The 268,718-nt window shown below is 47.6% G+C and overlaps 2 protein-coding genes and 1 long non-coding RNA gene across 7 annotated transcripts; 1 reads left to right on the top strand and 2 right to left on the bottom strand.

Annotated features, from left to right (window-relative positions):
- Nucleotides 1–25,197: 25,197 nt before the first annotated feature.
- LOC143435174 (uncharacterized) lies at nt 25,198–31,047 on the bottom strand. The gene is made up of 2 exons (XR_013105235.1): nt 29,229–31,047; nt 25,198–26,124 (listed from the first exon to the last, which is right to left on the bottom strand). It is a non-coding gene; the product is annotated as an uncharacterized LOC143435174 (long non-coding RNA).
- A 92-nt stretch (nt 31,048–31,139) lies between these two features.
- Adarb1 (adenosine deaminase RNA specific B1) lies at nt 31,140–152,902 on the top strand. 4 transcript variants are annotated; one of them, XM_034523730.2, is made up of 12 exons: nt 31,140–31,340; nt 72,528–72,593; nt 91,605–91,778; nt 117,508–117,582; nt 120,803–121,737; nt 125,925–126,039; nt 129,532–129,700; nt 130,688–130,836; nt 131,802–131,970; nt 141,441–141,622; nt 151,288–151,466; nt 152,240–152,902. In XM_034523730.2, exons 4-12 carry the CDS (start codon nt 117,555–117,557, stop codon nt 152,417–152,419), a joined length of 2,106 nt encoding a protein of 701 aa, XP_034379621.1. In that variant the 5' UTR covers nt 31,140–31,340; nt 72,528–72,593; nt 91,605–91,778; nt 117,508–117,554; the 3' UTR covers nt 152,420–152,902. The 4 variants fall into 4 exon arrangements, with proteins under 4 accessions (XP_034379621.1, XP_034379620.1, XP_034379619.1 ...); XM_034523729.2 differs by having other exon boundaries at nt 130,688–130,866; XM_034523728.2 differs by lacking the exons at nt 31,140–31,340; nt 72,528–72,593; nt 91,605–91,778 and adding an exon at nt 103,729–103,886.
- Nucleotides 152,903–176,002: 23,100 nt separating this feature from the next.
- Pofut2 (protein O-fucosyltransferase 2) lies at nt 176,003–186,031 on the bottom strand. Of its 2 annotated transcripts, XM_034524711.2 has the most exons (9): nt 185,799–186,031; nt 184,423–184,673; nt 182,752–182,896; nt 182,436–182,546; nt 181,091–181,157; nt 180,146–180,271; nt 178,890–179,070; nt 178,587–178,710; nt 176,003–177,270 (listed from the first exon to the last, which is right to left on the bottom strand). In XM_034524711.2, exons 1-9 carry the CDS (start codon nt 185,927–185,929, stop codon nt 177,117–177,119), a joined length of 1,290 nt encoding a protein of 429 aa, XP_034380602.1. In that variant the 5' UTR covers nt 185,930–186,031; the 3' UTR covers nt 176,003–177,116. The 2 variants fall into 2 exon arrangements, with proteins under 2 accessions (XP_034380602.1, XP_076773208.1); XM_076917093.1 differs by lacking the exon at nt 176,003–177,270 and having other exon boundaries at nt 178,643–178,705; nt 185,799–185,971.
- Nucleotides 186,032–268,718: the final 82,687 nt, after the last annotated feature.

Genomic DNA, 268,718 nt, shown 5'->3' with positions numbered 1-268,718 from the left:
AATACATAGGAAAGTTCCCAGCTTCTCCCTTGGTTTTGTAATGAACAGTTTATAAAAAAATGTGATGAATGCATGACCATAGAGAGTCACAAAACTGACAGAGTTTTGGGTGAAAGACGGACAAGAGGGCGACTTAAAAAAGGGAAAGTAACTTAGTACAGTTCAAATACACTTGACCACGAGGGGCAAGAACCCAGTAGGATAAGGATTGGTGAAGGGGACAGAGTTACCAGGTCTCCAAGCCACTCAGAGCTCCACTCTATGAGATCCTGCTCAAAGATCAAACACAATAGTATGCAGATTAATGAACACTAATCATTGAAAACTTAACCTTAAATGCGCTGGAAGGTTAGTCTTAAAATAGATGTTTGGTACATAAAATGTCATGGGGGTGGGAAATATTGCCAGTGCACTGACGTCCCTTTTAGGCTGGTTTTTTAAAAATTATATATCTGAAAGTTACAGTGGTTAAGACTGGTAGCCAGAAGCCATGGGGGGGGGGGGGGTGGTGGTGGAGGGGAAGCCACTTCCATTTTGTGATTGCTTAATTCCATTCTCAGAGGAGCGTAGCAAAACACAATTTGGGAGTTGTTTTTGTCTTCTCTGGAGATTACATTTCTTAGGCCAATGTGAGGTTGGATGGGGAATGTTAGATTGTACTGCAGAATCCATTTCAGTGTTTTTCAGGCCCTAAGCCTGAAGATTTGGCTAGGAGCTACATCAACTCGAAGGCCTGGCTTTCTCAAATCCAGCTGTGGTCTTCTGGCATTCATTATCTTATTCTTTGCTGTTGTTTGTCTTTTAAGAGAGGGTCTTACTGTATATCCCAGGCTGGCCAGGAACATGCAACCCTCCTGTCTCAGGATTCTGAATGCCGGGATTACAGGAATTCTCCACTATGGGTGTTCACTAGCTGAAGAAAATAAACACCTGGAATAGATTCCATCCCTTCAGGTTGTATCCATTGGCAAGAAGTCCTTAGCCAAGAGAATTCCATACTCAGTAGCTACAGTTCTGAAAGCTTATCTGGGGGCCTCCATGTAGAAAGTATATTATCTACTAAGAAGATGATGATCACGCTTGCAAACTGAATCTTTCAGTGTATGTGTGGTGTGTGTTCATGTGCGTACAGGTATGCATGTGTGTGTGTGTAGGCGTGTGTAGGCGCACATACGCACATGTGGGAACAGAAAGTATATTATCAATTAAGAAGGTGATGCTCGTGCTTGCAAACTGAATCTGTCAGTGTATGTGTTACCACACATGTGTTCATGTGTGTTCAGGTACGTACGTGTGTGTAGGTGTGTGTAGGTGCACATACGTGTGTGTGTGTGTGTGTGTGTGTGTGTGTGTGTGTGTGTGGAATACAGAGGACAGGCTTTTCACTGACTTGGAACATAGCCATGGAGACCCTGGGATCTGGCCACTTCTTGCTCTCCATGGCTGGGATTATAAGCTCTCACAGGCATGCCTAGCTTTTCTATGTCCGTTCTGGGAATTGGACTCACTCTAAGACTCACTGCCCTAGACTAGCTTGGAAGATAAACACTGTACCAACAGCACCATCTCTCAACCCCAAATTCTATTGATTGATTGATTGATTGATTGATTGATGACTGATTGACTGATCAGGATTTCCCACCAAATGTTCTCCAGGCTTATGGTCACTTTGAGTGGGAGGCCATTATCTTCTTCTTCCTGTAAAACCCTCTCCATTTCCAGATGCAGAAGAGGGCATGAGATTTGCCCATCTTACCCCTGAATCCATTTTTAGGCTTCAGCATAACCAAGTGGGCAGGACTTGGGTGTGTTTTGCTGGAAGCAGAGGCACCAGGCCATCTGGTGGACATTAGTCTATGGGCTTCTTGGTAACTTTCACGTCATTTCAGTACAAACAGAAAATACAGTATTCTATTACAAAAGAACTTAGGAAAATGAATGTGGTCAGGACAAAGTTGCACAGAGGTCAAAAAACTTTAAAAAAAAAACACGTTGGAAGAAAACAGGAAATTTTCTTAAAAAATAAAAAGGCATCAGGAGGCATATGATGTTTCCATAAACTCTCTTTTTAGCAAAGTAGAAATATTCATATGGCATTTAAATTAATTGTGGTTGAGGACACACAAATACATCCAATGAGTGACTTTTTTTTTTTTAAATCAGAATAAATTACATAGGGGTCAAAGAAATGGCATTTAGCTGAGAAACAGAATTGCAAGATGGCACACTGGGTCGGGGCAGCGCTGATGGTGTTGTCTGTAGAGCGCCTCCCTGTGGGCAAGACAACCCCCTTCACCAACAGATCAGCTGTGTCTGTTTGCACACAGCCATTACAAGCATCTGTTAACTATAAGGTTGTCTCAGAGGAGGTGGCAGGGAGTGTGGTCCATTGGTCTCTCATCTGAGCTTCTGGCTGGCCTGAGTCTGATCCAATTCTGCCTGAACTGCATGGGGCCTCCAGGAGGAGCTGAGGACATAAAGTTTGGTGAAGGTTAACTGGGAGAGGAACTGGGTTTAACAACTGACTACACCTCTACAGCTGCGGTCAAGTCTTCTATACTGGGAGAGACTTTCTGGGGGTGCAGCTGCTTTGTGGGGGGTGGGGGGTCCCCTATGCTCCTGTAAGGGACCCTTGCTTTGTAAGGAAGCCCAATAAACTCATTGGTTCCCAAGTTGGACTTTGGTGGAATCAGACTTTGGTTTGTAGTTAGGTTTGTAGACAGCAGGCAAACAGAGCATCTGAATAGGGGGCTGATGGGGCAGTTGTTTCAGAGAGGATCATGGGCCGGGTAGAAGTGTAAACTGCACATCCGTTTTGACTAGCTGGCTGATTGGGCTCCCCCAGCCAAGGGGTGCTGAAGGCTGGCACCAACTCCAGTTGTCACTGACACCTGCTGAGACATTTCCCGGTTGACCTTTAGTGGATGGGGTGCCCAACTTCACTCTGGAGACTCGGAGGTTTAATTCCCTCATTTTCTTTCAAGTTTCTCTAATGCTAAAACGAGACAAACAAACGAACGAACAAACAAACAAACAAAACCCACCTACACATGCTCATGGAAAAGCAAAACGGCTTGAGATGTCAGGTTTATGGATCCAGAAATACCCCATATTCTCATGTGCATGGCAGTGTGAAGCTTTGGAAGGCTCTGGGTGAACTTCAATCTCGGGGCTTTGCCAAGTTCAAAGAGAGACACTCTGTTCTGGAAGCTGAGACTCCTCAGGTGCTGAGTCTCTGGAGCGCTGTTAAGGTTCGATGATGCCCTGAGGTCAGGGAGGCCTGTTGTTCATGAGCCAACTGTGGGCTGTCTCCAGGGATCAGCCAGCAGACCTTGAGTAGGAGAGCAGCTGACTCCAGAAGGGCTCACAGCATCCTTCTCTGCCCCCCCCACTACCCTCCCCCCGCAGCAACAGTGGGGAGCCCTAGCCATTAGTGACCAAGCCTCAAGTGCCCAGGTTCCTGCCTCTCTACTTTCTCCACGGATTCGACTCTGCAGTCAGCATATTCCTCTGGGCTCCAGCCATGGTGCATTTTTGTGTGTGTTTGTTTTTAACACCCTTCCCTAACACACCCAGCAAACTGGGATTGCCCTTCTCGCCTCTGTCCTAAAACATCATCGCTGAGGGCCACTTCAGTTCTGTGGCCAGAGCGGCCAGGGAAGTGTTATTCCCGGACACTGGGCTTTGGCGTGGTTTTTGTTCCAAACACCATGTCATTACAGATGATTTCCCTGCAGCCATGGATGTATGTGACTCTGGTCAAACGCTTCTCAGATATACTATGGTTTTTTTGTTGTTGTTGTTGTTTTTTTTTTTTTTTTTTGGTCCATCCTGGGATCGGGACAGGGGTGTCTATGCCAGACCTGTCACTCTGGTTACAGAACATTCTGTCCCGGGATGTCTAAATACATGGTAAGTGCTCAGAGAGGTTAAGTGACCAACTCAGAGCCAGTCAGATGTGTTCAGCAAAGAGCCCAGAATTGACAGTAAACTCCTCCATACCCCCTCCCTCCTCACAGCAGCAGAGCCAGGAGCAGCCATGAGGCAAGACTCTCTGGGGGTGGGGGGTGGGGTAGCTGTCCTAGTGACTGAGCAAAGATGTGGGATTTAACTCTGTTCATACTGCAGAAAAGTTTTAAATCCCTTTTGGCATATACTTTACATATTTACTATGGAAAAACAAAATTAATTAGCAAAAAAGAAAACGACTCTAACCTACCACACAAGTTCATATATCTGTGCTCTTGAGGGGCTCCAAGCAGCCATCCTGGGTCCTATGTACACACCCACCTAGCGGATGGCACCTCACACTGCACACAACCATTATGCTGTTAGCAGGTTTCCAGTTAAGTGTCAGTTTCCCCCGAGTCTTTCCCCAAGCTGCACAGAACATCCTGACCTGAGCGCATGGCTGTTCTTTAGTAATACTTTGGTACTGGCTGCTTAGGTCTTCAGACTTTGGTTATGAAAACAACATTGCAAATGTATTTTGGGGTGTATGTGTGTGACTCGAGCTACTGTCTCAGGGTACATCCTAAGCTGCAGGAACAAATGACAAGGCCCGCCAATGTCCTCTGCTCCCTATTGGAATGATGGTCATTTTAGTTTTTGTTTCTCTGTTTTTGTTTTAAAATATGTTTATTTGCAGTACTGCTGACCTGATTGCTCTCAAAGTTAGTCAAGACATTAACCCTTTGGTTCCCATACCTGCTGCAAATATTCACACACACACACATGTGCACATGCATGAACACATACAGTTCCTCACTCACACATACACACATGTGCACATGCACACACACAGTTCCCTACCACATGCACATATACACATACACATACATGGTTCTCCACCACACAAGCACACATGTGCACATACACACACATATACACACACATACATACATGGTTCTCTACCACACATGTACATGTGTATACACTCACACACACATGCATGCCTACACATGGTTCCCCACCATACATGCACATGTGCTCACACACACATGCACATGTACATGCACACACATGTGTGCACACACACAGTTCCCCACCACACATGAATACACACACACACACACACATATGCATGCACGTGCGCCCCTCTGCTTGTTACTCCACCTTGTCCATTTGTGACTTTCCTTCCATTGTGACCTGTGTCTTTGCCCTCAGTGCTTATGGTCAGGGTGCCATCTTCCCTGCATGCTCATACCTCTGTGTTAGCTGACCCATGTTGTTCTGTAAAAGAGAGGGTGCCTTTCTGGTGGAAGAGGAACCCCACAGCAGATGGGGGCACACGTAAATGACTTTCTCAAGTCAGGCTTCAGGGAGACATGCTTTGCTGTGTGGCGAATAGCCTAGGTGTGGTTTGTGTGTGCCTGCTGGTACCACAAGTGTGACTGGTCTTGGCCCAGCTTTCCATGGCTACGACACCCTCTTTGTTTGTAAACCTTCTCACTCGTAAGAGTGACTGTCATACTGCTGACTTCTGAGGACAATTTTGAGGGATGAGTGCACAAAGCCACGTGAAGTTCTTACTGCAGCCTTTGGTAGAGTGAGTGGGATCCAGGTGTTATTAAGTGGGATGTAACCTGAGCTCTAAGAAGCCGTGTGGTTGATTAATCGCATGTAATCGAGAGTTGGTGTTTTACAAGTTCTCCAAGTCATTAGTCCATTAGGGCTTTGACAGACGCCACTTAAAGACAATGAACAGCACATGCCATTTACCCTTTGATAACCACGATTCCCCTGAGACCCAGCCTTTGAGCAGCAGCTCAAGTTATGGGGTGAGTAACGCCTTGGGCTGGCCACTCCCTGGTCCTCCTGGTGGGAAAATGATTGACAAGGTTCTGTTCTGAGAAAGGAGAAGCCTAGAAGGAAACCGAAGGTCTCCGGAGACTACTAAGTGTACAGATGCCCTTTGGATGCCAACTTGGCTCTGCAGGCTGGGGCAGTAATGGACCAAGACTTTAAGTCACTGCAACACAGACAGACAGAACTTGTCCAGGAGCTTCTAGACACAGCCATGCTTTGAAGCGAGCACAGCCCCTTGGCTGAGGCAGACATGTCTTTTAAAAAAAGTTTCAGGGTGGAAAGTTTGTGTAGTGGTTAAGAGCATTTTCTATTCTTCCAGAGCACCCAAGTTCAGTTCCTGGCCCCCATGTCAAGAGGCTCACAGCTGCTTGTAACTCCTTCTCCAGAGGATCTGATGGCATCTTCTGGTTTCCATAGGTACTTCACACATGTGCACATATCAGCCCCACCCCCATACCCACCCCCCTGCTCCTGAAACATGGTTATGGAAGCTGGAGCAAGAGGATCTCTGCCTCAGGACCAGCTCAGGCTATGTAGCAAACTCCCTCCCACCCCCATCTTGGGGGAAAACAAGCTGCCAGGAGGTGAGCTTTTGCTGGGTTTGTCATCTTGAAGGAGAGAGGGTATGCATTCCCATTCAGGGTAGTCCTCGGAACTCAATTGACTGGGCAGGCCCGTGCCCTTGAAGGATAGCTATTCCACTCAGTCTTCTGACTACCAAAATACTCTAGATAATGTCTAAGCAGCTACCTGGATGGCAAGCTTGATAATGGAAATCAACCAGCAAGAGAGCTAACTGCCCACAGACCTCCCATCTAGTTGGCTTCAGGACCCTCAAAACATACAAATGCAAAGTGAATGGCTGCCTCCCCTCCCCATCCTAAGCTCCTCTCCCTGCCTTGACCCTTACTAGCCCATTGTACGTCTTATCTGCTCCATCTGAGAAGCACACTTGGAGTTTGGCCTCTTCTTATTACCCCTGCTCCACAACACTGTGGTTATCGTCAGACTTCCTTGCCTGAGGTGCCGATTGAGGGTGTAGCAATTCCCAACTAAAGACTGTACTTCCCAGGGCTGGGGGGAAAAATCCTTGCTGTCTTCATTAGGGTTTTACTGCTGTGAGCAGACACCAGGACCAAGGCAACTCTTATAAGGACAACATTTCATTGGTGCTGGCTTACAGGTTCAGAGAGGTTCAGTCCATTATCGTCAAGGCAGGAGCATGGCAGCATCCAGGCAGGCATGGTGCAGGAGGAGCTGAGATTTTCACCTCTTGTTCCAAAGACAGCTAGGAGAAGACTGGCTCCCAGGCAGGTAGGATGAGGGTATTAAAGCCCATGCCCATAGTGACACATCTACTCCAACAAGACCACACCTTCTAAATAGTGCCACTCCCTGGGCCAAGCATATACAAACCATCACACTTGCTGATAGGGTGTGAAGTGGGGGTCCCACTTCTGCTTGTCAAAGGAATGATCTACCTCCATCTTCCAGCCATGTTTCTTCCATATGCTTCCACATGGTCTCCAAGGGCAAGAGCATACTTCATTCCCTAGATGCACTTTATTCCCATCAGCCACCCAGGAGTCGGGGTCACAGTCTTCTGCCAGCCATATTGGTGTTCATTTGTTGAGTGAGTGCATTATGAGTTGTAAATGCAGGGCGAAGAGTAGTGTGCTTATTCACCTTTGCTTTTGGAGAGACAGAAGTGACTCTCTTGCAGCTTGGCATGAGTTGACTCTCTTGCAGCTTGGCATATGTTTCTGAGCTCTCTGGGGGCTTAGAATGGAAGAAATCTTGGGGGAGGGGGACACATCACTATTTTTTCCTCTGCTGGTCAGTATTTGATCCAAAAATCACACATTCAAGAAAGTTAAAAATCTTTATAACTAAACAGACAACAACAACAACAAAAAATGGGCCCCCACCAAAATGTGTAGAGAGTCCTGGCTGGCAGTTCTAGATCCTGAAAGATAGGAGGGGAGCTGAGGTGGACCCCTGGTGAAATTCAGCCTGGCAGTCAGCTGTTTCTCTCACAGCTTCATTTCCACAGGGAAATGTGGAGGATGGCCTGGGTGGAAACTTATTGCTGGGGCCTTTCTCCCTTGGATGTCTGAGGCCAGATGCAGACCATGTGGTCAGCTGAGTTCATCTCCAGGCAGCTTCTAAAGGGGATCAGCTGACAGCCACAAGGATGAGGTAATCTCAGGGCAGCCTGTCTCAGGTGATGACATTCTACCCTACTCTCACTGAAAATGGCCAGGGCAGCAGCCCTATAGTACAGGGCAATGGAGTAGGGGAGATGCAAGGTGTGCCTGTGCTGGTCTCTGACAGGGGCAGGGAGCCAAGTAGGGATGGTAGGTAAGTGTGCAAGATAGGTGTGAGGAGTGGGCAGTGGGACAGAGCCCTGCAAAACTCTGTTGTGTCCTGTTAGTGTCACAACATTGAATTCCACAGCAAGGAGACTGAAACGATGTAGGAACTGGTCTAGGCCTGAGGTCTGATTAGTCCACTTATTCCTTTGCCCACAGACAAACATTTCATATGCCTTGTGCCTTGAGAAGATTGTCCATCTCTCTCTTCCGTCTTCAGGGATGCTTTGATGGGAGATTGGGCTGGCCTGCAATAAGACAGAGGTCACCTCAACTGGAAGCTAAGACCTCAGTGCATGAAGCTCCCCCCTGAGGGAGCAGTGCAGAGCCAGGCAAGCCATAGTCTGGGAACTGTTGAAACCATGCTGACCACACCAAGGCCGTGTTCTACTTTAGGTGAGAGGACAGCTTCTCTTTTATAGACAAAACTAGCCAGCCTAGAGATTGCTCTGTGATAAAAGAATATGGAGTTGAGGTGACCCGAACCAGGGGCTTCACTGTCAACCCTGACAGAATAGCAAGGATCATTCTTAGCCCTCTCTGAAGAGACCAAAAAAATAACCAAAAGAGATAAAATATATAACAATAGCTTTTTTGTTGTTTTTTTTTTTTGTTGTTGTTTTTTTTTTTTTTTGGTTTTTTGAGACAGGGTTTCTCTGTGTAGCCCTGGCTGTCCTGGAACTCACTCTGTAGACCAGGCTGGCCTCGAACTCAGAAATCCACCTGCCTCTGCCTCCCAAGTGCTGGGATTAAAAAGCTACAATAGCTTTTGAGACCTGGTATCAGACAGAGAAGGACAGACGTGGCTGAGAGATGGGGATGGGCAAGGGACTCCCGAAGCATTTGCAGGCTGCCATTTCAGGGAGGGAATGCAGGTTTAGTGAATGCGGGTTAGGCTTTCCTGGAACACAGGGGCCCCACACCACTGTGAAGGATGCAAGAGTGACCTGAGGACTCTGTGCCCAGCTGCATAGTAGCTTTTTGAGGAAACACAGGACACTGTCTACATGAAGTCACCCACCAGTGGCACCCTCAGACACAGAGCTAGTATAAGAGCAACAGAGTGGAATCTGATCCCGGGGCCTTGAAGTGTCAGCATCTGAGAACTGAGGAGAGTCTGAAGCACTACCTCCCCGCCCCCTGGAGACAGAGTTTCTCTGTGTAGCCTTAGCTGTCCTGAAACTCGCTCTGTAGACCAGGCTGGCCTCGAACTCAGAGATCCACCTGCCTGTGCCTTCCAAGTACTGAGATTAAAGGTGTGCACCACCACTGCCTGGTGAAAGACTCCTTAAGCCTTACCTCCCTCTCTTGAACTGGGCTCTCACCTAAAGATAAAGGCTGCCCAGACAGGGACATAACAGGCCACAAGGCGCTCTAGACTCTGAACATCATGCATAGTGGTTTCTCCCTCTGCACTGGCCTCAAATCAGAAAGAAGGGTTATTTGGACATTTTGTCCTGGAGTCCATCTATTTATCTGACATAACTGGCCTGTAACCAGCCAGCCCGTGTGTGTGTGTGTGTGTGTGTGTGTGTGTGTGTGTGTGTGTGTGCAGATCTGTGGTAAAATCATCATCAGTGTGCAGGGTCCTTACAGCTCAGGGACATAAAGCACAGGCTAGAAAAACCCATTGTCTCTGCAGGGTGCACAGGTCCCAAAGGACCAAATAGCCCATCTGACAGCTATGCCAGAAACATAACATTGGGTGGGTCCTCTGTCTGTGGGTAACAATCTGAGAGGGACAGAGTTGGACAGGGTCACGCTCAGCAGCATGTCCAGAGGCTGTGCAGCCAGGTGTAGTGGCCGCTGCTCCCGGCTGCTCAGAGAGCCCTCCAGCAGACGAAGACAAGCTGTGGCTTCTGTCTGTTCTGGTGAACAGAAGCTGCAGTGATGGGCAGGCACAGTATTTTTAGACCGAGCGAGCTCTTTGCCACGTGGTCTGGTGTCTGAGCGGCAGCTCCAGGCGTGAGGAGCAAGTTGTGAACAGTCACGCTGGTCCACGCTCCCACAAACTGAGAGGTCTTTTAAGGAAATCCCTCCCCGTTGCAGGGCTGAGTCATCTGGCTTCCTTCTCTGGCTCTTTAAATAACCGGAATCTCAAATTAGCCATGAGGAGAAAAAAAAAAAAAAAAAAAAAACAATCATGAAACTCTTTCTTTATTATAAAAAGGAAGACAAAAAAACCCAGGAGCTGACATGCAGGGCAGAGGCTGCTCCATTTGTCAGCGTTAATCTCACTTCCTGCACTTGAAGGAAGATTTCCTCTCTTCCTGGAAGGTGGCTTGGATTTGGAGCAGAATGAGAGCCTCAGCAATGGCCCAGTCGCTGCCCCAGGAATCCTCAAGTAAAAAAGTCTCTTAAACACTGGCTGGCAGGAGATGCAAATGGGAGGTATTTTTAGGGCATATTAAAGCTCCGAGCTGTAATTTGCAGACTGAAGCCTGCCCCTCCCCTCCTCACAGAAAGCTATGGGAGAGGTGCCTCCTGCTTTTAAAAACCCCGGCTTGGGAGTGACTTGGCTGTTCCCCACAAGGGGAAAGTATCCTCATTGTGCATGCAAACAATACCACAAGCTACAAGACAAAGCAGCAAGGAGGTTGAAAAAAAAAATGTCACTCCTGGTCTTGCCTAGGAATTTTACCCATTCACAAGGGTGAACTGGGTGTAGCCCAGTACCAGCTACCAGAAGGGAGACAGGGGGACAGGACCAAAGGTCTCCTTCAGTTCCAGAAGAAAGGCAACGGAGAGAAGCTAAAGACCACTGAGCATCACATCCATGGATCTTTGCCATGACTCATGGAGGTTACTCTGAGATCCACAGAGACAGCCAGGTAACCGTGACAAGGTCTGCAGAGGGGGCCAGCTCAGCAGTTCTTCCAGAGATGACCTTGGCCTTGGGTCAGAACAGGAGGGGACAGATGGACCTGGGATAGAGAAGGGATCTAGAAATAGGCCAGGGCACTGGAATCTACCTTGGACAAAGGGGATGTTGCACATCTCTGGGGAAGAGGCCTTGGGGGTGTACCCTGAGCATGCACGAGGAGATGAGACTGACCTCTTCCCCTCACACTCAGGATCAGTTGTGAGACATGAACTCATGTCAGTGCAGTGAGAAAGCGGATGTCTGGGGCTGGAGACAGGAAGCGGTGCTCTCATCGTGGCTCAAAGAAAGGGCCACAGACATGAGAGCAAACCCTTTTGAGCAGCTTGAAAACTTATGGTGACAGGCTTGAGAGATGGCACCTGTTGCTTTTGCAGAAGACTCAGGTTTGGTGTCCAGCACCCATAGGGTGATTTATACCCATCCATAACTCCATCCAGTTCCAGGGAATCTGATGTTTTCTTCAAACGGTACCCATGTATACCTGCAGATAAAACATTCACACACATAAAAATAATAAACCCATGTATACCTGCAGATAAAACATTCACACACATAAAAATAATAAAATAAACCTAAGGAAATCATATCCGAGTAGCCAAGCTTTTTATTATAGCCTTGGGGTAGGGTTGGGGCAGAGGCAGACCTATCTTTGTGAGAGTTTGAGGCTAGCCTGGTCTACATAGTGAGTTCCAAGCCTGGTCTTTCTATGTAGAAAGGCCCTGTCTCAGAAAGAAAGAAAGAAAGAAAGAAAGAAAGAAAGAAAGAAAGAAAGAAAGAAAGAAAGAAAGAAAGAAAGAGAGAGAGAAAGAAAGAGAGAAAGAGAGAAAGAAAGAAAGAAAAAACCAGATAAATAAAGTAAAATAAAATAAATAAAAAGAAAAGAAAAAAAGAAAACTGTAAGTAACATAAAAAAAACCAACTAAAGCACCAGGAGGAAATATTTGTGGCATACATGACAAGGTAGGAAGTCACAGAAATCTTGGTCAAAGAGCATAAGAGAAATGTAAAGAAAACAGACAACAGAGATGTTGAAATGAGCTGTCAGCAGGAAGAGGTCCTCTCTTGTCAGTATTCCGAGAACGAGACAGACGGAACTCACTCTTCATCTAGCCGGTGCTCAGAGTTCTGGAACAGAGCACTTCCCTAGTGGGCAGTGGGAAGCAGGCCCCTCCTGCAACTTTGGGACCCAAGTCTTGAGCTGTCATGGCTTGTGCGACTTCCTGGGATATCTCAGTCTATTCTTTTGTGTCACTCACTCTCCAGGTAACTCTGCCACTGGCTCAGTGCCCCTGAAGCACAGGTCCTAGCCAGGGTAGTAAGTCAAGAGCCTGAACAAACAGTTCCATGGGTGCCTGAGAAGTGGGTCTACTTAGCTCATAGGCAACATGACTGTGGCCTAAATAATCCAAAAAAGCATCGCAGTTTCTCCAGGACCAGAAAAGTTCGCGAACGTAGCAAAGACCAATATAGAGGGTCAAATTGGGTGTGGTGACACAGGTTGGTGTAGTGACAGTTTCAGAGTTTTTGGTTTCTTTAAAAAATACCACAGAAATATTATAAGAACATGTTTTCGTTTTAATCCCAGATGTGGGATATGGGGCTGCTTCAGATGGCCCACAGCAGCTGACTGTGATTTGCCTTGTGCTCTGGCAGGGGTGTGATTTCCCCACCTGCGGGTAGCTTGGGCAGCTGTATGACATTTGGAGTTCTGGAGACTTTTCAGAGGGTGTATAAATTCAAGAGCTCTGAGAGGTGCTGGGTGGTTGGTTGTTGTTAGTCACGGTTTGTTAAGTAGCTGTGTGCAAAGAAGAGACAACAAGAAGCAATTATAAGCCCGGTGGTGGTGGCACATGCCTTTAATCCCAGCACTTGGGAGGCAGAGGCAGGCAGATTTCTGAGTTCGAGGCCAGCCTGGTCTACAGAGTGAGTTCTAGGACAGCCAGGGCTACACAAAGAAACCCTGTCTGGAAAAACAAACAAACAAACAAATAAACAAACAAACCAAAAAAAGAGAAGCAATTATATATCCTGATGGTGAAGAGTAAGCTTGCCCCAAGAAACTCAACACCCTTAATCACCAGGAAGTAGTCTAACAATAACGTCATCCCCTTTCCGACCCCTGACTTTATTCGGGGATCTCATTCTTTTCCTCTCTATCCATTTTCTCTCTTATCTAGCATTAGGGGCTGAAAGGGTGGAAGAAGAACCCACAAAATAACCAAAGCAAGCTACAGGCTTGTCATGCCAGCACTTGGAGGATGGAGGTCAGAAGGTCAGGGGTTCAAGATCAACTCTGATCACAGAGAATTCGAGAGCAGCACAGACTTTACAAGACAGACTCAAAAACAGTAACAGAAAGTAAAAGGAAAAAAAAAGTATAAGTTCAATATGCAAAATCAATTGCTTGTCTGCCACCAAGAAACAATTAGAAATGACTTTTAAGGGTCTCGTTTACAGTACCAACAAGTGCATAAGATTCCTGAGGCTAACTAAAAGATGGGCATAGCTTCAATGGTTGGTACCTTCTGCAGCCTTTGTCATGGCTCCCTGGCTGTCTCTGAGGCTCTCACAGAGTAACTCCCATGACTCATGGCCATGATTCATGTGTGTGAAGCTCAGTGGCCTTTTATTTCTCTCTCTCCTTTGCTTTCTCCTATGAAACTGAAGGGACCTGTCAAATTGTACCTCTGTGTCACACTGGGAGTTGGTACTGGGCTGCTCTCTGAAAACTGCAAAACAGCTGTGATGGTTTGAATATACTTGGCCCAGGGAGTGGCACTATTAGGAGGTGTGGTCTTGTTGGGTGGGTGTGGCCTTGCTAGAGTAGGTGTGCCACTGGGGGCCTGGGCTTTAAGACCCCCCCTCCTAGCTGCCTGGAAACCAGTCTTCTAGCAGCCTTCAGATGAAGATATAGAACTCTCAGCTCCTCCTGCACCATGTCTGCCTAAATGTTGCCATGCTCCCACCTTCATGATAATGGAGTAATCTTCATAACCTGTAAGCCAGCGCCAATTAAATGTTATCCTTTATAAGACTTGCCTTAGTCACCATGTCTGTTCACAGCAGTAAAACCCTAACTAAGACAATAACAAATAAATAAATAAATATAATAATAATTTTAAAAATTAAAGGCAATCTAAGTCATCCAGGAGTGCAGTGGTATTTATGTCCTTGTTCCTTCAACATTCATATGTTACAATCTTAAGACCCAAGGTAGTAGAAAAAGGAGGAGATTTGAAGTTGAGGATGAAGCCATCACTGGGGTTAGTGTCTCTATAGAAGGGACCACAGAGAGCCACACAGCCCCCCTCTACTACATAAGGGCATAGCAGTGAAACAGAACACAGATAGTCACTAGACACCAGGTCCGTAGTCACCATGACCTTAGACCTCCAGGCTGAACTGAGAGGAGCTCATTTCTGTCTATGTCATGTTTCCACTTGTATTCTCCTCCTCGTGCTTCTCCACAGGAGCCTGTGAAGCCAGGCTCTGGGTGGGTAGCCAAGCAGAGAAGGATCCCTGCTAGACTCCTGGGCTATCTCTGGGGCTAGTTCCATGATGGCTTATTCCTGAAATGTCAGGTTGGCTTAACGTTTGAACCTCAATCACTTTGATTTAGTCTTTCAATAGAATAAAGCAGAAACATCCAGGAGTCCTTCCGAAGGCCTAGAAAACCAAGCTGCAGAATCCAGTATGTGTTTATGAGGAGAAAAAAAAAACCTTTTAGGAAAGTAAGGGTAGGAAGTGTCTTCCTTTATTTCACAGAGGACATCTTTCATTAGCCCTCTAACACACACATTCTCTCTCTCTCTCTCTCTCTCTCTCTCTCTCTCTCTCTCTCTCTCTCACACACACACACACACACACACATCCCCAACACCCACACAGGCACATATACACACACACAGCCCCCCCACATATACTCCCACCCCCACACTTGCAAATACACAAACACTCACCCCCACATGCATGCACACAACACACATGTACACCTATACACCCCTACATACATTCTCTCTCTCTCTCTCTCTCTCTCTCTCTCTCTCTCTCTCTCTCGTAACTGTTGTGAACCGCACTGGTCCCTGTTCGGGCGCCAAAAATGTTGAGGCCTAGCTGGCCTACTTTGGGCGGCCAAAAATGTTGCAGCCCTTTCCACTCCAAGCTTGGCAGCCACTGTATCCCAGCCCAAGCTGCCACTCCGGTCCGCGGGTCGGGGTTCAGCAAGAGAGAGAGTGAGGACGGACTCGAAGAATGGAGACCAGACAGAGTGTGTTTCAATCCTGTTTATTCTTCAGTCTCTCTTCCTAGTCCAAGTCCCGAGTCTTGAGTTCCTAGTTCCTAGTTCCTAGTTGTACTCCTGTTGTTCTCTTCCGAGTGTCTAATGTCTACTCCTACTCCTAGTGTCTGAATCTCTGTTACTCCAAATTGTTCTCTCTAAAGTGTCTGATTCTCTCTCTTCTCTCTTCTGTCTGCCTCTCGCCTTTTATATGTCTCACTTCTAAGCCATGCCTCTAAGTCACACCTTTAATCATGCCCTTAGGTCTTGTCTCTAAATCTGATCTCTAAGTCACACTCTCTTAAGTCACACACCTTTAATCTCACACACCCAAGGGAAGATCCTGGGTATCTAAACCAAGATGTTATCAGAGTGTGCTCAGCTGTTGTAGGCTATTGTAATCCAAGTCTCATGTCAGGGTATATGGCTCAAGATGGCTGCAAAGCTGATAGCCGCTTTCTGCTAAAAGTCGGTTCCCAACACATAACCATGAACAGACTAAGACAGAAAAATTACCAGGATCATAAAGTCATTGAGTAGAAGGCTCTGCAGTCTTCAAGAAGTCCAGTCTTCTTGAAAAGGCTCCAAGGTCCAGTTGTCCTTATCAAAATCCCAGCAGGACCCGCTGTAGACACTGCCCAGTGGAACAAGAGCTAATTAGATGGGAAGGCCTCGGAACAACCCTGGCAGGCCTCAGAAGATTTAGCAGTTTCACTTGTGTGAGGACTCCAGGCAGTGTGGTACTGGCCCGAAGAGAAACAGATCAATGGGACAGAATGGGAGTGTGGGAATAGACCAGTGGCCATGAAAACTCCCAGGGATGGCTTCCCTTGGCTAGAGGCCTAACTTGAATGGAGTTTTCTAGGGTACCAGCTGCTCTAGCTTTAGGCTGGGGTTCCAGTTTGTATCTGTGAGGCACTACAACTGAGTTTAACTGTATGCAAATTGTATGTTAATGAACTGAATTAGTGACTGGTGAGAAGATGTCTGGTGGGGGTGGGGGTGGGGGGTGTGGACAGAGCTGCTCACTGCTGGGAAACTGGACCCTAGGGAGAGGCTGGCTTTTCTGGTGCGTGGACTATGAGGAGGGAGGGCAGCTACAGCTCTGAGCTCTGCTACTCTAGGAACAGGTCTCCTCTCTGAGCTCAAACCCTCCTTGCATAGACCTGTGACATGCTGCTGGGCATCTTGTCCTTAAGCATCATGGAGGGACTTGAGCCACCTATCCCTGGCTCCCCCTCATTGCCAGCCCTAAGGGAATGGTGGCTGAATTCGGACACTTCTGTCTCCCACCTTCCCCTTGTGAATCTTGCTGAAGTTCTGATTATTAACTTCATTACAACAACCACTCTTTCAGCTAGTGTCTACCTTCACCCTGCGGTCCATACAAGGACGGTGGTACTCCTCCCCAACTTATCCCTTCCACCTCCTCTTCCTTTCCTCCTCTTTCTCCTTTTCCTCCTCCTCCTTCTCCTCATCCTCCTCCTCTTCTTCTCCTTCCTCTTCTTCCTCTTCTCTTCCTCTTCCTCTTCCTCCTCCTCCTCCTCTTCTTCCTCTCCCCTCCTCCTTTTTCTTTTATAACACCACCTATCCACCCAGCACCTGTCAGGTGATTAGAGGCTTGGATCCTCACAGAGGGGCTACCTTAGAGCGCTTAGCAGAGTGATAGGCATACCTGATACCCTTATTCAAATCCACCTCTGGGATACTGGCAAGAAGGCCTTGAGAACCCCGTCTGTGTGGTGTACCCAGGCAGCTGCCACTTGGGAGACAGGGAGGGGTTCACAGAGCTCCCCACCAACACAGACCAAATGCAATGGAGATATTACCAGACAGGCAAGGGAGGAAATCTGTTTTTTCCATTTTGGGAAATAGTCAAAGATTTTATATTCTACCAAAAATAGAAGTGGAATTCCTGAAAGCAAAAAATAGGTGGGCTGATGTATGTATGTATGGGACTCAAACAGATATGCACAGACTGTAAATGCTCTCATCTCTCAGGAATGTGGCCCTGGAACCAGCAAGCCAGAGGGAAGCTGGCCCTGATCCTGGGCCTGCACAGGCTGTGGCTCTCCAATCCTCTCCCAGGCAGGCCTGGCTGTCCTTTCCTTGCCATGGGGATATCTGGGGGCTCTCCCTCACTCCCACCTGTGATCTGGCAGTGCCTCAAATGGCAACCCCCCCTGCATAGTTTTATTGATGTAGCAGTTAGTAACTCTAGCGCACGCTCCTGCGGTACTCAGCATTGGACAGGTGGGGCTATTTTCCCCTTTAGATCCAAACCTTTTAAATACTGACCACCACATTCCATCGCAGGTAAGAAGGGCCTCTGGCACTCGGTTTAGGTAGAAAGAATGACTTCCATTTAGAAGTCTGGTGTATATGTTTAGATATTATTTTTTTTTTAAATGTACTTTGTTTTAGACAGATCATTTTCCTGAGGTATCATCGTAACTTCTCTGATGAGGAATCTGAAAGCCGAGGAGGGACTGGTGTCCAGTGAGTGATCTATTTTCAGCCCTGTCAGAGCCACCTGCAATGACTTCATAAAAAACGAGGCTTGGCAGCCTTGTCTCCTAGGCCCAGCCACAGCATCCTCAGGATACAGGGAGGGAGTACTTGGCAGCCAGACCACAGTGGGTCCAGTTGAAGATCCAAGGTTTCTCCATCACTCTCAGGCCTCCACAGTAGCCCACGAAGCCAGACTTTGGGCAGGTAGCCAAGCAGAGAGTTCCTGTCGAGAATTCTGAGCTACCTTTATGGCTGGTTTTAAGTTGGTTTAGTCCTGAAATGCAAGGCTGGCTTACTTAACCTTTGAACTTCACTGATAGATGGCCTTACTCGGACTCAAGGTACTTTTGAAAATGAATCATTATCTTTTATTTTTTACATGTGTAAAGTATCTCCACAGAAGTTTATGAACGCAACTGAAGAACATTTAAATAAACACAGAGATAAACAAGCCAGGTAGTGGTGGGCATGTTTAATCTCAGCACCCAGTAGGCAGAGGCAGGCAGATCTCTGTGAGCTCGAGGCCAGCCTGGTCTGCAGAATGAGTTCCAGGACAGCCAGGGCTACCCAGAGAAACCCCATCTCTGAAAAAAATAAATAAATAAAATAAAACCAACATAAAATTAACATGAATTGGCACATTTAAGAGTGTGAGGATATTCATTCTTCAAAAATTGACATATAACTTAAAAAACAATTATTTTGACAGCACTAGAGGCTGGTCATAGGAGGTCAAGCATGTCCTAGGTTCTACAGAGGCACGTTAGAGCCGCTGGGACTGTAGTTACAGAGGGTTGTGAGCCACCATGTGGGTGCCGAGGCTGGAACCTGGGTCCTATGGAAGAGCCGCCAGAGTTCTTCAAGGCTGAGCCGTCACTCCAGGCCCCAAATATTTAATGAAAAACATTTAATTTTTTTAAAAATTTATGTATATCTGTGTACCATGTATGTGCTTAATGCCTGTGTAGTAAGAAGAGGGTATCAGATTCCTTGAAAATGGACTTACAGTTGGTTGTGAGCCTCTGTGTAGGTGCCGGGAATGGAACCCGAGACCTCTGCAAGAGCAGCCAGTGCTCTTACCTGCTGAGTCATCTCTCCTCCACCCTAATTTGATACAGGTCTAAGTTGCCAAGGCTGGCTTTAAACTATCTCAGGCAAGCCTTGATTGCAATCCTCCTGCCTCAGGCTCCTAAGCAATCTGGAAGTACAGGCTTGTCCATCAGGCCTGGTGATGTCAGAGTACTTCTAAGGAAAATTCTAGCAGGCCTTTTGATGATCCTAATGGAATTATTTAAAAAAAACAAAACAAAACAAAAACCCCAAACAAACAAACAAACAAAACCAAACCTGTGGGACTTGTCACAGTGTTGGGAATGTGATCCCAGCACTGGGTACTGGGTACTGGGGTCGGGTGGGGCAGCACAAATTCAAAGCCAGCCCAGTCTAGTACAACTTCCAGGCCAACCAGGAATGCATAGTTAGGTTCCATCTCAAGACAGGCAAGGTTCTGGGGAAGTATAAAATACCAACAGTAGCCAAGAAAATGTTAAAAAAAAAAAAAAAAGAAAGAAAGAAAGAAAGAAAGAAAGAAAGAACAGAACTGAATGAAGACCCTGTGGTCAAAACATTTACTCTAAGCTTTTAAACATTTACTTCAGTGTTTAAGGAAGCAAGTATTGGTGCAGGGACAGACAGGTGACCATACTCCAAAAGGTAGCCTTGGTGGGAGGACAGGGCTGCAACCACCACACATAGGTACTTGATTTACTAGGAAAGTAACAGTGTGATAAGTACTGGGCTAGCTGGACACTGAATAGAAACAGGCTGAATCCAAACTTCTTTCTCCCATGATGCAGACGGGAAGTCGCAGGCGGTGTTATTGCCGTAAAGTTGACTATGGCAAGGACAGTTTCAGAAGCTAATAGCAGCACATTTTTATGACCACACAAATAGCTAAGATTTCCTCGACAAGACACAAAAGACAATAACCACAAGGAACAACACAGATAAATTGGTTCTCATTGAAATTAAGAACTCCTATTTAATCAGAGGCCATTTAGATTATGAAAAAGGAAGCCAAGAGAGTGGAAGAAGGCATTTATAACACACACAACAGGCAAAGGTCTGTGTCCAGAGAAACAAAGAATGGGGTGGGGGAGCGGGGACCCAACCTTGTCGCTCTTCAACAAAAAGTGTGCACTCGTGGAAGGTCTCGGAGCATCAACACGCTTAGCCCCATGGCTGTCAGAGAAGTGCAGAAGACCATGGGCGGGTCACAACGCAACGAAAAGTGGCCAGCAGTCTGCCCCGACACCCCCTGGTAGAAAACATGCTGGGAAACTGCCTATGGGAGCAGAGGGCTCCTGCCTCCTGTGATGCAGAGATGGAGCATGGGAACATATGTCCGGAAGCGTTCAGAGAGCATTAGATGTAACAGCAAAAGCAGGCAGCAAACTAACCCTCGCCCATGGCAGGTGAATACCTCTTTTTCCCCGAAGCTGAATGCGATGTGGCTACAAGGTAACCAGCCAGTGTTGTTACATTAAGGAAATTGGCTCTCAGGCAGAATTGAGGGCAAGAAGCAAGGCACAGAAGAGCATTTATTGTGTGGTCCCATTCGTATGAGGGTTAAAAACAAAACAAAACAAAACAAAACAAAAAACCAAAAAAAGCGGCCTCACTAACCCATGGGCTGGAATCAGGGCAAGGTTATCTTGGGGACACAGGTGCAGGGGTGTTGGGTAGTACACACTGGATCCTGGGAGTGGTGGTCAAGTCTGCTTTTTACCTTTGGCAGTTTGCACATGTGTGTACATGTCTGGCTAATTTGTCAACACCTGTGCACTATTCTGCCTATTATGTCTCAGTGAGAATGTACCAAAGATACCCAGACTATACTTTCTAGAGCGCCATCTGTAGCCTTTATGGCCAGTGGTTTGCATAGAACTGTTTGAACCCTGAAGTTCTAAGTTAAAACCATTGATGGAGACTGTGCACATACTGTGTAGTGGGTGTCCCAAGAGGCCTTACCCACCAACTGAGAGTCTGCTATCCCTCCGGCCAACTTGAGAACAGCTCACAGAAGAGGTAAGAGGAAGCATAAGTTCCTACTGCCCTGTTTAGCTGCTAGTGTGTCTCAGGAAAGACTGCTAACATGGTAATTAAAAGAACTAAGCAGGACGAGGTGGTGGTGTGCACCTCTAATCCCAGCACCCAGGAAGCAGAGGCAGGCTGCTCTTCATGAGTTCAAGGCCAGCCAGTTCTACACAGTGAGTTCCAGGCCAACCAGGGCTACAAAGTGAGATCCCGTCTCAAGAACAGACAGACAAATAGACAACAAGTAAACAAACCTAAAAAAATCTTCCTGTCTGGCCCAGGTCCTTATTTTAATGTAGTATAAGGAGCTGAACGTTGGCTCTAATACAACAATAGCATCACTGTCAACCTGACATTCCTTGTTTTAAACAATTGCTTTACACAGTTTACAGAGAAGCTGTGGTGTCTATTGGATCGGTTTCTTGAACTGTTTGGCACACAGGCCCCTTGCAGTGGCAGTCCTTTATTTTGCTGAGCAGTATGTCTTAGGCAGGAATGTTAAAAAAAAAAAAAAAAAAAAAGCCAACAGCTTAATAAAAATGTATAAAAGTTAAAACACTTTACAAAAAGAAAACATTTATGTAAAGACATCCAACCTTGCTAGTAATAGAGAGATGACCTCACCTGGAACTGATTCTTGTACGTAGTATAAAGTTGTTTCTAATTCCATTTCCCCTCCAGGGTCACACGGCTGAGCAGCACTTACTGGTCATTGTTGCAGCCCGAGCTGCCCCACGCTTGGGGGCCAGAAATGTTGAGAACTGCACTACCCCACGTTTGGGGGCCAAAATGTCTCGGACCGTTCTGTCAATGTTGGAACCTGCACTGCCAAAAGCCTTGGGGACTAACTTGTTAGCACGTACTGCCCCAAGCTGCTCCAGTCTGCGGGTCGGGGTTCAGCAAGAGAGAGAGTGAGGACGGACTGGAAGAATGGAGACCAGTCAGAGTGTGATTCAATTCCGTTTATTCTTCAGTCTCTCTTCTTCTCTCCAAGTCCCAAGTCTCGAGTTCCTAGTCCCTAGTTCCTAGTCCCTACCTAGTGCCTCCAAGTTCCACGTTGCTTCTTCCAAGTGCTAAGTGCCTAATGCCTAATAATCTGCTGCAAGTTGTACTCTCTAACCTAATTCCTAGTTCCAAGTTGTACTCTGTCCAAGTTCTTCCTCCAAGTTGTACTGAACTCTTCTGTCTGCCTCTCGCCTTTTATATGTCTCACTTCTAAGTCACGCCTTTAAGTCATGCCCTTAGACCTTGTCTCTAAATCTGATCTCTAAGTCACGCCCTTAAGTCACACACCTTTAATCTCACACACCCAAGGGAAGATCCTGGGTATCTAAAACAAGATGCTATCAGAGTGTGCTCAGCTGTTGTAGGCTATTGTAATCAAGTCTCTTGTCAGGGTATATGGCTCAAGATGGCTGCAAGGATGATAGCGCCTTCTGTCAGCTCCCCACAGGCCATCCCGTTCACCACTGGCCTCTGACACCCTGTCCTATGTGCGTGCTGATTTTTGTTGTCACTATGTGATGCCACACAAGGCTTTTACTGTAACTGAGGGGTACACCTTGTTAGTGGACGAACAGATCCCTGGCCTTATTTTCTTCTTTAGAAGTTGCTACCTTGCCTTGGATCATTTACTTCCTGGATAAAAGACACAAAACCTTTATATTTACAATAAGCCTTAAACAATGCAAGAGCTGAGCTATCTACCCTCTGTTATTACAATCTACTTTCCTATTGATAACCCTGAGTTATTACTTACTGTTCCATCTGAGCTGCTCTTAACGCCAATTGGCCGGCCCTTGGGGCCATGTTCTCTTGACTCCTAACCCATGGCGGCTTCTCCTTCCTCCTCCTCACCTTCTTCTTCCCCTCCTGATTCTCCTCTGACCCCAAGCCTGTCAAACCTAAACCCCACCTATGTCTCTTCTACCTAGCTATTGGCTGTCGGCATCTTTACTTACCTATCTGGGGCAAACGGTCTTAGGGGCCCAATATTAAAACATAAACATCAGGCCAGCCCGCTATACTTAGAACCAGTCAAACTGCATGGAACCCACGGTAGAATATTTAGGATCCCGTGACTCTGATACTGACATCTTAGCTGTCAACACAATGTGTGGCTATACATTTACTTTCTTTGATTCTTAAAAAAATGTCTTTTCTTCTGGAAGATCATTGTACTGTTTAGGTTTATTCTTAATTCATACTTTTGTAGTTACTATAAACTGATGTTTTTCTAGAAATGCACACACACACATGTATGTTAGAGTGTATATCTGGTGAGGCTGGAAAGATGGCTCAGTGGATAATAGCAATTGCTTCTCTTGCAGAGGGCTAGAGTGTAGTTCCTAGCATTCACCTGGGTCACTCACAACTTCCTGATACAGGCATTGCTTTCAGATGTGTATGTACACACAGAGACAGACACATAAGAAAACTAAATTTTTTAAAAATTAAATTTGCTATTTCTATTTTATGCATGTTTGCCTGTGTACGTGTATGTTCATCGTAGGCATGTTTTGTGCCTGTGAAGGTCAGAAGAGGGCATTAGATTCCCTAGGACTGGAGTTACAGATGTTTGTGAGCCACCACGTGGGGGTAGGGACTCAAAGCCAGGTCCTCTGCATGAGCAACAAGTACTGTGAACCACTGAGCCATCTCTCCGGCCTCCTAAAATCAAACCTTACATGTTTGCTGCTGATTCGTAGAAAGTCATGTTTGGGTGGTGCATGCCAGCTTTAAACACTGTAATGTTGTCTTCTTTTTAATTTACTTGTAGATTAAAACTTCTGCATATGTAGCCATACCCATTCCTTCCTTTACCTATTTCAATCCATGTCTGTCTTGCTGGGTTGCAGACAGTGATGGGAAGAGCATCTTTCATTCCTATCTTGCGTCTAATTCAGACAATAGCCTTGGCATTTTGAGTTTGTTTCAGGTATTTTCATAGATGACTTTTGCAGTGGTTCATCTTGGTTGTTAGCTTGGACTGGAATAAACTGAGAGTTATGTCTCTGAGTGGGTCTGTAAGGGTATTTCTTAGAAAGATTTTGGGGCAGGGGAGATCTTTCTCAAGTGTGGGTCGCTTCTGGCGGCAGCTTAGACATAAGGAGGTCAGAGAGAAAAGTTACTGTGTTTTGCCTGACCACCTTTGCTTCTTGAGATGTTGCTGTTGCTACCCTTCACTTTTGTCAGAACCCAGCTTCTGCCTTCCAATATGGGCTTAGTGGTTCTCCAGGAATCCTTCAGGCCTTAGGTGCCAAATGGAGACCTCTGAGGGTACAGCTGTAGTTGATCGTTGCTACTTTGTGGCTTCTTTTTCCCACCCTTTATCCCTCTGGTATCACCCCCTACTACATAGGAGGGAAAGAAGGATACAGGGGAGAGAGAGAGATTAGAGATCTTTGAATCTAATTTCTTTCTTTTGTTTCTTCTTTGCTTATAGCTGGTCCTTGCTACTTTGTGGGTTTTTTTTTCCCACTCTTTATTTCCACCCTCTTCACTCCCTATCACTAGATAGCAGAAACAGAAGGATAGAGGGGAGAATAGAGATCCCTGAATCTTTGTTCTTTGAGCACCACCACTAACAAACCAGACTACTAACAAACCACAACCAACCTCCCCACCCCCCACCCCCGAATGACCAACAATCACCTACCCCACCTATCAGGGCTCTAGCATTTACATATCCTCTGGAAAGTTCCCAGAATTCCAAATGTCACACAATTGCAGAACCTGCAGCTGGCAAAACCACGCTTCTGCTAGAGCACGAGGCTATTCATAGTCAGCTTTCTTCAGACAGGCTGAAGCAGCCTCCTATTTCCACAGCTGGGATTAAAATGAAAACATATTCTTATACTATTTCTGTGTTTGAAGAAGCCAGAATTCCAGAATTGTCACTACATAAGGCCTCATGGAATAAACATCTAGCAGGTTCTCAGCCTCTCCAGTGTGCAACCAGCCACTGTTGGACTACCCAGTGTGTAGTAAGTCAGTCAGTTTAATGAATTTGTAATTGTCTTGGTTTGTTGTTGTTCAACTTAGCATAATCTGGAATTATTTGGAAAGAGGGAATTGCAATAGAAGAATTGTCACAATCTTATTGACTTGTGAGCATGTCTATGGGGGTGTTAATATGATTGCTAATTTATATAGGAGGGCCCAGCCCACTGTCAGAGGTACCATCCCTAGGCAGGAAGGAGGTCCTGTTCTGTATAAAAATGGAAGCTACACAGCACAGAGCAAGCCAGTAAGCAGCATTCCACCATGGTTTCTGCTTCAGTTCCTGCCCTGATTTCCCTTTAGTGATAGTATACCTGGATGCATACGCTGAAAGTATAATCTCGTAAATTGCTTTTGGCTGTGGTGTTCATCATAGTAACAGAAAGCAAACACAGTAACATATATTCTATCAATTTCTTCCTTTAGAGCAGTGGTTCTCAACCTTCCTAATGCTGTGACCCTTTAATACAGTTCCTCATGTTGTGGGGACCTCCAATTATAAAATTATTTCACTGCTACTTCTTAGCTGTAAGTTTGCTACTGTTATGAATCATCACGTAAGTATCTGTGCTTTCCGATGATCTTAGGTGGCCCCTGTAAAAAGGTCTTTTGGGATTTTGACCCACAGGTTGAGAACCACTGCTTTAGAGAATCTTAATCTAGCTTGCCTCAGATTGAGGAAGCTCTCTTCTTACTTTTCTTAGAGTGGTTCTCCAAGCAGAAACAATGCTGGATTTTATTAGAAGCTTTGTATTCATCCCACCACCCCTTTTGAGATAGGGGTTCATTCTGTAGCCCAAGCTATCCTCAGTCTTGAACTGGTCCTTTTGCCTTGACCTATTTAGTGCCAGCACCACAGGCCTGATCCACCAAGGTTGGCTTCTCAAAAATCCTTTTCTGAAGCTCCTGAGATGATGAGACGATGCTGCCCCCATGTTTCGACGTGATTAGTAAGATGTAAAAGTGTTGGCACCAAGTCATGGTTTTGGAAAGAAATGTTATTTCAAACGTGCCACTGCTGGTGGCTGGGGTTTGGTTTGCCGAGTGCTTTCCTCTGGCTCTGTGATGACTTTGGATTGTATTAGCGAAGTTAGTCTATACTTGTTATTCTTCTTAGGTTTTGAAGTCAGAGAGTGATTCGGTGGTAGAATGCTCCATGGGTCCCAGGGTTTGACCTGCACCACAAAAATAAAACTTAAAAAAAAAAAAATGGGGATTGGATTTGAAGTTCTTCTCTTTGTAGTTAATAGCGTCCCCAATACACTGCTGAGACTTCAAGGTCATTCTAACCTCCTGTTTTCAAATCCAATGGGTTTTCATCTTTTCTTCTGTTGGCTCCCATTTCTGAAGTCCTCCTTTGTCTCCCCTTCTCTTTGCCCCTCTCCCTACTCTCTTTAGGTAGTTGGTGACCTTGTCCACTTCCTTGGGTCTTACATGGATGTCCTCCTTCTCTCTTCTCTTGTGTGTTGCTATCTGCCTTCCTGATACTGCCTGAGCATCTGACAGACTCGTACACTCACCAGAGCCAAAAGGACCTCTATCTCCCCCCCTGGTGCAACACTTACCACCATCTCCCCGCCTAGCACCAGATGGTAGTCCTTTCTGTGAGTTCCCCCTACAGGCTGTGGCAGTCAGTCCATCCCTCTTAGTCTTACTGAGAGCTGTTTCCAGAAACAACTCCTTACAGTCCCACCTGACCTAAGCTCTCTGCATCCAACGTGGGGCTCTGTGTGAGCACTAAGGCTGGTACCCATCAGCCATCGCTCCTTACTACTGGTGGTGCCTTTTGCTTATTCCTTCCCTAGAAGCCCACACACTGATGGTGGCTGATCTAACTCCCAGCTCCACAAGGTAGATCCTACTTGGCTCATTTTTTTTTTTTTTAATATAATGGGACAGATGGTGAGTATTTTAAGACTTGTATATCACGTAAGCCCGTTGCATATTTTCACCCCTCATTACAATGCTAACTGTAAAAGTATTTCTTAGGTTGTGAAGTGCACAAAAACAGGCCACAGATCTGTCAATCCCTTGTGGCTTAATCATCCAATTTATTTCACCTCCTGGAAGTTGAGGGAGGGTGTAAGAGCCAAGGGAGGCAGTCAGTGTAACTCCACAGAACACTGGCAGCAGTTCTAATTCTCCATCTTGGGCACCCTCACCACCATCTTCACTCACACACTGCTCAACACCACAGGCCTCCTACTTCCTTTGATAAACTATATAACTATTTATCTCTGTATCTATCTCTGTATCTATCTGTGTATCTATCTCTGTATCTCTCTCTGTATCTATCACCTATCATCTTTCCTATCTATCTATCTATCTATCTATCTATCACCTATCATCTTTCCTATCTATCATCTATCATTTTTCCTATCTATCATCTTTCCTATCTATCATCTATCATTTTTCCTATCTATCATCTATCATCTTTCCTATCACCTATCATCTTTCCTATCTATCACCTATCACCTATCATCTTTCCTATCTATCTATCATCTATTCTATCTATCTATCATCTATCATCTTTCCTATCTATCTATCATCTATCCTATCTATCTATCATCTTTCCTATCTATCTATCACCTATCATCTTTCCTATCTATCTATCACCTATCATCTTTCCTATCTATGTATCACCTATCATCTTTCCTATCTATCTATCTATCTATCTATCTATCTATCTATCTGCCTCATGGGAATGAGTTCCAGCAACGGCCTGAGTTTCCCTAGTCAAGCCTCCAAATGGGACTTGATGGTGTGGCTCCACCTCCCACTTATTTGGACTGAATCACCTCAGTGTAATCAATAAGAGGGAGAAGCCACACCTGGCCGTGGCATTTGGAAGCAGGGACATTTGGAGGTAGTTAAGGTTGACCCGAGGAGACGGTCCGATTGATAAAGTGTTGCCCTTACAAGCGTGAGGGCCTGAGGCTGATCCTCAAAATTTCACGTTTAAAAACAAAAACAAACAAATAAAAACAAACAAAAATAACCAGTAAAGAGATGGCTCAGAGGTTAAGAGCACTCGCTGTTCTGGCTGTTTGCTGAGTACCCACAGGGAACCAACATGGTTGCTTTAGGGATCTGTGCGTATTGGCCCCTGTAGGAGAGGGCCTGTAGGAGAGGGCCTGTGGGCAGGCTCTTGGTACTTTCCATGCCAGGGCTCACCCCGAGGCACCTTAGCCATCTCCCTGCTGAACTCTGCTCAGTGACTATCAGGAAGACCACAGAGAACTTTGGCTTCCTTACAGGTAAAGATTCTGAAAGGCTTAGAAATAGGTCTCTTTGGATTCCGAGTCCTCCTTCTGCACACTAGGCACCAGCACACATTTTAAACCCACACGTACCATTAATAAATTGTCCAGTCAGGAGTTTAAAAATGGCCCTAGAAAATGCTCATTTTCTTCTGTGTCCCCTCCTCCCCTCCCTGCCACCCTTCTGCCCTTCATTTACACCCAACTCTCTTGTTCAGATAAGATGGCAAAAGGATTACAGCATGCAGGCTTCCTCCAAATTGGTCTAATGGAATATATAATGGAATTGGTCTAACATATATGGATATTATTGAGGCCTGCCCCCTAGCATAGCTGTAGCCATTTTGTTCCATGTTTGCCAGCTGTTTCATATTGTTGCTGTAATATGCCTGCCAGTTATTGAGGCAGAAAAATAACTCAGAGCAAGGTCATGCTGACCACAAACCCTGTTGTGTTCTGTATGTTCTGAGGTTTGTTAATCTTAAGAAATTCACAACCATAAGCTTCACTTAGGACCCATCAAATTAAAGGTCAATATGGACGGTTATGTCCTAAATGGCTTGAGTCAGGGCTGACCACCAGGCAAGCACTTCCAGCATCTGTGTATGAGCTCACTGTGGTTTTTGTGGGTTTAGTCTTTGTAAACCGGCCCTGAGAAACGTCCAGCTCTCAGCTTTTAGCTTTCAAGCCTGAGCTGTTGTCCTGGTCAATCAGTCTTTAGGTGTGTGTTCAATAAACCACCCTGATTGAAATCGGTGTTCATGTGGTTTGTGGGGCGACTCCTGGACCGAGATATATATATATATATATATATATATATATATATATATATATATATATATATTCCTAATTCACATTTGTATGTGTTGTGGTTCCTAAGACTCCACCATCAAGTCTTTCCGGTCATCGATGATAGACCAGGTTTCAGGTACATCAACATCTCTCCTATAGATGAACGATCTGTCCAGTCTCACAGCTATGTGTCGGTAGTGGGTTTGTAAAATTCAAGTCCAACATACCTGCTCTTTACACTGGACTGTCTCCCAGTTATGCTATTGTCTGGCATCCTGGCCTGTTCTACTTCCGGACTATTCAGATGAAGATGTCTTCCTAACCAATTGACCCACCTATGCATGTGACACCACCAGACACCTGAGAGGCTGTCAAACTGTTATTTTCTAGCCTCCATTTATGCGTGCCCTGTTCTCCTCACTGTAAGCTAGTTTTTGTTTTCTTGGCAGTGTACACAGTAGACAAAGAAGGCCATTCCAGTTAGTCCTGGATGAGATTGCAGACTTCTGTTTTTGCTGTAATAATTCACAATGCACCAACGGTCTACCAAAGCGGTGGTCTCTGATGAACATACTTCCTTTGTCCAGATCTCTGCCTCTCATATTTGTGTCAGACCAGCATCTTCACTTCAGTCAATGAGTCACAAGAACATAGGTGATGTGCCCAGAGATTGGAAAGGCCCTGTAGGCTGGAACTTGCTCTCTCGTGGCCAAACCACAGCCATTATGAGAAGCAACATGAGCCAGCTTACTAACAGTGGGTAACACATGACCTACGGGAGTGAGGTCATCCATAAAGCAGAGATGAACCAAAACCAGCTGAACACAGTAGAAGCTGCTGTTCATTAGACTGACCAGCCATGACTTTAAGTTTTTAAGTTCTGGGGTAGTTTGATTCCCAGAAACAGACACACTGTCCTTGTGCACAGATTTTGTACGTGAAGCTTGACATCCTCGAAGACGTTCCAAATGAGATGATTTCTACTTAGAACAAGTACACCAGTAAACGCTGCCTGGTGCCCACCTTTTAGGCAGGCTGAAGAACTCATTGAGTGGCTGGCTGGACCAAGGGACATGTTTTTGTGATGGATGCAGATGTGCTGCGTTTATGCTTCAGATTCTGGACCTCTCTAGGCCCCATTCCGGCATAGCACCCCAGGGTAAGAGCGTCTGCTGAGGGGCCCACACAAGTTGCTGACCACATCCTGGGTGCTCAACACAGTGCTTTACCAGCACTCGTCTTTTACTAGACCCTTTTGTTTTTAAACGAATGCGGAGACAGGCGGAGCAAATACAAGACACGTCTGGTATGCCTAAGAGGTGGCGGAGCCTGAACTTGACCGCGGGGTCTAGGTTAAAAACCCACCACCATTTCTAGTGACACCTCCAGCAGTGGTGGCGCGCCCCTTTAATCCCAGCACTTGGGAGGCAGAGGCAGGCGGATTTCTGAGTTTGAGGCCAGCCTGGTCTACAGAGTGAGTTCCAGGAAAGCCTGGGCTACACAGAGAAACCCTGTCTCCAAAAAACCTAAAAACAAAACAAAAACAAACAAACAAACAAAAAACAGTAGACACCCTGCTTCACAAAATCACGTCTCTGCTTCCCTCCCTACTGATTTTCAAAGTCTACAGAGGTGGGTGTGACCAGGGCCAGCTCTCAAAACTGGAGGAAGGCCCAGGGATGATTCTTGCGGGATGCCAGGCTATCACGGACGAGGTGCAGTGGGTCTTCAAGCGGCGGTCACAGTCGCCCTTCACTGGCTCCTCTCTGATTTTCCCCTGGCCCGTTCCCAGCTCCCACTGGACCTCTAGGGTCCCTGGTCCCACCTGTCCCCTCAGGTCGCATCCGAGGCTCCCGCCCGCTCGGGTCTCCTGAGTGCGAGTTCGAGAACCCCGCCCCCGTCGATCTTCTCAGTGCGTGTCGTGTCGGAGGCTCCCTTCCGCTTCGAGTCTCCCTAGCGACGCACGACCTGTTTTGGTTTTAACCGCTAACCCTCGCGGTTCCCACCGCCGCGGGCGATCCGGGACCTCGGCTCGGGTTAAGAATGGGTGGGTGGGTGGGTGGGCGGGCGAGCGCGCGCACGTCGGCGTCGGGCGCTGGCTCCACCCCTGCACGCGAACGCGCGCGCGCGGCTGCGGCGGCTGGGGCGGGGCGAGCCGAGGGGGCGGAGCCGCCGGCGCTGAGGCTAGAAGCAGAGGCTGAAGCAGCGGCTGAGGCTGAGGTGGCTGAGGCTGAGGCGGCGGCGAGGGGCTCGTACCCCGGGGGCCGCGGGGCCAGCCGAGGCCGCCGCAGCGCCCGGAGCCAGACGCCGGCAGCCCGCGGGCGCAGCGTGAAGCTGAGGTAAGGCGGCGGGGACGCGGGCGGCCGCGTTTATGTAAGCGCGGGGCAGGTGGCTGAGGCCGCGCAGCGCCGGCGGCCGCGGACCCGACCACCGACCCCAGACCCTATGGAGCCCGGCTCGGGCCCGCGGCGGGCTGCCGGGGTCGCTGGCGCATCCCGGGTGGCGCGCGGAGGGGAGGGCGGGCCGCGGTCCTCTTGGATGCGATGCGGGAGGAGGCTGCGCCCTGGACGGCTGGTCCGCTCCTGGAGGCGCCGCGTCCGCGTGGGATGCGCTGCGCCGCGGCGAGCCGACCGTGCGCCTCTCGGACAGGAGGTTGTGCCCGCGGAGAGGACCCTGTACTCCCGGGAGGGGACCTGTGCCCATCAGAGAGGAGACTGCGCCCGGGGAGGGGAGTGATGTGCTGGGCGGAGGGGACCTGTGCTCCGGGGAGGGGGACCCTGTTTTCCCGGGAAGGGACCTTTGGCCAGCACAAGGGACACTGCGCACCGGGAGGGGAACCCTGTGTCCTGCAGAGGGAAAGCTGCGTCCGGGGCTAGGGACCCTGTATCCTAGAGAGAGAACCTGTGCCCAGCAAAAGGGAGGCTGCGCCCTGAGAGGAGACACCCTGTGTCACTCTGAAGCTGTGTCCGGGGATGGGGACCCTGTGCCCTGCAGAAGGGACCATGTGCTTGGCAGAGGGAAGGTTGAACTCTGCGTCCTGCAGGAGGGACCCGTGCCTAGCAGAAGGGAGGTTAAGCCCAGAGTGGGGAGGTAGGAACCTTGTGCTCCGAGGAGGGGAAGCCGCACCAGGGGACGGGGACTTTGTGCCCTGCAGAAGGGACCATGTGCTCCGCAGAGGGGAGACAGCGCCCAGAGGAAGGGCACAGAGAGGGAACCCCATCCCCTGCAGAGAGTACTCAGAACTCCAAGGAGGGAGACCCTAACTCTATACCCCACAGAGGGAAGGCTGCGCCCTGTGGAGAGCACCTTGTGTCCTGCAAAGGAGACACTGCGCTCTCACAGAGTGGACACCGTGGCCTGGGTGAGGGAGACTGCTTTTTAGTGATCCGTGTCCCTCCCGAGGGCTCAGAGCTCACAAGAGCGCCGTGCGCCCGGGTGACGAAGTTCCGAGTGCCCCGGCGCGTCTGCTGCTGTGGAAGCCATCTGGGACATTAGGGGTTGGAGGTGCATTTTGACACGCTCACATAGGCAGGAAGAAAATCACTGTGTGCAAGGAAAATGTCAGATGAGGCTGTGGACGCTAGACTGTTAGTGGCGCCGGAGTCGCCTTTGGAGGACTAGAAATGTGTTCCATTCGGGATTTATGAGGGGGATATCCGCACTGGGGTGTCTGGTTGGAGGTCATTGTTTTCAGCTAGCAGGTTTGGGTTGTGACTTCTGATGAGGGTATCTTTTTTTCTTCTTTTGAAAACCATTTATTGCGTTCCATTCTGGAAGTATAACGAAAAGAAGCCCAATAGCAAACTTGCCTTTTTACTGTTAGGTGCAGTAAGTAAGATGATCAAACAGTAGTTTTTTACTGAGAATAGAAATAATGTATTAACCCTCTTTGTTCCTTTGAAAGGAAGGTGCATTTTCCAAACCTGTTTTTAGTCTCAAGACAAAACTGTTTGTAAAAGCCAGCTGTTTTTGTTTTGTTTTTTCTTTCTCTTTGGGGGTGGGGGATGAAACTTCTTTACCCTTTTTCCTTGAACTGGAGGGAAAGAGAGAAGAAAAAGGAGGCAGAAGGTTGGTTGGTACAGCTCCTTTTGGAATGAGAGAATTAATGGTCCCTGGGTACAGGTTCCTCCAAGGGGCAGATGCACAGCATGGGCCCCACAAGAGGAGCTTGATAAATATTGGATGAGACACACTGGGCTGGGTGCTGTGATCCCACAGTGGTGGAGAAGTGGAATCCACAGGCTTTGAAAGGAATGCATTCTCCACGCCTGTTAGATGTCAAGGGGTTTCAGAAACTGGGCACATCCAGTGACTTCTACGTCATCTGTGATGCTCCAGTTGGAAGGAGCAAAGGAGACCTTTCTGCAAGGACAGTGTTGAAGAGAGAGACTGATGTGTATCCTCCATGATTGTCCATTCTGTCATTGCTGGTAGGCCACTGCAGGAAGATTAGCTACCAAGAAATAACATTATCTGAAAACATGCCTTGGCTCATAGGCAAATTCACTTCTTTGTAAGTTTATGTGCTGCAAAGCATTTAAACTGCTTTAGAATTTTTGGAATAAAAAAATCCTTTAAACCTATCTTGTCCGGTGAATGAACAGTCTCCAACTGGTCATGTGCTAGGCCTTCCCTCTGGAGTTACAGCGTTGAACTCTACAGCACAGTAAAAGAACCTACTGACAGCTTGCCTTCTTAATCGCTTTAATAGTGTTAACATTTAAAGATAAAATTATATTTGCAAAAGTGTGAAGATTTTGCTTGTAGGTTTAAAAACGTAAGTATGCACGTAATACATCCAGGAAGGCGAGCGGGGTGTGTGTGTGTGTGTGTGTGTGTGTGTGTGTGTAATACATTCAAAAGGCACACAGAATAGGCTCAACCTCATTCTTCTCTGTACCCTGCTGCTCAGTTATCTACAGATGTTACTATGTATGGATTGTACATTGTCTCAGCGGTGTGTGTGTCTGTATATAGTTGTGGTATATTTTAATATAATTTTTTCCCTGGTACTTGGGAATGAACCAAGAGCCTAGGAATGAGAAGCAAGTTCTTTACTATGAGGTATATCTCAGCCTTGAGAAATTGTCTCACTAAGCGGTCCAGACAGGCTGGCCTTGAACTTACTCTGTATGCAACCCAGGAAGGCCTCAAAATTTCAGTCCTTCTGTCTTAGGCGCTCCAGTATCTAGAATTATGGACCTGTGCTACCAGGCTCAGCCTTTAAAATATAGTGTTTTGAAGTTTTCCTTAATAGTGTAACAGCAGGATTCTTATTTATACAAGGGCACAAGGAAGATTTGCTCATAAGATTTAACCCAAAATTCCTTTATCAGTAAGTTGTATTTAAGAGCTGGATTTTATTGCCTTGAGTGCTCTGATTAGCCATGTAAATACACAGGACCAGAGAATATTGTTTAAATAGCTAGGAGGTTCTCTAGAAGCAACTTTTGGAGCTTACAGTCAGTGAAGTTATGTAATCATTAGGGCAGTGGTTAAGCTTAGTATGAAGGCTTGGACAAGGTTGGTTTTCTGTGTCACATTCTAACATACAAATTTCCAAGTCCACAGTTTGCTGTGGGGGAATGGTTCTGCCTAAAACCTTTTATTTAATATGTTCCTAGTATTATATGAAGTAGGACAAATAACTAGCAATAATTTCACTTAAAAATTATTCACTAAGTCAGTGGTGCTCAACCTTCCTAATGCTGTGACCCTTTAATACAGTTCCTCGTGTTGTGGTGACCCCCAACTATACGATTATCCCATTGCTACTTCATAACTTTAATTTTGCTTCTGTTGCGAATCATAATGTAGATGTATGATACACAGAATATCTAGTATTCAACCCCTTCATGACGGACAAGTTGAGAACCATTGCACTAGATTAATTAAGAGTCTTTATTCCTCAGTGACTGTCTTTCTCAAGCTATGCCTTTTGTTTGGAGCATGGATGAAGAAGATGCAGAAAGATTTTACCTTGCCTTCCACTGCAGTTAGGACCATTAACATCAAGTTGTTGTTACTTGCTTTTAAACAATTTGATAATACTGCCTGCTGATCTTCCCAGTGTTTTCACTTATATGGCACTCTAGGAATATCTATGCCAGTGACTTTGGTTTCAGGCATGACAGGTTGAAGCAGAAAGGGAATGAAAGTAGCTCTAGATAAGTGATTTTCATGCCTGATGCTGTTTTCTTTCTCATCAGTGCTACCTGTGTTCCAGGTCCTGTCCACCTGATGTTATCATTATGGGAACAGTGGCAGGGTAAGCAAGACACTAATGTCTGTGTACCCTGAAGGGCAAAGGAAGAAAGGCTAGGTGGAAGCAGACCAATAGGTGACCAAGGAGTGTGGGGTACAGCCTGATGCAGCTTTCCCGGAAGAGGAGACTCTGGGGTAAAGGTCTTGACATGTGTTGTTAACATCAGGGAGCCATTGTGGCCAGGGAGGGAGGGAGAGAGGCAGGAAATGAGGCTGGAGAGATGGGGAGGGCTGCTTCTTGCTGGTGTATAGAGGCTGTGGTGAGGGATTTACATTTTAATCCTAGAATGATGGGAGGTCTTAGGAGGGCTGCTCTTCCCCCTCCCCCTTTCCCTTCTAGAGAGTTTTGAACAGGGCAGGGAAGGACATGATCTGGTTTATCTTTTAAAAGAATCATTCTGGCTTGTGGGTTTTCAGGAGCCTGTCATGTGCTAGGTTGTTCCAGGTTACTTTAACCAATCGGCAGCCCAAAAGGTGAACATTATTACTGTTCAGGTTTTTATTAATTTATCTTATTTTTATGTGTATATGGCGTGTAGGCAATGTAGAGGTCAGAGGACAACCTCGCAGATTGTCAGTCCCCTGTGCCAGCCCCTCTACCTGCTGAACCATGTCTGCAGTCTATTACTGTTATTCCCATGTTACAGATGGGGGCTGTCAGAACAGGGGACTATGAGGTGCTTGTTCAAGGTCACACAGTCAGACAGAGCCTCTCTACAGCATGCTACACTCAGCCGCCTCACTCCAATACTGCAGGCAGGAGTGCCGGTGGAAACCATGGAGGAAGCCCTGTTAGAAGCCTGGTGATTAGGCTGGGCCTCTGGCGGGGGGGGGGGGGGGGGGGGAAAGAGGTGGATTCATCACTGTGTAAGATGCTTCCTCTGTGAGGTGTACCATTTATTTATATATATATATTATATATAATATATATATATTATACCTGACAGAGGAAGATGTGCCAATTAGAGAAGGGCAACCCTTTCTTACCACTTAGTGTTCATTTACACTCACTGAAAGGACTGACTTGGAGCACAGACTATCACAGTGCTTTTGTGCTTTCATAACAAAAGGATACTGAAGTAATACACCACAGCACGCTGTGAGCTGAGCCTTCTGACTTTAGCGTGGGGTAGTATCATATTGGTGGAGTAGGAAGCCTGGGGAAGGTTGTGTGTTTAGGGTAGGGATTAGGACTTGAGATGTGGAAAATGAATCCTGAGACCTTGCTTAGTAATCATACCACATGCTTGCTTGGGGGTAGTGTTAAACACTTAGCTGTGTAATTTTTCTTCACAATTAATGCTTCAGCCTAGATCAAGAAGAACAGAATTTGTGTCTTGTGTATCCTTCAATTCTAGAATGAAGGAGGCAGTTCTGGGCCCGAGAGGAGTATGTAGTGAGATCCTGTCTCAAAAACAACTACTACCAAAAAAAGAAAAAGAAAGATAATCACAAATGGGCGTTGAGTCGGTACTCCGAGCTGACATAGAGAGCCTGGAATAGTACCTGACTAGCAGTATTTAAGACAGAGAGCCTGGAACAGTACCTGACTAGCAGTATTTAAGACAGTTTGCTTCGCTTATTGTTTTTATGATTAGTCATCTGAATAGAGATTTGAATAGAAAGGAAAAATTCAAGGTCAGGCTCAGGAAAAGGTTGGGCCAGATATGCAAATTTAGGTGTCTTTTTTGAGGATAGCTGCTGTTTCATTTCTGGACAGTGACTGTGGAGAAGAGCAGAGGTAGGTATTGGTAGAGACTCTTGACAAGGAGTCCACAGGGGAAGGAGGGGATGCCAGATTATGCTGATGAAGAAGACAAGCAGGAGGGACCAATGGTCAGGAGTCTAGGACATGAATGATCGGGTGCTTCTCAGTCTTAGGGGGTCTGGAAAATATCTCCTTGGATTTGATGAGAGGCAGACCATCAATGACTTCAGTGGGTTTTCGAGCAGTGGGGAGAAGAGACATTTGGGGCATTAAATGTGGGTGACTCTCTTAAGGAAGTTTTCTTTAAAGAAAGCAGACTGATGAAACTCAAACTGGGGACTAGGCTCCTGTGCATCTTGTTTTGGATAGTGATGGTAGTATTTTCTTAACCTGGTTAGAATGGACATTGCAGGAAGCAATTGAAAAGGTTCCAGGGGCTGAAGGAGAAAGGATGTTCAGTCCCAGCAGAGAGGGAGCTACTGCATTCAGTTCACTCAGACGTACCTGGAAGACTTGCTGCCTGGATCAAGAAGGATGGTATGGAACTTAGAATCCCGCTTTTTGCAAGCGAACATGCCTTGTGGCCTTCTTCCGAGGGATTTGTATGCAATGGAATTTTTCTTTATTAAGAAGTTCCCTTGTCTCTAAGTGTCTCAGTGGAAGGAGAATTAACATCCTAATTTATCAGATGTAGCCCTGATGAGGAAACCTGGCATCTGAAAGCTCTAGAGGAAATGCCAATGTGCATTTGGAATGTCCCCCAGCCCCATAGAGAAGGCGACCTGGAGAATGCCAACACATCGTGTTTAACAAAGCTCCCATTAGGTTGATGACATACCTTGCCTTAGCAGAAGGAGCCATATTATTGTCTAGTTGGGGATTTGAAGGTGGGGCTGGATGGACAGACATGTAGGGACAGGCGGTGCAGGCAGTGCAGGTTTTAAAATCAGGGGTAAAGCTTTCACATAATACAGTGTCAGAGTTCTGGGGAAAGACAGAGGTGGTACAGGATTCAGGAAGAGGAGAGATGAAGCAGAAAACACTAACTCAGACTCAGTTTTTCCTACTAAACCCGCATGACATCATCCTCAGAGGGGGGCAAGATTTCACTGTGCAAGCGATCAGTTCTGCAGCAGACACCAGCAGTGTCCTTTGAATCAGTCCAGTTGGATACTGTCTGCCTGGAGATGGTAGATTCCCTAGGCTAAATAAGGGCTCTGTCCTTAAGATGGTCTCCTCTTCAGGCTGTTTTTGTCTGGACCTCTGGAACTTCTGGACTGACCAGTGATCAGTCAGGATTCTCACAACCCCTCCTCAGAGTGGCTCCCAGAAAGTAACTACTTTATTCACATTTACAGTTTCTTATTAAGGGTATTTGGAAGGACACAAACACATAACCTATGAAGAAGTTCTGGGTGGGTTCTGGAAGGGTGCTGCACATAGAGACTTTGACTCTGTGGTACTTTGTAGCATGTGGGTGAGTTCTTGTTTAGTTTCCCATGAGTTGCCACATGCTGAGCTGTCCAGAAGCTCCAAGCCTGTCTTGTAGCCACTATCTCCCTGATGCCTGTTCATGGCATAGGTGACTCTGATAGCCTGTGTGGAAGCCCAGCTGGGTCTGTCTGGTCAGCCTTCTTGATTGGTCCTCTACCCTTAAAATCAATCAATCTATATCTCTCCCTTCCTCCCTCTCTCCCTTCCTTCTCTCTCTCTCTCTCTCTCTATATATATATATATATGTATATATATCATATATTTTCTTGAAATTCCATATATTTTATTTGTTTCTTTGCTTTTTGAGACAGAGTAGTCACTGAGATCCACCTGCCTCAGCCTACTGAGTGCTGGAATTAAAGGCATGTACCATGTCCTAGTCAGGGTTACTATTGCTATGATAAAATGCCATGGCCAAAAGTAACATGTGGAGGAAAGGGTTTATTTGGCTCACACTTTCATATCACTATTCATTGTTGAAGGAAGTCAGGACAGGAACTCAAACAGGGCAGGAACCTGGGGGCAGGAGCTGACGCAGAGGCCATGCAGAGGTGCTGCTGACTGGCTTGCTCACCATGATCTGTTCAGCCCACTTTCTTATAGAACCCAGGACTACCAGCTTAGGGATGGTCCCACCCATAGTGGACTGGGCCTTCTTATATCAATCACTGGTTAAGAATATGCCGGTCAAGCTTGCCTACATCCAGATCCTCTGGAGGCATTTCTTAATTGAGGCTCCCTCCTCTCTGATAGACTCCCGTTTGTGTCAACTTGACATTAAACTCACCAGCACAACCACCATGCCTGTCTCACACGTATTTTGATCATATTCCCCCAAGTCTTCCTTTTAGCTTCTCCCAGATACCTCCCACCTATCTATCCCCATCTCTTCTAACTTTTTGCCCTCCCCCTTAAATAATCCAGAGAGTCCAATTTGTGCGGATCATATATTGGTAGTTATGGGGCCATTCACTGGGGTGTGGTTGACTATTAGGACCCCACCCTTTAAAAAAAATCTTGTCTCTCCCTGCCCCAGAAGCCATTAACTATCAATGGTTTCTCTCTGTTTTAAATTTATTTTATTTATTTTTCTTTATTTGTGTGTATGTGTATATATGAGACAGACAGACAGACAGACAGACAGACAGACAGACAGAACCCATAAAGAGGGGTTAAGGAGCTCTTGTAACTAACTCTTGAGTGCTGATGCTAAGGGCCAGAAGAGTCTGGGAATCTTTAATGATGGACACTTTACATCAGATTACCCACTAGTATATTGTGTATAGCATTTGTTTCTATTTACATAGTCTTTGAAATATATCATCACATGGTGGTGGTGCACACCTTTAATCCCAGCACTCGGGAGTCAGAGGCAGGTGGTTTTCTGTGAGGTGGAGCCCACATGGTCTGCAGAGTGAGTTTCAGAATGTTCAGAGATACACAGAGAGACCCTGACTCAAACAAAAATGAAGTGAAATATCGTATGCCGTCTATAAGTTGCAGAGTTTCCAGGCTTTGAACTGGTGCTGTTCAGGGAGGTCAGATCGTTGCACCTGGCCCATGCACCATACAGCAGTCCCTTGTAGGAGATCCCATGGCTGATATTTTTCAGATCAATCATGAAAGTAATGCCGAGAGGCTCGGTGACATGTTGGGAAAGTTGGATGTTAGCTAACAGTAAGTTCCTGTGTGTCATGCACACTTAGTCTTGTCTGATCCTCATGCTGATCTTGGGAGGACACAGTTACATGGGACTGCCACCGCCCCTTTTTATTGCTGGGAACTTGCTCGCAGGGCTTACCCAAGTGGCTGCCTGCCCAGTCTCCCTTTTTCCACTATGTGTCCTTTCCGTTTGTTCCTGACCAGCAGCCAAGCCTGACCTCTCAATACAAGGCACATCACGTCACTCTCCTGCTTGAAACCCTGCACCTGTTCCATCTCAGGTGCTCCCAGCAGTCCTTCTGTCTCCTATCCCCAGTCTGCCCTTAGCTTCTAGCCAGCACATTGCTATGTGCATGCTCTGTCACCCCCTCTGGTTATCATTGTCATCTGCCTCTACCACCCCTAATGCCCTCCATTTACATACAACTTACCTAGCAGGAACAGAGGCCCCTGGAAGGCAGGACTGTTGCTCTAACTATCCTGAGGCCCAGAACAATGTCTGGCAGATGGCAGGTACTTTTAAATCCTTGCTGACTGAGGCAGTGCCTTTTTCCTACTCTTTCCATACGTGGTAAGCGATAGAGCCTGGATTGAGGAAGTTGTCTGCCTCTGCAAACGTATGCTCTCCTGCCTTATGCACTGCCCCCCACACTACTGTACTCACTGAATCAGTCGTATATTTATGCCCATATGTCTGTGTTATCTCCAGACTTCCTTGCTTTTCTTTGTAGAACAGAAACATTTACAAAACACTCAAAATTGTTATAAAATCACAGAGTACAATATAGTAAATTAATCTGTTGAAAACAGGGTGCTCACATCCTGGGGGGCAGGGAAAGTTATGCCTCAACAACATCATCTTACACTGTTGGGTGGCGTGCGGTTGAGATGCATTTCCTTAAGTGATAACAGCATTGAAAGTCGGATGCTCCGGGAGGTTTTAGAAAAAAGCATCCAGACAGGATGAGAAATCTATGTGATTCAACTGTGCGGGCTTTCAGGAATTAAAATTGGAGATGGTGCAGCTTATCAGCTGCTTGGTGGAGAACTAAGCAGGAGAGTGCTCCAGAATGTAGGGTCTTGGCGGGAATAATCTGAGCTTGGTTCTGAATCTGCCCCAGCCTCCTTGAGTGTGAAATGAAGACACTGAGGCAGTGGCTTCCGAGGTTCAGTCCTGTTAAGGACCTGTGTAAGTAGGAGTGAAAATGTGCTTTCTGAGAGGTTTGGAGCACTATTCGTTGTAGAAGCCCTGTGCAAGTGTAGTTAACAGCACATACCATGACCCTCACACCCTGGCTGGTAAGGTTCATACAGGCTAGCACCTGACATGGTCCCATCGGGTCATTGGGTGTTGAAAGGGTGTAGTGTTCCAAGAGGGATCTGAGGAGTTGAGCAGCACTGGGGCCGGATTGAAGGAGGTGAAGTAAGGGACTCTGGTTTTGTGTGGAGATAGGAGACAGACCTCAGAGAGTCAGAGTTGGTCAACCTTTTTGCACTTCACTTGGCACAAAGGGATTATTAGGTTGTCTGTTGTCTTGAACTTAGCAGTTCGGTGAGTTTGGAGTTCATCAAGGTAATCAATGAAGATTTAATTATCCCTTATCCTAACATTATAAAGTTGCTAACACATTTACCATTTGAGCTAGAAAACAAATCAGAAAGTCACACAGGTTTCCTGTGCTTTTGCTTATGGGCAGTACACACAAATACAGACTGTTGCTATTATTGTTATTAAAAAGTACAACCCAGGTACACTGACCTCATGATGGCTAGCCTACTTCAGGTAAGTCAGGTTTTTTTTTGTTTGTTTGTTTGTTTTGTTTTTTCGAGACAGGGTTTCTCTGTGTAGACCTAGGCTGTCCTGGAACTCACTCTGTAGACCAGGCTGGCCTCGAACTCAGAAATCCGCCTGCCTCTGCCTCACAAGTGCTGGGATTAAAGGCGTGTGCCACCACTGCCTGGCAGGTAAGTCAGTTCTATTGAGAAAAGGGATTTATTCGAGGATGCTGGGAGTCTGACCTCAGAGCCCTTCCAATCTGATGCCTCTTATGCTTTGGTTCTTTTTCTCTGTACCAAACACCTTCTTCCTCAGATTTTTTTCTCTCCTGGGGTGGAGTCTTGTGGTGGATGCTAGGTTGGCAGAGCCTGTCACCTACATGTACCCTGGCTGCACAAGAGCAGGTAGAATTCTGTCTGCTGCCTCAGAGAGAGGGCACTCACTATCTGAGTGGCCCCTGACATGGCCACCCCTATTCCCCAAACACACCCCTCACACAAGAATGGGAAAAAAGCCTTAGTGTAATCTATACATGTTCTAGGCCTGAGTACACATGGCCTGAGAACTATCTGTATGTAGGTAAAAGCTCCGAGAGAGCCAGGTACTTGGGCCACAGTTCAAGGTGCAGTGTGACCTGATCATTCATGTCCACACTGTTCTAGATAGGAGGAAAATTACTTACATCAAATGCAAGTTTCTTAGTGTTCATGAATACACATTGATTTTTTTCTGGGGAATTATCCACCCAAAATAACAATAGAGCTAAATTGTTATTCTGGAACTGAATTTATCATTTTGTATTTGGGCTTATTAATTTTTTTTTCTGTGTAACATAGTGTTCTTTTGTGGAATACCCCCAGGGGATTATTTTTCCTTTCATAATGCATTGAAAATTTATTTTCATTAAAACGCTATCTAAACTTTTACAGAATCACATGCAATAAATGTTTGTTGTTGTTTAAATTCCCAGTTCCAAGAACGTAGTGGCATAATAGTAAATGGTGGGTGGCTGGTGCAGTTAGAAGCTGGTCCGGGGAGTTGAAGCCGCATCTTTGCTCCCTGAGACGTGGAATTGAGAGGAATGAGTCATAAGGCTGTCAGAGCTACACTCAGGATCACAGAGTTCAACCTCGATTTCACCATTGCTGAAACCCTGTGAAAAAAGCTGGCTTGCATAACATCTCTGCTGGCTTTTGGAAGGGCTCCGAGGAAAACCTCTGTCTGGATTCTGCTAACCAGCTGTCCTTTGCCACTTATGCCACAGAGCTACCAGGAGCAGCGACACTGACTTCTGCTCCGGGGATTTTTTCCCTCTGTATTTCTTGGTACCTCATAGTAGATGATTATCGCCCACATGCAGATGCCTGAGTGACATATTGGATCATTTCACAGAAACACTTTCTGTTCTTTAATTTCATCCCTCTAGTGAAACTGTATAAGGAAAATGAGTCTATTTCCACAGAGAAAGCTGGTGCTTTGTAACCTGCAGGGCAGTGCCACTGTATGCCTCTTGTGCATGCTTAGCGTGTAGTTCCCAGTCTGCTTGCCTCAAGTTCCCTGTGTTGATGAGCTGTAGATACACATGGGATGGGATGCGGGTTTAGGTTTGTTTATTCCTGAAGGCTCTGGTTGGAGCAAAGGGGGATGGGTTTCTTCTCTGCAGCAGTTTTGAGCGTGCAGATTCACCGGACTGTGCTAGCTGTGTTTTGTGAAAGCAGGACAGAGCAGCGCTGTGCAGACATAAGTTCAGCCCTGTGTCTTGTCACAGTCCATCCAAGAATTGATCCAGGAATTTTCTCCATCTTACTGACTGCTGAAAGAAGCAATACATAATGCAAACAGGATCAAATTGTCTGAAGGTTAATTTTCAGAGCACTCTGGGAAGATGAGGCAGAACATGAAGTTGCTTTTTAGTTTTAGTTAAGAGATTTTCTTACACATCTGGGTTGTGCCAATATTACCATGGTCCAGTTTTGGAGCATTCTGTTGCCTGGAGTGTTCCTCATGTCTGTTTCAGGTATTTCCATTGCAGCTCCTGCCATAGGCCATCTGCTTGTAGCCTCTGGAGTCCCTTTTGCCAACCCTCCATCTTCCTGAAACAGGTCCTAAATAGACTTCTATGCAGGGTGTAAGTTCACTTACATGCTTCTAAGGTTCACCCACCCTGCAAGCGTGCAGGGGTTTGCCCTTTTGTTGTATGGCTGTAACGTATCCTGGTTATCCCTTACCAGAGATGAGCTCTAGGCTGTTTTCTGCTTTGTAACTATTGCAAATGGTGCTGCTTCAAGCACTAGTAAAATGTCTTTGTATGGACCTCCTTTTCGCTTTCTGTCCAGTGGATTGGTTTTCTATTGCTTTCTGCTGAGGATTTCTCTAAGCCATGGACCTTGGTTGTTTCCAGAATGAATTATCTTGACCATAATGTTTAACAGAAGCTATTTAGGTTTCTTAAAATGGCAGTCTTATGTCAAATTCTTAGCAGTATTTGTGTGTGTGTGTGTGTGTGTGTGTGTGTATGTGTGTGTGTGTGTCTGTTTTCCTCACTCATCAGAAGAGAAAAATCAACTTTACTGGTTAAACTATGGAACCCACTAAGTAAGACTCACGTTCAGCCTATACAACCACATAGATGCTTACCTTTGACCTAGCTTCACTTCTAGGAATCTCCCTCAAGACACATCTCTGATATGTGAAAATGTGTAGCATGACCTAGATACACATGTGCGTGAGAGGCTTGAAGAACGGGACCATCTCTGTGGACCATCTTGTAGCAATTTCCAGGAGGTGCTGAGTATGAGTGTTTGGTGAGATTCCTTCATGTAGGAACACATGCTGGCTAGATGCTTATACAAGAAGTGGGGATGGAGGTGTGGTCCCAGCAGGATGTAGAAGCGATAGGGAAAATGGGATGGGCTCACGGCACTGCTACAGTATACCTTTGATACAGCCTGGCTCCTGGTGGCACAGATAATTCATGTACTCAGAATGAAGTAATCAGAATACATGGCAACCAAGTATGGAAGACAAGTAGAGACCCAACTAGAGCAAGCCGAGGGAAAACAGTGTATTGACTAGGTTCTTTATGGGCAAAGCTAGAAGAACCAAACAAAATGCTATTCTACTCTGGTAGATTTGTTTCTCAAGGGTCAAGGGCTGTGTGAGGCTGTACTGTGTGTATATGATGTTGAACATGGGCAGATCATAGTGGATAACAGAAGCCAGGATTTCCCTTGCTTCAGGAGGTTTCAGATGAGGACAGAAAGGGCTGGAGTGGCCTGTCATATTGGAGTTGGATAGTCTTTAATGTTACAGGGCAATGCAGATGTGTGCCGTCTTACATAGATCCTCTGGGAGGGCGCAGAAGCAATGGCTCAAAGTATCGGTGAGTGCCCCACACACCCTGTACTGTTGCTTGCAGAAGGTATCTGTTGGTGCCAGGAAGAGAGGAAAGGCTCAGGAGCCAACCTGAAGGAGCCCCTCATTAACCCAGGAGGGAATGTTGGTTAACTAGTTCACAGCATAAAGTGCTAGTCACTCTCCACTGCTGTTAACAGCTGACCAGATAAGTGTGTAAAACTGGGAAAGCAGACAACTCTTCCTCATAGAAGAATGCCAGTCAGTGTGGAAGGAACAAGGACCTAGAAGCCCCAGTAGGCAAACATGTTCCCGGGACAGGGGCTCCACAGATCAGTGTTAAGAATAGTGAGTAAAAGTTGAGGAGAAAAGAGATATTTACCTTGTAACAGAGCGTCTTTACCCCAAGTTGTTTATTTATTAAAAAGGGAAAAGTAGTAACTTTAGAGTGGAGAAAGACAACAGATAGTGTCCCACCAGGGAGGACCTGGCCTGCAGTGAGCCTGCCTACCTCCTGTAGTCCTCTGGTGTCCCTGCACAAACAGGCTCACTATCTTATAAGAGGGAGCTCAGACTGATCCATCTGGGTCACCTGTCAGCGCTCGGGCTGTGCTCTTACAAATTATTCACTTTAGGAGAAGGGGGTGGGTGAGACTGGCTTTGCATCGAGGGTGTAGAGGGGCCTCGGCAAGACACAAGACACAAGACACAAGACACAAGACACAAGACACAAGACACAAGACACAAGACACAAGACACAAGACACAAGACACAAGACACAAGGTGGATGCTGGGAGGAGCCTGGAGAGACAGGGTTAGTGAGAAGTGCATGTCAGTAAAGTCTATGGTGTGGCTAATGGTACCACACCAGAGTTTAACATATCCCAGTTCAACAGTTTCCTGCCCTGTCTCTCCCAAGGCTCACAGCTCACAAACCTATGCTTAGGCTTTAGAGAGAGATGAGGTGAGCATATGAACCCTTTGTACGTCTTTTTCATCCTTCCTATAAGTCTAAAATTTCAAAGTAAAAAGTTTAGAAAGAAAGTGTGGGGAGAGCACCCCTTGGAACAGTGCTGATCTGAAGGTGGCCAGTGTGCAGGAGGGGCCAGCCTCGGCCTCCTTGCTCAGTGTGTGTTCCTCTGCTGCCCAGAGGGGCTCCGATGGATTTCAGTAAGACATCTGATTCCTCCTGGGAATCCAAACTGCCTCTCTAGCTGCAGTGTGCAGCACTTTGCAGATGTCCTGCCACATATGGGTCGGCACTGGTTCTCAGGGGGAGGACTACTTCTCTCTAGCCACCAGCTGGGATTTAAGTTCTAGATGTGCTATTGAGTATTGCTTCTTAATGTGGAGTATTTCCTACATTAGCTGCCTGCCTGCCTGCCTGCCTGCCTGCCTGCCTGCCTGCCTGCCTGCTGCCTGCCTGCCTGCCTGCTGCCTGCCTGCCTGCCTGCCTGCCTGCCTGCCTGCCTGCCTGCTGCCTGCCTGTCTGCCTGCTGCCTGCCTGCCTGCCTGCCTGCCTGCCTGCCTGCCTGCCTGCCTGCCTGCCTGTCTGCCTGCTGCCTGCCTGCCTGCTGCCTGCCTGCCTGCCTGCCTGCCTGCCTGCCTGCCTGCTGCCTGTTGCCTGCCTGCCTCCCTCCCTCCCTCCCTCCCTCCCTCCTTCCCTCCCTCCCTCCCTCCCTCCCTCCCTCCCTCTCTCCCTTCCTTCCTTCTCCAAAAAGATTTTTATGTAGTTAAATGTGTCCATTTTTTTTTAAATGTCTTTTGGGCATCAGTAGTTGTTCCTTTTCACATTTAGCTGATTCATATAAAATTATTATTATTATTTTTTTTGTGGCTTGATGTCTATCTAATATGTTGGCCTCCGTTTTTTTTTTTTAAACAACAAAAACCTTTGTATTGATTCTTTGTGAGTTTCATGTCATGCACCCCAGTTCCACTCATCTTTCAGTCCCCTTGTATCTGCCCTCCACCCTGGCAACCTCTTCTCATAAACAAAAAACACAGACAAAATAAATGAAACAAAGCATAGAAAACATATCTTGTGGAAGCTGCAGTGTGTCACAGTGTGTCACAGTGTGTCACAGTGTGACCCCTCTATCCACATATCTTCACTTGCAAATTTTCACTGCAATGAGTCATTGGTCTGGTTCGAGGTCTTTGGCTTCTGTGACACCATCAATATCGGCTCCTCACTGGGACTCCTCCTAGTTGTTGCCCTGTGTCGTGGAGATCCTGCAGTTTTGGGTTGGCAAGACTGGTCCTTTCACATGTTCCAACAGTTCACATGATGTAGATTTTAGGGTGGGTCAACCTAAAGTGCTGGATCTGGCCTGGGTGGCAGCTGAGCTGGTCATCCCACCACCCCTTCATTACCTGCACCACCAGGGCAAGCTCTCCAGCACTGCTTCAGCTAGGTCACCCAACGCTACCATCAGCAGGAGGCAGGGTCAGCTCTTCCACTGTCATGCCCTAAGTCAGGCTCACCCACACCCATGCCTCCAGAGCCAGCTCTACTGTGCTGCCCACTCTCTCAAGGGTTAGCTCTCTGACTCTCAGCTCTCATGACTTCATGACTTTGGGGCCAGCTCTCCCAACTAGGACAGGTAGCAAGGGATGAGGTGCGGGGAGGGCATCACTCTCTTGCCCTCTCTACTTCTCTACCTCTCAGCAGATGAGTGGTGGGGACCAATGTTCCCATGTCCATGCCCTCAGGGTTGGCTCACCTGTACCACCTCACACCAGGGCCAGCTCTACTGTGCTGCCCAGGCAATGGACAGGGCCTGCTCTCCCAAGGGCTTCAGCCAGTGAGGGGTCAGAGCCAGCTCATCCTCTCTCATGATGCCCTGAGTCAACACTCTTGACTGCCTCAGGTTCTCAAGGGCAAGGGATATTTCTCCTATACCCATGGTTGGCCTCCTTTTTGAGTGGTCTGTCCCATGCCTCAGGGCAAGCATCATCACAGTAAAAGTTTCGTCGTTTATCATCCAAGGCTTGTTATTGTGTGGATTTTGTGTGTGATTATAGCCACAGCTTGCAATTATCTCATAGTGTCCACGCAGAGGAATGTATTGTCAGCACATGGCCTACTTATGGCATTGTGATATCTATGCTTAGTTGTAGCGTTATTGTCAGAGTCTTGGATACCCTGTGGCTTGTACTGCATAGATGTCAGTGGTGGTGAGCAGGCTGCTTCTTTGACCCAAGTCCCCTCGTGCTGCCATAGGGGATCATTGTAGTTGTTCTGTAGATGCTATCCGTGGCAAGTCGCTCTCTTTCCCCAGTTTGCTGAGGACCTTTAAGAGTCATCTTTGTCAAGAGCAGCTGTAGGACTTACTCTCTGCACCTCTGCGTCTGCTGAGGTGGTCACGGTTCCCCTCTGCAATCTCTTCACGGTAGGCTACCTGACATTCTGAGGAAAACCTGCTCCTCCCACACTACAAACTCAACGTCTTCTATTTAATACCTTCTTCAAGAGGAAACTCTTCCCACTTGCAGCCCCTGAGCTTTTCCTGAGTTTTGAGATGTGGTTTACGGACTGCACTGTATTCCTAGCGGTGTAAATATATATCGGCCGCCTATCAAGGCAGGTGAAAAAGCCTGATTTGGAGCATTTGCCAGTTTTGTTATTCTGTATTTTTATTTCAGCTGGTTGGCAGAATTGCTGAAAGTGGAGCATTGTTGTGATGCAGGTGATAGCTTTCCTGTCAGTGTTCTCACGGAACCATCCCCAGAAATAGCCTGTGACATCCAGTCAGCACTTTACCTCTCCAGGTGACCGCTGCTGACCTGTGCCACCATGGTGTCCTCCCTCTGGGCTCCAATCCCTCCCATGTTTATCTTTAAATAGTTCTTGTGTCCTGAGCCTTGGGCCACGACTACTGTGGTAATGGTTTTATTGACTGCACAACATGGGTTCGTGATACCGGCTCTGTTTAAATGTGAGGGGTACCATTGGCTTAAATTTACCCAACTTCTCATCTTTAGCACAAACTAGACCTTTCTCCTTTCATTTGTCTACCCAGTCATTGAACAGGCCTTTTTAAAAATTCCTACTGTGTGCCTGTTATGATACCGTTTGGATGTTGGACGTATAGGAGGATATACAGGGATCAGTCAGCCTTGTCCTCATGATGCATCTGTCATTTGGATGCCACATCTATTGACTGTCCCTGCCAATTTTCTCCTTATGTAGACTTCCATTTATTTTTGCCTCTGGTATTATTTTAAGTCAACCTGATTTATTCCACTGGTTGAGTTTTGAAATTCCCTGCTTTGATGTTAGTTGACACTCAGCCTTGCTATGCGTACGATTGTTTTTGCTTTTACTAAATTCTTAAGATTAAAAGACAAAGAAATTGAACTGTGATTTTTACATTAAAAAAAGGTTAATGCCAAAAGGGCTATAACAGCATAGTAATTGGAGATTTGGTTCTATTTTGTCATGAACTGTCAGCACTGAGTGGGCAGCGGTGGGCCTGGTCTATGTCAGTCACTCTTAAAGAGGGCAGGAAGTGATGCGGGCCCCTGATTTGAGTTTCCTCTGATTACTGTGTCTTTGGGCAGCTTGGTGGCTATGAGAATTGGGAGCCGGGTCATCTGTACATTCACAGTATGGTGTGCTGGGTGCAGGAATGAGCTGTGGGTGAGAAGGTGGGTACTTCTCACCCACAGTGAAGTGGAGAGCTTCATGAGGAGGAGGCACTGGTGAACCCAGATGGTGCATGGATGGTGTTGAGCTGGGCATTTGGATGCAAGCCAGGGGACCCCGGAGGCCCATCTGCTCATCATTCTGTACACTGGGTTGGGTTTCTGCTATTCTAATCCTTTGTAAATTATTTTGTCTTTAGTTTAAACATCATTATTTTATTTTAATAAGGAAACAGCTCCACTTTATTTATTTGGAACAATTCACAAGACTCTAGGGATGAGCTTCCTCCTCAGATTTCTTGAAGGTGGGTTCAGAGGAGGAGAGTATGATAGAAAGGCCTATAATTGCCATGACCAATGGAAGGAGGCCTGGGACTTGGCCTATGAGGGAGGCCTGGGACATGGTCTATGTGAGAGGCCTGGGACGTGGCCTATGAGGGAAGCCTGGGACACGGTCTATGCGAGAGGCCTGGGATATGGCCTATGAGGGAGGCCTGGGATGTGGCAGGCCTATGCTGAGACCCCATTCATCCTCATTCTTTTCCCTTGAGCCTTACAGTGGCATCCTCCCTGTGCTGCTGGGGTAGACAGTTCTCCCATCTTTTCATTTGTGTGGTGACTTATCTTTCTCATTCTTTTTATGATGTTATAACTGGTTGGTTTGATGGATTCAAAACATGAACAACGAAGAAGGAAGAAAAAGTGCTTTGGGAGTTAGTATACATGGTTTCTATTTTTAGTACAGTTATAACTTGGAGTTTAGTCCTTAAAGGTAACAATTATGAGACCAGGTCTCAGTCTGGCAGTTGATCACTGTTGTTTCATCTAGTCTCTCCTCCCCTGGTTTCCCCTCTCTCTTTCTCTCCCTCCCTTCTGTCTTCTGTCTTTTCTCCCATTAGTTCCCCTTCCTCTTCTCTTCTTTCTCTTGAGACAGTGCCTTGCTGTGTAGCTCAGGCTGGTCTTGAATTCTTGATCTTTCTGCTTAAGTCTTGTAAATTCTGGCATTACCTGCCTATAGTGCCTGGCCCTAACATTGCCTTTAAACATCAGAATTTAAGAGCTCTTGTCTAAAATCTCCCCTCCGTTGGGTTCTGATAGATAACTATAGAGGGACATGTTGTGTTTGCTCCTGTAAGTCACCTGGTTATGACTAATGCCAATAGCACACGACACAGGAAACACACAGCTTCCTAAATACTAAACCAGTGCCTAAAACTAGGGACAGTTCCAAAGCCCACTTGACATGAGGGGCATGATCACTGGAGCTGTTTATAGCATCATGCTTGAATCTAACCCTTCACCTGAATAATTTAAGAAATCATTTTTTTAAAAAAAGCCTTCATTTCTATAAAACAAGAAGTATACATACTATATTTTTAATTTTATTTTACTTTTGTGTGATGTGTATCTATGTGTGGACATGTGAGGATCAGAGGTTATTGTTAGGTGTCTTCTGTCACTTTCCATTTATTTTTAATCTATCACCCTCCTCTCTGTGTGTGTGTGTGTGTGTGTGTGTGTGTGTGTGTGCATGGGCACCTGTACCATGACAGGCATGTAGAGATCAGAGAACAACTTTCTGGAGTTCTGGGGATCAGACTTAGGTTTTCGGTGGGGCAAGTGCCCCCACCTGCTGAGCCGTCTCACTGGCTCTCCATCTCATTTTTCTGAACAGTATACTTCAGTGAAGCTGGAGCTTGCTTGCTGGAGACAGGTTTCCACACCCACCCTGGGATTACAGACAATCCCCACCTTACGCCCCAAATCCCCTGTGGAAGATGGGGATTGAATTCAGGTTCTCCTGCTTGCATGGCAGACACTTGACCGAGTGAGCCATCCTCCCGGGCTCTCTTCACTCATTTTCTTGAACATAGAGCCTAGATCCTAAAGATGTCCAAATTGCTATCGTTTCTGGTGTTCTGAGGCCAAAGAAAGCTTCATTTCTGCAGCTGGTAGGGTGCTCTGTTAGTCGCCAGTGGATCAGAATAGTTTTGGTGTCTCAGATCACACCCCAAAGCTGACACAATTGGAACAATGAAAACCAGGAAACCAAAGGCTCTAAAATCAGCTCCCAGGCAGGCAGTCTCTGAGGAAGGAAGCAGCCCTAACACTGCCCATGTTGCCTGGGGCTTCACTTAGTCATTTGTCCTCGGCTGGGAGCCAGATTCTGACTGCTGTATACCAAGGTGTTATGAAGATTGCCCGTTGTTCTGGGCTTTCTTCTCTCAAGGCTACAAGAATCCTTGAAGACCCAGGTGAGGTATCAGGTATGACCACCCAAGTCTGCTTATGGTTACTTCTACAGGGTTCCTGAAACATCCATCTCATCCTGGAGAGCGCAAGATACAAGCATTGGTGGATGTTGAGTCCTCTCTCTGGTTAGGTCATTGGTCCTTGTTGATGCAGAGGTATTTCAGTACTGCCTCCATGTTTCTGAAAGTAGGCATGTCCTGTTTTGGTAAAGGTTCAGGTGTTAGAAATTTCTGGAACTCCTGAAATCTATTGTTGCATATGCATGGGCATTCTTGACATCTGTCTTTGTGCCTTTTGGTCAGGCATCATATTTCTTCCATTTTGTGTGCCTCTCTGCAGAAGAGGCTCTTCCACTGCCAGCGTGGAGGAGCTGCAACATCTGGTCTCAGGGATCCTCAAAAGGGGAATGAAGGTTTGGTGTGGTGTAGCCGGAACCCTGGAAGCCACTGCTGCCTAGGCTCCTTGTACACGGTGAAGGCTCTGGTGGGCTTTGGGTTCATCTGGTTGTCCCCTCTATCTCTCTTCTGCAGTCAGGCATGCCTCTGACAAACAGGGCAAAGAACAAGTGAAAGTTGGTCCTTGCTGGTACAGAGATATCTAGTGGTGTCAATGTATCCCACAGACGATATGATGAAAGATAGCCACTTTTTTAAAAAGGGGAAAGGTGAAGCCCTTGGAACAGGGCAAGGGTCATCCCAAGAGAGAGGCTTCCTGCCCTGCACTGAAGCAAGTGTCTGTTCCCATAAGCTGGTAGTAAGCAGCTCTCCTGCCTTCCTTAACGGTGTCCACCTCTTGGCTTAGGTTTTAGACTCCCCCAGACTCTGAAGTGGCTCTTCTAATCCTTAGCAACCTGCCATTTGTCAAGGTTGCCAGCCAATGTTTGTGTCAGTCAAAGTGTCTCAGTAGAACTTGACAAGACTGGCCCTGCTTTGGGGCTGTGCCAGTCTAGTGGCTGACTGGCTTATCTCCTCTGTGTGCTCCAGGCTCCTCTCTGCTTTTCTCTGTGTACCCCTGCTCCCATCCTGACCCCTCCCAGCCTCCACCCCTGCCCTTGACTGCTGCTGTCAGCCTCCTTCCCCTTCCACCCTCCATGCATGCACCCTCCAGTGGATGCATTTTGGTGTCTACATGCTTTTCCCTGGGTCCCACTACTGACAGGAGAGCATGCCGGGGCTGGGACAGGAGGCCACGCTCGCCGTCTTGACTCAGCCGCATCAAAGTGTGCTTTTTCACCCCCAACTTGGTCTCTGAGTCTGGTAGTGGCTGTTCTTTCTATAGCATGATAAGGAAGCAGACCAGAAGGAAACAAGAAAGAGTGACATGTTCATCCGGAAAACAAACGTGTTTGGGAACCAGAGGGGAGGAAAGGCATCTGGGTTGCTTTGCTCTTTATCCTCAGCCTCCGTAGGAGTGATAGATTCAAAGAAAATCCAGAAGGGTTCAGAGAAGGGGTGGGGGCCCTCTAGAGACTTGGGAGGAGTCTTCCCTTCCTTTCACACGCTCTTCAAGTTTAGTTTCTGTGTGGGATGTTCTGCTGTGAGCTAGAACTGAGGGAAGGTTCCCGAGCTTTCAGCATTGCCCTCTAGACAAGAGCTGAGGGACTGGCCCTCAGTACTTACAGAGAAGGGGTCACAGTGCTCCTCTCAGTTAAAGGGAACAAAAGGCACCATCTTGCAGGTGGGAGGGGCCAGACTCATGAGGACTGCATTTTCCCAGCCTGAGAACTAGTCAGGGATGCCCTGTACCCTGGTGACGTGGTATGAGGTTGACTTGGGTCTTTTTGGAGAGGGAAACCTCTCTCTCCTGGGGCAGGATAAATTCAAAGCTGTAGTTTGGAATGGTCACTTTGGCACCACCTGAGGAGTTTCTATGACAGGAGGGTTAATACCCGTGGGGACTTTAGATATGCCTGTGAGGTTGTGTGGTTCACTGGGACCTTGCCTCATTAGAAACAGCTCAGAGGGCCACGACTTCCGCTTTGGCAGCTGGGAGGTGCTATATACATCTGCAGCCGGTGTGTCATTTTTCCTCTTTACGGCACTTACCACCAACCACTTGATTGCTAGAGATCTGGTGCATGTCCCAGAATCCCTGTTTCCTTTTCAGGTCCCTTGCATCTGTGTGCCCACTGTCCCTGCAGCCCTCTTACCCAGATGTCCACTTTTCCAGGACTCTACCTGCTTAGTGGTTGGCAGGCTATCCATGTCTCTCTTTTGTCTCCACAGAAGCCTCTTGACTGAGCTTTACAGTTCTTCCATGTTGTTGGTACCCTGCTCACAGTGGTCCAATGTCACTGACCTAGCCCTGTGCCTGCAGTCCTCAGAGACATATTTGTACCTCTGGGGGGGAGGGGGACGACTCATTAGCTTCAAGATGTGTTGGCCCTGGCTTCCATCTACCAGCAGTCCCTCAGACTACCCTCTCCATGTCCATTGCATCCTGTGTCTCTTTGTATGGCTCTCCCCGTCTGCTTGCATCCTGCTCTCAGCTGCAGGAAGTGTTCACCTGGGTCCTGGAACCCGACTGCTTGGTAGAATTCTCACCTTACTGTGTGATTCTTAATCTGCCAGGCATGAGTTTCTCAATGTGCAAAGCAAGATGTTAATCCCTCATTTCTGTGGTGATTAAATTATTGAGCAGTGCGTTTGTGGCAAGGTCTGGTGAACAGGATGTGCTAAGGAATCAGAAGCAGGTTTTAAGGCTATATTTGTTGCAAGGCCTATCTGGCAGCTTCTTTGAGTGCCTACCCAGTCTTCTGTCTGTCCCACGCTCAGTTAAAGTTTCTCCCGAGGAGAAAGGCTTTAACCAGTGTAGGCTGGGTCAGCGGGGCTAGCTTCTCTCTGACCCTCACTGCCTCTGTCAGAATTAGCACTTGAGGTTTTTGGGCCAATTACACGTTCCCTGTAGAGCAGAAATATCCTTGACAAAGGTACATATTTTCAAGAAGATAATAATCTGTTTTACCAGCCTATGGTGGAGTGGGGTGAGCACTAACTGATAGGCGATGGACCCTGGTGATTGTGGGCGGTGACCTGACAGACGTGTTTGCTCCTGCCTTCCCACTGAGGAGTGACTGCAGGTTCAGCATTGCTCCTCCCTGCAGTGCAGGGCTGGCAACTAAAAAAACCATGATTTCCAGTGACACAGTAGTGTCTTCCTGTATGTAATCAGTTACAGTTAGTTGTATTTTTATGCATAGTGTGAACCTGTTAAAGTCACTTTAAAGCTTTTTAACATTTGTGTTTGTGTGTGCAGGGTGGCAGTGGCTGGCTGGGGTTGGGGGGTGGGGGGGAGGATGTAGGTCCAGAAATCAGAGGGCAACTGGAGGAAGTCACTTCTCTCTTTCTATCATACATGTCCTCGGAATTGAACTCAGGTGTTGGGCTTGGGGATAAACAATGTTACCTGCAGAGCCATTTCCTTGATCCTTAGTGGCTTTTGCTTTTATTTTTTCAATGTTTAAGAGCATTGGGAGGTTTTTTTTTGTTGTTGTTTTTTTTTTTTTTTTTTTTTTTAAAAAAAAAAAAAAAAACGCAGTGTCATTTCTGTTGGATGTGGATCAGTTAGGGTACCTAAATCTAAGTGTGTTACTGAACAATGCAGGCCTGCATGCAACACACCCTCCACCGTGTCAAGTGTACTTCACACCCGCTGTTCCTGTGGATGCACTGATTACTTTTCCTGTTGTTTCAACAAACTTGGTTTTGACTCACAGTTTGAGGGTACAGCTCATCATGGTGGGGAAGTCATAGAGGCAGGAGTCTGAGTTAGCTGGTCACATTGCCTCTGTGGTTAAGAAGTAGAGAACTGGTTGATGACATCGCTCCTCTGGTAAAGTGGTTTGCTGTGCAAGAGTGACAGCCTGAGCCAGGCATGGTGGCACAGACCTTTAATCCCAGCGCTCAGGAGGCAGAGGCAGGTGGATCTCTGAGAGTTCAAGGTCAGCTTGGTCTATACAGAGAATTCCAGTACAGCCAGGGTTACAGAGAAGAGAGCCTGTTTCAAAATGAATGAGTGAATGAATGAATGAATGAATGACATCCTGAATTTGCTTCTTGGAACAGACAGAAGGAGCACTGACTCTTAAAAGTTGTTCTCTGGCCTCCATATGTGTACTGTGGCATGTGTGAACTCACACATGTGTTTGTGCATATACAATAATAAATCAATTTAATTTTTCCCCCTTTTCTTTTGAGATAGAATCTCAAATAAGCAGTCCCGGTGTCCTGGCTGGCTTGGAATTTGCTATGCAGATCAGGCTGGCCTCAAATTTACAGAGATCACCTGCCTCTACCTCCCGAGTGCTAGAATTAAAGGTGCACAACTATGTCTGGCAAATTAAAAAATACAAAACCAAAGCTTTTCTTTTTGAGGAAATAGCAGTAAATACCCATGCTTGGCATGCTTTCATTTTGCTGCAGCCCAAGACCAAAGGCCAAGGAATGGTGCCACCCACACTTAAGGTGGATCTTCTTATCCCTGTTAACCTAATCAACCACAGGCATAGCTGGAGGCTTGTCTCTTAGTTGATTCTAGATCTTGTCAAGTTAGTAATCCGTATTAGCTATCACACTTGCTGTTTCTGAGGGTGCCTCCTGATCTGCCTGCTTGGGCTCTGATGGTCACAGTCCGCATGTCCTCACGTATCTCTGCAGGGTGTGAACTTAATGCTGCCAGAAAACTGTTGCATCATGCTTACCTTCTATAACTCTCTTGAGGCTTACTCCCTTTCCCTGTCTAAAGATACGGACTTATACACAAAATAGTCTAAATCTGAATTTGCAAAGATAAAAGCATGCATAGAAAAATATGAAATTTTTGTAGACACAATGCACGTAAACTTCTAGTCGTTTTTATTAAGCATAAAAAATGTGTGTGTGTGCATCTTTGTCTGTCTGTCTGTCTGTCTGTCTGTCACCTGAAGGTCATGTGTAAACAGGTTGGAATGGTAACTTCAGACTCATGTTGAGTTCTGAGGCATGCATGATAGACCTGCTGACTGGCTGTAGTGTGGAGCCAGTTATAGTGGGTCATGTTTTGTCCCCAAGTCAAATCCCCAAAGTCTTGGTTCTTGAGAGAACACTATAGCAGTGGCTGCAAGGATGACCCAGGAGGATGCCAGACTGCTCCTGCTTCTCTGCTAAGATACTAATGTTCCAATAGCAGCTCACCCGTCTTGTGACCTTGTAAGTTTAAAGAGTGAAGGATAAAAGGAAAAGGCAGGTCTTGAGTCCCAAGGCAGAGCTATAGTCATCTAAGTTCCTAAACAAGTGTTCTACCTCAGCAGGATGCTGCCTGTGGTGCTTTGAATAGGTTTGACCCCCATAGATTCGTGTGCTTGACTGCTTGGCCATAGAGAGCAGCACTATTGAGACTTGTGGTTTTATTGGAGGAAGTGTGGCCTTGTTGGAGAAAATGTGTCACTATACTGGTGGGCTTTGGGGCTCCTATGCTCAGGCTCCCCTGAGTGTAGAATCAGAGCCTCTTCCTGGCTGCCTGTGGAGGACAGTCCCCTTCTGTTAGGATCAAAATGCAGAACTCTCAGCTCCTTTTCCAGCATCATGTCTGCCTGCACACTGCCACTCTTCCCGCCATGATGACAATGGCCTGAACCTCTGAAACTATAAGCCAGCCCCAATTAAATGTTTTCCTTTGTAAGAGTTGTATTGGTCATGGTGTCCCTTCCCGACAATGAAATGCTAAGACACTGCTTGTCTTCTTCTCTCTTGGAGGCTCCAACCCCTCTAGTGGGATCTCCTTTTCTTATCTTTCCTGTAGGGTTTGTATTGTCAGCTGCTTGCATGCCGTCCCTAGGCTAGGCATATCCAAGCTACAAGACTTAGTTAAGCGTGAGGCTCAGAATCAGCATAGCAAACAACGTGAGAGAGTTTGGTGCAGGGCGGAAGCTGCTGCAGGTGTGGAGCCAGTGCAGGCTGGGTCGTGACTTCACAGCTAATCAGGGTCTGCTAGGGGTCAGTTTGGAGTTAAGCATGGAGGCCTCAGGCTCAGAGCAGGTCTGCTCAAGCAGCATCAGTAGAGTCAATCTCAGTAATACCAAGTCAGCCTGGGCCACCATGGTCACATAATCCATGCTCTGTTCTGTGGTGCTGACATGGGTAGGCACTGCTTGGAGAGTCTAGTCAGGGAACTGGGAGTCTTCTCTGGGTCCTGTCTAGTGAGGACTTGCACAGTTTATGGGCAGCCCCAGACAGGACATACAGGATCTATCTATGTGAACAGAGAGAGCCTGGTTCAGTCCACTGCCCTCTTTGAGGCCCCCTCGCACCTGTACACTGGAGCTCCTATGCTGTCTTGCCCTGTCTGCATCCTGACTCCATTGCTGCTCTATGGCCTTGTTGTTGCCTAGTTGTAGTCCTTGACCAGTGCTTTCTTTCATAACCCCATGGGCTTCAAGGCGATGCTCAGAAGATGCTCAGGACCTCGTCTCTGAAATCAACCAAGACCTGTTGAAACCTTTCTCTTGGAGCATATGAAAAACTTCTGTATTAAAAGCCTTAGCATGTTGCTGACTTCTGTAGTATCCCCACAACACAACTAAAAACATTTTCCCATGCTTTTGAAATGGTATGGTACTTATTTCCTGTGTTAGAGTTTCGAGAATACCTGTTTCCAGCCACCAGCCATCCTTGTGCCTTTGGTTACTGGTTCATGTTTCCATCTTCTCTTCTGGCAGAGCATTCGATTCTCCAGGTAGCCTTCTGTAACATCAGAAGCACAGGCGTTCAGATTGAGTACCGGGAATGCCAGTAAGCCTTTATTTTTGCTGACTGCTTACTGGGAATGGATGTAAGTACAGTGGTAAGCATGTTTTTGTCAGATTCGAGTTTATGCTACAGTGAGCTTTTTTTTTTTTTAAAATGCCAATCAGAATTTTAAGTATTATCTTCCTTACTTTGATTAGTATCTACTTGTTACTGATACAGAATTTAAGAATTTTTTTTTTTTTTTAAAATTACTGGAAATACTTATGCGTGGTTTAAGCTTCCTCTTCTCACTCTGTGCAGCCAGCTATATATAGGCTTAGGTAGTCAATTCCAGTGGAAAAGTCATGTTCTCAGCATATTTAGGGATTGCTATCAGAAGAGGTAATGTATGTCCTGTCTACTACAAGTTTGTATTTTCATTTGTGTAACTGCACGCCCCATAAAAATGCAGGTAAGAAACAAAGAACAGGAGCTTCTTGGGAGAATTGCAGGCGACAGGACTAGACAAGAGATGCTCAAGGTGAGGAAGCACTCGGATACAGCAACTCCACGGCCTGAGAGCCACTGGAGTAGTCCTGGGTGATAGTTCAAAGTATACCATCGGTGTCTGTCCGTCTACATGCACATAAATCACTGGTTGGTAAATAAACAAAGAGGCAAAGCTCCCTTGCCAGTGGAATCTGCAGCCTGCTGTGACTGTGTCCTGAAGGGGAAGAGGAACACAGGAGCATGACTCTTCACCATGGCCATGGTGGGGCAGGGCTGCTTCCTTACTAAGGACAGGGTTGAAGTGGACAGTGAAGTTCTGCACAGAGAGAACCCTGGAGAATATACATCTACTTGGTGGTCCAGGATAGTGTCACAGTGACGTGCTGACAGTGTGTAGTTGGATGATGTCATGAAGATGGCCCTTGGTCTGTGTGGGCTTCCTCCTGATGACCTAGGCCCTTTCCACCCCTGAGAAAACATAGGGCACATTCCAGCTATAAAAACCAAAAAAACGCCTGATTCCTTAGTCTGAGAAACTCATAGTCAGGAGAAGCCTGAGGAGACCGAAGGGCAAATGTCCACATCTTTGGGTGGGAGGGGCACCTGAGAGAATGTCTGAGGAAATCTGACTAAAGTATGGATTTCAGCTAATATTAACTAATATTGATTTATTAGCTCTAGGAAGTATACTAATATTAGATAAATGATAGGAACCTTTGTATGAGCTATGTGGATACTTCATGTTTTGCTGAATTTAAAATGGTTCTAAATATGTAATATTTCAGACAAATACCAATATTTCCTTAGATATTCCTTTGTGTTTATATCTTCTGCCTCAAATGAAGATCATCTTGTCCTGACTTCTGTATTGTTGATTTTCCTTTGTGGTTGGTTGCTCTAAACAGTGTGTATTTTTAGATTTTAGATTTTGAATGCTGAATGGCACACTCTCAAATAGCATGAATGCGCCTAATGAGCTAGAAAATATAACTTATCACAAAAAGCCCAGAGGCTTTGCTTGCAGGGTCTTCCTGGGAGTACAATTTTATAAATTTTCCAAAAGTGAGAACAATTCTGTCAGGTAGGACCATTATTGTCATCTTCCACGTGAGCTGCCTGTAGTTTTTGTATTTTCTTGTGGCTGCTGCCTTTGGATGGCTTTGGACAACCTGCCACAATTGTGGGTGGTATTGAGCAACTCTGGTGTTTTCATTGGCCTTGAGTACCTTTGGATGTTTGGATTATGGTGACTTAGGTATCATGAATAGCTTTGGAAAGTCTTATATCTATATGTAGCCTTGGGCAGCCTTGGCTATCCTTGGATGGCCTTGGGTGACCTTGGGTATCTTGGATGGTATTGGGCAGTCATGTATGGGCATCCTTAGATGGCATTGGATAGTCACAGGTATCCTTAGGTGGCCTTGGATGGCCTTGAGTAGCCTTGGAAAGCTATGACTATCTATGGATGTCTTTGAGAGGTAGTTGTAGTTTGAATATGAAGTGTCTTCTGCAGACTTACATTTTGAACTCTTGGTCTACCGCTGCTGGTGTTATTTTGGGAAACTCTGGAGGCTTTGAGGAGAGGGACCTAAATGGTAGAAGCTGTTTACTGATGATGGGCCTTTGAAGGTTATCTTCAGCCCTTGCCTCTGTTTGTTGTGATATGAACAGCTGCTGCCTCATATTTTCACCACAAAGAACTGAGCAGTTTTGCCCCGTCTTTCTGAAATCTGAAACTGTGAACCAAATCAAATCTTCTTTCCTTTGTTTTGGTCACAGTGACACAAAAGTAAATAAGGAACCATAGAAGGGATATTATTTCTGTGACTGAACGTGACCATGTGGGCCTTAGATCTGTGAACTGGTTTATAGGAATCCTATACAGGAGTAGGAACAGTGGAGGGGACAGTTGCCCAAGTACAGTTAGCTGACTTCTCACCCTGGCATAGACTTATGTTCCAGGAAAGACTTCTATTTCCAGGGGATCATTAGTGGAGGTACCATGAATCCAAGTAGAGATAGACCCTCTGTAGTTTGGAGCCCAGCAATGAGGAATGCCCAGGAAAACCAAGAAAATCCATAAGGAGAGGATCCTCAGGTATTTTAGACCTGCCGCCATTGCTATTGTAGTGACCTCTAGCAAAGGTGATGGGTCTGCTGTGACAGAATGGTATTCAGTGTCCTAGTTTCATTTTCTGTCACTGTGATAAAATACAGACAAAATGAATGCAGGAGCACTCACAGTCCTAGGTTACAGTGCATCATAGCAGGGAAGCCAAGATGGTGGGAACCTGGAGCAGATGTCACATCAAAGCCCAGAGCAGAGACAGAATGAATGCATGCATGTCTGCTTACTACCCAGCTTACTTCTTATACAGTAAGAAGTATCCTCTCTTATACAGGCTAGAACCCAAACCCAGGGAATGAATGGTGTTGCCCACGTTTAGGCTGTGTCTTCCCTCCTCAGCTAAAAACATAGTCAAAAATAATGAAGACAGTTCCCTGCAACATGCCCACAGGCCAGCATGGTCTAACCTTCATTGAGACTCTTGTCCTAGGTGATCCTAGATTGTGTTGACATTTAAACTAACTATTGCACAAAGTATTGCAGGAGCACTGTGAAGGACTCTAATCAGGGACATTTCAGGAGTGACAAGGGGAGCTTTTGGGAATGGGAGCTTTGCCTCACATCTCATGGGTAGACACCAGGGATATAAACACTACCTACTGTCCTGTTGAGTTTACCTCTAGCCTGTCTGGGGGCATCACACAAGGTACTGTCTCCACATGCTCCAGCAGGTTTTTTGGATGACTGCTCTCTGCCAGGGGGTCTGGGCTTTCGTGACACGAGTAAAAAGTCTATTTTTCCCAAGTGAAGTTCTCAGATTCTGAGTACAGCCATAGAGATGAGTTGGGGAAGCTTCCTGTAGCAGGGCTAGTGTGGATCGAGTAATACTTGCAGTGTTTCTGGCTTTTCTCCCTAAGTGGCCTTCCTGTCGGCCTTCAATGTATCATTGATCCTTTGCACTTTAATGCTTGGCGATTTGGCTTATGTCTTAGAGGAACTTGAGTTTCATTTTGGCCTTTTTGAGAATGAGAAAAATGAAAGACCTGGTTTCTCTGTTTCCTTCATCTGCTCCTGATTGGCTCCATCTCATCTGCTCAGTCGGGGAGGTTCTCATATCACAATTAATTAATTGCATTTAAATGAGGCAACCCATAAGAGCCAGTCCCAGGGAAATACTGAGTTATTTTGATCACTGCAAAGATAAAAGCATTCTAAAATTGTATCTATATGCTCTCCATTAAATTTCCTTCATACAAGTATAGACTATGTCCCCTGTACCCATTTCAGATATGTTCTGAGATGCCTGAAACCATGAAGACTACCAGCCCTGGTTGGTGCTGTTTTTCTCCTAACCATATATACCTGTGATAAGGTTTTAATAAATTAGGCCCAGTACAAAATTAACAACAATAAATTGATCAGTTACATTGCAATCAAAACTACTATGCTGTCTTAGAACATCTTACTGCATAGCACCTTCTCTTGTGGTGGTGGTGGTGGTGGTGTGAGGTGATGCAAAGCCTGCTTGGTTTGATGGAGTGAGGCGAGGGATGTGTGCAGCGATGGGATGTTGGGCTAGTCAGTAAGAGTCACTTCAACGGTGGCCCATGCAGTGACAGGCTGCATGATAACCAAGATGGCTACTGATTAACAGGCAGTTGGCATCTACAGTGTATGTATATCAGACATGGGGGTGATTCATCTGCTAGGCGGGTTAAAGCCAGACAATGAGTGATTTCCTTGTATTACTCAGAAATGCTCAAAACCAACTGGGCTTTTTAAAATACGGTGGTACTGTGGTTGACTTGAGGTAACTGTCACCAGGCAAAGTCAAAGTGCAGGTAAGGAAGAGTGAGGTTTTAAGTTAGTATATTTCTCTGCATGTAGCTCTCGTCAAGAGCTGGCTTCCTGTATAAAAATGGACTGGGGGTTGTGGGCAGCTGGAGGACTGGAAATGCGATTTACCTATCTGCAAAAGTGCCAGGAAACCTTTACGAGTCTGAACTTACTGTGTGGGTCTCTTTACAGGATGCCCAGGCCTAGGAATTTCGGCTGAGATCAGCTCTTTGCTCTCTCCGTCTGTTTTGCTAGTGATACTGTCGTCTTGTTCTGTGATGTGACTGCAGAGGCCAGTAGCAATTTGGTGGAGACATTCTTGTGCGAAACGTCATTTCACGGGTCAGGACTGTTTGCTTCTCACTCGTTGGTGTTATCGATAGAATTTAAACCTTTCAAAGCTGTTTTCTTTTCCATAGCAGTATTAATTCCTTTCTTTCTCTTTATTGCAATTGTATCCTGGAACAGGCTTATTAAATTCCATGGGGGGTTTTATAGGTTCCTTTCTCTGCTTACCTGTGTTGCCTGCTGGGTTTAAAGCCTTTTTATGATCCCTAACAAAGCTCCCTGTGTTCCCCATGGGTAGAGGTTGTATTCCACACTGCAACCTAGACTACTGTGTGAGTGTGAGTGCAGTCTGCCGATACCTCCAGTTCTAAGTGTGTCTGTCTATCATGTTTCTCATGTCCGTCAGGGGTTACCGACCTAGAGGAGGTGGGAAGAAGTGCACAGACCCAATGCTGCCATGCATGCACGGATGGCTCATTACTCACAAACTCAAAAGGCATTGGGAGTTGTAGGCTCATGCGTGCTGGCTGCCCTCTCTAACTGTTGTAATGATGAATGACTTAGAGACCAATCAACAAATCATTCAAAGCAGTTTCTCAGTCACTCTGAGCATGTTTGGCCTACTTCACATCCACAAGGTTTTGTGCCATTGTGAAAGACATCAGACCTTCCAGGGCATGCACAGCTGTGATCGGGCGTTAATGAAGATGATGGGTAGGGCCAATGGTAAGATAGGTCCGTGAGCATCAGAGTGCTGACATAATGATGAGGAAAAATGTGTTTTCTTTCTTTATTTTAAATTCTGATGCAGAGATCCAGAAGTTTACATATCCATGTTTTTCAGGACCCACAAACACCAGTAATTTAACATGTATCAGATGGAAGTAGGTTTGGTTTGGTTTTGAGACAGAGTTTCTCTGTGGATGTATCCCGGGCTGTCCTTGAACTCAGAGATCCACCTGCCTCTGCTTCCCAAGTACCAGGATTAAAGGCGTGAGGCACTAGCACCCAGCACAGACGGAAGTTTTGTTTTTCTCTGGGAAGCACGAGAGATGCTTGAATGTAGTTGAGAAGCAGAAAGATAAAGAAGGATTGTGAGATGGAAAGCAATGTAAGCTGTGGGCTGGTAATTTGTTTCTTCTTTTATGTACTTTCCCCCATCCCCACCCCTCAAAAAGTAGAGAAGTGGGTAGCACGGAAGAACCTGAGGCAGGAAGAAGCCATACCAAGTTCACAGGTAGAGATTCGTTAGTGATGACAAAGAGGTCCTGATGTTCCTGCTGGCCTGGCAAGATGAGCCAAGGTCAAGAGAAAACAAAGACATAAATGATGAACAGAGAAAGGCAGTGTCTCTTTGCTGGCAGACTATCCAAAAACCCTGCAGCAGACCTGTTCTCTGGAGCCCTGCCCTTCCCCCTGCCCAAGCCTGGCCAGTGACTGTGTATCAGGTGGCTCTAGGGAACCATGATAAAAATAACTCAGATAATAAAAGGATTTTCCCAAGGTAGGAGTATAAAATTAATATTCAAACACCAATAATATTTTCGTACATGCCAAAAAAGAGACAGCTTTGAGATATTGTGTAAGAGACAACTGCATCAGCAAAGCCAGTAATGAAGACAAAGCTCTTGAACAGAGACTGTTCAAAGGATGCAAGGGATGACAGAGAGGCTGTCCTGTCCTGGTTAGAGCGTTTCAGCATCAGCAGGATATCCATTCTTAGTCATTATTACCTAATTAATTTGGTGTTTAAAAAGAAAAATTACTTTTGCCAGGCAGTAGTACTACACGCTTTTAATCCCAGCCCTCAGGAGGCAGAGACAAGTGGATCTCTGAGTTCCAGGACAGTCTACAGAGCAAGTTCCAAGATTGCCAGGACTACACAGAGAAACCGTGTCCTGAAAAAACAAACAAAAAATTTGCTTTTTTATATTAAGAACTTGCAAATAAAAGCTATCACATAGCAAAATTAACCAGACCTAAAATACGTTCATCTTAATGGAAGTGCCTGGTAGTTTTTTGTTTGTTTGTTTTGTTTTTGTGATAAGGTCTTGCATTGCATAGCCAAGGATGACCTTGAACTCCGGATCTTGCTTCTACCTCCAAAGTGCTGGGATTATAGGCATTTACTACCATGTGATGCTGGGGCTTCAGTCCTGCTACGGAAGCATTTTACCAACTGAGTGAGCTCCCTAGGCTCTAAGTCGGCTTTTTAACTTAATGTGGTGCTAGTAAAATATGAAAGCAACAAGAGTCATGTTGGCTTTTTTTTTTTAATAGTTTGTTTTTATTTTGCAGGAAAGGGGAAAAGTGATGCACGCTATTGATTCTAAAATTGAACAGGAAGTTAAACAGACTTAGAAAAGAAGGAGCTCGGAATAGATGACAGCCCTACCAGTGTCAGCACACACCACCAGCTGCCATTGAGCATACCCACACACTACATGCCCAAATCAGCTCCACATTAGGTAGCATCTCCATCAGTGGTTCTCTAGAATCAATGCCCTGGTGATACCATAGCCATCCTATATTGTGTTAGTAAACCCTTGATGAATGAGCCATGGCAGAACTCCATCTGTCAAGCTGCAGCTCTGTTCAGAGAAGCCTGCCTGAAGTGTGGTGTAGTGTGTTCATGGACACGTGAATTAAATAAATTCATAGTAAGTCCAAATGCAAGCGGGAATCTAGCAGACGATAAAGGAATACCTCACCTTGCTGGGCGGAGGATGGACTTAATTCATGCTCTTAACACAGCCACCCACCATAGCTTTATTTCAAAATACTGCATTGCCAGAAGAAGCTCAGAATGGTTCAGAGAGTGAAGTATTTAAAAAAGAAAGAAAGAAAGTAGGCAGTGTCAAATGAAAACATATTCAAATAGGAAAGAAAGCCTTTTCAAAAGTGTAACTCAATTTAGGTTCAACAAGATGGAAGATGGGTGAGTTTGAGTACACTAAAGATGTTGCATCAGAAACTTCTGTCTGTTTTTTAAATTGAACGTGAGAAGCTCAAAACCCTGTAAGAATAGACAAAAGGCATGACGAGACAGGATACCCATGCAGGCATGCTGTTAGATGAGACAGCACACACATGCAAGCATGCTGTTATATGACAAGACAGCACACACATGCAGACATGCTGTTACACGACGAGACAACATGCACACGTAGATATGCTTTTATGGTCAGTCTTCATTGCCAACTTGTTTGGATTTGAGTCACCTAAGAGCTGCCTCTTTGGGAGTGTCTGAGAGCATGTTCCCAGAGAAGTTTAACTGAGGAGGGAAGACCCACACTGAGTTGATGATAGCCCATGGGCTGGGAAGATGGGAAGAAGAAAGCCAGCTGAGAGCCAGCAGTAACATCTGTGTACTTCTGACTACAGACAGTGTAACCAGCCACCTCACGTTCCTCCTGCCAAAGCTAGAGCTGTTCTTTCCGCTAGCCATCTCTGCCTTCACAAACTATGAGCCAAAATAAAGGGTTCCTTCCTTACGCTGCTTTTATCAGAGCAGAGAGAAAAGTAATTAATGCAAGCAGACGTAAAAATGTCTCAGGAACTTCATTAGAATACTGCTCCTCACATGTCTGATTGGCAAGGGTTCTGAAGCATGTACTCCGTTAATTCACCGATAAGGGCATCATCAAATAATGGAGATACTTTACTGGAGTGATTTGTGAATGAGTAGGAAGGGGTTTTCAGGTTGGAAAAAAAGTGTGGAAGTTTGTGAGATTTACCTTTGAGTTTTCTGTAAGTATGCTTTGAAATGAACTGTATAACCAGAGCAACAGCGACTATACTATGTCCCTGATGACTTAGCATGCGGGAAACCAAATTCTCAAATTGTGCAACAGCAGCATGCACAAGCTGCCAGATGCTTCTCCACCTTCCTTGCTTACTGCTTACCCTGCCCTGGATGACTCTTGGTTGTTTCTTCTTTGCTCCGACTCCTATGCCTCATTCCTAAACTTGGAGTTAAAGATCCCGTGTCTATGCTGCTATCTTACTCTTAGTAATGCTGTTGTAATGCTTGTAGCTTAGGTGTAGAATCAGTGTGAAGGGTACTGTTGCATCTGGGAAGGCTGGGTGGTGGTGGTCCTGGTCAAGGCACCAGAAGTTTGGTGACCTGTTAGTATCCTGTGAACATGCCAGGGAAGTGGGCATTGCTCAGGTTCTGCTCTTGTTTGATCAAGAAGCAAAAAAGGCCAGGTCGTTTTGCCAAAGACTTGCACAGCTCCTGCTGTAACAGAGCCGGGGCTAGACCGTGTACCTGAGAGGATGTGTGTGCTGAAGTACATGCATGAATTGCTTGTCTGCATTGCAGTGTCTTAGTATGACTGTGCACATGTATACTCATATCTTCTGACCACGGCTAATTTGTGTCTTGAATTCTTTCGTTTATGTGTCCTAAGCAATTCCCTGCTTTGTAGAGTACCGTTTTCTCTGTTCCATCCCTCTGTTCTTTCCTGTTTGAGCTTTCCACCCCTTTTAAGGCATGTGTAATCTGTTCCCTTTGCCCCACTCCCTTAAAACCTTTTGCTGTTTCATAGTCCCCTTTCTAGCTTTATGACCTATGCCCACACTCACACCTTCATGTATATGAGAGAGGGAACACGTGTGCTGTCATGTTATACATATGGGTGTTTTACCTGCATGTATGTAGGTGCTCCACGTGTGTGTGTGCTTGGTGCCCATGGAGGTAGGAAGAGTGTGTCGGATTCCTTGGAGCTGGACAGTTGTGAGCCACTATGGTTGGTCCTAGGAATTGAACCTGGCTCCTCTTGAGGGACACAGTAAGTGCTTTAATCTCTGAGCCTTTGCTCCAGTCCTAACGCATGCGATAGTTGCCTTTCTAAGTTAGAATTACTTCTATTTAATAATTCCAAGTCCATTCATTTTCCTGAATTTTTTTTTATTTTACAGCTAAAATTCCATTGTGTGTGTGTGTGTGTGTGTGTGTGTGTGTGTGTGTGTGTGTATAAAATTAAAAATTTCTCTGTTGATGGACATCTAGGTTATTTCATGATTTAGCTGTTGTGAGTGCTTCAGTAAACACTGAAGTACAAGTATTTCTTGAATATGTTGATTAGAGCCCTTTGGGTAATACCCAGAAGTGGTATATCTGGGTCATATGATAATTCTATTTTTACTTTTTTTTCTTCTCTGAAAAATCTCCATACTGATTTCCATACTGGCTGCATTAGTTAATCCTCCCATCAGCAGTAGATTAAGATTTCTCTTTCCTCATAGCCTCAACATTTGTTGTCATTTGTGTAAACCACTGTTTCGTTTTTGTTGTTTCTGGATTTTAGCAGCATTGTCAGATTGTAATAGTCATGTTTTCTCTCTTCTTTCTTGAAGCAGGGTCTTATTCTGTAACTCAGGGTGATTTAGAACTTACTGTTGTTCAGGCTAGCCTCAAGCTGACAGTGAGCCTCCTTTCCAAGTTCTGAGGTTACAGGCTTGTATCACCACACCTGTCTATAGGATTCATCATTACGTGTCCCCCAGAAGCTGCTCCGTGGCTTGCACAACTATTAGATTCTGGCTCCTCTAGACAGAGACTTACTTGGGTGTGGCCCACCCTCCTGGCAAGAAGGCAGATACAGTTTTTGAGTTGTTAGTACACTTTGGTTTTCCCAGGTTCAGGATTAAGTCCAGTGTTTGACATGCTTCTTAGTTGGTTAGGTTGTAGTTGGCGGAAGAGCCACTGAACTGGGTTTAAGCCACAATTTGCTCCTGAAATTTTCCTTTGTAATTCTACCATAGACAGTTCCATTGATGCGTTCAGCTCGCTGTGAGGAGGTTGCCCCCTCCTTCCCTATCCTCATAGACATTCCACAGAAAGCTCTATTTCAGTCAGAAGTCACTGTGAGCATGTCCAGAGAGCTTGGACTGCCTTTATTAGCCTAACCTTCTGCTTTGTGAGCTGGTGTGGAAAGAAAAACCTCAAATTAGTTTGTTTTACGTGTATTTTTACTTCCAAACTTTGAAAAGAAAATGTAAGATTCCTTCCTGTGCACCGCTGGCTTCCTGGTTGTGCAGTCTGGACTGAGAAGCTGGCGTCAGCTAAATGGCAGCTTGACTGGCTAGTGGCCCCAGGAAACAAGCCTGAAGACGTTACTGCTTATCCTGTGATGGAATTCTGGTTTCCTTGCTTCCAGCTAGTTTGGAAAGGCAAAGGAACTGGTTGTTTTCCAGGCTTCGGGCAGGTTCCAGAGAGGGCTGGGTGTGGAGCTTGTAAGGACCTGCTGGTGGCAGCCTTGACAGGGTTCCCTCACTTTCTCTCTTGTTTGTTTCCTTACTCCTCTTGGGAGTTGAACCAAATAACTGCTACTGACAGAAAGTTTTAATTCCTGGGGGATTATACCCTTCATGATGGCAGTTTGCAAAAGACTCCTAGCTTACTCAAGCACATACCACTCCCTTTGAAGGTTCTAGTATTTGAAGAGGAGCTGGTTTTAGTGTTTTTAGTCACTGTTACTGTCAAGGTTAGTTTTGTCTTGTCCAAGTCATTGTTGTTGGCTTTTTCTCCTTATTTAAGAGAATAATAGTAAATCAAATCTCATGGAGTGTTGGGAGAAGAAAGATTCTCATGCTGCTTCCTCTAATCACTCAAGACTGCTTCTCTCTCAGTCCCTACTCTTACAGATCCGTGTCTGACTCCCGCCTCTCATAAGCACCTCCCCCCCAGCCCTACCCCATATGTCCCCTGAGTGTATGTGCTCTGGGAGTCTGTGTGTTTCATGAGCGTGTGCTGAGATCATCAGGATGCCTAGCTCTGTCTCATATCCTTCCCAAGAGACAATGACCTGTGTCTGGGGCTCCTTCCTTCTTGCTCTCCCGTCTCTAAGTTTCCCATCAGCAGTGGTTTGAAACAGTTGCTGGTTCACCTTCATTGCTGGGAAACATCACACACACAGGAATGTGCATGGGCCTTAGTTTGCAGTTTAGTTAAGCACTGGAGGTCAAACTCATGTATTTACCTCCACCCAGGCCAAGTTCTGACCCCAAAGCCTCCATCAGACTGTTGCCTCGCCAAGGCACACCAGACCCTGACATTGGTCTTTAGCTTCTTCTGCCTGCCCACCTGCCTGTCTGCCTGTCTGTTTATGTGACTGTCTGTGTGCCTGCCTGTCTGTTTGCTTGTGCAGAGATAGGTATCGGCTATCTTCCATAGTCACTTCCACCTTATTTCTTGAGGCAGGGTCTCTCCATAAACCTGAAGCGTGCCTACTCAGCTAGAGTGACCCAGGGATTCTGCTAACTCCTCTCCAGCACTGGGACTGCAGGTAGCACTGTGTCTGGTTCTTTGTGTGCTTTCTTGGGGATCAAACTCAAGGCCTCATGCTTGCATAGCAAGCATTTTAGCAACTGAACCATCTTTATAACCCTGTCTCTGTCTGCCTGTAACTTTACTATAAAGTTTATTTTTTTTTTAGAATAGTTTTAGTTTCACAGAAAAATTGTTGCTGTGAGCAAATACCTGACAAGAACCAATTTAGAGAGGGGAAAGTTTTCTTTCAGTTTACAGTTCAGGAGGATACAGTCTGTTATCACGGGAGGTGACTAGTTACACTGTATCCCCAACAAAAAGAAGAGAAGTGACAGGTGACAGGAGTGGGGCTGGACCATAAAACATGCTCCCGGGGACTCACTTCCTCCACCTCCTTTTTTTTTTTTTTTTGGTTTTTCGAGACAGGGTTTCTCTGTGTAGCCCTGGCTGTCCTGGAACTCACTCTGTAGACCAGGCTGGCCTCGAACTCAGAAATCCACCTGCCTCTACCTCCCAAGTGCTGGGATTAAAGGCGTGCGCCACCACCGCCCGGCACTTCCTCCACCTCCTAAAAGTACCACAGTCTTCCAAACAGCACTCCCAAACAAGAGCTGTAGAAGATGTTTCACATTCAAAACAACAGTCTCTATGTACCTCCTTGTACCCAACAGGTGGAATCTCCTCTACTGCCCACACTCCACTGGACGATACATAGATGTCATATGCTGATACGTATTGTAATATGTCATGTGTAATAAGCATATATATCTTGTTATTGTAGTCTGTATTTCTATATCTATACACTTTTGGGGCCCATACTTCCTGATTGGTTACTCCCTGCCCATTGCAGGCCATAGTCTCCCTTCCCTAGAGTGGATCATTAGACTCATCTTCCCTGGGTTTGGAGTCCATAGTTAACTTTCCTAACTATTTTCATCCTCTGCAGGTCATGAGGCAGGGGAGTCCTAACCTTTGCTCTGAAATAAAGAAGACTGGATCACTGGAGCAGAGGGGCTGCTGGGTTCTTACTAGACCACTTACAGGTCATGCCTATGCTAGGAAGGTTCCATAAAGCCTAAGGATAGAGTTGGGAGTGCATTAAGGCTCCCAAGGGTGGTGTCTGGGGAAGGTGGAGGAGCACCAAGAGCACCCCTTATTATGTGGTGCATCTCTTCATGTAGACCCTTGTAAGCCAGTCACATGAATAAGTCTTCCCTGTGTTCTGTGGGCCTCTCAAACACACAGTCACATCTAAGAATGAGGTCTTGAGAAAGTGGGCAGACCAACTAAGAACCTGGATCTGGCATCTAAGAGGCCATCTTGTGAACTGAACAGGTGATCTGTGGTATCTGGTGGTCTGCCCCGTAGATTGTGTTAGAACTGAACCAGCGGGCATGGCTGGTGTAGTTGGTTGCTTGTGGGTGGGAGCCTCTATACGTCGTGGTAGCAGAAACACGTTATGATAGTTTAATGGTGGAAACTGAATGAAAGCTTGTTTGCCACAGTTTATTGCGGTTTGATGAAGCACGCTATCACGTCATCACCACCTGCATTTACTGCAGAGTCCTCTCTTGGTATTGGACATTCTGTAGGCCGGACCGTATGTGACGACATGTGCCCGTCTTTATTGCTTGTGAGGAGTAGTTTCTCTGCCTTAAAAATCTCTGTATTTTTGTTTCTAGTGCTCAGCGCTGAGCCGTGAGGCACACTGCTGTCACCGCTTCTGCATCAGCTCATTCAAACCGCCGGTAAGTCTGTTTGGCTGCATAGCTTTTATTCACTCATCCTGTTGAGTATGGATACTTACTGTACAGTTTGGGCAATTAAACCTCATAAAGTAAGTGATCACGGGATATGTCGCTTAACCATGTTTGATAGTGAAAGAGCCTCCCATTAATAATTACCCCAATATGACATATGTGACCAGGAGTTGACCCACAAGTCCTGATCAAGTTTTTAAGGTCATGATCCCAAGTTTTTAAGATCCCAAAGGCCAAGAGTATCCTGTGGGGGACAAAGAATGCATTGTGAGTTGTGGGCCATGTGTATCTGGACATGCAACTAGGAGGTGTATGTGTGGTCCTGTGACAGTGGGGAGAAGGCCACAGTTGGATGAGGGTGCCTGTACGGTTCACTTTGCTTTGAAATCTACCTTCGTTGCTTGAATGTCTTCTTTTGGGTTATTTGAAGATGAAATATGTTAGTAAATCTTATACTACTTTGTAAAATGGTAATTTTTGCCTTTCTTTATAACTTTGTCTGCTTTTGGAAAGGTGCTGAAGAAGTATCTGGGAGCTTCTCTTTGGGAATGTTGCCTGACAGCTGAGTGTAACAGGCTCTGGGTTTAAGTGGGCCGTGCTCCTACCCTGTCTCCTTGGGCTTCCCCAGTATGTGTCCCTGTTTGGGGAGCTTTCATGCTGAGTTAGGCCAGCTTCACCCTCCTGCTCCTGACCCCAGCAAGTGGGAAGGTCAGTTACGGCTTGGTTACTGCTTACATTTCTCAGATTTCAGCTTGAAAGTCACAGTTGGCTTCTACTTTGTACGTAATCCCATCACGAATGCCACACAGGAAGCTAACACTCAGTTGATTTAAAGCATTCTTACTACTCACTAAAGCAGTTCTGTCCTAAATCAAGGGACACTGTGGGATCAGGTATGTCTGTGACCTAATGTCTGTGTGACACCACAGGGGCACCAGAGCAGTGGGACAACAGTCTCCCTTCCAGGCAGGTTTGTGGTTACAGTATACACAGGGAGGGAGGCTTGAGCTCAGTGGTTTTGTTTTGTTTTTAATTTTATGCGTATAGGTGTTTTGTCTGTATACAAGTCTGTGTACCACTTGAGTGGCCAGGGAGCCCAGAGGAGGGCATCAGACCCCTTGGAACTAGAGTTATAGGTGGTTATGAGTTACCATACGGGTGCTGGGAACTGAACCTGGGACACATATTGGAGACCTCTACAAGAACAGCCAGAGCTCTTTTCACTGAGACAGCTCTCTGGCGTTAATATGGGTCTTAAAGCTTTGCTGTGTTAAAACAAACGGTAAAGCTCTTCAACTTCACCTAACTGGTTCATCAGGAATCTTTCTAGGCTTTGTACTTAATAGCATGGCATTAGTAGTGTTGAAATTGTCCTCTCCCCAGGGATGGCTGGCACTTACTGAGCATTTGCTCGGAGTAGGGGTTGTACAGAGCTCCACATGGGTCATCTACCCACACTGTGTAGCTCTTGTGGTAGGCACCACTGCTAATCTCTCCCGCAGGAGGAAGGCTCCAGAGGCTGTGGGTTAAAATACGGGCTCAAGGCCAGGAAGCTGAAGAGCTGGGTTCTCAAACAGGCCAACTTTCAGTTCTGAGCATGAGGGTCATTTTGTCCTGCGCTGAGACCAGTGTGCTAGTTGTTGGGGAGAGTGAGTCAGTGTGCTTTAATTTAGATCACCAGAGACAAAAACCAGTGTACTTTTCTGGGGGCACATTTCCCAAGCTCACTTATCTCCTCACAAGCTAGCTTTGTGCGGCCCCCTTGCCTTTTAAAGGCCCAGGAAGTCTTAGGATGACCAAACGTCTGATGGAAAGCTGTTGTGTGTGACTTTTCCGGGGGAGACATGAATAAATGTCTATTCACTGCAGATAAGGCACTGATGCCACACCAAAAGAGAAAAAAGAAAAGAAAAAAAAAAAAAAAAGGATTTCAACCAAGTCTAGCCTAGTGAACTAGTGCGTTTATTGAGGTTACTCAAGGAGCATGGGAGAGGGGTTACTTGCGTGAGTGTGGGTGACTCAGAGGCAGCTGTATCACCAAGAAGCCCACCTGAGACCCAGTATTCCTAGAGCTATGTGGGCAACTTGTAGACAGCGCCAACAGAAGTCTCCTTTCTGTAGCAGTAGTTCACTGCATCGCCTTGAGGACAGGCCCTGTGACTCTTACACCTCTTTGAGCTGCGTAAATTCCCTCAGGTTCCTGACCTAATAAGCCCCTCCTCCATCCGGGCAGTGTTTTGATTAGAAACAGCCGCATACACCATGCTTGAACTAGTCTGCTCCTTCACCTCAGAGGTGTACAAACAGGGAGTTTGGGGTATTTGAGCATATCTCTTGCTGTTCAAAGGGAGTGAAGATTCAAGGGCCTGTCCTGTATGTGGGCTCCTCACTGCATGGAGCCAGCAGAGTCTTGAACTTTGGTAGATTCCTCTTGGCTCCAGATGGTCACAGTAATTGGCAGTATTTGTGTTGCCTATGGTTGACTGGGTCCACCAAACTCATGCCCTTCAGAGAACCCGGAATAAGAAGCACAGTTAGAAATCACCACCGGTTTATAGGTACTGTCTCCTGCCTGCAGTCGGGCTCCTGACTTCCTTTGGTGTACATTTTCTCTCCTTTTGTACTTCGGCTTTTGAATTTTACATGTCTACTATATAAATGTTATAAGCTAGACATATTTTTAAAATGTTTATTAATTATGCACTAATAATTTTTCTGAAGTTGTTTGTGTTTTCACTTTCATGTATAACATGTGCAGAACATTCATCTGTTCTAAAATTCAGCAGTGTGGATCCCTGTCCCATACCATGTGGTTGTGTGGTTGTGTGGTTGTGAGCCTAATAGCATCCTCCAGGTTAAGTTTTAGAGACACCTACTTACCATTTAAAGCGGGGTTGTTTGTTCTTGCAAGGCTAAAAGCTGAAGGGGTACTCATTTGTTTATCCTTATGTTTCCTCTTTATTGTCCTCCTTAGCTGAGGAACTGCTGGAGGGCATTCTCCTTAAGCAGAGCTGCCGTCATCTCTCATCAGATCAGACGTGCCTGCTCTGTTCACAGGCAGCCATCTCCGTTTGTTTCCTGCTTACTGAGGGTGTTCTTCAGAGACGGAGGGGACTGGGGGAGAGTCACTGGACCCTCCTAGGAAAGTCTGTGTGCTTTTTGTAGCCATGTGTATACAGTTCTGCCTGAAATGCACACAGCCTCGGGGTCTTAGAAGGTGGTAGAATATTTAGTCTGGAGGAGAGTAACAGGAGACTCCATGTTTGTGGTTCTGAGGAAACCTTCATCCATGCTGGATGAGGACCTGTCAGTAAAGCAGCTTTGGGATCACCCATGGTCTGTGTAAGCAAGCTCCCCAGGTCAAAATTCGGTAGAATTGTTCTTTAATTGTTCACTGGAACCTCAGAAGGAGGGAGTAAACATTGTTAACATCTTCTCAGGGGAGGGATTCTTACAGTAGAACTAAATACTACATTTTTAATAGGTAGAAGCCAAGACCTTGTATGAGTTGGGTCATGCAGAGCTAAGAATATAAGTACTTTGAGGGGACGCCAGTTTAAATGCCATCAGTGGCTGGGGTGTGCTTCGGAAGGTACGACACTTGCCTAGCAGCATTGGGGCTTTGTTTTCTCTTAGTACCTCATGAGGGGAGGCAGTGGGGAAAGATGCCATCTACTGCACCTGTCACTGTCCCCAGGAGAAAAGATGTCAGGGTCAGTGACAAGATCATCTATTTATTTGAGTTTGTCTTGTTGGAACCTGTTTGGGCTCAGTTGAACTGGACCCAGGGTCCTAAGGTGTGAGACACTGAACCGTTACCAAAGATCAACTTGAAACAGTGTCTCCGAGTTCGTTGTCTCACACTAATGAAAATTAAAGACAACTGTTCTGCGCATATGCAAAACAGAAGCCAGCTTTAGTGAGCTTTATAGAAAACTGTCAAACTGAAGAAAAGTAGTAATTTAAGGAAAAATAAGGAAAACTCCCGAGAATAGGAGGGACTTCTAAGAGGGAAAACCTGCTTAACTTCTTGTCTGTGTTGTTTATGGGGATGTGGCAGAAACTAGACGTGGGCTGAGGTGATCTCTGTGAGATCATCTCTCTGGGCTGTCATGAGCCAAGCCAGTGGCAGACCCCCATGATTCATTCATGTCCCCCTGGCCCAACCAAGGAGATGATTGTGCACTGTTGAGAACCCCCCTGTCCATCTCTGACTTCTGCTTTTATTAGTTGCCATCTTGACTACTAGCTGTTAGTCAGTGGGTTAGTGTTAACGCCTCTCTTACCCTGCAGGTCTCTAGTGCTGTTAATTACAGTACATTCTCTCAGGTCTCACATTTATGTGAGGAGCTTGCAGCTCTTCCATGGCAGATTTATTCTGTCGCAACCACAAAGCTCTAGCTGCAGTCTTTCTTGATTCATATTTAGCTCTTTATCTGCGAGGTGGTCTTCTAGGTAGAAGCTTCATGTTGGAAGACAATCCTTGCTTCCAGTTCAGCCTGCTACAATTAGCTACATTAGAATCCAGGGATAATGCCTTACATCTGTTCTCTTGCTATCCTTGGCTCTGAGCCCCCTGTAATCTCACTGACTTGGTTATCGTGTACCCAGCTACAAGCCCTCCTATTCATCGTCCTCAGTGTTTCATGCTTTGCTGTTTTAACCCTGTCTTCCTTTTAACCCCAGCCTCTCCTGCTACTTCAGCTAGTCTGTGTGAGCAGCCTGCAGTCATCCCAGAGGCCCTTTCCCTTACAGCCCACAGAGCTGTGCTTTCCTGCATCCCTGTCATCAGGGTTATTACTGAGATTGGCCTTGCCTCAGGCCTTTCTCTGTCTGGCCAGCCTGGGAAAGGGCTTGAAACCTGTGCTCAGGGTAGCTCTGCCCCAGGGTGTCTTTCTTTGCCTCCACTACTGAGCCTTTTAGGGAAACTGTCCTGCTTTTCTGAGTTTCTTTTAAGATATTTTTCCCATCACACCCATTTGTTCTTTGCACAGTGATGCGTCCTGTAGGAAGTTCGGCCGTTTTTCCTAGAACTGTTTCCACAGTGAAAAATCCCCTCTTGAAAGTTCTGGTTTCAAATGTAGTCAGTTATGGTGACGACATCTTGGTCAGTGGCTGACTGTACATGTATGATTCTGTGAGAGCTGAGGTCACCCGCTGTGTGGCTGCATGGTAGCTGTAGTGATGCGATAACATACTTGTTGCTCCAGTGTGTGGGGGATAGGTGTATACAGACGTGTTCTGCAGCCATGGCACATGCGGCTGGACACCGTTGACTGTGGTTTTAGTTTATGTGTTTGCTTAGCTATGCGCTCATGTTAGTTCAGAGAGAGAGAGAGTTTACTAGGAAACAGTATGCCGTGTGGTGCCACAAGCAGCCTCTTTCTGCCGCAGCTCTCTGTGACATCATTTCATTCTGTGTGTGATGTCATCGCTTGTTAATTGATCACAGTTCTGGGAGCTACTGCCACAGGCACACACCATGCAGCCTCATTGCATGGTGGGCTGTGCCATCTAGACTTCAGTAGATGCAGAGTCTGTACCGTGATGACAGCACCTAGCCATTCATTGTTCACAGTATGTTCCATCCTTTAGGGATGAGAGCACATTATTCTGTGCTGTACTGTACAGTTTGCTAAGTGTCAGATCCAAAAGAAACTCCACCTTCCCAAATTGTGGCACCCCTTCCCCTCTAACAAATGAGCCTGTTCCCTTACCAGTGGCAGAAGGGACAGATGGCTGTGTGTAGTGCCTGTTAGCATACCCAAGTGCATGCTGGATCCCAGGCTCCCTCAGGATCATAGGTACCTAGCACTTCTCATCCCCACCCCCACCATAAACTGACGGCAGCTCACAGACTTCCGTTCCCTCAGCTTCTCATTGTCCTTATAGCCCTGATATTTTAGCTCCACTCTCTCTTTTGCCGTCTCTCTTCATCTTCCTCCCCCCATCCCCAGACCCAGTCTGCTGGCTTGTTCAGTCTACAGATTCTCTCTCTGCTCTGGACTGACTCTTCCAGAAGCCCCTGGCTGTTCTCTCCTCCATGGCTACAACAAAAACCTCTCGCTGACCACACTAAGCTATTTAACATGTCCTCTCTATCGGTAGTATCTGTTTAATGATTTAAAAACCCCAAATGATACAGCAAGTGGTAAAAATCACACCTGCTGTGTGACTTTTGAGGGGGACACAATCTGTTTTTGTTTACCCCCAAAGAAGTCCATGACTGACCAAAGAGACGCCCCAAGTTTCACTGGGTGCGTCAGCTCACTTACTGGGGTTGCTTGTAGTAAAATACATGACTGGGACAGCAGCTTCACCAAAAAGCCCGCCCAGCACTAGGGATGACTCCTGAAAGCTGCCCCTTTGGAGTTCCCAGGCTACACCACCACTGGAGTCTGCTCCCTGCAGGCACGCAACTTATTCATACAACCCTGGAGAGGACCCTCCTCTGCCCTCCCTTTCTTCTAGGAAAGAGTGTGACAGTCCTGAGGAGTAGCTACACAACACTATTACAGTATCAAATAGTTATAAGCTAAGGTTGAGAAGATTTGGAGGGGCTGGAGAGAGTGGGTTAGGTTGCTTGGTTTTTGCACAGGACCTGGGTTCTTCCTTTCCCAGCACCCACGTGGCAAATTACAACTGTCTTTAACTGCAGTTCCAAGGGATCTGACACTCTCTTCTGACCTCTGCAGGTATACCAGGCATACATGCATACAAACATACATACATACATACGTACGTACATACATACATACATACATATAAAACACTCAAACACATAAATAAATAAATCTAAAACATTTTTTTTTTAACTAAAGAAGGTTTGATCCCCAAAACCACATTTTAAAAAATCAGTGTGATGCAGATATGGGCAGAAACCTTGGGGTTCTCTGGCCAGCCAGCCAGCCTAGCCTAATCAGTGAGTTCCAGGTCACTGAGAGATCCTGTGTCAAAAACCAAGGTGGATGGTGTCTGAGGAATAACACCCAAGGTTGACCTCTGGCCTTCATATGCATATGTGACCCCACACATATTCACACATACAGAAAATACCTCCTTCCGTCTTCCTCATGCCCACTGCTACACAGTGTGGTTTGTGTTTTTTCTCTTTTAAGTTCTTCTGGTCACTGTGGTTAGTATTTTCTGTGGTTGGATCCTGTGGGCAGTTGTCAGTCTCCCTGCTCTCTGTTGTTAAGAGTTATGGTTTGAGATTTATAGTGACAAAGTCTGAAACACTTGCAGTCTGTTTCTCATCTATATATAGACTCTGTACTTTTTTCTACAGATTTTTCCATCTAAACATTTTACTATAATAGAAGCAGCATTCGTAGCATTATTATAACGTAAATATATTGTATTGTAGAACTGAACAGAAAGAAGTGTAATTCTGAAGCACAAAACCCCTGCCAATCAAAGAAGGTTCACATGGAAACTGTCTTGTAGGCTTCCGAGCTGCTTCTGGCAGCTTCCGTTGCCACGGCTCCTCTATCTTGTGATGTCTGGTTTTTGGGTTCTATTTTCTGTTTCGCTGGAGCCCCTCCTTAATCAGCTGCTTCGTGGAATCATGACTGACAGGCTTCTTAAGTTCTCACCCAGTATTCAAACATGAAATTATTGTGTTCTAAGAGTCGATCGATCCTCCGACTGGGTCTGGAATTCAGGCTTTGAACTCAGAGAGAACTCTCCGTTGTTTCCAGCGTCTGATGCTGCAGATAATTCAGCAGCTCTTTTGCAGGGAAAGACTCAGTTCTTTTACAGGGAAACTTCTTCCCATCCTTTAGACCCTGGTATCAGTGGATCCGCCCTGGGAATCCTCAGACTTTCTAATTCTTAGTTTCCGTGGAGGCAGTGGGAACACTGCCTCATGGCTGACTGCTTCTGAAGACCCCTTTCCCTCAGAGGTCTCTTTCCACAGTTCCCCATCTGCTCCCGCTTTCAGTCCTTCAGCAAGCTTTCTTATTGTCACGGAGGTTCTCTGGTCCTTGTCAGTCCTCCTGTGGCCCCCTTAATGCTGTAAAAGACCCTTTTGACACTGTGACCACCAGGTGGACTGAACGGTAAGCAGATGGAAACCTCATCCCCGCTTGAATCAAAAGCCTTTTGGATCAATCACTCCTTGAAAGGGTGTGGTTTCGTACCTCAGTGTCCTTGGTTGTTCATGCTCTCAGTGGAAACAGCTCAGTGTTGTTGAGGGATTGGGAAGAAACTGGATAAAGCCAATTCTATTGAACTTATCAGCAGCTTATATGTAAGACACGTGCCTTTTACACATGTCGTTTTTCATTGTGTAAGTGTACACCATAAACTGGAAAATGACTGGGTGGTTTTGTCATACTTGTCTCGATAAAACAGTGTGATACTTGTCTCTGTTATCTTAGCACAATTCCCAGCAGATAAGATGTCACAACCTTAGCAAAGTGGAGAAATTATAAACATCTGTTTTATAGGGAAAAATTGGAAGTCTTCCCGACAGAGAAGTTACTGAGTAGTTATGGTTCAGAAGCACTGTAAAACAACGTGCGCAGACCTCATATGGCAATGATTATATAGAAGCCAGTCTATGATTAAAAGCTAGGTACAGTAGTGAATGTCTGAGACACATTAAAGCGGTCCTTGATAAGCGTGCTTTGCATGAGCGTCACAGCCCTGCATGAGAGCCATGTTTCCTGTAATGAATTAGACTCATATAAAGTCACTTCCTAGGTTACCCTTGACTGACCTTAGTCGTGGTAAGAGAGAGGCTGTTCAGTTTCATTGTTGTATCACAGGGAGTCTGGGTTTGTGTTAGGTTTGATATACTTGGGCTCACTTTGTACTACAGTATTTGTCAGTGCAGGCTATGAGCTTTGGTGTATGGAAATTTTGACTTCATTTTCTTTCTATTCCTCCCCCCCCACCCCCCCCACCCCCAGTATACACTGGAGATGATGCTCGGGGGCCTTGTTCCTACCCTTAAGGCAGGTCCATTTTTACTACCTCAGCACAGCTGGGCACACAGTGCACCACTTTGTGACCACTTTCACTTCCAGAAGCTCGTCGGTGAACTCTCTTTAACCAAGAATACCTGTTCTTACTGGAATAAGACACAGTAGTCCTGAGGTCTCCCAGGCACCAGTCTGATGTCTTGCCTCTGCCTCCCCTCAGCTCTGTAATGACTTAATGTCTCATAGGACAGTTCCTAGGTGCTCTGCTGTGCCTTTCGACTTTGCTGTCCTCCCCCGTGGGAGGGATATGGGGAAATGTGTGTATACTTAAACCTCATTTTTATTACTAACAAAAGCATTGTCTTCGTGCTTTTCTCCTTTCTTCTTCCTCCCTCTCTTTGAAAATTGCCAGATTTATTGTATGATAGAAAGTTATGTCAACATCAATTTGAATTTTTAACGACTCTCTTGAAGAGTACTTGAGTAGAAATGTAACGCCAGCACACCTCCTTAATTGGTTTCTGAATGTTAAAGCCAACTGTTTGTTCCTGGTGGGCATGCATCCAGCTTGCTGTGATGGTCTGTCTTTTATGTATGGCTGGATTTAAACATTCTGGTGACTCTTGGGTTTATCTTCATAAGAGACATTGGCTGCTGATTTGTGGTGTCTAGAGCTGGGTTACAATGGCCTCAAGAAGACATGGTCCCTCATACTTGCTGGGAGGGCTTATGTAAGTCTTGGGTTTTGTTTGTTTGTTTGTTTGTTTCCATTTGTTAGTGTCTCCACATATGGCTTCTTTCTTTTTCAGTCTTCTGTAGTATGTATTCTCTCTCCAGGACCACATTCCTTCTGAAATGTCTCCCCCCAAGACTTTCTGTGGTAGCAAAATGTCCCAGAACCGTTCTGTCTGAAACACCTTTGTTTGTCCTCACTGTGAAAAGACTGTGTGGCTACACATATTTGGAATCTTCTGCTCCCAGCTCCATGTGTCTTTGTAGCTTTTACCGCTCTGTCTCATTTCTCTGTTCTTGTTCCAGATTTGTTGTTGCTTGTGTTTTTCTGCCCTCCAGAATTTGAGTTGAGAGTGTTCCTTTCCCCCCCAAAGAGGGATCCTGTGTTGGGCTTTTGGTCCCTGGGAAAATGCTATTGGAAGCCGGTAGAGCCTTTAGGAGGTTGGGTCTTACAGCCACATCTTTAGTTCAGTGGAGAGGGGACTGTAGAACACGCATTCCTTTCTTGTCCGCCCAGCATCCTTGCTGTGAGCTGAGTGGTTCCGCTCTGCCATGTCCTCTGTGGTGAGAAGCTGTCTTAACCACATGTCCTGTTGTCTCAGGCCACTGAGTCAGGAACCAGAGCCTCCGAAGCAGGGCCTCAGTTGTAGTAACAAAAAGCTGACTGAAACAGCAGGCACGTATGCTGTTAGACCCCAGTGTTTGAGCTTTTCTTGTGTTTTCTGAATACTTTACACTTCTTTCTAGACCATTCCTCTCATTCTTCCTCTCAGTTACTTTTTTCTTTGGGTCTGATACTCTGTTAAAACCTGTCCATCAAGTTTTTAATTGCAGTAATTGTAATTTTTATTTCTGGAAGGGTTTTTTTCCTCCCCAATTGGTCAAGTTTTTTTTTTTTTTTTAATCCAATTGTCATTCTGTTTTCCTGTTTCCACCTGTTTGTATGAACTGTTGTTTTATGTCTGTGCTGAGGCTCTGTTCCTTGACTGTCTTGGTGTTGTTCTCCCTCAGACCTTGTTCTCCTAGCACAATCTGTTTATTCTCCCTTGGCAGCATCTGTGTGAGTCTTGGCCTCGAGTGATGATGAGTATTTCCAGAGAAGACGTGCTATTGCTTCTGCCAGGTGTCAGCTTATGCTTGAAGTTTGGCACTGCAGTGCAGCGGAGTGCTTCTTGGGTACCTGGTCACATGGTCCGAGGTCTCTAATCTGTGGGGTTATAGTGATTTTGTGTACTAGGGACACCTGCTTTGTTTTCATCAGAGATGCTTGTTGAAGTCCCCAGCAGGGCTGAGACTCTGGACCTGACCCGTCTCTGGTGGACTTACTCAGTCAGGTTTTACCAGGCAGTGTAGGTAAACAGCTACAGTGTCCCATTTGCCTTCCACAGCACAGAGTGTTCTTCACTCGAGCACATGCCCTCACAGCAGCCCTGGAGGAGTGCTGCTGTTACTCTGTGTCATAGAAGATGAAATCAAGGGGTTCTGGGCCTTGGCTGGGGTTGGGCTCTATAGCTGCTTTCTCCAGCTTTGCTGCATTTCTTCTCTATCTCCTGGGTTGGTGGGAGGGCGGCTTCAGTGTCCACTTGGTCTCATGGAAGGAAGCACAGTCTTCACCATGCCTCTTTCTATAAGCTGTGTTCTGCTACCCTCTGCCGTGTCTGTCGTATGGTTAAAGATTTCGATGTAGTACATCCCATTCGGTAAGAGCGGGATGCAGCTCTGAGAATTCCTTTCAGAAGTAATGATAGGGCTTTTCTTGACAGTCAGCTGACCTCCATGTTTAGCTGTCAGGATACAGTGTTGCACGTGTAAAATGATATTTGTTATATCGACTGACCAAATACTTTAAAGTATAGCATTGCTTATATAAACAGATGACATTCTTAGGATTTTAATAAAGAGACTTAGTTGGTAGGCCTGAGTCTTGTTAGAGAAGCTGGTGGAACCTCGGGGTTAGGAACCTCAGCGTGTTTGGAGGACAAGTTGTGAGTATGTAGACAGGAAGTTGTAGTTTGTGGGGGTGAAGTTGCGGTTTGTGAGGGAAAGCTGGTGAGGGAGTATGGAGATGAGATTGTGAGTATTTGGAGTGAAAGTTGTGAACATGCAGAGGTGAGGCTGGAGTGCACATGAAGCGATGCTCTGGGCGTGTGGAGGTGGTGATATATGACGTGATAGATGTAGAAGTGAGGCTGGTGGCTGTTATACTGTCCTTAAGTGCAGAGATGAGTTCATCCTTCAGACCTTAGAGCCATTGCTTGTTTTAGTACCCATCTTCCCAAGACTGGTTTATTGGCCCTCCTGGCTGCCGTAGGGATTTCTGACCACCTTCCTTCTGTTCTACTTGACTTAGAGCGGGTCTCATATTTAATCTTATTTTATTTTTCTGTTATAGAAAACTCGGTAAATTTGCAGTTGTTTTGTTGAATTTTTCTTTTTCACTCCCCTTCTTTTGTATGTCTGTTGAGTTTCTTCATAGAAATTCTTAGTCATATCACCATCACCGTGTGTGATGGGTGGTGTGTCTGTGTGCCGTGACATGCACAGTAGAGGACTACGGTTTAGAGTTCGTTCTCTTCATTTATCTTTTTGTGGGTTCCAGAGATCAAACTCGGGTCTGCCATCTATCTCACTGGACTTTATTTGTCCTTGTAAACAATCCATTCCAAATTTCCTTGGGGGAAAGACTGAGTTGACAGATCCATTCAACAGAATTGTGTCTGCTGGTGTATCCGTCAGTGTTGTCTGGAGAAATAGAACCAGTGGGGTGTATCTTTGCTTCTGTTTTTAATTCACTGAGTCTGTGTCTCTTCATCTTTCTGTGTCATGCGAGACAAAGTGAACAAGCTGAAGCGAGATAGGTGTAGTTAGGGAGGCTGGGGATTCCCTAGCCCGTCTCTGAGCTGAATTCCTGAGAAAGCTAGCGTGAGCTGGAAAGACTGAAAATGGAGAACAGTGGTGTGAATCCTCACTCTAGGCCCAGAGAAGATATCCCAGGTCAACCAGGCAGGGAGGTAAAAGGGTAAAGGATTCCACCAGCCTCCATTTTGGTTCTGCGTAGAGCCTCAGTGAGTCAGGAGACGCTCAGCAGTTAGATGACATTGTACTGAGGTCCAAGTCCCAACATCTGAGAAAACCCTCATAGACACATCCAGCAGCAGGGTGTCAACTGGGGACCTGGGGTCGCTTGTGCTAACGAGAAAAGTTCATTTGACTGGGCACGGCACTGGAAGGGCGTGTGAGGTCCATTTGGTACAGCAGGAGTCTGATACTCTGTGTATCTGCATGTGCTCCAGCCTGACTTCAGCCTTTAAAGGGTCCTCTTGCCTTCGTTGGTGTGTCAGCAATAATGGGGTGAAAGTACTCTCACTTTCAAGTCATAAAAAGTAATTCCCTACAAGCAAGAAAAAGCCACAGTGAGGATGATGTGGCTAATCATTCTTTTCATTGACAAGGAAAATCACAGCCCAGGAGGCCGTCGTTAGTTACGTAGAAAATCCTCAAGGCCTGCCCAGTAAGATGTTATTCCTTCCCAATACCCAGAGAAGCAAACCAAGTCTCTGAGATTGTGAGCACCTAACAGTGACAGAGCCTCCTGATGGAGTCTGAGCCCCTCGCCTTTTGAGTGAGTTTGGGTATATCTGACCCAGAGGTGGACAGTTCTCCCAAGAGGGTGAACTTGAAGAGAAAGGTGCCAGCCAACATCTCTCACTCACCACCTCCACTCTGTTCCTCAGTGGGAGGCCAGCACCCATGCTGGCTCCCTGGCTCCCTGGCTCCCTGGCTCGCTCCTTCGGCTTGTTCCTTATTCCTTGGGCTCTGCCTCTGTTCTTCTCTGTATATCTCTCTCCATGTCTGCCTTTCTTCTCAGTCTGTCTCCAAAAATAGAGAGCTCGTTCATGGTATTAGGATCATTAAATTCCTCTTGAGTTGATCATAAAAACAGTCAGATTGGGGGAACTCCGTTTGTTTAATGAGCCCTTTCAATATTTGCAACAGGCTTTAATTTCACATGAATCTTTAAACTGCTGAAAGCTTGAGATAGTCTTTTCTCTTGTGTCATGAAAATATTTCCAAAAATGTTCACTAATTCACTTAAAAATACAGGATGAGGACTGGGCCTGTAGCTCAGAAAACAGATACAGCTCAGCTGATAGAGTGCTTGCCCAGTATACATGAAGCTCTGTGATTAGCTCCCAGTAACATGTAAACCAGGTTCCATGCACACAGTTATAATCTCGAGTCTCAGACTGTGGAGGCAAAGGATCAGAAGTTTAAGGTCACTTGTGGCTGCATACTCAGTTTGAGGCCAGTGTGGGACATTTAAGACCCTGTCTCCAGAAAAATAAAAGGTTTAAAACATTTTTTTTGTGGAAGCAAAATTGACAAAACAAAACAAAAAAACTCTGCACTTATTTAAAAGTGAACAATGTTATCACTGTTGAGATCCTGAGACCCGTTGCAGGGAAGGTGGTTATATTTCCAGATCTGCCCCAGCCTTTGCTGACCCTTGCTTGTCCCTGCCAGGGAGCCAAGCTGTGTGGACCACGTGGTCCCCTTGTATTTCCTAGGAGGCTTGTGTAGGTGGGGCTTGTATATATGCTATGAGCCCTTATATTTCCACAGTCCATTCTTAGGATGTTATAAAGAAAATAGGTCATTACTTGCTAAGAACACAAAACGTGTTTAGTCAGCAAAGCAAATGACAAAACTCTTCCTTTGGTCTGTTCAGTAAAATACAGAGAGTCCAGGACAGGCCAGGTGATGCTTGGAGTCTGAGTGACGATGTTATTAGAAGGATGCTGGCTTGGTTGGGTCTTCAGAACTGAGATAAATCAAATTACTTGACTATAATATAGACTTATCACCTCAACTAAAACTTAGCCCATGTCAGGGAGTGGGAGGGGGCAGTTTAAATGAAACCAAAAGTGTCACTCGTCTTGTTTCAGAGCATCCTTACATGGAGTAGTGAGCTCAGCTGCTAGTGTCTCTCCATTCTTAAGTTTTACCATGTGGTGTTGTGCACAAACCAGCAGGGCCTTTGTGCTGGGTTGTAACTGCTAGGCATAGATATGCTGTCCCTGTGAATGGCTATGGACCATAGCTCTCTGGCCTCCTACTTAGAACAGCCCATAAAGCTTCTGAACTTTATCTTTCCTTTTGATTTTCTCACATTGAAAAGCCCACCTGTTGCTTTTGGATCCACAGTCCCTGGAGTGGTTGCCAGCTCCCTTTCCTACCGGGTGCTGGTCACTGAGTCCTCTGTCTTCTCCTGCTGCCAGCTCATTACTCCCAACTTCCACCTCACACCCTTCGGGCACAGTGTTTGTGGCTGACTGGGCTGGGAATCTTCTTGAGAACATAAATAGGATTGCTCTCTCTTATACCTGCTTGGGGGCCTTCTACCTAGCCTTTCTCTTATAGCACCTGGACAGTCCCATGTCTGTCTTAGCTGTGGTAGCATCTATGTGTCCCTTCTCTGTCTCCCTGGGCGACATCCCCTCTTCTCTGGGCCTGTGAACCTCAGACCTCCTCTGATGGCTCCAGTTCTGAGAACCACAGGAACATTCTGTGGGAGCCTGTTCTCTGTGGTAGGGAGGTTGCTTCCTGCTCCTGGAGTTCTGATCTTTGTTGCTTATCAGCTGAGCTTGCTGTGCCTATAGAGTCCGGGATATAAACAGATATAGCTGTCTGGAAACACAGTGGCTCGGGCAGTGTGCTTACCACTTAACCACACGCTCGTGTGATAGTGCTGGTTTCATGGCTTTGCAAGATAGAAAATGAGAGTGTTTAGTGTTTGGCAGAGCAAAGTCCTTACTTCCATACTCTGATTAAATTATAATGATAAATATCACTTTAAAAGGAAATGTAATTGTTTCATTTAATCGATATGATTATTACTGGCACAGCAAATCTATCAAGTGCTAGGGTGATAAATTCATGCTAATACAATTTGTACCGCACTGCTGTTGGTATCAGCCTTCCCTGGCATCGGTGGGTGAGCTATTGAAGTTGACTCTCAGCTTGTTGAGCCTGGACACACTTGTCAGAGAAGGGGCTTCTGAGACTCAGAACAGCCACCAGAAGTGGAGAGGGTACGAGCTCCTGGGGTATCAGTCAGTGCAACTGTCTCTTCCTCTGTCCTGTGGGTTGCCTGTTCTCACGGTCACACATGTACCTGCACAGGCATGAGCGTACCCTGCCTAGTACATGTGTATGGGCTTGTCTGTCTGACCCCCCTCCCTTAGTTCCTGTCTCCCTCCTCAGCATCTCTTCTCCTTCCTGAGGAATAGAGAGTCTCCAACTGCCTCATGCCTGACCTGCACGAGGGTTTCTCTATTTTGTTTTGTGCTACAGGTATTATCTGGTGGCAGGGTCCAACAAGTGGCCATTAGCTAGTCTTGTAGCAGCTGCACATAATGCTCTGTAAACCTGTTGTCATTGAAGACATTTTTCCAGGGCTGATTTTTTTCTAATATATGTTTACTATGTGTTTTCTGAACAGAAGAAACTAGTATAAAGTAATTTTAACCACATGGCCACACACCCATCACCAGCTTAAACTAGATGGACATTGGCACTTAGTCCGTGCCACGCTGCTCTTTGATGGCACCTTTCCTCGCACACTGGTAGATACCTTCTATACTGTGCTTTGAAACTCTGTCTTAGCATTAATCCTCACTTTTCCATGGACTCATGCATCCATGAGCTTATGACTTTACTTGTCTGAGAGGAAACTTTAGGTGGTGGTGTCAACATGTATCTCTCATGTTTCTCCTATGTGTTAACTTGGTATATCAGACTTTTACACACACATATGTGTACCCACAGCTTAACCCATGTAGCATGTAGTTTCTGTTTCCCTGCTTTACACTCTGGACAGACGGTGTACCATTCCTCCCAACCCCAGGTTCCCTTGGATCTTCGGATGAAAGACACTCATACACATTAGTTTATTTTTAATTTGCTTTTAGTTCAATGGCCAGGCTCTTCTAAGACCCCCTTGAGTGGCATGTTCTTATCTCCACTTCCAGATCAATACCTCTACATCTACCCTCAGCTTAGTTACTCAGTTACCTTCTCCCTGCTCAGCACCCTAAATCTGCTCTCAGTTTAGGTGAGTTTCTAATTTGCTGCCTGCTATCCCAGGTCCAGTTGGGGAAGTGGCCAATGGCCACTCCACCTGAGATCTCACATGACTGGTGGCTCTCTGTTCCTCCGAAGCATGGTGAAATAGCTTTCCTCCTCTTGCGTCTCCTAGCCTGCCTAAGGAAACCAGGAAGCCCCGCCTCTTCTGCCCAGCCATTGGCCGATAGCATCTTTAGTGATCGATCAAGAACCAGTTGGGGAACAGGACCTTCAGCATTCACACACAGATTCCAGATCAGAGCATCAGAACCACCCCCTACACCCACCTTGTTGGGCTAAATTTGTTCACCTGTTATTTAGTGCTTGGATGTCTATGTGCACGAGACTGAGTCACCCTTCCCTTTCTCATTATCTTGACAGATATGTTAAATGTTTTGGAGCAGCCGTCTAGGTCTGGAGAGTTTGTTGTAGGGTAAATTTTGTTTCCTGATGCTTTCACCTATGCGGTTTAGTCAGATAGTCTGTTCCTTCTGACATCTTTATAAGTCTGTAATATTCTTGGGATTTGTTAATTTTGCTTAACTTTCAAAAGTTTCGGAGGTGGAACGCATGTTATATATTTAGTGTTGCCATAATTTGAAGCAATAATATTATTTTGGCTAGCCCTTGGTGCCTGACAGTGCATCTTAAAACGTATGGCACACAAAACAGCACCATGTTCATGATCATCGTGACTAGGATCTTGTGCCCAGTGCAACTGGTGCCTCGGGGGCCACTTCTGTTTGGAGATGGTGTATGGCTGGAGGCTTGGTTTCAGTTGTTCACCAGGGTTATTGGCTCAGTATCCTACCCTAGAAGACTTTTGTAGTGATGTAGCTGACCATCTTCCCACGTGATCTTAACACATAGCTAGCTTAGACCTCTTTCCAGTGACTGACATCCCCAGAGACAATCCAGCAGAAATGGGAAGTAGGAACCCACCGCCTCTTTTAGGCACAGGCCTGGTGCTAGGCAGTACCATGCCCACGGAGTAGTTTGATGGACAGAGCAGTCACCTGGCCTGTGGGACTCACAGGGGGCGAAGGTCTCTTCACTCAGATTGGTAGGAGCATGTTAATTCATTTCTTGGGGTTCTGTGATGTGTCTGGGTGTCATTGGAGAAGCATGGCAAGGCTTCCCCCCATGGTCTGCTCTCCCACTGCTCTCTGGATCTTGGTGGAGCTGGGTTGTGACAAAGTGAGGTAGCTCTGGGAGCCCATGCCAGGAGCTTTGCGTGCCCTTCTCCCAGGCATTCTGAGGTGATGAAGAAGCCGTTCTGGGCACTTGGCCCAGATGCCTTTGTGCTGGGCTGGATGGCTCTGCAACCCACAGTCCCAGGTCTGTAAAGCATCTGTGAGGAAGCTGTTGACTTTGGTGGCATGAATGTAGGGCTGTGGGCGGCACAGCAGGGAGACTTGCAGGCAGACTCTCTTCACCCTTTCCCTCAGAGGACCTACAGCAGTGTCCTGATGGCAGGGAGCACTCGCAAGAGTTAGGAACTGAGCTGACAACACACACTTTATATTTGCTTCTAACAAGGATCTACTCAGATCTACTAGTCACCTCTGTGCATGGCCCCCCAGACACCTAGTAGGAACTCTGTAGGGGAAGGGTCATGAGTCTGTCGTGCCAATGAAGCACTCTTATGGGTTTACAGTTGACAGTTCACGGAGAAGAAATGAGCTGCAGATAATTTCACAGCCCTCAACTTCTAGAAGCAGGGTGGCCACCAGGGTAGGTTAAGGGCTGGGCACATGGGTTTCTGGTCTGTATTTTCACACACATGTATTTGCATGTATAATGGATGTATGCATTTGATTTTAAAGAGAGCAAATTTTTCTTGAGGCCTCTTTTCTAATCCTGGTGTTCTGTTAGGGTATTCTGTTTGGCCAGCTATATTTAAATATGGATGTAATATGTGCATTGACTTGTAGGCAAGTGAACCAGGGCCTGACTTGTTACTGTGTATCCCCTTTAAAAACTCCCAAGAACCTGTTTTAAATGGTATAAGCTTATATAGAGGAAGAAGACTTTAAAAATCAGAGTATCGAGTCAATCATGAAGGCCTGTAATCTCAGGGGAGGTGGATGCAGGAAGACCTCGGGAGGTCCGCCTACAAACAAGAGTATCTGTCACTGGAGTTCTTTCCTGAGGTGCTGAAAAGCCTTTAACCTTAAGTTAACGAAGTGCCAAGTAATTGAATCTTTTATTACAGAGTGAAGTGTGTCAGGCTGGACATGGAGAGCTCAAGGTGTGGCTAAAGGAAGCAGTCGGCCCAGTGCATCACACTTTCTGTTTTAGTGCTGCTGAGCTGGGAGCTCGCTTTGATCGCCCTGAAGGAGTTTTGCCTCAGGATTTGAGCCAAAATAAAAACTAAACAAATTTCAAGGTAAGTAAAAATCCTTTTAAAATCTCATAAAATCTGACCAAAGATGACTTTTGTGCCAGGTGTGGTGGCAGAGGCCTGAATTCCAGCCTTTCAGGAGACCGAGGCGGGAAGATTAAGAGTTCAAGGTCAGCCTGGGATACATAGCAAAGCCCTGTCTTTAAAAAAAAAAAAAAAAAAAAAAAAGTTTAATTAAGTTACTTGGCTTACTGTTGGAGTGTAGTTCCCTAATCCCAGCACAGATTGTTACCCTGAGCTAGTTCACGTACGCACGTCTTCCTATGGCCACACATCATCTTTAGAGCTCACATCCCTCCAGCCTTCCCTGGGGCTGCCTCTCACTTCATCGCTCTGTTGATAAAGCCCGTGCTTTGTACCTGGCACTAGATAAGGCCTCCTGAGAGCCTTTTACTACTCACCACTTTTTTCTTTGAATTTTCTTCAGTGTTTCATCTTTATGGCTGTTAGGGTAGCATCTGTTCTTGTGGGGGTGCTTGAAGCTCTTAAAGCACTAGTATGAAGGTAGCTCCGTTACGGCTGTATTCTAGAATGTGAAAGAAGTCTCTTCTCAGTGTGGAGAACCTTGGCGGCAGAAGGTGCTGAAGTGAGTCTTGAGACTAAGGAAGGATTCGTGGTGGCGCTTCGAGCTCCACTAATGGCCGCCTGTTTTTAACATACCACAGAGATAAAGCATTGCATTGATTCAGTCATGTGTGTGAGGCAGCAGGATGAATTGTTTATATCCTTTCACACAGTTGTTCTTAGAGAAATACAGGAAAGTCAGGCCACAAGGAGCTCCGTGCAGCATATGCCCAGAAAGCAAAGCTAGCGGCCAGAGTGCTAAACTTTGCATCGTCTCCTCCTGCTGGCTCTGTGAATCAGTGCTAGCAGCAAGTGTTGAGACAGTGTGTTGCTTTTACCTCAGGTGATGTGAGCTAATTTTGTCAACAGTTTGTTGTTTTGATTTTTTTTTTTCTTCATCTGGTTTGAAGTAAAATAAACATGTAAGCTTTGGGCTACAGTAACCCTCCTCCTGGTTAGGTTACCACATCTCCTACTTCGTAACACGCACCCTCCTCAGACAGGCATGGTGCAGTCTAGGGACTCTGCATCTGGTGCCAGCAAGGTGGCTGTGTTCCCTTGGCTTGGTCCTTAAGAAGTGGTGTATAGCTCAGGAATTACTTCTGACAGAGGTGTCAAGTACTGGGGTTTCCTGTTGAGGTGGTGCAGTCTTATGTTCTTTCTACAATGGTTGCATTGCTGGGAAACACATGATAAAGATATGTAAACATCATTGTGCTTGTGTATTAAACACCAGTAGGTCTTGGCATAGCTCGCTTAGACAGCTTTTGGTGTATGTGTTAGGGTTCTCTAGAGGAACAAGAATAGACAGAATGAACATCTGTATGTGAAAAGGGATTTCTTAGAATGGTTTACAGGCAGTAGCTTTGCTTGTCAGACAGTGGCTGTCTTCTGACAGAAAGATCAAGACTCTGGTAGTTGTTCAGCCCAAGAGGCCAGATGTCTCAGGGGATTCCTAGAAAGCTGCTGATCTTCTGGCTGTCCTAAGGAATCCTGGAAAAGTGGGCTCTGATAGCAGCAAAGGAATGCCTCAGCAACAGGTTATATGAACAGCGAGGGTGGGGGCAAGTAGACAAAAGCAGAAGTATCCCCTTCCATGTTCTTTTATGTGGGCTGCCACCAGAAGGTGTGGCCCAAACTGAGGAAGGCTCTTCCCAGGTCACATGATCCAATCAAGAAAATCCCTCACAGGTGTGCTTAACTGCTTGATCTTTAGATGATTCCAGATGTAGTCAAGTTGACAGTCAAGGTTAGTCATCACAGGACAACACATAGGTCTGTTTTGGGAGGGTCTTGCTCATCTTTGAAGTCCAGAAGACCTGTGTTACTAATGACCAAACCCTTGTAACTGTTATCTCCTGATACTTCCGGGCTCCCTCCCACTGCATGCTCTCACAGTCCCAACTGTCTGCCTGTGTGGTGCATGATCCACCGTTCTCATGAGGACCTGGCCCGTGCCAAGATCAGAACACGTCCTGCACAGGGCCTGGTGCTTCAGAGGACTCCAGGTGCTGATACAGAGGCTGCAGGGGCAGTAGACTGGAAGGTGAATGAAAACTCACCCATGAGCTGGGAGGAGTGCACCCCAGAGCCCCAAGAAGCAAAGCTCCCGTGCACAGGACTGTTCTCCATCTCTCCCTAGAAACCTGTTCATGGGCTGTGTGATTATTTCCTTCAAAATATTCTTTATAGGGAACTGGAAGACCGATAAGGCTTTCTAGAGGGTAAAAGTGCTCGTTACCAAGCCAGAAAACCTGAGTTTGATCACTGAGACACACATGGTAGAAGTGATCTAACTAACCTCATAAACTCACACACATAAAAAAAAATTTGCACGTGCGCACACACACACACAAATAAATAACTGTAATTTGTTTTAAAGAAACTGGAAGCTGGAGAGATGACTTAGTTCATTTCCAGCATACACTGTAACTCATAACTATCTATAACTCCAATTTCAGGACATCCAATGTCTTCTTCTAGCCTCAGTAGGTACCAGGCTCACACATGGTGCATAGATATTCATGTAGGCAAAAACACCCATACATATAAACTAAAAATAACAAAGGAACTGAGTGTGAGGAAAGTTTTCCTCAGAGTTCTGGGAGCTCTCTGAGCAGGGGTTGCGAGAACTCTTGACTTGGAACTGGCCAGTCAGAAGTTCAGAGGCCTGGGCGTGAAGCTCTGGGAACAGAACCCTCAGCCGTTGGTTGGAACTGACACACCTCACATAGACAGTTTCAGGACTTCACTGGATCAGAGGCACCGGCTGTTCAAGAGCTGGTATCTTGCTTCCTAGTGGGAAGAAACTGTCATATGGGGGCACAAAAAAGAACCGTCCCACAAGAGAAAGTGGACTTTCTTCCAGCCTTATTCTCCCCCCCCCCCCCCCAAAACGGGTTTATTGGCATGATGGATGGTGGATGGATCTGAATGGATCTGGATGGACCCCTTCCCCACTGTAAAACCCAGAGCAGTCCTGAGTTAAATAGGGAGGGAAAGAGGGCGGAGGGGCTGGGGGGTGGGGGGGAATGCTTAATTGGCTCCACCCTCTGGCCTTCAGGTACCTCATTAGTATGTAAATCTCTCAGGGCCTGAGGCCTGTCAATCACATCTGAGGCCTGCCCTCGGAGATCAGACCTCCTATCAGGAGCCTGGGTTCTGGAGGTGTGGCCAAACATCCACAACCCAAGAACCAGGATACCCTTCCATGGCCCGACATCCACCTCTCTTTTCTTTCATAAAAGAAGGGGCAACTCTGTATTAATGAGAGATGTGGACCACAAGGAGTAGTCTGGGATCCAGGAGCACGGGAAGATATATGCTGTCCCTGACAGGCAATCTCCTGTTGGGTCCCCAGCTATCTCAAACCCAGCGCTCTACCGGGGAGACCAAACCATCTCTTTATGGCCCAACATCTCACTCTCTTTTAGTGAAAATTTTGGATGAGGGAGTCAAAAGAAAACACTATGAAGGCCATAGGGTGTGGCACAATTAAGCCAAAGGGTAGGGGGAGCTGGGAGTGGGAGTTAGGAAGGCAAGAGATCATTGAAACAATTGAACACAGGTTGTACAGTTTGAGGGTAATAACATCTGATTAATCTAGATAGACATTATGTTTTCCTTACTAACATGTAACTTTAGCTGTGTGACTTTGGCAAAAGAGTTCATTTGTAGCTGGAAGGTCTGGATCTGTCTTCTGTAGGAGCGTCTCTGGGTCTGGCATGTGTCCCTGGAGTCTTCAGCGTGTGTCTCTGGATCTCAGCTTGTGTGTCTGGGTCTCAGCGTGCATCTCTGGGGTCTTCAGTCAGAAGAGGTGGCTGGAAAAAGGTAGCTTGGCATCCCAGGCAGGTTCCAGGAGATGGCGTTGTCTCTGCTGGACTTGTGGGAGCACTGTCTTGGAGTTTTATGGAGAGGTTTTTTGTGGGCACCAGCAGGGGTTCGGGGGAGCACTCTTGGAGCTGGCTCTGCCCGCATCCTCTACCACCTGTAGGGAACGATGTAGGCTCTTGTGGGTCCGAGAGTCTGTCACGGCTCAGTCAGCTGGAACTGTGGCTCAGCATGGCAGAAGCAGAAGTGAGGAACCTTTGACTGAGTTGGTTCCGCACTGCACTGGCGGGTGTCATGGGTCTCGTCCACTGGGGAAGTTCTCACCCAGTCTGAAGTTTCGTGGGGTTCAGAGCTCTTGGATGGGGACCCCCGGGCAAGAAGGCTTTCAGGGATCAACTGGTCTCAGACTCCTGGGCTCCCAGGCATCGCTGAAAGCCGAGGAAGAGTTGAGATTGGGGGCCTGTAGGTTGGACTAGCCTGCAGCTGAGAGAGGCGAGAGAGGGAGAGCTCTGGCGAGGCCCCACGGGGTGGGTGTCACTCACTTAGTAGGGTCAGCTAGCTTGGTTAAATCGGTGGGGAATGATTAGCTCGTGTGTGGGCTCGGGCATGGCTTCTTGAATCTTGTTAGGCTGTTGTGATTCCCATGGCTCCAAAGAGACTGGAGCTCAGGAGTCATAACTGAGTTTACTCTGCTCAGGGCACCGGGAGAGTGCTTCGGGGCCCTGCCCGGTGTGGGGAAGTCTCAGTCTGCTTCCATGGGGGTGCAGAGCTCTTGGATTGGGCATCTTTGGTTGCATGGGTGATCAAGTCCCATGTTGGTCGTGCCAGCTGTAGGTAGTTATGGCTGATGAATTGAAGGGTTCCTAGTGCCAGGCTGTGGGTAGTTGCTGGGAACACTCTGGGTTTCTCCAGGGGGAAGTTAGGCCCGGCTGCTATGGCTCCACAGTTCCTCATAGCATGGTCCCAAACACAAGAGTCCATGAGTTTCCAAAACGGGTTTATTGGCATGACGGATGGTGGATGGATCTGGATGCAACCCCCACCCCCCCCAGCCTTATTAACTCGCCCTCATTTGCAGAAGACCTTCATGTACCACAGCAGATCAGAAGGGCTGCGGAAGACAGAGAATTCACTGCTGGCTGCACTGCTGCTTTGCAGGGAGCTAGAATAGCTTTCTCAGCAGTCCCTGTCACCTGTTTTAAGATCACTTATTTGACATTTTATCTTGAACTAGGAGCCAAACCCAAGAAATAGATCCATACCAGGCTTCCCCTGATGGAACTTCTCCTTAGTCTTCCTGTGCGCATCAGCCAGTGCGTGGAGCTGATGCTTGGTATCTGAGCTACCCGTCAGATGTTCTGAACATTTCCTTCAGACATGCATGCTGAGACCAGAATGAGCCAGGATACCTATTGGGACATGGATGTTGACTGCAGAGGGCAGACGAAGGTGTCACTCCCTTGGTGGTAGTGTAACAGTAACTGTTTTGTTTTGTTTTGTTTTGTTTTTGGAATAGGTCAGAATCCTTCTAAGTCTCTTTTTAGAATTGTGCCCTACCTTAGGCAGTTGCCCAGGCTCTCCCACCCCACTCTCTCTGGCTTATAGATTGCTGATTCCCTTATGTCTCACCTTGGTCCTGCCTAGCTGTCCATAACAGATCTATTAAATTACCTATTCAGAATCCTGCACTGGTTCCACTTCATATTGCCAACTTTCCCTTAGGGCTCATGTCTCTGCTTAAGATCGCCAGCGGGTACACATGCTTGAGAGAATGTGCCTGGCCTTGACTTTGTCCTTTGTACAGTCACCCTTTCTCTGTGTGGTCAATGGGCCTTGACAGTCTCTGGCCATACAAACCTGACAACTCTAGGGAGTCACAGAAAGACCATATAAAGTTTGCTTCAGGCCAGAGACTAAGGAAGGGGGTCAGCTGCCACGGTGGGTAGCACCCTGGCCAAAGCTGTTATAGGTGAAGGAGATACCAGGGTCTGCAGTATTCTAAGTTCTGCCCAACCCTAGAGCAGCTCTTTTGAGTGGCCTCTTCTGGACAGCAGGTGGTGCTGTGGGATCACTCCAGAGAGAGCAGGCCAGCAGCAAGCTGTGAGTGGGTATGACAAGTAGACTGACTTACAGTCTACTTAAGTTAAAAAGTTACCTCCTTTTTAACATGGAAGGCATGGGCTCGCTAACCCCAAGAAGGGTGCAGGTGTTGTCACCACTTATTCTCCTCAGGAACTGTGGTGTATTAAAGAGGAAACCCAGTGCTTTCGCCGTAGTTTGACAGTGTGGTTGCACGTAGACACAGAGTCTAAAGGTTGGCATGCCGGCATGGCTCTTCACCTCAGCCAGTACAGCACCTCAGCAGCTGATGGGCCTGCGTCAGCCAGGCCCCTCAGTGCAGCATCAGTCCTGACTGCATGAGAGCCACCAAAACTGAGACATCCCTGCCAGTGCTGAGCAGGTCTGCACTCCCAGTTAGCCCAGGATTTGTCCCAGGGCCGCCTTCTGTGATTGACAGATTCAGGGAAGTAAGAGAGTGGGCACTTACGCACAAGCCTGGCCCATTGGAGGTGGAGAGCCTTTTGATGGAGGTACTTTACCATGGTAATGTGTGGACTGTGCAGATGGTGGACTGTATAACTCCATTTTAAACAAGCATGGCACGAATGGCTGTAAAGCAGTTGATGGGTGTCTGTTCGCCTCACACAGCCACTCCAAAGCCTCCTTACTGATGTTTGGTAAGATTTAAATGGGCTGGTACATGTGTAGGGACTGGTATTGTGGGTGAGGACCACTGAAGCTCTCACAGTAGCATGTTCCCTGGGGACCTTTCTGCCATACCCCCATCTCATCTAAGCCAGTCTGTGCTTATAATCCAGTGTGCCTCTGCAAGTGAGCGCCAACCACATGTTTCCAGCATAGGCTTTTTCCTCTCGATTCCAGACTCAGACCCTGCCTGGCTGCATCCTCCTGTGGATCTGCAGACACCCAGCTCCTGCTCCTTTGTCCCGTGCTCTCCCTTCTGTTCTCCTTTGTGCTCCTTTTGGATTCCACACTCCTATCCAGGAAGGTACTTCTGAGCACCGTGGGATGCTTGCTTCCTAGTTCTTGCACTGCTATCCCCAAGTCCTGACTTGTGTTCCTGCATTAAGCCTTACCCCTGACTGTTCCCTGCCAGCCTCTAGCATTCTTAAAACTAGGTCAGAAGCAGATGAAAACTCTTGGTAACAGTCCTGCTTCAGTCCCCTCTGTTGAGTGGCTGCCACTTTCCCTAGGAAATCCCACATGCTGAGCCCACGGACCCCTTCTTTCATCTCTGCTTTGCTGCTTGGCAGTTAGTCTGCTGCCTAGCTGCCCCTAGACACTGCCTGCAGAATATGCATGCTTGATGCTGAAGGCCAGTTTCCTTCCTGTCTTATCATCGTGGAGAAACCTTACCTCATGCTGACCACCCCAGGCATCTTTCTACCATCCACAGGGCATGCTGTTATTTAGTTGTCTGACATTCCCTGTGCATCCTTCTTGTCCTTGTTTGAACGTAGGTTTCCTGACAGCAGCCATGTGTTTTCTGTTTCCTGATGTCTCTCAAGCACTGAGGACATGCTGTGTGTAGTAGAAATCCAATAAACATGAGATAGATAAGGGCATATTGTGGTGGTTTTCTTATTAACAAATACTTGTGAGGTGTTTTAATGTTCTTTGAAGAGATAGCTTAGTGGTTACAGAAGACCCAGTTTGTTCCCAGAACCGATTGGGTGACTCACAACCATGCCCACCATCACATCAGATCCAGGGTATTTGCTATCTCCCTTTGCCCTCCAAGGGGACCAGGTGCACACATATATACATAACCAGTTTAAACATTTTAAAAGTATTATATTGAGGAATGCTACTATTTTTTTTTTTTTATTTAAGATGTCTTATTTATTTTCTTTGCTTTTCAAAACAGGGCTTCTCTATAGCCCTGGCTGTCTTGAGACTCTTTCTGTAGACCAGGCTAGCCTCAAACTCAGAGATCTGCCTGCTTCTGTCTCCTTAGCACTGGGATTAAAGGCCTGCGCCAACACACCTGGTTTAAAGTCCTTTTTAAATTAACCCGTCCATTATCAGGGAAGCCATGTCTGGCTCACTAGATAATTGCATTCTGCAGCAGGTTGGTTGTTTTTTTGTTTTTTTGTTTTTTCTGCATGAATCACCAGACTTCTGTTTTGATATTTCTCTTAACTAACCCAGAAGACATTGGAAGGCAAAAAGAGAGGCAAGTGGCATACACAGAGTTGGGTTGTCTATTCTGCTCTGTAGACTGGGGATGACTCAGTGTAAATCAGCATGTGCTAACCACAGCGGTGACACCAGTGTGCTTCCTAGCCATATACCCCAGCTTCCCACAGCTCTCATGCTGTGTGTCTTATTAAACTGACTCTCAAGAAGGCCAAAGATACCCCAACCATGGGCCCGGAGAGAGAGAGGAACTGTCTCCTGAGATCCAGATAGCTGCTGAGAAGACAAGTGCACACAGCACCAGTTTGCACCAGTTTACTCACTGTTGCCTAAGTACGGATGGTGGCTCCCTGTAACTGAGGGGCCAGAGAGCCTTCCCAGTTCCCCATTACAGTAACAGAGAGTCATTTTCTTTACGATTGTCTTCTCTGTGGTTTGGTGCTCATTCCTGTAGTTGTGTTTGACTCCACGATGGGAGTCATACCTTGTATACCTGATTGTCACTGTGGGTTTGGAGTTGGTGGGTATCCAAGCACAGTCACATGGCTACAGCCAGGATTTTTGTCCATCATGACTTGGGCTTGCCTCTGACTACTCTTGCCTACTCTGACCCTCATTCGAATCTGTGGGATGTCTACCTCCAGTCATGGATTGAAACTGTGGGAAAAATCGCATCTGGGCTGAGCACATACAGGCTTTCCCTTGTCAGTTTTAAATACTATTATTGTTGAGAAATGGATTCATATAGTGCAGTATTCATACAACAATTGTGTTGTGCTGGGTATGAAGAGTTCTTGTGATTTAAAGTCTATCTGCAGGAAGATGTGTCACAGGTCATCCAGATACTGTGCCACTTAATGTCAGGGACCTAAGCATCTACAGATTGTAGTATGGGGGCTGGTATGTCGGCTCAATCCCTAGAAGATGCTGAGATGCAGTAGCCCTAGAATGATGGATAAGAGTCCTAAAAGGTGGGAGCTTCGTGGGTGGGACAAGGCCATGCTAAAGCCAGAGGCTAGGTGAGTGGGTTCCAGGCTTGGTTCTCCTGTTGGTGACTCTGAAATGTGCTAAGGTGGTCTGTGCAGGACCTAATCAGGAGAAGGAAGTGTGACAAGGTAGCCACTATCTTCCTACCTGGGCTTAGGAGAGTCATGATAACCCCTGTTGTTCTGGCCCCCAACAGTCCAGGGAGTGGGAACAGTGCTGGCTTCTCCCGCCCTGCATCAGCTGATTACAACTCCCTCTCAGGAGCTCTGCAGCCTCTGGCATGTGACCTTCCCCAGGGAAGCATGCTTCTCCCCCTGCTGCGCACCTCAGGCCTGGCCTAAGAGCCTGCATCCTGTCTTCTGTGCTAGTCTTCCACCATTCCTTTGCCTGCTTTACAGCTATGACGGCCACCACCCTGTCTCTTCACATCCCACCCGCCTGCCTTTCCACTGTAGGATATATATATGTGGATTCCGCACGGCTCTCAGGACAAGTTCTAAACATTGCTTCACCTGGAAAGAGAGAGCCCTTTCAAGTCATGCCCTGCTTGCCACCTAAGACACTCACTCACTTGTGCCATCACAGGCTCCCACAGATTCAGCCTCACCTTTCCAAAGGACTCTTGTTCTTGGGTTTCTTAGCAGATACTTCCAGTGTCCCCCAATCTTGAAAGTGTCTCCCAAGGAGGGCACTCCTGCCTGGTATGTTCAGAGCTTGCATCATTAATAAGCTGAGACTTCACCATACATGTGCATGAGCCATTGTCATTTCCCAGCAGCAAGGACATCTCCAGGACAGCTGCTGCCTGCTGCCTGCTGCCTGCAGCACCCCTTCATAGCATGGACTTGTTGTAGCAGGATGGAGGCTTAAGAGAAGAGTACCGTGAGGCCAACAAACCCTGCTTAAGAGTTTTAAAGTACTTAATTAAGTCAGTGTACTGTAGACACAGTGGTTCTGCTCACTGACAAGTATGCATTCGAAGTGGAAAGATGGGTTTTTATGACTGAAAGTTGGCTACATAGCAGAGACGCCTGAATCAGTCGCAGCCACATGTCTGGGCATTCTGTGGAAAGCTTACTCATGTTGGAACGAATAGTGGATCAAGACATGATGTTTTTGTTGGTAGCAGTACCTAAAGGAGTGTTGGCAGCTAGGCCATAGCGTATTTTTATTCATTTTAAGAGAGTTTTTAAAGATTAAAAACAAGACAAAAATGTGCAGCAGAGACACATAGCCTTACTGCCTGTCTGGCCCTTTACTAAGAAGTATGCAGGGTCTTGATCTAAAGGATTAAAAAATAAAATATTTAATTGAAGGTATACAACATTTGTACATATTTCTCCAGAGTATCATATGTTTAAGCAAAGTAGAATTTTTCACATTTTTAAAAAATATTTCTAATTGTCAAAGGTTATAAAACAACTGTCAATGTGTCAAAATTACTTAAACAGTTTAAATTTGTTAGGTCCTATTAACTGTTCTGCAAAGATAAAAGCTATTGGTGGCTCCGTTATCCAGTGTTCACCGAGTTGCCAGTGTGGAGTAGAAGGCGTGTCTTCCGGGGAGCATGCCGTGCACATTCACATTCAGAAGGTTCCCGTGTGGCTGTCGGTGTTACACTAACTCACGCACCTTCCGAGTGACCAGTTGTGAATGGATGCTGAGCACCGTGGGTGAAGGTTTTCTTTTATGCCATGCATGGTATGAGGAGAGAACGGACACATGTGTTTTCTCTACTCACATCCTCCATGTTGTCAACTCTCCTAACAGTTCTGCAAAGTGTTCCATGCAGGGACCCAGGACTGAGAGGCAGTGGGAAGTCTCCCGGGAGTCTGACAGCATGTATCTCTCTGGAGCAGTTTTAGGACTGGGGATTGCTGTGCCAGCATTACTGTTGTCTCCTGAGCAACAGAGGTCCCGTGTGTTGTGTGATGTTCATGTATGTGTGTACCTGTACATCTGTGTGTGCTTGTACAGGCTTACACATATGAGTTATGGATGTGTGACGTGTGTGTGTGTGTGTGTGTGTGTGTGTGTGTGTGTGCATATGTGTGTGCATATGTGTGTATGTCATGTGCATGTATTTGTGTATTCATGTCTGTGGGATATGGCCCTGCTGGTCAGAGTGCTGTCTTAGGCTAGGCTGGATCTGTATGTTAGAACCCTAGGCATGATGGAAAACACAAAGGAGCTAGTGTCTTCCCCAGTCCTTAAGCACCCTTCATCAGTGACCATGATCTACACTCTTGAAGGAACCAGGCCAGTCCTGGTTTCAAGCACATGACTGAAAAGAGGAGGAGGCACCTGAGAGACTGCGCCTGATGGTGGACTTGTCTGGAGGACTCTCCTGGACCAGCTGAGCTCACCATTCACTGGCATGCTCATGACTTCTCTCATCTCTCTTGTTCACCCATCTGTATCATGCTTTGCGGCTACCCATTTTTGGTTTTGTTTTTTCCTCCAGCTCTCACTCCACAAACTACTCTTTCATTGGTGCTTTTATTTTTAATGTAGGAGTTTTTGTTGAGATGGGACTTTAATGTTTGTCGTAGGAGACTATTTTCCCAGAACTGTTTGCAGGCACTGCGCTTCTCTCCTTCCTTGCCCTGTGCTTTTAGGGTTAACTATCACATGTCACTTTCTGGGTGATGTGTGAGGAAATCATTGTGTGTTTGGGTCCCATTCAACCCAATTCTGCCTAATTCTGAGGCTTGATGAATGAGCCTGAGACGGAGGAGCAAGTCAGTCGCTTGCATCCTGCCGGCAGGGGTGGCTGTCGCCTCAGCCTCAGCTCTGCACACTGAAATAATCCTCCGTGTTATTGCTGAGTGACCAAGGGACGCGGAATGAGCTTGGGACTAGCAGGGGCTAGCAGCCACTAATCGGTCCATATGGCATCGCTGGGCTTGGGGACTTTGACCGTGGGTGCCTTCTTCAGCTTCGTGGGGCGTCGGTATAAAAGGAGGCGCAAGAAACGCTCCGAAAGGAAAGGTAATGACTCGGACGTATAGGTGGAGTTTGCACGCCACACCATAGTGTCTTCTGGGGTGGGCTGCCTGTGGCTCAGCCTTGCCGGTGCCCGCCGCTCGCTTCTCTGCTCCACTGTTGATTTGAATGCCTCTCTCTTGCTGATACTTTATGGAATTCGATAGGGCAGGCAGACAAAGGAAGCTTTGAAGCTGCCTTCCTTAAGTGTGAGCAGAGGTCCTTTGAGCTTCCGTCTGCAGGGTGCTTTTTGGGAGGGTGTTTGTGAAGCTGTGGAAGTTTGAAGCATGAGCATTACAAGGCTTCTCTGTCTAGAGAGATGACTCATAACAATCACTTTTGCCGCCGCTCTTCATTCGTGCCACTTTTGCCCTAAATTTGCTTATTTTACTGGGAGGGTAAGACCATAGCTGTTACTGTGGAAATACTTTTCTTCTACAGAAGCAGAGATAAGCCCTTCACAGTCAGCACCCGGCTTACTTCAGTACTTAACTCCACTCAGTGTTTAAGACATTAAAATCCATAGGTGTTTTCTCTTTTTTTTAAACAAGATTCAAAAGTTTTTATAGTAGTAAAAACATCATGTGCCCTCAAGGGCACAGACAGTGTCTACTACTATAAAAATTACAAACCATTAGCTTGTAGAGGGAAAACATTCCATGTGAGCTATCACCAGTTACTGTCTCCATAGGATTGGAAATATTAAAAAGTGTCCCAGTGAACAGCTGCTTCTAGCTGGGAACGGCTGGCCATACTGAGCGGCCCACTGCCCCTGCTTCCACTTCCCCAGGCATTGCCTCAGTGCTACCGCCCCATAGAATTAGGACATGACCCGTCACCATGGCAAATTCTGTAACCAGCAATGGTAATGCCTCAGGAAATAAAATGAGCTACAGTTTTTTTAAAGGATGAAGAAGAAATTGATTTTGGAGCCAGCAGTCTTTGTAGTCTGTTCAGTGTAAGTCTGGTGCTTAATAGAATGCCAGGGGTGTATTAGGAGGACATCATGGGCCCTACATCTTTGTAGGCAAAGTACATGTGCTTACTACTGTATAGATAGAACAAAGGGAAGCTCAAAAAGGCCAGTTTATTACCGACTTGCTCTCATCTTAGAAGAGTCCTGCTGGCCTTTGTATCTTCAGTTGACTTTTGTAAGATAGGAAGTCACAATGCCAATCAAGAACACAGAAGCAAAACTATGGGGAGTGCTGATCCATTAGCCCAGTTTAGAAATGCCACTTGTTCTGCAGTTCCTCAGCACGAGCCACTTAGCTGGGAGAACGCTGGGACATCCGAGCCTAATTCTGAGCACATCCTTTGGACTCCCTGCAGTCCCAGCTCAGGGAAGCTTCCTCAAGTTCTCTGGAGCTGTGTCAGCTGCAGGAAAAGCTCTGCTGCAAGACCGCCTTCTTCAGACCAGCATCTTAAAAGAGTAGAGTATCACACAGTTGCAGCCAGGCCTGTGTAGGATGGGACTTGGCTCCTGGCTGGACTTCCAAATAAACTCATTGTCAGTTACTGAGCAGCGTGACCGTGTGTAGTGGCATTTGCTCTTGGTGGATTATAATATGTCTCTGAAACTAATAGGAACACCTTTAAACCAACGGAGGCTGTGAAGACTACACATGTAGTTACAGCAAAGTTATTTAAGATTGGAAGTGTGAGCTTTTTAAATACTTTAAGGGGCTACAGATCGTGTTTAATGAGTTGTGGTTTTTTTTCTAAGACTGGGATAATGCATGCTTTTAAAAGTTTAGTTTTATAGTGACAAGCTGCTTGTTGAACTGTAACAACAATACATCTTCATTGATTTTCCTCCTGCCTCCTTCATTTCCCGTGTGGCTGCTCTGCCCCCCACAGGACAAACATTGGTTGGCTCGTGTGCAGCTCAGGAGGAGCCACCAACACAGCAGAAAGTCCTGTGGGAAGGAAAGCTTTTTAGTCCTGGTGCTGACCAGGCAAATGCTTCTTGTCAAGGCCTGAGAGGAGCCTTTGACATGGTCCGACTGTGAGGCACATTAGAGTCTGATCGGGGGTCAGTTGCCAGCCACCATGTAGGTGACTGGTGGGGTGAGCTGAAATTCAGAGGCCCTCCTTTGCTGTATTCTCCACGATCACCATCACATTGTTTGTGTAAGGTCCCACGTCTGTGTCCTGTCCTTCTGCTTTCTCTCTGAGTCTTTTGTTTGTCCCAAACGTGAGAGCATCTTTAGTCTGTTCCCAGTTCTTCTGCACATACTCAAAGGCCGCCGTCAGGTGCCTTGATCCAAGGCCAGCCTCCTCTGCCTGGTTTCCAGGGTGGAGAACTGAGTGGGGTTGGGCACGTTGTAGTGAGCTCTAGCTCAGCAGAGGCATGCACTCTGAGTACTGATGGAAAGTTACCCTGAGACTCCTTCCCTGCTCAGTGTGAAGAGAACAGCTGGTCATAAGTGACTCCAAGCTGCTGTCGTGAAGTCTTCCCCTTAGTCTCAGCTTGAGTCCAGACAGAGGGGAGCTTTGGAATGTGGGATGGAGTGGCACTAACCCATCTGTGTATCTGCCCACCTATCTAACAAGTGCCCACAAGAAACTTCTGCCTACTGGCATCAGAGATTTGGACATTCACAGCACAGATGTTAACACAGGATTTCAGTAGGAAGAATGGTGCTCTTGACTGTCAGGCTGAAGGTTTGCTCTGGAATGGGTCATATGAAATCCCGTGTGGCTAGGGAGGTGGCTTCTGTGAGGTGTGGCTGCCATGTTGTTTATGCAGGTAGGACATTCCCTAGATTCTGGGAGAGAAGACAGTCTGTGATGTCAGCTATGAGAGGGCCTCAAGTGTAGAAAGATGCCACTGACTACACACACACACACACACACACACACACACACACACACACACACGCTGAAGAGCCGCACTTGTGGGCAGGTAGCTCAGACTTTCTAGAATGTGCTGTGACAGATACAGTGTATGTCTCATTGCATTTGTGCTGACGGCTTCATGGAACACATGAGGACCTTGGTGGCAGGGCGGGAGCTCCTCTCAGAGAGGGTGCACTCCGTGGCAGCAGCACATTCCAGTTTAGCAGCTGAAATACTGAGTCACACTTGGAATGTGAGAGAAATCGGATCCAGAATAAATCTCAGTAATGCCAATTCCCAGTGTAAATGCTAATATTGAAAATACAGTTTTAGAAACATTTTCAGTGGCTTTGCTCTGTTTAGTTGTCCCATAGGAAGAAGAGCTAATTAAATATAAGCAGAATATTCTAGATTTTATGTATCTAATATTCATACTTGTTAAAATTGTTCTGAATATAGCTTTAACTTATTATGAGGCTTTAAACTGCATACTAAGTATTTTATATTTTGTCGCATCATTTGGTTATGGTAAATATTCTTCCTAAAGAGAACGGTCTGGATTTGGTTTTTCCAACTACTTCATAGGTGGAACTTGGGCTTATTACCTCGTTTTGGGTCATTGTGTTCTTAAATTTAAGCTCCATTTACATGTGTATCTGGAAGATAACAGAAAACAAGTTGAGCTGGGTCGTGAATGTATTTGTTTAGGGATTATTTTAATTTTCCTGAGATAAACAGCTAGAGTTCAGAGATCTGCAGGTGATGTGGCAGCGACAGCCAGCCTGTGTCTGCTGACTGTGGTTCTGTGTCCAGGGTTCTATCACCATCAGTTTCCCAACTCACCAAGAATAGTCACAGGCCAAGGGCATGAAGAAGCATGGCTGAAGGCTCTGTGCTGGCCTGGCTTCTCGCTGAAATATATTTAAATTGACAGGAGCACTCACTGTATGCAGGCCATATGAGTGCTAAATCACAAGGACCCACTCTGTGGCCTGCAACCCCCGCACGCACACTCTCTCCATGAGGAAGGCATGTGACTGCTGAAGCCAGGTCAGAGGGCCTGCAGACTCCAGCACCCCCACCAGCCACTACCCTGTTTACCTCAGACTCTTACTGGTTTCTGCGAGACAGGGACCTGAACAGCAGAGAATTTATGTCCTTCAGCAAAGATAAAGGGAAAGGACCTGGAACACACTGTTTAATCTTGACTCTGTCAAACACTGTCCATTTGATCCTTTCCACGTAGAACCCCTTCCAGGTTAAGGACCTCAGTTTGCAGCCTTATAGACTTGGCACAGAGGAAGCACATGTGGCTGCTCCCAAAGCACCTTGGTCCATTGAGCACAGATGTGAACAGGAATGATGACTACATATCCACCTCTGTGTACCCTGGAAAATACGGGGTATGTGCCACAGACAGAGACAAAAACAACAACAACAACAACAACAACAAAAAAAAAAAAAACAAAAAAAAAAAACTCTGAGCTCTTCGTGGGGTTTGTCGGCTGCTTGCAGGGCAGGTGCTGCAGATGAGAGGACTGCTGTATGTGAGGATCTGGGACACCCAGAGGAGATGCTGGCTCTGGGCTTTTGAGGCCATTAGTACCTACAGTTCCATCTTGACAATAAGTGTGTGTGGCACTTCCTGGGGAGGGAAGTCATGGGTGTAGACAGCATGCTGAGTAAAGTGGAGCTGGTGGGGCACTGGGACTCTGGTCCTCACTGTGGTTACCCCATACTTGCCCTTTCTGTATGACGCTATTGACCTTGCTACTACCTGACATTCTTGATGAACTCAGCTGGCTTTCAGTCATGCTGAGCCTCGCAGCCCCGGCTGTGTGTGCAGGCACAGTGGGGGAGTGTTTACTTAGTTAGTGTGGCCAGTCGCATTTGGTCAGATTGCTTCTAGCTGTCACATTTCAGTAAATATTTCAAACTGGAAATAATTGATGAAACCCGTGTTTTCTCTTTTGGTAAAGAATGGTCTGCTGCTGTTTTAATAACGGAGAGCCAATGCAGAAACAGCAGGCACCATCCAAGACACAGCTCAGCACCCAGTCCTCCTGGCACTCGGTGGGTTACCTTGAAGAAACAATGTAGCAGTCACAAGACAATGGGGAAGCTGGGGGTCGTGGCTGTGGCTGTGAAGGCTAGAGATGCACCTCTGTGTCTAGCACACGTATTGCAAGGAGTTGAATAGAGCTGGGAAGGGCAGAGCTGAGCCCTCACTCAGCCCATCTTCACTGGGCTGACAGGCAATTAAGGAGATGAAACCTGCTTCACCCAAGTGGGCTTCAGGTATGCAAGGAGGGAGACAGACAGTCTGCAAGCCATAGACCCACTGTGCCTGGAATGGGCACGGCACCTGGAGGGGATGATGATTGGAAGTCTCTTTGAGTGGGTGTTTGACTTGGGCTTGTTTCGAGAGGAGACCGGAGCCCTGCAGTAATTTGAGAGAAAGCACTGTAGATTCCCGAACTTGGAGAAATCACATCCAGGCTTCTAAGGGAACCTGGTATTAACCCAGTAAAAAAGAACCAGAGGCCATTGATGGGAGGTGCTTAGAGTCCAAAGAAAGGTAGATCTGGGATGTCAGGTGTTGTGGTTTATCAGAGACTGGCAGATGAAAGCGTGGTCAGGGCGGCTGGAAGAATGACGCGTCCCCACTTCTTGAGGCAGAACGAGGATGTTGTCGAGTATCCATCCAAATGGCTTTCATGCCTGCTGGAGTGAACCTGTGTTTGGATCCAGCTAAAGTCAAAGGTGCCAGCACATTCCTGGTACTGACCTTGAGTAGGAAATGATACAGCAAATTAGGTCAGCATGGCTCAGAGGCTTCCTAGCAGTTGTCACTCAAGATGAATACATTAAGTCAGGCCGCATGCCTCCATCCTGGGCAACAGCACAGCCAATGGCTCATGAGGAGAGACTCAGGTGGGCCATGATAGGACACACCAGGACATGTGTGAGCCTGGGGGCTTGTGCTTCCAGGTATTTCTGGTTTGCATAGAGACTACCCTGGATACTGTAAGGGCGGAGGCCAGTGGCTGATACCTCTAGACATGGCAGGCATGAGAAGGGAAAGTCATGGGTGGACTGTAGATGGTCTGCCTTAAGCATCTGCTCCATGTGAGAGGTGGGACGCTCAAGATGACGCAGGTTTATACACGTTTATGTTGGTACAGTTTCTACCTAAGTGAGCACTTTACACCAGGTCCCTTGGAGACGCCAACCCTTACAGGGTTACTTCTTTCTCGCCTTCCTCCTCAGCACTCGTCTGTCAGGCTTTGCTCGTTTGTCAGTAACAGCTGAGCCTGTCCACACAACTGGTATATGACTGACCCCCCAACGACTCACCTGCTGCCTGGGTGTGAGTTTTGCATGATACCTGGTTTTTAATAAAGGGAGTGAGACCCACAGCCTGTGGTGTTGCTACTCTCCTCCCCATGTTTTCTATTACCTTTACTGTTTGTCTCTACCCTTACCGGGTGTCATAACCTGTACCAGGTCCTCCTGAGCTGGTGGCCTGTGGTGGTGGCTCTGCTGCTGCCCTTGGCTCTTTCTTCCCTGCCCCATGGGTTACCCCTAGTGACATTCCACTTAGCGTGATGAATGCTCTGCCTAGCTAGCCTGGCTGTCCTTTCCCCACTTGCATTATACTGTAAAAACATTCTTGCTCAGATGCTGTGTCCAGTTTTTACTTGCTGACACAACCTGCCACCCCCTCCTCAGTATGTACAGACTCTGCAGGAGTTAACTCAGCGTCAGGATACATGGGTGGTTTTGTAGAAAGGAAAGCTGAATATTTTTGGAAGCTTTAGTGGTGTTATTTTGCTAGGTGATATCGAAAGCAAAATATCAGTCATGACGTGCTTTTTGTTTTCTGACACGCTTGGTTCACCTGTTGAATTTCAGGTTGTTTTCCTTTAGGTGGTGTGAGACATTTGTATTTCAGAAACCATTTTAAATGATTATTTTATTTTGTTGCTGTGGCTATAATATTATCCTTGAGTTGAGCTTACTGCCTGCGTCTGTGAAGACTCAACACAAATAGTATTTCAAAACTCTGGTTTTAAATTTTTGGTTCATATAAAAACAACACCAATGCTAGTCATAAAGAACACATAAAAGTTTTCTCAAAATCTGTATTTTCTTGAGGGAAGATGGAAATCAATTAACTCTATAGCAGTTACTTTGTAAGTTCATTTATTTGCCACTTACCTGTGCACACACACACATGCATGTAGAAGCAGGATCCATGGCGAATGCCTTCCTTTATTACACTCCACTATATTTCTTTGAGACAGGGTCATTCACTGAACCTGGAACTCATCTGTTTAGTAAGGCGAGCCGGCCAGTGAGCTCCAGGGATCTACCCGCCCCCACTCTTCAGTTCCGAGGTTAGGACACTGCTGCTCCAGCTTCTTGTGTGAGTGCTGGTGATCCAAACTTGAGGCCACGCACCTCAGAGTGTGTTCTTGGCCCACGGAGGTGTTCCCTAGCCCTCACGTTTGCCAGTCATCTTCATCTGTAGTTGCTTTAGTATACTTAGGGAGAACACTTTCACTAGCCCAGGAGAAAAGATTCAGGTTCCAGTACATCTTTGATATAAGCAAGTCATGTGGGCATGTTTCTTTTCTTTTCTCCTAGAGTATCTGTTTGTTAAAGGGAGAGGGGCCTCCCTTCACTGCCACCTCACCACCATGGGAAGATGAGGCCTGCCTCAGAGGTTAATAGAGATGTTAATACAAGTTTTGGCGCTTTTGTTTTGCAACATAAGGGTCTATAAAAAGATACATAACAGGGCTGGAGAGATGGCTCAGCGGTTAAGAGCACTGACTGCTCTTCCAGAGGTCCTGAGTTCAATTCCCAGCAACCACATGGTGGCTCACAACCATCTGTAATGGGGTCTGACACGCTCTCTTCTGGTGTGTCTGAAGACAGCAACAGTGTACTCACAGCATAAAATAAATAAATAAATCTTTTTTAAAAGATACATAACAAGATTCATTGACTTCCAGCTAATTTAGAAGTAAAACATTGCCAATGTAATCATGGTGGTGTTTGTTAAGTGGTAAAGACAGTGCAGATGAGTGGCCATGGGTCCAGGGGGTGTCTCTGGTTAAAGCGCCATCTTTGCCAAGCATTGTTTCTGCATGTGTTGTGTTCTAATGCTGGCTTTTCATTTTATCCTGGGCATTCAGTCCTGTGAGCTGAGGCCCTTCAGGGGCTGTGCTCTTGTATCCGGCCTGGAATGTTCCCCACGGGTTACTGCGTTAGTTCAGAGTTGCACGGTTATTTTTAACTTCCCTTTTTTGGTACTGCCATTAGAGACACCTTGACTGGTGCTGCTGAAGAAGTGAGAATGGTATCTGGGGCTCTACTCATGAGTTAAATGCAGGTCTCTGCTCTTCTGATGCTGACTGAGTCAAAAGGTCTTCGAACTGCTGCCTCCAAGCCTTAGCTCCTGCCCCTGGAGGCATCTTGAAAAATGAGGCAATTATTTTGAATGTTGCTATCAAATAAAGCCCATTCCTGGAATTCTCCTCCATTGGGATTTTTGATGGGGTTTTAATTCTTGTTCATAGTTGAAGCTGTAAGACCTTTTTTTCAGGCCGTAAGAAGCAGCCACGTGAAATGCTGTAAAGCACTTGGTGGCTCAGTCCACTTTGTCTTATAACCTTTGGGACAAGGGTTGGCATTTGTAGGCGCTGGCTTCTGCTCTGCGGGGATATCTAGCTCCTGTTCTTGCCACACAGGTCCCCCACCCACCTCAGGCACGGCACAGTTATTTTCTACTGTGAGACATTTCCCGTGTCCTTTACAGAATTTCAGTGAGAGTAGCACAGTAAGGCAGACTGTGCAAGCCAGGTGACCACCAGGCTGCGCTCGGCTGTGCCCCAGGGTCCATCGCTGCAGGAGACATCTGCGGAAAGCCAGCTCCCACCCACACCATCAGCTGACTAATCCTATAAGGAGTGAAGCTAGACTGGCTGTGCCTTCTGCCCGACTCTGAGATGATGTACACCCCTGTGCAGCGTGAGAATCAGTTGGTTCTCATGAGGACCGAGGTCTTTGTTTCCCTCTGATAGATGTCCCACAGTGCAGCTGCTGGGTTGCATGGCAGTGTCCTGTTTAGCTGTTGGACTCCCGGCTGCTCTGTACTCCCTTCCCCGGCAGTGCCTCGTTCTCTTAACGCCACCTTCTCCTCGTAGCCAGGCATGGTGGACATGTTTGCGTGTGCTTGATTCCCGCCGTGTGTCTCTTGTGGCAAAAGGTTTCTTTTTTTACCATTTTCTTACTGGATATTTGTTTTACCATTGACCTTCTTATCCACCTGCCCCCCTTCCCCGCCCCCGCCTCTTGCTGGCTGTGTGGTTTCCAGCCGCTTTCTCCTAATATGTACTTTTTAAGCGGGCCTATAAAAGCAGGTTTATTTCTAAAGTCCAGTTTATCAACTCCCCCTTTCCTGGCTTTCCCTTGGACTGTCGGCTCTGACAGTTCTGCCGTGGGTCCCAAGCAATTCCTCTTAAGGTTTCCCCACAAGTTTCATAGTTCTGTGTTTTGCATTTAAGTCCCCAAATCATTTAGAGATCACATTCGTGAGGGCTGTGCCTGGGTTCTGGGTTTCATCTCCCCCTCTCCTGGCTCCCCTCTGTGTGGAAGGCTGTCCTCCCACTGGCTACTCCTGCACCATTGTCCAGGCTGCCAGGCTCACAGTGAGGGTGTGTCCTGAGCTCTGCTCTGTCCTGAGCTCTGCTGTCTGCCCCATGCTGACTCTGCAGTAGCCATTCACTACCCCAGAGGGCTGCTTTTGCCTTCCTCCTCTCCCCTTTCCCAGGGGTGAAGTCTGTGTTAATGTCACTTCCTGGCCACTCCACAAGCCTGTCATCCCTGTAGACTGGCTGTCCCATCCTCCTGATTCTATGGCTGATAGGTGTTTGTTTGTTTGTTTGTTAATTGGAACTTGCTCATGTGATTATCATGAGACTCGAGGTCTTGTCCAGTTCTGCTTACCACACTCTATAAGAGGAAGGAGGACAGTGCCTTATGGCAAGTGGGGACAAGTCCAGAAACCTGCTGGGCCTCTCGATGCTGCTTCCCACCAAGAAGATAACTTAGGATTATCATTACTGTGATAACACCATGACCAAAAGCTACTTGGGGGAGAAAGGGTTAATCACAGTTCCCTAGAGCTGTCCATCATCAAAACAGTGAGGGCAGGAACCTGGAGGCAGGAGCTGAGGCAGAGGTCTTGGGGGTGGTGGGTGGGGGCTGGCTGCTTACTCGCTTGCCTCCTGTGGCTTAGCCAGCTTTCTTATAGAACCCAGGACCACTAGCCCAGGACCCCACCCCATCCATCACTAACTCAGAAAATGCCCTGCCAGCTTGCCTACAGCCTGAACTTATGGAGACATTTTCTTAATTGAGGGTTTTTCCCCTCTGATGACTAGCTTGTGTCAGGTTGGCATAAAAGTCACCATTGCAGAAAGCCTCTTACTGGCCCTTCTGAGGGCTCCTGTGGCAGTGTTAGATTGCTTCCAGGTGGGTAACAGAGTTATCTCAGCCTGGTGGATGTGAACCTTGTGACTCCCCCTCGAGCTTGGTTCATTCCATTCCTGCCTGGGACTCTGGACTCCTCTTAAGAGCCCATCATGGATGGGTGAGGCTGGGCTCTGCTGGTATAGAGTTTTTCGTGAGTTTTCCCTCTTACCAGAGAGAACTGATTTTGTCAGCATTTGTTTTCTTGTTTGTTTGGTTTTTGTTTTGTTTCCATCTGTGCCCTTTGGTTTAGGCAATTTCCAACTTATTCCACCCTGAGTCAGGTTAATGAGGCTTAAGGAAGTTTCAGAGCTTCTGGGCACCACCTTGTCTTCTAGGGCACAGCATGCCCTTTCTGATCTGGTTGTTTTATTTCTCTTATTCTGAGATCTGGGGCTCTCAGTTGTGCATCACAGAACAGGAAGAAAAGGTAAAGGATATATCCTCCATCATCTGCACATTGCATTCTGGTCATCTTCCAGTCCTGCCCTCCTTTCTTGTCCCCTCCCTTCCCACGGATGCCCATCCTTTCCCAGCTAGCTCTGCTTCTGCTACTTTTTTGGTGTCCGTGACCCAAAGAATTTTGTTAGGATTGTTTACAGAAACATAAGTGAGTTTGTTTACAGGAACATGAATTCCTTACCAATGGCTAATACCACTGAAGAAAACATCTCTCTCTCTCCACTGCCTACTGTTAACTGCCTGTAAATGTTTAGGCGGGGGAGACCCCTATGAGCCCCTCCCCATTTCATGACAGGGTGTTGATAGGTCCTGTCTTGGGCATGTGATCACAGCTACTGTGATAGAACAACTGTGTCATGCTTGGAAGCCAGCTTTCTATTCTGTTCCCTACCTGACTCCAGCTTTTACTCCCTTTTCAGTTAAATTCCCTGAGCCGTGTGTGTGTGTGTGTGTGTGTGTGTGTGTGTGTGTGTGTGTGTGTGTGTGTGTTGGGGGTGATAGCGATGTTCCATCCATGACTAAGCAGTCATTATTTATTCTTGGTACTTGGAACAGTTATGGATCTCTGAAGTTACACCAATCATTGCAAAAAGAAGCATCTGTGTCCTCTGCCTGCCTCAAGCCTCCTTTGAGCAAACAAGAGCTTCCTGTGAAGTTTCCATCTCACCACGGGGGCTGGGTTTCTCAAGCGATGTCTGTTTCCTGTCCTGTTAACTTACCTACACTTATTTACTGTCTCTACAGTATTGTGGTCCAACCTCTGGCCATAGCTTGTCTGAATGAACAACTGTATCCCTGTTTCCTGAGATTACCCCATCATTGGGAAGAGTGCCTGCCCCCTACAGTGTTCCCACACTTGATACTTCACCAAACCCCTACTTTCTCCTAAAACTTTCCATGGTGGTTTGGGCTGCTGAGATGGCTCCTACGTGAAGGTGCTTACTGCACAAGCCTGAAGAGACCAGTTTATTTCTGGAATCCACATAAAGGTGGAAGGAGAGAACCAACTGTAAAATTACCTTCTGATCTCCACACACACACTAAAAACTCAAATATTCCCGTGAGGACACTGTGTCATACATGGCAGAGCCATATAAAGTGTGTGCCCAGATACTATTATTTCATCTATAAATACTTCAGTGTGCACCTCTAACAGATGGCTACTGCTTCTACACCCATAATTGTTAGCAAAAGTTCCTTAGCAGAGCTGGCTGTCTAGACATTTGGATTCCTCAACTGCAAAATCTATCTGATTCATTTTAGGTTCTTATAGTACCCAGCTCTGCTTTCAACATAATGGATACTCTGAAAGTATATCTTAAGATAATGATTTAATATAAAGTGATAATGCCTTTATAACTCCCTGGAAAACTTTTGTTTTAACATTTTTTCATTTTATATGTGTGGGTGTTTTGCCAGCATGTGTGTGTGTGTGTGTGTGTGTGTGTGTGTATGTATATGCATGTGTGCATGTTTGTGTGTGTGTGTGTGTATTTATGTATGTCTATGCACTATGTGCATGTAGTCCCCATGGAGGCCACAAAGGGCATCATATCCCCTGGGACTGGAGTTACAGACAGTTTTGAGCCTCCATGTGGGTGATGGGAATCAAACCTGGGTCCTGTGAATATCAGTCAGTGCCTATAACCACTGAGCCATCTCTCCAATCCTTTTAATAAAGGTTTATTTTTTTTTTTTTTTTTTTTTTTTTTTTTTTTTGGTTTTCTCTGTGTAGTTCTGGCTGTCCTGGAACTCACTCTGTAGACCAGGCTGGCCTCGAACTCAGAAATCCACCTGCCTCTGCCTCCCAAGTGCTGGGATTACAGGCGTGTGCCACCACTGCCTGGCTGAATAAAGGATTCTATGTAGAAACTCCATCAGTGTTTAACAGTACATTTACCAGAGGGGAAAAAAAACCGAGAATAAAATTAGTAACTAATGATTGTCATGAAATCTGTATGTATTTTATGCAAGTGTTTTATGAGATATATGTACTTCTTAGCAGATTTAATCACCCTTTTCCTAAAAACAAGGAATTTATTTTATTGATATTGATAGAGCAAATTTTGTTTACGAAGCAATGTTTGTTTCAAAATTTGCAAATGTTTTTTCTCTTAATTGCAACTGATCAGAAATAATCTGGAAGATGAAAACCTTGAGTTTTTAGTGATTGGGCAGCTGAAAATTTTCTTTAGATCTTTTCTCGGTTTCTCCTGCCGGTGAGATGGGAGCTGTGTGTGGGGAAGGAATCATATTAGACTGAGCTGTATCAGATGTAAGCTACTCCACACATTCTGCTCTCCTGCGATGTGCTGTGGGGATGTGCAGAAGTGTGGGTGAAGTACTTGGGGGTCTTGTTGTGTGAGGTCACTTTGTCACCCATTCATAGTTCTGTTAGGACAGAGGCTAGATACTGGGTAAGACATGGCTGTTGACAGCAGGCCTTTATGGGCTAGAATTACCACCTTGTCCTTGACCCAGAACCCTTAGTGGCCTTTACTCCCCGGGTAAAGCGTGAGGTTCCTGGACACTGCCCTAGGCTTCCTTTGTGGTGACCCCTTTCTTATGTCCAGTGTCCCTCCACATAAGACAGCTACATCAGGGTCCTTTGTTGGCCCAGAACATGCTGAGAGGAGGTGAAAGAGACTGGGAATGTTCTTTCTCAGATGGCAGGCTCCTTACGATTCTTGTTGTTTTGACTGTAGCGATATGATCACACAATGACTCCATACCTCATTTTGCAAGGATCACACACTAAGCATTGTTTCTTGCTGTCTTTCAGACAAAAGAGGTCTCCGCCAGTCAAGAAACCCTCAAAAGCACTTTACCATGGATGTGGAAGATGAAGAGAACTTGAGTAAGATCCCGGCCTATCACGTAGTGTCCAATAGTTCATAGCCAATTAAAATTTTAGTGTTTTCGTAAGTTTGACTGATAAGAGCGGTTTGATATTTCCTGAGATGTGGGCTGTTGACAGAGGTGGGCTTCTATATAATAGGCTTCAATATTTACTGTAGATATTTTCTTTACAGCCACCCTATCTAGAGTTCTCATCCCTCATTACCATCATGGGACCATCATTTTTATTCCAGAAATATGCCTCTAGGTGCCTGTCCCATAATGCTGTGTGGCTTCATGTGACATTGTGGTTCTTGTTATAAAGCTCTGAACTTGCACCAGTATGAACTCAAGAAAACCTTTTTGATTGACTCAGATACCTGGTCACTGGGATAACTGTTCATAAGGCTCCCTTCAGACACAGTTGCTACTCCCACCTTGGAGGGAAGGGAGTCCGTGTGATTTTAGTCTCTGAAGACTGGACCGTGATTGGTGCTTATGTGAACCAAACCCTCACTGGGGCCCTTTATGCTCTCCAGCATCTTCCACAGGGCTGCAGGTATGGGGCCTCGGGCACACCGATATTTCTGCCCACCCTCAGATCTAAATGGGAAGTTGTCTGGAAGAAGGCAGTTTTCCAGCTCAGGTGCTCTGTCTGAAGGAAAAATGTACAGCCACACAGCAGAGCCGCATTTTCCTGGGGGTGGTGTGATGGTGAGACCCAGGCTCAGCACGCTTTCTGTGACTCAGTCTACTGGCACGGGCTGCCGCTCTGCAATTCTCGGATACCCAGAGCCTAACAGCGTTGCGTGAGGCCAGTCTGTGCCCCACTGCCGTGCTGGATCTGGGGTAGGCTCTGCAGCAGACATCGTCCACTCTGAGGATGGCCACTGGCTAGCACAAGGCAGCAGTCCAGTGCCATTTTAAGAAATGTAGCTGGCATGCATTTTCCTCTGCCAGTGTGGGCACTGCTCACTGGTTGCTTCTCCTCAGTTCTGCTCTTGAGATGTTTTAAAAGCTGTGGAGTTTTGCTGGCAGGTCCACTGGTCACTCTCAGCTTTGCCAGGTTTTAAATCTGCATTTCAGACAGTATTGCCAATGCTGTGCCAAGCCAGCAACCCCCCCGGGGAGTGTGTGAAGGTGTCCCTAGAACTACCTACTGGCTGGGGACTGTGGATTTTGTCTCCAGCTGTGGCTATCACCATTGAGCCTTGGTTAATTTAACTAAGAAAGTGTCCTCCCAAAGAATATTCCTTTAACAATAAACGTTGGGGTCTAGTGCAAACTTAGAAATGTCAGCCTTGCGCATCTCTTGTGGTTTTAAAAGCAGTTAAAGTTGCACTGTGATTCACTTCGCATTCTAAATGCAGCAGTGTGCTACACGGAGAGTGTCTGCTTCAGCTGACCGTGGGCTCTGTCTCTAATTGGAGTATTTTATTTTTGTTTCCCCAGGAATGTTTTTTTTTGATACCATGTGATCGGTACCTTTATTTATGAAGTAAGAGTTGAGAATGATCTCCACTTTCACAGGAAGTGTTTTTGTTTTTGTTTTTTTTCCTCCTAATCTTGACTGTTAACTTAGTTCCGAGGGCGTTTGGCTGTTTGACGTCACTAACGTTTGGGTAAATGCGCGTCAGAGTGCCTGGTCAATGATGTGCATTTCCATGCTGATAATTATGTTACTGAGAAAGCTGAACTGTGAGCAGATGCAGTGTGTGATGTTCAACCCTTTATTAACCTCTGTCCGTCTCTGCTCTGCCTTCTCACCTTTTGTTCCCTGAGTACCGAAAGGAGTAACCTACCGGTCTTTTGCTGGAGGATGTTATAAATGAAAATTTAGTGCCCGTTCCGTTAGCTTTGTCAGCTGGGAGAAGTGGCGTGTGTGTCAGGAGTCTTCTGGGCAGGGGTGTCTCCTGAGAGACCCCGCCCCGCCTCACACAGGAGACTTTCCACGGTCTGAGTCTGTCTTGGTAGTCTTTGCTGTGTCAGCTGGATCAGACTGGCAACGACGACCAAGATGTCCATCACATTAACCCTGCCATGGGCTCACTGAGGAACATTTGCAGCGTTTTCAGATTACAAGACACAAAGAAAGTCCACTGATGTGGTGCATAGTAGACACAGACCCCCCCAAAGCCATCCTATCCGGGAATATTTCCATCAGTTAAGATTTACTTTGGATTTTAGGAGCTAGTGGTTGGAGATCTAAGTAAACACTGCACAGGCCCAGTGCACAGGACTGTGAAACTGAAGGGTAAAAGGGGGGTCAGTCTTTCTTTTTTCTTCAGAAGGCTTAATAAGCCAGAGAGAACCTAACATGCTCCCCTTAAAAAGAACAGTCTTTTTTTTTTTTTTTTTTTTTTGGCTTGGCAGGAGGTTGAGACAAAGCCACAGCTCTGGTAGCCTCGTTGGTCAGCTGTTTTTAGAAAGGTGGGTTTGCTGGCTTCTTGTGAAGTTAGGGATCACAGCTTGCCTGCTGCTCCAGGACTGTGTCCTGTTCTCACTCCTTTTTTAGCATAAAATTTATCGAAGCTTCTGAAGCAAATAGTGCGGAAACATAATGAAAAGTCTTCAGTGGATACATTATTCTTCAAAAACAAATCCCGTAAAGTCATATAATACTATACCTTATTATGTAAGCAGTTTTCTATGATCGATTCATAAACGAAACCAAATAATCACGTGTTGATCAGATGTTGGGACCCTCGAGAGCCAAGGCATCTGGGAATACACGTTTCTAAACGGCACCTCCTCTCCTGAGAAGTGCTTTAGTTTAAAAAGTGTTGTCTGTTAAGGTCAGTAACCTCGTGAAGGAAGCGTACGCTGAGGGAATTGCCCATGTGCTGGTGGACTCAGAAACCACTTCATCAGAATTAGTGTGGATTAGCCTAACACGTAACATTGTGATAAGCTAGCAAGATTCAGGATGTCTATGGCAGAGAAAATAGTTTAAAATGTTTACCTTCTAGTGCAGAAGAAATCAATAAACTAAGTAGAAGAGATAATAGGTCCATTAGTTTTCAAAAAAAAAAAAATCTCCAAATGCATTTCACCCCTAAACAGTTACATCTTTGGTCAGTGTATAGTTCCTCACGTTTGCACTGAGAAGGAAATACACACACACACACACACACACACATCACTTACCCAGCTACAAAGGGATAAAGGAATCTATAAATTTTGCATTTACAAGATCCTGCAACGAAGGCGTTGTAAGTTACTCTTTCTGGGCACCACAGGTTCCAGCAGCACTGATGTTAAAGAAAACCGCAATCTGGACAACATGCCCCCCAAGGACAGCAGCACAACCGGGCCTGGCGAGGGTATTCCGCTCTCCAACGGGGGTGGTGGTAGCACCAGCAGGAAGCGGCCCCTGGAGGAGGGCAGCAATGGCCACTCCAAGTACCGCCTGAAGAAGCGAAGGAAAACACCAGGGCCTGTTCTGCCCAAGAACGCCCTGATGCAGCTGAACGAGATCAAACCCGGCTTACAGTACATGCTGCTGTCCCAGACAGGCCCCGTGCACGCACCTCTGTTTGTCATGTCTGTGGAGGTAAACGGGCAGGTCTTTGAGGGCTCTGGCCCTACAAAGAAAAAGGCAAAACTCCATGCTGCTGAGAAGGCCCTGAGGTCTTTTGTCCAGTTCCCCAACGCCTCCGAGGCCCACCTGGCCATGGGAAGGACTCTCTCTGTGAATACAGACTTCACGTCTGATCAGGCCGACTTCCCTGACACGCTCTTCAATGGCTTTGAGACTCCAGACAAGTCAGAGCCACCCTTCTACGTAGGCTCCAATGGGGATGACTCCTTCAGCTCAAGTGGAGACGTTAGCCTGTCAGCCTCCCCAGTGCCTGCCACCCTTACCCAGCCTCCTCTGCCCATCCCACCACCATTCCCACCCCCAAGTGGGAAGAATCCCGTGATGATCTTGAATGAGCTACGCCCAGGGCTGAAGTATGACTTCCTCTCTGAGAGTGGGGAGAGCCACGCCAAGAGCTTTGTCATGTCCGTGGTGGTAGATGGCCAGTTCTTTGAGGGCTCAGGGAGAAACAAGAAGCTTGCCAAGGCCCGGGCTGCACAGTCTGCCTTGGCTACTGTCTTCAATTTGCACTTGGACCAAACACCATCTCGCCAGCCTGTCCTCAGTGAGGGTCTTCAGTTGCATTTGCCACAGGTGAGGAAACGTGTACTTGCAAATGAGTGGCCATTGCCCTTGGTGACATTTTAAAGCAGCCTTTAGTCTTCACTGTTGCTTTTGACTCCTTAGGTTACTAAGCTTTCAACAGGAGCAGTTGCCAGTAAGTCTGGCTATGGAGTAACTTTGCCTTAGTTTCCATGGTCACTGAGAATCTGATTTAGTCCCTTGATGCTGGCTAGGGTCATGACAATTCAGTGCAGGGATACCTCAGGGCCCTCACCAGCACAGCCACAATTCCCTTTCCACTGAATTATGCCCCCCAAAGAGACCCTCACCCCACAGCAAGCCTTTATTGGGAAAGGGGCAGGGGGTCCAAATGCTGGAGTTTTGTCCTCTGTTCAGTGGGGCATTCTTTGAATCATTGCACAGAAAACTCATGGCCAGAATAAGGGCTGCCGGCCAGTCTGCTGATGAAGGCCCCCTGTTAAGGTCTAGGTGATGAAGCACTCCCCCTAGAGCAGTAGGGAGCTGCTGGCAGGGCAGGGGTGTGGCGGGGGGAGCACTTTCATAAACACTTGAGAACCTGCCAGTTGCTAGGCATCTCTGTATGCCGGAATTCCTATGTGGCACCTCTGGGCTTCTCCCTGCTCCAGCTGGATGTGGACAGCCACTCAAGTTTGTGCCCCTTATAGAAAACTCACAGTAAAGAAAGAGAAATTTAAGGTAGCTCAGGATGGGTCTCTGAAGGAGGAAGAAGGAAAAGGGAACCTCGGTCCTCACCAGGTCCCAGATCATTGGCTGTGTCTTGGTTCTTGGAGTCCCGATTTCACGCATCTGTTTCTCAGTCTTCTGTCTTAAGCCCTTTGTGTCAACATGTTCTTTAGTGTGGAAGCCGTTGACCAGAACTAGTGAATTAACAAGTTAGAAAATGTGGTGAATAGGAAGGCCATTCTCCTAAGTCTCGGGCGGGGCCCTTTCTCTCTGGCCTGTGTTACAGTTAGAGTTGGGGTGACCATAGTTCTTGGTTTTAATTTACTATTTTCTTTTTAAGGCAAGTTCTCATTATAAACCCTATCTGACCTGAAATTTGCTATGTAGACCAGGTAGGCCTTGAACTCACAGAGATCCATCAGCTTCTACCTCCCGAGTGCTGGGATTAAATCCAAATCTTGGTTTGAAAAGACTTGCCTAAAGCAGTCAAGTACAGCTCAGTGTAGAGGAATGGACATGGTGTCTTACTGATTTCCTGTGACAAGCAAGTACTTGATTCCAGTGAGTCCCTTGTTAGCTCCTCTCCAAGAGTAATGGACTGACCCAGTGGTTGTTATACAAGTCAAATACTCGATCCCAAGTGACTTGATTTCTAGGTGTAGATTTGCTAAAATCTTTTGACCTGGGTTCAACATACCATCTGATGTGACTTGTCTTCCTTTAATGTTGACAATGATTGCCAGACCACTGAAACGATCTCAGATGCCTCAGATCCCATAGAGGGATATCGGACAGATGGTCGGAGGCCAAGTGGCCTCAGCCCTGCTTTCTGTTTTGTTGTTTTGTTTTGCTGGTTGGTTTTGAGACAGGGTAGGGTCACTATGTAGCCCTGATGGTCCTGGAACTCTCTGTGTATGGAAAGGACCAAGCTCCTGACCTGGGGAGGCAAGTGGCATTTGTCAGGATCTAGTCATGGTGTGGTAAGCTGGGCCCCTCTCTGCCTCTTTATGCTGCTTTCCTCTGGGTCCTGAGATGTCAAACATCAATTTCTGGACCTCTGATTTGGAGCCACTTGTCTAGGAACAGTATCCTCACACCTCTGCTCAGTGGCACAACCCACACTGCCAGTTTTAGAGCCCCAGGGTAGCTCAGAAATTTATGAACCGCAGAGGATGAAACCAGTAAGGTCTTTTCTAAAGGGACTTCCAGGACCAATCCCAGTGGCTATATGGCAGAGGTGGGGGTAGGAAGATCACATCCTGCCTTCCAGGAAGGATGTAAGTTCTTGCTTTTTCCCTGAAATATTTCTTAAAGGGCTTGAGCCAAGCATCCTTGGCCTGAGAGCTATCTGTCATCCTGACGAGTCAAGGGTGGGGTGGGGCTAAAGTCAGATAGTGTTGGCCATACCACAGCTGTGGTACTCTGCTACAGCAGGCATGCAGGGTAATGTAGCCGAACTTCAGTATAAAGCAGGGCCTCATCCTTGTTTATGTCATGGAAGGTAAGTGGTTGGGATGTAGGATATTTTATTTTATTATTTGTTTGTTTGTTTATTTATTTACTTATTTGAGACAGAGTCTCCCTGTGTAGCTCTGGCTGCCTTGGAATTTACAATATAGACCAGGTTGAACATGAACTCACAGAGATCCATTCGCCTGTCTGCCTCCCAAGTGTCAGAACTTAAAGGCACAGGCTGCTATGCCCAGCTGCATTTAGGATCTTTAAACTTTTATTGTGAACAGCCCCAGCCACACAGGGTCAGGCCAGAGAGTCAGAACAACTTGTGTTCTTCAGTTACCTGTGTCTCATAATATGTATTCCATAGATATCTGGTCAGGATTCATGGGCTCAGGCTTGTGCAGGAGAATCACTTGGAGTGATAAATCACTTTAAAATAAAAACTTTTAAAGCTTATATTTTAAAATAAAAACTTTTAAAGCTTATATTTTAAAAATCCATTTTTCACAATTTCATATACATACTGTATCTGTGTGTAATTATAGATAGATAGATAGATAGATAGATAGATAGATAGATAGATAGATGTTTCTTTAATCATTTCCTCCCTCCCAGTATCTTCTCTTACTCCTTCCCACTCCTGCTGAAGTCCTTCTTACCAGCAAGCCCCCCTCCTGCCTTCATGGCTTTCTCTTTTTGTGTGTGACCCACTATGTCTGATTGGGGTTGCTTGCACAAGCATGAGTGAGGGGGTGCTTTACTTGAGTAAGGGCTTTTACCAGTAGCTGCGGCAACATGGAAAATGACTTTCCCCCAGCAACTGTTAACTTCCCATGGTTCTTTAGGGAGGGTGGGAGCCTCAAAGCCACGCCCTCCCTCAATACCATGAACACAATGTACAGTCACCTGGGAAGGCAGTCTTGTTGAAGGGCTGTCTATATGGAGGTTGGTCTGGGGATTGTCTAGGGCGGGGAGTATCTTGATTATGTTAATTAATGAGGGAGAAGACTCTTCCCCTAGCAGGGGACCCTAGGTTGTATAAGCATAGAAAAGGCAAATGGAGCACTAGAATGTATTCATTAATCCCTTGCTCTCTCCTCTTGACTGTGGATATAATGTGACCAGTTCTCTCAGGCTCTTGCTGCTGTGACTTCCCTGTGAGCTAAATAAGCCCTTCCTCCCTTCAGCTGCCTTTGCTAGGGTATTTTATCACAGCAACAGGAAAAGACAGCAATACACCTATCCATGATAGAATGGTAATAGAACCCAGCCTTGTTTTCAAGCCTTTGGCAGGTAACCACTAATGATCTTCCTAAGGCAAGGTAGTGGGTGCAGCCGCCATGTCACATCTAGAAAACAGTGTTTCTTGGCCCTTATCACCCCCTCAGTCTCCTACAGTTTTCTGTCCCTTTTCCAGTGTTCCCTTAGTCTTGCAGGGGATGACATAGATGTTCTATTTGGGGCTGAGCATCCAACAGTCACTCTTTCCCATCACCTCTACCTGTCATCACTCTCTACACTCAGCAATGCAGGCTACAAAAAGACGTGCTTCTCTGAGACTGGGCTCAGCACTGGCTCTTAAGTATAAACAAATACTCACAGAGCAGTTTGACAGCATGTCTTTAGCAAAACATCAGCAATGGCTTCCTCTCAAATGGCCATAAGCTTCCCAGCCATGGGCTTTGGACCAGTTTACAGTGCCAAGCATGAATTTCCTTCTGTGGAGCAGGCCTCCAATACAATTTTAAAGTGTTTGGTTGCACCCATAATATTCATGATCAATTACATTAGTGTTCCTGTGTTGTCAGGCACAGGGTCTATGGCTAGATAAACCCACTGATGACTTTTGTCTCTGTGCATACACACCCATCATGCATGTGAGCACACACACACACACACACACACACACACGCTGGGTATGCCTGTGTGGGATTTCTATAGTAGAAGTGAGACTGTAAGCGTCTTTGTATTAGACAGCATGTGCTGGCACTGAGAGAGACTGGTCCCACCACAGGTGGCCCTGGCCCTAAGCTTGCTCTCTGCTCTCCATCCAGGTACTGGCAGATGCTGTCTCACGCCTGGTCCTGGGTAAGTTCAGTGACCTGACAGACAACTTTTCCTCCCCTCATGCACGAAGGAAAGTGCTTTCTGGAGTAGTGATGACCACAGGTAAGCATCTAGCGCTTTGTTCACTCTGTCTGCTTTCTTGATCTTGTGACACCAACAGAAAGTTCCCTTCTATTCCCTTTTATTTTTTCTGTGTTTGTGCATCTGTCATATACAAATATAGGAATTATCCTCAGAAGCCATTCTTTCCTCCTTTGGGGTGGGAACACAGCTCAGCCGGTAAAACACATGTTTAGCTGGTGAGGTTCCTGAGGTCAAGCTCCAGCAACCCCCACCCCTAAAACAAAAAACCTACACAAAACAAAACTCTTCCTTCAAAATGTTCAGTTTTTTTTTTTTAAAAAGGATGTGTGTGTGCGTGTGTGTGTGTGTGTGCGCGTGTGCGCGCGCGTGTGCGTGTGTGCGTGTGCGTGTGTGTGTGTGTGCGTGTGCGTGCGCGTGTGTGCGTGTGCGCGCGCGTGTGCGTGTGTGCGTGTGCATGTGTGCGTGTGCGTGTGTGTGTGCGTGTGTGTGTGTGCGTGTGCGTGTGTGTGTGCGTGTGCGCGCACGTGTGTGCGTGTGTGCGTGTGCGTGTGCGTGTATGCCCACGTGTGTGTGCTTTGTCTATATGTATGATACATACAGTGCCCTCAGAGGCCAGATGAAGGCATCAGATTTCCCTTTGAACTGGAGTTATAGATGTTTGTCAGCTGCCATGCAGGTGCTTGGAATTAAACCTGAATCCTTTGCAAGAGCAGCAAGTGTTCTTAACTGCTGAGCCATCTCTTTAGCCCCCGCAACCCCCCCCCCCAATGTTCAAATTTTCATGGTGTTCTTTGGAGAAAGCATACTGTATTACCATGTGACACCATTGTGATCTGGGTTACTCTGGAAACAACACATTACGATGATCTCTGACTTCTTGACTTCTGTTGAAGCTTAAACCTTCTCTTCTTTATATGTGTCACTACTACCACAGCAGCGTGGATTCTATGGGGAGCAGAAAGAACCCTTGTAAAATCAGAACATCTGGAAAGTTGGTAAAGCACACTTCAGAGATGCCTCTGAGGGCATTTCCAGAGAGTGACAGGGTGGAAGACCTGCCTGAATGGGTCTGGCGGCATCCCATGGCTGGTGGTTCAGAGAATGGGGGGGTTCTGTTAACCTAAGCATATTCATTCTCATTCTCTCTGTTTCTCTTTCTTCTCTTCTCCCTTCCCTCACCCCCATACCCCACCCTCACACCCACTCACAAATACACCCCTTTCTTTCCTGGTCACCATCCTATCCGACCTATTCTGCCACATCCTCCCCCAACAGTGGACTGAAAACAGAAAGTTTAAAAAAAAAATCAGTTTTCTCATGAATTTGTCATACCAGTGACAAATATGTCAGAAACGTGGTGCCATCTGTGATCCAGTGGGATTGTTGCTGTGACTGATAGACTGTGTGGTTCAGAAAAGCCTTTTGGAAGTGGCTTGTGGGAGGAATTTTAGCAATGTTTGGAGGTGTGGACCAAAGAGGCCCCAGAGTGTGTCAGCTCATCTTAGTGGGTGACTTCATGGAGCTCGGAAGACCAGGGCAACTAAGAATGAGGACACGTGTAAGGTTCCAGATGGGGACCCAGAGCATGCTGGAAACTTGGGTTACACTGTATCAAAAAGCTCGTCTACAGTTTGCTGGTCGCCAGTTCTTCCCATTTGGAGTGGGAGGTTTATTGTCAGTGTGTGTCAGGAATGTGTAAAATGTGCTTTAATTGTTACAGGGCTCACAGCTAAGCTTTTGCCTTGAGTCTTGGTAGACTTTGGATTTGAGCAGTTATGACACTTAGAGTTAAACTAAATGCATTTTTCATTAATATCCTTTTGGAGACCAAGGATTAAAGTTGTTTTAGGGTGTGTTTGGCTGTTGGGCTGACTCCCAGTGGACTTAGGATGGCTAACCTTGATTGATTTGAGAAGTGCCTAGGTAGGTCTGGGAGGGCATTTCCAGAGGGGCCTAGGTAGAGAGGGGCAGCCTGAATTTGGACAGCACCATGCTGTAGGCAAGGGGCCCAGGGGAAATCAAAAGGGAAAGAGGAGAAGGCCTGAGTGCAGGCATCCTCTCTGCCTCCAGCCACATGAGTTAATGGTGAGTCAAAATAAAATATGCCCCCTTTAAACTGTTCTCCCAGAATTCTCTTACAGAAAGCAGAAAAGACTAACTACTAGCATTTTGTATCTTTTTTCGACCATTCGCTCATCGCCAAAATGTGTGTCTAAAGCCTGTGAAACGGAACTCGGTGCATAGGTTCAATGCTCTCACTGGCTGGATGGTCTCAGGCAGGTTAATAATCCCTGTGAGCTGCAGTTCTTTTCTTCAAAATAGAAACGAAAGCTCTCAGGGGACACTGTGAAGACAAGCGGTGAGGAGGACTCACTAACGCTCCTGGCACAGTGCCTCCACATAGCCTGTGTCTGAGTTCCTTTCCATGTTGCTATAATCAGATACCCTGATAAAAACAGCTTAGGTGGAGTTACTTCAGCTCATAATTGGAGAAGTCCGTCATGGTAGGGAAGTCGCCTGACAAGAGCTTAAGGCAGCTGGTCACATTGGATCCGTAGTCAAGAAATAAAGAGTGTTTTGTTCAGCTCCCTTTTCTCTCTCTTATGCAGATCAGGATCCCAGCTCAGGGAATGGTGCTGCCCACAGTGGGCAGGTCTTCCTATTTCAGCTAAGTTAATCAAGAAAATCTCTCATAGATATTCCCAAAGGCCAGCCTGTGCTAGAGAACCCCTTACAGATGTGCCCAGAGACTTGTCTCCTAGGTGATTCTAGAGGGTCAGGTTGACAGTGAACACTGACCCTCACAACGTGTAGCACACATCATTTCTGTCACACACATCATTGTGAGTCTGCCTTGAGGCCATACTCGGGATTTGTATGTTGTTGTTGTTGTTGTTATCCTAGAGTTATAGCCCAGGGCCTCACACATGCTTGGTATATGTTCTACCACTGAGAGACACTCCCTTCCATAGTCAGGTCATTGTAGCATGTCTGGGTCAGTGATCTGTTTCTCAGGATTTAATCATGATGTTCCCTCTCTGCAAGGTCACATTGTGTATGATCTCACTCTTGGTGTGGGAAAGTGAGAAAAATTACTAATGAAATCCACAGAAGCGGATTCTGTTTTCTGGTACTCCTCTTGAGTCTGTAAGTCGTTCCTCCTAGCCTGTTTAATATTTTACTTTAGGACTAATTCCAGGCCAGGTAGTAGTTATGTACAGTGCTTCTTACCTAGAGTCAAGGATGAAGGTTCAGACACCCATGCCTGCCAGTGGAAATGACCACATTAAGTTCAGGGTGTAGACTACAGGACGAGGAAGGTAGCTTCCTGGAATTGGTACAGAACAGCCTCAGGGAGAGGCTCTTTGTTCAAGGCTCTCAGGTAGAGATCCGAGACATGAAGACACATGAAGACAAGCTCAAGTGTTCAGCTGACTCTGCGTGGTCCACTTGCCTAGAGCACGTCAGACAGGATGGATCACTGGTTCTAGTCACTCTCCTGTCTTTCAGGTACAGATGTCAAAGATGCCAAGGTGATAAGTGTTTCGACAGGGACGAAGTGTATCAATGGAGAATACATGAGTGACCGTGGCCTTGCGCTCAACGACTGCCACGCAGAGATCATCTCCCGAAGGTCCCTGCTCAGGTTCCTTTATGCCCAGCTTGAGCTTTATTTAAAGTAAGTTTGGGAGTCAGCAAGTGAAGGAAGCTATTTTAAGATACTTTGTATCAGAAAGCATTGCCTAGCCTTTGCTTATTTGTGTAAGCACTGAGGAATCCTCGGGACTGTAACTGTGTGAGCAATACTGGGGGCCAGCCTTGCTGTCCTGTGATGCTGTCTGAGCAGGCCCACTCTCCCAGGATGCTCAGTTATGAACTAGAGTGGATGAACTCAACACACACACACACGCATACTTATATAAGACATATACACAGAAACAACATAGTCATACATTTCAAGTCCATATTTCAGTTGGTGTCTTTTGCCTCATGCATTGTAAATATAAACAAACATGTCTTCCTAGCTGGGAGGTGGTGGTGCATACCTTTAACTCCAGCACTTGGGAGGCAGGGGAGGTAGATCTCTGTGAGTTGGAAGCCAGACTCATCTACAGAGCTAACAGAGCTAGTTCTAGGACAGCCAGAGCAACACAGGGAAACCCTGTCTTGAAAAGAAAAAAAAAAAAAAAAAAAAAAAAAAAAGGCACAAAACAAGTCAAACAAACCAAAAAAGAAAAAACATGTCTTTCCAAACTGCCTTTTCATTTTGGTCACCAGGCATGGTCAGAGCTGATCTTGCACCTCTCGGCTTTTCTTGACAATGCCAAATCTTCCATGTGGTCTTTCTACCTTGAAATCAATCACACCTGAGAAGGAACAGTCACTCCCAGTTGATGACATATTGATCACTGGATGGACCTGAACTATGGATTACTATAAGCATGGGTAACAATGATTCCAGTTCAAGCCAGACAAGGCACTGCACAGCTGTAAATCCTAGCAGTAGGGGGAGCTGAGGCAGCAGAATCCCAGGTTTGAGGCCAACCTGGTGTACATTGCAAGATACTGTCTCCAGAAACCTACCTCTTCCTACTGAAAGCACTGGCCTCTGAAGTCAGTCTGAACCGGTAGACCCCACTGTCACTTTATAACTTTTCCCTTGCAGTAACAAAGAAGACCAGAAAAAGTCCATATTTCAGAAGTCAGAGCGGGGTGGGTTCCGGCTGAAGGATACTGTGCAGTTCCACCTGTACATCAGCACCTCACCCTGCGGAGACGCCAGAATATTCTCTCCCCACGAGCCCGTGCTAGAGGGTATGACGCCAGACTCTCAGCAGCTGACAGGTTTCTAAGAAAACATAATATAATGTAGTGTTAGAATGCATCCACATCCGTGTTCTTCAGTTTTCTTTTTTTACTTTATTTATTTATTTATTTATTTATTTTTTAATTTCAGCCTTAGGTATGGTTTTGATAAGAGTCCCTGTAAAAGTACAGCTTCTTTCTTCCCAATTTAGTCAGAAAATGTTAATGAGTGAAAAAAATGCCAATTGGAAGAGGAAAATGCCGTGTGATCCCTGTGTTTGCAGTGAGTCTGACTAGTGAGTGTGTGAAGGGTTAGACCCCTCCCCAGAAGCAGGGGGACACCAGCAAGGGAGGTCCCTAGTGCTGTCTGTTCCATCCTCTGAGGCCAGCCTAGCACTGCGGCTTTGTGACACTTTGTATCTAAATCCCGACTTTCACGCCCAAGCACCATGTATTCCAAATGGGTTTCCTGGATTATGACAACAGCGATACTCTCTGTAAATAATTACTATTTTCAAAAGATATATAATAAATTACAGTGACCCATATTCATAAAACTCACTGCTAATCACTGGGAGTATCTTCACATATTCCCAATGGATTGATTTCTGTATTTAATTTTTGAAATGATGAAAATACAAAGGTTAACTGATAACAACAAGCAGTCAAGTATCTGTTGCTCAGAATTAGCAAGTCTTAGCATTTTTCTCCATTTGTTTCCACTCATTAATGATGGAAATCATCTCAGCCAATGTTAATGTAAACCACCTTTTTCCATGCTCATAAATGTGGTCTGTATTCTGTCTTTTTAGTTCAATTTTATACATTTACTGGGATGTATTTTTTACATGGCTTGAATAAATGTTTGCATGCATATCTATAAGTTATACTTTAAATTTTGGTACATTAGATGTGCTTTTCAGTATGTTAGCTGTTTTATCACCTGTGGGTTTTGAACCCTCTCTTTCTTCTAGAACCGGCAGATAGGCATCCCAATCGCAAGGCAAGGGGACAGCTACGGACAAAAATAGAGTCTGGCGAGGGGACAATCCCTGTGCGTTCAAATGCCAGCATCCAGACCTGGGACGGGGTGCTGCAGGGGGAACGGCTTCTCACCATGTCCTGCAGTGACAAGATAGCACGGTAAGGCCACCCCTCACCACGCACATGCGATTAGTACAAGCCCTTTCCGAACTCCCCTTCAGATTCATTTGTATTCTAACCCCATTCCCTGCTTGGGTGGTCCTACACAGGTGCTTCTGGGGTTATTAGGAGGGACAAGGGAGGCCATGGCACAGGACACTCGAGTGTTCCCACATCACTTGCTTCCAGACATTCATCTTGCCTTTTATTATGTCTTTTTCAACCTCGGTGTCAGGGCTAGGCTGATGGTGTTGGGCGTCCTACAGGCTATACTTTACACAGCTTGCTCGCTGAGGAAAGCATGCAAGCATTTCCTTGTCAGCAGGGAACACTGTCCACCTTGTTATGCCCATCAGTTAGCACTGTGGTAACTGATCTTTACCACCTAGAACAACGTGAGGCACCCCAGGCCGAGGAGAGAGCTCCGTGAACACACTGCTCTAGTTACCACGTGCCTGGGAAGCAGCTTCTCCTGGGAGCTTAGATCCAGGTCAGAGTTTAGAAATCTTTCTTCGGATACAGTACCAGTTCCAGCAGCTCTTCTCTTTCTGTTTCAGCTAACATATGTCAATGTATATAAAATCAAACTCTCCCTACAGAACACAACCCTGTGGCTCCAGGGTAAGCAGTTCTGGATTGACTGGCCGCCCGGAAGGGTTGGAATTGACACAGACAAAGCGCACGCCTTTTGTCTTTTTCACATCAGATGGGTCACATGCCCAACCTGACATGTCCTAACAAGCTCAGGGAGGCACGTCACACAGTGTGCACGTCACACAGTGTGCCAGGAGACCTAGTCATCTCTTATGAATAACTCATCTTTTCAATGGTCATGAGCACTTTGCTTTGATTGGGTTTCATGGGGAGCAGGGTTCATCGTACCTGTGCCTTGGACCAGCACTGGTAAGCACTCTTCCCAGGCACTGGTGCAGGTTGAGGTACACCCAGCTAAAGAGAAGAAAGAAGAGAAAAAATCAGGACCAGGAGTGTTTGAGGTTTTGGAGGTTTTTGCATTTTGAAATATTTGTGTAGTCTCTGCCAATTGAGCTTTCTTGACTGAAAACCCAAAGCTTACATGCTCCGTACCGCCAGGCTGTAGTGGATGGGATGTTGCCTGTGCCTGCTGTGGCTTGTTGACTCTATGTGTCTTTCCGGTCTGTTGTCCAGATGCTTTCTGGGGGCGGGGGGGGGGGGGGGGCGCTCATCTGTAGGCAGTCCCTTCTATCCTGTTGCACTGTATGTTTGTATGCTAGGATCACAGTGTTTTGATTACTATCGATTTTATACTGTTTTGGTATCTTTAAAATTAGCCAATAGGACCCTTAAATCTTTTTTTTTTAATTTATTATTTATTTCATGTATGTGAGTACACTGTCGCTGTCTTCAGACACACCAGAAGAGGGCATCAGATCCCATTACAGGTGGTTGTGAGCCACCAAGTGGTTGCTGGGAATTGAACTCAGGACCTGTGGAAGAGCAGTCAGTGCTCTTAATCACCGAACCACCTCTCCAGCCCCCGTTATTCTCTCTCTCTCTTTCTTTCTTTCTTTCTTTCTTTCTTTCTTCCTTCCTTCCTTCCTTCCTTCCTTCCTTTCTTTCTTTCTTTCTTTCTTTCTTTTTTTTTCTCCTAAGTTGTTTGGCTTTCTAGGCTTCCTAGAGATTTTGTAAGAATTCTCCTTTGTATGTTTGCTTTTATTTTCATGCGTGTAAGTTCCCTTGAGACTTTGGTTTGTTGATGCCTTCAGAACGTGGCACTTTGTTTCCATATATTTAATTTCTCAGTTTGCATTCTTATACCGATTTATAGCTTTTATTCTATAGAATGATACTTGTACGCTTTACCTTTTCTTGAATTTTGTAAAGCTTGTCTTGGTCTGCCCTGGAGAATGTTCTTGATGCACTTGGGAAGCATGTGTCGTCTGCTGTTATCATGGTAGAGTGTTCTGTTTGTGTTAGATCCAGACTGTCTACAGTATTCTAAAGCTATGGCTTCCACTTTGCTCTTCCATCTGATACGTGCATAGCCAAGTGGGCGTCGGCATTCCCTAACCTTATTATGCTGCCATCCATTTCTCCTTGAGGCCTCTCGGGCTTTGTGCCATATATTCAGAAGTTCTGTGGCTTGCTGTCTGATGCTCAGCAGGATTTGTTATTACTGCTGTGTCACACCCTTGTGTGTCTGTCTGGCAGGTGGTGTATGTGGAAGTCTTGCCTAGATTGGTTCTCTCCTTCCACTTTGTGGCTCCTAGGGGTCTAACTCAGGTTGTTCGTGCCCTTCCCCACTGAGCCACTTTGCTGGCCTGTTGATGTGTTATCTTGCTGGTAAATTGAGCCCTTTATCATCATATACTATCTTTTGTCTCTTCTGAGAGTTTGTGTAATTTAAAAACCTCTGTTATCTAATTATTCCTGCTCACCTGGTGCAGGAATTATCTCTGTTCATCTTTGCACTTTCAGCAATACCTGTGTCCTCAGAGCTGAAGTAAATCTAAGATATAATTTACCCGTTACGTTATTAATCCGTTTGTCAGTCTTGTCATTTGGCAGGGAAGTTTAGTCCACTAACGTTTAAAATATTCTGGGTACGGAAGGCTCACCTTGTTACTTCTGTGTGACGTGTAGTTTTATTTCTCCCTTTATTGGTTTACTGATTTGCTCTCTTATTGCCTTTTTGTTAAAAATAACCTCATAGGAATATCCTTTCCCTTTGTATTTTCTACAGAACTTCCTTTGTAACTTTAAGGCTTTTTAAAAAAATATGTACGTGTGTGTGTGTGTGTGTGTGTGTGTGTGTGTGTGTGTGCGCGCGCGCACACGCACGCACGCGAGTGCATATGAGGGGTGTCTGTGCAGGTGTGTGTGAAGACCAGATGTGTTGAATACAGCTGGAGCTGGAATTACAGGCAGTTGTGAGCCCCCAGATATGGATTCTGGGAAGCATACCTAGGTTTTCTAGAACAGCAATACCTCCTCTTAAACCCCGAGCTTCACCCCTCTGGTTATGATTCTGACTACATAAAACATCTTAATATTATAGCGTTCTATTTTAAACTGGTAATGATGTAACTTCAAATATGTATGAAAACTCTTCCTTTCTAGCTCTACTCCCTCATACTTTGTCAATATAGTCAAATTTATTCATATCTGGTTAATCAAAATTACAAGCCAGGTATGGTGGCATATACCCAATCCCAGCTTGTAGAAGGCTAAAGTAGGAGAATCCTTTGTTCAAAGTTGAATTGTATAGTGAGACGCTATCTAAAGATAAATAAGTAAACAAACAATAATTTAAATAAATAAATAAATAAACAAATAAATGTACTATTTTATTTGGAATATTTATTATAAATATATTAAAACCTGTATCGATATGATAGTTAATTTTTAATATTTATTTTCACTTGTGAGTATGTGTGTATATCTGTATGAATAAATACTAAATGTGAGGGTGACTCTGAGGCCAGAAAAGGGCATCGGATCCCTTGGAGCTTGCGTTACGAGAGGTTGTGAACACTGCCATGAGAGGTGAGACCTGAGCTCCAGTCCCCTGAGCAAATGTTCTTAACTGCTGAGCTGTCTCTCCAGCCCTGAAGTTACCATGCGGGAGAGCCTCCCTCACGTTTTTACCCAACTCCTGTTGCTGCCTACCATTCTGATGCTTCAACCTGAAGGACTTCTATCTGTTTCTTCTTAGGTCTGCCCACTGGTGATCCCCGAGAAAGTCCTAAGTCCTCATTCATCATTTGTGAGGACATCTTTCCACTGCTTTCTGGGTCATAAGGTTTTACTGAGGAACTGATACGCTCACTTTATATGACCATTTACTTTCCACTGCTGTTTAAGACGGTCCAGTCTGTCTGGGCTTGGTTTAGTTGGGATGCGCTCAGTGTCACTTTCCTGTTTATGCTCATTCCCGGTTCTTTGCCCTTGAATCTGTGTGATCTCTTTCTTGCCTTGGGGTTTCAGGTATTTCTCCAATTAAACTTTCGTTCCTGCTTTCTTTCTCTCAGAATTCGCAGGACTTGCATGTTGTTCCTAAGTCCCATAGCCTGTCTTCATGTATAGTCTTTGTGTTTTTCTGATCTGCTCTATGATGATTTTGATGGCAGTCTTCAGGTTCACTGGCTCTTCCTCCCACTGGCTCCTCAGCCAAGCTTTTCAGTCCAGCTGTTTGCTTCCTGTTCAGAATTTCTCCTGTGTTGACAACCCTGTTGTCTTTATGCGGTCTTTCCATAGCATTGTGTGCCTCTGCTCTTTTAGCTCAATGGGCATCTCTATGTCCATTGCTTTAATGAGTTATTTTTAATTTTATATACATTGGTGTTCTACCTACATGTATGTCTGTGTGAGGGTGTCAGATCCCCTGGAACTGGAGTTACAGATGGCTGTGAGCTACCATGTGGGTGCTGGGAATTGGACCCAGGTCTTTAAGAAAAACAGCCAGTTGCTCCTAACTACTTGTGGGGAGCCGACAGAAGTTGGCTATCATCCTTGCAGCCATCTTGAGCCATATACCCTGACAAGAGACTTGTTTACAACAGCCTACAACAGCTGAGCACACTCTAATAACATCTTGTTTTAGATACCCAGGATCTTCCCTTGGGTGTGTGAGACTTAAAGGTGTGAAACTTAAAGTCGTGACTTAAAGGTGTGATTTAGAAACAAGACTTAAAGTCATGACTTAAAGACATGACTTAGAAGTGAGACATATAAAAGGCAAGAGGCAGACAGAAGATGGGCACCTAGAAACTTGGAACTGGGAAAGAGACTAGCAACTTGGAACTAGGATTAGGACTTGAGACTTGATACCTGAGACTTGGTACTAAGAACTAGGGACTTGGAGAGAAGAAGAGAGACTGAAGAATAAACGGGATTGAATTACACTCTGTCTGGTCTCCATTCTTCGAGTCCGTCCTCACTCTCTCTCTTGCTGAACCCTGACCCATGGACTGGAGCAGCTTGGGGCAGTATGAGCCAGAACAACTTAGCCCCCAAGGCTTTTGGCAGTGTGTGTTCCAACATTGATAGAGCAGTCCCCGACATTTTGGCCCCCAAGCATGGGGCAGAGCAGTCCACAATATTTTGGCGCCCAACGTGGGGCAGAGTGGTCCGCAACAACTTCTGAGCTATCTCTCCAGCCCCCTACATCAGTTACTTGAAATTATTTGCCAACACACTCAGATCTACATTTCTTTAAGGTTGGGTTCTAGAAATTTATTATTAGTCCTTTGGTCCATGCTTCTGTTTTTATTTTTGGTGCTTTTTATTTATTTACTTAGCTGGGATTGAGTATTTAGGAAAAGAAACTCCCCTTTCAGCTGCTATATATTAGCTTTGTGCAAGTAAGTTCTTCCTAGTAAGTTCTGGCTTTTCTGAATTCTTGGTCTCCTGGTACCTGCCAACAGAATTGGGTCCTAACCTGGTGCTTGCTTGTTTCTAGTGGCTTCTAAACTCTAGTCCTACCCCATCACTGACCAGTCAGTCAAGATGAACACCAGTCCTCTAGGCAGACTTCAGATAGTCAAGGTACTGCTTTATGACCTCCCTGCTCTGTCCCAAGGTGTGCAGGCTTTCCCAGAACCACACTTTCCTTGTAGGCAGAGGTCACTAAAGTCATGCCAGGTAAAACTGACTGTCCTGTCCCTTCATGGCTATCTCTGCACAGTTTTACAGTGGTCCGTATCCTGTAGCTTCTCAGTTATATACGATTCCTAACTTACTAATATTTACCGAAGTCCCACAACAGTAACAAGGAAAAGCCATGTAGTAATAAGAAAGAGCCCTGACCCTCAGTCAGGATCAAGTCAGAGTCTAGAGTAGGAGTGACCTTGATGCTCTGCAGCACAAAGGCACAGGTTTGAAGGGTGTGCTGAGTAAGGGGAGGTCACACAAACAAATGCCATAGTCAGAATTTTTTAAACTCTATGTCCTTTATTTCATATTTATTAAACATTGCTTTGAGGAACAGCACAGGCAAACTGATGGAAATTGGAATGACAAATGTTTCCAGAAAAGCCAACAAGACTATGGATATCATTGTCCAAGAGTAGCATGGGACCCAGAATGATGTCAGCTGGATGCAGGGCTGCCAAAGAGGCCACTGTGTGGATCTGATTGGATGTGGGCTGTGTAGAGGCCACTTGTTCCTCTTGTAGAAGAGCACTGACGGCTGGCCTAGGCTGAGAGATGACCATAGCATCCAGCTAGCTAGATGGCGAGGGTAGCCCCAGAAGGGTTGTCCTTAAGACAGTGAGAGGCCCTGGGAAGAGACCTAAGTCTGTGGCCTCTGCCGCCCAAGGATGCAGGAAAAGACAGATCTAAGGACAGGCTTGTTTGGCACATTGGCTTGATCAGGACAGGTGGTAATTAGGCAAGGCTGCTTCATGGATGGGGGAGGGGACTTCTACAGAGGCTTGGGAAGCCCCTGGAAGAGCCACACTGCATGCAGGGTTATTTTGAAGGTTACTAGTGCCTTTTTCTGAAGGTTATTTGTGACGTGGAAGCAGAGAGAAAGGAGACTCACTGAGCAAGCTATCGTCCGACCTAGCTGCTTGTCTGAGTAAGGATTGCAGAAAGATGTCATGCATAGATCAGTGTTTGTTTTGTTGTTTGTCTTCTAGTCAGTGTCCCTGGGTGCTCAGGGCCAGGTTAGGCTCTGCAGTAGATTCAGCTGACAACACTGTGTAGTCCATCTTCAAACAACAACCTAAGGAAAACAAAACAGAAAAGCCACAGAGCAGCATGACAGGCTGAAAGCCAGGAGGTGAAAGGACCTATTGTCTTCTAGTGACAAATGAGTCCCCTTTCTGGGGCCTGAGCAGGGAAGCTCCTCATCCAGTACCCTGGCCAGATGGGCATGGAAACTAGGCAGGCATCTCTAGGTGTGTGGTTGCAGTGTGTGTGTTACTTGGTGAATGCTTTGCCCGCCTGGAACCTGGCTGTATCTGTGATGTCCTGGTCCAGTGGTCTGTGGTCTGGGAAAGTGAGAGTAACTATTCCCCGTAAGACTGATTGACATGAGCTTGTCTTTCAGTAAAGCTGGCTGAAGGGCTCTGTTTTCCGCCCAGTGCCTCAGCTCTAGAAGCCCCTGGGATCTTCTAGGAAGTGTATGCTCAGAATTAATGACTCCTGACAGATGCTGGTTTCTGCAAGATTCTGCATTACTGCCCAGGGGACCAAGTTCTGCTTAAGTTTCTAAATCAGCAGGCTTCTCATCTGCATCCGAAAGGAGCCCTTGGGCCTCCAGAGCTGCATCATTTCAGATGTTCTCTAAGGATGGGGAAGGCTGTTTGAATTTCTTTTTTGGAGGGTAGACAGAATACATCCTAGGAATTGCAGGTTGTCCATTCTACATGTGGACCTTTTTTTGTGGAGGCTGAGGGAGGTTGTAGAAACTAGAAGTTATGTACAAGGCATGTAGATCTCAGTGGGCAGCACCTGTGTGCCCAGTCCTCTAGGCTGAAGCAGGGGGACCAGCCAACCTGGAGCCCGGGGTGAGGCTTGAAGGGAGCTGGGAAGAGAAAGTTGGCCTGTTGAACATAAACTGTTTCCTGAGGACCTTTTGGGGGTTACTGAGAAAGAGTGGACTAGACCAGTCAATGTCTTCCATGGACTGCCAGCTGCTACAGGGAGAGACTGAGGGCCAGACCTCTTGCTTCCCTCAGAAGAAGGAACAGACAGAAAGGGTAGAGTGTCGTCATTTGCCCCTGGTGTAACTGTGGTGTTAGCCGTAAGTCAGAGCTAGATCTCTTCCTAAAACAGAGTCAGGAGTCCTCCTCTTCCCACAGCAGCTGATGTTGGCTGCAACACTGCCACTTGCTTGGACTCTTGCTTCTGACACGTGTGCCCACATACCTCGGGGCCCTCCCTCCTTGGGTGTCTTCTCCATTCTGTTGATATTACTCTCTAAAATTCGGCACTGGTCAGTCTCTCTCCGTGGACACCTGTGTCAGATGGGATTAAGTTACTTCATGCTGTAAGTCCTCCAGAACCTGCTTAGGATCTGACCCTTGTCCTTAGTGGCTCCTGGCCACTCACATCAGCCCCACCCTCTGGCCTGGCCTACCTCTCCACAGTTACCCCCACATGTCCCTAAGCCCTCATCCCAAAGGCTGGAGTATGTCCTCTGGTTGGGGCTCAGCCTCAGGATCGGTCGTCTCAAGGAGCCTTTGCTAAAGTGGGTACCTCCTCCTAAGTGGGTCGTCTCTGCTCCTTTTCTCACAGAGCCATGTGCTTTGCCTCACGTTGCGTGTGCCTCGGTTCATGGTTCTTCGTGCATCCGTTTGCCTTTTTGCTGCTTTATCGTTTAACTCCTGGGCTGTGTTTTTTCCTGTCCTCTCCAATCACATATGACACACACAAAAGATGCTTGGTAGGCAGCGGTTTCCAGGTTGCCCAGCTTCTCTCGTCTCTGAAGTAAAGAGAGCAGACACATAGTAGGCCAGCGGTGTGTCAGAGCGTTGCCCTGCAGATGTCAGACAGTGGTGTGGTAACTGCCAGCTCGTTGTCACCATCTCTGTCTCTAGTGCATGTTCCACAGTTCACACACACACACACACGGGTACCACCCTCAGAGGAACTACATGAGACTGTAGCCCTGGATCAGGGCACTTGTTCCTTGACTGAGCAGCTATTTTATTAGAAGCAGACAAAGTATATATACATATATGTACATATATGTATATACATACACATACATGTATGTATGTGAGTGTATATATATATATGTATGTATATGTGTGTATGCCCTTGTGAAATTTCCCTTAAGTTTTTCCCAACAAACATGTAGCTTCTTAATACCTTTTACAAAAAAAACCTCCAGAAAGTGTGTTGTCATGGGAAAATATGCTAGTTAGTTTTGTCAACTTTACACAAACCTAGACATAGCTGCAAAGAGGGAATCTTAATTGAGAAAATGTCGCCATAAGGTTGACTGTAGGCAAGTTATAGGTCAGCTTTTGATGAATGGTTGCCGTGGGAGGGCCCAGCCGAAAGTGGGCAGTTCTCCTAAGCAGGTGGTGATAGCTGATGTAAGAGAGCAGACCGAGCAAGCTATGGAGAGCATGCCAGCAAGCAGCATTTATTTCTCTATGGCCTCTGCTTCAGTTCGTGCTTTGACTTCCTGCTCGGACTTTCCTTAGTGATGGAGTGTGACTTCCCCGAGTTTTAAGTTGAAACAAACCCTTTCCTCTCCGAGTTGCTTTTAGTTGCGACCTTTTCTCACAGCAACAGAAACCCTAAGATTATGACCCAAAATTATCTCACAGCATAGGGTCATTTTTAAATAAAATTTTGTTTAAGACTTGAGCTACGGAGCCAGCAGGTTATCACTGCCATGGCCTTCGCCTTTCACAGTCCCGCCCCCAGCACAGCCCCGCCCCCAGCACGGCCCCGCCCCCAGCATTAGCCATGAGTCTGTGCCGTCTGTCCGTCCGTGTCTCCTGAGCTGTGCCTCCTTCTCCTCCCTGCAGCTGGAACGTGGTGGGCATCCAGGGCTCCCTGCTCAGCATTTTCGTGGAACCCATCTACTTCTCCAGCATCATCTTGGGCAGCCTGTACCACGGGGACCACCTCTCCAGGGCCATGTACCAGCGTATCTCCAACATAGAGGACCTGCCGCCACTCTACACCCTCAACAAGCCCCTGCTCAGCGGCAAGTACCCTCTCGTCCCTCACCTCCTTCCCACCTCTGCCCTGAGCTCACAGTGTCTGAGTCCTACGCATTGAAACACCCCACCAGGAGCCGGTTTCGGGCTGCCAGGCAGCAGCAGAGCCATTAGGAGGGGAACAAGACCTTGTCTCTGGGCCTCTTGCCTGGTCTCCAGGGCCTTCTAAGGCAGTCCTTCTACAAGACAAATGCCTTTCCACAGTGTGAACCTTGCTATGCACTGCAGAAGTTGCAGGAGCCTGTCACCTCTGTGCTGTCTCATGTACCTTGTGTTCATTCCTGTCCCAGTAACAAAGACTTAGGCATTCTTCCCAGACCAGCCAGGCTGGGGCTTGGCGACCATCCGTCCTCACTCAGATGCTGTCCCAGTCGCTGCTGGCATCTGCCACCCAGCTCCCTCTGCACTGTGATAGGTGTGGCAGCTACGCTGACCACTCTCCTCTCCTTCCCTGGTGACTCTCCTGCCCTTTACACCTTTATTCCTGGTTTCTTTTCTTTTTTAGAATGTCAGTGGCTAACAGTAAACTGAACAGGAGCTTTTGAATTCAAAGGTCCTAACTTCTAAGCCCACCCTTATTTAAAAGGACACAGTTAAGGTATTTTTACTCTTTTAAAAAAAAATAACATTTTACTTACTTCTGTAAGCTCAAAACTAAAATCATATCCTAAACTAAAAAAATGCTTTTTTGGGGGGAGGGGGGTGCATGTGTACTCTGCCTCGGTGCCTTGCTACTAGCATGTCTTTAACTACAAGAAAGCAGTGTGGACTTTTGTTTGACAGCATGTCTGTCAGAGCATTGGAAGTAAACAGAGAAGGGGAAAGATGAAAGGTATCTCTGATCAAGGGCTGCAGATCCCTGTTCCCTAACAATTTCTTTTTCACTCAACCTGATGGTTAGGTTGAACTTTGGACAGAGGCTTGTGAGTGGATGAATTTCCCATGAGTTGGGAAACTTTCAGCGTGATACCTTTGGAGGAAGAGTGCTTTATTAGCTATTGCAAATAACAAGGTATTTGAGGTAGACATTTTATGAAGAGGTGATCATTTAGTTCACTGTTTTGGAGACTGAAAGTCTAAGATCAGGGGCCTCATCCCTTCAGCAACTAGCTCACGTGGGATAGTGAAGTATCACAACAGAGAGGAAGGCATGCAGAGCCCACTGTGGGGCTAGAGAGATGGCTCAGCAGTTAAAGGCACTCGAGTTCAGGTCCCAGCACCCTCATGGTGGCTCACAACCTCCTGTAACTCCAGGTCTAGGTAGCCTTATGCCTCTCTAGCTTTCATGGCACAGTCTCTCTCTCTCTCTCTCTCTCTCTCTCTCTCTCTCTCACACACACACACACACACACACACACACACAATGCACACACAAATTTGAGAGAGAGAGAAGGGCAGAGACAGAGAGATGAACTCATGACAAGAGAACAAGGTATGGGTCAGGACCCCTATTTATAAGAACTTGCTCTCCAGGACCTAACCAGGGCTCTGTGAGAACACGGATCCCTTGTGAGGGTGTGGGCCCAGTGACCTAACTTTGTCCCCTGGGCCTCAGTTCTGAAAGGTTCTTCCACTTTGACCCCAGCTCAGTAAGCACAAGCAGCAACTGGCCTTTAGAGAGAACAGCCCACCCAGATCCAAAACATGGTCACTGCCTTGTATTCATTCATAGAGTGTGAATGTGGGATACAGGGTGCACAGATGCCTCAAAATAGCTGAAGAGACTATGTAAGCCACTTTTCCTCAGTAAGTGAAATGGACCTTAAAGTTACTCAAGTATGTAAAAGAACATGTTCACCTCTCCCCTCCATATCACATGTACTCCCCAAGGCCTCTCATAACCCTTCATTTTTACAGTCTCTGACCTTGGCCTGTCTGCCATCCCAGACCACACCTGCAGTGCAGCCACCTCGGTTGACTCTGCAGGTGGCAGAGGGAGCCTGGGTCACGTACCTCTGCTGACTGCCTTGTTGATAGCTCGTGCGCCTTAGTTATTGGGATGGACCAGGTCCTTTTCTGATCCTCTGTATGAGATGTACAGGAGTGTGGCCCAGCATCAGGAGGCGGAGTGTGACTCACGGCTGAGCCACCAGATAGCTCCAGAGTCAGCACCGGAGCCGTGAGCAAGGTGCAAACCGCCTGAGATAGCCTCCTTTGGAAACGGCAGCGCAGTGTGCTGCTGCTATTTTGCTTTAGTAAGGACACCATTGGACTAGAATGCCTTTGAGGCTGGCAAAAGTGGGCCAGGGATTGGGTGGAGGGCAGGCAGACACCCCTGCTCCTACAGCCCATGGCAGTCAAGAAGATGGAAACATACCACAGTGGGTGTCACAAAGACAAAAGCAATCTGGGAAGTTGACATCTTTCTTAATTCAGGACATCTCAGTCTTAGTAAGTCTCCCTCACAGCTGAGCCTTTGGGACTCTCTAGGCTGTTATCTTATGTCTAACAAGTGGCTTGAACAAAGGGACCATTGAGACATGGGTTGTTTCTGTCAGCCCCTTGCTGAGATGAGCAGATGTGGTGTAAAGCATACAGTTGTGTTGTGTTTGAGAGACCCTGCCTCCTCTCCTTTTATCTGTGAGAATGACAGCTAGTGTACCATGTGGATTGTCAGGCTGTAAGGAGGACCATAAATCAGCAGACACACACATCGCACAGGGTAACTAAACTCACTAAGACAAGGTGACCTAAAAAGTTCATAATCGTGATAGGAAATCCAGCACCGGCTGCTGCTTGTGCTTTCTTTTGCTCGTCTTAGGTGCAGTCACATTTGAAGTAAGAACTGACTTTTATTTTCCTGTGAAAGCAGGTCATTGGGAACTTCCCGGTGCACTCGAGCTTTGCCTTTGCTACTGGTGGGGGGTTGTATCTCAGGCATGTGCTGCCACACTCAGCTTTTCACGTGAGTTCTGAGGAGCCTTATGCTTGTGAGACCAGCCCTTCACCTCCTGAGCCATCTCCCTGCCTTCATTTCTAGTGGCTGGGAACAAACCTCTCCAGCCTTCCCAGCCTTCCCAGAAGCTCTGTCCTCTTAGCTGTATATCCAGCACCTGCTTGTTTCAGGGCAGCCTGGTGTCAGCTCCTGTCCAGTAGGTTCCCCGACTTTGATCCTCCGCTGACCAGACCATTGTCCAAGGCTCATTGAGACACAAGAGGAAAGTCCAGTGGTGAGGACTGCCCCCACATGAGGGCCCTAGAGCCTGGGTGACAGCCAGGCTGCTAGGATGCTGTTGGGGTGGACTGGGCTCCCTTAGTGCTAGTTTTAAGAGCAGCATTGTTGGGCTGGAGAGATGGCTCAGCAGTTAAGAGCATCCTTAACTACCCTTCCAAATGTCCTGAGTTCAATTCCTAGCAACCACATGGTTATCTGTAATGAGATCCAATGCACTCTTCTGGTGTGTGTCTGAAGACAGCTACAGTGTACTCACATAAAAATAAATAAATAAATAAATAAATAAATAAATAAATAAATAAAAAAAAGCAGCATTGTCTCAAGAATGGACCAATGGGGCGTGGGTATTTGATTCCTAGGAGTGAGGGAGCTCTGGGGACACAGTAGAACTGCCAGGCCTTGGGGAAGCGCTGCTCCTCCCTGCAGGAGAGCATTGGCTGTTCATCCTGTAGGTTCACAAGCAGCAACCAAACCACTTCTGTAAAGAAAGTAAGAGTGGCAGTCCCAGCTACTCTGCTCCTGGCTGAAGGAATTGGTTTTCGGTGGACACAGCTACTCATGTCTGGTGGCTCCCTCCCATGTCTGGAGGCTCACTGGGCCACCGTGGGCAGATATCATGGGCAGGTACCATGCACAAGGCTTCCCTTAAAGGTCATGCCTTAGGGCTGGGGATGTAGCTCAGTGATAGAGCACCTGCCTTTCAGGCGAACTCCCTCGGTTCAGGTCCCCTGGAAGGAAGGGGTGGGGGTTTCCGTTTCTTGTTTGCAGAATAAAGGCTAGCGAATTTCCCTTAATCTACTAATAAGGACTGATAATAGTTTCTAAAACACAAACCCATAGTAAACATAAATATCTGTACTGATCGTTGCATATAGAATCCATTTCTTATCATTCAGTCAGGTGCGGCACCTATCAGAGTGTGCTTTTAGAGTGAGTGCAGCTCTCCCCAAGTTTTTTTTTTTTTTTAGTTGAATCCATTACGAGGCCACTTCAGAGTTTCTCTGCAGTTTTGTGTTAAAGGTTCTTATTTAGCACATTTAATTTACAACAACTGGGGACTCTCATTACCCGCCAAGCCGTCCCTGCTTTTATTTGTGTCTGCACAGTGGCCTGTGTTCAGCTCATTACCCTACTTCTCACTTAGCAGCCCCAGAGAGAGAAGTTGCTCATGGGCGACCACCCTCGCGATGTGTCAGCCCTGGAGACTGGAAGTGCACTCTCGTGACCGTTTCTAGCCTTCTGCTCGGATAAACCATATGGTTGGATTGGAACCTCGGGCTAGCTGTCTTCTTTTTGCCTTATTTGCTCTGGTTTTTGTTAAAGATGGCAATTTACTTAGCTTAAAATATAATGGGGGGAAAAGTCTGCACTTTCAGAGTTTTACTTCTTGGTTAATTGACCATTTATTTGTCTTTAATGTAGAGTCTTGCAGGCCTAGTATGCAGGATTCACACAACAATGGCCCTTCATTCTGATTTTATCACACAGAAGTAATACACTTGAAAGGGAAGATGACACAATACAAATAGCCATTAGTGTGCACACAATCCAATTTCATTATGGTCAGAGGGTTCCCACGACTTGCACTAAGTGGGCATTCATACCTCCCCCTCAGAAAAGGAACTCTCCTTGATATCGTCCATTCAGCAGTTGGGTAACTCAACAACAAACCCAGGAAGAAGCAGTTGCAGATCCTGAGATGAATCAGAAGCAAGGATCCGTGTGAGAAACTGCAAAGGGTGTTGTTCTCAGAGGAAATGATGTGATTCAGTAAGTAGGCCAAGAGACCGAATTCTCCAGCAGAGCTGCAGCCTTGAACGAGATCGCTTCCCTTCACACACGTCAGGAAGCCATCTTAGCTGTTAGAGAGCTGGGTAGGCTGAGCACTCTTGACGAGGACCTGCCGTGCTCTGTTTCCTCACAGCCATGCTGACAGCTTCTGGGTAACACTGGGTAACACAGTTGTACATGCTGACATCTGTGAGACTTTCCGTTAGAGCAGTGCCCGTTCTTCTCCTGTCTGACATCACCGTTTTCTGTAGGTAGTCATGTTCGTGACCAAACTGTCTTTTGAAAAGGTCTGCAGAATGTGTAAGGGCTGTTCTCCTCTGCTTCTCCTTCCTCCCTCTCACTCCTCCCCCCATGACTTTCTTAACGGGTATTACTGACCTGGAACTCCTGCCTTGATCCTCCTGCCTCAGCCTCCCGAGTGTTGGGATTACTGGTATACATTACCACATTGCTGAAAGATTACTGTAGTTAGTATCTTTGCCAGGCATAAACTGAGTTGAGACTCAGCTCTTTTCCCATCTGTTTTCTGGAAGAGTTTGTTTCCGGTTGGTCTGTTTTCTTAAATGTTTGGTTGAATTCACAGTGAAGCTATTTGATAAAGATTTCTTTATAAGTAAATGACAAATTAATGATTTGTTTATTTTTATTTTATGTGCAATGATGTTTTGCCTGCATGTGTATCTGTATGAGGGTATTGGATTCTCTGGAACTGAGCTTACAGACAGTTGTGAGCTGTCACGTAGGTGCTGGGAATTGAACCCACATCCCTTGGAAGAGCAGGCAGTACTCAAAACCACTGAGCCGCAGGAAATTACAAATTGAATGTCTGTTACTTCTTTAATCTTTGCCTGTAGGTAAGCTTGATGATTTGTATCTTCAAGAAATGTGTGCATTTCATCTGATTTGTGAAATATAGGTGTAAATGTGTTCCTGATATTCCTCATACCATTTTAATCTCTGTGGCATCTCTAGTCACACTGTGTCTCATCCTGGTGTTGGTGATTGTGCTGGCTAGCTTTATGTCAGCTCTATACAAGCCCGGGTCATCGGGGAAAAGGGAACCTCAGTTAAGAAAATGCTTCCACAAAATAGGGCTGTAGGCAGGCCTGTTGTACATTTTCTTAATTAGTGTTGATGGGGGTGGGCGCAGCCCATTGTGAGTGGAGCCATCCCTGGGCTGGTGGTCCTGGGGTCTATAAAAAGCAGGCTGAGCAAACCGTGAGGAGCAAGCCAGTAAGCAGTGCCCTCCATGGCCTCTGCATCAGCTCCAGGTTCTTGCTGTGTGAGTTCCTGTCCTGACTTCCGTTGATGATGAGCAGTGGTGTGGACGTGTAAGCTAAGCAAACCCTTTCCTCTCCGTTTGCTTTGGTCACGGTGTTCCATCACAGAATAGAAACCCTGAGACAGTGGGTCGCCTCTTCTCTCTCCAGGCAGCCTAACGAGCAGCATCAACTCTCTTGATCATCTCTAAAAATAATTCCTGCTTTCATTGGTTTTCCTTATCATTTTCTGTTTTTCATACTAATTACTTGTGTTTCGTCTTTATTGTTTTATTCTCTGTGTTCACACCATATTACTTGCTGTTTTCTAGTCCTCCACTGTGCTAGCAGAGGTCTTTGTCTTTTACTGCTTTTATGATATTTATAAATATCATTATGTTGTGTTCTCATGTTCACTCATTTCAAAACTCCTTATCTACAGGAGTGTGCTTTTTACTTTTAGAGTATTGCAGGGCTTTGCAAAACTGTGTTACCAATTTCAAATAGACTTTCATTTTATAACCTTAGGTCCTTTTAAATTTATTAAGACTTCTTTTGCAATGCAGTGCTATTCTGTATTGGGCTGGTGAGATAGCTCAGTGGTTAAAGACACTTGCTGCCACCCCGATGACCTGCGTTGGATCCCCTGAGTACACGCAAGGAGAGGAACCATTTGCAACAGGCTGTCCTCTGACCTCCACATATATGTTCTGTTATGTACATGCATATATAATATATACATATATACACATATATACATATATATACACATACGTGTTTGTGTGTGTGTGTGTGTGTGTGTGTGTGTGTGCTTTCAAGACATGGTTTCTCTGCATATCCTTGGCTGTCCTAGAACTTGTTCTGTATGTAGTCCAGACTGTCCTTGAACTGTACTGCCTCTGCCTTCTAAATGCTGGGATCAAAGGTGTATTACCACCACTATCTACATAAATATATTTTTTTAATCTATATTTATAAATGTTCTGTGAGAACCTGAAGAGAACATGTATCAGTTGTTTCTAGATAGAGTGATCTTTAATGTTGACTGACTTTGTTGTCCCTGCCATGTCCTTACTGATCTATAGGATCTGCCCACCAATGAGAGAAGGACATTGAACATCTTTTCACTAGAATTGTAGGTTGTCTGTTTCTTCTTCGAATTTAAGTCTTTACTTCATGTATTTTAGTTTAGGATTGTTGGCTTCTCTTAATAAACAATCTCCTTTATTGTTGTAAGGTGACTCTGGAAATGTCTTTCATTCTGAGATCTGCCTTGTGACCACAGCTTTCTCCCGATTAGTGATATATCTGTTTAATGTCTTTTTATTTTAGACATGACAATCTCTTCCTTTCACCAAGGTGTTTGAGCCATTTACTTTTATTGTGATTGTATTAACACTATCATTTTTGCTACTTATTTTGTGTCTGATCCAAATGTTCCTTGTTGCCCCTTTCCTTCTTCTTACCACACTATTGTGTTTAATGATTGTGTTTTAGCTACTCTTTACTTCTTTAGCTGTTACTTTTGTCTTGTAGATTTAATAAGTTTAAAGGGTTTATAATATACATCCTTAATGTGCCACAGTCTGCCTTCAAGTGGTCCTCTCCCACTTCACACAGAGAGACATCCCTCTGACTCTTACAACAGATGCTCCGTTCTCTCTTCCCCCAGCCTTTGTGCTATTATCACAACTTAATTCTTTTGTGTACTAAAAATCCCACACAGTTACTTTAATTTCAAAATTCTTTTAACATTTAAAGGTATTTAAATGATAAGGCTCTCCCTCTTTTCCTCTCTCCCCACCCCCCCTTTCTACTTTCCTTTCTATGGGTCTGGATTCCTACTTGCTATCATCTCTCCCTTTGACTAAAGACCTCTCGTCTTTTGAGTCTTCTGATGAGTTAATGATTCAGCATCAATATGTCTGAAAGTGTATTTGCTTTCATCTTTAAGAATATGTTTTGCTAAGCTAGTATGTTTTTCTGAGTTGGCTGGGGCTCTGTGCTTTTTTAGCGCTCAAAGGCTACTGCCCTGTCATCTTATCTGCATTGTGCAGCCCATCCTGTGTCTCCTCTGACTGAGTTTGCGATGTTCACTCTGTGCTGATGCTGAGTGGTTTCCTGTGCCATGCATGCTATGATGGGGTCTCTTCGTATTTCTTATGCCTGGGCTTTGCTAGATGCCTTAGTTCTGTAGCTTGTTGGTTTCATAGACTGTAGAAAGATTTTGTTCATGTTTCTTTATATACGTTTTTTTCGTGTTTCATCTCTTTAAGAAATTCTAGCTATGCCAGACAGTGGTGGCGCACGCCTTTAATCCCAGCACTTGGGAGGCAGAGGCAGGTAGATTTCTGAGTTCTAGGCTAGGCTGGTCTACAGAGTGAGTTTCAGGACAGCCGGGGCTACACAGAGAAACCCTGACTCGGGAAAAACAACAACAACAACAACAAAAAAAAAAAAAAAAAAAAGAAAAAAAAAAGAAAAGAAATTCTAGTTATACATAGATTTGGTGCTTGTCTCATATTTTGATGATTTCCTATCTCCATTTTGTCTCCCTCCCCCTCATTTGTGTGTGTGTGTGTGTGTGTGTGTGTGTGTGTGTGTGTGTGTTAGATACCGTTGCCTCTCGTTCTCTCAGATGTCTTTAGTCTTGAGTAACAAGCATGCTGTGAGTCCTCCTGATCAGAGACGCCCTCCACAGTCTTCAGATCACCTCTGCATTTCTGTCCCTGTGCCACTTTATCCTAGTAAGCCTGCCTGCGTGTAAGAGGGCTACAGTACCCACGTTTCCTGTGTCCTAAGGCATGGTATACAGGTCTAAATGTGTGTGTGCTCAGTTTCCTCAGGCATAGCTTTCTTCTGTTCACACCTCAAATCAAGCCTGGGGTTAGTTATGACAAAATCACTTAAGCCCACGGGTGTGTCTGTGCTTACTTGCTGATGCCACTTGTGTACCTGGAGTGCTGTGTGGTAAAACTGAGTGTCCTGGATATGTGGCACTTCAGAGGCAGAGCTACATGCTGTGCTCGAGCAGCCCCACTGGCTCCACTCTGGAGAACCTGAGTGACATGAAGACAGCCTGCCCATCTGTCCCTTGCAAGATTTCTAACTCTGTAGGTCCCCAGGGAGGGATAAGGCATGCCTGATCGGAAATCCTGTGGATTTGGGGCTCTATCAGACCCCTGCTCCTCACAGACAAGCACACAAGTATATATTTATGTATCAGTTCTAGCTCCCCAGCCCTGTTCTTTCCTGGACCAGAGACAGCTGCATCCTGGGAGCTAAGCCTCCTCCTGTGGCCCTTGATTGCCTTGTCCTATTAAGATATACTTTCTCAGCTCTGAACTGTGTGCTGTGTGCCAGCCCCTCCCCCTTCCCAGTGGAAAGCAAGGGCTTCATGTCACTTCCTGTGTCTTCTTGGTTTCAGGCATCAGCAATGCAGAGGCACGACAGCCAGGGAAGGCGCCCAACTTCAGTGTCAACTGGACAGTGGGCGACGCTGCCATTGAGGTTATCAATGCCACAACAGGGAAGGACGAGCTCGGCCGCCCATCCCGCCTGTGTAAGCACGCGCTGTACTGTCGCTGGATGCGTGTACACGGCAAGGTACTGAGGCGCCCTCACTGGGTGTCAGCCCACCTCCATCCCTTCCATCCCTCCTGGTTTCTACCATCGGGTCCTCAGTGCAGCCTCCTAACACGATCATGTCAAAAGAAATCTTATTTCTTCACACTGTTGTTAGCTTAAGAGTATGATGGCCCTGGCTCCAGCCTAAGAGCTGCCTCAGAGTTGGCATCCTCCTTTCCCTACAGTCTTAGCTGCTCTGGGGAAGGAGACTGCCTATCATGAAAATGAAGGGCAGTCAGTGAACATTGCTGCACCGGCTTCTATTTCCTTCATCCAGGGTCAGAAACTTACCTCAGCTGCAGAGCTGTTTACCCAAGTAAACCCAGATAATAATAAGGCAGGGTGACATTGGTTCTCGTCTAAGCCAGGAATATGGTGTTTTCTTTATTATAAGGCCAGCTCAGTGCAACAGTGTAAGGCTCAGACAGAAACCCTGCCATCCTCCTGGGGACAGACAGATGCTATGGTGACCCTATCCCCTGGGATCTGCCAGAAGCATAGGTCTGCTTCTGTCTGCAGCCATCTGTCTGACCAGCAAGCCACTGCTTAGAGGTCAAACTGAGCCTCAGCCCAGGCCCCCTGTGGGTACCAATCCATCTAGGAGAGAACTTCTGTTTGTTCTTTCACAAACCAGCCCAGCCCTGAGCAGCATTTTTTGAACATCATGCCAGGTTCCTGTCTTCTCTGCTGCTGTTCCAGTAGTTGCTTTACATGTATGTGCGTTACATGTATGCGCATGTATCCTTCCACAGGTTCCCCCCCACCTGCTGCGCACCAAGATCACTAAGCCCACCACATACCACGAGTCCAAGCTGGCCGCGAAGGAGTACCAGGCCGCCAAGGCACGTCTGTTCACTGCCTTCATCAAGGCGGGGCTGGGCGCCTGGGTGGAGAAGCCCACAGAGCAGGACCAGTTCTCCTTCACTCCCTGAGCCAGGCGGGTGTCAAGCACAAAGTGCGAGGCTGTGGTGCCGAACCGTCCCCCAGAGCCTTGCATCTGAACTGGGACAGGTGTGCACCTCGGGGACGGCACGGGGAGTCTGGGGGAGCCACTGGACATGAAGCATCATCCCCAGCGGCTCTCACCCCAACAGGGCAGCGTGGGGATGTGTAGGGTGCCAGGCACCTCACATCTGAGTAGGGATCAGGTGCACAGTTGGGGTGCATGGGGGCACAGGGGCCCATCACCACCCCTTGCCACACATTTCCCCTCTTGAGCTACCCAGTGACCGCTTTATATCTCAGTTTACATTAGACACCGAGTTCTACTGAGTAGGGCTTCCTCAAGTATAGGAAAATAGAAATTACTTTGTGTGAGATTCTTGAATAAATAATTTATTCAGAGCTAGGAATGAGATTTATAAAATAAGAAATAATTATGTCAGGTCACTTTTATGCCACATTATTTTAATTGCAAAAAAAAAAAAAAAAAGCGTTTCTATGTGCAAGAGCACGAGACTATAGAGATAGGAAGTAGAAGGGGCCACCGCGCATCTGTGTGTGGCTCCTCTCCATAGGTCCTTCACATGTAGGTCTGCACAGTAGGTTTTAACAGCTCTTCTGGGGGAGCCCCAGCATGATATGGTGTGACCTCAGCACACAACTGGCCCTGCAGCTGGGATGCTGTGTCCTACAGAATCAAGACCTAGGCTGCCTCTGGAATCTTCCATGCTCCTGGTTAGGCTCAAATCATGGAAAAGTCTATTTACTTCTAAATAACTGAAGATCAAATCTGTCCATAGCCTGCCCAGACTGGCCATCATTTGGGGGGTTCTAACCATATAAGTTTTGTGACCTAGAGGCACTCAGTAGGGCTGCTTACATAGTCAGAGTGCAGCCTTCCTTCTGCCCCTCCCTTGGGATCTGGTGGGTAGGAGCCACTGACCGCTCAGAAAGCTTCAGGATGGGAAGAATTGTAAGCAGGTACCACTCTTGCTGGAGCATGCCACGTAAGGTATTCCTTCCAGCTTTATCCACATGTGTTTGAGAAGTAAAACATTCAGGTTGAAGCTGGTGGGACAGTGTAAGCCTGGAACGATGCAGACCAGACATTGGTGTCTCGACAAGCAGGCCTGGGTGCTCCTGGCATCTCGGGGCTGAACCCCAAGATGCTGTCCAGCACCCTTTCTGCACAGGGTGGCACCCAGGGCCCTGGAGTGGACACCTGGACCTCCTGTGCTCAGACTTGCCCCAGGTGCCTTGTTGCTTCCACTCAGGATTAGGGAGGAGTAGAGGGAGGAGGGGCTGTGGCTGTCAGCTCAGTGTGCCAGCCTGGTCCAGCAGGTTGCTCTGAAGAGCTTCAGGGTCGTGAGCAGAGAAGGTGCAGACTCACCCCTCAGCACACATCCCCATGGCTGCATCCAGAGCTCGATAGCTGTGTGGCTCTGAGCTGTTCACCCAGGTGTTCATGTCCTTGACACACCGAGAGAGAAACAGAACAAGAGCATAGCCACTGTGGAGTCCACCAGATTGCCAGCAGGCCTCAAGAGGCTGTGTGTCGTTGCTTTTGTGAGACCCACTTGTGTCTCCGTGTCAGGAGCCCTGTCGTGTCCTTGTGGGTGTCTCCCACGGTTCTCGTCCTGTGGGGCTTGATCTTCGAGGCATGAAGGTCCTACCAGAACTCCCTAGTGACACGTGCTATCTCGGATCTCCTCAGATCGCCACCTGCCCCCCTGAAAGGGAGCCCTCCCAGGCAGGATTGCAGGGCCCTGCATTAAATGCAGGTGAAATGCATTGGGGCTCCTTAGAGAAACGGTTCCATTTTATCACAGTACCACACCTCCCACACAGGCTCCTGCACTTTCTAGAAAGAAAAACACACATGCTGGTGTGTTTTTACTCTTGCTTTTAAATCGTGTTTCTTCTAGTGGAGATGGGAAGATGGATTTTGTTTGTTTTTAAGTACATTTTGGTTATAGAGTGTAGCAAAAGTATATCCATATATACTAAAAACCATGCATTACATATGGCTTCCCATGTCAGATAACAAGGGTGCCCAACCAGGAAGTGAATGTTACATGCATAGAGCATCTGAAACCACAGGGGCTGGTCCTGCTTAGTCTTGACATAGGCCAGGAAAGGAGAGAAAGGAGGCCCCCTGTGGTGAGGAGGCAGCATGCCCTGCACCCAGGATATGGTCGCTTGACAGCCCATCCGTGACCAGAGAAAAAGGAAACAAATACTGATTGAAGACACTAAGCTCTTTGAGCCTCTTCCCGAAGGTCCCTATGACAGTAGTTCATACTCAGGACCTAAATGTCACAGACTCAGCAGAAGGCTTGACACACCAAGACCTTGATGGAAATGTCTTGGATACTTCAGCAGGTAAAGAACAGGAGCGTCTCTGTTCTGTGTGCTTAGCTAAACCTGAAGTATTAATTCCACAAAGCACTATCCCTCAGGATTATTCAGGCCCAGTGTCAGCCAGGATATAGCTATACAACAGGAAGGCATTGTTGCCAGGAGTCCTGGGTGGACTGTCCTGTTTCTGCAGAGCTGAGGCTCTCCACTTAGATGTAGGCAGGGTGAGTGTGGTACCTATGCCATTAGCCCCGACCCCTTAATGGTGTCAGGAGGTAGCACCTCTCCTAGCAAGGGACACCAAAGAACAACTTTGAATCTGAATCTGAGTCTTTCAACATTCTATTTTGAAGGGATTTTTTTTTTTAAATAATTAAAAAATATTTGTAAGTGTGCAGGCCATTGTCTCAAGGCATGGCTCTGTGTTTATTTTATCCCCCAGCTCCTCTTGCCTCCAGACTGTATGTGCTGCTTGGTTTTTGAACTTTAGTTTCAGACAGGTACACCAAAGGTGGGCAGCCACCAGAGGGTCAGGAATGTGGGGTGACTTGTACCTCACCCTGCACCAAGAGTAACTACACACAGTGCAGAAGCAGTATGTCACTTCCAAATACTTTACTCCAGAAATGTCAGCTCTTCCAGTCAGAATTTTGCTCCAGAAAGAGAAATAAAATGAGCTGAAATACAAACCTGTAAGTTCTCGAAATTGGGGAACCTCTCAGAAGATCCCTTCATCTTGTCAGCCCCAGACTACATCGTGAGAAGGGCAGTGTATGCGTTCAGTGTGTACAGCTTGTGTGTCCTTGTCTCTTGGCATATCTATCATGTGACAGTCTCCCCAAGGCTGAGGGTGTGGTCACCCACTCCGCAGCTGTGAACTGCTCCACACTGGGGCTACTGGATTCATGAGACATTAGGAAATTGGAATTGGGAAGCCTCCGACCCACCAGGGACCATGAGGGAGTTAGTCCCATGATCTGACCAATCATGGCTGACTCCTCAGTGCACTTTGCGTTCCGTTCCTGGGGAAATGTTCCCGTCTCTGTGGTAGTGCCTGTACTTTCTGTTTGCTGTTTGAATGACAAGTGCCCAGCCTCAGAAGCACTTAACTGTAGCCACAGCTGGAGCTGATGGTACAAAAGGAACTGACGGGCCATTCTTCTGAATGGAACACAGTAGGTTAAAAGCACAGTTTGTGGAATGTTAATGGGATAAGCCCCTGAAAGCTGTTAGCTTTTCCAGGCTTTGAGTTATATACTTTTAATTTGATTTTGGAGTTCGGACACTTTTACATGAATGTAATTCAGCCAAGAAACGTGTTGCTAAGATACAATCCTCAGTGTTCTCTGTATGTATATTTATGTATATACCACATGTTACAGCCTGCATGAGCTTCCTCACTGAGCCCAGCCGGAACTGAGCATGAGATGCTGTCACATGTAGACAAAGGACTGAGATGTTCTCAATAAAGACTAAGACGTTTCACTATGAACTGCGTGGACATTTTCCTTGTCACGTCGCCTCCATTACCCTCGATCATGACTTGAGAGGTGTGGATAGCTGCCGCTGAGAGCAGGGTCTTGAGTGTGTCTGGTCATGTCACCTCCTGTCCACTGCACCAAGTGCTCGGCGCATTCATCCACCTCTGCTACAGGGTGCTGTAAAGGAAGGGCATTCATGATGATGGGAGAGTTGGCTACAAGACTGCTGTAGTGTGGTCGTCAGAGTGTGTGTATTCTGTAAGAGAACATGCGAGTGAATCGACAAGGAAGGGATTATGGCTGTGGAACCTAGGATGGCTTTTTGTGTCCCGTTGAAAACACTTATTTGGTTGATATTTCTGTAATTAAATGTAAAATAAATATAGAAGTGTTTTTAAAGAGTCAGAGTCATGTGCACCATGTGTCTTTTAAAAACAGCACAGTTAGAGACATGGCCTGCTTCTCGGCTTTGGAACTGGTCAGGGAGTAAAACCAGTTCAGCTGAGAGTTTGACTTTCTCTACTAAGTGAAACACAGTTGTTTATCTCTGGCTGAAAACAGGGAAAGCCAAAATGGAGGCAAACAACTTTAACCTGTGTGACCTAGGAAAGCCAGCTGCCTGTCTGCTCCTCCCATGCCCTCCAGGGTCAGAAGGCCACTTGGGTAGGTCTCAGACAACTTGCTTCTCTACTTGTGTCTTTTTTGTGTGAATGAACCAAATGTTCTTTAAAGTATCATGGATTTGGGGCTGGAGAGATGGCTCAGTGGTTAAGAGCGTTGACTGCTCTTCCTAGAGGTCCTGAGTTCAATTCCCAGCAACCACATGGTGGCTCACAACCATCTGTTACAGGCATCTGATGCTGTCTTCTGGTGTGACTGAAGACAGCGACAGTATACCCACATACATGAAATAAATAAATCTTTAGAAAATAAAAAGAATGGCCACATGAGCAAAGTTCTCGTGGGTTCAAGCCGAATATAATCACAATGACAAGTTGCACATGGTAAAAACATGTTTCTTATAATCTGAAGTAAGATCACACCTCTCCTCTTTGCCTGGGAGGAACACAAAAGAAAGTTCTGTGGTTTTGAAGAAACCCTGGGTCTTGGTTTGTTTGTTTGTTTGTTTGGGGGTTTTGTTGTGTTAATTTTCTCACAAGCACTCAGATTTCTTCTCACATGACTCCATTCTTGCACTGTGTTCCAACGGCAACCCATCCCTTCTTTTTTTGTAAATATGAAGGAGCATTTGATGAGGTGCTAACAAACCAAACAAAGGCTACAATACAGTTAAAACACTTGCTTCTCCCACTCACGGTGGGAGAAGCCCTGGGTTCCATCCTCAGTCTCACAGAAACTAGAGGGAGGAGAGAGCGCACACCTATGCAAACGAACACGCTAGGGCCACAAGCACGAGGACACAGAGTCTCTCTCATCACTCTTGGTGCATAACCGGAACGTTCACCTGCATGTTTCATGAGGTTGTTACAAATTAGACTCATTTTCTTTAAATAGAAGATGAGCCAAGTAGCAACATTAGATCCACATGTTTAAAAGCCTGACTTGATTGCCCTCCGTAATTTCTTCTCTTCCAGGCCATCTACTGTAACTCATTTCTCATGGTTTTCTTTTCCAATGTCCCTAGAAAAGATTGCTAACACTCTTGTTTCTATTGGAAATTTGGTCAGGGTTTTTTTTTTTTTTTTTTTTTTTTTTTTTTCCTGATAGAAAATAGGTCTGACTTGGTTCACCGGTGTGACAAGAAGGATTAGGTCACGTGGAGGACATGTGCCATAAATAGAATGTGCAAAGTCTGCAATCACAGAGTTGCAACAAAAGTACATTTAAAACGATGATGTAGGGAAAGCATCTTATCAATATTAAACTGGCGAGTGGTGGGGAGGGGGCGGGAAGCACTGAAATTTGCATCTCAATGCCCCGGACCCCTTCTGAATATATTAGGCTTAACAAGGTGACAGAGAATCACAGGTAAGTGGCAGCCCCTTGATTAAGTGGTGTCATAAACACCGTGACTCAGGGTGACAGGATGACAGATCCTTCAGCAAGCCAAGCGCTTTCTAGTCCTTTGCTTTAAAACACTTGAATGAAAACCTCATTGATTTGACAGCTGATGAGGCATTAAGACTGTTCTCACAACTTTAATTTTTTTTTAAAGTGCCAGATTTGAAGGCTATTACTTAGAAATTCAGAATACAGTTTGCTGTGATTTTTTTTTTAATTCATTCAGTTTCTTTAAAAAAAAAAAAAGATTTATTTATTTATGTATGTGAGTACACTATTGCTCTCTTCAGACACACCAGAAGAGGGCATCAATCCATTACAGATGGTTGTGAGCCACCATGTGGTTGCTGGGAATTGAACTCAGGACCTCTGGAAGAGCATCCAGTGCTCTTAACCACTGAGCCATCTCTCTCCATTCAGTTTTCTTAACACACCCACAACAACAGAGCTAGAATATAACTAAGTCTAGACTGCCACAGTAAATCAGGGAGGGGCCTCATGATTCTTGGCTATAGGTTGGAAAAGCCCTGATCAGCCCATTAGGAGGTACTAGGTCAATGAGATTTCGTTAGCACCTATAGGGGCTGGAGAGATGGCTCAGTGGTTAAGAGCACTAACTGCTCTTCCAGAGGTCCTGAGTTCAATTCCCAGCAACCACATAGTGGCTCACAACCATCTGTAGTGGGATCTCAAGTCCTCTTCTGATGTGTCTTAAAGAGAGCAACCGTGTACTCACATATATAAAATACATAAATCTTTAAAGAAAAAGAGAAATGGTGATGTGTGAAAATCACGTTATTCCAGAATATTACTAACAAAGCCTTCGACCAGACTTAAATTTAAGTTTTGATTCATAAGACATTTTATAGTAGGGAAATTAGGATGACCACAACTTTGAGAAGAAAAGGAACATTATATGGAGTCAACTTCTCTGTCCAGATGAAGACTCCATTCAAGAAAGAGAGCTTGTTCTCCTGCTAAATAGAGGCAGAAGTGAAGGTGGAGTGGGGAGCCAGGCCCCCTAAATCAGACCTCAGCAGACCATCACTCACACCTCCACAGATGTTCTCGAGCTGTCTCTAAGCAAGAGCTGGATGCATGGAGAGCCCCAAAGCTGGAAACCTGGGGTGAGGAGCCAGGAAGGAGAAGATGGCAGGCAGAGTACATGTACTATAGCCAAGTAGGGCTGCACAGGAGGAAGACGCTGGGACGATTCGGAGTAGCTACAAATGTAGACGCTAAAGGAGAAATGGAAGGGTTAAGGAATAATGAACAAGATGGAAGTCCCTGCTGCAGGTCCCTTCTGAGCCTGGCCCAGGACCTCCTCTGTGGGGGTGGGGGAGATAGGATTTGTAACCAGGTTGTTTGTGAACTTGTCACCCCACAGGTAGATTTCCAGCAGATCCCACTGCTCTGAAGACCCCAGAGCAGAACCCTGAACCGGAAGGCCATTGAAGAATGGTATCCTGCAAGCCCGGCGGAGCCTTCTAAGGCTGGGATTCCTCTGCTCTGTGCACATCCTGCCCCTCCACTTCAGTCTCCTTAAACAGCAGGACATGGATTTCTCCTCAGCAAAACAGAGGCATCACATGAGAATGTAGATGAGGGCTTAGGTGGAGATGGGATATTTCTTAAGTGAAGTCAGAGGAGGATCCGTGTTTTCTTTCACCCTGAATTAATCAGCTTAATGTGGATGCCTGGGTGTCCCAGAGAGAGATGGAATCCACTCCAGACACGGATTTGCTTTTTATTGCGCATTCTGGAACTTTCCTTATAAACATCACCTCATCCTAAGTGACCTGTGCAGTAATTTATTTGTTTTTTCAGAGAATCACGGAAAGGATATAGTTGAGAGCTGTCTTTTCCTGGCATGTGTCATATTTCCTGGTATTTAGCTGTCATCTGCATATTGTCACCTGCCAGGCAGGATGCTGTCAGCCCTGTCACTTAGTGCCTCATCCTAAGTAGATGAGTGGCCTGTTTAAGGCTGCGATGCGCACTCCCATCAGCTCCCATCACCTCCCATCACCTGCCCCCTGTGAATGGAAGGGAAGAGAATCTATAACTACCCATCTATCTACTTATACTGAAGCTACGGACATAGCTGATGTCTAGCAACAAGGATGGTGACCCAGTTATGGAAGATCCAAGTTCCACATTAGAATTGTGCTGTTTGACGTTGTTGTTGTTTGTTGCTGTTTTCAGCTTTTGTGCTTACTATCTGGCGACAACTATGAGAGACCAACCACAGTGTGCTACCAGCCCCATAGCAGGCTCTCTCTCTGGCCATCCAAATGGCCTGGAAGCCCATGCCAAGCTTTTGCCCAGGAGTGTAGCTGTAGCCTTGGAAGTTGCCCAGGACACATTACATCACGAGGCTCTTTGTGGTGGTTTGAATATGTCTGGCCCAGGGAGTGGCACTATTTGGAAGTGTCTTGTTGAAGCAGCTGTGGCCTTGCTGGAAGAAATGTGTCACTATGGGCATGGGTGTGGCGGGAAATATTATAAAAGGCACCATCCCACCCTAGTACCAGCTACTCTCTGGCCCCGGCATTCTCGCCACCTCCACGGCTAGCCCATGTAGCGACGCCCATCTCTCAGTTCTCTTGCTGTGGATTGTAACCTGGTAAAATCAAAACTCTAGAGCCTTGTGATTTATCAGTCAGTATTATATTAGTAGATTCTCAACCCACAAAATGCCTGCACAGTAAACTCAAAACTCAGTTGATATATAAACATGAGCTACACCCCGAGATGAGGCAAACGCACCCTACTTATTATTTAATCATCTAAGAAATCTCCAATACTTATGGCTCCCAGGACTGTGTGATTCTGGCTTCTCTTCCTCTCCTTCCCTTCTCTCTCCTCTGTACTCTCTGTACTCATCTCTAAAATTCTCAGCCCGCCTTCCTTTTCCACTGCCCAATCACAGGCTCTCACCTTATCTTGTGTCTGTCCTTACCTGCATATAGACAACAATCCACATGTGGGCTTTGAGACCCTCATCCTAGCTGCCTGGAAGCCAGTCTTCTCCTAGCTGCCTTCAGAACAAGAGGTGAAACGCTCGGCTCCTCCAGCCCTATCTCTGCCTGGACACTGCCATGATGATAATGGACTGAACCTTAGAACCTGTAAGCCAGCCGCAATTAAATGTTGTCCTTATGAGAGTTGCCTTGGTCATGGTGTCTGCTCATAGCAGTAAACCCTAAGACACACTTGAAGCCACAGAACTCCAGCACATTGAAACCGTTTGATGAAATGGACTCTTCCGTGTCTGCTTCTCAGAGGGAATATCAACAGTGGAAGGGCCTCAGTCAAAGAATCAGGGGACTCAGGCTGAAAGCTTTCCTCTCCTCTCTCAGTGAGACCTCTACAAGACAGAGTAAAAGCGAGGCAGCTAAGTCTTATGTAGTCATCTGGAGTCACGGTTGAACTTGTACTCATGGCTGAGTGGGGTCTGGACTGGAGAAAAGTTGATAGCACACCCATGGGACCTTGTGACATGGAAGCTATAGAGGTGAGAACACGGCACGTATATGAACAAGACAGACGGCATTAATAATGGTGAGGTAAGGCTGGAGAGATGGCTAAGCGGTTACAAGCACTGACTACTTGTCCAGAGGTCCTGAGTTCAAATCCCAGCAACCACATGGTGACTCACAACCATCTGTAATGGGATCCGATGCCCTCTTTCGGTGTATCTAAAGACAGCTACACTGTGTACTCATATACATAAAATAAAAATAAATCTTTAAAGCCAGGCAATGGTGGCACATGCCTTTAATCCCAGCACTTGGGAGGCAGATTTATTTATTCATTTATTTATTTATTTATTTATTTTTTGCTTTTTCTTTGCTTTTATTTCTTTTTTTTTTTTTTTTTTTTTTTTCCCTAAAAGTGCCCAGGTGGGCTTAAGGCTGCCAGACACATGCACATCTACAGCAAAAAAGGCTTCTTTCTATTCCATCTACATGGATCAGAAGGGAGGGGTGACAGGGAGAGAGAAGATGGGGAAATCTACCTCCCCCAAATCCCACCACAAAGAGACCTATGTGCAAGCATAATGGAAGCACGTGCTCCCCAGCAACCAGTCCACACTGGTTAATATTCTGCTGGTTTTCCTCAGACATCTATTTTGGAAAAGCTTAAAAAACACAGGAGATTTTGAAATAATTCAATCCTGGCAGAAATCAAAACTCCGAAACTAGGAGCAGAATCATCTTTCACTAAATTAATCCCTTTTCCTTTCTGTTTTCTTAAACATTTTATTCGTGTTATAGAGGAAGTTCTTTATCGGCTGCCTTCTCAATCATTAGGAGTTGGGGAGTACTGAATCCATCACTACTTTGATGACACAGGTAAGAATCCAGATTCACATTTCCAGGTACGAAGAGTTCCCTCTAATGGGCAGGCAGATTTCTGAGTTTGAGGCCAGCCTGGTCTACAGAGTGAGTTCCAGGACAGCCAGGGCTACACAGAGAAACCCTGTCTGAAAAACCAATAAATAAATAAATAAATAAATAAATCTTTTAAAATGTTTATTTAAAAAAATAATGGTGAGGTGGAGACTCATATTGGGAGGAGAGATATGAGATATAAGATACTGGGCTGGAGAGATAGCTCAGCGGTTAAGAGCACTGACTGCTCTTCCAACGTTCCTGAGTTCAATTTCCAGCAACCACATGGTGGCTCACAACCATCTGTAATGGGATCCGATGCCCTCTTCTGGTGTGTCTGAAGACAGCGACAGACACTGACAGATATGAGATGTCATCCGGCCATTCTACTCAGCAGAGGGAACAGCTGGAAGTTATTCGAGCACCTGGAGTGGACTAGGGTGTTGATACTTGTCCTGGGCAAGGTTTCAAAAGATATTTTCCTTGTATGCCCCCAGTTTTGCTTCGGGACTGTTGAGCTACACCCGGCTTTATCTTCAGAAGTGTTCTGGCTTCAGGTCTGAGTCTTAGAATTAGGTGGGGGGACTGAGGTGCAAGAGCTTCGGAGTATGTGGCAGGGTAGAAGAAACACTCACTTTTACCGGCAACCAGCCAAACTTACCCCATGTTAGTCTTCTGTGAAACACCCCTCTGGTGATAAGTTTACGTGAAAAACTGAGTAGAAGCTGACCTGAGTTAAATCGGGGGGCCAGACAATGTGCCTTTTATTTCATAGTAATCACTATCAGATAGCTACAGCCTCCCTCCACCCCCTCAAAAGCAGCCTTCAATTTTCTGCAAAGTACCTAAGCAACTGCTAACGCATGTCAGGGTCTATTAGAGTTACTAGGAAGCACACAATACATGGCTCAGCCACGTGACCTCCAAGATCTGAGGTCAGCTATGAGCAGGTTAAGCCAGAAGCTTAATCACTTTTATTCTACAGTAACTACTCTGAGTTGACTTTTTTACTTGTGTGGCATCTTGAACCTTACTAGTTATAAATAGTTTTAATTATAAGGAGCTAGCTTGTGAATATTCTGGCCTTGGAGCCAGGTCTAGTGTTTGATGACAAAGCTACCCAATGTATGCTTTTAGTTGCATAACAGGTCAGAGGGCCAGCGTCGACTTGTGATGGTTTCTTCCTGTCTCCGTGAGAGAAACAGCAGCAGCCAGAAAGATGGACAGCCAGTGCCTACAGATCGGAGGAACATGCCGAGTGGCTGGCCGCCTGCCTGGAGAAGCAGGGCTGTGTGTGAGCTGCCAGGTGCTCGCATCCAGGGCCTCTCACTCTGAATGGAAACTCCTGAGAATCCAAGGCGGGGTGGGGGTGGGGGCTCCAAGGAAGACCACTGCATAGGAGGCGAGCTGGAGGGACCTGTTAAAGCAAGTACAGGTAGCCACTGTGACATACACGAAAGAGAAACTGAGTCAGTGGGAGAGAACAGAGCCCCGTTGGTAACTGATCATCCTCCAGCGGCTCTTTGACAAAGGAACAAAGGTAACTAACACAAAATAACAAGTGGTGCTGAAGCAACTGGACACCCACATGTAAAACAGAATCTAGACATGGTAAAACCGTTGGACTCCTGGGGGTTGGGGGGGGACCTAGACCCTGATTCTGGGATAACTTCAGACCTGGGTTCATCCCTGGAACCCACACAGAAGGAGAGACTTGAGCAGTGCCCCTGAGGTGGAGATGTGAGAGGGAAAAGGTTTTCCTCACGTCCCTTCACGGGCCATGAATTTACTTCCTCTCATTAGCTATGTCACTGTCTCCCTGGCTTTGAGTAGATGTAGACGCTGGTAACAATGGCAGCTTTATTTTTTAATGGCCCCAAACTGAGGGGGCCAACAAGCCCTTCAGTAGACAAACGGATGTATACGTTGGTGCATCCAGGCGAAAGGATGTGAATTAATGCTGAGAGACAGAAGCTTTCAAGCCCTGAGAAGGCGAGGAAGAGCCTCAAGTGACAGGATGGTCTCAAAAGGCTGCACACTGCACCACCATGATATTTCAGGAGAGGCAAAACTGTGGGAACAGCAGAAAGCCTCGTGGGATGAGAAAAGGAGAGATGACTAGATTGAGCACACAAGGTTTTTAGGGCACCAAACTGTTAACGTTAGCCCCTGGCCATGGCTTGATTGTGCTGGCCACAGGGAGAGAGAGAACAACCTTTTATATATATGGAAGAGTGAATTTATCTATAGTTTTGCAAAACCTCAGGGAAGAAATTTCCAGGGTTTGTTTTTTTTTTTTTTTTGCCTTGCCCAAAACAGTGTCACAACTTCAGAAAAGTTGAAACAGAAGCCAGAAAACACGTATATGCACAGACAACCCTGGGAACAGATTACCAAACCCAGAGGCAAGTCTTTCCAGGTGCCAGGGTTGCCCTATTCATTCCCACGGTGCAAGTTCCTGTTGAGATTTTAAATCCTCGTCCCCCGTTGGAGTGCTTTGAAACACTGTCTCCTAGTTGTCTATCATTTGATTGTTAGGAGTCCGGGGGCGGGGGTGGGGGGGAGCGTGAGCTTAGAAAAGGAGCCCCCCTCCTGTGCCTATGAAGACCAAGAGCAGAACACACAACACACAAATGGGAATGGAAGCAGAAAGGTGAGCAACAGCTCCACCTAGTGGAGCGATAGTAACATGCACAAGCACCTCCATGATCCTCGGGACTTTTGTTCTTGATTTTGGTAAGGTGTTTGGATCTTGCGCTTTTCCTGAAAGCATTACTGATTGCTTACTCTGTGGCAATGGGATGGCATGACCTGGGCCGATCTGATGCCGCCTAGGGAAGAAAGGCAGTGTGAAAAAAAATCCCCTCTGCCAAATCTGAGTGTAGAGGAGCTGGAGAGATGGCTTGGCAATCAGAGGCATTTGCAGCTCCTGCAGAGGACCCAGGTCCAGTTCCCGTGCACAGTGGTTCACAATCATCTGTAACTCCAGTTCCAGGGACTCAGACACCATCTTCTGGCTGCTGTCGATAACAGGCTCATACATGGTGCACATACACACATGCAGGCAAAACACTCACACACATTTAAATAAAGACAGAGGAGACCTGCGCACTAAATTTTGATCTTAGAAAATCCTATAAATATCTTTTTGTTGTAATCAGCTTAAAACATATATGTCTTGTTCTATGGTTTATAAATAGGTAATGGTTTAGAACATTCATAACTTTGTTTATATCTTTACTTATAACAAAAGTATAACCTGTAGACTGATATAGAATATCCTGGGCTGGAGAGATGTCTCAGAGGTTAAGAACATTGGCTGCTCTTCCAGAGGTCCTGAGTTCAATTCCCAGCACCCACATGGTGGCTCACTATCATCTGTAATGGGGTCTGATGCCCTCTTCTGGCATGCAGACATTCACACAGGCAGAACACTATACATAATAAATAAATAAAGCTTAAATTTAAAAAAATATATCCTAGGAATCATAAACTGTTCTATTAGCACTTTTAAAAATCAACTGTGTGGGCTGGAGAGACGGCTCAGCAGTTAAGAGCACTGACTGCTCTTCCAGAGGTCCTGAGTTCAATTCCCAGCAACCACATGGTGGCTCACAACCATCTATAATGGGGTCTGATGCCCTCTTCTGGCGTGTTTCAAGACAGTTACAGCATACTTGAATACATAAAATAAATATAAATAAATCTTTTTTAAAAATCAACTGGGCCGGGCAGTGGTGGCACACGCCTTTAATCCCAGCACTTGGGAGGCAGAGGCAGGTGGATTTCTGAGTTCGAGGCCAGCCTGGTCTACAGAGTGAATTCCAGGACAGCCAGGACTATACAGAGAAACCCTGTATTGAAAAACCAAAACCAAAACCAAAACCAAAACAAAACAAAAAAATCAACTGTTACTTCTTTTTACCAATTTGAGGTTTAGGATAAGGAAAAAATATATTTTTTAAAATTCAAAATTCTAATAATGTCTTAATACTTAAACTCTTTCAGCACCTATGTGCACTTAGCATATAGTCTTATTTGTACAACTTTAAGTAAATATCAACTCTATATACCAGATAGAGTGGATGCCATCCTAGGTGACAGGTTTTGCAGCCGGACACCAAAAACCTGTCTGGAGGATGAAAAGCCTAAACTCTTTGTCTCTAAATCCTGTAAACTTTTTCTGCAAAATCATTTTTTCTAATTTTCAAATTGTATTGTGTGTGTATTCACGTACATAAATCCGCACACGCCTGTGTGTATTTGGACGCACGTCATAGCCTGTACATGTGGGACTCAGAAGGCAACTTTCTTAGGGTGGGTTTTTTTTTTCCTTTCTACTTTGATGTGGGTTCTGGGGCTCACAGTTAGCTCCCTGTAGCTCAGTAAATGCTTTTACCGGCTTGATAGTTCATGAAGTGACCCTGATTCTTAGGGCCTCGTTATAAAGCTATTTTGTTTGATATTGAGAGCAGTCCCCCCTTCAATGTGAACTCATCATTGTCCCATCCCAGAGGACCTTAGATGACAATGGTTTTAGTAGAACTATTGTCAACAAACCTTTCTCCCTATACTCTCCACACAGGCTACAAGGAGAAATGGCTCCCCTCCGGCTGACAAGAGGAACCTGTCACGTTTGCTCCTCAGAGAGACAGTTGCCCTGCTGTACCTCTGGCTCTTCAACAGCGCCTGGGTCTGACACCCTCTGATGGAGAGTTGTATCTCACTCGGTTACTCAGGTGGCTAAAAGAACATCTGGGCTTTGGCTGGCCGAACCAAGGTACCCAGGTCAGACAGGAGAGGCACCTGACCTCCCAGGCCAAGTGGCTGGTGGTCCACAGCACAGCCAAGCTAGAGAACCATGGAGGTATGCAAGATTTGTGTGCAGATGTGGGTGGAAGGTGGCCTTTGCTGCTGTGTAGGGGGCGTCAGTGTTGTTATAGACTACGGATACCTGGGTGTTAGGTTTGGATGAGGGTGAACCACTCTTTTCTACATCTTCTGTAACTTTTGCCCACACTGTTCTCTACCCACAGACCCAGTCCTCGGCATCCCAGAACGAAGCCATTTAATACAGGGATACAGAGCTTTAGTGGCACGGAGAGGATGAAGGAACTCAATGGGGCCCACGTTTCTGTCTGTGTTGGATGGTAAATGTATCCTAGGAGCAGCAGGCCCAGGTTCGTCCCCAAACCAGGGTCACCAATCCTTCACCTTAGAGACTTCTCTCTACGAGGATTGATGCCGAGGTTCTACCTCAGCCTCCACAGGAGGTTCTGAGATGCCTTCCACACACGTCTACACTCCTCCTTCCCTGCTCTGAACTTTCACGCGGGTCTTTCTAGGTGCTGCAGGCAGGGCCACCTCAGTGTGTGACTGTCGCTGATTCTCTGAGGAGTGGGAGCCCTGAATTTGGGGGCTGGGGAGAGGGGTGTGGGGTTAGAGACTGTGACGAGCGAGTTGTGTTCTTCTGAGTGCCCGGTGCTCTGAGGAGTCCTTTACAAAAGCTTGTCTCATCCAGTGTTACATCAGGCTGTGGCATCAGTGTGTCCCCTTTCCATGGAGGGCTCTGTCTCAGTGGGGCAAAGGTGAACTCCAGATGTGACTTTAAGGAGTCGGACAGACCCTGAAGTTTCTCAGATCACTTACCTATCACCAGCTGACCCTTGAGCAGGCATTAGGAACAGGCATTTTTTTTCTTTTTTTTTAGGACAGCCGGTCAGGAGGCAGAAGTGAGCTTCAGCAGCCAAGCCCTTGGCTGCAGTAGAACCCACTGCTGATTGATGTAAAGCGTCTGTGATTACGGTGTGGCGCAAACCCTCCGTGGGTTCATGGCGGAGAACTTGCTGAGAACACGCACGTTATTTACAGAAGCCTGGATGTGCAATGGAGCCCTGCTTTTCCTCACTAATGGCCAGTAAGGGTAATGGGGTGAACATGCCAGCCCGCAGCAGCCAGCCTGCCTCCTCCCCGAGGTGCTTTCAGGAATGAGGTAGCCGGCAGCAGTTCACCTTTCTGCTCTGCTTAAAGGAGACATGGCGCCTCACCTCTCTCGAGCCCTATTCTGTTCTTGTGGGAGAGGGGTCTAACAGCCATGCGTATCTATGCATGATGATCTTGTAAATGACCCTGTTGGGGGGTGGGTGTCAATGTCCAATGATTTCACGGGAAAGGTGGCCAGTCCGGGGATACGGTTGCTTGGTTTCTATGCATCTTGGTACACCCTGGGCAGTGGCAAACCCAGTGCATTCACCAGAAAGCAGCAAGGTCCTTGACAAAAGCCAAGTTTATATCACGTATCAAGGCTTGAACACCCACTCTTCCCAGATGAAACTGCAGACCCTCTATTGCTTTGTTTGTTAGTGTGTTTGTTTGTTGCAATAGGGCCTCATACCCAAGCTGGCCTCGAAGTCGCTACGTAGCCTAAGCTTGAAGTCCTGCCCCTCTTGTCTCTACTGAGATGATACCCATGAAGCTAACCGAGTCTTCTTTCTACTTCTCTTATATTGGATCACAGTCCTGTGATTCTTCTTCAAGCCTTACCATGTGTCTCATGATAACATCCAGCAAGGCCGCTGACTGGCCCACGAGCAAATCTGTACTCAGACCCTGGGTTTGGGGAGAACAACGGGGTTTACTATAGATTGGCCAACAAGGAGACAGCAGACAACTCAAGGCTATCTTCCTGTGAGACAGGGATACTGAGAGATACAGTGCTAGCTGTTTGTGGCCCCATGCTGTGTCTGCTCCACACTGGGGACCAGAAGGAAACTGTGAACACTTTGGAAATAAGGGGGACCCTCCATTCTCTCTATTCGGGTCTGTTCTGCCACTGTACATTGTTCCATGTGCCTCCCGAGTCCCCTTTGCCCTCGAAAAAGACACGGAGGCAGTGATCGGGTAATACTACAGCGAGGCTTTACTTCTTGTATAAGCAGAAGCGGAAAAGACGGATAACCCAGAAGAGGCGCTGCTTAAATACACCCTAGAGTGACGTATTCACTATGATTGGCTGTTCACTCATTACCCATAATACGCCTCGCGATTGGCAGTGACTTTTGGCGCGCTTTTTGCCTTTGCACCTGCGCAGTCAGTTGTTTACTTGTGGGAGGACAGGATGCCCGCGCCATCTTGGAATGGCGGATGTATCACCGCTAACCGTGGCTTCCTACAGTACATTATACCCTTTGCTTCTAATCTGGGTCCCGAGACACTGTTTCTCTTTCTTCAGGGTCTGCTTCTTTATTGAAGACTTCTTGGTTCCGCCCAGACCCAAGGTCACTTGGTGGGACAAGTCTTACAATGGAGTTTGAGTTACTCGCCACCTGACACACCTCAGACAAGTAAGTGTCTGGTAGTGGCAGTGCATGCTTTTAACCCCGGCACTTGAGGCAGAGGCTGGAGGGTAAGGGCAGAGGCAGGGGCAGGGGCAGGGGCAGAGAGGCAGAGAGAGAGAGGCAGGTGAATCTGAGTTTAAGGGCAGCCTGGTCTACAGAGTGAGTTCCAGGACAGCCATGGCTACAGAGAAACCCTGTCTCAAAAAATCAAAACCAGAGTTGTCTTCCTTCTTCTTTTTTGTTTGTTTGTTTGTTGTTTGTTTTTCGAGACAGGGTTTCTCTGTATAGCCCTGGCTGTCCTGGAACTCACTCTGTAGACCAGACTGGCCTCGAACTCAGAAATCCACCTGCCTCTGCCTCCCAAGTGCTGGGATTAAAGGTGTGCACCACCACTGCCCGGTGAGAGTTGCCTTTCTTACGTGCAAACGAATGAGTGTGGAGCGGAATGGAATCAATGGCTGACTCTGTGCTGTGTGTTCACTCCTCAGCTACGCTTGGCCCCACTGTCACTCTGTGATTATCTTCCACCCCGAGTCTGTAAAGGCTGTTCACGGTGAACACTGTAGGGCTTCCTTGTGCTGTCATCTGTGAAGGATGCTGTTGGCTGGACACATAAAGCCATGGAGACAGTCACTGACCTGTGGCAGAATTGTCTGTAGACATTCCACCCTCTGGCCCCCGGGCCCTGTGATGTCAGGAAGCCACTGGTCAGTTTCTACGTGGTTAAGAGTCGCCTTGGCCACGGCAGCCTGCTTTCCTGTGGCCCTCTAAGGTTGACTTGCATCTCACCTCTACGGGTTCCTCGCCTTTCTGAACATGAAGAGTCATGTCTAGAAAGTTTCTAGAACGTTCCAGAATGCCAGTTCTGTCTCCTGGTCCTTCCGCCTCTCTTGCCTCTTGTGTCTTGGGCTGTCTGTGTTGTGGCCCGTGGCACCCTCGGCTCACCAGCACCCTTGGGCACTGAGTTTTCTGTTTGGCTCTTTGAACTGCTAATGGGTCATTATATTTTCATTTTGGAGGTGGCCTGCTTCGGCACCCTCTGTTCCTTCTGTAGACACGGTCGGTCGTCAAGGTCTCCTTAGCTCTGCTGCAACTTCTAGCTTTCTGCAGTGCTGTGCGTGTGTCTGTAAGCCAAGGACACAGCCCCCCCCCCCCCCAATTTCTATAGAATTAGGTTCACAAAAGTGGGTCCTGTAAGGCATTTAAGGGTGGACTTTTCCAGAGGATTTATGGGGTGTTTGTTTGTTTGTTTTTTTGCCATGATCTGAGGCCATCCACTTGGGAATTTATTGATTTGGGAGGAAGGGCAGGTGAGAACATGTTTTATCCTACTTCAAAATGCCCTTTGGTTAGAAATTCTCTCAGAGGGGATTTTAGTTCAGTGGTGGAGTGTTTGCCTAGCACCTGAGGAGAGGGGGGTTGCAAGAAAGTCTGTCGATCTGTCTGTCTGTCTCTCCTCACCCTCTACTCTTCTCCTCTCTCTCTTGTTCCCCTGTCCTGAGGTGAGGTTAACACCTGGAGTACCCTGCCCCTTTCTTGTGCTCTAGACCCCATCCCCAACCCCATTCACTGTCCCCTAGAGTACTGCCAGCCTGCTTGGGCACACAGGCACTGTCTCCTGCCGCTCTTCTGGACCTTGCTAAGCCAGGAACCTGTGAGGAACCTACCCAGTCACTCTGTGGAGCCTCTTTCTTCATAGGTCCTGCTGCAAGGTGCTCTCCCAGCATAATCTTGTGTCCAAAATGGGTTTCAAATGGCCCTGCTGGGGTTCCCAGGTATGGAGGTTCTCTGTGGAGTCACTGAAACCCCCCAGACCCTTTGAAGTTCATTTTCTACCTCAGTGTCTAAGGCACAGGACATGTGTGGCCTGGCTCTTCCTTTCCAGCTGTCTGCATCTGTGACTATGTGCCCCCAGGGACTTGCTTGGAGTTCTCTGTTGCTTCCCTAGACTGGATCTTCCACAGCCCTGGACCTGGTACCTGAAGCATCGGCCACTCCTCAGCCCTGGCCTGTATCTCCACCAGACCTTTGTCTCTCAGGCTCACTGCCCTTCACAAGGGCACTGAAGTCACCGGGGTGTGTTCATTCATCCTTGCCATTCCCTGAGGCAATGGCGGTCAGAGAGGGCAGCACATCCCCCCTCCTACCCCATCTCGGACCTGCTACTCCCACAGGACGCACCTTTTTCTGAGGATCCATGGCCCTGTTTTGGGCTTCCTCTGCAAACCCACTTGCCTTTCTCAAGAGCACACAGGTGCATGTTCTAGAACTGATGGGTTGGAGGTGCCCACAGACTCCGAGGGGCTGCAGGACTCTTCCTGTGCTCCTTCTGAGGTGGGGAGAGCTCATGGCGCCATGTGTCCTGCAGGTCTAAAGGCCTACCAGCCCTCTGTGTGGCACGAGAACTGCCGTGTAAAAGATAAGACAGCCCTGCTCTGTCCCTCATGGGCCTTCCTTCAGTGCCGAGGGTTGAATTTGTCACACACCATTGACTGCAGCCTCCAGCAACCCATTAGTTAGCTGATGTGGCAGCGAGAGGTAATGGCTGCCACCGCAGAGACAGATGGTGCTGGCACCAGCCAAAGTGTGACTCGATACTGTCCCCAAATGTGTTTCCTGCTCACTCTGTGCCTCTCCACTCCTCACTGAAGCTAGCAACCAGGCCATTGAATTCAGGCTGCCTTGGCTTACTTCTGAAGAAAGGCAGGCTCCAGTCCAGCCAGGGTCATGACAGCTCAGCCTTCCCCATAGACCACGCCCCCTGCCCTCCCAGTGGGACCCCCCCCCCCAGAGGGCAGATAGGGAGTGAAAGCAGTGTTCCTAGCTGTCTAGCCATGCACTGGACAGAGGGTCTCAGAATCATCTCCGCCCCACCTTGGCACATATCCTGTTACAAACTTGCCATACATCACCTGACCAATCTACCCGTGACTCTCTCCGCCATGTGGGCTCCAGGTCCCGTGGACTGGCTACTCTGTCCTCTAAGGTGAGCTGGCTCCGAGTAGCCCTGACTTCTGGGGTCAGGAGTGATGCGAAGCCAGTGTAAGGGATCAGGGCTCAGTGGTTTCTCAAACTCCAATGTTGAACTCAGCCCTAACCTAGTAAATCTGAACATGGTTCGGTTTGGAAATGGGGCTGTTACAGAAGTGACTATGGTAAACTGAGGTCCCCAGGGCAAGCCAAATCCAACATGAAGGAGACTCTCCTTATGAAGGAGACTGGACACAGGGATGGTTCTGTGGGGACAGGGAGCTGATGCCCACTGAGAGCCAAGAACCGTGTGGATTGGACGGCATGATCTTGGGGCTTCAGTTCCAGATATTTTTGTTTGAGGCTGTGTCTGTCATCTGTCACATGTGTTTGTCCCTCTGGAGTCCTGATGGCTTCCCGTTGTTCTGGGACCTGTCTTGCTTCTGTGACTGAGTATTCTTGGCCCCTGCCCTCCTAAGGCCTACTTTAACAGCTAGTAGCAAGGACACTTACATAAGCCCCTGCTAGTGGACAGATGGCTCAGGTAGGTGGACACGGCTCCCGCGGTCTTGAAGTGTCCCGTTCTGAAACCAAGATGGCAGTGGTTCTACAGGAAGCTTGGCTTGCTGTCTGGTGCTGTCTGGTATTGATCTGAGGAAGGTGTCAAGTTTAGCTCTAGCTGTGCTTGGGCATGTGCTCACCCCCAGTGCCCTTTGCTGTGAAGTTGGCAGTGCCATGAGACGTGATGGAATAATTTAGAGTTAGGTCCAGCAGGGAGGTCCTCCAGTCTCTCAGTGTTCACAGAAGGGCCAGGCGGTCCTAAGGAACCTCTGTCACCCCATGAGAGGGTCCTGAGAGCCACAGCTCAGTCCCTCCCAGCTCCCAGCCTCTGTCTGGTGGCTTGATCCTGTTCCGTTAGCAAGGCTCGTTCCCATGAGCTATGGCAGCCAAGGTAGAGCCTGTGGAGCTGGCACCATGACATTTCCAAGGCTATGAGCTAAATAAACCCCTTCTCAAAATGGATGAACACAACTCCTCAGAGGCTACAGAGCCTGTCCCAGGTGCCCTTGACAGCGTGTGTGCCTGATTTATAGCCCTTGGTGTCCCAGTTAGCTGCTGCCTTGGAACAAATTGCCCTGTGGTTTCACCAAGGATGGTCACTTGTTATCTGCATGGTCTCTGCACAGAGACCCCCCCAGTGGGCTGTTCTATGCTGTGACCCTCCCTTGGATGGCCCTGTTGGTGACAGTTAGAGGCTTTATGGATTCTACCATTTGCCTGCAATGCCCTGCTATTCTGGGTAGGCCCTAGGTGTGACTTCAGGTGACCCCAAATACCTGATGTTCTTTCTGACCTTCCTCCCAGCTTGGGACTCCCAGCTTGTAAGTAGAACTCAGCTTCCCAGGTCCAACTTATCCCCAGCATCACCTTGTTTATTTGGGGCAGGAAGCATTGCCTCTCAGCTACACCTGGGTTATGGTCTACTGGCTTCCTCATTTTAATCTCTCCTGGCAGTGGACTTCCTGCCTAGGTCATCAAATGCAGGGTATATGGTCAGTGCCTGGAGACTCCCAGCAGATGACAGGCACAGTACAGCCTCAGAAGCCAGAGTCCATAAAAGACCCCTTAGCCGGACTGATACAGGGTACTTGCAACATGGGACAGTTCAGGCCAGGCATCGAGGAAGACTAAAGACGTCCAGTGTGGATGTTGTGTTTCCCTTGCTACATCTGAGTATAGGGAAGAGAGGAGGATGGGAGAGTTGTAAGCCATCACAGCTGGGTCACTGAAAATTCACCAAGGAGGCTGCGTAAGATGCTAGGGCCGAGTGTAGACTAGTCCCTAGCAGAATGTGCCTGTGTGACCAGTCATACCTGCCTTGTTAGTGTCATCTGTACCAGAGGGACTTGGAGGTCAGCCAGGGCAGGACGGGGCTGTGGTATATACCTTGGCACCAGCAACCATTGCAAGTCACACCCATCTGAGTGGCAAGTGTCAGTATCCCCAGGCACAGTAAAACAACCCTGACTCAGTTGACCCCATTATCCTCTGGATAGCTCAAACTACTCTCTGCCGTGGACCTCTGGCCCGTGGGATCTCCTGGACAGAGTGGCCTCTGGGATCTCTTGTTGAATTTGTTTTAGAGCCATCTCTGTTCATGGTGAACTACAACCCAATGTTGTTTGGAACTGAACTGCAGGTTCCCTGATATTCCTGTGACAGATGGCCATCACAGCGACTGGTTCAAGACTTCACGAGGCTGCCCAGCTTTACCTGAAGAAGCTGCTGCCCATGGTACCAGGCGCTGCTGGGTCTCCTGGCTCAAAGACTAATTTCATTCTTTGCTTACGCCAACTGAACCACCTGTTTCGTGTGAGCCATGCAGAACCTCTGAGCTGCTCGTCACCAATGGCCACATGGCGTGTTGGCTTAGACCTTGCTCCATGGCTCTCACGGCATCCTGAGATGACCTGGTCCAGCACATTGCTCCATTGTCCCAGCTCGGGCCCCTAGGTTCTTGGCACCGGTTGCCACTGTAGAGGGAGAGGTTCTGTCCCGGCACCAGGTACTCTTCCTAGCCTGCTGCCTCTGCCAGTGCTACCATGAGATGAACCGGCCACTCCTCTAGGAAGCATAAATCTCATGGTGTACTGCCATCTCCTTGGAGTCCAGAAGGCGGGATTTCCAGATTTTCTATAGCTGGAGAATGCTTTCTGCTAACCGTCTTAACAGACAGTCCAACAGACAGAGGACAGGGTTGTGGTAGAGTGACGAGGTCATGCTGGTCCCCACAAACAGAACTGAACCCCAGGCTCCAGGACACACTGCTGACCTGTCACACCTGGCTAGTCTGCCTTCTGTGGACTCAACAAGGTGTTCCCTTGTTCCCATGCTCCACAATGCCAGGTGGCACAATCCCTCATTCTCCCCACAGGCGCAGCTGCAGATGTCTACACAGCAGATACAGCTCCTGACCTAAGACAACAAAGTATTTAAAAGGCCCCGTCTAGAATCGTAGCTTTCCTGGAAAAGTATTTTATTAATACGCTTGGCTGTACAAATGGAAAATAAATACGTGATTCTACGTGGTCGGCTGAGTGGACCACAGGGCCCTGTCTGTGCTCAGGGTCTCTACATCGGCGCTTGGGATGGAGACCTAGGCAGTAGCTGAGTGGGGGCTGCTCAGTGCACAGCACTGGGGGAAGGGGTATACTGGTAAATACCAGGTCAAGGACCTGGGGGTGCCCTGGCCAAGGCTGTGCTGACTCTGCCTCCGTGGTGCAGCAGGAGGCCTAGGAAAGGGTTTCGTAAAGCAGGGGCATGTCTCAGATGTGGCCTTTTGAAGGCCATTCCTGTTACCTCTCCATTCTATTTCTCAGCAGTGTGCAATGAGCCTGGGGGTCCCGTGTGAGGGGAGGGAGTCACTGGCAAGGCTCAAGGGCTGTCCTAAGGTTCCCAGCACTCTGGTGACAATGGTGCCTCCAGGAGGAAATTAGTGGGGGCACCACACTGGTGGAGGCTGAGGTAAAACCTCCTGTCTGCTCAACCTGGCCCTGTGTGAAGTGATCTCAGTAGTCAGTCACCCCAACATCTCAGGAGCCTGCATCCACACCTGAGTGCATCAGAGTCACCCCAACTCCTCAGGAGCCTGCATCCACACCTGAGTGCATCAGAGTCACCCCAACTCCTCAGGAGCCTGCATCTACACCTGAGTGCATCAGAGTCACCCCAACTCCTCAGGAGCCTGCATCCACACCTGAGTGCATCAGAGTCACCCCAACACCTCAGTCACCCCAACACCTCAGGAGCCTGTATCTACGGCTGAGGGCATTGCCACACATTGACCATTCTCAACTTGCTCAGGAAGGTGGCTGAGAGGCCTGTGTCGAAGCTGACAAATGGTCTCCCATATCTGGGTTAGCACATATGTGACACCTGTGATGGGGACATGGGTTCTCAGATCCTGAGAGAAGACACAGTTGTGAATCCTGAAGGTGGCAGAGCCTAGACACAGGTAGATGTCGGCCCATGAACACAAGGGGACACGGGCTTTTAGATGTGTTGCCACCCAAGTGGGGGACCCTGTGACCGAGTGACTGGCAGGTGGTGGACAGGTGGCCCTCAGTATGCAATCTTCCAGTGCGTGGGCTGCTCACATGCTTTCTCCTGGTCTCCACAAAACCGGTTGTATGTTGTCTTCGGGTCCAACCCCAAGATCTCTCTCTCTTCATGAATCCGAAAGGAAAATGTGGAAACGGAGGTGCCGATAAAAAACCTGCAGAGCAACGAGTCGTTTCCAGGGACCAGCAAAGGATGCGATGGCTACACCCACCCGCCCACCAGAGGCTCTGGTGCCCTCAGCACTGGCACCTGCATGGGTCAGTCTACCCCTCAGCAGCCGCTGTGGCTCGCAGACCTCCACCTGGCTGTACGACGAACACCAAGGGCTTGTGTCCACTTTGGCACCCTGACATGCTGCCATAGCTATGAGAGCCCCTTTTCCAGGGTCCTTTAGATCCCTGGGGTGACAGAGCCATGCAGCCAGCCCTGATTCCTATGCCGTCTGATGGCACTTAAGTGACCAACTGATCCAAGAGGAGCTCTGGTGTGCTATGTCACATGACTATCCTGAAACTCCTGGGCATGATGCACGCCCCACCTGTGGAGGCGTCAGGTGGGCTGCATTAGCATGGGGTTGGGCTGTGCTGATGGCAGGGGCAGCTACAGTCAGCTGTGGGAAGTACTTTCTGAGCTGGAAGTTGCAGTCCGTTCCTGAGACAGCTGTGTCTAGCAGATCCTGGGAAGAACCCCAGGTAGAGAGAACAGGCAAGCTCAGAGCTCCTCAGAGAGAGCACTAACAGGGAAAAAAGACAGAATGGCCTGGCTCTCCCCATCACGCATGCTAAACAAGCCATGCCTGGAAGGGGACAGCAGCTAGATCCACACAGATGGAGAATGAGGCCCTCACCTGCCTACCCCTGGTGCAGGGATGGTGTCAGCGGGGACCCCCCCCCCCCCGGAGGCCAGAGCATGGCAGAAAAGCAGCAGGTCAAGGCGGGCACACACTAGCCTTCTAGCCCTAAATGTGCACACTCCGGGCACCTCGGCATCTGGAGCCACAGGGAAGTCGCATGTTCTGTTCTGTTTTCCCATTCTACTTGGGACATTCCAACCTGAACCCACACCCACCCTGAGGCTCCTACAGCTGATGCACAGGGGAGCGGTACGAGGCCAGCTGCCCTCCTGGTCTCCTGGAGCATCGACACAGAGGCCTCTGGCCCCAAGGCAGCCCCGTGTTGCTTTAGCCACACAAACACAGCAAGGAGGCCCAGCAGCCTGGGCAGGGCACCTCTCTCGGATGGACGAAGCAGAGGTCCAGTGTACAGCACGGAGGACATGTGCCAAGATCTGAAGGGTCTTGACCCACGGTTCCCAGCAGCCCAAGGAAACATTGGGTGGGCTGGATGTTACAGTTTAAAAAGCAATGAAGCTTTCTAAATGGAGACAGAGACGGTGGGCGGGCCACAACCACCTGCTCCCGCTACTGAGCACTGGGGCAACGGGAACCTCTGAGAGCATGAACCCAGGCACCTGGCATGAGCGCAGATCCACTGATCGATGATGGCCACGCCCCCGTCCTTGAACAGCTCCAGCTCCTCCCACGTGGGCTCAAACCTCACCATCTCCGGCAGCAGCTTCCTCAGTTCTTCCTGTTCTGGGAGGCAAAGGAGAGGCTGCTGACCCTCCAGAATAAACAGGCATGCTGTGGAAGGTCACAAGGAATGCCTCAGCCTGCCCAGCAATCGACAGTGTGCGTGCGTGTGTGTGTGTGTGTGTGTGTGTGTGTGTGTGTGTGTGTGTGGCCTGACCGAGCCTGGGCTTAGGGCTGCCTACCCTTCCTGACGGCATCTGTGGCCACGAACACCTTGTCCAGCTGGTGAGTCTTCATGAGGCTTCGGATCTTCTTCACGGCACCCTCCAGGCTGGGCACATCCTCCCTGTGGCCCCAGATGAAGTCCTTCCTTCTCAGGTGGACTCCAAGGTAGGGGCCACCTAGTGCTGAGCCCAGTTTGACCTATAAAAGACAGGGAAGTGTTGGAAAGATGCTGAACAGGGTTCACTTGGGTATCCTGAAATGCAGCGGGATGGCCATGCTCTCTAGAGCATCCCTCCAGGCAGGACTGAATCCCACACAGAATTTCCTGGGGGGAAACAGATGGCTCGTCAAGAAGACCATGAAGTCATCGATCATCACAAATCCTTTATCGGGGCAAAATAAGAATCGAAAATGAATCACTAGGAAAAAAGAAAGAAAGAAAGAAAGAAAAGCAATTTAATACGCTCTAGGCAGGAACATCTAAGCAGTTTAATTTATTGCTTGAGCAATCGCACCTGGAACCAATCTAGACTGCCCACAGAGCAGATATGGTGGAGCCCTCCATCCAGCGCCACAGGGGAGGGGCCCACCAGCCACTCTGCCAGCCCATGGGAAAGACAATGGGGAAACCCGGCTTTGAGGACAATGCATGGCTGACGGCCTGAAGGAGCTCTGAGGCCAGAGGCCGCAGGAAATGCTGACGGATTCAACTTTCACTGTCAACTTCTGCTTGGGGGTTGGGGGGGTGTCTCCGCTCCTTCTTTCCCTTCCTTTCTAGCACGCCTTTAGTTTTTTGATACAGGGTTTCCCTACATAGCCGATAGCCAAGGCTGGCCTGGAACCCACAATCCTCCTGCTTCCACCGCTAAAGGCTAGGGTCCTAGGCATGTGCCACCATCATGCTGGGCAAAATCTGAAAACTTACCAAAAAAAAAAAAAAAAACAAGCCGGGCGGTGGTGGCACACACCTTTAATCCTAGCACTTGGGAGGCAGAGGCAGGCAGATTTCTGAGTTCGAGGCCAGCCTGGTCTACAGAGTGAGTTCCAGGACAGCCAGGGCTACACAGAGAAACCCTGTCTCGGAAAACCAAAAGAAAAAAAAAAAAAATTAGGAGTCATGACCCTAACTCGGCATCAAGACAACAACTTAGCAAAGCTTGGGCCTCCAGCCCTCCTGCAGGTCAGATAAGGAATGTCACTCACAGGTCAGACATGCTAGTTTAAGAGATGAGCCCATCCCCAGCTCCTTCTCCAGGAAGAGCAGCGCAGCTACCTTCATCCTCGTCCAGTCTTCTTCCAGGGCCATCTTATCAGCAGCATCCGTGGAGTTGAGGTGCTGGCTCCTGAACTCGTCTCCCACGGCCCGCAAGTGCTTTGCAAACACCATGCTCCGTCGGGTCTGCACGGACAGGGCTGAGCTGAGTGTCACCAGGCCTTGGGATGGATGAGCGGTCACGGCTTCACTATCTACCACCTGCCCCGCCCCCTTTCCGCAGGCACCACAGGCAAGGCTCCTCAGGACCCGCCCAAACGGGCCCCACGTGACTCCTGCGGCCCACACCACAGCCGGCTACCAGGACCTCTAGTTAATTCCTTGCCACTCAGCCAGCAGTGGTGTCACCCACAGAGATCGGCAAAGGCTCATGTAGGGCCACCCCAGCCAGCCCCAGAGCCGGGCCTGTCTAGGCTGCAAGGCTGGCTCGCACCATCTGCCCTTGGCCAGCAAAACCACGTGACCTCATCTCCTCGGTGTCTGCCCAGCTCCTAGCTTCACGTTCTTCTCGATTCGGGCTTCATTTTTCCTCAACTAAACTGAACTGGATGACTGTGTCTCTGTTGCAAACCAAATACTTTGCAAGCAGAGCCGCTGCTACTGGCCTGACGCCTGGCAGGTTAGCCAGTGTCCTCAGGATCCCCAAGCAGAAATGGTTCAGGGCGTTAGGACTCGCTGCACAAAATGTCCCCTTCCCCAACCCAAAAAAGTGTCCCAGCCACCTGGAGATGTGGAGAGGACAAGGCAAGGGAAGACCACTATGTTTATGGAACACAGCATCGTAAAGCAGCAGTGGGTCCTGCAGGGAAAGCGGACAGCTCGCTGTGGGGCGGGGCAAACCACTGGGCACAGCCCACAGTTTCAGTCATGAAGGCTGAAAGCTGCTGTTGACTGTTAAGTTTCCAAACATGCGCACATGCAGAGGGCCCGAGGTGAGGTACTCACATCCCAGTATTCCCGGCCTCCATAGTGGTCGTGAAGCAGGTTTTCAGCTCGGTCCAACATCACAGACCTGCAGTTAAGTAAGGGAAGAAAAAGACTTCAATGATCCTGAGAGTCAAAATGATTGTATCTGTACTGTCCAAGAACACAAAAGGAGAGAAAGCCTTGGACGCTGACAGTTCAGGGACTGGGGTGCTGGGGACCCTAAAATAAGAACACTCAGCACGTCTTTGCAGAGCTCTGAGGAGCAGGAAGAGGACAGGAAGAAAGCAAGGACAGGAGCACAGAGCTCAACAGTGCACTAACAGAACACACGGCTAGGGGAGTCTGCTGGTGTGCCAAGGTCTGTCACCTATCAGACAGGAGAGCAAGGCACATGGCTGTGGGTCCCATGAGGCTCCTGCTTCAAAGGAAACTACCTCGCTCATGAAAGAGGGCCACCCCTTTGGGTCTCCCTGGGTCAAGCTTACAGTACCATCTTGTTCTGACAGGCCTGGGGACCAAGGATGTGGGCGTGTCCAAAGCCTGTGCTCTCACCAGAGATTTCCACTGGGGGGGAGGGGGAGGACAGAAAGTAAAACTCCACAGTGGAATGTGGAGGACTTATGGACACCAAGGTGACATGGGACAGGATGGAAGGAAATCTTTCCAAAATAGGCTGATGAGTTTAACTGTGTGCAAAATACACATTTTTATCAGAGCCAGTCACATGCTCAACAGAGAGAGGGAAGCTGTAGTTTCCAGGCCTGTTGCAACCAGCTGAGACCAGGCTAAGACTGGGCACTCTGCAGTCAGAATCGTGGCCAGGGAGGCCTTAGAGGTAACGTGGAGCCCGAAGGCAGGAGTGTGGCCTGCCGTGCCCAGGCTAGCACCATGCTCACAGCTGGAGACTCTGAGGGAACTGAAGGGGACAGCCAGACCTCGTGACTTCAGGGATGCCAGAAGGACATTCCTGGGACATGACACTCCGGTACTTCCTCTCAGACGTGACAACACAAACCTCACAGACTCTTATGCCTGCCCCACCTGCATTTCCGGATGGATCCCTTCCTTAGGCCTATTTCCACTCCAGAGTAGGAACAGCTACTCTCACCTACTGCAGCTGCCTGATTCCATCAACAGGGAGGGCTGTTTGATCCCCAGCCCTCAGGAAAGAAAGGATCAAAACATCACCAAGGCAAAACTTTCAAAGCCCTGGGGGCTCAGAGCACAGGAGACAACCCCAGCCTGGAGTCTCTTTGGGGTTCTTCTCAGACACACAGCCTCCTCCAGCCCCTCCTTAGCCTAGTCCTGCTGCTGTGGAAGTAGGCATCCCACAGTTGGGAGGGGTCTAAGGCCCGGCACTTACCGAGCCGATGTGTTCTTTAAGAGTACAGGCGCGACGATGGAAGCCGACCCCTGGACGGACAGGCAGGAGACATTCAGACCCCGTGTTTCTTCGTAACCCCAAAACCAACCTCTGGAAAACAGAGCCCGGCCATCCGTCATCCTGGGTGCTCTTACCCAGGGGCCTGCTGACACACAGGTTAGCACCGAGGGCAACCAGGTTCTTCTAAAACTCTACAGAAAACCCACAGAACTCAACACTTCCCAGGTCCCTGACAGAAGGGCAGTGAAGGAGGAGCTGATGGATGCCATGTGGGGGCCTGTACCCACAGTGCTACCTGTAATATTCATGTTTGTCCTGTGAGTACAGCAGAGGGTCTATGCAGGGCCGCTCGTCCACCTTCTCCTCCCAGGTGCCCTCCTTCCAGCCCTCGGCGTAACCTTGCAGGACGTATACCTGGTCGATGAAGGGCCCGCCGGACTCTGAAAGAGACCCCCGGGAGAATGTGCCACACAGCAGCGACCATAGCTGCATCATATACAGATGGCGTTCACTGATTTACTTGGGGCCTCCTTAGCCCGCAAAGGCTCAGAAAAGCTTCCAGAGCAGATGGAGGCAATGAGCATGCGGGCCCAGCCAGAGAGTTCTCCTTGGCCTCTTGCTGTCATGTTTTTCCTCACTGTACCCTAACACATTGGAGCAGACCTACCTCACCCCTCCTCCTGTATGCTGTTTTTGCGATGTCCCCGCCAGCATACAGTCACCTGACTGGTATGTCCCCCCCCCAAGCTTGTTCCCACCCCTCAAGACCCCAGCATGTCCTATCATTGGCATCTACTTCACCCTTAAAACCCCAACTGTACCCAAATAACCAAAGCACCGATGAGAATTTGCGCAGAAAATGACCCCAGTTATGGCAAGCAGCAAAGTCGATTGATGTGTCCTTCAATTCGCACCGCACGAGGCCTGCACACGGCTGACAGACTCGTGGCCCCAGCTAAAGCAGCTCCCCTCACACTCAGCTGGCCCCAGAACAGCTTTATCCTGTCGGTTCAGCCATTGTCTTCCCAGGAGGCCCATGGAACTGGCACCATCTTCCCTGTGCCCTTTCCCAGACCTACTCCAGCTGCAGCTGGAGGGGAGATTCAGCCCTATGCCTCCAGGTGTCATACCAAATGGTGGCGGGGGGGAGGGGGGGGAAGGGGGCTTCATCTCTATGCTTTTCCCACAGTGAGCCTTGACATCTCCAGGCACCTGAGATTGTGGTTCAGGCAAAGGCCAGGCTATCTTGGGTGAGTCCAGCACCCTAAAAACCCAACACCCCCCACCCCCGCTCTTGTTTTCCAGCAAGTCTATGGGCTGGGCCAGGAAAGAGTGTGTTCTAATCAGCACTTACAGTGCTCTGACTTTGGCATCTTTAGCCTGAATGAAAAAGTAAGAAAAAAAAATGCCCCTTGTGTGCCTAGGACCGTATAATACAGAACTTTCGAGAATGACGTGATCGGGGGTAGAGAACATTCTGGAAACAGGCAGCAGTACCAGGCAGGGGCGGAGGTCATGGTAGAATAAGGATCTGATATACACCATGGGTACCAGCCAGGCTCTAAATGAACTGTTTCCTTCCCGGGGCCTCCAGTGCAGCAGCAAAAAAGGATCTGTCTTTCAAACAAAACCATGCTCAACTCTAAACACCTTTGTGCTCAGGAAAACATGATTCTTCTCAAAAAGTGGAAGCAGCAAAAGGCCTCTCCGCAGACCCTTCCTTCAGCACTGTGGTGTGATCCCACAAGATGCATACACTGGTGCATGTCTCTCGGTTAAGATGGCCTTTCAGCTGCTCTCTCGTCAGCACTGACCACACCTGCCATGGCTGCTCAGACCCGCTTCCCCAGAGAAAGCATGGAAGCAAACACTGCAAGCAGGGCCAAGTGGACCAGTGCCAGGCAGGCTGGACGGGGCCCCCAGCCATCCACGTTAGAAAAGCTTCCCAGCCTGATGCCCGCCTCACCTGCAATAAACTGCTCGTACTCTATAACTGGGATGTTTTTATTGAGACTCGGAAGGTCAAAAAACTCGGACCAGGGAATCCGGACCTGATGGATGTCAGGGCTTTGCCAGTGGTAGAGGCGGCCCCACGGGGGCAGGACAAGGACCCACTCCTCCGTCTTCAGCAGCGTCTTCAGCAAGGATGCCACCCGGATATAGACATCCCTGCGGAGATTGAAGCCTTCTGGGGGGTTGACATCATATAGAAGGTACCTGAGAAGAGAGTAAGGCATAGGCTGTGAGCTGTGAACACTCTTCACAGGGCACCCACTCCAGCTTACAGAGAGGACAGTTACTATGTGACAACGACCAGCAGAGCTCATGACTGCCAACAGCAGACACACAGTCTCTGACATTCAGAATGTCAACGGAACCTCAGAGGCCTAGCGTGAGAATCAGTACCTCAGCCATTCCCATGGTATCTAGTCCAAAGACTCCTTCACAGTGTGAACAAAATTACTGAAGTGCCCAAAAGCCAATTGTTTACACAGGGGTGTCAAACCTTTGACAACATGACATGATGTTGTCATCAATAATGATGGTGGACTTCACTCATTGTTATTCTGAGATGTAGGTGGCCAATGGGCACAGGTTGGACAAAGCTGGTTTATGAATTAAAACTACTGACAGTTCCTGTGTTGGAAGCTAAAGCTAGAAGTATTCATTCATCCATTGAAAAAATAAAAATGATCTCATTATATTAACAAAGGTTTTCAAAATAAAAAGAGTGAATGGGATAGGATGGTAATATTTCTGATTTTTGAAATTTTACTTTCAGTCTGTCTGACTGTACCCGGGTTCTCCGGTCTGTTTTTGCATTAAGCCCCACTGTGATATCACAGGTCCAGTTGGCTGGCCGGTGGAAAAACTCCACAGTCCTCTAAATGACACTTGAGAAAGTCAAATAGTGATGCAGAATGTCCGTGAAAACGGTTCTAAAACCTTAGGGCCTCACCAAAGCAAGACTCCTTTCTAGGCTTCAGTCACATACATCATCCTGGGTTTGTCTGCACCGGACCCCTGGTTTACCCTCCAGTTTTGGGAATAGCGGCGGCAGAGGAAGCGGCATCTCCACGACAGCCCACACGAACTTCTGTCTCACTGGAACTTAATATGGGTCTCGGGACAGCGCGCCTGAGGTGGCCAGAGCCGGGCTCCCGGACCTTCTGGTAGAGATCTCTCGGGAGTAGACGGCCAGCTCAGACCAAGGCCAGGGCGACCTTCGCCACACACCTTCACTCTCAGCCTGCGCGCGCAGCCCTGGCCCCGCTGCCCCCAGCCCGCTGCTGACCCTGTCCCAGATGCCTTGCCCTGCCCGGCCGGCGTGGACGCGCTTACCGTCTGCGGGATGCCGCCCCCGACAGGATGTCCGCCGCCGACTGGCCAGGCCAGAATTCTTCTCCTGAAGCCGAGATCGGCCGCCAGGATGCTGCTACCAGCAGCAGGCAGACGACGCTGAGCGCCGCCATGGCCCCGGCGGCCACGCACTTCCGGCTGCCGCGCCCCGCTCCGGAAGCGCGCCTCTCCGCCCCGCGGAGCGCGTCTCCAGTAGCTACGGCAACGCGCCCAGGTCCACGGTGCGCACGCGCCTCACGTCGTCCGGCGCATGGGTGTGTGGGCGTGGCCATGGGTGGGGCCTGGGTTGGGGCGGGTCCTCAGTGCAGTCCCGCTCTCCCGGTTGTACTTTCTGCTGCGCTGGCGTTGCGGTGGCCTGGCCCGTCAGAGTCGCAGTGTCGGCTCTGCGCGGTGCGTAATTTGACCCAAGGACAGGGAGAATTAGCTTGTTCTCATCGATGATCTCCTGAGCAGCACGACGCCAGGCATTCCTGTTGCCGGGTGTTGTACAGTCCTGGCGTGTGGGCGGGGCTGACCGTAGGTACTGGTCGGGCGCTCTCCGTTCTGCGTAGGGCTCTAACCGAGCAGCTTTGGGGTCGGAGAACCGGGAATGATGGACGAAGTGAGGTGCCTGCGGAGCTCCCGAGCTTTCCTGGAAATGCCTGTGGAGTGACTGTGGCTTTGCTGTTTTAAGTTGTATCGCCGTGGAATTGTCTAGAACGAAGTGTTTATACAGACCCCATTGAAGTGGTGCGATGCTCTCATGGAGTTAGTATTACATACAGACTAACATACAGATTCCGGGGCAGACAATCACAGACTCTGCACCCTACTACTGTATGCTGATAACAGTCGGATAGCTGATTAAAAGAGAGCCTCAGATGGCCACAAAGACAGAAAGCATAGCATTAAAGAGATAAGTTGAGTTTTGTCAAAAAGTAAAACCTAGTTTTTGAAAGGCAGTGGTAGGAAAGAAAAAAAAAAAAGACAGAACCTGGGAGAAAGCATTCAGAATATAATAATTACCCTAACAGAGGACTTGTGTCCAATCGTGGAGAGATCTTTAAAGTTCGGGAGATGTAGATGACTCAATGCAGAGGGGGGGAATGGGGAGGGAGAACAAACGAACACATGGTGAACACGGGAAAGGCTGTGGTGGCGTGGCGTCTTGATGAGCTTGAGAGACACCCCTTGCTGTTACCCATTAGCTGCAGCAGGGGAGGTAGGTGGCCCTGGAGAATTCCCAGAATCATCCCAAGAGGGACCCAGTTGGGATGTCAGTGATGCTAAGTGCCAAGTAGTCAGGGCAGAGCTGCAGCACGCTCCTCAGGCTTAGATGGTGGAGTATAGGACACAGTCTTCCTGGTGTAGTCTGTGGCCCAGGCTGGGGGATGGCGTGCTGTGGACTTTTTTTTGTGGAACAAGTTTCTTTCAGTGTTTTTGGGCTGCGACTTGACTCCAAGGTGGTAGAGAAAGCTGCAGCTGGCCTGTCCGGAGTGATCAAATCGGCTGTGCTTCTGGGTCAGGACACAGGGAGAAGGAGCCGGAAGCCTTACCGCTTCTCATGCAACTGAGACTACACCAGCAGTCTCGTCAGATAACCCATCCTTGTGTTGACCTAGGAAACATGGACATATGTACACACGTGAAAGAACATGAACAGCCTCCCCAGCTACCGTGGACTCCTGGCTAAGTCAGTGTTGAAAAGCAGCGGTAGACCCAGCTAGTATGCTCACTTCTCTCTGTGTCCGACTAGATGCCTGGCACCCCACCACTCTCCAGCATGGCTCTTAACACTGCTGGGCTGCTGGAGGCTAGCTCTAGGACTGTAGGCTGTACCTCCTGGGTGGGTGGGCTACCTCTTGTTCAACCTTTTAAGAGCTAGCGTTTCTCTCCCAGAAAGAATTCAAGACCTTTGTGCAGGGGTTGGGGAACAGGATTTTTAAGCACACCTGTGCGACAGTAAGAACTGGTGCTTTGCGTTAAGCCCACCCCATCTCTTGTCATGATGACCTTGGCAGTCAACCATCCTTTCCTGGATACACTGTCTTTACACACTGTCCTCTGAACAATGCACCTAACAGCCTCGGACTCCACAAGCATTTGGCTATATATGCAACCCACTTGGAACAGTGGGATACATTTTTTCTCAATGACGATCATACCCCCACCCCCAACAATTTCTTTTTATGGTGGTTTGAGTGAGAATGGGCCCCCCAGGCTCATACAACTTAATACTTGGTTCACAGTTGGTAGAACTGTGAAGCTGGGACAGGCTTTGAGATTTCAAAAGCCTAACGCCATTCAAGTTGCCTGTCTTTCCACTTTGTCTTTGTGGATGAGATGTAAGCTCTCAGCTGCTCTCCCCGCATGCCTTCCTGCCTGCTGCCATGCCCCCACTGCCTTGATAGTCATGGAGTCTAACCCTGTGAGACCAAAAGCCCCAAAACAGGCTGTTTTTTTTTTTTTTTTTTTTTTTTTTACAAGTTGCCTTGGTTATGGTATCTTATCACAACAAAAGAAAAATAACTAAGACACTATTTCGATGTATTCCAACGTCTACCCTGATGTGAGGCGGTTAAGAGTACCAATCTAGCCTGATCGAGATTTGAGTGCATGGACATCATTTTGCTTTAAATACTTTTCTTGTTACTTTTACGAACCGATGTGGGCTTTTATTTCGATTCCTAGACTAAGAGGCCAAGAACCTGGAAATACCGAAACCCAGCCACCAGTGACAGATCACTTGAAGGTTCTTCAACCGGGGCCTACCCACCGCAGAGGAGCCACTGGTTCTGAGAACAGACACTGCTCTCAGATCTGAGTTAGGGCTGAGGGGTGTGCTGTCCTGCTGTCCGGCAGTGGTGTGTTGAGAATGACCCACATGGAAGCCAACCTCTCATAGGGAGAGCCCCATAAGTGCTCCAAAACCACAGTAGGCAAGCAAGGCAGACTTGGAATGGCTCTCCCTCTAACACTGGAGGATCCTGGCTCACTGGCTCCACCCAAAGACTCATTTCATTTCCTAGTGGAGTCCTGCATCATTACTGTGGGTAGCTCACGAGACCCCTCGAGAAAGATAGCCATGTGCTGAGAGCCTGGAGTCCATGGGCCCCACCTCACCACAGACAGAGTCCACTCCAAAGTCCTGTGATTCTGGGATACACGGCCTGGCCCTGCCTTGCCCATTCAGGGAGCCTCTATGCTCCTGTCCCTGTTTCTAACCAGAACAGAGAAGGCACGTAGAGACTCTTCAGGTTGGTACGTGCCTCCATTTCCCCTCTTTCTTTATGATCCCTGGCTGCCTCTGCCCTGGGACTTGTTTATTGAGCTCCCTGGATTATGCCCTTGAGAAATTTTGAGTTTTCCTTGAGACAAAAAGCCCAGGTGTTATAGGGGAAACTGAGGTCCCCTTTTGAGTTCTTAGTCTTGCTAATACAAGTTTTAAAATGGAGCGGGAAGAAGCTTGAGGCTGATTTTATTGGGCTTTGAGAAAAATAACAGGGCGGGTAAGCTTAAAGTCTTGGCAGCTTCCCAGAGGAGGGAGATGGAGAGGAGAGGAGAGGAGAGGAGAGGAGAGGAGAGGAGAGGAGAGGAGAGAGAGAGAGAGAGAGAGAGAGAGAGAGAGAGAGAGAGAGAGAGAGAAAGCGGTGCCATCTGCACTGGAGGTTTGACAAGCAGCTACATGCTGGAAAAGAGGGTTGGGGCTTCAAAGAGAGTAAGAAAGTCCAGGGTGTTGGGAAAAGCATGGTTAGGCTTTTGATTGGCATTTGGATAAGAGATAAAGAAAAGAAAATGTATGCTTAGTCCCGGACCATGAATCTGAGTTCAGAGGTCAGACTCCATTTCATACTCTTGTGTTCCAAGGGCAAAGGATTGCACCAAGGACATACAGTTAGAAACAGAAATACAAAGATTTATTAAGAAAGAAAGGGGCGCCGGGTGGTGGTGGAGCACGCCTTTAATCCCAGCACTTGGGAGGCAGAGGCAGGTGGATTTCTGAGTTCAAGGCCAGCCTGGTCTACAGAGTGAGTTCCAGGACAGCCAGGGTTATACAGAGAAACCCTGTCTCGAAAAAACAACAACAAAAAAAAGAAAGAAAGAAAGAAAGAAAGAAAAAGAAAAAAGAAAGAAAGAAAGAAAGAAAGAAAGAAAGAAAGAAAGAAAGAAAGGAAAAGAAAAAAGAAAGAAAGAAAGAAAGAAAGAAAGAAAGGAAGGGGCTGGAGAGATGGCTCAGCAGTTAAGAGCGCTGGTTGCTCTTCCAGAGGTCCTGAGTTCAATTTCCACCCAGCAACCACATGGTGACTCACAACCATCTGTAATGGGATCCGATGCCCTCTTCTGGTGTGCATGAAGACAGCTACAATGTACTCATATAGATAAAATAAATAAATCTTTAAGAGAGAGAGAGAGAGAGAGAGAGAGAGAGAGAGAGAGAGAGAGAGAGAGAGAGAGAGAGAGAGCGCCCTGGGCTATAAAGTCTGTGCTTGCTAATAGAGCATTTTTTTATTTAGAGATTGTTGGGGGTGGGCCCAGTCCATTGTGGGTGGGGCCATCCCTGGGCTGGTGGTCCTGGGTTCTATAAGAAAGCAGGCTGAGCCAGCCATAAGGAACAAGGAGACGCCATTAAGCAGTACTCCAGTGATCTCTGCCTCAGCTCCTGCTTCCAGCTTCCTGCCCTGCTTGAGTCCCTGCCCTGCCTGCCTTCAACGATGAGCAGAGATGGGAAGAGTAAGCCGGTAAACCCTTTCCTTTCCAACTTGCTTTTGTCCACAGTGCTTCATCATAGCAACGGTAGCCAGAAGACAAGGCCCATGACTCTTGGTGGACTCTTTACAGAGTGTCTGCCAATCTGTCCATTCCATCTGTGTCTCTCCCTTCTCCGAATTTGTCTCCCTCACACATGCTCAGTGCCTTAGATGAAGGCCAGGTGGGGAAGGGCACCCACCAGAACTCTAAGCTATTTCCATATGTGAACCTTGATGGCTTATTATCTAGTCCTCACACCCCCATACACAGTGGGGGGACTAGACATATGTCTTGACCTAACATTCTTGAGGTCTCCGTTCCGTTCCTGGTGCTGCAGAAGACAGGGTGTAGTGGAGCATGCTTATAACCCTAACACACTGGAGACTGAGGCAGGAGGATCAGAAGTTCAAGGTCACCCTTGGCTGTATAATGAGTTACAGGCCAGTCTGAGGTGCATGAGACCCTGTCTCAAACAAAACAAAACAAAACAAAACAAAAAACAAAACAAAACACACCTAATCACAAAAACTAGAAAAGCCCCAGGAAGGAACAGCTGGAAGCAGTCCCCTGCTTTCCTTGTCTACAGTGAAGGTAACTTCTGGTTGCCTGGGGAGCTGGGAGCTCACCCGAATACTGCTGCACTTACCTCAGCAGTGCAACCACTAGAGGGCGAGAGAGTCTTTCTCTGAAGCTCCTGCTGGAGGTGGGAAGTATTAGCAAGCCTAACAAGCACAGTGGGAAGAGTGGGTGGTCAGACCAGGGCTGAGACCAGAAATAGACAAAAGGGGTACAGACTACCCAGTCTTGTTCCTAGAGGACTCCAGGATCAGGCCTTAGTCCTCCATGCAGCTGGCTCCTGGCCGCTGAAGCTTTCCACAAAGACAGGGCTGGAAGTGTCACCAGAGGAGAGAGGAAGCCTGATTTGATCTCAGCCTAGGCAGGCATGTCTTGTAGTTCACTTAAAAATGTCCAAAGTTTTACATGCGCGCGCGCGCGCGCACACACACACACACACACACACACACACACACACACAAGCACTCAAGGCTTTATCTGTCCCCAACAAGTATCAGAAGTGTCCGTACAAGTACCCATTCCCTGAGAGAACAGTGTCCTGAGGTGGGGGAATAGGTCCCAGGTCTGCTGCCCCAAGCAGCAACAAATTGTCCTTTGAAACCAGCAGACCCCTGTGGAGGCTGGGGCTCCATACTTGGGGACAGTTCTGCAGTCATGATACAATGTAGAAGCCACATGCACAGATAGCCAGCGGGGACTATAGAGTGGGTTGAGAGATATACAGTAAGAGCAAACTGGTAGCCACCATGGGCCAACCATAAGAAGGTAAGGACAGAGGGTGGGAAAGTATCTTAGGAATTATAGCCGTTTAGAGACCACACCACAGTTATGAAGTAGGTCAGGGGTTGAACCGCGGCCCATGGAGATGAGGAAGCTTCCCCCAGCCCCCAAAGGGAGCCCGGTGGTGGGAGCAATGGGTTGGCCACAGACCAGGAGTCCAGATGCTGGGAACTGGTGTCTTGGGGTACAGACACGCACGTCCCAGCCTGGCTTCTCTATTTACCGAGTCAGTTATCAGGATTCTCGTGTTGAAGTTTGGGGCTTTTGTGTGGAATTCCACCCTCTCGCTCCTCCTGGCTCACCATAATTCCATGGTAATAAAATCCTGGCTTTGTCCCTGGAAATGTGCCGGGAGGGTGACTGCTCGGTGAGTCACCAGCCGGGCAGGGAGTTCCGGTTTTTGTATCTATGGCTAAAGGCCACGCTCAGAAGGGTTTCTCAAAGGAGCTTGGGACTGTCTGCAAGGGGAGCCCTCAGAGATAGCGCAGCCTGCTCTGCAGCTGGAAAATGCCCATGGAACTAAGCCATCAAATGCCCGAGATGGGACCAGGCATGGGTTTCCCTTGGGAGGGGGGTGGGGGGTGGGGCTGTCCTAGGTACAGCATGGAATGTAGATTTTGTGCTGCAAGGCACAGGACCCTGGAGGGCTGGACTAATGTTAACAGTTATGCCCATGGATCCAGGGGTTCCCCTGCACTTGGGGTTACCTCTTATCCTAGGGGCCTCTCCCTCAGCACAGCTGGAACAAGCCATGGGACAGTGTTCTCTACAGAGGAAATCTAGCCTTCCCGTGGCTACTCTGCAGGAGCTGATGTGTGGAGCCCTTTCCTGGGAGAAATTGGAGTTGCTCGGGACTGTGAGAATCCACCCCACAAGGCTATCAGAGATCCAAACATTGGCAAATGTCACAAAGTACGTAATTTGCCTTATTTAAACAAGCTGCTTGCTGTGTTTGCAGGACTGGGCTCAAGGACAGTCTTCTTCCCCTCGATGGCAATGTAGGGAGATGCTGGCAGTGTGGGTGGAGGCCGGGCTTCCTCGGGATGAGACATAGTGGAGCTTTTCTGATTCATAGGAAACCTCTCGTTTTATGGTAGGATCACAGTTGCACGCAACCTGGGGGCTCCATAGCTGGAGGCTACAGGTCCTGCAAAGATGGCAGAGCCTTAAGCAACACTGCTGAGTTTCTTTCTCTCTCTCTCTCTCTCTCTCTCTCTCTCTCTCTCTCTCTCTCTCTCTCTGAAAGATCCAGGAAGGGGGGAGGGGACAGACTTTAAAAGAAGTCTGAAGCCCCCTATCTGGGATCCATTCATTGGCCAACTGGGAACACAAGCAGGGAGCCATGCATGTCCCCCATCCCCAGAGTTCCAGAGCCAATGCTCAAACCTATGCTGACTGTAGCCAACTGAGAATGCTGGGGACTCGGAAGGGCTGGGCTCTGCATCTGTCCAGCTTGTGTCTCAGGGTCATCTAACTGACAACTTCCCAATTTCATAGAGCTGAACATGAAACAGACTGTGGATGGAGAGATGTGGCCTGTGGTCTGTGGGCAAGTGCTGTGGAGCCCTCGTAGGAGACACAGGACTGACACAGCAAGTGTCCAGTGAGGCTCCAGGAGCACCAGTCACAGAGGTGAACTGTCCACCTGGGTTTGAGCTTGTCAACCGAGCCCAGCAGGGGTTGGCTCAGACACCATGATCTGACTTGATGTGGTCTGCTGATGCTGGATCAGTGTGTGTCTAAGCCAAGGAAAGGATGGTCACACCCCTATTGTCCCTGGATCTCATAAACATGGCCAGTTGCTGGCCTGGGCAGCAGATGCATCCCACCCAGAATACAGACCTCTCTCTCCCTCCCTCTCTCTATCCCTCCTCCCTCTTTCCCTCCCTCCCTCCTCCTCCTTCTTCTTCCCCTCTCCCCTCTCCCCTCTCCCCTCTCCCCTCTCCCCTCTCCCCTCTCCCCTCTCCCCTCTCCCCTCTCCCCTCTCCCCTCTCCCCTCTCCCCTCTCCCCTCTCCCCTCTCCCCTCTCCCCTCTCCCCTCTCCCCTCTCCCCTCTCCCCTCTCCCCTCTCCCCTCTCCCCTCTCCCCTCTCCCCTCTCCCCTCTCCCCTCTCCCCTCTCCAGTCTTCCCTCTCTCTTGCCCTTCATTTGCCCTCAGGGCTGTGTGAGGCAGGTTTTACAGTCTCCTCTCAAGTACAGCCAGTGCCAGATTTATTGGAAAACTGTTCTCTATTTGTTTGTTTCCGATAGTGTCTCGTGTATCCCAAGCTGGCCTCCAGCTCCTTATGTAGCTGAGGGTGACCTTGAATTTCTGATCCTCTCACCTCTGAAATGCTGGGATTACAGAGGCAGGCCACCATGCTCAGTTTCCGAGGTACAGGGGAATCGAACCCAGGGCCTTGTGCATGCTAGGCAAGGGCTCTTACCTACTGAGCCTTATCTCTACCCGCCCCCTAAGGTACCTTTGAAGTGCAACAGTGGAGCTAATAATTGTCTAGGGTCCAGTTCCCTCTCTAGAACAACTGGAAAAGACAAAAGACTCAGCCACAGAGAAACAGAAAGTAACCAATTCATACTTTAGGAATAAGGGAAGCCTAAGGCTGGACATTCATTAAACAGACCCAGGCTTGCACCATCCCCCCTCACACACACACACCTGGGTAGAGCCTTTCCCCTGTTGGTCCTGTTTAGCTTCCCACCCCCTGCCTTCCTGATGGTTTCCCTTAAAACATTTTCTTCTAGGAACAAGAAATAGCCATCTCAGGAAGCTACTTCCACCTGTCTAGTCTGCCCATGTCCCTCTAACTCCACAGTGACACCACATGCCCTCTTCAGAGCACAGTTGAGTCCCCTTGAGCACTTGATTCTATGTCTGGCCTCGGTCCTTACCCACAAGCCCCTGCGGTCTCCTGCATAGTGATGTAGGGCAGCAATTACACAGCAATTGGCCCCCTTTAAGCCTTCTCTGTAAATCTCCCACCTTTTCCCATGCAAATTCAGTTATGGAATCTCAGAACACATCTGACCAGAGGTTCTGGTACTACTATGTTGACCTTTGGGAACAACTGGAATGTTGGCTTTGAGATGCTACTGAGTCTTGAGAAGTGACCCTTACTATTGGATCTGTTGGCCATTTTGTCCCCATTTTGTCCTCATTACATTATTTCCAAGAGTTGGGTCTGTCCCGTGTAAAACTTCATGGCCCAATACTATTCTAAGGACAAAACTCTGATGATTCTCTCAGTCTCCCCAACCCCCGACCTCAGACAGCCAGCTTTCCTATTTCTATTTTGCCATTGCTAACATCTTCTCTCAGCTTTTCCTGATATGTGAAACTACAAAACAAGTTTAATCTTCCCCCGCCGCCGAGTGCCAGACTGAGCCAGCAGCTCTGGTCCCTGGTGTTCAGGAGGAGATGCTCTTCCTACAGAGCCGAGCCAGTGATGTAGCCCTACAGTGGCCTCTCCAAAGGAGGTCTCACATGTGTGCAGTAGATGGACACATAGTTTGGGTCCAACATCCCCCTGAGGCTCATGGGAAGAAAGCAGCCTTTGCTTCTGTTCATGGTTAGCTGTAGTGCTTTTAGTTTGAAGCCTGGACTGATAATAATAATGTGTGAGACTTAAAGGTGTGTGACTTAAGGGCGTGGCTTAGAAGTGAGACATATAAAAGGCGAGAGGCAGATCAGAGAATCAGACACTTCAGAGAGTACAGCTTGGAACTAGGAATTAGGTTAGACAGTACAACTTAGAGTACAACTTGGAACTAGGAATTAGGTTAGAGAGAACATCTTGGAGTTAGTTATTAGACATTAGGCACTTGGCACTTGGAAGAAGAAACTTGGAACTTGGAGGCACTAGGAACTAGGAACTAGGGACTAGGAACTCAAGACTTGGGACTTGGAGAGAAGAAGAGAGACTGAAGAATAAACGGGATTGAATCACACTCTGGTCTCCATCCTTCCAGTCCGTCCTCACTCTCTCTCTTGCTGAAGCCCAACCCCGCAGACTAGAGCAGCTTGGAGCAGTGCAGGCTCTAACAGTTTAGCCCCCAAGGCTTTTGGCAGTGCGGGTTCCAACACTGACAGAACAGTCGGAGACATTTTGGCCCCCAAACGTGGGCTAGAGTGGCTCTCAACATTTTTGACACCCAACGTGGGGTAGCTCAGGCTGCAACAATCACCCATCCCATACACAATAAAAATAATTTTAAAATAAAATGTAAAGTAATATATATGATACACACACATGCACTCATACACACACACACACACACACACACACACACACACACACACACACACACAGACATCACCAAGGGGACCTTAGCACAAGATTATCTCATATGGGCGATATTTCCTAAGGGTTTAGAACCAAAACTCCAAGACAGAGTACCAGGAGTTCCTAACACGTATCCGTTAAATGTGAAATACTAAAGCTTAGAGCAGCATGCCAAGGGTCCGGGCGGAGCAGGCACAACCCCACAGCGGCCATGTCTGTGTGCCTTCCCAGGCTTCCTGCTGCAACAGTAAGCTTTGAACTCAAGGGCGTGGGCAACAGCTAGCATGGGAGAGAAATGAAATGGGGGTGGGGTGGCTGATGCTTCTCCTCCCCTTCTTGCCTCTTTCTCCATTTCCCAGTCCCTATCTCCCTCCCTCCCTCAGCCTGTGGGTATGCCTCCTGAGAACTTGGCAGAATACACTTCTAGTGACAAAGCAGATGAACTGCGTGGAGTGCAGGAGCCAGAGTATGTCAGGCTGTGCCATCCATCACTTGGCTTGAAGATGTATACATGTCTGAAACAACCAGGCTCTGTTAGCCAAACTGGGGCTGGGAACCCAGACTTTATACCACCGCATAGGGTCAGAGATCTGTGCCCAGGTACACAGCACCACCTGTTGGGAGTTCGGGCCATGAGGCACTGTGGTCCCCATCCCCTGTCTCTGGGCTACAGCACCAGGTCCGAGGGAGATTTTCCACAGCTGGGGTTCTGGGAGCCACACACAGTTCCCAGGGATGGAATGTCAATTCATCATCTACCCGACTGGCTTCGCAGCAGACTGCAGCGTTTCACCTCAGACTCCAGAAGCCAAAAGCCCACGGCAGGAAAGGGGCTCTGAACTTAGCAAACACCAGGTGGCTGGCTGGGGTTGGCCAGTGCCTGAAGCTGCTCTGCTCCAGTGCCTCCACTGCCCCTCCCCCACTCACAATATCTTCTCAACACTCGGTGCCCTGCGGTCGGGACAGTAGCCCAACATCCCATCACTTCCGAGATCCCAGCCACCCGAGGGCTAGCTCTAGTCCCGTACAGTCATCCACTACACATCTGCTCCCTTTGAATTCTACTCTCTGCCTTCTTTGGGTCTCTGTGGTGCCCCCCATACAAACCCCTGAGCCTTCTCCACCAGCACTGAGTCAGACCTTTAAGATACTCCTCCCTCTGAGAAAGCATCCCAGCACTTTATAGAGCACTGTCACCTTCTCGTCAGCCTGGGGATGGGCTCTAGGTGCTAACCTGATACCCCCAAGAGTATGTGGTGTCCCCTTGGCCAGTCTGGACCAAAACAATCTATAGCTTTAATCAGAGGAGGCAGGCATGTGGAGAAGGTTTAGCTGAGCCTGGGACTCTTGAGGCCAATGGCTCTTCTTTCTGTTCTTGTATGCCTGGAACATTCCCCAGATGTCTCTCATCCTGGGGCCTGGCCAACAGAGATCAGCTGCTGTCCACTCAGCACCTGGCACAGATTCAGCCTCCAGCATCCTGCCTCATGAGGTACAGGACCTGTGTAGGGACACAGGGAAAGGCGTGGGGCTGACTGGCTATAGGGGTGATCCTTTAGCCAGTGTAGTTGTGTTGGGCAGTTTTATCTCTACAGTATCTTTTGTCTCTTCCCACTTCAGGAAGCAACCCTATACCCCCCACCCTGGAAGCTTGTTTTCAGGGCCCATGGAACAGGCTCCATGTTCTGGGGCCAACCTGGTTTTCACTAATCCTGGGGTCCCCAAAATCTCAGAGAAGTCTATGGTTGTTCAGCTTCTGGGAAGTTTAAGCAGCTGGTACCTGCAGGGGAGGCTGAGGGGGCCAGGCTCTCTGCAGATAAGGATGTCCAAACAGCTCCAGGTGTGTGAGAGGCAACCCCCACACCTACCACAGTCACTGTGTAGGAGACGGCTCTGATGGCCACAGCCCCTTGATGTGTCCACACAGGATCTGCTGCAGGGTCCTCATGGGGACTCAAGTATGGAGTGTCAGCAGTGTCCAGGTGAAGCCAACTTAGGTTTGCAGGCATCAAGGGTGGTGTAGGTGGGGCTGCTTCCACTTGGAGATCACAAAGCCCTAGGGCCTAGGGAAGAATCCTGCATAAGCCTCACTGGAGCAATGCTTAAGGAAGCTATGGATAGACCTCACCCCCACTCAGAGACCCCAGACCTACAGGTCCATCAGTATGCAAGGCCAGCCTGGGAATGCCTCAGACATGAGACACTAGATATAAGCATAGCCTGAGTCAGCCTTTGGAGCCCAAATGGGTGAGGAGTCTTAAGCATTTGTCAGCCTTCAGATGCCATGGTGTTGGATGCTGGGCTCTGGCTCACTTAGGACCTTGTAACCTGTTCCTTCCTTAGGGGATAGGATTGTCTGTCTGTCTGTCTGTCCGTCCGTCTGTCTCACACAATTTATCAGACAAGGATAGTCACAGCTAGAGGAGTCTGCCTTCCGCTAAAGGTACTCTGAGTCTCCTCCATTTCTGGTCACATGCTTCCTTCCATGAGACCTGGCTGACTTTATTTATTTATTTATTTATTTATTTATTTATTTATTTATTTATGGTCATTTGAGAAAGGGTTTCTCTGTATAGCCCTGGATGTCCTGGAACTCACTTTCTAGACCAGGCTGGCCTCGAACTCATAGATCTGCCTGCCTCCTCCTCCCAAGTACTGGGGTCAAAGTAAAGGCGTGCGCCACCACTGCCCAGCGAACCTGACTGACTTTAAAGTTAGCACAGGGCCTATGAAGACACAGGGGCTTCTGAGACGGAGTGATGTCATTCAAGTTAGCTGGTGTTTTTTAGGACCCCAGAGGCTGTCACCACGATGTATCTATCTGTTTTTTCATCTTGCTCACTGGGGGCACCTTCTCAGACTTCCCTAGACTGTGGAGACCTAGACTGTGCTGAGCAGTCATGCGTCTGTCCCCTGCTGGGACTGTCTTGTGATTAGACCCAGATGTTCCAGGTGCTGACTCACCTGTCACATAAGAGTCTGTGACCACCTCTGAATATGACTCCTTTTGCGTTTGTTTTTTTCATCCAAATGTTCAACTTTGACCCCAAGGAGAGATGCTGTAGGCTGGTTTCTGTGTCTCTTCAACCTTTTTTCCCCCCCTTCCCTTCTCCCGCTCCTTCCGGCCCACCCCGCCCTCCGTAGCCATCATGTGGTTGCTGGGATTTGAACTTCCAGAAAAGCAGTCGGTGCTCTTAACTGCTGAGTCATCTCACCAGGCCCGTCAACCTTTATTTTTATCTTATGTATATGGTGTTCTACCGGCATGTATTCTGCACCACACCCATGCAGTGCCCACAGAGGCCAGAAAGGGCATCAGATCTCTTAGAACTGGAGTTACATGGTTGTGAGCCACCATGTGGGTGCTGTGAATGGAACCCAGGTCCTCTGGGAGAGCAGCCAGTGCTCTTAACTGTGGAGCCATCTCTCCAGCCCCTGGTCTCTGTCTTTCAACACAGCTGCTGCTGCTGCTGCTGCTGCTGCTGCTGCTGCTGCTGCTGCTGCTGCTGCTTCTTCTTCTTCTTCTTCTTCTTCTTTCTCCTCCTCCTCCTCCCCCCTCCTCCTCCCCCCTCCTCCTCCCCCCTCCTCCTCCCCCCTCCTCCTCCCCCCTCCTCCTCCCCCCTCCTCCTCCTCCTCCTCCTCCTCCTCCTCCTCCTCCTCCTCCTCCTCCTCCTCCTTCTTCTTCTTCTTCTTCTTCGTCCTTCTTCTTCTTTCTCCTCCTCCTCCTCCTCCTCCTTCTTCTTCTTTCTCCTCCTCCTCCTTCTTCCTTCTTCCTTCTTCCTCCCTCCTCCTCCTCCTCCTCCTCCTCCTCCTCCTCCTCCTCCTCCTTCTTCTTCTTCTTCTTCTTCTTCCTTCTTCTTCTTTCTCCTCCTCCTCCTCCTCCTCCTTCTTCTTCTTTCTCCTCCTCCTCCTTCTTCCTTCTTCCTTCTTCCTCCCTCCTCCTCCTCCTCCTCCTCCTCCTCCTCCTCCTCCTCCTCCTCCTCCTCCTCCTTCTTCTTCTTCTTCTTCTTCTTCTTCTTCTTCTAAAATCTAAGTAAGGTATCCTTGCTGCAAGGTAGACTCATCTCTGACAGTTCCTATTTCCAAATCAGTGGCTTCCCTAGTCCTGGTTCATTGGTAACTGGTGAGAGAGACTGAGTTCTAGATAGAGGTGTGCATTGAGCTATGATAGACAGGGTTTGAGAACACACATACATAGCATATGTCCATAAACTTCCCCTTTTGAGAACACGTGCACATATGCACACATGCACACATAAGGTACACACCTCCCTCTTTGAGAGCACACACGTGTATGCATGCCTCGTGGACACACACTTCCCTCCCTGAGAACCTATAAATGTACTTCTCTCTGCAGATTGTCATGTGTGTCTTCTTTTTGGACCAGTGGTTTTCCACGGGTGCCTCCAAACCCTAAGACCTCAGGACTCACTGCGACTGCACCCCCATCTGCAGCTCCCACAGGCTTGCTGGCCTGCTGTTACAGTTCAGTGTGAAATGCAGACCCCCCTCCCCCCAGCCCCCAGCTCGTGTTCTGCATCTGCTGATGTTACTTGGGATTGTGGAACCTTTAGAACATGGGGCCTAGCTGGAGGAAACAGGTCACTGAGGGAGGTCTTGAGGGGCCTAGCTTTACCTCTCTTTGGGTTTAGCCTTCTGCTTCCAAATCTGCTGAGTTGTGAAGAACAAGCCGTACCACAATTTCCCGCCACCACGGAGTTGCCTGCTGCCATGCATTTTTTTCTGCTTTGATGAGAACAAACCTTTCTCTCCTTAAGTTACCTGTCCGGCATTTTGTCACAGTAGGGACAACATAACTAACACACCTGCCCACAACTCATACGCAACCATCTCAGGGTCATCCTGGATACAGACAGCATCCCTGCAGGCCACTCCAGTGAACATGCACAAGTACATACTCCAGGTAGCTCTGCCCACTGGACTCTCTTCCTGGCTATGTGGGAAGAAGGAAGGGGACTTTCTTCGAAATCAAAGCAAGGTCTCTTGGGGAGAGGAGACACCTCTGGAAGGAGGGGTGAAGGGCAGTATTGGTTGGTTTGTAGAGCAGACTGAAGGGACCTTCTACTTCCCAGGGGTCTAAGAACACCAGTAGGGAAAGGGTTTTCTGGAAGAAGTGAAACCCGTGGCATCTTCGGAGGCCACAGAAGCTCAGGGCTCTGCTAACCCTGCAGTTGCTTTTGCTTCTCTCCAGCTAAGACACAGAACTCCGCTCAGTCAGCGCTGGCCTCTGTGACCGACCCACTTCTGCTTGTTGCAGTGTCTCTGAGCAGTCCTTGGGAATCGTTCTATTTATGAATATGTTGGCCTGAAAATGTTCTATTAGAAGAATGGTCTCCTCTGCAGCCAGTGTCCCCCGCCCCCCCAACAATCCAGGACAGAGCTCAGGGTATTGGCAGGATATGCCTTAGGCACTGAGGGAACAAGTGGTAAAACCCCGTCCTCCGGGGCAGCCAGGCGTCCAGACAAGCCATCCTCGAGCCTCAGGCTGCAGCCACAGATGCCCATGTGTACAAAGGACCATTGTGCTTGCCCATCATGTGCCTTCAAGCCCAGTCTTGGCTGCTCTTGGAAATGAGGACATGTGGGGAACATGTCCCTCAGGCTGCATTTGACATTTGACATTCACTGCAAGGGGAAGCGTCTGGACTGGAGAAGTCTCTCCAGACTAACCACTGAGTTGGTTTTAGAAACAAGCAAGCCCTCACATGCCAATAGCCTAGGGCTGGCCCTTGTGCCAGCACACACAGCTTTGGCCTTCATTGACTTCCACTGGGACCGGGCAAGGCTGGTGGTGGGTGAAGGAGACAAGAGGATGGGCATACTTTATGGGCACACACATACATGCGTACATATAAATACACACATGAGTGTGCAGGCACGTGGCCTCCAGGAACATACACAAATACATGCACAAAGATTCCGGGCACACACAAACACTTTACAGACTCACAGAAGTACTGTGTGGAATTCTGAGATCTGAGATCGCAATCCAGCTCTGAGAACATTTGCACACACGCTCATGGCCAGCCAGCCCCAGGGAGCTGTCAGATCGGGGAGGACCTGGATGTGACTTGCAGAGCTGCCTGCTCTTCCCCATAGACACTCTCTGGCCAGCTCAGCTCTTTCTCCCTAAGGAGATGTCTGTAATGGTTTGGAGGACCAATAAGAGGGCAGCCCCATGGCCGCCCCTAGCAGGAGAACAGCGAAGCAGGGGCTGTACACGGTTCACCGGTATTACAGACATTGCGGCTTTGGGAGTGGGTTGTTGGAACTGTCCCCTAAAACCACAATTACGCAGCTGAGAGCCGGGTCCTGTGTGTTTACAGTGTGCTGAAGCAATGGAAAGAGACCACTGTAAACACTGGAGAATTGCGAAATCACGTCTCTGAATGACTGCAACATGGAGCAGACCTGTGTTCTCGGCGGCAGCAAACAGTAGATCCAGTGGGCACAAGCTCTCAGAAGGCAGAGCCTCTGCATGTGATACCTGCTGGACCACGGCTCACTATGTCTGGAAGGTCCGAAGGAATCTGGGTTCGTGGTGAGCGATGGGTTGCCGATCTCTATTCTGAGTTCTCTGATGTCTGTGGGTGCTGGCTGTAGCCTGTGTTCTTCACAGACCTTAGCAGCCCTCTCCAGCGTGCTCTCTGTATGCCTGTGAGCAGAGGAGAGCACCTCTGTGCTCAGCTGTGTGAGTTGAAAGACACAGTCTTGTCATACTTGTATATTCTCAAAGATCCGCTATGGGGCCCTCCTTATAGAGGGGCCTTTGCAAACGTGGTCAGGGAAGCTCTGTGGTGATGAGGTCCTTGGCAATCTCCAGGCAGTACCTACATGATGTCACTGTTTTTGCAAAGAAGACAGGAAGAAATCAGACCGAGAAGCCATGTGACTTCAAAGGCACAGCTTAGAGCGTGTGACCCCAGTATTGGGCCCCAGGATCTACTGGGCTCTGAAAGGGGCAGGTAAGATTTATCCTGTGACAGTGGGGCTCCCGTTGACCAAATGGAAGAATCTCGGTGGCCTCTCTTCACAATGTGGCACTTTGTCATGACAGCCCTGGGAAAAATAGGGTCACTCTAAATGGTCAGGAAAAGATGCTCCCAGGGTGCTGGGCCAGCCAGAAGTAACAGTGAGGGAAGAGGCTGGCCCTGTATGGGGATAGGACCGGATGTCCTGTGAGCCACTGGCACATGCATACATCCATACACGTGCATACCTACCGCTATGCAGCCATGGATCTGTGCGCACTCACATACTTCTTCCGGTGTGTGCACACTGCCAAGCACTGCATGCCTACAGGCCACGGGAAGAGAAGGACATTGTACACTGTGATGGCTTATGTTCACTCTCAACTTGACAGAATCTAGAACTACCTAGAGATGGGCCTCTAGCCATGCTGGTAAAGAAAGTATGTTAATTCAACTGGGAAGGCCTGTCCACTGTGGGTGGCACCACTCCCTATGGCCTGCATAAACAAATTAAAGGGAACTGAATACCAGAATTCATCTTTCTCTGCCATGTGACCAGCTGCTTCAGGCCCCTGCTGCCCTAACCTCCCCACCATGATGGTTTGTACCCTTGAACTATAGATAGGATAGCCTTTCTTCTTTCAGTTGCTTTGCCATGGAATTTTATTACCACAATGCTGGGGTCAGGGAACAAACTAAACCATGGGCCAAGTGACAATATGATCATAAGTGTGCTGGGGGGGAGGGGTAGCCAACATGTTGGAGGTGGGCAGATAAGGGAGGGCCATGTTTGGCTCTGCCTCGGGATGACAGAAATCATCTGGATATCCGAGTTCTGGGTCTTCCCCAGAGGAAAGGCAGAAGGACTGTCTTCAGAGCTCAGTGGGTGGCTTCAGGGACAGAGGTTTCCTTCTCACAGCCCACTGACCCCAATTCATAGCTGGGCACCCTGGCCTTTCCCAGAGCCGGCAGAGAGATGGGAGACTAAACAATCAAGTCCACTTCTCATTTCCCGAAAAAACCCTTTTGGCCAAAATAAATAGATGTCCATCAGTTGCTGGTCGGCTGTGGACACGGGGTCTGCTCAGGGCAGGAGGTTCCAATTTCTGGAGGGTGGAACGAGTCAACTGAGACTTCAGAGAGGCTGATTGCTAAGGCCCCTGGGAAACCCATACAGCTGGGATGGTTTTCTGTGTCACTCTAAGGACATTCTGCCCACGAGACTTGAACCCTGCAGAAGCCCAGAAGCTACACAAAGGCCCGTGCATATCGTCCCATCATGACCTTTATTCCAAGGCTTAGTATCTATGTCGACAGTTACCTTAACAAGATAGGTGAGCTGGTAAGGCTGGTATTGAAATCCTAGATGCTACTCTTTGGTGTCCAGAGCCAATCAGGAGCTGTACCCAACCCTGAAGTGTATGGGATCGGTATATAGGTCTCTGCCTAAGGGGCTCTGCTCCCAACCAACCTACAACGGCAAATCCTGCCTTATTCTGAACCCCAGCCCTACAGATGTAACACCAGTAACAGAAGTAACCCAGTGATGGTGTGTTGCTGCATGAGGCCCTATCTTGGGTCACCTAGAGCCGGCCAGGCTAGGGAGCAAAGGAACTCTCCTGCATCGATGGCCAGGAGGCAGAATGGTCGAGCAGCCTTGGAAGGCAGCTGGTCAAACTGAAAACTCAACAGTCTTCTCAGCCCCGCCAGCAATGTTCCTGTGTAGTTACCCACAGGACCCGAAGGGTCATTCCCTCAGCATGGACATGCATATCAGCCATGTTCCTAATGGCTAAGCAAAGCAACAGAGTTGTCCAGTAGCTGGGGAACAGCTGGATAAGTAGACACACCCAAGTAACAGAATGATTTGCTGGATGTGCCACCAGGTCTTAAGAAGACAAGGGAGCAAATTCACGGTGATAAATGAACCAGTCCAAAAGGCTTCAGGCTGTAGAATCCCCACAGTGTGATGCTCTGTAAAAGGCAAGACTGTGGGGGTGGTGAGAAAATTGGGGGTGCGCTGCTGAGCTCCTGGAGGTGCAATGGGACTTTATGGGTTTGCACACATGGGGTTTGAAAGCCAGGGGGTTGTTATTTGACACAATAATGGCAGATAGATGCCATTAAACATTTGTTCAGGGTTCCAGCGAGAGAAAACCTGCTGCCCTCCAGGCTCTCTCAGATGCAGCGTGGGTGGGGCTTTATGCTTACACTACTTCATGCTGGTTGCCAGCCACAACCTCTCCCAGCTGCTGAGTTTGTCTCCCTGGCCCTGGAGAGCTAAGTCACTCCCCACCCACCTCTGGGTGTTCTCAGAGTATAAAGCGTCTGCCCACACAGATCTCGGATCCACTGGCAAAGGCTTCCCTCTGTGTGAAGAATCAGTCATATATGCACGGATCCTGACCCTGCTCCTGGTGTACCTGATAGCAACCTCCACAGTCCCCAGGCTAGCCTCTTGGCTAAAGTGCAGCCCTGATCTTCAGGTCCGGAATGGGGCCCAATATCTCATTCCTAACCCAGAACCCCAAATGCCTGGGCTACTCTGTGTCCCTCCTCTCATGGCTGTTAAACACCTTAGCATTGTCCCAAAGTGATGCTGTACAGTGACACCTAGCAGGCCTGTGGGAGCGGTAGAGCCAGACCTGTGCCCACTTTGCCCGTGTGTCCCTCAGTACTAAGGATGTGACATTCAAGAGGAAGGGAGAAACCATCTCAGGGTGTGTCTCCGCCCTGGAGTGGTGTGGGAGAGGGGCATCGCGCCCCTCCCCATGTGGTCTTAACATCAGCCGTGTGGACTTCTATGAGCCGGAGGACATTCTCCCTACACGCTAACTCAGTGTAGAGTCCTTTACACGCGTGGTCTTCTGTGTTGCCGAGTCAGGTCACTCACCTGTGACGTCGTTCAGGAGAAATGGAAGAAGTGTGCAGAAGGTGACTATCCCAGTCCCAGTGAGGCTGAGACAGCCACCCCCAACCTGCTCAGGTCAGGATCACAGGCTCCAGGCTAAACTACCCTCCACCTCCCTTAAGGTCAGTAGAGAGAGCCCGTGTGAGGGGCGGCCGTGGGGCTGTCCTCTTAATGGACCTCCAAACCATTACAGACATCTCCTTAGGGAGAAGGAGCTGAGCTGGCCAGAGAGTGTCTATGGGGAAGAGCAGGCAGCTCTTCAAGTCACAACCAGGTCCTCCCTGATCTGACAGCTCCCTGGGGCTGGCTTTCTGTGGGGAGGCGACATGCGAGTCTCCAAAACTTTCAAGTGGATCTGTAGCAGGAACAGTGTGGCCACCTCTATGTAAACACCAGGGGTGGGAGGGAGGGCATGCACAGTCACAAAAGCATCTCCTGCAGGAGGACCGAATTGAGGACTGCCTGAGAGACCAGGGATCGCAATGCCAGCCAATCAGGAACTGCTGTTTAGAAGAGATATTTTCTTGGGGCCAATGGGGGCGCGGGTGGAGGGTGTTAAAGGAGCTTGCAGCAGTGTTCAGTTGGGCTTGCTGCAGTTTCTCACCTGCTCCCAGAGTCTGTGTTGTTGACTCTCCACCATCTCACCTCCAACCCCCAAGGGCAGGTAGGCTTGGGTGGCCAGTAGTCCTGGGAGGGCACAAGCAATGGTGGATCCACTCCACTTGAATGCTAGAAGCACACACCTGGGGTCAAGGGACTTTAAAAAAAAAACACATGAGAGCAGCAACCTTTGGGCCTAGCTATTCTTCCTTCATAAAATTCCAACCCCGCATCCGGGTCCTTAGGTCCCCAGGCCTGCATGAAAGTCCCTATTCCCCTCATCCTTTTCAATAAAGAAAAGAAAATGGTCTCTTCTCAACACTCCGGCATTGGGGTTCTCTATGCTACCCCCACTGTCCCCTGAGCTATCTCACCATCTCCAGCCCACACCAAGCATGGGGATTAATCATTCCTCAGTGGCTAGACCTGGCTTTCTTCCATGCAGAACAACAGAATCCCATTTAGAGGTGGCTGCCCCCTGCGTCCCAGGGTCATTCGGATGGGAGGTGGCCAGAAGTCCCACAGACTCCAGACAGCGGGGATTTTAATGACTTATTTATGAGTCAGGTCAGGGTCAAAGGGCACAGTCAGACACTTAACCGTCTGGGCACCCGAGAGACAAGAAGGAGCTGGATGTGCGTGGGAGGGGCTACCTGTGGTATGAGGGGATCAGGAGAGCGTGAGAACTTCAAAGCGTGAGGAAGGGTGGTTGTGTGTGGTGAAGCTGGTCAGCCTGACGTCTGTGGCCAGCAGTTGTCCTGCTGTGTGCCCAGCCCCCGGCCTCACGGATTCATGTTGGGCAGTGCCCCCAGCTTCAAGGAATCGTGCTGGGTAGTCAGCAGGAAGGAAACCAGGCATCAAGGGCCTGACCAGCCAGTCTGGCTGTCCTGGCGCCCTATTTGGGACCCTGGCGCCGGTCCGTCCAAAGGCCAAATGAGGCTATTCTTGGTGCTGATGCCCTGACCAGGGGCTCCTTAAAAGGCTGTGTCCAGCTTTGAGGTGCCCTCAGAGCACCAGGGCCAGGCTTGCCCTCTGCCAGCTGAGAACATGGGCATCTACTTCAACCAAGGTCACGCCCCTTCCTGCTTCCTCGGAATGTCCCTTGGATTTCTATAAAGTTGAGGACACTTTGGCCTGGGGTGTGTGGGGAGGAGGGACTGAGCTTAGAGACTCGTGACCTCACTGTAGAGACACAAGTTTTGGCCATACTGGGAGCCAGTGGTGGGGACTTATTTTTAGATGTTCCTAACCCAATATCTGGAGTATGTCCAAATAATACACTAGTTTTGGTAGCGCCAAAAAAATTAAAACTTTTTGGTGAGCCACTCAGTAGAAAGAACCATATGTGTGAACCAGCTTGCACTTCCTAAGATTGATAGAATATTTCTTCCTGGTCCTCTGTGGTACAGGTGCACCCGACTCACTTGGATTTGTAGCCTCTGGTCATTTTGTTCTCTTCAGCAGGTGGCGGGGTCATGGGCACATGCTAGCAACAAGAGCCGTGACTCTGGCTCGCTGTCCTCTCTCTGCAGCATCGCTGACCTACAGAAGCACATCACTGTGTTAAACAGACGGCACAGAAGACAGAACAGGAGGTGCCTGGGGCTCCCCCAAGCCCTGTTGGCTGCTGGACAGCACCATGAACAGTTCTCTGGTGATATGAAGGTGGAGAGGCCGGCTGGGGTCAGCCACATCAGGCTTCTGTCTTTCAGGGTCTTCTCCTTTGAAGAGATGTCTGCAGAGTCATGAGGAAAGCACCCAGTCCTCCTTCCCCGCTCCCCTCACAGTTTTCCCAAGGTCTAAGTGAAAGACCTTATCCGGGAGGACCCTAGAACACAGTTACGATAAGGATGGCTGGTTCCTGGCTGGAGAGATGGCTCAGTGGTTAAAGAGCACTGACTGCTCTTCCAGAGGACCTGAGTTCAATTCCCAGCCACCACATGGTGGCTCACAACCATCTGTAATGGGATCCACTGCCCTCTTCTAGTGTGTCTGAAGACAGTGACAGCTACAGTGTACTCATAGAAATAAATCTAAAAAAGAAAAAAGCTGGTTCCCTACTTGTCACAGTGGTATTCACCGTGGTATTCCTGAGATCCTTCCAGCTGTGTCCTTGATTCTAGGTACCCCGATGACAGGGTCACAGGATGATGAGCTACACCTGCTTTGGGTGTGGCCAGGGTCTCTACATTGTCTGAGAACCTTAAAGCTGCAGTACTCAACCTTCCAAATGCTGCCACCCTTTAATACAGTTCCTCACGTTGTGGGGACCTCCACCCATAACATTATTTCATTGCTACTTCATAACTGTAATTTTGCCATTGTTGCATATCTCTTGATATCTATCAAGATAGATATCAAGATAGACTATATATCTGATAGTCAGGATATCTGTTACAGGACTCCGAAGGGGGTCCCGACCCACAGGTTGAGAACCACTGGTATAGAGGCAGCAGATAAAGGACCTCCTCCTTTTATCATGCCTTTTCAAACATACCTCCTTTCAGTGTGTAGCGCTGGACTTCTGAGGACATGGTATTGGTGGCCTGAGACCTATGGCTGTCCCAGGTCTCATGAATGTTTCCTGGCTGGCTATTCTGGCTGCATCTCCTCTCCCACCTGGGTTAGTCTGAATTTTCTGTCTGTCCCTGAGCCAACTGCTTCCTTTGAGTTTATTTATTTATTTCCTTTTCCACTAAAATCTGCACTTCTTGGCATCTGTATTCGCAATATCCTTCCAGGTGGTTCATCTGCCACCTCCCCTCTTCTTCACACTGCCACTGTCTGACCCCTTATCCCTCCAGCTTCAGTCACCATCTGAGTTCTCCCTGCTCCCCCTCCTTGGTGTATAGTGCTCCCCCTCCTCGGTGTATGGTGCTCCCTGGGGGAAGCCCAGCATGAAGCCATTCTCTCAGATTGCTTCTTTAGTATTCCTGAGAATGTCTCTGTCCACAGTACTCACAGGAGTCCCACCCACTGGGACTGCTCTGTCTGCTCAGTACCACTGCCCTCCATCAGCATATGACCTCCAACTTCCTGCTCAGCTAGCCACTCCAGACCTCCCATCCTGACCCCATGGCTTGACCCCAGTTTGTCTTTTTTCTTCAACATGAGTCATATACACATGGTGTCCTAGTTAGCGTTTCTATCGTTGTGATTTAACACTATGACCAAAGGCAACTCGGGGAGGAAAGGCTTTATTCAGCTTATGCTTGTCACTGTTCATCACTGAAGGAAGTCAGGACAGGAGCACAAATAGGACAGGACCCTGGAGGCAGGAGCTGATGCAGAGGCCACAGAAGAGTGCTGCTTCCCGGCTCGCTCTACATGGCTTGCTCAGCCTGCTTTCTTACTGGACCCAGAACCACCAGCCTAGGGGTGGTCCCAATGATAATGGGCTAGTCGTATGCAGGTATTTTCTCAGTTGAGATTCCTTCTTCCCTGATAACTCTAGTTGTGTCCAGTTGACCTTAAAATTAGCAAGCACCCAGCACATGCATTACCTCTTTATCTTGACAGCCACTCTGGTCCTCTGGGAAAACACGGATCTCCGGAAAGAGTCAGGTCCCAGTCTCCATGGGCTTCATTTACCCATAGAGTACCACAACTGCACCTGGCATGCAATAGGTACACAGTAGGCACGCAGTAGGCACACAGTAGGCACGCAGTAGGCACACAGTAAATCTTCCCCAGTGAGTGAGGTGCTGATAGCCACAGTGAGTGCCTCAGGCCTGCCTCCAACTGCAGCAGCAGGGATGGGTTCAGACTCCAGCTCACTCTGACTCCAGTCCTACACAGTGCTTCACCTTGAGAGCCCCCCAGGCACCAGGAAATAAGCTGGGTATTGGACTCAGCTGCTCCCTGTCCTTGCTGACCCCGATGACCATGGGAATAATGGCACTGACCACTCAACCTTGCCATCCAAGTCATCTTAGATTAAGAATGCTCCCGAATGCCTCAGCCTCATTGTTGCAATGTATCTCTATGGTGTGACACCATGTATCTCTATGGTGTGACACCATGTATCTCTATGGTGTGACATCATGTATCTCTATGGTGTGACACCATGCAGCCCTGCAGCCTTGGGAAGCCGGGGATATTGCCCACAAGGCAGTGAAGAGATGTAGGTCAAGACACAGTGCGATTGAACTGTTAGCTAGATAAAGGCTGTCCATAAGAAGCTGACCATATTAAAGACTCAGGACAAACACATCTTCTGGGGTAACTAGGAAGGAGGCAGTTAGGGAGGCCAGTCGCAGAAAGTTTGCAGGACACTCCCTGTTTCCCAAGGGGTCCCTGCAGGGCTGTCAGGAACACAGCTACAGTAGGCTTGCTAAGCTCACACCTCTGGTCCCTCCTGGTTGCTCAAATCCTGTTCCATGGAGGCTGCTGTCCCGCATGTAACTGGGGACTCCAGATCTTCTTCATGTGTTCTCTGCCAGAAAAATTCCATACCTCCTTTCCCAGGACCTGGGTAGGTATCAACTGAAGGAGTGAGGCATGCTGGTCCTGCTTTTCTCCTGGGAGATATGGACTCGGCATCTATAGCGTCCGTCCCAGAACCACCTAATGGCTCATCCCAAATAACCCCCTAAAACCTACACTGCCCCACCCCATTCTTTAGTCCCTGGACATCTACTTCAAGATTAGGAACACAGTAGGTATTGTGGACTTCCTCTTCTAGGAGACATATCAGAGAACCAGGCAGTCGGACGTGACCTTAAACTTGGTCTCTCCAGGGAGTCCAGTGTGTCTCAGAAGCTGCCCCCTGCCCCAATCAGCACCTCTTCTCCGCTCCAGTGTCCCCCAAGGTTGTCTTCTCTGAGCTGTGCTGCTGATCGTAACTCTTTCCCAGAGCCACCCTGGCCTCCGCAGTGGCACGCTGTCCCCTTTCTCCAGCTACAATTTGTTTGCCCGCCAAGCTATGACGCTGACGCTGCTGGCTGTGAGGGGGTGGGGGTGGGGGTAAAGAAGAATGGGGGACAAGTCCCTGTTCTGGTCTACCCACACAGAGGGCATGTTCTTAGGGCCCCCACAACTTACGCAGAGGGCACATCTTGGTGAACATCTGACTTGCGTCAACCTCTGCTCTTAACATCTTAGATATGAGATGTCCACCTGACAAGAGCTAGAAGCATATGATTGTCTGAGTGCTTGTCTGTCATATTCCAGGGTCAGGGGGCGGGCGGGGATGGGAGGGGGATGTATCTTAGGTTCCCAGCTGACTCCACCACCTAGCTGCAGAACACTGCATTTCCATAGGCTGCGGTTCCCGTGGGCTGTGTCTCATGGACTATGATCCTTGTAGAATTTTGTCTCCATGGGTTATGGTTCTCATGGGCTGTGGGTTATGAGCCCACGGGCTGTGGTCCTCACTCATTGTGGTCCCTGTGGCCCGTGGTTGTGTGGGCTTGCCAACCCTATAATTATACTGTGGCCAATCAACTGCCTTCCCAAGGCACTGGCTGTGAGGTCATCGCTTGGCTCAGCTTGCCTGCTTGCCACCTGCAGCTGGCTAGCTATGCCTAAGACATTTTGGGCTATCACACCCTTATCTCCACCCCTGGGACTCTGACCAGCTCATTCTCCGGGCTCCAGGCCTATTCTCTGGAGTCAGAGTTGAGATTAGGTAAAGCCAGCTGAACTTGTCCCCTGGGAGTACCAGCAGCCGTGGCCACGTTGATGGTCGTTTTTAAATCACCTACTTGCGTCAGCCGCCTCAGGGTTGCTCCTGTACCCCAAGGCCAAGGCAGCCTTGACTTGGTGGGAGCTGGCTAGCAGTGAAAGGGGCTCTGTCCTCCACAAGGGCTTCACCCTGGACAGACACACAGGGCCTTTGTTCTCTCCCAGAGCCCCAGGAGGCCATCCACAGTTGTGACTCTCAGTGATGTCTGGCTTTCTGACTTGTCTCTCCAGGCCACAGACTGGCTGACAATCCTGTACCCAGCCACATATACATCGACATATACATCTTATATATGGTATACATATACACATACACACACATATATACATTTTTTTTTTTCTGGTCAACTCAACACATTCTAGAGACACCTGGGAAGAGGACCTCTCAGTTGAGAAATGCCTCCATTAGGTTGAGAAACACCTCCATCAGATTGCCTGTAGGGGCTTCTGTAGGGCATTTTATTAATTAATGATTGGGGGGAAGATGCCCAGCTGACTGTGGGTGATACCACCTCTGGACAGGTGGTCCTGGATCAAGCCAGTAATTAGCATTCCTCCATGGGCTCTGTTTCAGTTCCTGTCTCCAAGTTTCTGATTTGAGAGTCGATGTTCTGACCTCCCCCAGTGATGGACTCTAAGCTGTAAAGTCAAATAATAAACCCTTCCTTCCCCAGGTTTCTTTTGGACATGGTATTGGTCACAGCAATAGAAAGCACACTAAGATACTTCTCTGCCTGCCCACTGCCCTGGACCTGCCCAGCAGGCTTGCCTGACACCCACTGCTTATCCAGGGTGATCTAGTCTGGATAAGGCACACAGAACCATGGAGCCACCTGGAAGCTACTGCTTCAGAAGCACCCCAGCCTCTGCTCAACCTCCCCTGGGTTTTGGATGGCTTGTATGTCCATCATCAGTACCCACTAATTTGCTTCAGGATCCACAGTGGGCTTTGTAATAATTGTTGTACTGAATATTAGCACTTACGGTCTGTTCATCCCTCTTCCCTCTGAATCCCGGCCTGGACCTGAAACCCAGTGCTTACTGCTCTGTTCCTCTGATCCCTCTGTTCAGCCTCAGATACAAGACGGAGTGTGTTCTATTCTAGACCAGGACCCTCTGATTCCCAACTCTCAGCTCAACCCCTACCCCACAGCTATTCCTTAGACATGTCCCAAATGGTGTGCCCCTCAGCGCCTCTGGAGACTCCCATATCCACCCTGGGCACTGCTTGCTCTTTCTGATGCTTCTGGACCCCCTCTTGTTTCCTGGTCATAGGTGACAACGGGGACAAGCCTATGTTGGCTGCTCTGGTGCCTCTGGGCTTTTGTCCTCCCACACCCTGTTAGACCAGCCTTGAAAGTCACTTACTTCCCGGCTAAGGGTCACAATGTTCTGTGCCCTCATACAGTGAGTAGACAGTAGGGTCATGAGTCACACGTCACCCTGTCCAGTGTTCTGAAGTGCCCACCATGTGCATGGAGCTTAGTTTGCTGTAGAGAATAGATGGGACGCAGGCCAGAACTGTCCCCAAGACACATACAGGTGTGCCCCAACTAAGGGTGTCTGATGGTGAGAGCTCTGACAGTACTCGTCTGCAGCAGAAGTGCATGATGGGATGGATGGGTTGGGGAAAGGCTCAGGCCTGAGCCCAGAGGCAGAGACAGAAAATTCAGTGTCCATGGCAGAAAGGCGGAGCTGTGGGAGAGAGGAACAACTGAGGTAACTAGAGTACAGGGGAGATGGGGGTACCCCCAGAATACCCACCTTCAGAAGAGTGGAGTCAGGAGGTGCCTAGAGGCATCTGGATGACTGTGACCCTGACCAGAGGCAAGTGGGGCCAGGGGATGGCTGTAGGCTGTTGCCAACACCCAGGTGTGCGGGACTGAGCCAGGGGGTGGTAGACATGCACACAGGCTACTGAACTTAAGGCTGGAAGTGGACATTGGGGAGAAGGGAAGGGTTTAGCGTGTGTGGAGTCCCAGTATGCATTTCAGGGTCTGTGAGGGTATGGGTTATGAAAGCGGGCCTAGGGAAGACACATGTTCCCACCAGGCAGATCCCAGCGACTGGATATCAAGTGGAACTCGGTCCTAGGGTGTGTGCGGGGAGGTTTCTCCTAGCTTTTCAGGAAGTCTTCTTGTCATCTATAAAATAAGACAGTAATGCTGGATTTATTGGGCATGGAGGTGGAGTGAGGGATGAAAAAAGAGGTATAAGGGGAGACGGAGGGGAAGAGGAGGTAGGGGGTACTTTCAGTAGAAAGGATCCCACACCCCACCCTGGGTATACCCTACCTGGTGTCCTGGAGGCCTTGAAGCTGCAGCTGTCCTGCTGGGCAGTCAGCCAATGGGCACTCCTGGCAGGTGGCTCCTGGGAAAGGCATATAGCACAGATAGCCTCAGAGTGGTTAATTTGAGGAGAACCACTTTGGGGGAGCCGATGGGTCTTCAAGAAACGGAAACGCAGAGTCCATATCTTGGCAGAGGACAAAGACCTTTTAATACCCTGGACCAACAGTGAAGGATCCAGGAGTGGTACTCCCTCTGGAAGGAAGGACATTCCTGATACTGGGGGTGGGCCCTGCTTCAGGAGCCGCCTGTTGCCTGTTCGGTGGTTGAGGAATGATTGCTTTCATTGTTATGAAACTCCAGCGGGGAGGAAGGAAGTGCTTTCAGGTACAGCTGGTAATTGTGGCTTGCAGCTCTAAGCGTTACAAAATCCTTTTGGATTCATTTTCAATTGCTTCTGTGGGTATACAGACCTCCCCTTATTGTCTTGGCCCTGATTTCCTGGGCCAGCCAACTCCATGAGATCAGAGACAGTCTCCCTAAACACATGATTTTTAAGAGATAATTTTTGATTTCGAAAAAAAAAGATTTTTTTTTTTTTTTTGAAAAGAGTTCAGCACGCCCTTCCAGCCTGGATGGTAGGTGTCCTGAGTAAGCACAGGACGTCTGTCTGTTAAAAACAGAAATTACAGCTGAGCAGTGTGTACCAAGCAAACCGCAGACTCGGAGATGCCCAGCATCCCTGGCATTTCAAGATGGGGTTTCTCTGGTCCTTTCCTGGGTAGCATTTTCTGTAAGTCTTGAATCCTCGACAGGACGTCAGGATGTCTTGACCTTTGACGGGGATGCTGTGACCACACCCATCAGTGTAGAGTTGGCTGACTGGCTTCTCACAGGTAACACTGAGGTCTGAGCATTGAGGAGGAAGTAAGCAAGGGGGGCTCCATCACCTCATGCTGGGAGCATCCAGCTACTGATTTAACCCAGACGACCTTGACAGTCCCTCTGTTCTGCTCGTTGAGAGTGAGGCAGAGTCCCGTGACTCAGGGACACTGTGAGCCTCATCCGAAGGGCCTCAAAACCTCAGGAGAGCCAGGCGTGCCTTGGAGAGCTACTTGGAGGCCACTCTGGGATACTGATTCTTGCTGGCGAGTCCCAAGTCCTTCTGATGAGGAAGAGGTACTTGATGCTCCAGTCTTAGCACACGTCTCACCATCATCTTGTTGGGAGGTATTCACCAGTGTCTACTTTCCTCTTGGAGCCCTTGCTTGCCCTTTAGTTGGTCAGAGCCACATTTGGAAAGCCAGTGAAGTTTCTGAGAAACAGAAACGCAGAGTCCCGTATCCAGCCGAAAAGACAAAGACTTTGTAACACCCAGAATCCGCAGTGTTATGAGGACGATCCTGGAAGCCCTTTGAGCAGCGCGCTCCATTTTCTTGAGGGATGCGTTCTAACACATGGTAGATCTGTGCCACCATTACCAGGCCACCTTTTCTTCCTCCCTGTCCCCTCCTCCACTGGCCTCAAGCATCTGCTAGTCTGTCATCATTGTGACTCTTTTTTCTGAGGACCCCTTTCACTCAGTTAATTGCTTCTGAGCTGCCAGGCTGCAAGTCGTTTCCTGATGCTGAGTCATGTCTGCAGACAGATGGGCCACAGCTTGCCTGATGGCTTGTCCTAACGTACTGTCTATTGCTATGATAAACACCACAACTAAAAGCGACTTGGGAAGGAAGTGGTTTGTTTGTCTGACCGGTTACAGTCCATCCATCATCAAGGGAAACTGAGGCAGGGACCAAAGCAGAGGCCGTGGAGGAAGGCTCACTACTGTCTTGCTCAGCTAGCTTTCTTTATTTTGTTTTTCCAGACAGGGCCTCACTCTGTAGCTCTGGTTGTCCTGGAACTCACTATGTAGCCTTGGCTGGCCACGAACTCACAGAGATCTCCCTGCCTTCTGCCTCCCAAGTGGCCAGCGAGTGGGTGGTACCACACACAGTGAATTGGGCCCTCCCACAGGAATCAAAATCAAGGAAATGCCCCCACAGATTTGCATTTGCACACTTGAGAGTCATTCTTCCAAATGACTCTAGCTTGTGTAGGGCTGACAAAAACCAGTAAGCCATATAATAGTTGGATCACCAAGACTTTGATGTTTTCATTCTCCACTGTGACAAAGACACCTGTGGGGAGTGATCTATGAAGGTTCTGGGGATGGATATGGGCAAAAGCACACCGATGCCTACATCTCTTCAGGATAAACATTCTACAGATTGTGAGACACACCAAGCCTCGTGTCTCTACCTGCTAGTGACCTAGCAGAGACCACTTTGGGAGGAAAGATTCCTGTGCTTGCAACAGACCACCCATCTGGACTTCTGGGAGCTGACATCACAGATCCCCAGGTTGTAGCTTACACCGTGGTCATATGATCTTTCATTTTGGAGTCTGGAGTCTAAGACTGTGGTATCACAGGGTGGGTCCTTCTGGGCGCTTCTCTCTTTGACTTGTAGATGACACACTCTTCTTGTATCCTCAAGTGGCTGTCCCCCTTCGCATCTGTGTCCTGATCACTTTAGGTAAGGACTGAGTCATGTTGGATTATGGCCTGCAACAGGTCCCCAGACCTTAGCACAACTGACTCAATGACGGTAATACCATCTAGTCTGTAAAACTGGACAGCACCAGCTCCCAAAAATTAAAACAAAAACCTAGTCCATCAAAGTCCATATAGTTCTGGGAAAGTCTCAAAATGTACTAACTTTGCTTTTTTGATTCTGGAGTTCTGCTTCTGGCTAACTATTCTTGTTCACTGAAGTATGACAACCCAGAACATGGTTTTTATGCCTGAAAGTTCACCGTGAGAACGGCTCAGTGCTACATTGAGATCCCAAATATCCAGTATAGTCACCAGCCACCTGATAGAGACTTTCTATTGCCTTCAACCCTTGTCTGAGCAGTCCTCTCTGGTTGACTACCCCACAAGAGGCCCATGACAATCCCTTCATTTTGCCTTAATGATCTCTTTCAGCACCCCATCAATAAATGCAGTGTCGTCCTGGGGTCCTGAGAGTCAAGACTTTGAGTCTGGGCTTTTGGGAGAAAGCACTCAGCCAATCACAGTACTGTTCCCTCTGCCCTGGCCCATCTTCCCTGTAGGACTTTGTGCCACTCGGATTCAGCTGAGCTTGCAATCTGGTTGCTATGTATGGTTGCTATCTTCAGTGCCTCTGTACATCACAGGCAAGGATCTGCAGCCTCTGGCCTCAGATGCAGCCCAACTGGGGACTTCAGGTGTACACTGTGTCTACCCCGCTTCATTATTCCAAGGGGCCATGGTGAGCTCTGGGTGCCCCTTTAAGTACTGCAGGGGTCACTGGGGAAAGCTACTGGGATTCTTCTCTGTCACCTAGAACCTCTCTGTGCTTCTGGGGAAATCGCCTGGGCCCTTGACTATGATAATTGCTTATCTCCCTCAACCCCTACAAGCGATAACCATCTCCAGGCAACTCTTCCGGCAGCTTGGGATAACCATTTCTGCCTCTCTCCAGACCCCATGTTCTCCCGTGGTTCCCGATTTCAATTTTCTTTCTGCCCATTGATTTCCTTTACTTGGCAGTGAGGTGGAAGCCAGGGGCCGGCTCCCAGCTGTCCAAAGAATCTGGTGAGATGTCAGAGCCACAGCTGCCTGTCCTGTGCGTACTTGCCATCTGTTGGGGGGATGGAGGCACTTCGCCGTGTCTGGCAGGGTGAGCCCCTCAGAACAGCTTCGTGCTAACATCCTCAGACAGTGATTTTCCAGGAGGGTCTGAGGTACCTGGTGTGGTGGTTACCCTTACCAAATCAACTTCATGAGATACAGAATCACCAGAGAGATGGGCTTCTGGGCGTGCCTGTTGGGGATTGTCTCGATTAGGTTAATTCAAGCGGGAAGACCCCTTCTCTGTGAGTGGTACAATCCCCTGGGCGGGGCCGCAGGTACATATTCATTTTGGACTATGGGTGTTATGTGACCAGCTGCCCAGCCTCCTGTTACTGTGACTTTCCCTCCACGGTGAGCTCAGACTGTAAGGCAAAAGTCAACTCTTCCTCCCTTAAATCGCTTTTATCAGTCCCATGACCTGTAGCAGTTAGGAGGGTGGTTTTGAACTTCAGACTTTAACCTGGATGGGCTTTTCCTTCTTAATGTTATGGTTTTGCAAGTGTAAAGGCCTTAGGGAACATCTGGGCTGCTGTGGGATCAAATAAGAAGATAATGGGAGTTTTCAAGTTAATACCATTAGGGATATCCTCTTAAAAATACAGGTTAGAGCAAGCAACTTTCTTTTTCTTTTCTTCTTCTTCTTTTTGTTAAGTCTTATTTTATTTATTTCATGTATATGAGTACACTGTTGCTCTCTTCAGACACACCAGAAGAGGGGATCAGATCCCATTACAGATGGTCGTGAGCCACCATGTGGTTGCTGGGAATTGAACTCAGGACCTCTGGAAGAGCAGCCAGTGCTTTTTTTGTTGTTTTGTTTGTTTTGTTTTGTTTTTCTATTTATTTATTTATTTATTTTACTTATATGAATATTCTGTAGCTGTCTTCAGACACACTGGAAGAAGGCATCAGATCCCATTAGAGATGGTTGTGAGCCACCATGTGGTTGCTGGGATTTGAACTCAGGACCTCTGGAAGAGTAGTCAGTGCTCTTAACCACTGAGCCATCTCTCCAGCCCCCTTGTTTTGTTTTTCAAGACAGGGTTTCTCTGTGTAGCCCTGGCTGTCCTGGAACTCACTTTGTAGACCAGGCTGGCCTCGAACTCAGAAATCCACCTGCCTCTACCTCCCAAGTGCTGGGATTAAAGGCATGTGCCACCACCACCCAGCGCAGCCAGTGCTCTTAACCACTGAGCCATCTTTCCAGCCCCAAAGCAAGCAATTTTCAAATGAAGAGCTGTAGAAGGGGTCTTTACAGCAACTGTCATGGCCAGTCCAAGAGAAGGAGGTTGTTTGGAAGAAAAGGTGCTATATACTTTATTACACGATCCTCGGGAACACCCAGAAACACAACAGCCGCCCAGAGAACACCTGAACTGCCAGCCCTCCCAAAACTGTGCATGGAAATCTTCAAGTTTGACAGCTAAGGTGACGGACGATGTTGTTTTAGGAGAAACCTGTAAGGTTTATTAAAGAAGAGGGCTGTGGTTAAAATTCTTAGCATTTTTTTAAGTTAGTAGGTTTCCTTCTAAAGGGAAGGTTCAGATTTGTAGAAACTCATGCCATTCCAATGATTCCCCATTTCATCATCTTGCCCATCCATAGAAGGCACAGTGCTGAGCAGATACGAATCTGTTCTTATTAACAACCCCATGGAATACCTTCAGATTTGCCCTCTGTCCAGCACTCTGCGGGACTGAACAAATGTCTAATGACACGTGACCAGTAGTTTGGCCCTGCTAGCAGGTTAATGATCAAACGGGGCCTTGTCAAGATTTAAAATGTAACAGTCATAACCTTTGTTATATATTTTTTTCTTCTGAAAATATTAGCCTTGGAAGGAAGTGTTTTTCACAAGCAGCCACTGTTCAATCTCCAGGAATCCGTCCACAGAGCGGCCTGTCCGCCCCTATCTTATCTGAGTTTACAGACACGTCGTGCAGAACTTCCTCCTCCGGGTGGAAGCTGACACCCAAATGGAATCTTTGACTCATAGCACCGTTCACTCTGAAGAAGCGTGCTGGCGCTACAGCCTGGAGTTCACGGGGAAAGTGAGGGAGGGTGTCTGTGCTTTTCCTGTACATCCGAGTTTGCACACTCACTCGCTCACTTCTGCCAGGAAGCTGGCATCTTTCAAACAGAGGTGTCAATCAGCCTTGCCTGCTCCCTTTGAGAAATAAGGCAAGCTTTGTGGAAAGGAACTGGAGTTGTGTGGAGGCTGGATAGGGGGGACCAGGTGATCCTCCGTACCCCTTCCAGTCCCAGGACAGAGGGAGGGGGGACAGGGGAGAAAGAGGAGGCTGAATGTTTCTGTTCTCTTTGTAGGAAAAGGCTTGCCTAGTTATCCTTGAGGGTTAGTCACGTGAGGGGTGAAATCCAAGGCCATCCTTAGATACTCAGGGAGTTTGAGGCTAGCCTGAGCTACATGAGACATTGTCTTCAAAGAAACAAATAAAAAAAAAAATTCTTAGCCTGGCAGTGGTGGCGCACGCCTTTAATCCCAGCACTTGGGAGGCAGAGGCAGGCAGATTTCTGAGTTCGAGGCCAGCCTGGTCTACCGAGTGAGTTCCAGGACAGCCAAGGCTACACAGAGAAACCCTGTCTTGAAAAAAAAAAGAAAGAAAGAAAGAAAGAAAAGAAAAGAAAAAAAAGAAAAAAATTCTTATTCTGTTGGATATGCCAAATTTTACAAGTGTGCAAACTTTCCTACGTGAAGGTGTCTATACTGTTGAGTTGCTTTCCTCTGTGATATGCTGGACACATCCTTCTACGTAGATTCTCCCTGGTTGTATCACACCAGCACAGGAGAATGTATTTCATGGAGAATGGACATTCATCATCCTGCCAGGCTCCTGGAATTTGGAGCGGCCTCTGTAAAGAGCAGGTGCTCTGCTCTGCGCACCAAGGGAAGGGCTAACTTATGATACGCTGCTCTCCACTGTGGACTCTCTGGTATCTCCCCAGGCTGGGGAAGAAGCTTGATCAAGGGGACCTGCTGGTCTAGTTGGATTCTGGGTATTGCCAAGGATGATGCCCTGCCTGCAGCACAGCCTCCCTGTCTGCATCAGCACCAGCCTTCCTAGTAGACACTCTCTGGAGAGGGGAGAGAGAGGCTCCAGAAATACCCTTTAAGATGGACTGTGAGCGGGGCTGAAGAAAAGGCTCAGAGGTTGGAAGCCTCACTGGCTGCTCTTCTAGAGGACCCAGGTTCGATTCCCAGCACCCACTTGGTAACTGTACTTCCAGGGGATCCACGGCACCAGGCACGTACCTGGTACACATATACATGCAGGCAAAGATGTTCACACACATAAAATAAAATAAACCTCTCATTCCTGGGGTGAGAAGGCAACTTTGGTTAAAACTCAGACTGTCCACATACCATGGCCAACTGCATCTGGCTTACATCAGCAAATTTTCAACCTGGCCTTCGAATGCCCGACTCCGCTTCTAGCAGGTTTGGCTTTATCTGTCTTTTCCATCGGTTCTTGCAGGCCCCGTAACAGCAAGCCCAGGAATTTGACTGTGTGTGCAGAAAATCCAAAGAATTTATAGATAAGTCCTCTAGATTAAAGGCAAGTTTAGTGTTGGTGCAGATCGTGGTTGCTTTCTCTTTACAGGGGCTTTGGGTATTGGCTTTCTCTTGTGTGGGGCGAGTGGATGATGTGATTCTTCTGACACTGGTCTGTGGATACGCTCAGCAAACACTTGGTTTTTATCTACAGAGGTAAGGTCTATTTACAGTAGGTGAAGTATATCTCAATGAAGCAGTTTTTTTTTTTTTTTTTTTTTTAAAGTGAGTATCCAGGCAAAGACCTTGGATGAGGTTACGTGTATAGACGTCAACCAACAGTTAGACCTGAAGCAAAAGTTTAGAAACTGCCATGATTTCAATAGCATTGAAAACTGCCAGATAGCTAGTGAATCACAGTTGTGTGCATTCTATGTGGGGACTAGGAATTTGAACTCAGTTTCTCAGGTCTGCAGAGCAAACACCCCTCGCCATTGACCTATCTCCTCTCACAAAAGATTTTGAAGACTATAAAATATTTACTAAGGTTGGTGAAGGATGAGTTAAATAAATGAAGGGATGTCATGTTTTCAGGCACCAAGAGGCAAATTACAAAAGCCATTTAAAAAATAGATCTGTATGTCAACAAAAATTCCTGGGATGCATATAAATATTTATGGCCTTGGAGGAGGGGCCAGCGATGGCACAGAGACAAGAGTAAAGGGAGACACTCTTGGTCACCCAAGCAGGGAGAAGGAAGACTTGCCACCAGATGCTAAAGCAAGGCATAGCTACAGACACCAGGCAGGTGACATCACTCAGCAGAGGTGCGTTGACCAACAGACACCACAGTTCAGGTGATTTAAGGAATCTCTGCAGTATATGAAGCTCCATGAAAAGATGGAAGGAGAGGACAGAAGAAGCCACATAGCATGCTGCACAGAACCAGGTCCCGTTGTGATGGATGAACTGATGTGAAGGACGAGACCATGACATGTTCAGGAGGGAGCACAGGTCCTAGGGTCTGCTGGTGTTTTATTGCTGTGAACAGACACCATGACCAAGGAAGCTCTTATAAGGACAACATTTCATTGGGGCTGGCTTACAGGTTCAGAGGTTCAGTCCATTATCATCAAGGCAGGAACATGGCAGCATCCAGGCAGGCATGGTGCGGGAGGAACTGAGAGTTCTAAATCTCCATCTGAAGGCTGTTAGCAGAATACTGGCTTCCAGGCAGCTAGGATGAGGGTCTTAAAGCCCATGCCCACAGTGACACACCCACTCCAACAAGGCCACACCCACTCCAACAGGGCCATACCTTCTAATAGTGCCACTCCCTGGGCCGAGTATACACAAACCATCACAGCTGGCATACAGGACAATGTCCTGTCCACATAAAACAGAGGCTTGGAAACAGGTGCTCAAGAGACCTCACTGTCAGGGGAGTGAGTGGCTTGTGTATACAGGGAAGTTAGCTGGGACCTCAACTGGCAGAGCAAAGATTGGTGACATCCCCCAAACAGGTGAATGAATGTTGGCTTATCTAGACAATGGGTTATTGTACCACGGTTGGGATGGAGTTCCCTGGGATTAGTACAAGGCGTGGCAGATGTTGGGGGTGCTGGAAACTTTCATAGTACCACAGTGAGAAAGGCAGTATTAGTTCCCAGATTCGTGGGCTCCAATCGTGTTCCAGCCCAGCTGGATCCCTGCTGTGTGCATGCTGTGAATCTGTCTTAGGGATGACCACTGGATAGAAGCACTTCATGATCCAACCAACAGCCTCTGGGACTGAACACACCTCCTCCCATGTCCACAGCAGGGGTCCGGACAGAGTGATGAAGACTTACAGTCCCCTACATTCCTCTAGTGCTTCTAAAGGCTCTTCAAGTCCCCTGGGTCTTAAGCCCAGAACCATTTGATTTCAAGCCCTGCGATCAGCTTCTGAGCCCAGGGTAGGAATCCAAAGGCCTCTGGACCACAGTCTCAGCCCTGTGCTAGAAGCAGCACTGGCTGGGGACCCAGCGGGTCTCTCTGAGAATGTCTACCCTCAGCCCACACTCCTGCCTTGTTATTCCCAGTCATTCCCAGGAAGCATGCTTCATGAAACTGTCAGGAATGGGCTCCACTGGCCATGCTTCCCACTCCGTGTGTGTGTGTGTGTGTGTGTGTGTGTGTGTGTGTGTGTGTGATCACACACATGTGACTCCAGAGGCCTTCTTCCAGCTGCCAGGATTCATCCATCTTCCCTAATGAGCCTCTTGGGAACTCAATAGCCCAGTGGGAGAGACACGGTCAGCTTTGTTCTTCCAATGCTTCAGATAACCAGCTGTGAGCAAAGTTCTGGAATTCACTTCTGTTCATGTCCACACTGTTCAAGGGTGTGGCTCCTGAACTTGAAAATGCATCTGTTTGTACATACACATATCCACATGTAAATACTATGGATGTGTGCTCAGGCCAAACAGACACATACATACATGCGCGCATGTGTGTGTGTTTGCACACTCTCGCGCACTCGGACACACAGAGGCACACACACACACAGAGTCTCATCACGCATACACATGCAACATCCATGAGTGCATATACATGAATTGTAGCATGAACATACATGAGCTTGTACAGGTATACACATGTGTATGTTTACATACATACTATGTCTATCCATGGCATATGTCTTTACATATACACACACAAGTGTGTGCATCTGTCTAGACTCTTTGAGTGTTGGGTTGGGCTTGCTCCAGAACCCACTGGTTTTAGCAATGGCAAGCAGGGACCCAGTCTGGCCGGAGGCTTCCATCACACCTCCTGAGCTTCCCAGGAGACCCTAGGCTAGAATTCCCCTGACCCAGGTCCTGGGGACAAGGAGGCTTGCCCAAGTCTCTCCTCAAGTCCTAGAGAAGCCAGGACGGGCTTCTATTCTTCAGTCCTGTCTAATCTGTAGAAACACTAGACAAGGACAATTTGCCGGGTAATGAATTAGCAGAAGGGTACTCTAAATGACATGGAATTTAAGGGAAGGCTTTTATCTGATGTGGAGACAGCAAGAAGCATGCTGGGAAGCTGAAGCCCTTGGAACCTAGGAGCCCAGTTGACCAGGAAATGAACCAGGGCCAAGAAAAAGGGGAGACCCACTCCTCCCACGTTGTGACTTGGTGGCTCTGGAGTGGTCACTTTAGGTTCAGAGCCCAACATGAGAAGAAGCACATGGTCAGGTCAGGCAACAGACACAAAGGCCAGGGATGGCTGGGGACTCTGCCAAAAGAGGACCCGGGAAAGGCCAGCAAGGAGCTTCAGGACACCTAAGGTCCAGCAGGGATGGGAGCACAAGAGAGATCCATAAAAGGACTGGATGCCAAGTGGCCAGAGTGTGTCAGCGTGCGCCAGTGTGTGCCAGCCTGTGAGTACCTGCCAGCTACCCATGCCTAGAGGGTCTGAGATGGGTACCTCCATCTGCTTCCCTGGAAGTTCTAAGTGAGAAGCCCTTGTTTGGGGGATGTATCTGTCTATGTGTGGCCCTGATATGTGGGTCTCCCACAGCCTCCAGAGGTTAACCTGGGTCCACAGAGTCTGGGGAAAGAGAGGCCTGGGTGATTGTAATATTCACCCTTCCTGTGGGGGCAGAGGGCTTATCTGCCCCTCCCAGGACCATTTCCTTCCTCCCACACGGATAATGGATGGAGCCCATCCCTGGAAAGTCTGACAGCACGGCCTCAACCTGACCTCTTTCCATACATTCGGAGGCTGCACACCCCGCTGAGTGACGGCACCTGGTACCTACTTCCTGCTCCGGGCTGGCTGGAGGCCATGGGCTAGCCCAGAGGGCAGCCACTTGCAGTTAGACTGTGCCACAGCCCAGATCCCCTTCTCCAGCTGCTGGGGAACTGCCGGCCTGCGTGGGGGCTGAGATGCCACGATGCTGGGGCCTGATCAAAGCGGGCTGTGTGGAGGGTGCTTGAGAGATGAAAAGCCAGAGGTCTGTGCCTCGAGGGGCTTCAGAGAGGAAGGCCACCTCCCAGCCCAGCTGCAGACCGGACAACCGACCATATCCAACACCCACACTCCTCTAGTGCTCCCTGCCCTCAGAGACCCGCTGTCAAGTCCAGTGTGCCTCACCAGTATCTCCTGCCCCACAAGTTCTCTTATCTGCCTCTCCCCCAGCTGAGGTTCACACAGCCCTCATCCTTGCCTCCTCCCGCAGCCGGCTAGAGAGCTGCTGTGGGTAACACTTGGCTCAGGTGTCTCCATATCTCTGTGTAAGTCACACTCAGAGGGGAAGTGATTGCCAGGCTTCCTGACCCTTGTGGTCCTGTCCTTGAACTGGGTGGGCCCCACTTCTTCATCTGTTAGTAGTTGCTATTGTCCGCTCTGCTGAATAATGTAACACACACGCACACACACAGCACACATAGACACAGCATACACAGGGCATGCACAAATATATCACACATGACACACGTGTGCACATATGTGTGTGTGTGTGTATGTTTATATATGTGTGCTTATCTAGAATATATATAATCTATGGTTGGAGGTCACCACAACATGAGGAACTGTATTAAAGGGTAAAGGGTTGCAGCATCAGGAAGGTTGAAGCATTAGGGAGAAGGGATGAAAATAATGGACCCACGTGCAAAGAATTGTCAAGGAAGAGTGGGGGTTCAGAACGGCCCCTCTTCGTTTCTGTAACTCTAATTTTCTTTTTTGTTTCAAGTTATTTTAAAACAAAGCAGTAGCGCTGGGGGCCGGGACTGAGTAAGAAACAGCCATCCCCGTTTCCTTCCAAGGGAAGTAGCCATATGTTCACAATCACAGCAAAGAGGCCCTGAGACCAAGTTCCCGGAGCCGTTTGCCGGCACTTTGCTGAGGCTGCATATTTTCAAAGCTGACCTTCAATCCCTCTTGTGAAGGGGGGGGGGGTGGAGGTCAGGGCTCTCTTTCTAATCAGATGTTCTTTATGACGCAGAATGTTTGGTGTTTGGTCTTTCTGTTAATGATGCCTTTGGGTGACCACACGTGTGTGCTCTAGCCCGCACCGTTTCTCTTTCTTCTTAAGGCGACTGTCACCGACACTTGTCACATACTGCCCAGGGGACCTAGAGCCGCCACAATAAGCTCTGTCTGGGCACTAGAGGTCTGATTCACAAGCCAGCAGACTCTCCTCCTGTCACAAACGGAAGGCATGCTGGGTATCACCGGGTACTATGGCGTCCAAGCCTTCAATCTGGTTTTATTTATAGCTGGGCAGTGGTGGTGCACGCCTTTAATCCCAGCACTTGGGAGACAGAGGCAGGCGGATTTCTGAGTTAGAGGCTAGCCTGGTCTACAGAGTGAGTTCCAGGACAGCCAGGGCTACACAGAAAAACCCTGTCTCGAAAAAACCAAAAAAAAAAAAAAAAAAAAAAACAAAAAAAAAAAAAAAAAAACCCTGGACTCTCATAGAGACCTATGGAACCTGAGATCCCTGCTGTGCTGGTTTACATTTAGGTCAACTTGACACAAGCTAGAGTCATCAGAGAGGAGGGAGCCTAAGTTCAGAAAATACCCTCATAAGGTCCAGCTTCATAAGTAGGGAAGCCTGTAGGGCATTTTAAAAATTAGTGATTGACTGGGGTGGGCTCAGCCCACTGTGGGTGGAGCCATCCCTGGGCTGGTGGTCCTGGTTTCTATAAGAAAGCAGGCTGAACAAGCCATGGGGAGCAAGCCAGTAAGCAGCACCCCTCCATGGCCTCTGCATCAGCTCCTGCCTCCAGGTTCCTGTCCTGGAACTGTAAGTGAAATAATCTTTTCTTCCTTAAGTTACTTTTGGGATTGGTTCTTAGTCACAGCCATAGGAACCCTAAGGTACCAGGATCACGGGGTATCGCTGTCACAGACCTGACCATGTTGTTTGGGGGATGGTTGTAGGAGGACTTTGGAACTGTCATTAAGACCAGAAATGTCATTAAGGGTTCAAAGTTTGATGAGGTCTTCTGTGGAGCTTGGGAGATAAGGATGTTAAGAGCAATGCAGGCGACAGAGGCCTGCCTGGCTTGGGAAGTTCTGAAGAGAAGTTTGAGAGCCACTTGATGACTCTCTTGGGGACATGTGGTATTTTGAGTTGAGAATCTTCGGTTCTGGTGAGTTTGGGGCTGAAAAAAATCTGCTGATTAACGAGAGACCAGAACCAATAAAACCTTTGTTTTACTGGAATATTCCATGCTGGTCAACTGGAGCTAAAATAAATAAATAAAAGTTAGTGGTGATGAAGAAAGAGGCCAGTAGAGATGGCTCAATAGTTAAGAGTACTGGCTGCTCTTCCCGAATTGAACCCATGTTCAATTCCCAGCATCTGGCAGCTCACTACTGTCTGTAACTGCAGTTCCAGGGGATTAGACACCCTCACACAGACAGACAGACAGACAGACAGACAGACAGACAGACAGACAGGCAAAACACCAATGCACATCAAAGAGAAATCAATCATTTACGAAAAGAAGAGACCAGCATCACAGACTGTGGAATCCCACAGCCCAAGATCTGCCCGTGGTCCCCATCTTCCTGGCAGACAGAATTCCTCTTGTGAAGAGACAGGGGCATCTGTGCGCTGAGCTGGGTTCGTCCCTGCCTGGCCCCAGCAAAGGCCAAGTCAGAATGTTTGTTCCGAGCCTTCTGCCACAGAGGACTCTAAGGAGCTATAGCCGGTGTTCATGGGACCGAGTGTTAGGACAACATCACTTGCGGCTGCTGTGGGGTTCTGGTTCTTGCCTCCCTGCACCTTGGCTGGCTTTAGTGTCCTGGTCACCCTAGAGGAATTTGACCAAGAAGGATCAGTGCAGGTCACATGATAGTCACCCAGGTCATACTGAAAGGTTCTTGTTGCCAGCACTCTGACTGCAGGGACACCCTTGGTGAGACTTAGAAGGTCCAGGAAAGAGGAGAGCAAGGGATGAGAGTCTTTTCTCTGCCTTGGCCTCTCCATGAGGCCACAGCCCTACAGGATTCAGGTTGTGGATCCCAGGTGCCTCTGTCAGAGCTTCCCTGCATAGCTGATTTGACAGAAGGCACAGTACTGCCAAATATAACCATCACCACCAACTGTTCCTCACCTTCCAGTCTCTCCTTAACCCCTAACTGGGGCAAAGCTGAGTCTTACTCCTTTAATAGTGGGGGGGGGATGACACTGGTTGCCATGGAAACCCCAAGCCGCTGCCCTGCTCAGGGATGGATGCATTCCTAACATCTCTGTTGGTCAAAGTGGGAGACCCCTAAACGTTCCTGGCTCTAGAGCCCAGCCAGGCTCTTTTGACTTCTTGAGACTAAGGGGACAGTGAAAAGGTACTGACTCCTTTGGCTTTGAAGATGGAACCAGGGTTAGGTGGCATCCTCCTTCCTGCCCCTTGATTCCACACCCAAGATGCCTGGTCCCTCAATGTGTCTTCTTCATAGCCACTCCCAATACCTAGGAGTTTTGCTTACAGCCTCAGGCAATGCCTGATAGAAGATCCTGGTAGAGCATGGCCAGCTGGTCTCCTTCTAAGAGTGAAGTGACACCCCTCAAAGATACCCAGGCACAGGGTAAAGGACTTTCTTTTACAGGAGAAGAAAGACCGCTGAGGTCCTAACCTATACCCTGGGCAGATGGCAGGCCCAGTCTTGGCAGGCATCACCCAGTAGGGCTGGAGGAGTGTTGAAGGGACTCTCGCCAGCCTGAGCATACATAGGAAGTCCTGGGTATTGGGAACAACTATGAAGAGGACACACTGAGGGACCAGACGTCTTGGGAGAGAGCTCAGAACCAAGGGCCAGTGAGGAGGGTGCCACCTAACCCCAGTTCTATCTCTAAAGCCAGAGCATGGCAAACATGGCTCTGGCAGGCTTTGTTCTTCCCCCATTCCCTCTGCCTCGCTAAAAACCATTAAATACCATTCCTAAAGTTAGTGACCAAGGTCTGTTCCCTTATTTGGCCACTTCCTCCTCCTGAGGCTGACTACCAAGGTCCAGTTCTCAAAGTATTGAAGTCCAGAAATCAAAAGCCCCCTTTAGCTCACCTATTTAAGATGTATAATTAAAATCAAACACCTCATCCTAACACCAGGTTTCCCCTATCACCTTTATAAAGAGCCATTTGTCTGTGGGTCTAGACAGTCTCCTCTCTATCCAGAGGTAGTCCTTTGTCCCTGATCTGGGATAAATACCCCCCTTCCCTCCCTTGTTCCTTTCCTCTTCCCCATGCCCTCTATCTCTTGTTCCTTACTCTAGTGCTTCAATGTCCTCTTCCAGCCATGACGGGTTAGTTCTGAGTGTCAACTTGACACAGCCTAGAATCACTTGGGGCAGAAAAATCTCAACCAGGGATTTCCAGGGTTACGTCAAGTCTGTAGGAGTGTGTCAATTGTTATGGGAAGATCTGCCCACTGTGGGCAGCACCATTCCCTGAGTTTGGTCCCTGGATCACATAGGGTTAAAAAGCTCTCTGAATACTAAGCGTGCATGCATTCACTTCTCTCTGCTTTGGTGGTGGTGGTGGTGGTGGTGATTATGTTCGGTTTCAAGGAAGCCCCTGTGTCCTTGTTTGCTAATGAGAACAATGGCTGAGCCATCCTCAGCCTTCTCAGTCAGCTGGAGGGGCGAAGGCTCTTGTTCCTGGCAGACTTCCTATGAGGAGCATTGTCTCCTAAGAAAGATTTGAGGAACTCCCTAATTTCCTTTCAGCATCTCTCTGTTCTCACTTGGCAAATTGCCAAGGCTGGTGAGCCCTGTCAATCTTACCCTCGGGAGCTCTTCCTCGAGGCCCTGGAAATCAGAGCCTGGGTGGAGAGGGCCCGAGTCAGCAAGCTGTGGGCCTCCAGAGGCGCTGGCTGCAGTCACTGCCTGAGTCATGTGTCTGTGAGGCCTTCAGGGGCCTTCTGAGATGAAGCTCCTCCCTCATCTTCCTGCTGAAGCTTTCTGGGTTGAGGGCAGACTATTTTAGATCATATTTTCTTTATGAGCCGCAGAAAGACAGTAGCTGAAGAAGGTGGGGTCAAGGTACCCCCCTGGGGATGTGGTGGCTTCTTCTCCCATCCTGAGCACTGGGTGTGGTTCCTGCCTCTGCTGTTGTCTGGAAACTTGTGAGAAGTCTTTTACTAATCTTGCTTCGTGTCCAGATCGGCACATTCCTCAGCCAGGAGCCTATCCTTCGCTAGGAAGGAGTGCCAGTTTTGGCAGAGACAGGCATTGTATTGATTGCGTGTCCCTGATGGCCAAGGACATAGTGAGAGTTGGGGTCCCAGGACATGGGGACAGTGGTACCTTCTCCCTCCTCCACTTGCTCTGAAGGACTAGACTGTGTGGCTCTATCCCTGCCCTCATGTGCTTCTCACATACACACCTTGGCACACACATACATACTTGTCCAGGGCAGATCATGGGAGCCGAGGGAATGACTCCGCCCTGGGTTCTCTCATCTCTGAGGGCACAAGCTTGTACTTTCCTGACAGCCATGAGGGCAGCTGAACAATTTGGACTAGCTGTCTTCTACTGTAAACCAGACCTGAGGACATTTGGTTCCCTAGTCAAGCCCTACATGACATGGCCCTATAGACACCCAGAGTTGTCTCCTCAGCCATGCCCATTAGAAGGCATTTCCTTCAGGTCACCTTCCTTCCTCTGACCTCTGCCAAGATCACAGATGACAGTCCTAGAAAGTGTCGTACGGGGTAGACAAGGAAGAGTCTCCAGAACAGAGCAGCCTCCCACAACCTAGCCTGGGAACCAACTGAGACTTCACACATGCACATATTCACAACACACACGCACACACATGTGCACACACACACACACACACGCACATATGTTGTCACATAAAATGTGCACACGCATATGCGTGCACACTCATAGACGCACACACAAAGCGTGTGTATCTAGGATGAGTGGCTGGGACATGGTACACTTAGCTTGGCCTTGGACATGCAGAGCGGATTCCGGCCATAGGGAAAGCCCCTTGGCTGTGCTCGGCTGAAACATTACAATAGCTTTGAGTGGAAGTCTCCAGAGCACTTGCAGATGTTGGGGATGGGCAAGGGGTGTGGGCAAGGAGTCAGGCTGGTTGTTGGGCTCTTAGCCTTCTTACCCACCCCTACAGCACAGTTGCAGAAGGGCCTAGCTGTGTCCTTCCCCCACTAGCTGGGTCTGAGTCACCACCACAAGGGCCACTCTGTTCCCAGGCCCCTCTGACCCTCCTCCGAGCTTGGAGTGCTGCCAGCTGCCTCTAACCTTGCTTCCAGCCTCCTGATTCCTCAAGCCCGCACCAGTGACCTTCCCCTCCCACGCGATCCCCTGATGGACCCATCAGATGCCCGTGAGGTACCCAGAGGATCAGGGTGGAGCGGACCTGGCTTCTCTCCTGCTCTCTGTTCTGCATGAACTTTCCTCCTCAGTTGGAAACCCACTTGAGGGCCTGTGGGTTGTACTGGCCCTCAGTTGGAGGGAGCCACCTTAGGAAGCAGGAAGGAATGTGCAAGACCAAGCAGTCTTCCTGAAGAGCACCAAGTGTAGGCCTCGGCTCCTGAGGTCTCCTGGGTGAAAGCTGATCTGATCACGGTAGTTCTCGCTCCGATTGGCTGACCCTTGACATAGGAGGCACAAGGAGTGAAGTAGAGTAGTGGGTAGCCCTCTGTCATGGGCACCCAGCTTAAAAATGTTATCTACATTATATTAGTAAATTTGCCATGTGCTGGTTGGGCTCACTGACAGGCTGGCTCTGGAGTTACCCCCTCTTCCCCATTTCACACCTAAGCATGTTTGTCCCAAAGAACCCTCCAAGGTCCTTTGTCTGGGGATGACCCCACTCACTGTGCTGTGGAAGGGAGAGAACAGCAAAACAGGCCAAGAGCAAACCACAGTGCCCTTGAACACAGCTGGAGTCAACCGTTTCCAACCAAGGTGACCACTGTTTATCCTATGACAATAAATGGGTCCATGGTGGGAAAGAGAAGCTGGCGTGTCACCTGTGGGAAGCTCAGTCATAAGCTCAGCCTCGGAGAGAAAGCTCAATCAGGAATTCCAGCCGGTGCCAGATTTCCCCAGTCAGTTTCTGCAGGATGCTGGGAAATCCAGTTCAGTGATAGCATCTCTGTCAGTTGGTATTTGTTATTTTACTTGGAGGCCCCACTGAGAAGACTCTGATCTGCTTGGACCTTGGGGGTCTGGGGGGAGTGGGACACTCCAGCTGTCTGCCTTCATGGGGGCCCAGTCTCCCATTTTTTTTGTTGTTTTGATTGTTTTGGATGTTTTGGTTTTCAAATTTGATGATTTTTGTATTCTCTCTCTCTCTCACTCTCTATTCTTTGACTTTACCTTGCTTAAATCAACTTCATTCCTCCAAAACTGAAAATATGACTGTCATAGATCCTTCTCTGCACCCTACAGAATAGCAGCCAAGTCTCAGAGGAACGAAAACCGCCCAGGGGAAAAGACCACAGGCATAGAACTCCGGTGTTTACATGAAGATGAAACCCCCGGGATAAAAAAGATACAAGTTAGTGGCGTGCAGGCTTCTGCCCTCGGGGAGAAGGAACGGCCTGCTCCTAGGTCCCTGTAGGCTTTAAACTCTAGGAATCTATCTTAAGATTATATCATAAGTGTTGGAAAAAACGGCTTTTGTTCCAGCCCCAAAAGCTTGTCAGGATGCTGAATACAAAAGTTTTCTCTTCTACATTGGTACCTCACCCTACTGAGGGTGGTATTGCCCCTCCCACATGAGTACTTGTGTGTGTGTGTGTGTGTGTGTGTGTGCGCGCGCGCGCGTGTTTGTGCATACGCGCGGGCACGCACACTACCTTTCCCTGCACAAGAGGAAAAAGAAACCTAATTCTCGATGGCTGTGTGATACTTTGGCCCTTCCTCTCCTGTCCCACAATAAGAAGTTGCCATCAATCATGGGGGTCCCCTGTGTCCCAGCTTTTATGGTCCCTGTTGTTAAGGACGCTGCTCTGAGACCAGAGCAAACTGCAACTCACATGCTCCTCTCAGAAGATTATCAGGGGCTGGAAATCCCTGGTTTCCTTTTTTGTCTCAGACACGGTTTACTCTCTTGCCAAGGTTAGAGTGATCCTCCTGCCTCTGCCTCAGCCTCCACAGTGCTGGGGGTTCGAGTGTGCACCTCCACGCCTGGCACTGACTTCCTTCTTAAACAGCCCTCTTTGCTCTCAGGCAGTTCTACTCCCAACTTTGAACCCCCCTACCCAGCTTTTGCACCTATCTTCTGGTTAGAGAGCCTGGCTGGTCACCCCTCTGTCCCTCCAGACTTCCCTGGCCTATCTCTATATGACAACTGGCTGGCTTCTCCCTAGAATGTGTGCCTGTGGCTCATCTAGTTGATTAAAGCATGCATGGGCAGGCAACTGTGTCAACCCATCGTCACAGGTTTTACATGGAAGAGACAAAACCAGGTCCAGCCATTGACTCTGTTTCCCACCCCTGCCCTCCACACTGCACTGCTAGGCTTTAGCCCAGTGGCTTCTCTGCAGCTGAGCAGGAATTACTGGAGTCGGTTCACCCCATCAGGGTTCAGATGGCTGTGTGACTCATACCCCAGCCACTTCCTTCTGGATCTATTTCCCAAATATCCAGAGTGTCACTCGCAACAGCCAAGAAATTTCCATCTGTTTGGAACATACAATTAAAAATAAATCCAAGCCGGAGGAAGTTATGACTCAGCAGGGTCCCAGAGAGTCTCCCAGCAGCCAGCTCTGGCTCCACCCCCTTCTTTAATTTGCTCTGCAAATGCTGACCCAGCTCCCCCCACTGTGTGACAAGCTTTGCGTGGACTGGCTTGTGCAGGTGATTGTGGTGTGTAACCTTGCTACTACGTCTGGCCGGAGCAGGGCCAGGTCAAGTGGTAGAGCCTAGGGTAAGAAAATGAAGGTAGCTTTCTTTCTGGTAGTGGTTTGAATCTCAAATGTCCCCCAGAGGCTCAGGCATTGAAGGCTGGTTCATTCCAGGTGGCGTTGCTATTTGGGAAGAAAACATTAGGAGGTGGGACCTAGCCATGCTCACTCCCATAATGCTTTGCCCAAGCGCAAGGGGACCGAGTGACTGTACATGAAACCTCTGAAACCGTGAGCAAAATACATCTTCCTTGAAGTAGTTTCTGCCTGGTATTGAGTCATAGTGCAAGACAAGTAACACAAGACCTGACGCCTGTGCATCAGACAGAGACAGAAACAAGAAGACAGAGGTAGAGACAGTGGTAGAGAAACACAGGGAGTGAGAGAGACAGGGCAGAGAGACACAAAGAGAGAGAGAGAGAGAGGAAGAAGGTTGAGGGAGAGGGAATCAGAGAGACAGAAACATGGAAAGAAACAGAAAAAGACAGAAACAAGAAGACAATAACAGAAAGGGTGGTTCTGGAGAAATGGCTCAGTGGTTAAGAGCACTTGCTGTTTCTTCAGAGAGCCAGAGTTCACCTCCCACACCCATGTCAGGCTGCTCCCAACTGCCTGTAACCCCAACTCCAGAGGGATTCCATTGCCTCTGGCCTCTGTAGGTTCCTGCACTCAAATGCACATACCCCATAATGCACACACATATACATAGTTTAAAATAATTTTTAAAAAGACATTGAGGGAGGGAAGGAAAAAAGAGAAAGAGGCTGAGAGACAGAGAGAGGCAGACAGAGATAGAAAGAGACAGAAAGACAGAGAGATGAAGAGGAACACACACATACAGAGAGACAGACAGAGACAGAGAGATGGAGAGGAACACAAATACACACACACACACACACACACACAGAGAGAGAGAGAGAGAGAAAGAGAGAGAGAGAGAGAGAGAGAGAACCTCTTTAGACACCCTGGGTCAGCTGTTTGTATCCAGCAGCATGTGGCAATGTTACAGCTACACAGGCAATGTTCTGTTTGGCTGCCCAGCCCAGGTCACTTTGAGACATTCAGGGCCCACCCTCCTGTCCTGTGTTAAGATGTTTCTAGTCAGTGTGAATGATGCAGCTATGAATGGTCCCTGCTGTGGGTCAGCAGCGTGCAAGAGCCCCAGGTCCTTATATCTTCCTGACACTTGGAATCAGGGTTTTCCCCTTTGGCCTTGCTGCTAGCAGGTATCTTGGGGTTTAATCTGCATTTTTGGAGTTTGGGGGTGTGGGGATCAGTGAGCTTGAGCCTTTTTGGGGTTCTGACTAGCTAAGCCTGCATCTTGGTATGCAGTATGTTACTGACGGAGCAATCTCCGTGCATTTTACACCAAGCATCTGTCCGTTCCGGGACATCCCTCCGGTTTTTCATCTTGGTAGGGACCTCTAATGACTAAAGCTATTACGTTTTCCCCTGGGATTCTAGGATGGAACCCAAGGTGTCATGCATGCTAGTCCCACACACTGAGCTGCCTTTCCCCAGGTTCTTTTTTCCCATGGTCTGATGTGTATTGCTCCAAGTCTGATGAGGAGGTCATGCCTATGTCTCCTTTGTCTCATTAAAAAAAATTGTTTACATTTATGTATTGTGTATATAGGTGTGTACATGTGCACATGTACACCTGCCATGACACACATGCAGAGGTGTAGTAAGTTCAGGCGTCTGTTCTCTCTCCGCTGTGTGGGACTGCTGATTGCACAGGTTTCTCTGTTCACTGAGCTATCTTGCCAGTTCCTCTGTTACATTGTAAACACTTTGTTTCACCCTTTGCCTTCAGAGTGGTCCAGCTGGAAAAGAAGGAGGCAACGCTCAGGTTCATGTCTCCCTACAGATGTTCAATCTACTTACTATCCCATCCAACAACTGGCCACCGTGATGTCTTACAGCTCCCTGCCCTCCTTACATGTTGCCTAGCAACTGGACACCCCCCCCCCCCCGCTTCCTTCAACAGGGTCAGACACACCTTTACATCCTTGTCATTTCCTCCTTTCTCAATGTTGGCATTCACTTTTGTTTCCTGTTTGAAACTCCAGCCGTAAATCTTTGATGTATACTGTATCATTTGTCTGATGTAATTCCCAGCATTGGGGTTACTGCTGGTTTCTCGTCTCCCAGACCTCTTTCCTTTCTTTTACGGTCCTCTTTAAAGTTTTTTTTTCCCCAACTTTGTCATTATTCCACATTCCCACACAGTTTGCTTGCTAACTGCCTCTCATTGTTCTATTAACAGTTCTTGGACATGACAAGCTTCCCTTGACTTTTAAGAGGCTAACGTTTAAGAATTACCACTTTCTTGTCTGACAATGCCAGGAACTTTGAGGGCTAATCTGGTCCCGTTGTGGGAAGAACGATGCCCTATGCCCTCATTCTGATCCTCAATGTCTACAAAATTTACCCGAAGCCCACCCAAACCCATGAGCTCTGAAGGCAGCGTGCTGGATAGTTTTATGTCTACTTAACACAAGCTACAGTCAACTGAGAGGAGGGAAACTTAACTGAGAAAATGCCCCCATAAGATCCAGCTGTAAGATGTGTTCTTAATTAGTGATTTTTGGGGGAGGGTCCAGCCCATTGTGGGTGGTGCCATCCCTGGGCTGGTGGTCCTGGGCTCTATAAGAAAGCAGGCTGAGCAAAGCCAGTAAGCAGCATCCCTCCATAAGCCTCTGCATCAGCTCCTGCCTCCAGGTTCCTGCCCTGCTTGAGTTCCTGTCCTGACTTCCTTCAGTGATGAACTGTGATCTGAAAGTATAAGCCAAATAAACCCTCTCCTCCCCAACTTGCTTTTTCCGTCATGGTGTTTCATCATAGCAACAGGAATCCTAACTAAGACAGGCAGTGCCTTCGTCCATCTTGAGCTGGAAGATTCCACCACGAGGACATTCTGTAGGCCTTTCTCATTTGGAGGTGAGGAGATCATGATGAGGAGAGTGGGGTGGTCAGCAAAAGCCGGCTGACAGCCATAAAGGACCATGATGGTGGGACCTGAAAGAGTCATGGGGTGACTCTCCCAGGACCTCTAGACCTAGACTGTATAAAGCCTTGACTCTGACTGCAAGAAGCCTCAAGTAGCGTGGCCCAGAATCCCACATGGAATAACCATAAAGAAGCACGAGGGGAGAGGCTTGAACCATTAAACATGTACAGCAGTGGAGAATTAGAACAGGCACGTCCCTTCCACTCGTTCTGCTTGTGAATTTAATTTAACTTAACTTGAGACAGGGTCTCAAAAAATTGGCCTCAAACTTTCTATATAGCCAAGGATGACCTTGAAGTTCTGATCCTCCTGCCTCTACTTCCCAAGTGCTGGATTATAAGTCTGTACTACTACATTTGTTTTATGTTGTGCTGGAGACTGAATCCAGGACTTTGTGTGTTTTAGGCAAACTCTTAACACCTGAGCACCAGCCCCGGCCTGAGGTCACAACTTTTAACCTATATCAGTTCCTACTAGACATCTTCAGTGACCTTCTGTGTACTCATATTCCCTGTCTCCCAACTTTGTTTGTTTGTTTATGTGTATTTGTAGCGTGAATGCCACAAGTGTATGTGAGTACCTGAGGAGGCCAAAAGAGGGCGTCTGAGCCCCTGGAGTTGGAGTTACAGGAAGGTAGGAGTCACCCAGTGTGGGTGCTGGAAACTGAGCTCAGGTCCTTTGCAAGAGCAGAACTCTTAACCGCAGAGCAGAGCCGCCTCTGTCTCTCCAGCCGTAAGTTTCTTTTGGTGTATGATTCTCCTGCCTCAGGGATATCTTTTAGCTTTCTATAAGAAACACGTTGTTTCTGCTTGTGTTTGTCTGAACTCTTCATTGCCTTCTTTCAGGAACGATTTCTCTTGTGGTCTGAAGGTATGCAGTTGCAGACTAAAGATACTGTTGACTTCCAGCTCTTAGAATGAAGTAAGCACCTGCAAAGTCCACATCGATTTTCATAATTAATGAGGAGAAAGAGAAACTTTTTTTTTTTTTTTTTTTTTTTTTTTGGTTTTTCGAGACAGGGTTTCTCTGTGTAGCCCTGGCTGTCCTGGAACTCACTCTGTAGACCAGGCTGGCCTAGAACTCAGAAATCCACCTGCCTCTGCCTCCCAAGTGCTGGGATTAAAGGCATGCGCCACCACCGCCCAGCAAGAAAGAGAAACTTAATAACAATAAAATTTGAATTACTGTGTTAAAAGGACTGAAAGGAAAAGTCTGTTCTATTTCATCACTAGTGTAGCCAAGACCTGTGGATGCTCAGGTTAGTGGGTAGCACTTTCCCAGAAAGGAAGGGTATTTGCTTGGCTTCAGTATTCATAGTATTTCCTACCTAATGTTTAGCACCCTTCCCCTTAACGTAGACGTGACCTAGTGACCCACTTCCCATCAGCAGAATGAAAAGAGAAACAGTGACATGCACAGGAGAAACTGGGAGGGTGCCACCTCACCCAAGAGGGCCATGACCAGTGCTACAAAAATAACTCATGGTGACCTCTGCACCATGATCAGTGTGATGGGAAAGACACTTGTCTCTTCAAGTTCATACCCGAGTCTAACCCTGAGAGGCACTGGACAGTACAGTTGGGCTTTCAGGAGTCTGTCGAGTGAGAGATCTTCAAGAGTATCAAGGTCATGAAAGATAGCAGAGACTGAGAAACTGTCCCAGACTTGGGGAATTGAGGGACACTTGAGAAACACAACCAGGTACCCTGGAGTAAAGGACACTGGTAAAGGACTGGGGGATTCCCATCATGTCCTTAGATTGTTAGTTTGTACCAAATGTAATGTTTCAATTTGGTGATACCATAGAGAGAACCTAGTAAAGACAACATGGTAACTCTTGAGTAAACCTGTAACATAAACAGTTGGGTTAAACTATTTAAAATCTTGCAAAAATGTATGTAGAACTTTCTGTACTTTCTAGAGATCTGGTTTTGCTATCTTCTTGTTAAAGCTAGCTATGAGTCCCGCCTCCTTTGGAAGCAGCTGTCCATTCCTGTTAGAGGACCTGTCTGTGGCAGCCAGCTCGGGATATGTGACACATCTTTATTCTCCTTGGGGTCTTGTCTGGGCTCGTTCACATTCAGAGCAGGTTAGCTGGTGACTCACATGGCCGCACACACGCTTCTCCTCCCTCAGACTAGCCTGGGCATGGTCTGATGGTAGTGGCAGAGGTATGGGAAGGAGCAGGTTAGCTGCTGGTCTTTCTTAAAGTCTGGAGGATCTACCTGACATCAGCGTGAATGAGAGGAATCGAGTCTTCCCACCGAGATGGGATTCAGGGAGTGAGCTTTGGTCTACACACCCAGCTTGCCATTGAGGACTGACTGGCCTGAGCATTACCACCCACTGCAGGTCAGGCATCAGAAATCATATAGCAGGGGTTTTTTGCTCTGATGGCTGCAGGTTCTTTAGCTCCGAAGAACCTCTCTTCAAAGTGAGGTTTAATAAGTATTCCACTTAATAAGGAAGCTCGAGTCAATGTTCTTACAGACATTGACAGCAGAGGCTCTGGGCATCCCCATATGAAGGAACTGCCCCCTTGGCTATCTGTGAGGGTGTAGGCTGCTGAGAATTTGACCTGAGGGTCAGAATCAAAGGTTTGAGAGATATGGCTGCCTACAAACCCCTCCTGGTCCATATTCATTGTCCCACATAACCTAGATTGGTCCCATAAGGATGGTTTTGCTGTGGACACTCCCCATGGACATCTCTCTGATGGATGAATGGCTAAGGGGGAGGAGCCATTCCAGAGTAAAAAGATGCTCCTGTCAAAGCCGGAGAAGCCATTTGATTCAGTAGGTAACTAGGGAAAGGCCCAGGTTCTCCCCAGGCAGGGGTATTGTCAGCTCCTGCCCTTCTTTCCCCAAAGGTCCCCTGGATTAAGCCATCATCCCCCTGATGAGGCTTCCTAGCCAGGCTCAACCACTGGAGATGTTCCTTGGTCAAGCCTCTGTCTTCCTGCTGAGAATCCATGGCTAGCACTCTACCCTCTTGCTGAGGGTCTTCTGCTGAGGTTCACACCCTTCTGCTGGGACTCTCAGCTGGGTACCCTTTCTGGCTGCCCCACCATTAGTGGATTAAGTCCGGTTACCTGAAATAGAAAGAAGCCTCAATTGGGCTGCCATGGGGAATTTAAGGGCCCCCTCTCACCCTACAAGCTGCAGTGAATCCTTGGGTCTTCCCAGAGTAGAAAGAGGTAGGTGATACCCACGAGGGCCCACATGCTTCCTGGCAGGCACTCTGCTGCAAAAAAACAGACAGAATGATGCATGTGGGTCCATCTCTTTCCCAGCAGAGACTTGTTCGCGCTCCACTCCTCCACTCCCTCCTTCACCTCCTGTCTGTAACCCTCCTCCCGCCATGTTGTCTCGACGGCCTGTGGCATCCACACTGGAAGGGTTCAACGTCAGCTTTTACTTTTTTCCTTTCCCTTCCTTTTTCCATCCTCAAAATGCAAACTGGAAAGAAAGGAAGGAAATCGCTTTAGCAGACTTCCCAACAGCAAGCGTGGCTCTGAGCCCTGGCCCAGTCTTCAACATCAGCAGTTCTCATGGTCCAGGAGGACCTGATACTACCAGTGAGTCTCTTGGCTTCCGTTCCCTTCCCTAGAGGCAAATTTGACTTTTACAAAAAAAAAGCAAATTTGATGCTTTTGAATCCCTGGTAACAGCAGAAAGCCAAGAAGTGCCGGCTGTTGGCCTGAGAAGGTCTGGGGATCACATGAGGCTCGGGAGCGCTCAGCCCTGACAGGCCAGATGCTGGTGTGGTCACTGTATGTTTCTTTTAAGGCAGAGAAGTGACTGGGGATGCCACACGTCTGTCAAGCATGGGTGTGCTTGTAATGTAGGTAAGTGTGTGAGAGACGTTAAGTGTATGTGGTGTGGGTAGGTGTGAAGTTGAGTAGAGGGGGAGGGACATGGGTAGGTATGTATGAGGGGTGTCTGTGTGTGTGTGTGTGTGTGTGTGTGTGATGTGAGAGCCAAGAGAGGTGTATATGTGTGTGTGGGGGGGTGATAGGTGTGTGAGGTGTGAGGTAGGCGGGTGTGAGACGTGTGTGTAAGAGGTAAGTATGCATATGAGAGAGGTGTGTATGAAGTAGGTGTGTGACACATGTGTGGGGTAAGTGTAGGTGAAGTAGGTGTGTGTGTGAGATGTGTGTGAAGTGGGTATGTGTGGTAGGTGTATTGTGAAGTGGGTATAGATTCAATATGTGTGTATGAGATAGGTGTGTGTGTGTATATGTGACGTAGGTGTGTGTGACGTAGGTGTGTGTGACATATGTGTATGAGATGGGTGTGTGTGAAGTAGGAGCATGAGGTACATGTGTGTATGTGTGTGATGTAGGTGTGTGTGACATGTGTGAGGTTGGTGTGTAACGCTAGGTTGGGGGGGCATGATGTGTATGAGATGGGCGTGTGTGGAGTAGGGGCGTGAGGTACATGTGTGTATGTGTGTGATGTAGGTGTGTGTGAGGTTGGTGTGTAACGCTAGGTTGGGGGGGGGCATGAGGTGTCCCTGTGCACACCTATCATTTGCAGAAGGAACAGGTACATCCTTGTGCTGTCTGCGGCAGGGAAGGCCACCCTGAGGGTCCATGGTGGATTTAATGAGCTCAACACTCACGTTTGCTTCCCACACACAACATTATTACAGGGGTCTGAACAGGGGTATGCTTGGGAGATTGTTTTGAGACAGTCACTTTGAGACCAGGCATACTAAGTGTGACGTGCAAGGTCACAGTGCGGGGCAAAGGTGCACTCTCTGGAGCCATGGGGCTGGATAAAGCTGTCCAGGAAGTAGCAGGCTAGACAGCAGGAACAGTGGTGATGGGAAAGATGGTGCCATTCACTGACTGGACTGAAGGGGAGGGCACCCCGTTGATTGCATGGGAGGGTAGGGACAAGGGAGGTTGACTGAGCCATTGCAGACTGGCCAACTGTATTGACTGGGTAGGAAGTGGGTTAGCCTGTTAAGCAGAGTGTTCCCAGTTGACAGACAGGAAGGGAAGGGAGGGTGCCCTGTTGATTGAATGGGAGGAAGGGAGAGTTCATTGTTGACTGACAGGTTAGGAGTACGGGACACTTGGTCGTAGGACAGGATGGGCACCCCATTAATTGAAACACCCTGAGCACATGGGAGCTTTTGTCCTGGGGCCTCCCGGTTCTGTGAGATAGCAAGCTACAGGATTTCAAGGTTTCTGAGAGGCAACTGGGCGTCATGGGTACAGGAGGAGCCCCATCTACCATTGTCAACATCAGGGCACAGTGTCTTTATGTGACTGTTCCCACTGCTGGGAAAGCAATGAACCCTGGAATAGGAAGGACCTTACTGACGGGCCTTCTATGCCACACTCCCACAGTCCACCGCCCTGAGGAACCTGACCTCTCTGTCCTTTGTTTAGGGCTTCTGGACCATTTATCACTTTCTATTAAGATGGCCTGTAGGTCCCAGGATCTGGATTTCTTCGGGTTTTTCACTTTCTGTCTGGAAAGCGTCCAAGTACGTAAGATTCAAGCTAAATTTGTATGCCCTTCCTCCTGGCAGTCTGTCTTTTGTGAGTTTAAGTTTCGCACCTTGGTAATTAATAGACTATAAAAACATAGGGGCACTGCTCCCCACCACACAAGTATCCTAGACAGCTGTGCTGCTGAGGAAAGCCCACCTTACCCTATGCTGTGTCCCTGGATCGGCAGATGCCACAGATGAGTTCGGAGAAGTCACAATGACGGTCTTGGGTTGTTTTGTTTTGTTTTGTTTTTCAAGACCTGGTTTCCCTGTGTCGCCCTGGCTGTCCCGGAACTCACTTTATAGACCAGGCTAGCCTTGAACTCACAGAGATCTGCCTGCCTCTATCTCCCAGGTGTTGGAATTAAAGATTTGCAGCACCATACTGGGCCAGTCTTGTTTTTGGTATTTTTCTTTAAACATAGATAAAACATATGGTACTTGCTTTATACAGAGCCCTTCCTTGGGATCGAGAGTGGAGAATCAGACTCCAGATCCCACTTTACCAGGTCCCCCAGCTCAGAGAAAAGAACTCAACCTCTCAGAAACCTCACAGGGGTATTTAGTTTTCCGGGGATCCACAGTGAGCTGAAGCTCTGGGACCTCTTTGGTAGTTAGCTCTACCCTGGGACCTTCCTTTTAGAGGAGAGTAAAGGCCACTTCCTCCTGTCTGTCACCGGTATTTGGGTTTATTATTGCAGTCTCCTCAGACATGTGTTGGAGCTGGTATTTATTTGTCGAAGGAAAGACAACATTAAAACATTTGCTTTGTTACAAAATAAAAGCCACCACCCCCCACCCCCCAGTGTCTGTACAGTGGTGAAGTGATAAACAACGCCCAGTTCACTCTCTAGGACAGAGAACTCTGGTGGAAGCCTCTAAGCTATTATTCTTCCCTCGATTTGGTAATTAAACCAAATTCTAAAGTTAACCTCCTTCTGAACCTCTAAACTGAGCCACACAGAGACTCCCAAACCAATGCCCAGCCATTTGTCTAGGCTGGGAAGTCAGTTTGGATAGGCTCACACATTCTGCTACCCGCAGCAGCTGCAAGCAGCTAGCTGCCTGTCTGACCTCTCTAAGCCTTCCTTACAGAACAGCAGGGCTGGAGTCTCAGACCCAAGGCATTTAAAGCCTGCTACCAGGCACCATCTCCCCTCACCCCCATCCTAGGTAGGGCCTAGAGGAGTGACCTCCTCATGTAGCCAGATGGCTTTCCTTTTCTTAGGGACATACACAAAAGAGAAACAACCTGGGTCCCTTTAGATCCAGTAATGATTTGAATGAAAATAACCCCCCATAGGCTCTCTAGTACCACACCTGCCCGCACACCACCATGCTTCTCGCCATGATGATAATGGACTGAACCTCTGAACCTGTAAGCCAGCCCCAATGAAATGTTGTTTTTATAGGAATTGCCTTGGTCATGGTGTCTGTTCACAGCAATAGAAACCCTGACTAAGACACATCTTCTGCAAAGGAATGGGTTCTTTACAGTACCTCTGTAGGTTCAAAGGCCTCTCCTGATAGGTAGCCTGATGTCTTTTATCTCCAGACCCAAGGAACAGCTCATTCTGCCTCCCCTAACCCCTTTCTTCTTCATACTTCCTCATGGTGAATGTCACTGTCAATCGTTTGACTGGAGTGGCTTCTAGGTCCTCACTAACCAAGGTGTCACCCGTACCTAAGCTTCAAGCTCCCCTCTGTACCGGCAGCTCTGTAACTTCCCTGAGCCCCTGCAATAGCTGCTGACACGATTTCTCCAGCTAGGTTTTCCAAGTCCTAGAACTCCACAGAGCTAAACTGTACCTCACCTCTATCCAAGTTTAGACACTGGTCTGTAGAGGCCGCCTCAGGAACCTACATTCATGGGTCTTACAAAGGGAAAGGTGGAGACTGAGGCTCAGGGACATGAACCCAGCTGTGGTGCAGAGCTGGGGTTCGAGCCAGGTGAGGTTATGGGGTTAGAGTCTTGGAGTGTTCAGACTCTGGGATGGTTTGAAGAAGATGGCCCATGTAGGGGCTGGAGAGATGGCTCAGTGATTAAGAGCACCTACTGCTCTTCCAGAGGTCCTGAGTTCAATTCCCAGCAATCACATGGTGGCTCACAACCATCTGTAATGGGGTCTGATGCCTTCTTCTGGTGTGCATGGAGACAGCTACAGTGTACTCGTATGCATAAAATAAATACAACTTCTTCTTCTTCTTTTTTTTTTTTTTGTTTTTTGTTTTTTGTTTTTTGAGACAGGGTTTCTCTGTGTAGTCCGGGCTGTCCTGGAGCTCACTCTGTAGACCAGGCTGGCCTTGAACTCAGAAATCCACCTGCCTCTGCTTCCCAAGTTCTGAAATTAAAGGCATGCACCACCACTGCCTGGCTATAAATAAAACTTCTAAAAAGAAAAAAAGTTTAAAAAAAAAAAAAAACAGATGGCTGCTGTAGGCTCATATATTTGAATGCTTAGTCACCAGGGAGCCAGACTTTTTAAATGGATTAGAAGGATTAGGAGGCATGGCCTGTTGGAGAAAGTGCATCACTGGGGGGGAGGTGGGGGGAGGTTTCAAAATCCTAAACCAGGTCCAGGCTCCACCTCTGCTTGTGGACCAGGATGTAGCTCTCACCTGCTTCTCTAGCACCTGCCTGCAGCCATGCTCTGTCACAGTGCTAATAGACTGAGCCTCTGAAACTGTAAGCATGCCCACAGTGAAGTGCTTGCTATTATAAAAATCACCTTGGCCATGATGTCTCTTCATAGCCATAGAACAGTGACTAAGACAGAGCCCGTCTATCTCAGCTTCTCCCTCTGTTTGTTGGTCTGTCCATCCACCCATTGATTGCTTTCTCTCCCCTCCACACACACTGATACTTGGGCACAAACATGTTCCTTCTCTACAGTGGTTGCACTACCATGTGAGATGTTCCCCCAAGCGAGTCTGACCCTAGCCTGTAGGCCACACGGACCCCAGGATGTCTATGAATGTGGCCCAACATAAAGTTGTAAACTTAAAAACATATTAAATAAAAAAAAAAAAGCACAATTGTGTAGTCTGTCCTCCTCTGAGAAGACCATCATTTGTAATGATTTATTTATTTTTTATTTATATGAGTACACTCTCACTGTCTTCAGACACACCAGAAGAGGGCATCGGATCCCATTACAGATAGTTGTGAGCCACCATGTGGTTGCTGGGAATTGAACTCAGGACCTCTGGCAGAGCAGTCAATGTTCTTAACCATTGAGCCATCTCTCCAGCCCATGGGAAGACCATCATTGGTAGCTCTTCCAGTTTTCTCTAGTACAACATCATCCTGACTGGACCAAGTCTTCAGTGGATCTCTGCAGGGTCTGGGCGACAATATCCATCGCACAAGGTTGATTGCTGGAAGGTCACAGTCTTCACTGATCCATTTATTATTCCTTGTAGTGGATGACCCTAGAAGGGGGCAGGGCCATCCCTCAGGTGACAAAAACACCCTAAGTCCTAATCCTTCTAGCACTGAATTCGGGGAAGCCAAGTTAGCCATTTACAGGGGAGACTGTGAATCCCCTGAAGTAGGAACAGTGTAGCTCAGGCTGACAGCTAGCTACATGGTGAAATATGAGATGCTCTAGAATCACGGCATCTCTGAGTCTGAGCTTTGCCCCCAAGGTGTGGGCAACTCAGAGACAGTGTCACATTCTGGAAGCCCTCCGGGGCTAGTAGGGCACTTAATTGTGTTGTTTAGGACTTTCTCTGTGACCCCCTGTCCTGCCCTTGCTAGATAAGGGCTTCTGCAGGGCTTGTCACCTACACTGATTGTCCTGGAGACAGTCCCTGTGGGAGGATCCTGCCTGTGATGGGATTCAGCCCCCTGGGTGCCATGAGACGGTCACAGTGGACCATTAAACTGAGAGAAAATCTGTCTGCAGCCAGATGGCCGAGGTCCCACATGATGGGTAGAAGAGGCAAGAATCTCCAGCAGACATCCGTCTCCACGGGTGCTTAGTTCCCCTGTCCTGATGCTCGCTCTATGAAATACACATCTCCCTTGGAGCTCTGGGAGGATATAGGATAGAAAGACAGGAATATTAGGGAGTATGGGCTAGGGGAAAGAACCCTCTCTCTGGAGTCTGTCTGAAGCCTCTTACCAAGCAAGAGTTCTAGAATAATTAGCATCCTTTGCTGTGAAGGCTGATAACCGAGGATAATGCTCCTTGTGTAGAAAGAGCATTCATGTTAAAATAGCAGCAATGTTAAAATGTCGATCTAGGCCTAAGTCCTGGATGTCCTTGAGAAGGACCCCCCCACCCCCCTTCAGCCGCAGACACTTTCTGGGAACCTCACAAACAAGCCGGTTAACTTGTTTACACTGGAGCTCTCCTTGGCTTCCTGCATTCCTGAGATCTAGAGTTTTAGCCTATCAATTGTCATCATGTCAGCTGCCCTCCGGAAAGATCCTGTAATGGTCTCATTTAAATTCCTTAGAAAACCTTTGAAGATAATGACTTTAAAACTCACCAAAATCCTCTATTTGGCCACAATGAAGGGCTGAGGAGAGGGCTCGGTCAGTATTGTGTGTGCCTAGCAAGCTTGAGGTTCTCAGTTTGAGTTCCCAGAAACGTGTAAAACAAAACAAAACAAAACAAAACAACAACAACAACAACAACAAACTGGGTAGGTCCACTTACACCTGTAATCCCAGCACTGGGGGAGGTGGAGGCAGGAGGATGCTTGGGGCTCAATGGCCAACTAGTGTAGCCAATCGGTGAGCTCTAGGTTCAATGAGCGACCCTGTTGAACAACAACAACCACAACAAAAAAAAGGTAGAGCGCAATCTGTGACAACACCGATGTCAATCTACGACCTACACACATGCACACACACATGCACACACACATGTGCGTACACGTGCAAATATGCATACCTATAAGTAAGTAGAATGTACTTTTTAAAAGTCTCTTTTAACTCTGCTTCATACTGAAGCTCCTTTCTGTGTTGAAGCCAAAAGTTCCAGTTTTATGATAGTTTCTGTTAAGAAAAAAACTTCTCAGGATGCTTGGGTGACGGTGTTGAGCTGTGGTGCCTTATCCCTGCCATCTCGGACAAGGTGAGGGAACGGCATAGAGCACACTGGACATTCTGAGGGCCGGGGAGACTATCTTCATGTCCAAGAGGCGAAATATTTTAGCGAAGCAAAAGCAAAGGCGTGGGGATAGCTTCATCACGAAATGACTTCTCTGGCCCCGTGGGAGCCAGGCCAACAGCACAGCGATGACGTAGGTATCGGGAAATGGCTTACATGGTGCAAAGTGGAGCCGGTGATGCTCTGGAGAGGCTGGAAGCTGTACCGGCCACTTAGATGAGCGGCAGGTGTTTGGATGAGCAGACGCTGCCAGATGCGTACAACGTGACGTGAAGCTCCCGTGAGCCTCCGCGAAGGGTTCATATGTTTTTGCTTGTTTATTTTACCCACAGCCCTCAGTTGACTTAATTTTCTGTCTTTTTTTTTTTTTTTTTTTTTTTCTGGCCAAAGGGCTTTCTGAGCACTGAGGAAAATCAACGCAGGTTTTGAGAGATCAGTACCCCCAGAGAGACAAAGGCTCTGACTTTGACTTCCAAGATCCCCGCAGCTGGGTGAGAGCCCTGTCTCCAGTCGGGACCTTTTTATTAGCCCTGTCTGTTCCCCACAAATTCTACTTCCCAAATCTCAGAAGCAGGGACACAGTGCAAAACTCAGCATGAAGCCTGGGAGCCAGGCTCTGTCCCTTAGGAGTTTAGTGACCATGTCAAACCCCTCACTATGTGTGGCGAGGTTAAACTTATATAGACCACCTCCACGTTCTGCAACCTTCTAAGGCAGTGGTTTTCAACCTTCCTAATGTGATGATTCCCCAGCCAGAAAACCATTTTGTTGCTACCTCATAATTGTAATTTTGCTACTGTTATGAATGACAACATGAATCACCTCTTCTGGTGTGTCTGAAGACAGTTACAGTGTACTCATATACATAAAATGAGTCTTTAAAAAAAGAAGAAAAGAAAGCAGGCTGAGCAAGTCACTAGAACAAGCCAGTAAGCAGCATCACTCCATGGCCTCTGAATCAGGTCCTGCCTCCCAGTTCCTGCCCCGTGTGAGTTCTTATGCTGACTTCCCTTAGTGATGGAAGTATAAACTGAAATAAACCTTTTCCTCCCTAACTTTAAGGTCATGGTGTTTAATCGCAGCAATACAAACTCTAATGAAGACAGGACAGAACCCCTCTAGCAGAGGTGTCCCTGCCAGGAGGGATAAAAGCAGAAGACACAAGGTCTTGTTTTCTGCACTTCATGCCCTTCCAGTTCCAGGAAGGTGACCCTGATGCCAACTCACAGAAGGAGGAAAACAGTCTCTGCTGTCTCCCTGGGACTGCTTTAAGGCCCATGCTCCTGGAAACCCTAGGATCAGAATCTACCCACACTTGAACAGGCTCCTCTCAGTAGCCAGGAGGGCCGTGTGCCTCCTCACGAACAGCTGGATCCTGCTCTGATGGATAGCAACGTTTGTGACTATGGGACCTTGCAGCCCATCCACCTATGCAGTCTTAGATGGAAAGAAACATCACTTTCAGCAGATTGTTCCCTCGGCGAGATTTCTGCATTGGACCCCAGATTTGATCCATTCTTGAGTCCACCAGAGCTGAACTGAGCCTCAGGCGGGGACGGGCGGAGACTGAGGGATAGAAGTGTGCAGCTTGAGCTGGGTTCTGGGAAGTGAGATTCTAAGTGTCCAGGCTCCAGCTACCCCCACCCCAACCCCACCCCCACCCCCACCTGGGCTCCCAGCTATGTAAGGAATCCAGCTCTTGTGCAGCCCACCAGCATGGGGTGGCTGTCATGGCAACGGGCATGCAGGGTCAGGCGCATCCCATCCTTGTGAATTCCCCAGCCAGCAAGCCAGGGCTGGACAGGCCTGCTTAAGTGTCCAAGAAGGTGGGTGGTCCTTGGCTACAACAAGGCTTTCCCCCACCCCTACCTGATCCGTGCTCGCAAGAGCCTGCAGGAAAGAGCTTTAGCCGCACTGTTGCCGTTGGAGAGTTGATTTTGGAGCTGCAAGCTTGTTGCGAATACTGTAACCTCCACACTAACTTAACCTGCAAGAAAGTCAGACTGTCTGGGGCTCTGTTCTGTGAGGTCCCACGCATGTAACTTAGCACTATTTAGTGCACAAAAGTCAAGGTGACCTTAAAGAAATCCTGGCTACTTAAAAATGAGCTATCCCAGGGAGAGCAGATGATTCATCTGAGAACTAATCTTATCTTTTTTTTTTTTTGATAGCATTTAGCATTGGGCAATGAAGGAGGGCTTGAAACCATCGCCCCCCCCCCCCCCCCCCAGGACTCATGAGATAGGAACAACTGTTACTTGCAGATAAGTGCTTTTTAGAAGACACCATGACCTCCCTAGAGGTGGAAGGCTTTCCCTCCCTGTCTCACACTACTGTGTAGGGGCTCAGCATCAGGGCCATTTCCTAGGAAACTGACTCCAGGCTAGCATTCATTTCTAGTGCACTGTCCAGCTCAGTAGTATCCCTGGAATGGTCAGAAGGGTCTGGCTTGGCCTCGCAGGCCTGCTATATAGCATCTGGGAACCCTGTGGTACTTTTCCCACAATGCAATGGTCTCTATAGTTCCTTTTAAATAAAATACAGGCGAGTCTCACTGATCACTGTCTCATACTTGCAAATTCACATGCTGGATAAGATGTGCAATTTCCAACTGAACCCTGTAGCATGCTCATGGTTATTCATAGATAAGGGTCACTTAGCGATGGAAAATGTGACCCCCATGCTCTTGGCGAAGGCTGCAAGCAATTCTCTGCCTCCTGTGTATTCGTGAGAGTTTGTGATATGCAAATGTGTGTGTGTGTGGTGTATATGTGTGAGGGGTGAGGTGTGTGTGTCTGTGTGTGGTGTATATGTGTGTGGGGTGGGGTTGTGTGTGTGTCTGTGTGTGGTGTATATGTGTGTGGGGTGGCATATGTGTGTGTGGTGTATATGTGTGTGGGGTGGTGTGTGTGTGTATGTGTGTGTGTGGTATATGTGTGTGTGGGTGGTGTGTGTGTGGGGGTGGTGTATATGTGTGTGGGGTGGGGTGTGGGGGGTATGTGTGTGTGGGGTGTGTGTGTGTGGTGTATATGTGTGTGGGGTGGGGTGTGTGTATATATGTGTGTGGTGGGGTATGTGTGTGGTGTATATGTGTGTGAGGTGGTGTGTGTGTGGTATGTGTGTGGTATATATGTATCTGGGGTGGTGTGTGTGTGTGGTGTATATGTGTATGTGGTGGGGTGCGTGTGTGGTGTATATGTGTCTGGGGTGGTGTGTATGTGTGTGGTGTATATGTGTGTGTGTGTGGGGTGTGTATATGCTTGTGCCTGTGTGTGTTTATGTGTGTGACTGGGAGTGTGTAAATGCAGCTGGAGGCAGTTTGGGGCTCCTGCCTGACCAAGAGCTCCCACAGTAAAGATCTTGCTCACTTATTAAACTCCAACTGAATATGAAAGGAAATGGAGACAGCAAACTCTTAAGGGTCCCTGCCTCATGTATAACCACTGGACAAGACAGAAGCCAGCTGGTCCCTGGCCAAGCCCCTGCCTCCTTCCCTTGCCTGTTTGAAGATGGTATCTTTTGGGTGACAGTCGGTGGTAGGACATTGTTACCACGGTCCTCCCGACTCCAATACTGGACATGGCCTGAGATCTCAGAAAGAGGGACGGCCAGATCTGTAACCCAGCTCTTGGAATGCTAGCCGCTTCCACCAGAGCCTCAGAAGCTTGTCGCTCTGAAAACAGCTTCCAGTCCCAGGCATGATACCCTAAAAGGAGTGGTCCCCCAGAATCCTTGTCTAGGGATTTCCGGGGCCAGATATCAGAGGCAGACCCCCGCTCAGGAACATCTGTCCAGTCCCCAAAGATCTTGTGGCCTGAGGTCACAGCTTTCTCCAGCTCTGAGGAATTTAAAAGCTATTTTGGACTCTGGCTTTTCCAGGATGGCCCAGCTAGACCAGCGGGAGTGAGTGCTGGGGGGCGGGGAGGCTTAGACTTATGCTATAGTGAAGGGGATAGAGCTAGCTCAAGAATTCCATCCTAACCAAACTTCCTCCCAACCTTAGGGCTCAACCTTTGAGGCTGGCCGGATACAAGCCCTGAGGGGATTTCTCTCTTTACCTGTCCACAGAGGGAAACTGTATGTTTTTAAACTTTATTTCCTGTTCTCTTAAATGATGTGGCATAATCAAAATCTAATAGCCTGCACTTGACTTTGAGTCCACCCAAGTTTTCTGCCTCTCCACTGAGGATACCCTGGGCTCTTCTCACCGCGCTAGCTTGCTTCTCTCCAGGCTACTGTACTGCTTTTGTGCATTTCCATTTTGATGTCTTCCGCTGGATGGAAGGGGTCACTGGCTCAAGCTGCTTTTCTCCCCTTCACATGAAGCTGTGAAGACATCCCTCATGTTTGCATCTTTGCGTGGATGGCTATATACTGTCCAGTGGTGTGCCTAGGTCCAAAATATCTCTGTGGATTCTTCTCTGAGTCTCGTGCGTGTGAACACTGATGCTATAAACAAATGCATATACACCAAGAAATCATAGGGTTCAGATTTATGGGACAATCTCAAAAGTGTTCCAAGAGTAGCAATTCCTCTCTCTCCACTGGGTCTGAAGCCACGCGCTGTTCCCTTCTGCTTTGTGGTCTCCGGTCACTCCCCCCACCCCCACATCTGCAGCCATGTGACTCTCCTGCTCTGTTTTCCCCCTTTTCCAAGACGCCCGCCAGCTTGCTGGCCATTTGTAGATATCCCCTACACAACCTTGTGACCTGCCTTTGAGATTAAACATCTCTCCCTGTTGACCGTTTGCCCTCGAAGGACAAACATCTTCCACTTGTAACTTTCTTTCTCACTCTTCCCCAGCTGCCCTTTCTCCTCTCCGCTGCTCCCCTCCCCACCCCACCCCCCTACCCCCACCCCCGGGGCTAGGAGGATAGCCTGGACTGGGCTCCTTGCTTTTTGCCTCTTCAGGGTTCATTACGGCTGAGCCTGAAGCAGGGCAAGGTGGGATGCAATCCTATGCTTCATTGAAGATAGCTATTCTGGAAGGGCTCCTGGGCGGTGTGAGCATCCAGAGCCTGCGCATGCTGTGCAGGACTCTTTAAAAATCCTACTAGCCCGGCGGTGGTGGCTCACGCCTTTAATCCTAGCATTTGGGAGGCAGAGGCAGGCGGATTTCTGAGTTCGAGGCTAGCCTGGTCTACAGAGTGAGTTCCAGGACAGTCAGGGATATACAGAGAAACCTTGTCTCGAAAAACAAAAAAACAAAACAACAACAACAACAAAAAACCCTACACCAGCCTTCAATGCAATGGCCCCCTCAGCACTGCCATAAACATAAACATAAACAGGAGGGATCCTGTGTCCTTTATTCCTTGCTGGGGACCCTGATCTAAACAGCGACTCGGACCCTAATCTAAACGGAGGCACGTGCCGTGTTTATAAACCGTTTGCCCCTCCCAACGGCTAAAGGAGAGTCCCACTTAGAATGTACCTTTCATCTCTGACACTGAACTTAATCCCTTGGGAGTTGCTTTTGTTTTTCAGTATAAGTACCATTCTTTTTCTAGCTCCGCTTCCGTTTTCCCACTGACCCCATACCATCCGCCCCACCCGTGTACAAGCCCCTCCCATTTTTCCTCATTCCAGGCACCCGTTTGTCTAACCTGTCAATCTTCCATCATCCCGATTCCGGGGTTTTTTTTGTGATGGTCCCATGATACGTGTTCCGGTCACTTCTCTCCTTGCTATGACAAAGTCAACTTGAGAAGGGGGAGGGCTTATTTGTCCCTTTAAGGGTATAGTGCACCATGGTGAGATGGCAGGACCATGAGGCAGCTAGTCACAGGAAAACAGAAAGAGATAAAACAGGAAACAGAGATGAATGTTGGCTGGCGCTCAGCTTATCCGGTCAAGGACCCCCTGCCCATGGAACGGTGCCAACCACACATAGTATAGGTCTTTGTACCTCAATGAACCAATCTAGAAACTCCCTCATAGAACCTTCTTGTAAAGGTGACATAGTATCAACCATCACAGTATAATAGGACTTCCCTTCCTGTTTCAGAAGCATTTGCTGCCCTTGGTCCTTTTCCATGTATGTATGTTTTTAAAAAATTTTATCAAGTTCTGAGAAATTTGGGGTGGAAATATACAGGAACTATGCAGTCTTTGGGGAGAATTGTTGGATTTATCATGGCTACCCTATCCATGTACACTGTTGCTGTCTTCAGACACACCAGAAGGTGGTTGTGAGCCACCATGTGGTTGTTGGAAATTGAACTCAAGACCTCTGGAAGAACAGTCAGTACTCCTAACCACTGAGCCATCTCTCCGGGCCACCTATTTGATTAGATTTATTTTAAGATTTGTTGCTGCTGTTAAGACTGGGGTGAGCTACAGTTGAGTGATGGGATTTGAACCTGGGTCCTCTGGAAGAGCAGAAAGTGCTCTTAACTGCTGAGCCATTTCTCAAGCATCGAGGCTGTGGGAAATGGGTTTGTTTCCCTTCCCCCCCCCCTTTTTTTTTTGTATGTTTGTTGTTAGCATACAGCCATGGTTCTCAACCTGTAGGTCTTGACTCCATTAGTGAGGAGAATGTTGGGAGCATGATGGTAGAGATATTGAACAATCCTTTCACAGGAGTCTCATATCAGATGTCCTCCATGTTATATATTTATATTACAATTCATAACAGTAGCAGAAATATTATGAAAAATTAATTATGAAGTAGCAATGAAAATAACTTTATGGTTGGGGATTGCCACAACTGTATTAAAGGGTCGCAACATTAGGAAGGTTGAGAACCACTGGTATACGGGAAGGCTACCGATTTTTTTTGTTGTTGTTAGTTTTGTATCTTATTGCTTTGCTAATTGTGTTTATCAGCTGTAGGACTTTTCTGATAGGGTCTTTAGGACCTTTTATGGATGGAATTCTATCGTCTGAAACTAAGGGCATCTTGACTCTTTCCTTTCCTGTTTGTACCTTCTTCTCTTGTCTTACTGATCTAAGACTTCATGAACTGGAGATGCACAGGAAGTTAGAGATTGTGTATCCTCATCTTGTTCCTGATGGTTGTGGAAATACTTTGCTTTTTTTTTTTTCTCCATTTAGCGTAATGGAGGCTGTGGGCTTTATTTATTCATGCATATATTGCTTTATTATATTGAGGCTTGCCTCCTGTATCCTTTGATTCTCCAAAACTTTTATCATGAATGGATGTCTCAAAGTGCATGTTAGTGAAGTTTATAATTCTCACCATAGGAAAAAAAAATATATATATATCTTTTTAAAAGATTTATTCTGATATTAGGAGACTGTCTGCCACTAGCATACTGCTGGGCTTCGTGCATAAGTAGTTTCTGTGATGATTTCATTAAGTTCTATGACTTCATTAAGTTCTATGACTTATAATAAAATGCCTATAATAATCATTGTACCTAAAAATAATGACAGCTCTATCTTCTCTTCTTCAGTTCAATAAATAGATTCTTTGATAGATTTAGGTTCTAGGATATCAGTCACGTGATGGGTTCAAGTTCAGTCAAGAAAGATCTTTCTGGCAAGCACAAAACAGAAGGAGTGCCACCAACAATGGTCTTTACAGAAAGGTTAAAAGTGCATAGGAGCTGGGCAGCAGGAGGGAGCCTGGCACACATGAGGAGGTCTAGGTGGTGTTAAAATGCCTTCTACCCATGCATGATGTTTTAAGATTCTGGTTTACCTCCCTACTCTTGAAAGTCTCTGCCGGGCAGTGGTGGTGCACGCCTTTAATCCCAGCACTTGGGAGGCAGAGGCAGGTGGATTTCTGAGTTCAAGGCCAGCCTGGTCTACAGAGTGAGTTCCAGGACAGCCAGGGCTGCACAGAGAAACCCTGTCTCGAAAAGCCAAAAAAAAAAAAAAAAAAAAAAAAAAAAAAAAGTCTCAGAAGTGCTTCTAGAAGTCCAGTGTCTAGGAGCTGGGCAAACTGCCTTACTTACTGTCAGATTCTAGGTTCCTTGTCTGCTCAAAGTGGGGTGGAAGGCTCAGAAGCTCACAGCATCCTCACCCAAAGGTGTGCATTGTTCTTGCTCCCCCTCCTTCCCTCCCCCACAAGCTTCAATGCTAGCTCACTAAGCAGATCCACCACTGGAACCACACACAATAGGGTCCTATTGCTGTCTCAGAACCTGTGTGTCTGAAAGCAGCACCAATGGTTGATGCCGGTCTTCAGAATCAGCACTCCTCTCTCCCCCATTAATCACAGGCCATCTTGATGGTGCTGATGGATTGTGGGGCACACCTCCTATGCTTCAATGTGAGGCTGAGGGTTCTGGCAGGCTTGAGGAGGGATACAAAGTCAGTTTCTGGAAGGAGAAGCCCAGCTAACTGTTGTGTAACAGTTTCCTTCAAGATTGAAACATTCTGTCCTGCAAGAAAGTTCCCTGTACAGGAAGGTAAACAAGTCAAATTAGCTTCAGGAAGTCCCTGAAGCTGACTAGGTTCACTAGGCTCCTCCCAGCCAAGTAATAAGAGCTAAAAGTCTCTCTCAAAGGGAAGCTGAGCTACAAAGAAGACCAGACCAGTTGAGCTCCCTAGAAGAGGTTTAGACCAACTGAGACACCTGGAAAGGAGGCTCTTCTTCCTGGTGAGCTGCCTGTTGGCTGTTTAGTATGCTCCAGGTTTCCCAGCTTTGTTAGCTGTCACCCATGCTGGGATGGATTTTGGTGATTCAGTGGCTTTGTGTCATTTCTGCTTCTATGAGTAACCCCTCACTCATATACCTGTAAGTAATCCCAATAAAATGCGTGGTTCACCAAATTAGACTTTGGTTGTATCATATTTTAATCTGTTGTAGGTTCCCTATCTAGGGAGAATAGACATGTATGTTTCATCTCCCAGGGAATGTTTGTCACACAACACTGACTTTCTTGCATAGTCCTGTGCAAGCTCTTTCTGCAAGGGAGAAACATGTCTGGTGGCTTTAGCTTATCTGCGAGTCTAGAAGCCCTGGCTGCCAACTGGACTTCAGACATAGGCTAACACCATAGTGGGGGTCAGTGTAGGGAGACACCCCTCGATGAAGCCAGGTTGATTTCGGACACAGTAACCTAGAATCTTGGAGGTCTTAGGAATGGGGAAGGCTCCATTCATACTCAGACTTTGACTCAAACAGAACACAAACCCTCGGCACACTTCAGACTGCCAGTCTGCAGGCCCATGGGTAAGCCCTGGGAGGGCAGAGGAGAGAGCTCCTGTAAAAACTTCTATTCTGCTGTTTAGGGTGAATAGAACAAGAGAACCAATGTTGTAGCAACTTACTTAACGTATACAAGACCCTAGATTCCATCCCCAGCACAGTAAAATATACAAACAAGTAAACAAATAAACCCAAGGAATGATCAAGAAAATGCTAATTATGAGTCTGGCCTGACTGTGGTCCCAGGGGCAGGTCACATACCGCTTATCTGTCCTGCTGTCTCTCCTGTACATCTCCAGCTGACCTTACTGACACAGAGAATACTTTCCCTGCTTGTGTGCCATTGGGTCTTAATGTATTTAGAGCCCTCAGTAATCCCACCAGGATTAAACTCAGACTTTTTGGTTAACTGCAGACCCAGACTCTGCCTCTGCGTGCAGTCTGCATGGATTCCACTTGCTCCCTGACAGTCTCCAGTCATACACACCCGGGTACATGGGACTAGATGATAGTTAACAGGGGCTGTGCTTGGATAGGTTAGCGCCTGTCCCATTTGTAACAATTGCTAGACACGATCAACCCCAGTACTAGTTGGCCCAGGGTATATGTGTACATGCTTGTGCTTCTGTGTGTGTTCATATATAAGGGTATATAGACAGTTCATATACATGTAATATGCATACATGTGGAAGTTAGAAGACAACATCAGTTGTCATTTCTCAGTCACCAGTCATACCATTTTTTTGAGACAAAGGCTTTCACTGGCTTGAAACTTGCCACATATACTAGGCAGGCTGGCCAGTAAGCTCTAGAGATCTGCTTGGTTTTGCTTCTATAGCCCCAGGATTACACGCACACACCACCCTGCGCCTGGTATTTTATTTTTATTTTTTATTTTACATGGGTTCTCGGTTGTAGGGAGCCGACAGAAGGCGGCTATCATCCTTGCAGCCGTCTTGAGCCATACACCCTGACAAGAGACATCAGCCTACAATAGCTGAGCACGCTCTGATAACATCTTGCTTTAGATACTCAGGATCTTTCCTTGGGTGTGTGAGATTAAAGGTGTGTGACTTAAGGGCGTGACTTAGAGATCAGATTTAGAGACAAGGCCTAAGGGCATGATTTAAGGGCGTGGCTTAGAAGTGAGACATATAAAAGGCAAGAGGCAGACAGGAGAGTTGAGTACAACTTGGAGTAGGAATTAGGCATGAGGTAGAAGACACTTGGACTAGAGAACTCGGAAGAAGACACTTGGACTAGAGAACTCGGAAGAAGACACTTGGACTAGAGAACTCGGAAGAAGATTATTAGGTAGTAGGCACTTGGCACTTGGAGGAAGAACTTAGATTTAGACATTAGACATTAGAACTTGGAAGAAGTAACTTGGAACTTGGAGGCACTAGGGACTAGGAACTAGGGACTAGGAACTCAAGACTTGGGACTTGGAGAGAAGAAGAGAGACTGAAGAATAAATGAGATTGAATCACACTCTGTCTGGTCTCCATTCCTCATGTTCGTCCTCACTCTCTGTCTTGCTGAACCCTGACCCGCTGACCAGAGCAGCTTGGAGCAGTGCAGGCTCTAACAATTTAGCCCAAGGCTTTTGGCAGTGTGGGTCCCAACATTGACAGAACGGTCCAAGACATTTTGGCCCCCAAATGTGGGGTAGAGCATTTCTCAACATTTTTGCCCCCCAAAGTGTGGAGCAGCTCAGGCTGCAACACTCGGTATTGAACTTTGGTCTTTGAGCTTGCTAAGTAGCACTTCACAGACAGTGCTATATCCTCAGCCTCCCTAGTATAACTTTTTCTTCCCCTTCGAGACAGGGTTTCTCTGTGTAGCCCTGGCTGTCCTGCAACTCACTCTGTAGACCAGACTGGCCTCGAACTTACAGAGATCCACCGCCTGCTTCTGCCTCTGGGTACTGGGATTAAAGACATGTATCATCATGCCCAGCTACCCTAGTGTAACTTTTCAAAATATTTCTTTACTCCCAAGTTTAGCCCAGGTTAGATGGTAAATTGCATCTCACTGTAACCGTATTATCCCTTGCCCTTCCATTGGGAACTCACTGGTTGTAGATCCTTCCGTCAGACTTTAATTGCCACCCTGGGTAGACAGCCACCATCACCAGTGACTTCTCTAAGGGACAACAAGCCTGGCAGAGGATTCTAGGAGCTACCTCATGAGACCCACAGCAGGGAACTAACCCACATTGATACTCCAGCTCTGGTTCAGGGGCTTATAGCCCCCTCTTCTACCAGAACAGGGAACCATGCCTAGACTAGACAGCAAGAAATGTGGACAGGCAATGCAGTCCTTTCAAACACTGTCTGTCTAGTGCCACTCAGATGAGTCCTGTGACTCTCTGCTATCCTATGTTTGTTGAGGTTTGCTCTGTTGCTATGTATTGTAATGCTTAATTCTGTATCCCAAGGTCTAGATGTCTCAAGACAAGTGAATTTTCCCACATACTAGCTTTTGTTGTGCAAACCTTGCTCCTTAATGTAAAACTATTGGTTGAATAAAGATGCCTACGGCCTGTAGCTGGGCAGAAGAGAGGTAGGTAGGGTTTCAGTTCCCAGGCTTGGGGTCTGAGGCAGAGACCATGGGAGAAAGAGGAGGAGGAGGGAAGAAGGTTCCATGGGGTAGGTGACTTGTGAACCATGGCCATGAGGGTTGGCCTGGGAGTAGGAGCCCAGGTAGGTGGAACATGGCAAGAGATATCTCAGGGTTATTGGCAGGGAACTAGACAAAATAGCATAGAGGATTGATATCTGCCCAGCTCTAGTGCTTTAAATATAAATATATTTATTAAATATATTTATAAATATAGAGGTTTTATGTCTTTTATTTGGGAACTAAATGATCTAAGACAGGGTAGAAGCCCTCAAATAATATTTACCACAACACAAGCTCTGTAGTCCATCACATATGGCCGAGCTGGCCAGCTTCAAGGGATGTTCTGTTGTGCTTTAAACACTTACCAGTAGATACAGTGGCTGGTTCTCAGTTCTGAGAACAGAGGAGCATCAGCTTCAGACTGATGCTGTCTAGCCATGTCACGAAATATCCAAGGCCTGAGTGACTGACCAGGTCACATCCACTGAAAGGACATACCCAGACAGGTCAGGCTTGGCCAAGGTCATGTGACCAGACCTGGGCTCTCCTTGGGCTAGGTCCTGAGTTTGTGTTTTCCTCTTCCTCCATTCATAGAAACCCCTAGAGGATGGCAGGGGTGAGGGCTGGACAGAAAACAGGAAAGGGGGAAGCAGATGGAGAGGCCAGGACTGAGCTGAAGGAAAGAGGGAACAATGTGAGAGGGGAGGGGAGGAAGGGGACGAGGGGGGAGAAAGGGGAGGATGAGATGCAGACAGGGCTGAGAACAACTTCAGAGCACAATAAACTGTATAACAATGCTGCCCCTGGGCTGGGCAGGGCAGGGCACCTGGGCAGCTCCCCAGGCTCAGCTTCCTGAGCCCTGGACTTTACAGTTCCTTGTTTTTCTCACCCTATAGTTTCTTCCAGTAACACCAGGTTTCCTCTTAAGTTGGGGGGATAGAAACAGAGCATTCCAGGGTCCCCAGGGCACCCTGGTGACAGAGGGAGCTTTTTTTCTTCATGGTCTGTCTTCTACTCAGCAGAACTTTGTGCAAGAGAGTTCAATTTTGTTTTGTTTTTTTAACTTTATTTTATATGCATTGGTGTGAGGGTGTTAGATCCCCTGGAACTGGGGTTACAGACAGTTGTGAGCTGCCATGTGGGTGCTGGGTATTGAACCTGGGTCCTCTGGAAAAGGAGGCAATGCTCTTAACCACTGAGTCATCTCTCTAGCACCAAGTGTTCAGTTTTAGGGGAAAATTCATTCACATTTGCCATCACATTTTTTTTTCTCCTTTGCTTGTTGTAATGTACTTCATGTATCTGGAAGTGTTGTTACTGTGTACATGTATAATATAAAGAATAACAACATAAAAATTGCCCTCAAACACACTGCAGCCTCAATATGAGCTGTTCCAGATGTTCACTGAGGATAAGGCTTCCTGGCCTCCTTCCTGGTCTTCCTTGAAGACCCGGGCAGAGTGGTGAGGTGAGGCAGAGAGGAGACGCCAAGGGGTATGCTGTATATCCTGCTGCCATCTGGTCTCTACAACCTAACCTAGACATAGATTCAGATATCTCACAGACCATGCTGGAGAGCAAAGACGGGAGCATCTGTCGACCTGGTAGACCATTCTAAGAACATCTGTAGACTAGACTGAAAACATTTAATACCATTCTGGAAACATCTGGTAGACCAGGATGAGGACATCTGGTAGACCAGGCTGGAGCCATCTGGTAGACCATTCTGGAAACATCTGAGAGACTATTGTAGACACATCTGGTAGACACCTCTGGAGCCATCTGGTAGACCATTCTGGAAACATCTGAGAGACTATTGTAGACACATCTGGTAGGCACTTCTGGAGCCATCTGGTAGACCATTCTGGAAACATCTGAGAGACTATTGTAGACACATCTGGTAGACACCTCTGGTAGATCATTCTGGAGAGCTATAGCAAACCACTCGGGAGACATCTGGTAGATCTCATTGGTGCCATCTAAGTATACCAATGCTAGAGATATCTGGTAGACCTCACTAGAGCCACCTGGTAAGCCTTTATATTTTTTTCCACTAGCAAACTCTATTCATCTGACATATTTTTATGCAGCCCTGTATGTATGTGTCTGTGTGTGTATCAGGTATATAAATCAAACACATATTGATATAAATCATAAAAATATTTACAACAATTATTTGCTACACATATACTTTCACAATGTATTAACAGGAAATCAAATTTGTATATCAGTGAGATAGATGTGTTTGATTATTTTTATATTAAAAATTACGTTTTGACAAAATATTTAATACTCTGGTACATAGCATCTTTAACATTTTTCAGAGTTGATTGATATTTTGATTTTATAATTGTCAGTGCTGAGGCCACTTTATATACATATGTAGAACAAAATGGCAGAAGTATTTTTAGAGTCATTTCAGAAGGTGTTGGAAATTTTGCTTTGAGTTGAATTTGATTTCTTCACCCTTCCCTTCCTTCTCCCCTTCCTCTTTATTGATGTTTAGTAAATGTATAGACGGCTTCCACTGGATAGGACACTATACCTCAATGTATAAGTTAGATATCTTTAGCTTGTGTATGTGTGTGTGAACATGCGTGTGCTCACACATACACATGGTATGCATGCTTGGTATAGTTTTGGAGGACATAACTCTCTTGTATACTTAATTGGGAGAATCTCCCAGTTTGCTGTGATCCACAATGATGCATTTGCATACTTTCAACTGGTACACAGTAAAAATTATGTCTATGGAATCATTAAATACGAATTCTCTTGTGTACAGTGTCTGTCCTACAGTGGTAATTGTGAACTTCACCTGCTCGGCTGTTTGTACAAGTTCTCATGTTGAAGCCCCTTTTTATGTGAATTTAACACAGCTTTTGCGTTCTGCTGTGACTATTCCTGTCACTGTCTTTAGGGGATACACATAGTCATGGTTGTTGGATGTATTCCCAAGAGAAGGGTTTGGGGATTGGAATGCATGCTTCATTTTGCTCGATATGGCCAGTTTACCAAAGTTCTGCTAAGCTCTGCTCCTAGCAGCAGGAAGTGAACATCCCAGATGCTCATGTCCTTTCTGAGACTTGGCATCGGCTTCCCTTTTCTTTCTGACAGTGCCTCCTGATGACTCAGAAAGAGATGTATCCATTTCTCATCCGTGCGGGGAGTTTCAGTTTGGGAATAACTTTCTCATTCTGTTGTCATGGAAATCTGATGAGAACAGAGCTTTAGATGGGGCTGGTGCTCACAGCCAAAATGATTCCTGTGTGGCTCAGTGCTCCTGGAATCACAGGTCTCAACATGCTCCAGAAACATGTGGAGCTGATGCAATGTGTATGGGGCCCACATGTATGGCTCACACCCACACTGGCACTTTGCTGGACTTCATTGTGGCCCTAGCGCTTCACTTAGGTTGTAGGGTCTCAGTGGGTGATGTCACGTATCCATGCAGAGCTTGCCCCTCTCAGCCAATACTGATAGAACAGGAAAACCTGGGGCATCTTTGTGAAGCTAAGTTGATTCCGCACCTGGGGATCCATCTCTAGGTTTCTAGTCTATTCTATTTTGTTCACTGGTGTTTCTTGTTTTGTTTTGTTTTTCTTTTCTCTTTCTTTCTTTCTTTCTTTCTTTCTTTCTTTCTTTCTTTTTTTTTTTTTTCGAGACAGGATTTCTCTGTGTAGCCCTGGCTGTCCTGGAACTCACTCTGTGGACCAGGCTGCCCTCAAACTCAGAAATCTGCCTGCTTCTGCCTCCCAAGTGCTGGGATTAAAGGTGTGTGCCACCACTGCCGGGCTCTCACTGATGTTTCTATTACTCTTCAAATACTACTGTTTCTCTTATCATAGTCAACAACAAAATGTGAATTTATAGTGAAATATTGAAAATAAGTTGAATACATTCCCAGACATGTTTTTTTTTTTCCTCCAATAGCGTGGGCTACCCTAGTCCATTGTATTTTATACATAGTTTATAAGCAGAATGCTGGTAGCTAGAAAACAAATTTACTTGGGCTTAATGTGAAATTGTGTTAATTTCTACATCAATTTAAGAGAACAAATTTTCAATAGATGGAAACAAATTCAAAAATTGAAACAAAATCTCAGTCTTTCGAGCTAAACGCATGCTGCGAGCACCTTTTTATTTGCAAGTTCTTCAAATATCAGTAAAGTTTTATAGATTTTTTTTTTTTTTTTGGCATGCAGATCGAAGACACATGAAGTTCATGTTACAGTTAGCTTCAGCTGTCAACAGATCTAGAGTCATCTGGGAGAAGCGAACCTTAGCTGAAGGATTGACTCAATCAGAGGGGCCCATTTTAATTGCTTCCCATTGATGAAAGAGGGCCACGCCCACTGTGGGTAGGGCCATCCCTAGGTAGGTGGTCCTGGCCTGTATCAAAAAGTTAACTACGCATTAGCCTGGAAGCAAGTGGTGTTTCTCCATGGCCTCTGTTATGACGTACAGAAGAACAAACTAGGACAGTGTTTTTGCGCTTTTGTGTACATATAGCTTTAAAAACAAATCAAAACACTTCCTCTTTTCGCCTTCTTTAATCTCTTAGCAACCAACGTTTCCTCTCTACTGTAGTGGGTTTGGCCTAACGCTGCTTGTATTCTAATGTTAATTTGGATCCCTAATTCTGTTTGCATAGGACATCTAGCTTCTGGAACCTGCCCTGAGTTGGTTCTGATTGGTAAATAAAGATTCCGGCAGCCAATGGATGGGCAGGGCAGACAGAGGTGGGACTTTAGGATTCCTAGGCTTGGGACCCGGATAGAGAGGAAGAGGAAGTGGGAGAGCCATGGTCCTTGGAGAATGTGGAAGAAAGGAAAGACACCATGTCTGAGCAGAGTGCAGGACAGAGAGGCATGGCCGCCATGTGTAGGAGCCAGGAAAGCGAGGCCCTGTTGGGCAGCTCTCTGGGCCCAGAGCATCCAGGATAGAACATAGAATTAGTAAATGATAACTCGGGATTTGAAGCGCTAACATGTTAACCTGCTCTAAACTCCCCAGCGGGTGCGCAGGTGCTCCTCGCTACCCGCCCAAATGTTTTGGATTCAAGAATGAAAGACACATACATGCAGTCTTATTTTTAATATGCCCTAAGCAGCTCAATGGCTGGGCCACTCCCAAACTTCCAAGTTGCTAACCCTTCCCCTTCCGATAAGCCTGAATTATTACTTACAAAAATCTATTATTTCATCTCTGCTACCCCAGACCCAATGGGGGAGTGGCCGGGGGTGGGGGTGGGGGCTCAGGCGTGGTGATTCTGAAAACTTCTCATGGTTCCTTGCCAGAGAAATCTAAAGTCCCACCTCTGTCTTTCTGCCCAGACATTGTCTCCCAGCCACTTTTCTTTACCAATCAAAGCCAACTAGGGGCAGGGACCCTCGGTGTCTTACAGGTGTCTTACAGGCAGATTTGCGGGTTCCCGGTGTAACTTTGGGAGCCGAATTAACAAAAATGGCATTAGAACCAATCCACTGCAGGGACTAACCAGGTGGAGATTAGGCAGTGGCCCAGCTATTGTGCTGAGTAAGACATATTGAAATCTAAAGGCCGTGTGTTTTTCATTCGGGACCCCTAGACTATTGGGGTGGGTAGCAAACCGGGCACTGGGATTTATTTATTAAATATTTAATTCAACTCCCTTCCCCAACATCCCAGTACTGTCGTGTTTCTGAAAGTGGCAGTCATGAGGTGCAGGCATGAAGTGACATCTGATTACATGTCCCCGGTGTTTAGTGTTGCTGGACATGTCCTCTTGGGCTTGTTGGTCATTTGTACGTCTTCTGTTGAGAAATGGCTTCCAGGTCTGCTGCCTGTTTCTGGAGGGTGGATTATTTATTTCATTGCTCCTGAGTTGTTGGGTTTGTTTTTTTGTTTTTTTGTTTTTTTTTCCCTCTACCTTGGGTTATTACCCCTTATCAGCTGTCTGTTTTACAGGCATTTTCTCCACCTCCACATCTGTCCCTTCTCTCTACTGATTGGTTCCTTGGTTCAGCAGAAGCCCTTTAACTTGATAGAATTCACTCGTCTATTTTTACACTTGTCCAGAAATATCATTGGCCGAACCCAAGTATGTCAGCTTTGTTCGGACTGGTGGGTAGAGCCTTGTCCCTGCCTGTTCATCAGGTAGTTGAATATTTTGAGGATCTAAATTTAATCTCTAATCCACCCTGAGCGGATTTTTACAGATGGTGCCTCTAATGTCTAACTGGCTTCATTCTTCTGCGTGTCGATATGCAGTTTTTCCTGTACCATTTATCGAAGGGACCGTCCTTTTCCTACTAAGTGGTCTTAGCATCTTCCTTTAAAAAGAAAAAAAAAGTGCCAGGAGGTGGTAGCACAGGCTTTTAATCCCAGCACTTAGGAGACAGAAGCAGGTGGATATCTGTGAGTTCAAGGCCAGCCTGGGCTACAGAGTGAGTTCCAGGACAGTTAAGGCTTGTTACACAGAGAAACGCTGTCCTGAAACACCGAACAACAGCGAAAGAAAGAAAGAAAGAAAGAAAGAAAGAAAGAAAGAAAGAGAAAGAAAGCCCAGAGGGACCATGAATGTGTGGATTTATTTCCAAGCTTACACTGTTGTAATGTACTTTTGTGTTGGGCAGTGTGATGCCCCCAGCTTTGGTCTTCCTCCTCTTTTTCTCCTTCTCTTCCTCTTCCTCCTTCTTCCTTTTAAGATTTATTTATTTATTTTATGTATATGAGTGCATGGTAGCAGTCTTCAGACACACCAGAAAAGGGCAGTGGATCCCATTACAGATGGTTGTGAGCCACCATGTGGCTGCTGGGAATTGAACTCAGGACCTCTCGAAGAGCAGCCAGTGCTCCTACCACTGAGCCATCTCTCCAGCCCTCCAGCTTTTTTCTTACTCTATAGTGTTTTGGCCATTTGAGATCTTCTATAATTTCCTATGAATTTTAGCTTTTTGTTCTAGTTATGTGAACAAATGCTCTTGGAATTTTGATGGGCCTTGTCTTGAGCTTCAGGCGTTGATGGGCACCTTCATAATATTAATTTTTCCTACTACGTGAACACAGGCAACCTTCCTGTTTATTTGTGTCTTCGGTTTCTTTGATCTGTGTTCTAGAGGTTGGCATATAGATATTTTGTTTTCCCATTAAAATTCACTTTTAAAAATTTAATTTGGGGCCGGGTGGTGGTGGCGCACGCCTTTAATCCCAGCACTTGGGAGGCAAAGGCAGGTGGATTTCTGAGTTCTAGGCTAGGCTGGTCTACAGAGTGAGTTCCAGGACAGCCAGGACTACACAGAGAAACCCTGTCTCAAAAAACAAAAAAAAATTTAATTTGGGAGGATGCTGTTTACAGGTGGGATTTTCTTCATTTCTCTGAGGGCTATATTGATTTTATGTTCCACAACTTTAGTGAATGGGGCTTTCGGTGGTACCTTAATACAGATTTAGGTCATCTGAAAACAAGTTATTTCATTTTCTTTCTTTCTTTCTTTCTTTCTTTCTTTCTTTCTTTCTTTCTTTCTCTCCCCCAGTTAGGTGACTTTCTCTCTCTCTCTCTTACTTTCCCCAACACTGCTTATAAATATTGTTTGGGTTTAAATTTTGAATTATTTGTCGCTGGCATCAAGGATTACATTTGTTTACTTATTTATTCTTGCCCTTATCTTTGCAATTTTTATAACTTTACTTATAATATTTTTGTTTGTTTGGTTTTTCATTTTGTTTTGAGTCAGTTTTTCTCTATGTAGCTTTGGCTCTCATAGAGCTAGCTCTATAGACCAGGGTGGACTTGAACGCTGAGATCCTCCTGCCTCTGCCCATTTGGTTGTGTGGGTTCTAAAACAAAACACCTTCTTCAGGCTAAGACAGTCAGGATGGGTAGGAAACCATGGATTTTCTTCACCAGGAATAGTGTACATATGAGTAGTTTCCCAGGATTTGTAGTCTTCTTCTTCCTCCCCCTCTTCCTCCTCTTCCTCCTCCCCCTCCTCTTCCTTCTCTTCCTCTCCTTCTCCTCCTTCTCCTTCTCCTTCTTCTTCTTCTTTCTTCTTCTTCTTCTTCATTTTCTCTTCTTCCCCCTTCATTTCCCTCCATCTGTCCCTCCCTCTCTCCCTCCCTCCCTCTCTCTCTCTCTTTCTTTTTTTTTCTTTCTGTTTTTTGAGACAACATTTTTCTTTGTGCACCTGACTTCCCGGAACTTACTGTCTTGACCAGGCTGGCCTCGAACTCACAGAGATCCGCAGGTGCTTCCTGAGTGCAATTAAGTGCTGAGTACTGGGGTTAAAGGCTCGCACCATCATTGCCTAGCTTGTTTGTTTGTTTGTTTGTTTGTTTTTGAGACTGAGTTTCTCTGTATATCTCTGGCTATCCTGGAACTTGGCATCAGGCTGGCTGGCTTTGAACTCAGGGATCTGCCTGTCTCTGCCTCCTAAGTCCTAGGACTAAATGTGTACTCTACTGCCAACCTGCCCATCTCCTGTTTCTAAGAGAGTGTCTTGGGGAGTCTAGAAGGGTGACTCTGTATCTTTTTCTGTTGAGACTTCTGCTGAAAGGACACGCTCTCAGAAGTGTATGTAGGCATGTGGAGGCTACAGGACCTCCATAGTGCTGTCCCCAGGTGTT

The sequence above is a fragment of the Arvicanthis niloticus genome, chromosome 20 (genome assembly GCF_011762505.2).
Source record: "Arvicanthis niloticus isolate mArvNil1 chromosome 20, mArvNil1.pat.X, whole genome shotgun sequence".
Classification (NCBI taxonomy): Eukaryota; Metazoa; Chordata; class Mammalia; order Rodentia; family Muridae; genus Arvicanthis; species Arvicanthis niloticus.
The sequence above is the reverse complement of the archived record's forward strand: the minus strand, read 5'-3'. Positions and strand labels throughout refer to the sequence as shown.

Excerpts from the sequence above, each read along its gene's own strand:
- Adarb1 (XM_034523727.2), top strand. The coding sequence starts at position 103,787 with ATGGCATCGCTGGGCTTGGGGACTTTGACCGTGGGTGCCTTCTTCAGC. Across the intron at positions 130,867-131,801 it reads AGACTCTCAGCAGCTGACAG|AACCGGCAGATAGGCATCCC; the intron begins GTTTCTAAGAAA and ends TCTTTCTTCTAG. Across the intron at positions 131,971-141,440 it reads TGCAGTGACAAGATAGCACG|CTGGAACGTGGTGGGCATCC; the intron begins GTAAGGCCACCC and ends TCCTCCCTGCAG.
- Pofut2 (XM_034524711.2), bottom strand. The coding sequence starts at position 185,929 with ATGGCGGCGCTCAGCGTCGTCTGCCTGCTGCTGGTAGCAGCATCCTGG. Across the intron at positions 184,674-185,798 it reads GGGGCGGCATCCCGCAGACG|GTACCTTCTATATGATGTCA; the intron begins GTAAGCGCGTCC and ends CTCTCTTCTCAG. Across the intron at positions 181,158-182,435 it reads TTAAAGAACACATCGGCTCG|GTCTGTGATGTTGGACCGAG; the intron begins GTAAGTGCCGGG and ends ACTTAACTGCAG.